This window comes from Dromiciops gliroides, chromosome 3 (assembly GCF_019393635.1).
Source record: "Dromiciops gliroides isolate mDroGli1 chromosome 3, mDroGli1.pri, whole genome shotgun sequence".
In the NCBI taxonomy this organism is placed as follows: domain Eukaryota; kingdom Metazoa; phylum Chordata; class Mammalia; order Microbiotheria; family Microbiotheriidae; genus Dromiciops; species Dromiciops gliroides.
In genome coordinates, this window is record NC_057863.1 from 600991893 (window position 1) to 601234957 (window position 243065).

The 243065-nt window shown below is 40.4% G+C and overlaps 1 protein-coding gene and 3 non-coding genes across 15 annotated transcripts; all 4 read left to right on the forward strand.

Moving 5' to 3' along the window:
* The first annotated feature begins 545 nt into the window (after positions 1-545).
* On the forward strand, positions 546-179055 carry PUM1 (pumilio RNA binding family member 1). Of its 12 annotated transcripts, none has more exons than XM_043992834.1 (22): positions 546-661; positions 5661-6037; positions 61149-61217; positions 91868-91976; positions 93182-93360; positions 105803-105969; positions 107573-107843; positions 118814-118910; positions 120839-120955; positions 126163-126314; positions 136271-136409; positions 137431-137574; positions 139269-139565; positions 140980-141216; positions 145961-146228; positions 147815-147944; positions 149580-149714; positions 151519-151656; positions 158471-158596; positions 159991-160112; positions 172070-172262; positions 177305-179055. In XM_043992834.1, the coding sequence occupies exons 2-22, from the start codon at positions 5672-5674 to the stop codon at positions 177434-177436; spliced, it is 3588 nt and encodes a 1195-aa protein (XP_043848769.1). In that variant the 5' UTR covers positions 546-661; positions 5661-5671; the 3' UTR covers positions 177437-179055. The 12 variants fall into 12 exon arrangements, with proteins under 12 accessions (XP_043848769.1, XP_043848771.1, XP_043848772.1 ...); XM_043992836.1 differs by having other exon boundaries at positions 149580-149708; XM_043992837.1 differs by having other exon boundaries at positions 120851-120955.
* On the forward strand, positions 122207-122284 carry LOC122752358. Its single transcript, XR_006356111.1, has one exon. It is a non-coding gene; the product is annotated as a small nucleolar RNA SNORD103/SNORD85 (small nucleolar RNA).
* Positions 136504-136577, forward strand: LOC122752359. The gene has a single exon (XR_006356112.1). It is a non-coding gene; the product is annotated as a small nucleolar RNA SNORD103/SNORD85 (small nucleolar RNA).
* Positions 174981-175055, forward strand: LOC122752357. Its single transcript, XR_006356110.1, has one exon. It is a non-coding gene; the product is annotated as a small nucleolar RNA SNORD103/SNORD85 (small nucleolar RNA).
* Positions 179056-243065: the final 64010 nt, after the last annotated feature.

Below are 243065 nucleotides of genomic sequence, written 5' to 3' on the forward strand. Positions count from 1 at the left end.
GTGGAAGGCGGGGTCTGAGATAGCCGGGGGTGGGGGCTGCGAGAGTGTGGGGGTGGGGGCTGTGAGTGGGGGGAGGGTAGGGGCCGCGAGTGGGGGATGGTGGGGGCTGCGCGTGGGGAAGGGTGGGCCCGGGGTCGGACGCTTTGATCTCTTCCAGGCACTCTGCCCACCTCCTATCTCCCAGATGTGCGCTGGCATCCACCTCCGGGCAGGGTGTACCATTTTAGGCACACGCACGCACGCACCCAGACCCCGAGCCCGCAGCAGCCCTGGTGTTGTAAAATGAGAGTGAGTTTCCCAAGTTCACCCAGGCCCCTGGGTTGGCATAGCAACCAGGCAACCTGTTCCCGAGCCAGCCGCTGCCTCTTCTGCCTCGCCTCGCCCGCCTCCCCTCCCCTCCCTCCCTCCCTGACTCTCTTTCTCTCTCTCCCTCCCTCCCTCTCCTTCCTCTCCTCTTCCCCCTCCCCTTTCCTCTCCGCACATGCTGCCGCCGCCGCCGCCGCCGCCGGAGCCAGGGCCGGAGCCGATCCCAGCATGCACCGCGCCAGCCCAGTCCCCAGTGGGCCGCCATGTTGTCGGAGTGAAAGGTAAGGGGGAGCGAGAGCGCTGGCGAGAGCCGATCCGGGGGGCTGAAATCCATCTTCATCCGACCGCTCCGCCCGTGAGTATCCGAGCCCCGCCGGGTCCAAAAGCTACCCGGGACTCCCAGCGAGCCGATGGTCCGGTCATATTGGGGTTCTGGGCCGCCGGGAGCGGGGAGAAGGGCTTTGGAAAAGCCGCCCCGGCCCTGGCTCCCGGGGCTGGCGCTTCCCTCGCTCCGCTCTTAGTACATGTTTTGGAGTCAGCAGCAAGGCCCCTATTGTTATCGGAGGAGGGAGGGGACGCGGAGGGAGGTGCAAACGGGGGAAATCCTCTGCCTCTAGGCCTCGGCCAGATGCATTCAAGGGTTTCTGCATTCACCCTCCCCCCAGCCCGGGGGTGGGGGGCGTCCCCCCACCCCGCCCCCTCCTTCCCGCAGCCCCCCAAAGCCCGGGGCTCGGGGTGTTCTTGCACATCATCTATACGGGTTGGAAAGAGGGCTCGATTGTCTCCGTGGACATCCAGGGGCTGATGGGGGGGGAGAACCAGGGGCACCCAAGATCTATCCCTCAGGGGTGGGGGGCAGGCAGGGGGGACAGTCAGCCAGCCAGCCAGCCCTGGAGCAGGAGAAAGCTTTTGCCGGTTTAGTGTGGAGTGACCAGACCGGGCGAGTGGGGGAACTTGGCGGAGGGAAGGGGGATAGATAATGGAAAAAGGTGTGGAAGTCCGCCTCAGGAAGTTTCAGAGGCTTGGAGGCAGATTTGCAGGCTCTGCTGGCCTTTTGTTTACGTGGGGAGGAGTTGTTGGGGGGCTTGGGGAGTGGAGAGGCAGAAGGAGAAGTCCCCTGGATGGAAAAAGAAAGAAAGAAGAAAGAAAGAAAGAAAGAGAAAAAGAGAGAGAGAGAGGGACCGAGCTTTCCTTAACTGAAAAGGGGCTCAGATACTCTGTTAGTTGCAAGGAAAACAAACGAGCACTCACGCACACACAAACATAATATCCTCTTATCCTCTGTGTATTACAATGCTCGACAATTTCAGCCCCGTCAATGTGCCTGGTAAACAGGTAATTTGTTATATTTCTGAGTTAACCCTTTTGTGCTCCAGGGAAAGAGAAATACACTTTATAGAAACTTTCTTCCGAGGAGGAATTTTATTTAAAAAGCTTCTTTCATTGAGTGAAGATTTTTTTTAAAATGGATTTTTTTTTGTATCCTTCGTTCAATCAAAAGAGGGTTGGTTGCTCTTCATTTCGTGCCCTCAGTTTTTGCTCATTTCCTGTTCTTTTCGGAGTATACCGAGTTTGTATTGGAGGGGTGGTTTTTTTTTTTAGGCCTTTTCTTAAACAATAGGGTTGTAGCTTTCGATGATGTAGTTTTATATAAGTGAAGTGAGTGCTTTCCCCCCCCTTTCTGTGCTAATTTTAACTTCTAAAACACTTCGAAGAGCTGCTGATTCTTTATCAGGTCTTAGGAAAATACTCATTGGATTCTGAACTTTGATTGGTACTTCGTAGTCTACACATTGTATTCATTTTGGCCGAGGCCACACTCTTGGCTTTTTTGAAGTTAGCATTTGTTTAGTTTGAGTTTCAGTTTTGTTGCTTAAAAATACTTTTCCGACCCCAGAATGTTTTTTTTTAATTAAAAACATGTGTTAAGAAACATGTTTTTACTAAAGCATTTAAAAGGTGATTATGGAAAAAAAGTTTTCTTTGTTTGAAAGTGTGCTAGTCAAGGAAATGATAATATTATAAACAGTTTGAAAGGTTTGGGAAAGAGAACAGCTCTCATCATTACAGTTCCAGTAGTTTTTAAGTTACTTGTTTTTATGTGTGTGCAATTACTTGTATCTTTAAAAACCTGTTACAATGGATGACTTTTCAGCATAGCTTCAAATATGTACCAGGAGTCTTTAATGCATGTGGATTAAATATTTTACACTGAGGTGACAGTATTAATCTGTGCACTGCCATTGTTGTGTTTCCAAATATTGTATGTTAGGACTAAAGTTGAATGTTATCTAGTTATTTGCTTCCTCCCCATCCCCCCCCCCCCAAAAAAAAACAACCTCCCCCCACTGCCAAGTTTTCTGGCCTTGTTTGGGATCGAGTTGTCCACATTAGGTGAAGCAGGAAGTTTCAGGGTGTACAGATGGCTTTACAAAAGCTGATTGTATTTTTACACATTTTGATTAGGACTCTTCCCCCCATCCCCCTATGTCCCGTGGTTCCCCCCCCCCCCCAAGCCAAAACAAGCTTGTGGTGATACTTGTGGCATGGCATGGGGAGGAGGGTTGTAGTTGAAGGAGCACTATTAATCTTGGAGTCAGACCACCTGAAGCACTTCCTCACTTCCGTGGTCCTGCACTGGTTGCTTAACCCCTCTTTGCCTCAGCTTCCCCATCTGTAAAGGGAGGATAACTAGACTTGAATTATTTTTCTCAGAGGATTGTGAGGTAAACACTGTTTATCCATCTGGCGATGGGATTGGGGTTTAAATTTGAGAAGTTAATTTCTATTGGGGGAAGTTGAAATGTGAGCTAAGTTTTTTAAATTATTTTATTCTCCCAAATATTTCAATTTGTGTTTTAAGTATTACTGTACATTGTAGCCTCCTTTTAATGACAGCATGGGGGGCAGATTGCTAAGTTAAGTATGTGATGTGGATTGCAGTTAGCCCAGTATTCTGCTCAACAGTAAATAGTCTTCCAGTGGAGAAAAAATAGAAAATGCATTTCTTCCAAAATGATAATGAATTTGTGAGAAAATCATGTATGATTTGGTCTGTCCTGGGAAGGAAAGTTGCATTGAATTTAATAAATTGTTGAAGTATTCCTCTACGGGTGGGTTTGGGCTCCGGCAGGATCTCACAGAACCTGCATTTAAGACTAACCCCCAGCAGAGTTCCTAGGAGTTTGAACAGTTAAGCCACACAGTCATGGGGGGAAGGGACCCCCTCTACATGTGTATTTTGAATAGGTTACATGTTCCATCTCAACTAGAGCAGGCTTCGGAATTTGCGTTGGAAGTGAGAAGTTAGTTTGTTTCTGTTGTGCTGCTTCACTTTCCCCGATTTACATCTTGTAAAGCAATTTTGAAATATTGTAATCTTAGGGGGTGGTGCCGTCTAAGGAGAAGGGAAGTGGAATTTGGAGCATCAGGGGGAGAGAGGTCTTTAAGGGCTTTGAAATTGTATTTTCTGGAGTAGCACTTGTCAGCTTGGTTAGAACAATTGATTTATGACTGTTTGTAGCAATTGTTGGGCACCCAGAATGGGACAGGTGCTGACCTTCCATAAGAAATGAGTCCCTGTCCCCAATGAACTTTTCTTTTATAACTTAATTTCCACATTTAATTGTAGAGCAGCTCCTTTTCCATTATGAAAACAGTGACAAACAATGTTGAATTTTTTTGCAACTATGGTCTCAAGCTAAGATTTGCTACAGTAACGGAATTGATCCCAATTCGGTCCACCCTTGTTACCTAAAGGTACGCTAGAATCTTATTGCTAGGGCATTGAGAATGTGATTGGGTTATTGATTTTTATGGTTAATTCATATATTTTGACTCATTGACACTATTTTTATATCTTTTTGAAAAGTCCTCAGTTGAGGTAAGATCACAGGCTGGCCTGGCTTCTAAGTTTGGAGACTCTGAATGTGTGTATACACATGCATATATACATGCATATATTTTTTAGTTTTTTAATAACTTTCTGTATATGTATTTTATTTTATACATTTAAAAACATTCTGAGAAGGTGAGTGTAGGCTTCACCAGGCTGCCCAAGGGGCCAGGACACAAAGGTAGTGAAAGCCCCTGGCTGTGGGACAGGCTCTGGGACATTCTTTTGCTGTTCTGCCCCATAGAAGTTAGCTGTCTTCCTTCCAGGAGTCACCCTATGCACATGTTTACTTTATAATGGTCCTCTCGGTTTCAAGATTCAAGGTAGTGCAAATTGTGTAGTCCCTAGTTTCATTGTATATGTGAAGAAGCCCAGTTAGTTTGGTGTTTTTATTGATAATAATGGGGAGTGTGTTTGAAACACTTCAAAGACAGATGTTAGAGTTAACTAGCTTACGTGAGCCTCCCTCCTGTGGGCTGTGGAAAGTAGTGGGAGTATTTGTTATGCCCATTTGCAAGTTGGGGAACTGGAAGCTCCCAATGGAGGTAAGCAAGAGTGGTCAGGGAACTGTAAGGCTGCCAATAGAGCCCATGGCTTCTGACTTCCTACTTCCATGTTCCTTGTGCCATGATGTCTTCTGCCCTACTATCTCCCTCCTGAGTTTATATTTATGTGGGGGAAATTGCTGGCTGGCTGTTCATTTACAATGTTTCTCCTGTAGCGCACTTGAGTTCTAAATAAACAGTCATAGGACATTGGTAACTGACAATTGATTTGATCATTGTCCATTGAATTTAAGGTGCCCCCCCCATTATTTGCATTTGCAAGGTGGAAACAAAAGTTTTCCAAGCATGGCAACCCAGGATTCTTTGATGTTCTCTGTCAGAATGCCAGCCACTACTCATTTGATGAATATTCTTGCAGCATCTCACAGAAATCTTCCAGGTTTCTATATGCTGCATGTATATTTAAACCATCCACCAGCAGAGTTCAACTCTGAAACCTCATCTTGGCATGGAGATCCTCCTGGTTTCTTGAAGACTGTGCCAGTGAAGCACAAGCCACTGGCAGCTTCCCCCAAATTGGATTGGCTTTGAATGTGGGCCTGGCATCTGACAGTGGCTTTTGTGTAAGGCCTGGGCCTAGCTGAGTTTGGAGAGGAGCTCATTACCTAGAGGTTTGACTGCCTGTCAGGTGATGAGATCCTCCTTGACCCAGGGCTTCCAGGTTGAATGGGCTTAGGGGGTGGGGCCGGGAGAGTAGGTCTACCATTAGAAATGAAGACTGCTTTAAGTCAGTCTTCTCCACATGTAGCTGTGTGATAGCGATCACACTGAAATGCTTGTGCTTTCTTGTTTCATTGGAAGAAAAAGCAGAGGAGGACTTTCCTTCCTCCTGCTGCATGTTGTGGAAGATGTACAAAGGGTCGGTTCACCATTTAAAACCTGTGTCTCCTTAGGTGTTGGTGGAATGAGCGTTGCATGTGTTTTGAAGAGAAAAGCAGTGCTCTGGCAGGACTCCTTCAGCCCCCACCTGAAACAGCACACGCAAGAAACAGCTAATCCCAACATGCCTGTTGTTTTGACATCTGGAACAGCAGGGTCCCAGGCACAGCAACAGCCGGCTGCAAACCCGGCCCTTGCGGCAGGGACTCACTCAAGCCCCGTCCCAGGATCTATAGGGGTGGCGGGCCGCTCCCAGGACGACGCCATGGTGGATTACTTCTTTCAGAGGCAGCATGGTGAGCAGCTTGGGGGAGGAGGAAGTGGTGGCGGCGGCTATAATAACAGCAAACATCGCTGGCCTACTGGGGATAACATTCATGCAGAGCATCAGGTAAAGACACGCTACAGTATTTCAGTTCTGAACCCATGAGGGAATAAAGCACTGTCCATTTCAGGGTGTCTGCTTTCTGTGCACATTCTTTAAAGTTGGCATTCTCACTGTAGTTGGACACAAGATAATCATTCGCTTTTCTCTTTAGGATGTGTGTCCTCATTGGAGGAATAAAAGCAAATGGTTCATCAGTTCTATTGGACCCAGTATTAAGGGGCCCCTGTGGGTCCACCCCCCCCCCAATACATGTGTGTTATTTTTGCATGGATTTTTCCTCTTTTCATGTAGAGGTATGTTCTTAAGAACCTTCCAAGACATCTGTTCTTTAACATGCCTTAACTTTTAAAAATAGATAGGAAAAAACTCATTTTGAACAGGGTGATGTTTGAATTGTTTATACCCTCCAAAATGCAAAATGAAACAAAGGGAATTGTTTAAAAAAATGCTTCACTGAACTAGAATAGGATTAGAAACAAGTCAGGCCTGCCTCATGTGTCTTGTGTTGTAGACACAAAAGAGTCCAAGTGTGGTTTCAGAGTTTGCTGTTTTGGCTTCTCTTTCACCATATAAGTACGTTAGTTTTGGCTTGTCTCACTGTATACTCTTTTTTTCATCTGAAAATGTCTTAGTGAAGCATGCTCAGAAATAAGTGAGTTTAATATAATTTCTGTTTCTCAACTTCCTGGTTATTAGGGTCAGAAAGTCCCCTCCAGCCTGCACATGGTGAGGGAGGCCTACAGATTGAATTTAGAAGAATTTCTTTGAATTGCAAACTCCTTAGTATTATTTTTGCAGAGAAGAACAAATCTATTCCTTCTATTAAGCCTAAATCACGTTTATTATGATTGTCTTTCATTTTATTTTTTTTAAAGTGTTTATCTACAATCACAACTTCTTAGTTTAATTTTTCCTTAGGGGTTAGGACCCAAGATTGTAATTTTTACTAGCACACCATTAAATCAAGATATTTATATCAAAAGACATGCATAAAAACCTTGTTTTATTTTATTGTTTGTTTTTTTTTGTTGTTGTTGTTGTTGTTTTTTGCAGGGCAATGGGAGTTAAGTGACTTGCCCAGGGTCATACAGCTAGTGTCAAGTGTCTGAGGCTGGATTTGAACTCAGGTCCTCCTGAATCCAGGGCCGGTGCTCTATCCATTGCGCCACCTAGCTGCCCCACCTTGTTTTATTTTAAAGGTTCTATTTTTAAAAACAATGGCTCTGCTCACCTAGTCTGAACTAATAGGCTTTAAATCCATTGAATGTGAGGGCCCTATTTGTATTTTCTACAGCATCTTACACTGGATCTTGAACATGGAAGGTATTCAGCAACCATTTATTGATTGAACAATTGAACTTTGGGCTGTGTGGTAACAGTTAATTTTCAAAACTGTGTGGATATTACTCAGTTCAGATTTCAAATGAACAGACTAGAAATAAATGTTCAGTCCTATTGACTGATGGCCTTCAAGAAATTGCTATGCTGAAAAAAAAGATTAAATTTTAAAGTTTAGATACTGAATTGAGTTGTCAGAGGAAACACTAGCATCAGCTCATCTTTGTGCATAATTTGACAATTACAGAATAGTTTGCTCACCCAATCCTGCAAAGTAGGAAGCACACATTTTGTTATTTCTGTTGTATGGCAGAGAAAATTGAGTTTCAGAGTGGGTGAGTTGAGGGTAGCTAGGTGGCTCAGTGGATAAAGTACCGGCCCTGGATTGGGGAGGACCTGAGTTCAAATCTGGCCTCAGACACTTGACACTAGCTCTGTGATCCTGGGCAAGTCACTTAACCCTCATTACCCCACAAAAAACAAACAAAAAAACAAAAACAGAGTGGGTGAGTGACTTGCCTAGGGTCACATAACTTAGATGCAGATTTTTGACCCAAACTTGGGACTTCTAATTCCAAGCTCAAGGGTCTTTAGGATTCCTGCCTGGTGCATTGTACTTAGCACACCTTTATTATACCTGGACATTGAGAAGAGAGGGGAAGTTGTGATTTTAGGGTAAGGAACAACCTTTTCAGGTCATTGGGGTATAAGTTAGCAGGGGTAGGAGGTAGGATTTCGCTTCATGAGAAAGAGTTAATATGTTTGTTAAAATTTAGTAATTTGCTTAAAAGAGGAGGGGAATAAATAGGCAAAATCTTCTATAAATTTGGATTTATCCTCATTAGCAAGCATTTCTTGAGCAACTCTTGTGTGAAATACTCATTTTTATTTTCATTATTTATTTATTTATTTATTTAATTTTCTTTTTCTTTTCTTTTTTTTTTTTAAGTGAGGCAATTGGGGTTAAGTGACTTGCCCAGGTTCACACAGCTAGTAAGTGTTAAGTGTCTGAGGCCAGATTTGAACTCAGGTCCTCCTGACTCCAGGGCCAGTGCTCTATCCACTGCACCACCTAGCTGCCCCTGAAATACTCATTTTTAAAGTAGTGCTTTATAATTTAAAATGAGTTATGATCTCATTTGGTCATTACAACAATGCCGTGAGGTAGGTGTTGCAAAAATGTGTGTGTTTATACACATATACCCACACACATCTATGCCTGTATATTTTAGTATCTGTGATTTCTTCAATTTATGGTAAAGAAACTGCCTCTATCCATTCAGATCAGCACCTACTTTGCAATTTGTAGGCTTAGAGATTTAGTTCATACCCTGAGAGCTTCAGCGACTTGCCCAGAGGTCTGAGGCAGGACTCCGAGGCCATCCTTTGGTCCACACTACCCATAATGGCAAATAATATCACCCCTATTTCATAGATGAGGAAACTAAGGCCTAGAAAAATTAAGTAACAATACTAATAGAGTGCTTTAAAGTTCGCGAAATACTTTACCTGTGTTATCTCAGTTGATCCTCACGACACCCTTTAAAGTAGACAAAATTAATTTTTAAATTAAATTTCATTTTCTTTTCACAAAGTTCTGCCTTCTCTTCCTCCCACCTCTATCCCCAATTGAGAAATCAAGAAAAATCAAACCTCTTGTTACAGGTAGATAGATAAGGAAAACAAATTCTGGCATTGGCTACATCTCCATTTCCACCCTGAGTCTTTCACTTCTCTGTCAGGAAGAAGCAGGTGGTTGGTTCTGGTGATGATCAGAGCTCCCAAGTATTTCAAAGTTGATAATCTTCACAATATTATTATTATTATTATTATTATTGCTTCTGCTCACTTTGGGTCAATTCACACAAGTCTTCCCAGGTTTCTCAGAAACAATCCCCTTCATTTTCCCTTACAGAACAATAGTATTCCATCAGATTCATATAATAGCTAGCATTTTTATAATGTTTTAAGGTTTGCAAATTCCCCATAAGCTGGGGGGAAGTAGGTACTATTATTATCCTCATTTTATAGTGGAGGAAACTGAGGCAGAAAGAGGCTAAGCCACTTGCTCAGGGGCACACAGTGGTAAGTGTCTGAGGTCAGATTGGAACTCTTCCTGATTTCAGGCCCAGTGCTCTTTTACAGCCCTTTCCCAGTTGATGGGCACCTTCTCAGCTTCCAATTTTTGGCTACCACAAAAAGTGCTGCAACAAATATTTTTTGTACATTTGGACTCTTTTCCTCTTTCTTTGATCCCTTTGGTTTATAGACCTGTAGTAATAGGTCAAAAGGCATTCACAGCTTAATAGTTTTTTTGTCTGTTGTTCCAAATCACATTCCAGAATGACTGAATCAGTTTATAGATCCACCTACAGTACTTTAAAGGGCCTGTTTTCCCACAGCCCTTCCAGCATTTGTCGTTTTTGCCAATCTGATGGTTATAAGGTAGAACCTCAGAATTGTTTTAATTTGCATTTTCTCATTATTAGTTGAGAGTATTTTTTCATATGGCTATTGATAACTTGGATTTTTTCCTCTGAAAACTTCCTGTTCATATCTTTTGAGTAGTAGGTGCTGTTATTACTCTCTTTTTCCAGAGGAAGAAACTGAGGTTTGGAGTGGTGGTTAAGTGATTTGCTTGGGGGTGGTGGTGGAGGTCTTCCTGATTTCTTGGGCTGATAGCTGGTTAGCAGCAGACCCAGGACCTGAACCCAATGAATTGGAGAGGATAATGCTCTTGCTGCTGGCCCACACTCATTCCAAGGCTCTGGGGTTATAATGTAATATAAGACATAGTCCTAGCTCTCAAGGAGATTATGTGGTTGAGAAGGGGTGTGTGTGTGTGTGTGTGTGTGTGTGTGTTTTCAGTGTAAAGTGTGGCACACACAATTAGTCCTCTAGGAATTTGGAATGCCAGTGATAAATGGGCTAGGGGCAGGGCCGTAAGGGAAAGGTAGAACTGGTCCCAAAGGGAGAGAATACTCCTGTCATGAGATGGGCCTAGTGGAAGGCAGAAATAGACATGACTACATGAGACTTTCATGACAAGAATGAGGTTAGAGAGGGAGGCAAGGGCCACTCTTAAGGAGGGCCTCGCTTGGCAAATTAAGGAGTTGAAAGTACTTTATGAGCATTGGGCAGCAGTGGGTGGCTCTTGACTGTGTGATGTGCGCCAAGTTGGGTTTTAGGGCTGTAAATATGGCAGCTGTATATGACAAATGAATGGGGATGGAGGGTCTTGTGATCCTTTAGGTAGATGCAAGATAGTGAGAAGTAGGGTCTTAGAAGTCATCATGTCACCTAAGGGTAGATTTAAGAGATTTGGGAAGAGTCACTGGCCAGAAGTGGAGGAAAGGAAAGAGTCAAGAATGACTGATAGTGCTGTAGAAAGAGGGAAAGTGAAGGTTGGAGCTTTTCTTGGGAGAAGGACCAGTTCTGTCTATGTGGAACATTTGTTGATGTGGCAACATGAAGGAAGACTGTTAGCAGTAGAGAGCAAGTAATGTGGTGAAATGGGAAAAGCACTGCCTGTCCTGAGGCCGCCTTGGATCCTTAGGAGCTGGGCAAGGTCTGTCACTTGACCTCTGACTTCCTCTATCCTCAGCTGTAAAATGCAGAGGGATGACACTAACACTTAGGGTAAGTTCTAGAGCCAAATTTTAGGAGCAAAATTGCTAAACAGGAAAGTGTCCAGAAGTGGTTGAGCAGGATGGGCAGTGACCCTGAGACCTGGGAAGGTTTAAACTTGGAGTATTTGAAAAGGGGTCATATGAAAAGATTGGCGGCTAGGTGGCACAGTGGGTTGGGCTCTGGATTTGGAATAAGGAAGACTCATCTTCCTGAGTTCAAATTTGGCTTCAGACACTTACTAGCTATGTGACCCTGGGCAAGTCACTTCACCCTGTTTGCCTCAGTTTCCTCACCTGTAAAATGAGCTGGAGAAGGAAATGGCAAACTACTCTGGTATCTTTGCCAAAAACAAAACAAACCAAAACACCCATATGGGGTCATGAAGAGTTGGATATGTCTGAAATGACCAAACAAAAACATATGGAAGCCTATTCTGCCTGGCTCTAGAAACTGGGAGCAATGCATGGAAATCACAGACAAGCAAATTTAAGTTAAATGTAAGGAAACATTTGTAATTGTGAGATTTCTGTTGTAAAGTGTTTAGTTAGTGAGTCTTAGAACACTTATATGTGGCTTTGTTATTTACTTGGGCTGGAGATGTAGATGTGGGCATCACTTACATGATAGTTGGATACCAGCTATTGGGGTATTATGGCCATATCAAGTCATTAACTCATCTGGTAGGCTTTTGACCTGCATTGGTGAAAATGGACAAATCAGTGGAGTCACAGAATTTTTGAAATAATAAAGAACCGACAAAACTTTCCCAAAAGATTGGATTAGCTTTTTATTTCTTAGTTATTTAATGATAAAGCTATTGAGGAAAGTGGAAGGCAGAGTTAAGCATCCAGCATATCTTTCAGGAGGCTGGAAGGTCCAAACGAAACTGCAGGCAGGAGAGAAGATACACCAGCTTTCTGCACAGGTGTAAGACTTCTTTGTTCAGTCTCACAAGTATTTATGGAATATAAATTAGGTGTTTAGGATCATGTTAGGGTTGTTAATAGAGGTGACACTTGCTTTCATGATTAGTTTTATTTGGTTCACTTCTGGGGAATAGACAATAACATCAGGTGACAATTCATGACATGCTCATCAACAAGGAAGTCTTTTAAACACAGCCAGTCTCTCTTAAGTGTTACTCATCAGGACCAACTCCTGGACTGGACAGATGTTGAGAATGAATGGCAGCTGGGTCCTTTATCACAGTGTAAGCTCTCCTACGGGACAGTTACAGTTAAGGGGAAAAAAAAAGCTTTGGGGTGATACTGAAGCAAAACAAGCTGATATGGCTCCTCTTCCTCCAGGAAGTGTTTGCTAGAACACTTCTGAGCAAAGGCTTCTGGTTGACCTGGGAATCTGAACAGTGCTGGGGGGTATCCCTAGAGACCCATCCCCTGTGAATCCTGGGAAACCATGTCACAATATGCAAATGGTGGTTCTAGCTCCAGATCAAAGGAGGATTGTTTGTAGGTTTTTATCTTTTCCTACTGGGAAGGACCTTGGAAGAACGGGGTTCAAATCCAGACTTTGGTTACCAGCAGTGGGACCCTGAGGAAGTCCAAGTGCACTTCTCTTAGCCTCAGTTTCCTCAGTTGTCAAATGTGGATAGTACACTATTTAACGGGTAGTTAACTAAATAGTTAACCATTGTGAAGAAAGTACATTGAAACTATAGAAATACGAGGAGGCTGCTCTTATTCTTTGTCTATGGATGACTTTATGCCTGTCCACATATATGTATAAAGGTCTCTATAAAGGATCCACAGCCAGTTTTAAATTGCAGGCTGACTTATTGCCGGCCAACATGCTTCCTGATTATTTTCCCTTTCCAGTATGTCCCAGTGTTGTAAATTAATAATTGTCACCTTCCAGGGTTGTTGAACTTTCAGGGTTGTTGTGAGTACTTTGCAAACCTTAAAATGTTATCTCAGTGTGAGCTATTACTATATAAGAAGGTAATCTGTTGCCAAGAAAGAAGGTGCATTTCAAAGCCAAATAAATTGGCTTTACTTTGTATCTTCGCACTTGGAGAGTTGTCTGAAGTATATACAGTTTCTTTATCTGAAAAATGTCTTGCATTTGATTTCAGAGGGTCCCTCTCAATACTAAATCCTATGACAATAATAAAACAACATCTGACCTTTATGTAGCATTTCACAGTTACAAAGTGTTTGGTACCTGTGACCCTCCCAGCACCCCTGGGGAGAGAGTAAGGAAGCAGCAGGGATTCTGTAGTTGATAGAAAGAGGAGGGAATATTCCTGTGACTTGCTAATGTCTCCTACCATAAAGCTAGGTCTCCTACCACATAGTAAAGGTGGAGCCAGTATTAGTACCCATGATGGCCGAGTGACCATGGATTGTTAGTGATCAGTAATGACCTCCGTTTTCATTTCAGAAGTCTTGTGTTTTTCACCATAGTAGCCATTTTTAAGGCTTTTTTGTCTTTACTACATACATTGTCCCAAGGAATAATTTTTGAGAAGTTCCATTGCTGCCTACACAGTGAATCATTGCACAGTATCTTTATTTTCATCAGGCCAATTAATAATCTCTGTAGCCTTCATCTCATTTCCTAAGAAATTTGGCACATTTCAGACTTTCATGAAGAATGGAAGGTTACTTTGAATTCCTTAAATTTATAAAAATAAAGTAATCTGGGGGGTGGGGATGGAACTTGTTATACACTGAATTGCTCAAATTGTTATCTTTGTCCTCAGGGTCTAACTCCGGGCCTCAGTAGTCACTTTACTTAGCATAGATAAAGCTTTGAACGGATTGTTACCATAGAAGGTGAAAGCGTTTTTAAATGACTCTGTAGTAAAGTTGTCTAACTCTCCTTGAGATTTACTAATTTTATACTGGAACTCCTACATTTCAAGATTACTATCATTGCTCATTTCATGTAGCTCATTTCATCATTTTCCCTTGTTTGGTCTGCTTTTTCTTCCTGACATAGCCAGGTCCTCAAGTAGGAAGATGAGCTTCTCTTCCTTTCCTCCAACCTCCGGTCCCGATTCAAATCACTTTAAAAATTTGGTCAAAACACATGCAAATAACCGATTAAATTTAGGCCCTTTTCACCCCAGTCTTGACAAGTTATTAGCATATAATCTTTATTAATTTGACAGTTAAACACATCCAGAGTTCGCAGATGTGTATTGAATTAATTTATATCTTACTATACAGTCTCAATGGAGTATGAAACATATAGAGATAGAAATATAACATTTCTGACATTTTGGAATAATGGGAACCCTTTTAGGGATCTATATTAGGGATTTGGAGTATGAAAAATTTTGGAGAAAATTAAAATATATGCAAACGTGTTTTGAGTGTTGAAGGCAGTTACTTTGGGAACATCTATTGAAATAACATTTATGAAGCATGTGTACGTGTCCCAGGCATGATGCCAAGGCCTAGATACAGAGAAAAAAGCAAAATAGTCTAATGTCCATGGACATAAATAAGTATATGCAGAATATATAGAAAATAAATACCAGATAGTTTTGCAAGGGCAGAGGGCCCCAGCAGCTGGAGGGTAGGGGAAGAGATGAATGTGTCTCAGGAGTTCTAGATTTACAGTCAGAAAGACCTGTGTTGAATTGGGTCCCAGACACAACTAGCTGTGTGACTCTGGGCCAGTCACTTAATCTCTCAGCCTCACTTTTATGATCTGAGAAATGGGGATGATAATAGCATCTACTTCCAGGGTTTTTGTGCACTTCAAATGAGAGGGTTTTGCAAACATTTAAGTTACTATTACTAGTTACTATTGTCATTAAGTAGGTAGAAACAAAACGATGTGGACCATTTTGCATAGAGCCGGACAATTTTTGACAAGCTGATCTGGGAGATGATTTTCTCTTTTCCATTTTTTATTGATATCTTTTGTTTTTAGATGTCTTTATTTCTGTCTGTCTCCTCCCTTTTGCAGAGAGCCATATCTTGTTTCTTTCTTTCTTTCTTTTTTTTGGGTGAGGCAATTGGGGTTAAGTGACTTGCCCAGGGTCACACAGTAAGTGTCAAGTGTCTGAGGTCGGATTTGAACTCAGGTCCTCCTGACTCCAAGGCCGGTGCTCTATCCACTGCGCCATTTGGCTGCCTCGAGAGCCATATCTTGTAACAAAGAATAAAAAAGAAATTAAAAAACAGTTCCAGAAAACCACCTGCAATTGTCCATATTCCCTCTGGGTGACTATAGCTCATCTCTGCAAGGAGAAAGGAAGGTGCATCTTTTCTTTTCTTTTCTTTTCTTTTTTTTGGCAAGGCAATTGGAGTTAAGTGACTTGCCCAGGGTCACACAGCTAGTGTCAAGTGTCTGAGGCTGGATTTGAACTCAGGTCCTCCTGAATTCAGAGCCAGTGCTCTATCCACTGTGCCACCTAGCTGCCCTGGAAGGTGCATCTTTTTAACTCTGTAGGGATTAACTTTCCCTTAGACATATATATATGAAGTAGGCAAAAGAAAGAGGGGGACTTTGTTCTTGGTGGTCCTGGGCTTATTTTTACTCCTACCTAATCCCTACAGTTAGTTGCTTCGTAGTTAATAATCTCAAGGTGTGACTCTTTATCTTTTTATTTTTAATTTTTTTTGCAGGGCAATGAGGGTTAAGTGACTTGCCCAGGGTCACACAGCTATTAAGTGTCTGAGCCTGGAGTTGAACTCAGGTCCTGCTGAATCCAGGGTCTGTGCTTTATCTACTGTGCCACTTAGCTGTGCCTAGGTGTGACTCTTTAAAAAGAAATGCTGGGAGGGGTCTGCCTGGCTGAGGAGGGATTCTCAGTGGTGACTCCTGAGTAGGCTTACTTTCCTGGGTAAATTGCTTAGAAGTCTCACTGAGAATTTGAGTTAGAATTCGTGTAGAGTTTGTAGTCAGTCAGTCTGTCAGCAAGCATTTATTAAGTTTTTATTTTGTGCCAGGAAACTGGAATATAAAGAAAGGTGAAAGACAGTCTTTGCCCTTGAGGAATTCACTGTGTAATAGAGGAAACAATATGCAAATAGCCATGTCTAAACAAGTTATTACACATGATAAGGAAGGATTCGAACCCAGGGCTTCTTGATTTCCAGTACAGCACTTTGTCCCCAATAATGATTATAATCTCTATGTTGATTATCCTCAATATACCTCTCCTGCCCTAATCTCTCTGCTGACCTCCAATCTAGTTATTCCCACTTCAGTGTACAGAATTCAACTATTATCTTCCCTGTCCCTAAATCTTCTTCCCCACTCTTAACTTCTTCCCCTATTATTGTCCAGGGCACTGTCATCCTTCTAGTTTTCCGGGCATCATCTTCAACTCCTCACTCTCTCTTACCCCCTCTTCCCTCAATCCAATCTCTTGTCAAGGACTGTCAATTTCACCTTTGCAACATTTCTCAACCCTCCCCCCTTCCAATATGTTGTCAAGGGCTGTCAATTTCACCTTTGTAACATTTCTCAAACTCCCCTTCCCCACCCCAGTCCAGTCTGTTGTCAAAGGCTGTCAATTTCACCTCTGCAACATTTCTCTACTTCCCCCTCTGATACTGACACCACCCTTGTAAAGGCCCTCATCTCCCCATACCATGCTATGGCAATAGCCTGCTGGTTGGGTGGCTTGCCACAAATCTCCCCATACCCCATTCAGCCACTAGACTTATTTTTCCTAAAGCACAGTCCATACATGTCATTTCCCTACTCAGTAATCTCCAATGATTCCTTGTCACCTCTAGAATCAAATATAAAATCCACTGGCATTCATAGCCTTTTCTACTTCATAATCTCCCCCATCCCTTCTGTTTACCTCCCAGGGCAAATAAATCATTTGGCCTTTTAAAGCCTCAGTTTCCTCATCTTTAAAATGAGGTGGTTATCATTGAGGGCTGTGGGCTTTCATATGATACATATGTAAACTGCTTTGTAAAACTTTTAGTTTTGCAAAATGATTTACATATAACTCATTTCATCTTCATAACATACCTGGTTGCTGTTATTATCCCCATTTTATAGATGAGATAACCGAGTCAGACAGCAATTAAGTGACTTGTCCAGGATCACACAGCTAGTGTCTGAGGTTTGATCTGAACTCAGGTCTTCTGATTCTTAGTCCAACACTCTGTTCACTGTTCCACTTCTTAGTATGACTCAAAGCAATAGGTTTCCTGAAAGAGTTGTCAGAAAAATATTTTATCCATTCTAAAAATATGCTTATTAAAGCCACAATTCTTCCTTGAAGAATCTGCATTGTTGAAAAAGGTATATTCATTAAAATACTATTCTTTTGGGACTTATGACTATAGGAAAGAAGGAAACAAGCATTTATTAAATGTCTGCTGTGTTCCAGGGACTGTAAGTGCTTTACACATGGGAAGATTTGCTATCATTTCCCCCATTTTACAGTTGAGGAAACTGAGGCAGATATAAGTTGAGTCACTTGTCCTGAGTCACAGTAAGTGTGTAAAACCAGATTTGCACTCAGGTCTAACTGACTCTGGACTTGGTTCTCTATTCACTAAGCAATCTAACTTGCTCTAACAAGCTATACTTGTGTTATTCATAGGTAAGTGATTTATATTTTTCAGTATTTTTGTTTTTATTTATTTATGTATTTATTACCACAGGTAATAATAAATAGGGAGCCATTGGAGTTTATTGAGTAGGGAGGTGATGTAGCCAGACCTGTACTTTAGGAAAATTACTTTGGTGGTTTGGAGTGGGGATAGATTTGAGGCAGGCGGACCCACTAACAAGCTATCACCAAGCATGAGGTGAGGAGGGGTTGTACCAGATTGGTGACAGTATCTGTGAGAGAAGGGGGTGAATTTGAGAGATGTTGCAAAAGTGAAATCGACAGGTCTTAGAAACAGTTTGCATATGGAGGGTTAGAGATGGTGAGGAACTTAGGTTGGGAGCCTTGGGGACTGGGAGGATAGTGTTGCCCTGGACAGTAATAGGACAGGTAGGAAGTAGGGAGGATTGAGGCGAAAAGTTAATAAGTTCGGTTTTTGAATATGATTGAAAAGTAGTTGGATGTGAGATTGAAGGTCAGCAGAGAGGGTAGGGCAGGCAGGGTAGTTGATAGATGGAAGAATTTTCAACATAGAAATGATCACTAAATTCATGGGATTTGACGAGATCACCAAGTGAAGTACAATAGAGTAACAAAGAGGAGAGTCCAGGATGGACCCCTGTGGGCCACCTAGAGTTAGAGGGAGTGATTTGGATGATAGTCCAGCAAGGGAGCCTGAGGAGGAGAGAGGTCTAGTGGAAGGATCCTGAGGAGAGAGAGGAGTATCAAGGAGTGTGATTCAGGGTCGAAGGCTGCAGAGAAGGCAAGAAAAATGAGGACTGAGAAAAGGCCACTAAGAGGTCATTGTGGTAACTTTGGAGAGAGCTGTTTCAGTGGAATGATGAGGTTGGAAGCTGCATTTGTAAGGAGTTAAGAGAGTGAGAGGAGAGAAAGTAGAGGCACCTGTTGGAGATGGGCCTTTTAAAGGGCAGAAAAGAAAGAGGAGAATAGTTCTAAATGCTCCTTCAAGTGCATAACCCCCTCCAACTTGAACGGTAGGAAATGAGTGCTTACCTGGGGTTAGAATCAGAAAGTTTATTCAGCAAGCATTTATTAAGCAGCATCTATGTGCTAGATAGTGTGTTAGGGGCTGTGGAGAGACAGAGACCACAAAGAAACATTTCAGGAAAGATATTCCTACTATGCACCAAACTGTAATTTCTTAGTCATTGGATCTTTATCAGTAAAGGGAATTGTTTAAAGCATTGATATCCACGAGAGTGATGTCATATACTTAATTCATCTTGGAGATTTTTGGTTCCTTGACGCATCATGGATATTCCAGTTAACTTTTTTTTTCTTTTTCCTTTTTTGGTGAGACGATTGGGGTTAAGTGACTTGCCCAGGGGCACACAACTAGTAAGTGTTAAGTGTCTGAAGCCGGATTTGAACTCAGGTACTCCTGACTCCAGGGCCGGTGCTCTATCCACTGCACCACCTAGCTGCCCCACACAGTTAACTTTTTTTTTTTGACTTTTTTGTTTGTTTTTATTGACTTTTCCCTTTTGTTCTGTTTCTTCTTTCAAAACATGGTTAATGTGGAAACATGATTACGTGATTACACATGTGTAACATATATGATTTCTTTCTGTCTTGGAGAGGGATAAGAGGGAGGCAGAAAAAAGTAGTTAACTTTTGAAAGAAAGAAAATACCTTTTTTTTTTGGTGGGGCAATGAGGGTTAAGTGACTTGCCCAAGGTCACACAGCTAGTAAGTGTCAAATATCTGAGGCCGGATTTGAACACAGGTCCTCCTAAATCCAGGACCAGTGCTTTATCTACTATGCCACCTAGCTAACCCCAAAAATACATTTTAATAGAATAGACAATTTGCCCTGGTGTCCTATTAAAATTTTTATTCTCTCCCTTCCCCCCCCATTTGCCCTATTAAACAGTTTTTTAAAAAAGGAAAAATAAAATCCTTATAACCAAAATGTACAGTCAAGGCAAACAAATTCCTGTGCTGGCCATGTTCAAGAATGTTTGTTTCATGCATTATTTTTCAGTCCATCACTTTTCTGACAGAAGGTGGATATCTTGTAAATAGTCCTGAGGAATTTTGGGTTTGCCAGTGAACTGACAAGTTCTTTCAAAATCTTTTCAGGTTTGGTTTTGTTTTGTTGTTTTGTTTGTAAGGCAATGAGGGGTTAAGTGACTTGCCCAGGGTGACACAGCTAGTAAGTGTCAAGTGTCTGAGGCCAGATTTGAACCTCAGGTACTCCTGAATTCAGGGCCCGTGCTTTATCCACTGCACCACCTAGCTGCCCCCAGTTGTTTGTTTTTTTTTAATGTTGTCCTTGTATAAATTGTTTTTCTAGTTCTGTTCATTTCTCTCTGTATCAGTTCACTGAAGTCTTTTCAGTTTCCTTTGTTTTTTGTTTTTTTTTAAGTGTGGCAATTGGGGTTAAGTGACTTGCCCAGGGTCACACAGCTAGTAAGTGTTATGTGTCTGAGGCCGGATTTGAACTCAGGTACTCCTGACTCCAGGGCCGGTGTTCTATCCACTGCGCCACCTAGCTGCCCCTTCAGTTTCCTTTGAACTTGTCCATTTAATTATTTCTTGTTGCACAATAATATTGTATTATGAATTTACCATAACTTGTTTATTATGGTAAACCATAGGTTTACCTAATTCTTTGGGTAATTGGTGGGTTACCCCCTTAGTTTTCAGTTTTTTGCTACTCTGGAAAGATCTGCCATGGATACCTGTGTATACCTTTGCACATATGGCACAGTGACTTTTTGGACATAGTTCCAAGTTACTTTTCATACTGGCTGTGCCAATCAATTTGCAGTTCTACCAGCAATGTATCAGTGAGCCTGTTTTCCCACAGCTTCTCATACATTTGTCATTTTTATCTCTTGAGTATGAAGTGGTACCAAAGAATTGGTTTTAACTTGCATTTCTGTGATTTGGAGCATGTTTTCATGTCATTGTTGGTAACTTGGAATTCTTTCCTTGAAAACTGTCCTTTAACCATTTATTTTTTTAGTGATTGCAGTTCCTTATCTAGTTTGGATGTGGAACTTTTACCTTATGTCATTTAGTTGTGTGCCCATATTGTGATTCTGTCAGTAATTTTGAAACAAAAAGGTGATTCATAAATTAGTGGTACCACTATTCTTCCTCATTTGATACGTTATTAACTTTTTTTTTTCTTGTGAGGCAATTGGGGTGAAGTGACTTGCCCAGGGTCACACAGCTAGTACTTAAGTGTCAAGTGTCTGAACTGGATTTGAACTCAGGTCCTCCTGAATCCAAGGTCAGTGCTTTATCCACTGCGCCACCTAGCTTCCCCTCATTATTAACTTTTATTTTTTCTCACCCATTCAGTTACCATTTTGCTTCTTTCCTATTTATACCATCTCAGTATAGATGCTCGCTTTATCACTGGCTTAGACTATTTAAGTAACGTTCTAGAGATCTTCCCCATTCTTCCCCACCTTCAGTCTTTGACCAACATCAGACTGATTTTTCTTATTCACATCCTTCCTCCCAGCTTTGCTTTGGTTCTGTTATCTCTGTAGTAAATTTTAGTTTGATATTCAAGTTTCATTCACAGTCTAAAGTTAGCCATTTCATTTCCTTCCATCTGCTTGTTGCTTCAGCCAAACTTTACCATTCATTTCTTGCACCTGTCCCATATGTTACTACCTTGATGTCTTGCTTTTGGTTTTTGTTATGCTTGGAATGCGTTACCTATTTGTTGAATGCTATTTAACCTTTAACATTTCACCTCTGGGAGACCAACCAAGGTGGCATAGTAAGAGGAGTAAGAAGAAGCAGTGAATCCTAGCTCCCTTGAAAACTGTTCCAAGGAAAATCTCAGAGGAGCCCCTAGACTGTACTAATAAGAAATCCAGGGAGACAGCACAGTACATCATCTTTCCAGCACCAGATCACAACATTTACTTATAATCAAGAGGCCAGGTCAGAAAATGTGGAACCTGGAAAGAGTCAGGGTTGTGAAGTCTGATCCTAGGAGCAGGTGAGGGCTGGGTCAGCTGAGGGGCAGAAGGAGAGAACATCTCCGAGCCACACCCAGGGAGCAGGAGAGGGCTGTGGCTGTGCTGCTCTCACCCTCCCAGAAGGACAGCAGATAAGACAGGTTATGATGCTGCAGTGCTACTAAAGTCTGGCTTGGCCAGGAGTGGGAAGAGCCTAACTCTGATACAAAGTATTAATCTGGGAAGTAAGGTTTGAAGAATGCATAAGCAAAAAAAGATAAAGCACTATATAATGATCTCAGATGCCCAAGGCATAACTCCAAAAAAAGAGGATTACTTTTTTTTGGGGGGGGGGAGGAGGGGGAACAGAGAAATAAGGATTAAGCCCAAGGTCACACAGCTAGTGTCAAGTGTTTGAGGCTGGATTTGAACTCAGGTCCTCCTGAATCCAGGGCTGGTACTCTATCCACTGTGCCATCTAGCTGCCCCCCCCCCGCCCTGGATATTGCATTTTAAGAAATCATGAGGGGCAGCTAGATGGCGCAGTGGATAGAGCACCAGCCCTGGATTCAGGAGGACCTGAGTTCAAATCTGGCCTCAGACACTTAACACTTACTAGCTGTGTGACAATGAGCAAGTCACTTAACCCCAATCGCCTCACTGAGAAAAAAAAAAAGAAATCATGAAAGAAAACTGCTGAGTCACATTAGAGTAAGAAGGCAAAGTGAAAATAAAAAGAATCTACCTATCACCTCTTGAAAGACACTCCAAAATGAAGACTTCTGGGACCATCTTAGCCTAAAACCTGGAGTTCCCAGGTCAAGGAAAAAGACCTAAAAGCAGTTAGAAATTAAAAAAAAAAATCAAGTCCTGAGGAACCAGAGTGAGGCTCACATAAGAGTTAGCAGCTACTACTTAAAAGGAGCAGAAAACATTGAATACAGTGTTACAAAAGGCAGAAGATAGCAACCTACAAGCAAGAATAACTTAGCTAGAAAACCAAGTATAATGCTATAGGGGAATGAAATAGAGGACTTCCAAGTATTCCTCATCAAAATATCATAGCTGAGTAAAAACTTTTGAGAAAAAACAACACCAAGGGGGAGCCAAGAGAAACATGAAGTAAATGCAATCAGAAGGAATTTTGCAAGTATAATCTCCTGTACATTCTCATGTGGAGGGAGGACTTAGGACCCCCAGATCATCAGTTGTTATAGTGGGAGTCAGATGATCAAACTATAAGTCCTTGGAATGGTTTTAAGATATAATCTTTGTTGTTAGATGGCAGAGGAAAGAGATGATCTTTGTTGTTGTTTTTTTTTTGTGTGGGGCAATGAGGGTTCAGCGACTTGCCCAGGGTCACACAGCTAGTAGTGTCAAATGTCTGAGGCTGGATTTGAACTCAGGTCCTCCTGAATCCAGGGCTGGTGCTTTATCCACTGCGCCACCTAGCCGCCCCCAACAAAATATTCTTTACAAGATATATTTGAAACTTAAAGACTCAGACATAAAATAAGGGGATGGAATAAGGGGATTGTTTCATTTGGACTAAAAGCAGGGTTAATAATTATGGTTTCAGATAAGATAATAACTAGTATATTTAAATAAATAAGCAGGGAAGCATCATTTTTCTGTAGTAGAGAAATTATTTTCATTGCTTTTTAACATATATGAACCAAATACCTTAGCATCTGAATATTTAAAGAAAAGGGGGGCAGCTAGGTGGTGCAGTGGATAAAGCACTGGCCCTGGATTCAGGAGGACCTGAGTTCAAATCTGGTCTCAGACACTTGACACTAGCTGTGGGACCCTGGGCAAGTCACTTAACCCCTATTGCCCTGCTCCCCCCAAAGAAAAAGAAAAGAAGAGAAAAGGGGGCATCTAGGTGGTACAGTGGATAAAAGGAGGACCTGAGTTTAAATCTGGCCTCAGACACTTGACACTTACTAGCTGTATGACCCCAGGTAAGTCACTCAACCCTCATTGCCCTGCCAAACAAAATAAATAAATGAATAAAATTTTTAAAATTATATGTTTAAAAGAAAAGCTAGTGATGGGGGAAGAGAGTGAAACTATAATGGGGGGGGGATTTTAATATACCCCTTTCAGAGCTAGATAGGTAAAACCAAAAAAAGAAGTTAAGGGTCTGAATAGAATTTTAGAAAAATTAGATGATATTCCTTTGATTATTATTGAGTGGAAATAGAAAGGAGTATACATGTTTCTTCAGCTGTGAATGATATCTTTATAAAAAATCCCACGTTAGTGCTTAAAATTTCTCAAATGTAGGAAAGCAGTAATATTAAGCTCATCCTTTAATAATATTTTTAGCATTAATTTTGAAAAACTTTGAGTTCCATTTTCTCTCCCCTACAGTTCCTCCCCCAACCATTGAGAAGGCAAGCAATATATCAGTTATATAAGAGAAGTCATATAAAACCATACTTGTCATGTTGCAAAACAGCAACAAAATAAAAGCAAGAAAAATAAAGGCGCCCCCCACCCCATGTTTCAGTCTGAAGTCAAGAGTTCATTAGTACTCTCTCTGAAGATAGTTTTTTTCATCTTGGGTCCTTTGGAATTGTTTTATATTAAATTGACCAGAAAAGCTAAGTTTTGCACAGTTTGATTGTCATTGGGACATTGCTGTTACTGTGTATGGTGTTCTCCTGGTTTTGCTTACTTCACTTTGAATCAATTTATATATCTTCTCAGATTTTTTCTGAAACCATCCCCCTCATCATATCTTTACATATGTTAACTCATTTGATCCTCACAATGACCCTATAAGGTTGGTATTATTTACTGGCCCCATTTTACATATGAGAAAACAGAAGCAAAGAGAGTCTAAGTTACTTAGCCAGTATCATACAACTTAGGTAGTCTTAGGTAGGATTCAAATTCAAGTCTTCATGACTCCAAGTCCTAAGCTTTTTTTTTTGTTGTTGTTGTTCCAGTGTTTCAGTTGTGTCCAGTGTTTTGACTCCACCTGGGGTTTTCTTGGCCATGATGCTGCAGTGGTTTGCCATTTCCTTCTCTAGATCATTTCACAAATGAGGAAACTGAGGCAAACAGGGTTAAGTGACATACCCAGGGTCACACAGCTTACTAGCTGTCTGAGGCCAGATTTAAACTTAGGAAGATGAATCTTCCTAACTCCAGGTCAGGCACTCTATCTAGGGTTCATTTAGTATAGGGAAACTATAAATATAATTCACCCCATTAATAACAAAAAAAAATAAAAATCATGTCAACAGATTCAGGAAAAACTTTTGTCAGAGTACAAGATTCATTTTGGTTTAAAAACAGTTATTAAAAGTAGGGGTGAGGGGTAGCTAGGTGGTGCAGTGGATAGAGCACTGGCCCTGGATTCAGGAGGACCTGAGTTCAAATCCGGCCTCAGACACTTAACATTTACTAGCTGTGTGACCCTGGGTTAGTCACTTAACCCTCATTGCCCCACAAAAATTAAAAAATTTAAAAAAAAGTAGGGGTGAGTGGACAATAAAAAAGTAAAAAATGTATATATCTAAAACCATAAGCCAGCATTATATATATGGGGATAAACTAGAGTCCTTTCCAGTAAGATCAAGGGTAAAGAAAGGATGTCCCTTGTCACTTCTATTTAACGTGATGCTAGTGCTAAGACAAAAAGTAAAGGAATAAGCACAGGCAAGAAGCACAATTAATATTTTTGGAGATCATATGGCATGCTTTGGGAACATTAGAGGATTGGTTAAAAATTAAAACAGGAAAGTTGCAGGATATAAAATAAATCCACATAAATCTCCAATATTTCTATATATTACCAATAACACTTAACAGGAAGAGATAGAGAAGTTTCATTGAAAAAAAACTATAGAATGTATTAAGTACTTGAGAGCCTTCCTAAGAAGATATACCCTGGGAATATGTGAATATAACTACAAAATAATTTGAGGAAACAGTGACCAAATAACTGGAGAAATATTAATTGCTTATGAGTAGGCTAATTGAATATAATAAAAATGACAGTACTACAAAAATAAATTTCCTCATTCACTGCCCTATTGATGGGTCTATCAGTGGATTACTTTAACTAGAAAAAAATGAAGTTAATCTATAATAAAAACATGAAGAGGGGCAGCTAGGTGGCTCAGTGGATAGAGCACTGGCCCTGGAGTCAGGAGTACCTGAGTTCAAATCTGGCCTCAGACACTTAACAGTTATTAGCTGTGTGACCCTGGGCAAGTCACTTAACCCCAATTGCCTCACTTAAAAAAAACCAAAACATCAAGAATCTCAAGGGGGAAATTATGGGGAAAAATGATAAAAGGAAAGGGGTCTAGCAGTGTTAGGGAAGAGAAGGGAAGAAGTATTTATTAAGTTTTTATTATGTGCCAGACCCTGTGGTCAGTGCTTTAGACATATCTCATTTTATGTTCACAACATCCTTGGGGTATAGGTATTATTATATTGCTCCCATTTTACAGTTAAAGAAACTGAAGTAGACAGAGGTTGACTTTTCTAAAATCACACAGCTAGGAAGCGTTTGGAACTGTATTTGAACTTCAGTCTTCTGACTCTTGCCAGAGCTTTATCAGCTGTGCCATCTTAGCACTACCAGATTTTTTTTCCAGAATATAAAACAATGAATTTTCATTTTACACTTTTTACTTTTGTTTTGGAAAAACCTATGCAATAAATACCACATGCCATCTTCAAAGATACCCAGCTTTTTTTGTGCTTCCTTCTAAGATTTCCTTTGTTATCTGCTGTGCACTTTTAATTTTTTTTTCTCCTAGATTTCAAACCAAATTGTAAAGCCAGAGTCATCAAAAAATTATTTAATACTGGTTAAGAAATGAAAAAGTTGTGGCAGCTAGGTGGCGCAGTGGATAGAGCACCAGCCCTGGAGTCAGGAGGACCTGAGTTCAACTAGCTGTGTGACCCCGGGCAAGTCACTTAACCCCAATTGCCTCAGCAAAAAAAAGAACAAGAAAAAGAAAAAAAGAAATGAAAAAGTTGATCAGTGGAACAGATTAGATATATTAACAAGTCATGGAACCTTGTAGTCTAGTGTTTGACAAACTCAAAGACTCCAGGTTCTTGGATAAGTACTCAGTATTAGATAGGAACTGGTGATAAACTGGACAGTATTCTGGCAGGAAATAGGTACAGACCAACACCTTGCACCATATGTGAAGATAGGCTCCAAATGGACAAATGACCTAGATATAAATGATCATATGAAACAAATTGGAAGGAAAAGCCTGAAATTCCCTTGCAAATCTATGGTTAGGGGAAGAATTTGTTGCCAAACAAGGGATAGAAAAGATAATAGGAAATAAAATGCATAGTTTTGATTAAAATTGAAAAGGTTTTTGTACAAATCTAATGCTGCTAAGATGGGGGAAAATCTTTGCAGCAAATTGCTTTGACAAAGGTCTTATTTCTAAGATATATAAGAAACTGAATTGAATTTAGAAGGCTAAGAGCCATTCACCAACTGATCAAAGGTCATAAGATATTATCTGGCAGTGTTCAGAGGGAGAAATACAAACTGTCAGTAATAACCATATGAAGAAATGCTCCAAATCACAAGTGCAAATTGAAGCAACTCTGGCTTTACCTCACACTCATGAGACAGGGGAAGTTGACACAAAAGGAAAATATTCAGTGTTGGTGGGGAGTGTGGAAAAACAAACATATTTATGCCCTGTTGGTAGAGATGTGAACTGATACAGCCAATCTGGAAATCTGTTTGGTACTATGTCCAATGTTATATACCTTTTTTAAAAAAAATTAATAAAGTATTTTATTTTTTTCCCGTTACATGTAAAGATAGTTCTCAACTTTTGTTTATACAGGCTTTCCAATTTCAGATTTTTTCCCTCCCTCCCCCCTCCCCTAGACAGCAGGTAATCTGATATAGGATACACACACACACACACACACACACACACACACACACACACACATAATAACATTAAACATATTTCTGCATTAGTCATGTTAAGAGAAAAATCAGAGCAATGACGAAAAATCTCAAAATAGAAATAATGTTATATACTTTTTGACTCAGGAATAGTATGTTTATGCCTATGCCCCAGTGTGATCAAAGAAAGAGGCAAAGGTTTGATATTTTACAAGTATTTATTGAAGCTTTGTTTGCAGGTTTGCGGTTGTAAAGGGTTGGGATATTAAGGAGCACCCATCATTTGGGCATTGACTAGGGAGGTTATGAAACATTGTAATAGAATGGTTACTGCACAGTAGAAAAGGATGAGATAGTTTCCCAGAAACATTTGGAATTATATGAACTGATGTAAAAAAGTGAAATGAGCACAACTAGGAGAGCAATTTCTAACATCAACATAAAATTGAACACTTTTTAAAGAGTTTAGAATTCTTAATTAATACAATGATTAGCTATGATTCATTCCAGGATAGAATGCTGCCCACCTCTTGCCAGAGAAGTGATGAGACACATTTTTGTACATGTCCAATATGCGAATTTGTTTAGCTATATTATACTTATTTGTTGCATTTGCTTTTTCTCTTTTTCTTTTGGGAGGGTGGGAGCTATAGGAGGGAGAAAAACTAATGTAAATAATTACCATTTGAGTTGAAAAGGGGAAAAGAAGGAACTTTGGTAAAATGACTCCGTTCTCAACAAATTTTGAACATTTGTTACAAAGTTTAAAAAACTAAAAAAAAATTTTTTTTAAAGTATGGGTTGTGATGTGAGGGAGCAAAAATAAATGTTTGTTAATAGGAAAGAAATAGCACCTTTACCAAGTATTCCTGATTTTCTTATAGTCATAAATCACCTTTTCCTTCTTTTTAAAAAATTGTTTTAATCATAAAAGCATTTTATTATTTTCCAGTTACATGTAAAGATAGTTTTCAACATTAGTTTTCATAAGATTTTTAGTTCCAAATTTTTTTTTCTCCTTCCCCAAGACAAAGCAATCTGATACAGGTTATATATGTACATCACATTAAATATATTTCTACGTTAGTCATGTTGTGAAAGAAGAATCAGAACAAAAGGGGAAAACCTCAAAAAAAGGAAAAAAAAAAGTGGAAACAGCATGGTTCAATCTGCATCCAGATTCTATAGTTCTTTTTTCTAGATGTGGAGAGCATTTTCCATCATGAATTCTTTGGAATTATTTTGGATCATTGAACTGTTGAGAAGAGCCAAGTGTATCACAGTTGATCATCACACAATGTTGCTGTTACTGTGTACAATGTTCTGCTCACTTCACTCAGCATCAGTCCACTTAAGTCTTTCCAGCTTTTTCTGAAATTTGTCCATTATTTATTACAGCACAATAGTATTCCATTACATTCATATACCACAACCTGTTCAGCCATTCCTCAGTTGATGGGCATTCCCTTGATTTCCAATTCTTTCCCACCACAAAAAGAGCTGCTATAAATATTAGTGTACATGTGGGTTCTTTCCCCTTTTTTATGATCTCTTTGGGATACAGACCTAGTAGTGGTATTACTGGGTCAAAGGTAATGCACAGCCACATTGCCCTTTGGGCATAGTTCTAAATTGCTCTCCAGAATGGTTGGATCAGTTCACAACTCCACCAACAATGCATTAGTGTTCCAATTTTCCCACAGCTTCTCCAACATTTATTATGTTTTCCTTTTTTTGTTATATTAGCCTATCTGATAGGTGTGAGGTGGTACCTCAGGGTTGTTTTAATTTGCATTTCTCTAATCAGTAGGGATTAAGAGCATTTTTTCAGATGGCAACAGATAGCTTTGATTTCTTCATCTGAAAACTGCCTGTTCATATCCTTTGACCATTTTTCAATTGGGGAATGATTTGCATTCTTATAAATTTGATTTAGTTCCTTATATATTTTATTTTTGTTTTTGTTTTTAATTTTAGTGAGGCAATTGGGGTTAAGTGAATTGCCCAGGGTCACACAGCTAGTAAGTGTTAAGTGTCTGAGGTCAGATTTGAACTCAGGTACTCCTAACTCCAGGACCTGTGCTCTATTCACTGTGCCACCTAGCTGCCCCTGTCTATATATTTTAGAAATGAGGCCTTTATCAGAAACACTGGCTATAAAAATTGTTTCCCAGCTTACTGCTTCCCTTCTAATCTTGACTGCATTGCTTCTGTTTGTATAAAACCTTTTTAATTTAATGTAATCAAAATCATCCATTTTGCATTTCACAGTGTTCTTTATCTCTTTTTTGGTCATAAATTCTTCTCTTTTCTATAGATCTGAGAGGTAAACTATCGAAATTTATCTATGGTATCACCCTTTATGTCTAAATCATGTACCCATTTTGACCTTATTTTGGTATATGGTATAAGATGTTGGTTTATGCCTAGTTTCTGCCATGATAGATGATATGCCTAGTTTCTGCCATGATGAAGATAGCTTCCAGTATTCCCAGCAGTTTTTTTTTTCCAAATAGTGACTTTTTTTTTTTGCAGGGCAATGGGGGTTAAGTGACTTGCCCAGGGTCACACAGCTAGTAAGTGTCAAGTGTCTGAGGCTGGATTTGAACTCAGGTACTCCTGAATCCAGGGCCAGTGCTTTAACCACTGCGCCATCTAGCTGCCCCACAAATAGTGACTTCTTAGCCCAGAAACTGGAGTCTTTGGGTTTATCAAACAGTAGATTACTATAGTCATTTACCACTGGGTCACAGTAATTCATAAAGGCTGTCTAGTGAGGTATGGAGTTGTCTGGGTGGAAAGAATAGCCATATACATTAAACAAGGGTTCTTTCTGATGTGGTGAGACATAGGTAGATGTTATAGAGATAAGTAATTGCACTAATGAAGCCAACAACTAAATTTAATAATTATTTGGTGCCTACTTTGTGTCAAGGACCATGCTACGTGTTGTAGAGGTACATAAAATATCAGACAGAATACTGCAACTTAGGGAATTTATAGTGTTATTAGGGAGACAAGAGAAACAATTGTGGAATAAGAAAGACATTAATTGTTAAGTGGCAGAATGCATGTTATACCTAGTTAGTACTCTTAAGAGGTCATGGATTGGAGAGAAGACTAGGTCAGAATAGATTGGAAGATTTTTCATATCTTGAAAGAACTTAGTCATTTTTTCTGGCTGTCATACCTGGAAGGCTTTCCCTCCTTATCTGTTCCTCCTGGCATCCCTGGCTTCCTTCCTATGATAAAATCCCAACTTCTACAGGAAGCCTTTCTTAACATCTCTTAATTCTAGAGTCTTCCTTTTAATTATTTTCTATTCATCCTGTATATAGCTTGTTTGTACATATTTGTTTGCTTATCTTCCCATTAGGTGTGAGCTCCTTGAGGGAAGGGACTGTCTTTTGCTTTTTTATATATCCCCAGCATTTAGCATGATGCCTGGTACAGAGTAGAGCATAATAAATGCTTATTGACTGACCAGCTCATCCATTCCAGCCTCCTCATTTTATATATATAGCCACAGTAGTTACATCATTTGCAGAAAGGAACGTTGTATTGGCAATAGGAAACTGATTCTACTGTTGGCTTTGCCAATAATGATTTGTGTGACATTCAGATTTTAAAATTAGGGGAAGGTTAAGTACATGTTCTCTAAGGTCATGCAGATCTGACATTCTTTGAGACTGAAGTGATTTGTCTGGAGTCACCTAGCTAGTTAGTAACAAACCTGAAACTGGAATCCAGCGCTTCTGTCTGTTCAGTATGTTTCATCACATCACACAGCTTCTCCAGTTTGAACTAGGCTTTGACTATTAGATAAAATTTGGATTGATGTATGAAACAAGAGAGTGTTATTCCTTTTGAGGAGGACAGCATGAGAAATTGAATGAAATGAGCATGGTATTTTGGCAGGCGTTGGTGCTCTTTTAAAATAATCTCTATTTTATGTCAATTTCAGTGGTTCCCATATCTCTTAATATGCCACATTCATCTGTGTCACCAGCCCTTCTCTGCTAAGCTGACCTTCATTTCAGATTTCCTGTAAAATATCTTCATCTACTTGGCATCCCCAGCCCTGCAGATATGTCCAAAACTGAGTTTATTATCTTTCTATGTAGTATATCTCATTGTTTCCTTTTTGAATCTGAATGTTAAGGCATTTGGAATATAAGTTTAATGCTGATATTGATGTGTCTATGGTCCCTTTTAGAATGTAGTTTTTAATGTAATTTTTCCCTTTCAGAATAATGTAGTTTATAATGTAATTTATCCTTTATTTTTAAAATTTTTGTTGGGTAACATGTTTAGATTTACTTTTTTCATTCTCAGTTTTATTTTGTGTATGTCTTTGTTTTTTATGTGTTTTCTTCTAAGCAACAGATTGTGGAATTTTGTTTATATCCACTTTGTCACTCTTTTTCATTTTATTGGATTGTTTAATCCATTTACCTTTTTTTTTTTTGGGTGGGGCAATGAGGGTTAAGTGACATGCCCAGGGTCACACAGCTAGTGTCAAGTGTCTGAGGCTGGATTTGAACTCAGGTCCTCCTGAATCCAGGGCCGGTGCTTTAAAGTTATGAAAGGTTTATGTTGAATTCCATTTATTAAAAATATTATTTTAAAATTAGGACCCCCCCTCCCAGTTATTTATTTATTTTGGCATCACTATTACTACCAGCTGGCTTTCTCTTGCCCCCAAATACCTCCTCCTTGTTTGTTGCCTTGTTTCCCTTTGGAATTTTGGTTATTAATTCCTTTTTCTTTCCTTCTTTTATCTGGTCCCCTCTTCTTTTCCTCTTAGTCAAGTAGAACATCCCCACTCCCATCCCCCATCTTATTCATTAGTTTTAAAAATTGTATTTCCTGTACCCTAATGCAGAGATGATTTCTCTCCTACTTATTTAGTCTTTCTCTGTTTTTTTACATTCCTTGTGGAATCAGAACTGAGGTACTCACTCATTCTGGGTTTTCCCCTCTAGTCAGTTTCAGCTACTACCTTGTAGAACTTGCCCCTGAAACCCTTCCCCCTTTTCATTATGCCTCATTCCCAGAAAAATACCAGTTTCTTTAGGTGATAGGACATTTTCCCATGGCAGGCCTTTCTCCTTTCCCCTCCATCCCCTATTGTTGTTTGTCCTTTGTTCTCAAAGAGGGTCACAACATTGTGACTTGCAGTGAATTGGATTTAAGTGAAGGATGGCTGTGCAAGGTCATCAACCTCTCTCTCTCCTCCCAAGCAATCCGGGTCCATTGGCAAGATAGGTTATCAGGATGACTGGAGATGGCCCTGGATGTTTTTTTAAAGCAATTGGGAACTTGCCCAGGGTCACACAGCTAGTAAGTGTCTGAGGTGAGATTTAAGCTCAGGTCCTCTTAATTTCAGAGCCAGTGCTCTATCTACTGCACCACCTAGCTGACCCCGTCCCCAATTATATTGCCTACCACTGACCTTTGCACTCTTTTTGGTCACCTTCCCCATTTTCCTCATATTATCCTCCTTGAGTCTATTTGCATACATTCCTCCAGTTTCCAATTGTTCTGAGGAGTTCTATCTTCCCCCATCCTGAGGCAGGATGTCTTTTCAGGAACCATAGGACTATCCCTTCTCACCACTAAAACAAGGCCTGCCTTACCCCACTCTCTCCTCTTCTTCTCCCTCAGGTTCTTTTCTTTCTGAGAGACCACAAGAGTCCTCTTCCTCTCTTTGTTAGTTCTTGATTTGATTGGGGCACATCACACACTCCTCTGTCCACGCACCCCCCCCCTTCCCTTTCATGTACTTTTGCATGTCCCACAAAAACATTGATTTGCTTGTGAGTATAGTGTCCTGAGGTTCAGTCCATGGTGCCTCAGGCTTACCTCTCTACCCTCATCTGTACTTGACTCCATCCTTCTTCCCGGGCTGCTTGTGTACATTTAGAAAGAAATCCCTTCCTCACCTCTGCTGTCAAGGTTGCTTTTGCTGTCCTTTGTTGTTGCATTCATTCACCCCTTATTGAATTTGATAGAATTGCCAAATTTAACCACTATGTGTCTACTAGTTTCCAAACTTGATTTGTTTTATCTGCAGGTGATCGATGGATTCTTTCAGTTAGCACTTTGTTTTCTCTGTTCAGAAGTTCTGAGCAGTTATTTTGCCTTTACTTCTTTCAGTGTTTGATTTTTTTTGTCTTCTATTTCTCTGCAAATCTGAACTTGTCTCTAAGCTTTCTATGTTTGAGAGCAATATGTTTTGCTTCTATGGAGCATGTTTTCTTTTATTGTTACTACTTTTTGCTTCTTTTCTGCCAGGTTGTCCTTCACTTCTGTGTATTTGCATTTCCAGTCAGTTGGCCTCTCTTTTGTTTCTTTGCTGAGACATGCCTCTGTAGATTTGTTTTTCTATTCTGCCAATATTTCTGCTGTTCATACCATAAATTCTACTTTCATAATTCTCATTTCTCTTTTAAACTACTCAGGAACTGTGTGTTATGTAGTTTCCTGCACTCCTGAAATCCACAGGGACCTCTGCCTTGTTTGTTTTCTTTTTTCCTTTGTTTTGCAGGATTTAGTCATAGATTCTTGAACTCCAGATCTGGAAGCCATATTTCCTTCTGCTGTTAAGTTCTTCCCTGTTGGTTTATCTTCTTTTGCTCAAGGTCTTTGAGATGTCTTCCTTCTGAGAGTTTTGATGATTTGATTTTTTTTCCCTTTCATTATTTTCTTCTATTTCTCACTTTCTGACACTTTCCTCTGTTGGTGGTTTTCCTGTGGACTGGATCTCAAAGCACCTCAGCTTTCTCCCATACAGGGTGATTTACTGTTTACCAGCCTAGATATCTGCCCCAGGGGACTTTTGGGGACACAAAAGTGGCCCTAGTTGGATGTTGGACTTTTTTCCTTAGGTTTTGTGGAGTCTCATGGTCTCTCCCCCCCCCCCCCCAATTGTATTACCTTTTCCAGTAATATACAGTGTTGCTATGCTGTTGTCATTGCTGCCCAGGCAAATTCCTGCCTTTCAGAGTTTGGAGTCCAAGGCACTGGAGTAGATGGGGATCCAGGGTATAGAGTTGAGCCTTAATACAGGCCCATACACATGTCCTGCTCTCTTCCCTCTGTTCCTCAGCTCTGCTGCAGAGCTCTGTTGTAGATCAGAATGCTGCCACTGCACTGGCTATCATGACATCAGCAAATTTCTGCAGTTTGGTCTTTGGCTCTCCTTGGCATTGGAAAGAGGGAGGGATGAGGTCAGGGGGTGGGGTTTCATTCTGTTGCAAGCCTGTGGACCAGCTTGGCTTGTGCAGCCTTGCTTCCGAGTGCAAGGTGTCTGGTCAGGGAAGGGTTGTTGAGTGAGTAACTGATTAAGCATTATTAATTTATGGAGTTTCTTACCAGCTTTGGGTTCTTAATGTCCTTAACTTTGAAGAAGACAGCTGAAATTACTTTATCTCTGGTGTATAATTTCTATTTTTGAGAGTTTGTGAGATCAGAGAAAATGTCTAGTTCTTCATCTTATTGGTCCTGTGAATTGGAAGTGTTCATGATCTTTCTGTCTAAATCTGCTCTTCCCTCTGACCTCACCACTTCTTTTTTTTTTAAGTGAGGCAATTGGGGTTAAGTGATTTGCCCAGTGTCACACAGCTAGTAAGTGTTAAGTGTCTGAGGCTGGATTTGAACTCAGGTACTCCTGACTCCAGGGCTGGTGCTCTATCCACTGCACCACCTAGCTGCCCTAACTCACCACTTCTGTTAGGTGCCCTTTCCTGATCCCAGCAGCTACTGGGGCTGTATTTTGTATATATTGATATATGTATATGTTGTCCTCCCTAGGAAATAAACTCCTAGCATACAGAAATGGCTTGATTTTTTTTTTTTTTGTTGTTTCTCTCTCCTTAGACCCTAACATGGTTTCTTGGCATATAGTAAGAACATTAATACTTGAAATATCCAAAAGATCAACCCTCCATGGGTGGTATTTGCATGAAATTATCCAACAATATGTTGACAAAGAAACAGCAAATAAAAAAAAAACCCCTCATTTATTTATTTATTTTTAGTGATGCCTATTCATAGGATTAGGTGATCTTTCTGGAAATTACAGACAGGTTCTATCCTTAAGGAGCTCACATTTACCTATCAGTACAGATTATGCAAGGAAAAAGTAGACCCTATGCCACATGTCACTGTGGACTGAAAAAATTTAGCATTTACTGAATACCTAGCAAGGTAGCACCTTGGCTTAGGGTTATTTATCAGAAGCTTGCTACGTTTATAAATCTTTAGGGTTAAGTGACTTGCCTAGGGTCACACAGCTTGTATGTGTCAAGTGTCCGAGGCCTGATTTGAAATCTATCCACTCTATCCACTCTCTATCTACTGCGCCACCTAGCTGCTCCTGTACAAATATTGATCTTAAGATTCTATTGAGAATTCAACAAATAAACTGCATTAGACCATTACCTAAGGACTGTTGCCACAGTTTTACATTGTTTCATAAACATTTAAGGAAAATGTCTTTTTTTTTTTTGGTGATGCAATTGGGGTTAAGTGATTTGCCCAGGGTCACACAGCTAGTGTTAAGTGTCTGAGGTCGCATTTGAACTCAGCACCTCCTGACTCCAGGGCCAGTGCTCTGTCCACTGTGCCACCTAGCTGCCCTTGAAAAATGTCTTTAATGGCTGACCAAATACTCTATCTTCAAACTATGTGGAAGAAAAACCTTGTAACATACAGAAACCTATCCAGTCTCCTAATGGAGCTGTCTCTAAGATGTTCTGAGTGAGCTTACAGAGGAGTTTTGGATTCCCTTTGATTTAATTCTTTTTTTTTAAAGTGTCAAATGTCTGAGCTTTATTGAGGATGGATTTTTTTTTCATTTCTTTTTTTTTCATTTTTTTAAAATTAATAAAGTATTTTATTTTTTCCCGTTATATGTAAAGATAGTTCTCAACCTTTGTTTATACAAGCTTTACAATTTCAGATTTTTCTCCCTCCCTCCCCCCTCCCCTAGACAGCAGGTAATCTGATATAGGTTTTTTATTTATATATATATATATATATATATATATATATATATATATATATATATATACACACACACACACATAATAACATTAATCCTATTTCTGCATTAGTCATGTTATAAGAGAAAAAAATCAGAGCAATGATGGAAAACCTCAAAATAGAAAAAAAAACAACAGCATCAAAAACAAAAGAAATAGTATGGTTCATTTAGCATCTATACTCCGCAGTTCTTTTTTATTTTTTTTTTCCTGGATTTGGAGATCCTCTTCCATCACGAGTTCCTTGGAACTCTTCTGTGCCATTGCATTGGTGAGAATATAGTCCATCACAGTAGATCAACACTCAATGTTGATGTTACTGTGTACAATGTTCTTCTAGTTCTGCTCATCTCACTCATCATCAGCCCACGCAAGACCCTCCAGGTTTCTCTGAACTCCTCCTGCTCATCGTTTCTTATAGCACAATAGTATTCCATTGTATTCATATACCACAACTTGTCCAGCCATTCCCCAATTGATGGGCACCCCCTCAACTTCCAATTCTTTGCCACCACGTAAAGAGCAGCTATAAATATTTTTGTACATGTGGGTCCCTTTCCCCCTTCCATGATCTCTTTGGGAAAAAGACCCAAAAGTGGTATTGCTGGGTCAAAGTGTATGCACAGCTTTATCGCCCTTTGGGCACAATTCCAAATTGCTCTCCAGAATGGTTGGATCAGTTCACAGCTCCACCAACAATGGATTAGTGTTCCAATTTTTCCACAGTTTCTCCAACATTTATTATTTTCCTTTTTTGTCATTTTAGCCAATCTGATAGGTGTCAGGTGGTTCCTCAGAGTTGTTTTTATTTGAATCTCTCTAATCATTAGAGATTTAGAGTATTTTTTCATATGGGAATAGATAGCTTTGGTTTCTTCACCTTTGATTTAATTCTAAAAGTAGTTATTTTGTTCACCTGTAGAATAGCCCACTGAACTATTAAATATCAAAGAAGAGTCTGTTTCTGTGTGGATTCCAGTGAAATAAAAAGTGAACATGAGTTAATAATATTCTAGTAAAGACTTTAAACTTACATTTAGGGACTTTCTGATTGCAAAAGGTTTAGGGGTAGTGGAAATTTTGTTGTCCCAGTTTTATATATGATGAAAACTGAGGCTTTTTCCAATGACATACTTTTAAAGCCAAAGTACCACACATTATTTAAAGCAGTAGGGTTTGATCTCCTACTAAATCTCCAAGTTTAGTATTTTGTCTCTATACCATGCTAGGTGACAAATTGCAGCATGCCTGGGGGAGAGGGACCAGCATGGTGGATGGTATGGAAACTGTCCTATTAGTAGACATAGTTAAGAGACCTGGAGCTTTTTATCTTGAAGAAGGGGTTTAGGGGTGGTGCTAGAGGACACAGCGCTGTCGTCTACCTGAGGACCCATCATGTGGAAGGGGGATTAATTCTTCTGTGTGCTGCTAGACTCAGACCTTGAACCAGATGGATGACAGTTTACAGAGAAGTGAGATTGCCTTTTGAGATAGTGCAGTCCTCCTTATCAATGGAATTGCTCAAGCAGAGATAGAATAGATCACAGGCACAGGCACAGCATCTTGACCTGGCTAAGGGTTAGGGAATGGTACCAAGTGGCAGCTTTGTTGCTCACTATCTCGTTCCAGGTCACAAATCCAATGTAGACTGAGGCGGGCAGCTATATTCAGGGGTGGCTTTCTGAGCTAAAGAAGGGTCTTGGAGGGGGTGGCTAGATGGCTCAGTGGATAAAGCACTGTCCCTGGATTCAGGAGTTTCTGAGTTCAAATCCGGCCTCAGACACTTGACACTGGCTGTGTGACCCTGGGCAAGTCACTTAACCCCCCATTGAGCCTCCCCTCCCCCCAAACAAACAAAAACAACAAAAAAAGAAGGGTCTTGGCTGGCAGCTGTATTCTGAGTGAGGAAAATGATCAGAAGCAAACAGCTGTGTGGTTCTGACACCAAGAGGGCAATGGGATTTTGACTCTTATATTCTGACGCATTCTGAAGCCTGCAAAGGAATAACCGGGGCAGGAATCCCAGACCAAAGAGAAAACTACAGTACTGTCCCTCTGAGCCAGCAAACTTTCTAGCTGCCTGATTTGGGGGAGGGGCAGTAGAAGTGTTTTGGAATTCTTTTTTTTTTTTTTTTTGGTAGGGTAATGAGGGTTAAGTGACTTGCCAAAGGTCACACAGCTAGTAAGTGTCATGTGTCTGAGGCCGGCTTTGAACTCAGGTACACCTGAATCCACTGCGCTACCTAGCTGCCCCTTAGTCTTTTGGAATTTTAAGGGGTCAAGCCCTCAGGTATGTTGGTGTACATTTAAACCCAAATCAAGGACTTGCAGAGCTCAGATCAGATCGGGGGCACTAATAAGTCTCTCCTTGGATCAAACCACTTTGGGAACACTGATCTCCACCCTGAGATCATTTAGATCAGGGCTTCTTAAACTTTTCCCACTAGTGACCCTTTTTTGCCTGAGAACCTTTTTACGCGACCTTGGGTATGTAGGTATATAAAATAGGTATACAAGTCAGACATTTACTGCCAAATTTTCTGTTGCTTCCACATTCAGTTACATGGGGTTGTGACCCACAGTTTAAGAAGCTTGTTTAGATTTTTTTTTGGGTGAGGCAATTGGCGTTCAGTGACTGAAGTCACACATCTATTAAGTGTTATGTGTCTGAGGCCGGATCTGAACTCAGGTATTCCTGAATCCAGGGCCGGCTCTCTTTCTACTGCGCCACCTAGCTGCCCCGCTTATTTAGATTTTGACCTTCTTGATGGAAGAGACTATTTTTTACCTCTTTTCATATCTTTAACACTAACCACAGTGCCTGGCACATGTTAAGTGCTTAATAAATATGTGTTGACTGACTGACAGTTCTTGTACTAACACAACACTCAATGCCTTAAAAAAGCAGCACCAAGGCCAGCCCAGCCCTTCCTTCCAGAAGTGTGGCAGAAACCTGTTCTAAACATCTATTCCAAAGTCAAGAAGTAGGCTGGAAGGTTGAGCAAGCAAACAAAAGAATCCCACCATAATTGTGATAAAATAATGGGATTTAGCTGATACTCTAAGGCCCACCTGGAGATTAATCTAAACTGATTGAATTAAGTGAGAGTGATTGACTGCTGATTAGCCTACTTCAAGTTAACTAGATTGTAAGCACATCTGGCTAGCCCTTAAGAAGGTATTGTTCTCAGAAGCTAAAGACTGAACTTAACTTGAGACCACCTTCAAGTTCACTAACCAATGGATTTAGATGATGCTAACCAATCAGCTTGAAGCAGCATGTAAGGACCGCGCCCATGCTCCAGACCTATAAAAACCTTACACACTCAGTTTGCTGAGGAGTTCCTGGTTGAAGTAGGTTCCTGGTGGAGGACTTGAGGAGGAACCAGACCAGGCTGGAACTCTAGGCTAGATAGGCCTTTTCTTAATTTTCTGAACTCCACTTGAATACCTGGTATGCTTTAATAAATGCTTAATGCCCAAAGACTGGTGCTAAAGCTTCTAATTTAAGGCAACCACACAATTTCGATTTTAAACATCACACAATGAAAGAATGCTCAAAGAAGAGAATGACTCCAAAACATCAGTAAGCAAAACCTCAAATAAAACACAGCTTGGGCACAAAATTCAGTTGGTATCCCTGGAAGGGATGGAGCAAGAATTCTAAAATATTTTTGTCAATGAAATGTTAGTGATAGAAGGAAGAACTGAAAAATAAATAAGACTTTTGGAAGAAAGAAAATTAATATCTTGGCATAAGAGGTAAAAAACCCTTGCCCAAATATCAAAATCCCTGAAAATTTTGTTCAGTATTTTTCAGTCATGTCTGATTTTTCATGACCCCATTTGGGGTTTTCTTGGCAAAAATACTAGAGTGATTTGCCATTTTCCTCTCCAGCTCATTTTACAGGTGAGGAAATTAAGGCAAACAGGGTTATGAGTTCAGATTGGAACTCTGGGAGATGAGTCTTCTTGATTTGAGGTCATTTACTCTATTCTCTGGGCCATGTAGCTATCCCCATGAAAATAATGGGCCAAATAGAAGTTAATGACTTCATAAGAAAACAAGAAATGTTAAAACAAAATCAAAAGTCTGAAAAAAAAGAGAGAAGAAAATGGGTTTTTTGGGGGGTGGGGTGGGGCAGTGAGGGTTAAGTGACTTGCCCAGGGTCACACAGCTAGTAAGTGTCAAGTGTCTGAGGCTGGATTTGAACTCAGATCCTTCTGAATCCAGGGCCAATGCTTTATCCACTGCACCACCTAGCTGCCCCCAGAAAATATAAAGTATAGAAAAACCAACAGATTAAAGAGAGAAAATTTAAAGCTCATTGGACTACCTGAAAGTCATCTCCAAAAAAAATAGCCTAGACATCATATTTCAAGAAAATCATTAAAAAAACCAAACCAAACACCTGGTTAGACCATTTAGAATTAAGGTGCATATTAGAAATAGGAAAAATCCATCAGTCATCTCTTGAAAGAGAGGAATTATGGGGAAGTTAGATGACTGGAGGGGTTCAAAGAACTGGAAACTGAGGGAATGTCTATCACCTGGGGAATGGCTGAACAAGTTGTGGTATATAAATGTGATGAATACTATTGGGCTGTAAAAAATGGAAGAGATTGGTTTTAGAGAGATCTGGGAAATCTTGTTTGAACTGATGCAGAGGGAAATGAACAGACAAAAGAGCACAATTTATGTAATAACAGTGTTGTGAAGACAACTTCAAAAGACTTAGGAGCTCTGATTGATGTACTTACCACCTCCTGAGAGAGTGCTGAAAGACTCAGTGAAAAGTAAGGCATATTTCTTTTTTTTTTTTTTTTTGGATTTGGTCAGGGTGGAAATTTATTTTACTTGACTTTTTTTGGGGGGGGGGGGTAAGGCGATTGGGGTCAAGTGACTTGCCCAGGGTCACACAGCTAGGAAGTGTCAAGTGACTGAGATTTGAACTCAGGTCCTCCTGAATCTAGGGCTGATGCTTTATCCACGGTGCCACCTAGCTGCCCCCTTACTTGACTATTTTTTTGAGGGGGGAGAGGGTTTTGAAGAAAGGTGTCTTTTTGCTGGTTAAAAAAATTAAGAAAAACATTCAGATACCATGTTTTTTAAAAAACTATTTTCCAATTAATTAGATAATCACTTTTTCCCTAGTTCTTTACTGCCACAATAAATTCTGTATAAAATTTTGTTATATGTTTGGAACTTTTGATTATTTACCTTCTTGGGCTTTGTGCTCAGCAGTGGCATCTCAGGGTCAAAGGGCTAGAGGCAGCTTGCTGCTGCTGCTGTCATCAGGAAGCTCTGAATTAAAACTTGTCCTTTGAAGCTAGCTGTGTGACCTGGGGCAAGTCACTTAACCTCTATCTGCCTCAGTTTCCTCATGTATAAAATTGGGATAATAACAGTACCTACCTTCCATGCTTGTTGTGAGGCCAAAGTGATATAATATTTGTAGAACACAGTGCCTGGCACGTAGTAGGTGCCTAATACATTTTTTTTTTTAAAACTTCAGCAGCCCCTGTGCCTTTGTTAGGAGGGATAGAGGGTAGAGCTCCTTTTAGAGCCTCTAGCCATTTCATCTTTGAAGAACCAATTCAAAAATGTCATGGGGGACTTAAGTGATTGGAAGAGAGGATAGACTAGTCATCATGGTAGGGGATGAGAGGGTTAGCTTGGGCGGCTCAATGGCCTTTTCCCAATGTTGGGAGAAATTGAGGAAGGTCTATTAGCACATACTGGTGGAGTTCCTGTGGGAAGCTCCTGGGAAAAACCTAGATGAGATGGTTAGGTGTGGATCGGTTGCCTGATTGATGAGTTCAGAAGTCCATTTAAGTCTTTGAATATAGATATAATCTTTTTAGTGTACTATGATTAAGTGTCATTTAAGTATATTCTTGATTTTTATTTTCAAGAGAAGTAAAAATCAAAACTTTTCAAGAAGCATTTACTTTGTTTATTTTTCCTATATATATTTTTTGGGGGGGGGGAGGGACACTATAGTATGTTCCCTCCCACAAAGCTCTATGGCTATCGAAGCTTGAAGTGAGTTGTTTTGTTTTGTTTTGTTTTGTTTTGTTTTGTTTTGTGTGGGGCACTGGGGGTTAAGTGACTTGCCCAAGGTCACACAGCTAGTGTCAAGTGTCTGAGGTTGGATTTGAACTCAGGTCCTCCTGAATCCAGGGCCAGTGCTTTATCCACTGCGCCATCTAGCTGCCCCTTGAAGTGAGTTGTTAATGCCCACAATAGCAGGTTCATAAAATTACTAGGCAAAGAGATCCTTTCAGTATCCATTTCTTTATTGTTACATAAACTTTGAACAAAGATCTAATCTGCTCAAACGAGGGAGATATTGTGGAACCTTACTGATTTGATGCTAGGCCCATTGGTAGTCAGCTCCCATTTCCTAGCTATTTGTTTATATTTCACTTAAAAATAAATATATTATGAATTTTAAATAATCACTATACAAATTAAATTCACATATGCAAGTACTTATCATGAAATGGCCTTCACCAGAAACAAATCTATAACAGATTGGTACTGCCTTCCTTTGTGGACACTTTCATGATCTGTCTTTTTGAGCCTCTTTTTGTGTATACAATTTCATTTTTGTATAGTTTTTTATACTAATTATAGTTACTATTTTAGCCTTAACATTGATGAAGTTTGAAAGAGAAACACTTTTTGAAGAATACTAGAGAGATTGGTGCCAGTTGGCCTTTTAAAAATGAGTTTTAGAGAGGAAAAAGATCAGCACTCCTGATTGATATGTTGTCATAGTCCATAAACCTGTGCAATGTGTGACACTTCTGGACCTCCTGGTCAGGCCCCACCACCGCCAAACATCAAACAACTTTAGAGATCGTTTTAAAAAGAATGTAGAGAATCAGAAGCATTTTCTCCATCTGTGAAATTTGTCACTGGCTTTAGGTGAAACACTGGCAACAGCTTCACTGAGCTCCTTTAGTTCCATGCTATTCATGATGTTCCCATAAACTTTGATTCTTAGTGAACATTTATCAGGGAAACAGAAAGGAAAGGAATGTGGTGGAGTTTTATAAGTTACTTAGACCTTGTCTGTTGTGTGTTTGGTGGTTGCTTTAAGTATTTTAATTGATGAATCCTGGCTTTGGACTTGGACCAGTTGAGTTCAGATCTCTCTTCTGTAGCTAAAGATCAGCGTGACCGTGATGACCAAGTCATTTAACAACCACTTGAAATCTGAGTTTCTGCTTTTGTAAAATTAGAGTGTTAGATTAGATTATTTTAGTGCCAAGTCCTAGGAACTTGTAATTTCACCAAGTTGCTAAGGAAACAGTAAACCTAAATTTAATCTATTTTTGAGGACAGTTAAAATTTTTTTTAATAACCCAAAAGACAACTCAATTCCTTGTAGTTTATGTGTTCTATGGAACTAGGAAGCAGTGTCATGGTTTGGGTTTTTGTTTTGTTTTGTTCTGTTTTGGGTTTTTTTGGTATTGGTTTGTTTTCGTTTTTTAATTCTTGGGCAGACACAGAGTGGCTAGAAGGCTGTTTGAAAAAGTACCTTTTGAAGCCTGGTGTCAACCTTTTAAAAAAGCTGGTTGTAGTAGTCTGAGGTCTTAATAGTCATTCTTGCCTTTTCCACATTGGGGCTATTTCTGAAGCTCAATTAGTCAGTGAATAAATCAGCATGTTTTGAGGGCTCAGTGCTTTGGGGGAGAAAGCGGCTACTGAAGAAATTCCAAATGTGTTCTTTGCTCCCAGATAGCTCACAGTTTTCTTGGAGAGTGAAGATCTCAACAGAAAAGGAATGGGTTATGATACAAGACTACATATTGTCTGATTCTGAAATATTGTGGTACAGACCATGAGAGCTAGAGGAATTTAGGGAAGGGGGGGATCTGGGAGGAATGAAGTGATTTATTTTTTCTTCTTGTTCCCCATGGGAGTAGAGAGTGAAATAAAAACAAAACCTTTGTACCAGATATGCAAACAAAACACTGCAAATTCCCACAAAGATCATGTCCAAAGATGTCTGTCTCATTCTTCTTTGGAATCTCACTTCTCTGTCAGGGCGTGTAGATGTTATTCTTCATGATCAGTTCTCTGGAGTCATAGTTGATCCTTATGTTGGTCAGAGTTCTTCCGTCTTGTTTGTTTCTATAATGTTTTTACAGTATAACCTGTTGCGCAGATTCTGCTCACTTCACTCTGCATCAGTTCACATAAGTTTTCTTTGAGAATCGTCTCTTGAATTGGTTCTCAAAGCACAACAGTATGATGTTACATTCATGTCCAATTCCTCAGTGAACGAGCATTGTCAAAGTTTCTGGTTCTTTGCCGTTACAAAAAGAGCTGCTGTGAATAGTTTTGTGCTTTTAAGTCCTCTTCCTCTGTTTCATCTGAGTGAAGAGGTAGAATGCTGCTGAAAGACGTGGATACTAATGCTTCAAGTCCTGCAGTCTGGGGTCTCTGGGCTGTATTGCTTGAATGGGGGAGAATCGAGGTTTCTTAGGCATCTTGGCTGAATATCTTAGATGTCTCATGCTGCTCTGCTTCCTCCGTGCCCTCCTCCCACCATTACATATTTTGTTCCTTTGTGTCTGTCAGTTGACTTCACAGCTTTGATGGACTTCCTCAGCATATTAGCAAGTGGTACTAGAATGATCTTTTTTCTCTTTCCCAAATAATTTCTTTTGGTCATACTTGAAATTGGTATTGGAAATTAAATTACTCTTTGCAAGTAAACAATCATTTTGGTTTAATTCTCTGTTGTGAATAGTAGTCATTGATTCTCTCTTTTTAAAAAAAGTGATTTGCCCAGGGTCACACAGCCAGTAAGTGTTAAGTATTTGAGGTCGGATTTGAATTCAGGTCCTCCTGATTCCAGGGCCGGTGCTGCATCCACTGCACCACCTAGCTGCCCCATAGTTATTGATTCTTTAGAAAGTGTTACTGTCCCATATTCATCCATTGAACAGATAGTTTAGTGTTTGCTATATTGCTGGCACTATATTGTTAGGCACTGTGGGTGACAAAGACTAGGAAAAAGTAAGCCATTATGCTTGTTCCTCATGGAACTTAGACTCATTCTTGTTTGGGAGATAGGTTATGATGAAAGGGGGAAATGTTGAAGACTGAAATAATACTTATTGCTTACTTAGATGTTAAGTTTTTTTAGAGATTAGTTTTAATTTTTCAGAAAAAAGGAGTTGTGTTCCTTCTCCCCGCCCCCCCCCCAACAGTGGTCCAACAGTGTTAACCAATACTTTCAAAAGCAAGCAAGCTCAAGCAAAGTGAAATTGTTGGAGCCCAATTTCTTTGCTTTTTAATTTTTATTTATTTTTAATTTTTTTTATTTTAGTGAGGCAGTTGGTGTTGAGTGACTTGCCCAGGGTCACACAGCTAGTAAGTGTCAAGTGTCTGAGGCCAGATTTGAACTCAGGTCCTCCTGAATCCAGGGCCAGTGCTCTATCCACCTCGCCACTTAGCTGCCCCATTTCTTTGCATTTTTAAAAAAAACCTGTCATCGAAAAAGCCAAAGTCTACATCATTTCAGCATGGTCATATAATGAAGGTTGTAGACACGTGGCAGAACAAGGACAGTGGACTGATGTGCATAAACAGATTTTGAAAATTTACTTAAAATATTAAAGTTCTGTGGCCTTTTCACTTTGAGTATTTTGGGGACTTTTTGCATCTTGGGAAGTACTGCTGTCTGGTATAGGGTGAATGTGGGCAAGTTGGTCACTTGTTTGGAAAATCAGGGGGTTGGACTATAGTAGAAGTTCTTCACCTAGGGTCTGTGAACTTGTTTAAATTTGGGGGGGATATAATTGGTTTCCTTTGTAATCCTATGGAGTTTATTTTAAAAAATTTATTCTGAGAAAGGGGCTCAAGGACAATATCTATGACCACCCCTTTCCTCCCCCCAGCAATAAAACCCCTGGAACAGAAGGCCCTCTCTGGCTCTGGCTCTAATTCTGTGAAGTCTGGGAAGAGAATAGTTAGCTATACACAGGAGATAATGTTGAGACCACATGGCTTTAGTTGACTTCATAACCTGACTTCATTAAACATCTTGGCTAAATGTTGTTTGAAGTGTGTTAACCTGTGTAGTTGATAGTTTGTTTCCAGTGATAAAGGTGGAAGCAGTACTTAATGATTAGTAGCCCTTTATAGAAAGAGTAGTGGTGACTTTGATATTCTCTGGGGTATTAGAAATGAACTAACAACCGGGTCACAAATCAGCTGTTGGACAGATACCTTTGAACAGTTATGCAGGAGCTTTTCTGTTCACTGGCAGTAAGCTGCTTCATAGCCCCGTCCTTCCCTTCCCGATCACCAATCTCTAGTCTTGGATCTACCCCAGCCAGTTGTACACAGGAAGATTGCGAGCCAAGTAGACCGCAGTGCATCTCTTCCTACCTGGTACAGTATTGTTTTTACAATACTGTAAAGACAGACAACTGTGAAAGACTTAGGAGCTCTGATCATAGAAATGACCAGTATGATTCCAGAGTACTAATGATGAAACATGCTCCCCACTTCCTGAGAGACATCTGATAGACTTGGAATGCAGAATGAGACTCTCCGTCTCTGACATGGATGATGTAGAAATTTCTTTTCTTCATTATCCATGTTTCATCATCCAGGGGTTTTGATTTTAGTTTGTTTTTCTTAGTTGATGTGAGGTGGGAGTGAGAGAAGGCTGATTTTTGCTGATTGAAAAAAAGTAGAAGGGTTTTTATAATTTTTAAGGAGATTGGCCAACTCTGTTCGACTGGAGACAAAGAGCAGAAATTTTGGACCATGTAGTAGATTTTGAAGTGTAGAGGAAGGTCATGTTGGATGGCCTCTTTTTTTTGGGGGGGGGGTGAGGCAATTGGGGTTAAGTGACTTGCCCAGGGTCACACAGCTAGTAAGTATCAAGTGTCTGAGGCTGTATTGGAACTCACGTCCTCCTGAATCCAAGGCCAGTGCTCTATTCACTGCGCCACCTAGCTGCCCCGATGGCCTCTTAAAAAAATTTTTTTTTTTAGTAGAGGCTGATTACTCTGTTGAAAGGGGGTTTGAGAAAAGAAAGAAAAGTTTGGAGTAGCTATTGTTCTAAGAATTATTGTACTGGGTCTGTCTAGTGTTGATAGATAGCTCTGTTGAGATGAGTTAACATGATTTTGTTAAGGATTGTGGGACTTCCTCCTGTGGTGTTCAGTATCTTGGAGAGATATTAGGCCACACCTGTCTGTGTTTGGTGGTTGGCAAGACATGATGGGGATAAGACAAGGAGACACAGGATTTGGAGGTAGGCTAGTTCGACTAACCTAATCAACAATAGATACCTGCAGCTCCTCAGTGACTTCTTTCAAAGCCTTTACTATTTTTTAGGAATAGCTCTGCAGCTACCCTAACTCTCAAGTCCATAAATCAAATCAACTTAATTGACTGCAAGTTCATAATCTCCATTTACAACTATGCCCAAGCAGCTTTAAGACAGTGTTGTTTTCCTCTTTATCTCCATTTCTTCCAATCTGTTTGGCCCTAATTCCTTCCTCTTTTTCATTCTTCATTCTTTTGTGATACTTTAATTGTGATAATAAGTTTCTCTAGCGGGTACAAAATTTTATTTTTTACTAATAGCTTTCTTGTTTGTAGTCTCAGGAGGAAAGAGATTTTTCTTAAATTTTTAAAAATCTTATTTGTATCTTGTTTTTAAATTGTCTTAACAGAGAATAAGAAGTGAAAAGTAAGTTCAGCAAAACTTAATTGTGACACAAATCAAGTTGGCTGTGGTACTCTATATCCATAGTTCATAATTCTCATCTCCGATGAAATAAAATTCATTATTCTAACACTACATTCAATTTGGATTTTTTTCTTATTATTTTTCCCTTGACAGCATTGCAGTAATTGTATATTTTGCTTTCCTGGTTTTACTTATTTCACTTTGCATCAGTGTTCTTAATATTCATTATTTCTTATTGTCTCATAATATTCTAAGGGGTAGCTATGTAGCGCAGTGGATAGAGCACTGGCCCTGGAGTCAGGAGGAACTGAGTTCAAATCCGGCCTCAGACACTTGACACTTAGCTGTGTGACCCTGGGCAAGTCACCTCCCCCTCAAATATTGTATCACATTCACATACCTTAATTTGTTTTAGCATTCTTCAAATGATGGGCATTTATTTTGTTTGCAGTTTGTTGCTATTGCAAAAATTGCTGCTGTAACTATTTTGTTATGTATTGTACCGTACCTTTCTGTCCAGCATCCTTGAAAGAGATTTTTCTTATACTTTTTACCTGTAATCTGGTGATTTCTGTAGTACTGTAATTTCTCCTTCATGAGAAATCATTTTCCCTCTTCTTTGCAGTATTAAAAGTTGTTGTAGTGGACAGAATTTTAGCAAGACAAATTTATGCTTCAGTAAACAAAAAAATTTAACATTAGAGTTGTCTAAAATGAAATGGACTGTTTTAGAAGCTAGTGACTTTCCCCATTAATTCAAATCTTGCATTGGAAACTAGGTATTACAAACATTTTCTGGTCTGGATTAGTATGGATGAGCCCTGAATCATCTTCAGATTAAGAGATTCTGCAGTTTCATGGCTGTCTCCATTATCTTGCCTATGTTCTCGTCCTGCTACCCCATTCCTTTCTTCCTTTTTTTGACTGAAATGTTTTTTTCCTCTTAATAATTTTTCATTTATATTGTTATATTGTGGTTGTCTCTATCCATTGGATTACAACAACTCAATAATATTCCATTGTGTTTAATTATTTAAGTCATTCTTTTTCTTTCTTTCTGTTTTGTTTTGTATGGGGTGGTTAAGTGACTTGCCCAAGGTCACACAGCTAGTAAGTGTCAAGTGTCTGAGGCTGGATTTGAACTCAGGTACTCCTGAATCTAGGGCCGGTGCTTTATCCACTTTGCCACCTAGCTGCCCCCCCATTATGTTTACATAATGTTTTTTTTAGTTCCCTTTCCAGGTATTGGGGACTGTATTATTATTAGTTGCTTATTTATTATTATTAGTTGTTTGCAATCTCAGAAAGTGCTCTTAAGAGTCTTTAAGTCACTTAACCATCATTGCCCTGCCCCCCCCCCCCCAAGTCTGTCTTTGATATCTTTGGGGTACATATCCAGTATTGGCATCACTGCATCAATTGATATGGACAGTTTAGTCCCTCTTTGTGAATAGGTTCACAGGTCTACCAAAAGTGCAGAAGTATGTTTGACATTTTGCTATCCTTCCATCTCAATAATTTCCCATTTTGAGGGGTGATCTTTGACAGTTTGCAGTGTTTGAGTGTTTATTCTCTTTCAGGCTATTTTGATCATATCACCATTGGAAGTAGCTATACATTAGTGTTAAAAATATGTTTTGTGTATATGAGGGAGAAGTTTAGTATTGTTGAAAAGTGCCTTACAGTTCTTGAAATACATCCTACCCTTCTTTGTTCCTTCTGTCCAATTCTGGACTCAGTTCATTGTCCATATGCATTGTTCATATAACAAATATATACCAATTCATTCACCTACTGATTCATTTATACACATGAACACACACATAATATACATATGTATGTATAGTCTCTCATCTGGCCAGTGGACCATTTTTCATCCATTTGGTGTGTCCATGTGGATTGTTGTTCTGATTTCTTTAGTGACTGTGGGTCTCATTGAGAAGGCTATTTAGTATTGTGAACCTTGATGCAATTAGTGAACAGTTGCATCTATAGGGGAGATTCTTTTCATTTGGACTTTGAGCAGGACTTCTTTCATGGTAGAGGCCAATTGCCTTTTCCCTTTTTGTATGCCCAGCTCAATATTGATAATCAGAGGTCACTGAATCTAGTTATTACCAGTTTTCTCTATCAGAGAATCTTTATTATCTTAACATGGATTCAGTTCAGTTGTTTTTCAATTGTTTTTGACTCCTTGTGTCCCCATTTAGGGTTTTCTTGGCAGAGGTACTGGAGTGATTTGCCATTTCCTTTTCCAGCTTTTTTTTTTTTATTACAGATGAGGAAAGTGAGGCAAACAGTTAAGTGATTTGCCTAGGATCACACAGCTAGTGAATATCTGAGGCCAGATTTGAACTCAGGAAGATCAGTCTTCCTGACTCTAGGACCAATACTCTACCACCTAGTTATCCCTTAACATGTATAGGAGTACTTTTAAAAAAATGGACACATTTTGTGTAAAAACACTTAGCAATAAACACCTAAACAATACTTTTCCCCTTTCCTTCCTCCCCCTCCTCCAAAAAATAGTTTATGCATTTTTTTCTTTTTGTTGTTTTGCAGGGCAATGGGGTTAAGTGACTTGCCTAGGGTCACACAGCTAGTAAGTGTCAAGTGTCTGAGGCCAGATTTGAACACAGGTCCTCCTGAATCCAGGGCTGGTGCTTTAACCACTATGCCACCTAGCTGACTTCCATAAGTGTGTGTTCTTGATCTTAGACAGCATAGTACTAACATTGGCCAGAGGTTTTACATTGTTGTGGTCACAATGAATTGTTCTTTTGATTTTGCTTTCTTCACTCTGTATCACTTATTAGTCTTCCCATGTTTCTCTGAACTCTTTAATAGTCACCCTTCCTTTTTAAATATGCCAAGGTTCTATGATTTCATCATTGTGGGAACTCTACCCAACAAGATCAGAAACCTGTCCCAAACTAATGGGAGCTGTCTTTAAGGCTATTCTATTAAATCAAGTGATTGGTTGGTTGGTTGTGGAGGTACCATTAAACAGCAACCATAATGGAATCTAGAGTACTTCAAAACTTTTTAGTCACTTGTTTTGCAGAAAATCATATGAGAAAGCCTTCCTATTGCCTTCTTACACTTTCAACAAGGCTGCCGTAAATGTGTGTATGTATGTGTGTGTGTGTGTGTGTGTATCATTGTTATAGATGAGAAAAATGTAGAAAGTGTCCGAATACTGATTTGAATGTAGCATTAGCTCTAGTGGTTGCCCAATTACTGTTGCTACTTTGAGCATTAGGAGCATTTTTCACATAAACTGTTCAACATAGCCTATCCTCTAGCCTACCTAGCTTTATTAAGTTTTGTTTTTTTGGACCTAGGTGTAAGTCTTTTTTACTTTTATCCTTATCAAATAGCGTTTTTGTAGACTTGACCCGTTGTTTTAGCCTATCAAAAGTTCACCCCCTGCTCAAGGCTTCTTTTCTGCTAGTTTCTTCTGCTCTTTAACCTTCTTTGCTCTTGCAAGCTTCTTATTACCTCCAAGCTTTTTCCTCTTCCCATCTACCCTTTCTTTCTTTGCCTCTATAATCTTCTTTCATGTGGCAGCTCTTTTATTTTCTTGGATTCTTAGCCTGGTGTAGAATTGTATTTCAGTGCATTGTCTTGGTACAGGGGTTTAGTTTCATCATGATTCTCAAGTTCTTCTTTGGGTTTTTCTGGAATACTTTGTCATTTTGCGTGGTGCATGGAGGGCCCTCTGGATCTCTGGGCATTTAAAAATTCTGGTAAGGTCTTTGTGGGTGGGAAGATTGTAGTGACTCTTCAGGGTAGTAGGCCATGCTGTGTTTCCATATAGGTCATCCAAATTATAGAAGACACTCAGTTCAAATAAAGAAAAACCCATGTGCCCACTGGGAGGAACTCAAAGGTGCAGTTTGTTCACATTAAGATAAGTAATACCAGGAATGGTCCCAAAGGTCTTGGTATTGCTATTGTCTCCATTATAGTTGATCCAGGGTTCCTGGTGCTGGATCTGATGGTTCCTGAAGCAGAGACCTTTTCGATGTTATTGCATGCCTTCAGCAAAACTGCTTCCTTAGTCTGCTTATGCCACTAGAGGAAGTTCTGAGGCTTCAATTCGATGACCTTTTGACATGACCCAGTGCCAGCTGGGCGGAGGTTGCTAATGCAGAGCAGATGGCATGTGTTTTTGCATTGTGTTCACTCTGTGCTGCCAATGGCACCAAGTCTTTGTGGGAGCAAACATGGAACCTGAATTTGAGGAATCTTGAGCAACTGTTCTGATGACATGCTAATTCATTGACAGCTTAAGGCTGCCAGTTATTTTTTTCTGAAGTTGGTAGGAACAAAATTCACAATATCTGGATGAATTGGAGGCTTAAAGATGGCAGGCAAGGTAGCATCGCCAGGTGTATACTTGCCCTTTTTCAGAGTACATGGCTATCAAGGGATGTACCCAAGTCACAGCCAGCTCTGGAGATTCTGTTTACATATTTAAAAAATCTTTTTCTCTATCACTGGGCTTGTTTTCTTAGCTGTTAGGTTGAATATGACAAAGATGGATACTGTGAGTATGTTTGGATTTTGTGAAGGACAGATTGGAAATAGGAGGATAGGCATTAGATTTTATAGAGGAAGTAAATGGTTTGAGAGCTATAATCTCATAGATCCTGTTCTCTAGGACAACAGGACTTAGGTAAAAGATCAGTTAGGTCAGTCTAGGAAGGAAGACTTAGTAACAGCTAGTTTAAGTTCCTCTTTTAGCCAGGAGCTTCTTGGCTAAAACCCACATGGTTTGAAATGTAGACAAAAGGGAGCTAGTGAGTTATAAACTTCAAGTCTCTTTTCACATTTACTAGCTCTGATTCTGAGTTTCTTATACCAACTGCATACACATACACACATCCCTAAATACATAAACATATATATGTGTGTGTGTATATCACATAAATACATATATATATATATAGACACACATACATATATGTGCATATGAATATCTTTGTTATAGCAAAGAGTGATTTCTTAAGACCCAACATGACCTGAGAGAAATATCTATTATAATCTCTAACTATTGTTACCTGATCACTGGCCAAACTTCTGATTAATTTAGTTCCTTAGGAAGTGGTATCCTGAGTGTGTGACTAGTATTGGTTATAAGAGCGGATAGTGCTTTCATTATAACTGGATTTTGATTTAGAATTTAGTCTCTTTTGATTGTTTGGTATGGCTCACTTTATTTGGGCCTGATGAACCTTGGGTCAACTGACAAAATCAAATTTCTTGATTTTTTTTTTTTTTAGATCAGAACTGGACACCAGAGAGGAGGTAACTATAACAATATTGAGGCTTCTTTCTCAAAACTCCATTAGCACAGCAAATAGAGTTGTGGTGGGGGGTTTGTAATGAGGATTCTGCGTATCAAGAACAAGAATGAAGGCGTGATCAACATATATGTATGTTTGGAAGAATTATAAAGAGAGGGACAAGAAACCACAAAATGGGCTTATAAGGGAGCAGGAGGGCAAGGCCTAGAATCTGAGAAGTAAACAAGATGGGCAGTTGTGGCAGCAGCTTTGAGGGACAGAGAAGGAAAGGAAATGGGACAGAGAGAATCCTTGTGGAAGCACACACCACACAGTGAAGCAGTTACAGGTTTCTCGGCAACAATGTTAGGATTAGGAGGCAAAAGAGAAACATTTCTCGGCAAAATGTTAGGATTAGGAGGCAAAAGAATGTAAGCCAGGAAGAGTTGCTACTGCCACCAACCACATTAAGAGTCAAAAGAGTGAGGGAGTCTGGGAGCGGCACTCATGCTGGGGTGTTTGGGGTCTTCGGGCTGATGTTTACTGAGCACCCCAGCAGTGCTGCCAGTTTGTGTTGGGGCTAGAAAAACCCACCCTGGAGTGGAGCTGTTTGGAGGAATGGGTTTGGCTGTTTTTCTGGGGAGGGGGCATAGGTAGGATAGATAGTGAAAGCTAATGAGGAAAACAAGAGAGAAGATTCTTTTTTCATTTAACAAGCATTTGTTTTCTCTCTTCACCTACTCTTGTAACAAGTATTCTTAGTCAAACAAAACAAGTCCCACATTGACCATCTCCAAAGATGTGTGCCTTAATTTGTATTTTGAGTCTGTCACCTGTCATTAGAGTAGGGAGTATTTATCCTTCCTTGGTCCTCTGGAATTGGGCTTGGTCATTGCTGTTCAGAGATCTTGTCTTTCAGAGTTGTGTTTTTTTCCTGTGGTTGTATACATCATTATAGTGCAGCTCACTTGACTCTCGGTTCATAAGTCTTCCCAGGTAATTTCTTATGGTACAATAGTATTCCCCAGTTATGGGGATCCCCCGTCATAACCACAAAAAGAACTGCTCAAGTAGTTTTGTACCTGTGGGTCCTTTCCCTCTTCTTTTGCTCTCAGGTCTAGGCCTGGTAGTAATATTTTTGTTTCAGAAGGTACACCCTGGTCATAGCATTAGGTGCACAGTCCTGAATGGCTTTCCAGTGTAGCCATTTGGTCCAAAGATCTGTGCCATTACATCACTGTGCATGTTTTCCTATGGGGCTGCCCCCAATAACATTTGTAGTCTTTTGTTTTATCTTTGTCAGTCTGATAGCCAGGGAGTGACACCTCCACTTGGTCTTAATTTTAATTTCTCTTATTTTAGTGATTGGTAGCACTTTTCATGTGACTATTGATATCTTGGAGTTCTTCCTTTGAAAACTATCTTTTAAAATCCTTTTGGCCATTTATCAATTTGGAATCCTTATGAAGATTTTAAAGATATTAACATTTCCTGTATCTTCTGATCTAGATTCACTATAAACAGGTGAACAGGTGTATTGGATAATCCTGCTCTGGTAGCTGATAGTCATGATTGTTTTGTGTCCATGACTGCTTATAATTAAGTTATGAAGCTTATTGATAATTTTCCTGCCGTGATTCATTCATGGAGCTGATTATGAATTGCACAATTGAATGACACAAGATGTTTGTGATGGCTAGGGGAAGGGCTATCATTGTAAGGTGTCTTCTTTTGCTCTGTGTTCAACTGGGGGGTGGTCCATATATATGTAATTTATATGATTTCTTTATGTCCTCTGCTCTCTTTTAAAAAAATTTTTTTTGCGGGGCATTGAGGGTTAAGTGACTTGCTCAGGGTCCCACAGCTAGTAAGTGTCAGGTGTCTGAATTTGGATTTGAACTCAGGTCCTCCTGAACCCGGGGCCGGTGTTTTATCTACTGCACCACTTAGCTGCCCCCTGTCCTTTGCTCTTTAATTTTAGTAGAGAGCAAGGATAAAAGTTTATGGGTGTCAGTTCCCTCATCCGTAAAGTGAATTTGGATTAGATATCTTAGATGCCATGTAGGATTCCATGACACCAAGCATGGGGGGGGGGGCAATGAGGGTTAAGTGACTTGCTGGGGTCACACAGCTAGTAAGTGTCAAGTGTCTGAGGTCATATTTGAACTCAGGTACTCCTGAATCCAGGACTGGTGTTTTATCCACTGCGCCGCCTAGCTGCCCCTGGCACCAAGCATTTTTAAATAGTTTTCTGTGTGCCAATCATTTCTGGGATGGAAGGCAGGCAAGGGAAGAGACATTCTTTTTGTTTGTTTGTTTGTTTGTTTTTTTGTTTTTTTGGGAGGGGCAAGTGACTTGCCCATGGTCACACAGCTAGTAAGTGTCAAGTGTTTAAGGCCTGGTTTGAACTCAGGTCCTGCATCCAGGGCCAGTGCTTTATCCATTGTGTCACCTAGCCGCCCCCAGGAGCTCACATTCTTAATTAGAGGTTCCCCTATTGAAGCACTTCTTGCCTGTCTATTTACATGCTGTCCCTTTGTGTTCTAAAATGGTAGAGTTGCCACTCTCAGACTCTGGTTACTCATTTGCCTGTTGTTCCTCTTCTTTTTATATGCTATCTTTGACCTCTTGCCAACCCATAGGAAATAGGAGGAAAAAATGAACAAAGTGCTAGTTTTCTCCATTCAGCTGTTAGGTAGACACTTTTTGATTTTCATGGTAATTTTGAGCCCTAGTTCAGTTTAAGTTAGACTGTCTGAATACAAATCTTTACATAAAGCCCTCCCTAAAACCTGTTCAGGAGATGAGGATTCCATAGTCATTTCATGTGACCCCTTTTGAGTTTGCAGATAACTTCCTGTTCCCACACCATTTGGCATAATTTTAGGAAATAGTCACCCAGTTTATTTAAATAATGCAAACACCTTATGATGTGATCAGAATTGCTTTTAAGGCTGTTTAGCTGTGATTACAGTAACAAGCTTTGTCTCATCCTCAGATTGCAGGATGTAGTGATTTTATAGCATTTAGTCCTGTAGTCTGAATACCAAAGGCATATGCAACATATATGTCCTAGTATTTCAAAGGTTTAGGTTTTTTGTTTGTTTTGTTTTGTTTTTTAGTGAGGCAATTGGGGTTAAGTGACTTGCTCAGGGTCACACAGCTAGTAAGTGTTAAGTGTTTGAGGCTGGATTTGAACTCAGGTATTCCTGTTTCCAGGGCCGGTGCTCTATCCACTGTGCCACCTAGCTGCCCCCTCAAAGGTTTAGTTTTTAATTTAGTGGCAGCACTATGTTTTGCAAATATAATTCAAAATTATGTATTTTACTTTTCACTCAAGAGTTTGCATGGCACTAATCCTGTACACATTAAAACAGTTTACTTATTCAATTCCAAATACATCTCCCATAGCACCAAGCACACACATAGATTGTCGGTTGTTAGTGCTATCTTACCTTTTGGTGGATGAATGTGAGGATATTCTTCTCCTTCCTTTTTTCTTTTATACTGTTTTCCTTCCTCACATACCCTTCTCCTTCCTTGACTCATTACGTTTTAGAGTTTTGCATCTGGAAGGGATAGTATAACTTTACAGATGAAGAAGGAACCCTGTTGCAGTCAAGTGATTTGTTTAAAGTTACACTCCAAGTTAGAGGTAGATTTGAGACTAGCAATGAGATCACTTGATTCATGGTCTAGTTTCTTTTTCTTGCCAAACTCTGTGACCTCCTTTATTTTTGATGCTATGCCAGTAGCCAGAGACCTTTGTTGGGAGAGAATTGATAGAGCTTTGGAGTGAGTAGCTGTTCTCCAAGTAGCTGCACTTAGGGCAATAGGTATACTCAGGATGAGAAGTGGGGTGCTCATAGAGACCTTATGTTATAAACAAGAACCTGGTGGAAAAAAGATACAAGTATTTGTTTTACTCTTCTCCATTAATGTAGATTCTAGAAGGAAAGGCTGTGTGGTGTGGTGGGAGGAGCATTAGATTTGGATTGGAAGATTTGAAGGAACATTCAATCTTGAGGTTGGTTACTATTTGCTCTGTGTATGATGTTGGGTAAATCACTTCCTGCTTTGGGGCTTCATTTTCTGGAATAGCTCTAAATCTGTGATCCTAATGGGCCCTCTTTGTCTGCCCAAGGTTGAGATCAGTGATAAGACCATTATGAATCTGTTGCCTCCTTTAAGAAGGGACCAGAATTCCTTCCTTCCTTCCTTCCTTCATGGGGTCTATGTAGCATTTAATTTTTACTCAATTATATGCAAAAAACAAGTTTCAACATCCATCTTTAAAACTTTGTGTTCCAAATTCTCTCCCTTCCTACCCCTTCCCCCATGAAGGCAAGTAATTCAGTATATGCTATACATGTGCAGTCATGCAAAACATTTTCATTTCAGTTATGTTGTGAAAAAAAAACCCACAAAAAATCCTCAAGAAAAATAAAGTTAAAAAAATTATGTTTCAATCTGTATTCAGACACCATCAACTCTTTCTCTGTGGATGGATAACATTTTTCATCATAAATTTTTCACAGTTGTCTTGGAACATTGTATTGCTGAGAATAGTCAAGTCAGTCACAGCTGATCATCTTAGAATATTGCTGTTACTTTGCACAAAGTACATTTCACTTTGCATCAGCTCATGTAAGTCTTTCCAGGTTTTTCTGAGAGCATCCTGCTCATCATCTCTTATAGCACGATACTGTTCCATCACAATCACATACCACAGTTTGTTCAGCCATTCCCCAATTGATGGGTATATCCATAATTTCCAATTTTTTGCCACTAGAAACAAATTGCTATAAATATTTTTGTGCATATCGAGTTCTTTCCCATTTTGTTTTTTAATTTCTTTTTGGATACTGACCTAGTTGGGGTATTGCTAGGACAAAGAGTATGCATGGTTTTATACCCTTTGGCCATAGTTCCAAATTGCTCCACAGAATGGTCGAATCCGTTTACAACTCCATCAACAGTGCATTACATCCCCTACAATGCCCTTCATTCTCCTCTGCTATCCTATTATCCAATAGGCATGACGTATAGTATACCAGAATTGTTTTGACTTGTATCTTTCCAATCAATAGTGAGATAGAATATTTTTTTCCCATATGGCTGTAGATAGCTTTGATTATTTCATCTGAAAACTGTTGCTATGTTTTGATCATTTATCAATTGGGGAATGGCTCTTAAGTTAATAAATTTGACTCAATTCTCGATATATTTGAGAAATGAGATCTTTATTAGACAAACTTGCTTTTAATTTTTTTTTCACAGTTACTACTGCTGTTTCCCCCATCCTATTTTTTCCTGGCACCATTTACAGAATTCCTTTATTTCTACACAGAAAGGTTCTGCTGTTATGCTTGTAAGTGTTCATTTGTTTACCTTTTCCCCCTCCCCAAGCTTCTTTTGGGGGCTGAATAAAGATCCCTAATGCACAGAGAGCTATTGGATCACATGGTCACATAGGTTCCATGGTTACTAACAGTGGATGAAAATTATACCAAGACCAATTTCAGTTCAGTATGAAGAACTTTCTATTGTCTGACTAAAACTGAAATGGGCTTCACTCATGAGGCATTGAATTCTTATCACTGAAGCTGATCAAACGGAGGCTGACTGTTAACTTGTTAAAGAGGGGATTTATTCTTTTTTAAATAGTTTTTTAATTGATATTGCTCGACACTATTTTATTGATATAATCACCTGAATTTCTCCCTATATCCTACCATTCCTCTTCCCAGATAGTCATCCCATATAAAAATATTTTTTCAAATAAAAAAAGGAATAAGAGGGAAAAAATCATAACTGGTCAGCACGTCAGAAAAAAATCTAGTCTTTGACACCTCATCTGGAACTCCATCACCTAGTATTTAATGAACCTACAAAAAATCCTTATGAAAGAACTCTGTTCAATAACAACTGCTGGGAAAATTGGGAAGCAGTTGGACAGAAATTAGACCAATATCTTACACTATTTTCCCCAATAAATTCAAATGATGCAGGACTGGAATATTAAAAATCATAGTCTGAAAAAGTAAAGCAGATGAAGAACCTTTCACAGCTGTGATGGGAGCTGTGGAAGATGTGGCAAAGAGGTGTGATCTTAACTGGCTTTTGAGCTTTTCTAGGTGCTTTGTGCAGTTCTTTTCTCCCATCTAAGGATCTGTGCATCTCCCCCTCCCCCCAAACTCTTCTACTTCTGCTCTCTTGTGCCAAGCTGGGCAAAGCCTAGGCCCACTTCCACACAACAGCTATTCAGGTTTTTAAATACAGTTATTTTTTCCTCAAGTTACCTCTTCTTCAGGCAGGTGCGGCCTCCAGTTCCCTCCTTGTCTTGGTCATTTCTGTGAGGAGTTATTAAATGCTGCCTTTCTGTTCCTTTGTTGGTCTTGACCTTTTAATCAATGAATTAATCCATTCATCAATCACTAAGCATTTATTTAGTGTTTACTATGTGCTAAGCACAGTGCTAGGTTCTGGGGATAGAAATATAAGGAAGGGGAGGCAGCTAGGTGGGGCAGTGGATAAAGCACTGGCCTTGGATTCAGGAGGACCTGAGTTCAAATCCAGCCTCAGACACTTGACACTTACTAGCTGTGTGACCCTGGGCAAGTCACTTAACCCTCATTGCCTGGCCAAAAAAACATATATATATGAGGAAGGGAAAATATCTCAGCCCTGTAGGAGCATATATTCTAATGGCGGAGATGAAAGGTGTCTGGGAAGTATATACCAGATAAATACAAGGAAACACAAGGTAGTTCTGAGGCGATTGTGGAAGACTTCATGGAGAACAAAATGTGGAAGCTCTCTCTCTTTCTGGAAGTGAGGGATTGGTTGAAGCAGAGGTGAGGATGCAGTGTATTATAGGCATGTGAGATGGGCAATGCAGGGGTAGGAAGACAGAAGATGGAATGCTGCATGTGAGGACCAGAGACAACTCTATGGGAAGGGGAATCATGTGTAGAGACCGATGAGAAAACTAGTTTAGTGCACGGTGTTGCTACTGGCACTAGGGAGGCACTGCAGTTTTATGAGCAGGGGAGTGACAAGACCACATCTGTGCTTTGGTAACAGGGTGGAGGCTGCAGTGCAGTGGGGAGAGACTTGTGGCAGGGATACCACTCCGGAGGACATGGGAAGAATCTGGGGGGAGACTGTCTGAGCTGGACCTTTTCTCCTTTTGCAGCTTCTAGCAGTGTGCCAACTTAAGAACTATTCACCTGAAAACACAACTTAGAAAACCATGGGAAAAAAGGGAATGTTAATGGCTGAAATAATGGATGGTATTTTTGTTCATGCAATTTTGGAAATCATGAAATCAAATTGTAAATTCAAAAAACTTTAGCATTTTATCCCTGCCAGTGTATTTAGCCCTAGGATATGATCTAATGTTATCCTACAACATTCTATGTAGGGAAATTTGCTTTACGGTTTTCCTTGAGAAAGATTTCTAGACTATTTCCAGTGGATATTTTTGTCTCTCTGATTAAAAGGTGAGTGAAAATTTGAGCTTAGTGATTCAGAGTTTTTTTGATGATGGCTTTGTGGGTAAAGACCTGATCACCATAGAAGATCTTTTACTTTGTGTAACAAGGCTGTAAAACAAGGTACTGACATGTCTGTTTTCCCTCTTTAAAACAACAGGTACGATCCATGGATGAACTGAACCATGATTTTCAAGCACTTGCTCTTGAGGGAAGAGCTATGGGAGAGGTAAGTGGAACTGGTATGAAAGAAGAGCGAGCCAGTTCTTAAGGAAAGAACTTGTCTTTCCTAAAATGCCTCATATAGCTTTCAGAGGGGTGTCCTTTCTTCTCTTTGTGACCATTATAATGCCAGTGGGACAAATGTAGGTAGTTGCTGGTGGAGCACCACCTTGTCTAATGCCTTTAAAATAAAAGGGACAAATACATGAATATAGTCAATCATAATAAACAGATTCATTGTAAGCAATTTTTGGGGCAAATTTCTTAGAAATAGCAAAACTTTAAATCTGCCTCATTTTTCTAGTTGATGGAAATTTTTACATTAATAGCATAGATTTTCTAATCAGAGAATTATGATAACCTGTTTCTGAAGGTTATTGAGACCCAGAACTGAAATAGAGTGAGAAGTTGAGTCCTAGATTCTTAACTTCCAATTGAGTTTCTGTTGAAAGTGTATCTGGACTCAGGCCATGAGTAAGCCATTAGGTAATTAAGAATCAGGATGTAGCCGGTAATAACTTCTAAGAAATAAAAATTTCCAGCCCAGTCTATTTCAGTACAAAGGAACAACATAATCAGTAAATGCGTGTTGGCTAAGCTGTACTTCAGATGATTTTTTCCTTTTCTAGTTGCTTTCTGATTGATTGTTTTCAGGAAGAATTAGTTGTAAAATACTAGGTAGAGTGGCCTTGCTGGGGATGCTGTAACTTCACTTGTGAAATGTTGGGTTGCTGATTTCTCCCTGGTGGCTCTCTCAGCATACTTTTGCTTTATCACTTTTGTGCAAATACTTGGCTTGGGCTGTCCACTCTCAATAAGTAATACCACCTATCATACATCAAATCTTTCCTTTTCCTAGTCGTCACTAACATTTTAATAGACACAGGGACAAATGTTTTCTTCCATATGTGTTTTTTGTACCAGCGCTGCAGAATTACTGCCCTGATGTAGCTGTGTACAGTGGATGAGATACTTGACCTGTGGGCCTCAGTTTGCTCATCTGTAAAAGAAGTTTGAACTAGATGTAAGGTTTCTTCCAGTTTTATGATCATATATATGTTGATCCTGAATTTCTTGCTTGCTTTTGTATTTGGTTTCCAGAACTCTCAGTTGCCTAGTTTTTGCTTCTAACTCACCACTTAGGATCTTCTGGTTGCACAATGCTGGGTTTTCTTGGTTTCATTGGGCTTTCCGCCAATGCATTTTTATTGATATCTTTTGTTTGTATATCATCATTTCATTTCCCAGTATATCTCTTCCTCTCCCTTTCCCCCTTTCAGAGTTATCCTTTATAATAAAAATTTAAAAGGGTTGTGGTGGTGGTGGTGGGGGAAAGTGGTTCAGCAAAACCAATCAAGTCGGAGAGTATACATAGCACCATATATTGATAGTTCTCTACCCGCCCTCCCCCTCCCCTTCCCCCACACTTCTGCAGAGAAGGGAGGTGCATTCTCATAGCTCTTCTTTGGGGCTAAGCTTGGTTATTATGATTCCACAGAATTCAGTTTTTATTTTTTTTAAATAATTTTTTTATTGTTAGCTGGTTTTGAAATCACTTTTATAATAAACTAACCAACAGATCACAAAAATCTTGCTTTGCTTGCAGTATTATTCTACACTTGTGGCTCTCCAACATTTTCAAAGAAAGGGTGGGAGGGGATTGGTTGTCTGATATCTTTTCTTTCCAGCTAAGTTAGTTAATACAGTTTTGCAGCATTCAATTTTGATTATTTTATTGTTGCTATTTTCAGTTTCCATTTTTTGTTTTTGTCTTACATTCATGAACCATGGTTTGTTTAGTCATTCCCCACTTGATGAACATTTATTTTATTTTCAGGTCTTTGCTGCTACAAAGTGTTTTTACAAATATAATAGTGTATATATATATTGGACTTTATTTTTCTCTTTGACCTCCTTGGGGTATTATGTTCAGCAGTTGTACCTGGAGTTTTAATAGAAATTCACTAATGGTATAATATAATACATTGGTATTTTATGCCTTTTTGGGGAGATTTACTAAATAATTTGTAGGTGTTAGTCATTAAAGATTCTGATAGATAGTAATTATGAAATCTCTTACAGAGTAAACTGTAGGTTTAGACATCATTTTAGACATTTGTCTTGGGCAAGAATTTAGAACTCAAGTTTCTTCAATACCATGCTAATTTAAGTTTTGTTAGATGCATATATATTCATCCATAGATAAGTTGGAAAAAGTGTTGCAATTTGATCCATTTCTGTTTACTTCTGGTGGGAACAGTTTCTCACCAATTCTCTTTATATTCAGAAAGGTAGGGTTATTTATTTATTTTTTTTAATGACGGTGAGTCTGGGGGAATAGGATGTATTGTGGGGGGGGGGCAGGCAATGAGGGTTAAGTGACTTGCCCAGAGTCACACAGCTAGTAAGTGTCAAGTGTCTGAGGCTAGATTTGAACTCAGGTCCTCCTGAATCCAGGGCTGGTACTTCATCCACTGTTCCAACTAGCTGCCCCCTACCAATAAAGTTTGTTTTTTTGTGTGTTTTTTGTTTGTTTGTTTGTTTTGTTTTTTGCGGGGCAATGGGGGTTAAGTGACTTGCCCAGGGTCACACAGCTAGTAAGTGTCAAGTGTCTGAGGCCAGATTTGAACTCAGGTCCTCCTGAATCCAGGGCCGGTGCTTTATCCACTGTGCCACCTAGCTGCCCCTTACCAATAAAGTTTTGAAGAGAAGAGCATGGGATTCCAAGTTAACTCAGACTAATTTTTGAAAATAAGACTTGAATATACATTTTAAGGAAAAATAGAAACAAATCATTTTTGCCTGCTTATTTCTAATATTTTACTTGTCAAAGACTACATACCAGCTCACTAATTGCTTCTTCAAAGGGCATCTTGTAGTTTGGTATAAAGTCATATAGAATCCTTAACCCCCATTGCCCAGCAAACTTGTAGATAAGTGGGATGGAAAGGTTAGGAATTAAACACTCCACTTGGTCTCCAGAATTGCACCTGTTTGTCTTTAGGTTTAGAGACTAATGAGGAACTAAGTGTTACTATTTGTAGTGGGCTACAAACTGTTTTAAGCATGTAGCACTTAAACACACACACAAAAAACCAAAATCAGGGCTTAAGTAGATTTTCAGTATGGACTTCAAGTGAGATGATATAAAAAATTTGGAAAGTGTCGAATATCAATAGTGCGATAAGGTGTGTGTGTGTGTGTGTGTGTGTGTGTGTGTGTGTGTGTGTGTGTAGAGGAGTTGTTTAGAGGACTGAAAGTTTAAGACTCAGTGGTAGGTTTTTGGCTTCCTAGAAAGCTAATGTGATCCTAAGTGCTATTAAATGAGGCACAGTGCCCAGGACTAAATCTGATGCTGTCTACTAGCTCTGGTCTGTTGCCTGTAGATCTGGCCATCTCTTTTCTCTTTCATAGTCGAGTTCCTAGGAAAAACTTACTGTATTCATTGTTAACTATTTCCCTTCTCTTCTCAGTCCCTTGCAATCAGGCTTTTGACTTTATTATTCAGTTGAACACCTCTCTCCAAAGTTTTTCTTTTTTTTTTTTTTAATTTTAGTTCCTCATCCCCAATTTGATATGTGAAACATATGCAGTCATGCAATACCGATTTCCAAATTAGTCATGTTGTGAAAGAAAACTCTTATAAAAACATCCAAGAAAAATATGCTTCAATATGTATTCAGACTCCTTTAGTTCTTTTTCCAGAGATGGATAGCAATTTCTGTCATAAGTCCTTCAATAATGGAGAATCATTAAATTGCTGAGAATAGCCAAATCATTTACAGTAGTACAATATTGCTTTTACTAGATATAATGTTCTCCTGGTTCTGCTCATTTCACTTTGCATCAGTTCATTTAAGTCTTTCCAGGTTTTTCTGAAATCATCCTGCTCATCATTTCTTATAGTACAACAGTATTCCATCACAATCAGTATACCACAGTGTGTTTAGCCAATTGATAGATATCCCTTTGCCACCACTAAAAGAGCTGCTATAAGCATTTGTTTTGTATCTCCAAAATTCATCCTTTTCGGCCCCTAGACAACATTTTCCCACTTAAGCGCCCTCTGAACCGTCTCTGAGCTTTCTGGACGTTGCTTTTTCTTGGGTTTCTTCCTATGTATACATACATAGCAGTTGATCATGGGAGATGGTCAGGTTAGGTTTTAGTGAAATGTTTTTGATTAGAGTAGAATTACAATTAATACAAGTGTTGGGATAGGGTAAAATGTGTGTAAGAATTAGTTTGCTATGTTAACTGGCCCATTTTGGGGAGAGTGACATTTGACTTGAAGACCTGATTTTTTTTTTTTGTTTTGTTATTTTCTGCCTTTTTGATGAAGATATATGTTCCTAGCTTGGGAAGCATGCTGCTCAGGTCTCCCTGATCTGTGCTTAGGCACTCATCTCAGTTGGAGTGTCTTCCTTTTATCCATCATTTGGGATGATTCTCTGTTTTGGGAAATGTTGGAATATTTGACTTTAGACAAAACTTTTTCTCAAATCATGAGATGGTAGTTGCACAAAGCTCTTAAAATGAATGTGTTTTGTAAACCTTAAAACAAGATATAAACATGACATTTAAAACCAGCAAACCACCTTCTTTTTTTTTGTTTTAATGGGTGGGGCAATGAAAGTTAAGTGACTTGCCTAGGGTCACACAGCTTATAGGTGTCAAGTGTCTGAGGTCGGATTTGAACTCATGTCCTTCTGAATCCAGAGCCAGTGACTTTTTTATTTTTTTATTTTTTTGTAGTTTACAAGGTAAGCCAGAACTGCCTAATTTTTGGCCTTTGGTTAAGGTCGTTTTTTGGAGAGTGGGAGGGAGGAATACTGGAGGGAGAGAGGCAGATGGCAGATATTCTCTAAAGGAGATTTGCCACTGCCACCCCCCCCCCCCAATATATCAAGTATTTATTAAGCCATGTGTGGTGTACTGTAAGGCCCTGGGGTAAAGGTACCAAGAAGGAAGCAGCCCCTTTTCACTAGAAATTTGCCTTTTATTTGTAAATTTTTATTCATTATTTATTTATTTTTAAAGAAGTTTGCCTTTTAAAAAAATTAGCATTTTATTTTCTCCCAATTACATGTGAAAACAATTTTTAACCTTCATTTTGAAAACTTTGGGTTCCAAATTCCCTCCCCCTATTGACAAGGCAAGCAATATACATGTGTAGTCATGCAAAACATTTCCATATTAGTGATGTTGTAAAAGAAAACAGACAAAAAGTAAAATAAAACCTCAAGAAAAAATAAAGTTAAAAAAAGAGTTAAGCTTCAATCTATATTTAGATTCTATATTAATTCTTTTTCTGGGGATGGACAGCATTTTTCTTCATAAGTCTTTCAGAGTTTTCTTGGATCATTGTATTGTTGAGAATAGTTAAGTCATTCACAGCTGATCATACAATATTGCTGTTACTTTGTACACAGTACATTTCACTTTGCATCAGTTCATGTTAGTCTCTCCAGGTTTTTCTGAGAGCATCCTGCTCATCATTTCTTATAGCACAGTAGTTTTTTATCATAATCACATCCTACAGTTTATTTAGCCATTCCCCAGTTGATGAGACTCCCTTCAATTTCCAGTTCTTTGCCACCAGAAAAAAGCTGCTATAAATATTTTTGTACATATGGGCCCCTTCCCATTTTGTTTTTTAATTTCTTTTGTTGTTGTTATTTGTTTGTTTTTCGGGGCAATGAGGGTTAAGTGACTTGCCCAAGGTCACACAGCTAGTAAGTGTCAAGTGTCTGAGACCGGATTTGAACTCAGGATCTCCTGAATCCAGTGCCAGTGCTTTATCCACTGCACCACCTAGCTGCCCCCCCTTTTAATCTCTTTTTGGGTACTGACCTAGTTGTGATATTGCTAGGTCAAAGAGTATATATGGTTTTATAGCCCTTCGGGCATAGTTCCACTTTGCTCTACAAAATGGTTGAATCAATTCACTATTCTGCCAACAGTGCATTAATGTCTTATCTTCCCCACATCCCCTCCAATATTAGTCATTTTGTCTTCTGTCCTATTAGCCAATAGAAGCTTGCCTTCTGATCGAGGTGCCAAATGTAGGAAAAATCTGACTGAGCAAAAATAGAAAATAAATGAACACAATATGTGCAAAATCAGTTAAATGCTAGGTTTGGGAGGCCTAGTTATGGAGAAGTGAGAAAGGGTCCATACTGAGGATGGTGCTTGGGTTGTGCCCTAAAGGAAGAGAGGGCCTCTAGAGGTAGAGATGAGTGCCCTCTGGGGAGGGAAGGAGGAAGGGCGAGGGCTGGTGAGCCTGCTATATATGTAAAGACAAATGAATAGGGGGCAGCACCAGCCCTGGATTCAGGAGTACCTGAGTTCAAATCCGGCCTCAGACGCTTGTCACTTACTAGCTGTGTGACCCTGGGCAAGTCACTTAACCCCAATTGCTCTGCAAAAAAAAGGGGGGGGCCAATGAAAAAGAGGCTGCTGAGTAGTGTCACACTTCAGGTTAGGACTCTCAGTCGCCCCACCCTCACTCCCATTGCTGCTCATTTTAATTTCTCCTTTACTTTCCTAATGACCACATCTTTCATCTGCAGCTTTTGTGTTAGAAACAGTGCTTACTTGTGTAGTATTGCTTTTAAGGCTTGAAAAAGTCAGGTAGGTAAGTAGGTAGGTAGTAACATTATAACTAACCCCCAGTTTACTAATAAATTGACGTTAAGTAACTTTCCTGTTGTCCCCAAAATCGTTTATCTTAGAATTTTCCTTTCATTGTGTTGTAATGGCTTAAATGATAAATACCAAGATAATTTTGACTCAATTATGGAGATTGATTTAAATCAAGGATTCTTAATCTGGGGTCCAGGGACTCAAGAGGTGTTTATGTGTGCATGGATAGATTTCAGAAGCTTTTTGAACTTGGATGGGGGGAGAATGACATCTTTATTTTCACTTACTGAAATTTCAGCATTTTTTCCAATTATAAATGTGTGTGTGTATAGATAGATGTATATGTATGTATATATATGTATATATATAAACATACATACATACATGCATACATGCACACACATATACACACACTGCCTTCTCTGCCCCATTTTAGGGTTTGGTCTGTAGGCTTCATAGACTACTCAAGCAGTCTATAACAATAAAGATTAAGAAACTTTGATCTATGTAAACTGACAAGTTTTTGTATATAGGATTTTTGATTTAATAGGATTGTGTTATAAACAGATTAGTGACTCATGCTTGTTTGTTGGCCACCTGCTGGGATGGAATTCCTTTTCTTATGTCGCATGTCTAAGCTTGTATTGAGCAGTGGTTTATGTGTGATTGCTTCTTGTTATTCTTTAGTAAGAATTAGTAAGAAATGAGAAAACCATTACAAAAACTAGTCTGTTGACTACATGTAAAGTCAGCTGTGGCCTTGATGAAAAGGAGACCATTTAGCAGTATTGTTATTACTGTTCATCCTCCATTCTTTTTTTTTTTTTTTTTTTTTTTTGCGGGGCAATGGGGGTTAAGTGACTTGCCCAGGGTCACACAGCTAGTATGTGTCAAGTGTCTGAGGCCGGATTTGAACTTGGGTACTCCTGAATCCAGGGCTGGTGCTTTATCCACTGCGCCACCTAGCTGCCCCAATCCTCCATTCTTGAACACTACTGAAGGTGTCACTAGGGTGATGGCTTGATTTTAAAAATTTTCTTCTTTTCCCCTCTTTCCCTTTTTTTTTGGGGGGAGGGCAGGGCATTGAGGGTTAAGTGACTTGTCCAGGGTCACACAGCCAGTAGGTGTCGTGTCTGAGGTTGGATTTGAACTTAAGTCCTCCTGAAACCAGAGCCGGTGCTCTATCCAATGCTCCACCTAGCTGTCCCTGTGATCTTGATTTTCAAGTGAATTTGATTCATGTGAGGCAAAAGCTGTGCAAAATCAACAATCAGCCTCACTCCCTCCTCCAGAATCATTGAAGTTCATGGGCAAGATAAGAGTCAAGATGACTGACAACAGCCCAGCATTATTAGTAGATAAAATAGGTGCTGCGTTGTGCTCACCAATCTTTTGTCAGTGATTTTAGGTTTTGCAATAGTAGTAAAATTTGCTTTTCAGGGTACTTTCCTAATCACAACCCTAGGAGGCAATAACTCACCTTTCTGTAGTGCCATCCTCACAGTTCAGCTAGTAGTTGTCTTGTGTCTTATCCCAGGAAATAAGACTGACCTCTGAGGAGTGACGTACTTACCGCACTTACACAGGAGTGATGCTCTGATCACTCAGGTCTCTAGGGTAAGCTTGTTGATGTTAACTGAGACTTGAAGGAAGCCAGAGAAGTCAGGAGCAGAGAGGGGGAGGATAGTCGGGAGATGGGGGGTCTTGTTCAAAGAACAGCCTGAAGGCTGGTGTCCCTGGATTGAAGAGGAAGTGGAGGGCACTAAGGTTTAAGAAGCTGGGAAAGGGACAGCCACGTGAATGGCTTTTAAAAGTCACCAGGGGAGGTGCGGACCAGGTTTTATCCCAAGTCCTCTGCATTTGTACTTGGTCATGGTCATCGTATTGCTCAGCATTCCTATGGCTTTCAGAGTTCTTTGTCTTTAGATATTGTCATTGCATATATTGCTCTGTTCACCTTGGACTACTTGTCCTCTGTTTTTCAGAAACCATCCCTTCATCATTCCTCAAACATAGCAGTATCACACCCATCATGTGTACATACCACAGCTTGTATAGCCATTCCCTAATTGATAGGCACCCCTTTAGCTTCCAGCACTTTCCCACTAGAGAAAGAGTGACTATCAGTATTTTTGTGCATCCTTAGTTTGAGGGGTTTTTTTGTTTGTTTTTTTTGCTTGAGACTAATTCTTCCTTTATTTTCCCTTCCCTCCTGTTCTTCCCTCTCCCTGTTTGCCTGTCTCTCCTCTTTCTCTGTTGAGTGGAAAGTATTTTTATCACCTTGTGTGTGTGTGCACACATGTGCTCATGTGTATTGGAGAGAATGCGAATGTGTGTTTGTGTTCCCTCTTTTTACTATTTCAGATGAGAATGAGGTTCAAGTGTCACCCGATCTCCCCACCCCCTTATTTTTTTAAAAATAGATTTCTACTGCCATACTCTAGGGAGTTTCATTGCTGTTGGGAATCAGTTTTCCATTGTGTGGGATTTTTGCAGTGTGAATTAGGGGAAAAAAAAAACCTTCCATCAAGGCCTCTTTAGAAATCACTTATGTAGTATGTTTCCCCTTCATTCTTTTTTTTTTTTTTTTTTTTTTTTTTGGTGAGGCAGTTGGGGTTAAGTGACTTGCCAGGGTCACACAGCTAGTAAGTGTTAAGTGTCTGAGGCCGGATTTGAACTCGGGTACTCCTGATTCCAAGGCCAGTGCTCTATCTACTGTGCCACCTAGCTGCCACCTAGCTGCCCCCCCCCCCCTCTTAACAAAAATACATACAGAATGTTTATTGCCTGATTTTCCTTGTAAGTCAAAGGATATTATGAATGAATGCAGAGACAATTATTTTGGCAGTTTTGCTTTCAAATGATTATTCTGTTGGTATGAATATTTCTCCCCCCCCCCCCTTGTGTTCATGAATTGTTAATTGGTTACTCTTTCAAGAACCTTTTTTGAAAAAATTGCCTTCTAGGTTGAGTTTGTCCTGAAACATTTGCTCAAGAATAGCTTTGCTTCCCAATTTCTTAGAATTCTTAGGAGGGTCGATTTGCTCCTGATGTCTCTCAGCAATCTAAGGCTTTGTACTAGTATTTACAGTCCTTTCCAGAACTGTTTATTCATATTCTACTAGCTTTTTGGGGAATGACAGTTGTATGTATGTATGTATGTATGTATGTATGTATGTATGTATGTATGTATGTATGTATGCATGCATGCATGCATGCATGGAATGCTTATCAGAGATAGTTGATGCAAAATTTTTTTTTCCAGTTGTAAACTTTCCTTATCCTGGTTGCATAGATTTTATTCATGGAAAAGTCTTTTAGTTTCATATAAATAAAATGAATGTCTCTCCTGATACCTCCATCACTTGTTTGGATAAGAATTCTCCATTTAGCCTTAGTTGTGAAAGTTCTGACATGGTTCTCATCTTTTTTTTTAAATGATGTGATCTGAATATGAAAACTTTAGGTTATATATCCATTTTCTGTTTTTTTATTTTTATGGTGTAAGATGGTCTAAACCTGATTCTCCCAGATTAGATAGGGAAGAATAAGAAACAATTGAACTTCATGTTTGATAATCCTCAGACTATAATTGACTTGGCAAAGAACTCCTGGGAGCATTAGAACTCAGTTTATGTTCAAGCATTTGAAGGGATGTCTTATGGAAGAAGGATTTGTCTTCTATTTTTTTCCAGATGGTAAAACTAGGAGCCATGAATTGTTTGATGTTATCTTTTTTGGAGGGGGGTGTGGAGGGAATGAGGGTTAAGTGACTTGTCCAGGGTCACACAGCTAGTAAGTATCAAGTGTCTCAGGCTGGATTTGAACTCAGGTCCTCCTGAATCCAGTGCTGGTGCTTTATCCACTGGGCCACCTAGCTCTCCCCTTGTGAGGGAAAAATCCATCCTCTTCTCAATAATTCTCAGGAACTCAGCAAAGGCTTTATTTTCTTCTCATGAGAAGGAGGCACCCTAGTGTGCAGCTAGTGGGTGCCCAGAAAGGGGGCTCGCAGGCCCTGTTTTATACCCTAGTCCCTAACATGAATGGACTTTCCCCTTTTTCATCACTGGTGGGGTTACCAATCTACGCACAAAAAACTAGCTAATCGGAACCCAGTATTCCCACCCCTCTTCCTTGTATGGGCATGACTCAGGAGTGGACCTTATACTTACTTATATGGACACAACTCTGGAGCAGACCTTTTGAGACCAGGGCTCCTTGAACCATGTGATCTTGCTAACCTGAGGGGGAGATGGGGATCTGAGACCTTTGTCCTACAAACAGGTCAGGGGGAGTATGACTGACTGCACTGAATTGGGTTTAAGTGAGGGAGGGCTGTGCAAAGTCACCAACCTCACTCCTTTCCAGAGCCATCTGGATCCAGTGGCAAAATATATATCGGGACAGTGGAGATGGCTCTGGATATTTAAGGCAACTGGGATTATGTGACTTGCCTAGGGTCACACAGCTAGTAAGTGTCTGAATTCAAATTTGAGATCAATTTCTTCTGACTCCAGGGCCAGTGCTCTATCCACTGTGCCACCTAGTTGCCCCTGTTTGATGTCAGAAAAAAGTGGAATGTGCTTCTCCATGTGGAAGTTTTTAAAGTAGAACCCAAATGACCAGTACTGGGTATATTGTAGTGGAGACTCAGGCGTGAATGAATGTATGAAAAAAAGTATCAAGTGCTTACTTCCTGTGCTGAGGATGCAGATGAAAAGCTCAATCCCCCTGTTCTCAGGGAGTTTCCATTCTAACACACAGGAAGGGTTCAGCTCTAGTGCAGATCAGAAGGCAAGTTGGCTCCTTTGTAAGACCTGGGGGCCTGGAAGAGATAAATGGCAACCTGGCTGGCTAACCATTCTACTGGAATGCTTTTAGTGGGCTGTGCACAGTGAGAACTCAGGGATCAATTGAGGCTTGGGCGCTGGGGTGGAGTAGGGAGCCTGGCTTCCTTCCTGTAGGGTTTCTGCCTGGGCTGGGGGAAGAAGGCAGAATGAGAATGTTGACCGAGAGGTCACTGGGAAGTGGGGCCTCCCAGAGCTCCTCTTGACACCTGGATATAGACAGTGGGTGGTCTGGAGCAGGCTAGATTAGATACTGTGCTCCAAGGAGTCTCCCAGCCCTAAATTCCTGGGAGTCTGCTGATTAAGCCCAGCCTCTTGAAGCTGTCCTTCAAGGCATTTTAATCAGTGGCTATAGTTTTGTTCTTTTCAACCCTTTCTGGTCACTTCCACCTCTCTGCTCCAGTCAGGCCACAGCTTCTACAGTTGTACTTATTCCTGCTTCTTCATCTGATCTACACTTACATTTATAACAAACGTTAAGGCTCTCCTGTGTTCCTGCCATTGTGACATTTATAGTCTTTCAGAGAGAATGAGAATAACTTATATTTCATGTAAGTAGGGCATGGAATAAAGTGATACAAGAAGTCTCAAAACAACAAGCATTTATTAAGCACCTGTGTACAGAGCTCTGTGTTAAGCTCTGAGGATACTAAGAAAGGTAAAAGTCTGCCCTCAAGGAATTATCTTCTGATGGGGGGAGACTGTGAGCAAGCAACCACATGCAAATAAGTTATAGATAGGATCAATGGTAGATAATCTCCGGAAGACACCAGCATTAATTAAGGAGGATGCATGAAGGCTTCTTGTAGCAAGTAGAAAGGAGATGAAAGAGGGAGAAGATTCCAGGTGTGGGCGGCAACTGGTGAAAACCCACTCAGTGGGGAGCTCGAGTGTCCAGTTTCTTAGTGGGAAGTTCTGAATACTGAATGAAGGGTGGAAATAAGGAAGACTTGTGGAGCAGCCAATTACTATGAATCATCAGTGAATAGATAGAAATTAAGTAGAGGAGGGAAGGAGAGGGCATTTCAGGAATAGGCAAGAAAAGCAAGAGTTTTGGAAAGTAGAGTCCAATTTCTTTGTAATATAAAGTGTATCGAGGAAAATAACTGGGGAAAAGATTATAAAGGTATGAGAGCAGTATATTTTTGCTGGTAACATCTGCAAATGTTTTGGCTATCCCTTGCATTAGGAAGACTAAGCCAGCAATGGATGGTTTGGAGGGAAGGAGTTAGATTTAGGAGTTAATTGAAATAATTTAGGCATTTAATGATGAGGGTCTATGCTAGGTGAAGCAACAGGGGGAATGGGAAGGAGGCCGCAGATTGGAATTCTGACACTCCAGCTCCCCTTCTGGACTTTTCCCCGGGTACCCCCCATGCCTGGAATGTACTCCCTCCTCTTCTCCTCCTGGTTTCTTTCAGATTTTAGCTAAAGAGATTATAGGATGAGAATCTACAGGCTACTGATGTGAGGTAACACGGGAGAGAAGTTGAAGAGTCAGAGTGGATGCCGTGGTTTGCAGTATGTTAAACTGGGGGCCCTGATGTTGTCAGGCCCATCTTGTAATGGCCCTTGGTTTATATCCTACCCCTATTTCTCTCGTCCTTTCTTCTCTCCTTGAAATCCTCCTTTACTGATGTCACACACAGTCACTTGAGCTTTCCCTTGCTTAGGGTTAGCTACTAGACTTTCAGCCACTTGTTTCTTTTTTCTTCTTTTAATTGATTTTCAGGAGAATTTCTTTTTTTTTTTTCTTTTTTTGCAGGGCAATGGGGGTTAAGTGACTTGCCCAGGGTCACACAGCTAGTAAGTGTCAAGTGTCTGAGGCTGGATTTGAACTCAGGTACTCCTGAATCCAGGGCCAGTGCTTTATCCACTGAGCCACCTAGCTGCCCCTAGAATTTCTTGCTTAAGCTCCTGGCCATAAAGGAACTAGTGTTTCAGTAAGTCCCATAGTGTCTGCCACATGCATGTGCTCAGGAGGTATTTGCTATGAACCCAAAGAAGCACATTCTGGAGCTTTCCCATTCATCATGTTGTACAGAGTAGTACATTCATGGTGATGACTTTTTCTATAGGTGAGGATTACTAGGTAACTTGCTGTGATTTCACATTTCTTGCAATAATTGCAGGGCTCAAGCCTGAGTTGAGGAAAAGGTTGGTTAAAAAATACTTTTACTTTTAACAGACATTTCTGTCTAGAGAGATTCAGGAATAATCTTTATAGATATCTTACAATTCATGAAGTTTTAAAGACATTACTGAGCTGCAAAGAAAAGGTAAAATTTTGATCATGCTAAATGGAGACATTTTGAAATTTGAATGAAAATTGCAGTACAAAAATAGTTTGGAAACTGTGAAACAACAGTTATTTCAGTTTTGGACAATTCTGAAACTATTTAGGAGGCACAGGAAGTAACTGAAAATTTTTAAATGAGACTGCCAATGAAAGAGAAGATGAAAATAAAGAGAAAACAGTGTAAGTGCTTTATAAAAACTGACTAAAGAGTGCAGTTGAAATCTGGGAAGAACTTCGTGACTAATCCAATATTATTGAATGCCTGCCACGTGCCTTCTGTCATTAGAAATTTTAAAATTTGGAAGTTGTAATGATTTCCATCAACTTATTTATTCATTCATTCATTTATTTATTTTTTTAGTGAGGCAATTGGGGTTAAGTGACTTGCCTAGGATCACACAGCTAGTAAGTGTTAAGTGTCTGAGGCTGGATTTGAACTCAGGTACTCCTGACTCCAGGGCCAGTACTCTATCCATTGTGCCACCTAGCTGCCCCAACTCTTTTAAATATACTGGAACATAGCACTATGAACCCTGTGCCTTAAGGTACCAGTCTAAGTGAAATGAATCTTGCAGGAGTAATAGAAAAGACTTTAGGTAAGTGGTGCTATTTTTTGCATATAGAATGCCAGTGGTAATTTATACCCACCCATACCTGAAAAAGAATTCTCTCTGCAATATTCCTGACAAATGGTCATGTTGTCTTTGCTGGAATGAGGGGGAACCTAGTAACTTCCAACTCCTTTCCACTCGTGGATTACCCTAGTTGTTGGCAAGGGTTTCCTTACACCAAGGCAAGCCCTACCTGCCTGCTGTTTCTAACCTTTCTCTAATGGTGCCTCAGGGGCCAAATGGCCTTTGGAGACAACCCTTCAAATAATTGAGGATGGCTAGCTTGTCCTCCCTTTCCCTTCTGTCTTAGAGAATAAACATTATCCCCAAATCCTTTTGTAGCATGAACTTTGCTATTGGATTCTTCACCAGTTGCTTGACTTTATCCATGTCATGAATGCAAATGGCCCAGGACCAAACACAGATTCCCCGGAGTACTCTACTAGAAACCTTTTCCCTTCCAAGTGTTATATCAGATGTCTATAGGCTCTCATGAGGACATTTTTTATCTTGGTGGCCAGACTTTCTTGCCAGTAATGAGAATTCATCTGTATTATTTAGAAGTTTCTTCATTTCTCTTAGTTTGTGAGCACTCTTTAGTTGTAGGGGGAAAAATCATTAACTTTCCTTAAAAATTTCTTTGTCAGATATCCAAACACTTTCAAGGACAGCAGTGCTAAATCATAGCCCTTTGCATTAGCTCTTTATTTAATTGCACCAACTACTCATATTAAGTGTTTGAATTACTGGATAACAAATCAGCTTTTCAGATGACACATAATTGGGAGGGATAACTAGTTTGCTAGATGGCAGTGTCTGAATCCAAAAAGAAATTGACAGGCTAGAGTTTGGGGCTGACTCTAATTAGATGAAATGTAATGGGAATTAATGTAAGGTGTTACACTGGCTTCAGAAATCGGCTTCACAACTACAAGGAGGAGGCATTAGCTTGCAATTTCACCTGAAAAACATCTGGACTTTTGAGTGACTCATAAAGTCAATCTGCATCTCTGTACCATGTGATAATGCTGCTATGGAAGTTAAGCTTCATCATTAAGCTTCAGTGAGAGGCTTGGTGTCTAGGGTTAGGTGCCCTGTTCAGAGCACACCTGGAGCATTGTGTTCAGTTCTAGGGGCTTTATTTTAGGATGGACATTGATAAGCTGGAGAACATCCAAGAAGGACAACCAGGATGATTAGGGGCCTGGAGATGGTCAAATGAGACTTAGTCAAAGGAACTTAGACTGTTCAGCTTGGAGAAGAAACAAGTGGGGAGGGAGGAGCGAGGCAGGACTTGGGCATTTGGTAGCTGTTTTCAAGTCCATATAGGGCTGTGATATGGAAGATGGAGATGAGACTCGGTCTAGTTGGCTCCAGAAGTTAGAACTAGAAATGAATAGGAGTTGGCAAATTTAGTTTGCAGGCAGTAAGTACCTACTGCCACAACTGTGCTAGGTCCTGGGGATCCAGAAGAGGGAACAGTCCCTACAGAAAATACATTGTATTGGGAGAGACAAGTACAGGTAGAAGTATATGCACGGGGGCAGCTAGGTGGCGCAGTGGATAGAGCACCGGCCCTGGAGTCAGGAGTACCTGAGTTCAAATCCAGCCTCAGACACTTAACATTTACTAGCTGTGTGACCTTGGGCAAGTCACTTAACCCCAGTTGCCTCACTAAAAAAAAAGAAGTAGTATATGCACAAGAGAATAAATACAGTTGTTAAATAGGTCATTTGGGTGAGAAGGCACTAACAATAAATGGGGCTCTGGGGAAGGGCTTGCTGAAGCAGATCATGCTGCAGTTGTGACTTAGAGGAAGGGGAGGTATGAGGAGCTTGTGAGTTCCAAGTACGAGATTGTCAGTATTGGAGGGTTTGAAGGAGAGAACCAGCCAGTTTGGTTAGATTGCAGAGAGAGGAGGGGTAGGAAGAACCAGTAAGGCTTCAAAGAGAGGTTGGGGCCTGGGGGCAGCGTAGGGCTTTAAGAGCTGATCAAAAGGTGATATTTGATCCTGAATGCATTTGGAAGCCACTAGAGCTAGTTCAGTAGAGGAGTGATGAGGTCAGATGTGCAAAGTACTGTGGCTGCAGTGTGTAGGCTGGCCTCTGGAGGTTAGAGGTGGCTAGAGATGCTGAGGCCTAAACCAACATCATAGTTTTATGAGTATAGATAAGAGGTTGGTTATGAGATTGGGTGTGAATGTAGAAATGGTAAGATGTGGCAACTCACTGGGTCAGTGAAAGAGTGAAGAGGCCAGGAGGGATCTTAAACTGTGGCCCTGGGAGACCAGAAGAATGGGGATTGGTCAGTCATAAAGTGGGTCAGGCACTGGAATCATATTGAACAGGAAAGGACAGTCACAGCTCTCAAGGATCTCAAGTCTGCTGGGGGAGACAGCTATGTATAAACAAACCTATTTACAGGATAAGATGGAGATAATCAACAGACTTGCAAAATTATAAGCCTCTATACTAGGTGGTACACTACTACTCTTGTGGTTGAGTTTGACCATTCTGGTGTTCCTGAGTACCCCAGTACTGCCACTACATGCTTCTCATTTTAGGTGAGTCAAAAAAAAAAAAAACACCAACCAACTTGTAATTGGCAAGCTATTAATGGTATGATAAGGATTTGTGCGTTTTAATTTTTTTAAATGTAGAAGTCCAGGTAATGCTCTTAGGTCTTCATTGTAGCCTAGTTTGAGTAACTCTCCCCTCCCCCCTTGTATAACCAACTCTTGATTGTGCTTATGTAGCTTATCTGCTTTTTGGATTATTTATAGCAAATACCTAATCTCTAATAGCTTCCCTTAATATGCCCGATTTCCTTACTCTTCAAGTTTATTTATAGGCCCTCTAAATGTTGATAGTAATGTTAACACAAATAAAATGTAACTGGAAAGGCAGATCTATATATGCATGATTTTTTTTTACGTTGTTTTTATGTATGTCTTTTTTTTAAAAAAAGGATACCATAATTTCCCTTACCATCTCCTTCCCTTTCCTGGCCAGAGAGTCATTCCATGCATGTAACATGATATTTTTTAAAGGCAAGAAATGAAAGAGGAAAAAAATCAAAACAACCTATCAATACATTGGAAGTGTTTGAAAATATGCACATGACCAACACTTTTGTGCCTTCCATCTCTGCAAAAGGGTGGAGTAGTGGTGTTTACTCAGATCCTCTCCTTTGAGCCATGTTTACTTAGTCTGATTTTGCAGCATTCACTTTTTTGGGGGTGGGGTGGGGTGGGGCAATGAGGATTAAGTGACTTGCCCAAGGTCATACAGCTAGTGTCAGGTGTCTGAGGCTAGATTTGAACTCAGGTCTTCCTGAATCCAGGGCCGATGCTTTATCCACTGTGCCACCTAGCTGCCCCCAGCATTCACTTATATTTTTAATGGTTCTTTCCATTTAAATTATAGTCACTGTGCACGTTGTTTTCATTGCTCTGCTTGCTTTTCTGTATTTATCATATTCATTTTTTACACCACAGTAATAACACCTTCATGTACCAAATTTTCTTTAATTATTCCTGAATCCGTGGACATCTATTGTGTTTCCAATTCTTTGATTTCAAAAAAGTGCTGCTACAAATATTTTATTATCTGTGGGGACTTCTTACCAATGGCCTCCTTGGAGGATAAACCTAGTGATGGGATTTCAGGGTCAGTGGATATGGACGTTTTTGTAGCTTTATTGGAATAGTTCCATCATTTTAAAATGATGTCTACGACTCCTAACCATGGAAAGATATTGACAAGATGAGGAAAAGTATGATTTATGCTTGAAAGGTTCTTTAACTCATTGAAAACTAGCTTTTCAAAATAATTTACTTCTGATTTAATGGGAAAGTCTCAGAGAGGATGATCTAAAGATTCTTGGATTCACAGTGTTGAAAACATGGTGGGTAGAACTCCTGTATGGGACTGTCCCTGAAGTGCAGGATTTTTGTGTTGGCTCTACTGTTTCTTTCAGAGTATTCATCTGCTCCCTTTTATCTGGAGAGAAGTGCAAGCTTATCCCCTGAGCTCCTCCTTCACTTGGCTTTCAGCTTCTTTTACAGTCTGCTTTTCAGGCTCTGCTTCCAAGACTGCTCCATGGGCCTTTATTTTGTACCATCATTTCCTTGCTTTGTGCCCTTGGCGCACATTGTATCTCACACCTGGGGAAAAACTGGTTTCCTGGTGTGTAAATCGCTTAAGAAACAAGAGTGTTTTCTGGTTTTATGAGCTGTTTTTTTATTGACAGATATTTTCAGGCACTGACTTAGTTGTATTTCGTATTATGTTTTCAATTTTATTTTTTTAAAGCAATAAACATTTATTTTATTTTTTTCCAGTTACATGTAAGGGTAGTTTTCAACATTCATTTTCATAAGATTTAGAGTTCCAAATTTTTCTCCCTCCCTCCCTTTCCTCCCCCCTCCACAAGATTGCCACCAGGTTATATATGTACAATCCACAAGTGTTCTTTTTATCAGTTCTTTCTATGGGGGTGCATAGTAAGCTTTCTCATTAGTTCCTTGGGATTGTCTTGGATCATTGCATTGTTGAGAGTAGTTAGGTCATTCACAATTGCTCATTGAACAATACTGCTGTCACTATGCACAATGTCCTCCCAGCTCTGCTCACTTCACTATACATAGATGTTCATTAGTCTTTCCAGGTTTTTTGGGGATCAGCCTGTTTGTCATTTCCTGTAGCACAAGTCCATTCCACTACAATCATATAGCACAGCTTTTCCCATCATTCGTCAATTGATGGACATTCCCTTGATTCTCAATTCTTAGCCTCCACCAAGAGTTGCTATAAATATTTTTTGTACAATTTTCCCCCTTTTCTCTTTTATGATTATTATTGTTAACTGTTTCCCTTCCCCATGATATTTATTCTATTATCCATCTTCTTTCATCCTATCACTCCTCAAAAAGGATTTGTTTCTGTCTGTCCCCTCCCCCACTCTGCCCTTCCTTCTTTTGCCCCTCTCTCTTTATCCCCTTCCCCTCCTATTTTCTTTCAGGGTTAGAGAGATTACTCCATCCAATTGAGTGTGTACATTATTCCCTCCTTGAGCCAATTCTAAAGAGATTGAGGTCTTTGAGCCAATTCTGATGAGTGTTAGGCTCATTTACGCCCAGATTAAACAGATTACTACACCCAGTTGGGTGTGTCTGTTAGTCCCTCCTTGAGGCAGCTCTGATGAGTTTAAGGTCTTTGAGCCTTTTCTAATGAGTGTAAAATTCATTTACTGCCCTGCTCCTCTCCCATCTCTTCCCCCCACTCCATAAGCCTTTTCCTGTTTCTTTCATGTAGGATTTCACCTCTGCCCTTCCCTCTCCCCTAGTGCATTCCCTTCACCCCTCAATTTAACCCTAAAGATGTCATCACCTAGCTAGGTGACACAGTGGACAAAGCATCACCTCTGGACTCAGGGGGATCCCAGCCAAAACCTGGCCTCAGACACAAGACAGTTGCCCCCTGTATGACCCCAGGCATGTCCCCCAGCTCCAATTTTTTAATGGTTCTCTAGGGTCTTGTATTTGGAAGTCAAATTTGCCATCCAGTTCAGGTCTTTTCATTACAAATACCTGAAAGTCTTCTTTTTCATTAAAGTCCCATTTTTTCCTCTGAAAGTTTATGCTGAGTTTTGCTGGGTAGGTGATTATTGGTTGGAATCCCATCTCCTTTGCCCTTTGGACTATCATATTCCATGCCCTCTGGTCCTTTAATGTAGAAGCTGCTAGATCTTGTGCTATCCTGACTGGGGCTCCATAGTACTTGAATTCTTTCTTTTTGGCAGCTTGCAATATTTTCTCCTTGAGAGCTCTGGAATTTGGCTATCATATTCCTAGGAGTTTTCCTTTTGGGATCTCTTTCTGGAGGTGATCGGTGGATTCTTTCAGTTTCTATTTTAGCTTCTGCTTCTAGAATTTCAGGGCAATTTTCCCTGAGAATATCTTGGAAGATGATGTCTAAGCTCTTTCCTTGATCATGGTTTTCAGGTAGACCAATAATTTTCAAATGATCTCTCCTGGACCTATTTTCCAGGTCAGCAAGTTTTTCCCAGAAGATATTTCACATTGCCCTCTATTTTTTTATTCATTTGGATTTGCTTTATTGTGTCTTGGTTTCTCATAAAGTCACTGGCTTCCATTTTGTTCAATCCTCATTCTTCAAAGTCCTTGAGCACCTCTATGGCCTGAGACTAATTCATATTTTTCTTGGAAGCTTTAGATATAGGGGCCCTGATGTTGACATCTTCCTCTGAGGGTGCCCCTTGGTCTTCCTTGTTACTGAAGAAACTTTCTATGGTCCTCACCTTTCTCTGTCTGCTTATCTTGCCTTTCTTTTACTTGCCTTTTAGCTCCTTAAAGTGGGGCAGTGTTTCCAGGCTGCAGTATCCCAAGTTTAAGAAGTCCCAGGTGGTATGATTTAAGGAGAATGAGGTTCTTCACTGTCCTGGCCTGTTCCATGGTCCTTAGATGACCCCAGACCAACTTGCTAATCAACCAGCTTTGTGTGTTGTGGTTGTTAGCTCTGATGAGCCTGTGCCCCTTCCCCACCTGGTCCACTGCTACTCAAGCCTGCCTCCTGGTTCCCAGCAGAGGTGAAAAATCCAAGTTCTGCCTCAGCACCAGCATAGACCCCTGTCTCCCTGCTGCCCAGGGCTCAGCCCTCTCACCAGACTTTGAGCTTAGTTCTAGACGATACTGGCACTTCAGCTGATTCAGAGGCTCTGAGGGTCTGCTTCTCTGGTGAGGCCTTCCTGAGACTGGATCTGTGTCAGGGTGACTGTGGGGATGGGCTTAACTCTTGTATCAGCACAGCATCTCCCTCCTTCTGACCTTCCAAGCTGTTCTTGGTTAGAAGATGATTTTAGCACATTCTTTTCTGTGTTTTCACTTTTAAGCAAACTTAGATTGTAAGACTTGTCTACTTATATAAATAATGAAGCTCAGTTCTTGACATAATCTTGAACTAAGCTTCAAGCCTTCAGCATAAATGAGAATTTGAGGAATTGGGGTAATGGAAGCTGTGCAACCAACAGGTCTTTAGGTTCTTCTGAAGACCAGCTAAGAGACTGAAAAGTTAAAATCTAAATAACTCAGGGTGGTTATCAGCATCTCCTTTAGCCACTTGGTGAATGACCAGGTCTATCAAATGCCTCTACCCTGCATGTGCCCACACGAATGTGGGTGTAGCAGAGAGATGGCCTTCAAGTGTCAAGACACCTTAATGGAAATCTTGCTGTGAGACCATGAGTAAGTCTTTTCATCTCTTTTTTCACTTTTAAAAAATGTCTTGGGGCATCTAGGTGGCACAGTGGATAGAGCACCAGCCCTGTAGTCAGGAGGACCTGAGTTCAAATATGGCCTCAGACACTTAACACTTACTAGCTGTGTGACCCTGGGCAAGTCACTTTACCCTAATTGCCTCACTATAAAAACAAACAAACAAACAAACAAACAAATGTCTTATTGATGCTATTTTCCTTTCTAATTTTTTTTACTCCAATGTCACTTTCCAATGAATATTCCCTCTCTCCAAATAAGAATTTTTCATCACATCAAATCAAACATTGGCATGTTGACCCTGCCTGAATGTGTGTTCCCTCGTCCACATCTCCAGCCCATCACCTCTCTTCCAAGAGCAGAGAACCATGCTTGACTTTCACTCTTAAAAAAAAATATTTTTTTAATTTCACTCTTAAGAAGAAAACGTCTCTACATTGATCAGACTCTTTTAGTGTGGCTTTCCTTTAGCTTAATACCACTATGTAATTTGTTCTTTTGGTTCTGTTTACTTTGCTTTAGTTTAGAAACTTGGGGGAAGGATTGTATTAGTTTTTTATGTTCCTCTTCCCTTTCAACACTATAGTCACATGCCATGATTTGTTCAGCCATTTCCCAATTGTTGGCTTCTCTCTTTCCATTTTTTTGCTCCTCTCTACATTAATGCTGCTATGCATATCTTTGTGTATATTAGACCTTTACCTCTCTCTCTGATGTGCTTCAGTTAAATGCCAAGTTGGGAATGATATCTTTGGATTATAGGGTATGATTGGTTTAGTGACATTTTAAAAACTATAATTTCAGATAGCTTTCCAGAGTACCAATCTATAGTGCCACCAGAATGCATTTGCACATCTGCCTTTTTTTGGTAGCATCTCAAATATTTGAGATTTTTGCCTTTTTATCATCTTTGCCTGTGTCTGAACTGAAGCTTCAAAGTTGTTTTAACTCTTATTTCTCTTATTAATGATTTTGATTGTTCAAGTCATTTAATCTCTCAGAAAATTGGTTTTCATATCCATAAAATGATCACTGGATCACAGATTTCGATTGCTAAGAGAACTTAGGGGGTCGTCTTGTTCAGTGCTTTTGTTTTTTAGATGAGAAACCTTGAAGAGCCAGCACTTGAACCAATCCCTTTGACTTTATTATTCTTTTAAATTTATTTTAATTTTTTTCGGTGAACATCTTCCCTGTTTCTTTTTGCATTATTTTGCACAGTAGTGTTATGGGCCCAGAGCACCCCAGAAGTTCTCTGGGGCACATCAAAGAACCTTCTCCTTGAAAAACTAAACCAGAGGACAGAGACTCCTGGAGAGATAAGTGGAACCAGATCTGACTGAGCTAGTTTGGGACCTCCACCCTTCATTCTAGTCTCCCTCTACCCTGGGGAGATAAGATTAGGTGTGGCTGCTGCCTTTGAGTCTGGAGGAGATGACTTGAGAGATCTGCAGCCAATCCTCACCCAACTCCTCCTGCTACCACCTGTGGGGGATGGTCCTCCCTCACTAAGGAAACTTTCCACAGTCTGATGGTCACCCCCATCAGTCCTCTATAAATATACCTGCTTGTCTCCTGCTCAAGGAGAAGGGTTTTTTTAGGTACATGTTGGAAAAGGTGGCTTCTGAGGTGTCTTTTAACCCTGAAATTCTGTTTTTCTGAGTTGGAAGAGAAAATAGAGATCATCTAATTCATTCCCCTAATTTTATATAGGAGAAAATTGAGCCACACTCTGTTCCACGCCTTTCTCCCCATGAGAAGTCCAAGGATTTCTTTCATGGTTTCCCTTCCTTTCCCTTTCCCTTCCCCTTCCCCTAAATAAATAAATAAATAAATCTTACTCTAATTGCTTTTGTGTGCCACAGGGTATAATTCTTTAAAGAGGAATTCCTAAGGACCCCTAACCCCTATCCCTACCCCAAACACCTTTCCTAACCTCCCTACCCCATTCTTCCCATGACAGTAGTCTACCATCCCATGCATATATCACAACTTGTTCAAACATTCCTTAAATATTGGGTACTCCCCTCTTTGGCACCACAAAAAGAAATATTTAGGTACATATTTTTCCTTCTTTCTTTGATCCTTTGTGAATATCTCCTTCCCTCCTTTCCCCCTTTAATTCCAGCTTTCTTTGTATTGTATCGTTTTCCCATCGTATAATAAACCTGTACCAGGATGATCCAGTTGTATGTGGCAAGGCTGACGTGATAATGGATCTGAAACCTCTTGTATTTTGCCTCTTGTATTTTGAAGGAAAATAAGCCACACTTTCTTTTTTTTTTCTTTCTTTCTTTTCTTTTGGTGAGGCAATTGGGTTTAAGTGACTTTCCCAGGGTCACACAGCTAGTAAGTGTTAAGTGTCTGAGGTTGGATTTGAACTCAGGTCCTCCTGAATCCAGGGCCGGTGCTCTATCCACTGTACCACTTAGCTGCTCCCACACTTTCATTTTTAATTGACCATATTTTAATGTCAAAACATTGTCCAATATGATGGAAATTTAAGAGCGTGAAGCGGGACTCCTGATAACTCCCTTTTCCAAGTTCAGGAACATCTCTAATAACACTTGGCAAGGGGAAGTATTCCCAGAAAACAGAGTCCTTGAGGCGGGTTTTGATTATAATAAAATACAACATTGATCTCTTGAGTTGGGAATCCCAGATTTTAGGAAATTCATGTAAATGAGAAGTGTTGAGACATGCTTTGGGGAAACAAAAAAATTGTACACTGCTTTTGAAAGTGGCTGTATTAAGTCTTCCCAGCACACAGAGCTTTTTTTTTTTTTTGCGGGCAATGGAGATTAAGTGACTTGCCCAGGGTCACACAGCTAGTAAGTGTCAAGTGTCTGAGGCTGGATTTGAACTCAGGCACTCCTGAATCCAGGGCCGGTACTTTATCCACTGTGCCACCTAGCCGCCCCCACACAGAGCTTTTTACTGCTTTCCTTGATTGGCTCTTCTCCTTTTTTCTCTTTCCACATGGCCCAGCAGGATTGTCTTCTGTGGCTGTGGTCAACTTTCTGTGCTGGTTTTCCTTCAGTGAAATGTAGCCGTTATCATGTCTTATAAGATTTTCTTCTAGCCTCTTACTTACATTATCTGCATCCTTCATTTTCTTTCCTAATCTTCCTTGTGAGTTTTTTCCCCCTCTGCTGTGGTTTATATGATCTTTATTAGCATATCATTGTTCCCTAAACTCCTGCATTACAGAGGATTCTTAGTATCCATAGGGAACTGTCAGGAGCCTTAGAGATCATATAATTCACCCCTTTCATTTGTGAGAAAATAATTATTAATAATGGGCTTTTGATGGGGGGGGGCAGCTATGTGGTGTAGTGGATAGAGCACCGGCCCTGGAGTCAAGAGGACCTGAGTTCAAATCCAGCCTCAGATACTTACCCTGGGCAAGTCACTTAACCCCAATCCCTCTTCCCTGAGGGCTCCCCCCCCCCAACACACACACACACACACACACACACAAATATGGGCTTTTGGGAGGACTTAGGGACCTCACTTTGGAAAATTTAGTTCAGGAATTTTAAAGAGCCAGCCCAAAGGTACTGTGGAGATAGACTGCCCTGAGTCTAAGCCACTGAAACCACACCCATCTGAAAGCACTTTTGCCCTCAGGGGGTCTGTCTTCCAGGAGACCCTGATGTCATCAAGGTATAGCTCATTTTAATATGGACCACCCTCAGGTCATGTGGACCAATGGAACTGAATGATACTAGCCAATTAGCTTCCATCAGTGGCTAAGAGCCACCTCTATTACTAGAGGAAAAAAAGATCTGTAGGGGAATGCCATTCTGGGTTTTCACCTTAGGCTCGGAAGGCTGTCTGGAAGGTGAGTGCTCTTCTCTTAGTATAGAATAGGTAATGTAGAGATAAAATGGCGTTGGGAATTTTTCTGGCTTGTTAACTGCCACGTGGTAAATCTTTACCAATTGTTTACTAATATTTGATATACTTTAATAATAAATGCTTAATGCTAAAACTGGTGCAATAGTCATTAATTTATAAGTAGCAATATTTTAGAAACTCTTAGACTATTCCCACAATAATTTATAAAAATACACAATTTACAGATGAAGAAACCAAGGCAAATAAGAGATGAAGTAACTTATCCAAGGGTAGCTAGGTGACTCAGTGGATAGAGTACTGGGCCCGATCTCAGGACTCATCTTCCTGAGTTCAGATCTGGCCTCTGGCACTTATTAGCCCCGGGAAAGTCACTGCACACTGTTTGCCTCAGTTCCCTCATCTGTCAAATGAACTGGAGAAGGAAATGGCAAACCTCTCCAGTATCTTTGCCAAGAAAACCTTAAATGGAGTCATGAAGACTCAGACATGACTGAAGGGACTGGACAAGAATTTATCCAAGGCCAAGGTCAGGATACTCACCTGGGTCCACCGACTCAATCCAGTATTTTTTTGTACTAGATGATGTGATGATCACATTTCCATTGTGAATCAATTGTTTGTGACCAGGGTTGGCCTTGACCTTAGAGTAGTCAGTGGAGGCAGATAGGTGGTACAGTGGATAGATTCTGTACTTGGTGTCAGCACAAGAGTTCAAAACCCACCTCAGACACTTATTAGCTTATATAGCCCTGGGGCAGCAAAATGGGGATGATAATAACACCTACCTCCCCAGGTTGTTCGGAGGATCAATCAGATAATATTTGTAAAGCTGCTTTGAAGACATTAAAGTGATTTATTAATGCTGCTGTTGGCATTAGGGATTTGTATGGCATTGAAAAGTCCTTTCTCTCTCTCTCTATTTATATGGGCTTGTCTCTTGCACTCAATAATGCTCATTCTTCCCATTATTTCATTCTTTCTAAAAGGTTTAAAAGTTAAAATGAGATGCTTGATCTGAGAGTGATAATCAGTTAACAAGTATGATTGAGTAGCTGCTTTGTGTCAGGCACTGTGCTAGACCCTATGGGGTTTTTGATTGCCATTATTACAGTAACAAGTATTAGTTTATCTTATCCTCCAGAGAGAAAAAATGTTTTTGTGGAAGGAAGCATCTGGAGCATGTTGTTTGAGTAGGGCTATAGACCTTACTTCCAAAGCCTCTGTACAGCTCTTAGGGCAGTAGTTCCCTAGGTGGGAACAAGAAGCTCCTACAGAGAATGGTAGAGTAGAACTGAAAACAAAGTTGGCTCATTTTACAGTTATCCCAGAATCATCCCTTATTTAAGTTTCCCAAAGATATTGTTATGGGGGAAAATGGGGTATGGGGTTGGTGTTAGGAGTAGGGCTTGGGGTTCTTAGGAATTCCTCTTTAAAGAATTACACCCTCTTGCACACAAAAGCAGTTAGAATAAGATGGTAGTTTATTTAGGGGTAAGGGAAGGGGGGGGAAGGGAAACCATGAAAGATATCCTTGGACTTCTCATGGGGAGATAGGTATGGATGTGGCTCTGAGGTACCAATCTCCTCGAGCAGGAGATTGGCAGGTACTTTTATAGGGGACTGATGGGGGTGTGACCATCTGCTTGTAGAAAGTTCCTTTAGTGAGGGAGGACCACCCCCCACTGGTGGTGGCTAGAGGAGTTGGGTGAGGAGTGGAGGATCATCCTCCACTGGTAGTGACTAGAGGAATTGTGTGAGGGGTGGCCATGGATCTCTCAAGCCATCTCTCTCTTCTGGACACAAAGGCAGCAGCCACACCCAAAGTTATCTCCCCAGGGTTAAGGGAGATCAGAATGAAGGGTGGAGGTCCTGAAGCTAGCTCAGCCTGATTTGGTTCTGCTTATCTCTCTAGGCTATCTATCCTCTGGTTTAGTTTCTCCAGGAGAAGATTCCTCAATATGCCCCAGAGAACTTCTGGAGGACTTCGGGCCCACAATAATATCTTTGAGAAATGTGTTTTGAGCATTTAGATTTGTGGGATCTCCTGTCGTTTTGTTGGGATGTTCTTGTGTTTGGAGAATCCAGTTCATTCCCATCCTGGCCGAACTCAGACAAGCCCTTTTCTGCTTTAACACGCCATTCCCCTTGGTCCCCAGTGGGACAGCCAAACTGGCCTTGCTGTTTGGACATTACATCTTTGCTTCCCTTTTCTTTGCCCAGGCCTTCCCCTGTGCCTGGAATGTATTTGCTTCTCACTTGAGCCTCAGAATTCTCAAAACTCAGCTCTGGTATCATCATCTCTGCTTAAGGCCTTAGGGCTCTCTCAGCTATTCTTCCCCTCCCCCATTACCTTGTGCTTATTTTGTATATGCTTCTATTTGCATGTGTTATGGGCCAAGAACTGGCATTTTCGACTTTTTATCTTCAGTATTTGTTGTAGTTCCTTTTTCATTGATTGTAGCATTAGAAGAAATAAAAAAGGAACTAGAATTTTTGACTTGTATTTGCTGTTTTGGTAGATTGAAGTTAAATGTTTTCTAGTTGAGTGTTTTTGCTGCTCCGTCATTGAAGCAGACATGGCTTTTGATTTACTCAACCAACAACATGGTTGGCATGCTTGAACTTGGGAGGTCACTCACTGAACCTAAGGGAACCTAACTTGATGCAGCAGTTTGACCAACAGTGGGTAAACTGGACCTGCATGTTCGGCTTTTTGTTTGTCTGAAGTTGTGAATTTTTGATTGAACAAAGTCTTCTAATTTCTGTGTCATCTAAGCAAGTAAAGGGATAAATGCAAAGAATTTCCTTTGAGTTGCCCTTCCCTTTTCACCATGAATAGCATTAGTTAACAAAAAAGGCAGGATGCTCAGTCTTATGCTTCTGTAAATAATTGAAGTAGGTTCTTGTTGGAAATTATGTGGGGAAAATGTCTACCTTAGTATGAAAAGGTGAACTCAATTGAGAAAGAAAAGTTCTCCATAAACTTCTGGGAGATATTGTAGGCATCAATAAGAGGACTGTTATTTTTCCTGATTCTGCTACTTTACTAGGTCTGTGTGCCCTTGGCTAAGTGACTAATCCCCTCCAGGCTTCAGTATGTTCCTCTTTAACATGAGGAAGCTAGCTTGTCTGGATCTGATCTGGTCTCAAAGATTGCTTTAGCTTGGCTTTTCTGTCCTTCAGTTTAACTTTGCATCTGAAAGGCATTGTCTGTCTGCCTGCATTTATTACTGATCCTTTTAAACCCAGGCACCCCTCCTTCAGCTGGTGAGGCTCTTCTACCCCCATAATCCATGAAAAGTCTTTCTCTTCATTGGTCATGTGTGACAGACACATTTAATAACTTTATTAAGCAGTCAAGGGCTGCTAGTAAACTTGTTGAGTTAGAAGTGTATCAGAGATGGTAAGAATCATCACATGTAAATAAATGAGAAACTTTTGGCCCCAATACAGCCTGCAGGTGTGCAATGTATAAATGTAAGTGCTCCTATGTCTCTATCAGTGTTTAGTCTGTGTATCTTTATCTTCTTGAAAATTACACAAAGACTAGAATTAAGGGATAGGGACAACCATTGTGAATTTAAAATTAGTTAGTGACTCTACTTCCATCTTTTTGTAATGAATTACAGCACAGGAAATTACACTTTTGCTGCTGGTTGTAGGGTGGGGTGGGATATTAGAAGACATTTTCCTTTTTAATATTAATATTTTAGAATGTAGAATATGCTATAGATGGAAAATCACATTCCGGGTGTTAACTTTTTCATAATCTAAAAGCAATGGTTGAGTTTTAACTCTATTTTTGAGTAACAACTGTAGTAAAATTATAACTTTTATGAGATTTTAGTAGAACCAGGGAACAGAAATTGAGACTTAGAGAAATAGTATAATTTATTTTCTTGTTAAGTCATTTCATTTCACTTTTGGCTTTAAGGTATTTGCATTTTTGGTTCGAAATGGTGTAAAATTTGCATACCCATTATTTGGCTGAGGTGTAATTTTTTTCCCCTCTTGAAACAATAAAGCTGATGCCATAATTCTCTATTGGGAACAACTTTATATGAAAGTATTTAATAATACTTAAGATAAATAGATTTTATTTTTTACTAAGTTATAGAAGAAGTAGTATTCATCCTGTGGTATAAATGTCATCAAAATTGTGTCAAATTAAGGCCGTACAAATTTAAATACTTAACACGGATGTTCTCAAGGCTACTTTGGCTGAACTAACTGGGGTCCTAGGAAGATGCATGTACTCTTTTCAGTTCTCCCCTACTACCCCTTTTCAGTAGCTTTCTGTTTTCATCTAGGTGTCTAATGCTTTAATAGATTTGTAGAGTCTTTTCTAAGGCAAGAGTGAGTGAACCCTATTGGTTCCATTGGTATTATGGGAAGAACTGGAGGAAAGCTTCCATTATTTTGTGTAGATCCCCTGTGGTTAACTTATGGAAGGCTAAGAGCTAGTCACTAGGAATATTGGGGGGGGTGGGGGACTGGGAGAGACCTGGATGAATTGTGATTTGCATCTTTGGAGGTCCTACCCACCTTGACTACTCACATTTACATTTGAGTAATGGAAATATTAGGTTTACTTGCATATCTGAGTGTCTTACAATTATGAATGTTATGACCTTAGTCTGTGTTGCTGAAATTTTGTTTAGATCTCCCATTTGCAAGAGCAGAAGAGGGAAACTTTTCCTCTAGCCAGCTGCATTAAAGTCATAGTTTGAGCAACTTCCTGGGGTGATCAGTTGTCAGGGTTTTAAAAGTTTGTACTCTTTCAGTACTTACTGCTATTTGTACAGTTGTTTTGGTAGCAAATCTGTCTTTTTATTACTTATGGACATCAGTAAAATGTAATGAAGTCCCTCGTTCTGATGGTGTGTGTGTGTGTGTGTGTATATGTGTTTTCCCTCCCCTTTGGTCTCAGTCACTCTGTTTTTCCCCCCCCATACCATATCTACCATAGTGCTCTGAATGTAGGTTGTACTCTTCAGGGCATCTTCAGTACTTTTGTCTAATGAAAGTGTTGACTACTGTTTTTTTTTTTTTTTAACCTTTCTGAATTCGTTCAAAGCATTTATTATTTTTAATTTGCAGCAGCTCTTGCCAGGTAAAAAGTTTTGGGAAACAGATGATTCCAGCAAAGATGGACCAAAAGGAATATTCCTGGGTGATCAATGGCGGGACAGTGCCTGGGGAACATCAGGTAATTTAGACCGAGCACCTGCACTGTAATTTAATGCCTGTTTTAGGGCTCCCTTTCTCAACATTTGGCAAGTCATGGATTTTACCCGTGTCATGAGCGTGTCAAACTTACCTCTCTTCCTTTGGTTTTATTACCACTAAGGACATGGTGGGATGCAAGTCATTAAAAACACATTTCACACACAGTCACTTTAAAAAAATTTTATTATTTTTAGGCAGAATGAAATAAAGCCTTTTGGGACAAGAGTTTTGGTTGTATTACATTAATTTAAAATAAACACATGCTTAATAGTCAATTCATTCCGCCCCACCCCTGTCTTTGCTCCTAAGTTGATAAGATGCACTTTCCAAATACAGACAGGATTTTGTTAACTTAGCAGCATCAGGATGGCTTGGTTACTGTTCTAGAGGATACCACCTTCAGTCCACCATTACCATATTTGATGACTTAATCTAGCCTAACACATTTAAGTTAGGGAACATTCTACTTTTTTGTGACCAGATTCCTAGCCATTCACCTCATTGCAATATAGGTCCAGATTTATAAATGAATGGGGAAAGACCTGTATACAAAGCCAGGATCTTGGTTTTTTTACTCACAGCCTTATTGTTATTTATTAACATACCATTCATAGTGGGCCTCCCAGCACTTTGACAATGGACTAAAGCAGCTAAGTGACACTTGTAGGCTGGGGATTTTAAAAATTGGTATCATGAAAAGAGTAAAAGATCCTAGCTGATAGCCAGAGTATGTACAGAAAATCCCATTGTGCATGCAGAGCTAAACCTATCACAGCCCATTCTAAGTGCTCACTGACCAAGTTTAGGCATTAGAAAGTTTAATTTGTCCTTTGTTTGGAAGCTGCTGGAATGATTATCTTTTAATTTTCCATCTTATTTTTAAAACTTAACTTTTCTCTTTACAATAGTAATATTAAGCACACTTCCCCACTTTATGAGACACATTTGTCTGGAAAAGTTTACTATTGGTGTTGGATGAGTAAGGTATTAGGCCATCCCCCCTTTATGTAGAAAACCATCTCAGGGGACAGACAGGCAGACATACAGAGAGGGAGGGAGGTGGCGTTTGGCTAAATTGACCATCTGGATTCCAAGTCAGCCATCGGCTTGTGCACTAGACATCACTCTTAACCTTGTAGAACTTCCAAGTTGTACTCTATTATGTTTGTGTATCCTTTTTTGTAGATCATTCAGTTTCCCAGCCCATCATGGTGCAGAGAAGACCTGGTCAGAGTTTCCATGTGAACAGTGAGGTCAATTCTGTATTGTCCCCACGGTCGGAGAGTGGAGGACTAGGAGTTAGCATGGTGGAATATGTATTGAGTTCATCCCCTGGTGATTCCTGTTTAAGAAAAGGAGGATTTGTAAGTTGGTTTTTTTAGAACCTTGCTCTTATGTCTATGTCTCTCTCTCTCTCTCTCTCTCTCTCTCTCTCTCTCTCTCTCTCTTTTTTTAAAGCAAAATGTGCTTGTTTTAGTTACCTATGCTGTACGTAATGATGCTACTGTGGTACTTAGAGAACACTTTTATTGTTCTTTAACCTCAGCAGAAATACTAGGAGACACACCCTTTTTAAAAGTCTAAATGATTTCTTTGGGTCATATAGCCAACAATTCAGTCAGAACCAGAACCCACTTCTCAATTCCTTCCTGTAATCCCAGACCACAATGTTTTCCATTAAAAAACTAGGAGTGGGTCATTAAGAGAGAACTGTCAGTCAGTCCAAGAACCTTACGAACATTCTTCTGATTCTTGTCTGTGTGTATGGGGTGGGGTGGGTGTGTGTCGGGGTGGGGGGGTGTTGATTGCCTTTGCCTTTTCCCTCTATTTATGCCACTTCCAATCTGTCTGAAAGTCCTGGTCATTCTTAGTTTTTATCTATGACGGGGTTTCTTAGTCCAGGGTTTCTGGGTGGGTTTCAGGGGTTCTGTGAACTTGATGGGAAACAATGGCATCTTTATTTTCTCTAGTCTCTAACTGAAATTGAACATTTCTTTCAATTATTTAATACATGACTGTGAGAAGAGAGGGCCCAGAACCTTCACCAGATTGTTAAAGAGGTTCATGATGCAAAAAAGGTTAGGAAACCTGGTCTTTTCAGGTTCATTCCTTATTCTTTATCTTCATAATCCCATTTTAGATCCTGATCTCTCTGACTCTACCCCAGTTGCTGAAAAGCCTTCTTTCCAACCGCATTGTTTTCATCGGTTTCTTTCTCTAGTCTATTCAAGATCATTTTCCTTAAGCAGCTTCAGTTGCTTTTCTCTAAGTTTGCTATCAAACATGGTAAATAAATTTGAGATGTCAAATTGGGGGAAAAAATAACACCCACAACTTTGTACTATGTGGTATTCTCTTTCCTACCCCATGCCCTCCATAGTTGTTCTCTTTCATTTTTAGGTCAGCTTCTCTTGTTCTCCATTGTAGCTAGGCTGAGGGCCAGATTGATTTGTTCCCCCCACCCTTGCCCCTTTCAATGGTTGCTTCAAAGCCATACAGATTGAGAAGTTCCTTTCATAGAACCTTTGCTGCACCTGTTCCTGATGCAATCAACGTTTTCATCCTCTTTCAAAGTCTGCTCAAAGGCTTACTTTCTCTTTGACATCTTTCTGAAATATCCGATAGCAATCACTCTAGCTAGGGAATCTTCCTTTTCTATCTTGTAATCTTTCTTCATTGTCTGCTTGGTATTTGTTTCTTTTTGTGCTTGTTTGTCCTAATGTCTACATGGTTGTAGTTGTATATATTAATTATCTGGGGCAGAGACTATATTTTTCTTCCATAGAAGCTTTACATAGCACCAATGTATTTATAACAGACACTTAATAAATTAAAACTGATTAGCACAAGAGAAACAAGTCTGGTTGAAGGTAACTGGGATCCTGTCTAGAACATCTTTATTCTTTGTGAAAGACATGCCATAATTGGTGCTTCAGATAAAGTCGTCTGGTGCTCAAGGCTGACGCTAAGAATTAAATGAAATGGATTTCATCAGTTCAAGAGTCTGCTTTGGATTCCACCTTGTCCCAGAGTTGGAAGCCTGGTGTAAGTTGAACATGGGAGATTCTTGCACTATGGGTCTTTCTGGGACCTTACATATTCTATGGGTCCTTTGACCTTCATGACTTGGGCCATGTTCATTCTGCAATGTACCAGAGCAGTGTTCTGTTGGGACTTGTACTCAACTTCTATGGCTGGACCTGAAGCAACTGCCTTAATTCAAATTCTTTCTTATTTCTTCCATAGGAAAAGTGGACCATCCCTTCTTCCCTCCCTTTCTCCCTCCCTCCCTTTGTTCCTTCTCTCCTTCCTTCCTTCCCTTCCTCCCTCCCTCCTTCCTTCCTTTTTTCCCCTCTTTCTCACCTCTCCCATTCATCTCTATTTCTAGGTGATTGAAATGTTTTCCACCAGAATAAATCAGCTGTTAAGCAACATACTAGACAGTTGCCTGGGGCCATTAAGAGGTAAAGGGACTTTCCCCGCTGTCCAGGTTCAGACAACCAGCCTGTTTCAGAGGGTGGGACTTGAGCTCCAGTCTTCCTAACTCCTGGACTTGTCCTCTTTTCAGTAGTTCCCACTACTTTCATTTTTTTTTTCCTTATAGTTTTTTCTCTTATTCTCCCCATCCTTTTGTTTTTCCCTGTGCTTATTGATGTAAGTATTCCTCCTTGGCTCAGTCTCTCAGCTCTACCCTTTTACATTCTTCCTGTCCCCCAGGCTTCATTTTTTTCCCCTGGATCTTGATCTTGCACATCACTGTTTCATTCTAGGTTTCACTACCCAGTTTATCTGCCCTCTTGCATTGCTAAAGTTTACTTTCCTTAGACCCATCCCTAAAGAAGCCACTACTGCCAGCTATCATGTAAAAGAGTTTAGTTCCAGGTCATTTTGTGTGTGTGTGTGTGTTTTTTAAAGCATAAAAATCAGTTAATAAAGAGCAATTTCAGATTGAAACCTAGGTCATTTGGGCTACAAATGTTAAGGTTCTTGTCTTAAATTTTATGTGAGCTGGATTTTCATGTCCTGGATAAGAGCCATTTATCCAAGGAGACATGTGGCTGGGTTGCTATGAAATTGGGAGAGGCAGAAGAATGAAGAGGAAGAAGGAATCAAATAAATGACTTAAGATTACATAAGTTGACCTTTCCAAAAGTCACAATATATAATCGTGTGAACTAACTGGGAATTTTCTTTTCATGTTCAAAAATGGCCCTATTGTTTCACTACCTTTTTCCAAACACCCAAGGAAAAAAAATCACTTCCTGTCACATGTTGGTTGGGTTCTTGTATTTTTCAAACAGCAGTATGAAAATTCTCAGTTGCCTTATTTGAACTTTGTGGCTATTTTACTATCTATCACCAAAGAAGACTAGTAGACAACTGAAAGAATAGGTAACCTGAAGTGGTCTACATGAGGTGGCTTTTAGAAACCTTAAACCAGGTTTCAACTTAAGATGTGTAGCTTCCTCATGGAAGGAAGGAAGGAAGGAAGGGCCTGTATGTTTATTGAAAAACCGGCTTTTTTGTTTTGAATCCTTATGTTTTCTAAGCTTGGGAACATGGGCTTGGAGGAGCTTCTTTCAAAATATGAAAAGATCACCCAGAGAAACCCAAACTGCCGGCGTTTGGTGGAAGACTTCCCAAAAATGTCTTCCAAGTTTTCTTTTGCCATCTGTCGTTTAGGATGGCAGCTGAGTTTTTGAAGACTGACAGCTCTTTCATTTTGTAGTAGAAATCATTTTTCAACTCACAGGTCATGAGTATCTCAGTTGCTTTTGCAACTTGAGGCATCTAGCTATGTCACCTCCTTTTTTTCCTCCAGTGCTACTGTTGTCTCTGCTGAGCCACAGAGGAGTCATTTTGTGGGACTTTTGGTCCTCAGAACCTCATAGTTTCATCTTTGATGGTGTGCAGTTAAACTTTTGCCTGCAGCTGGCCGGCGCGCCGCCGCCCCCCCCCCCCCCCCCCCCCCCCCCCCCCCCCCCCCCGCCTTGAAGGGACTCAGAAGCAAGGTTATATTCTCCATTTCCTGACAGTGAAAATCAATTTTAGATATTTGATTTCTCTTAAGAGCTCAGTCAGGAACTCTTCATTTACCTTTCAGTAGCTCTAGCCTTGAGGATGTGAATAGCATCATCTTTGGTGAGATGTGAAATGCCAACTCTCCAGGAAATTGCCAGGTATTCTTGTTGATCCATATTTGCTTTGGCAGGGATTCCTTAAGGCTGAAAAGGCAGTCCTCCCCCTACTACAAGTATATGACACAACAAATTCTGGATCTTTGGATCTCAGGAATGCCCTGAGGAGGAGCCCACAAAACTTTCTGAGCACTGCTGGCACTCACCCTGCTGACGGATCATTCATTCTGAGCCTGATAGGATCCTGATTTAGTTTTTTTTTTTAAATTGTTGGTGTTGTTTTGTTTTCTTTGGACCACATTTCTTTCCCAATATATCATCCCCTTCCCTGAAGCCTATCCTTGCAGAAAAGAGAATTAAGGAAACACTGACATTGCAGTGTATGCAACATTCTGTTCCTGTACTTCCCCACCTCTCTACTGAGAGAAGGTAAATTATTCATCTTTCCTCTGAGATGAAGAATGACATTTAATGTGTGTTTAGATTTTTTTTGTAGTTACTATTGTGGTTCTACTTCCATCACTTTGTTTTCTCTTTGTCTGAATTCCTCATCTTCGTTTATTCTTATGGTACCATATTTCAGCTTCTATATTGCAGTTGATCCTGGGTGTGTGTGGGGTTTTTTTTGTTTGTTTGTTTGTTTTTAAACTATCAGAAGAGCAAAGGAACAACTCTGGTAGGTGTTTGTGTATGGTCTGAGTGATAGATAGACTAGATTCTTGATTGGTGGGAGCATCATGAAGTTTTTAGCCATAGACAGTAACCCTCGAGATTTGGCTACAAAGTTATAGAAAGATCATGATTTGTGTTTATAGAAAGGGTATCCACAGGGTCATTTAATACATAGGTTAGGGCAAAGTGAATCCTCTAGCAATCTTACACTGTCTCTGAAACCATAGGGACAGAATCCTGAAACATTATTGCTAATCCTATAGCAGTTAAATCCCCTCTTTGCAAGTGGACTTCTGTTTAACCCCGCCCCTCTAGAGGAAATAGCCACATTTCTTAATGTAGATGTTCGTGATGTCCAAGAAATTCATCTTGTAATGAAAGAATCTGTAATTTATTGTTAGAAATATTTAAAAAGGTTATTCTTTTCCATCTTCTACCTTTATTTAGTTATATATTCATTTTATAGTTCCCTGGGTTGTTATCAAATGCTTTTAGTCATTCAGATATCCTGTCTTTTTTTTAAATTAAATTTTATTTTATTTTTCATTATGAACTTCAGAGACCTAAAAAAGAGGATTGTGTGTAAAATGAACCTCTTTTGAAGTCACAGTTGGTCACTGGTCTATTCTTTCAGAGTTGTTTTCCATTATATTGTTATGATCATCCTATATATTTCCTTTTCTGGATCTGTTTACTTCATGTCTTCCATAGTTTCTCTGAAATTCTCATATTTTCATCACACAATAATATCCCATTTCATTCATATAATAGTTTATTAATCCATTTCCCAATTGATGGACTTTCTTTGTAAGTCTCTGTCTCCTAAACTATTTTTGTACATGTGGGTCCTTCTTTTCTCTCCTTAGTCTCTTTGGGGACTGTACCCAGTACTAGTATTACTGAAAGAGTGGCTGTGGTTTAGTGCTTTTGCCTAGTTGTTGTGATCTTCATATTACTTGTATGTTTGGTTAATAAAGAGTTCTGATCTAGATTAAGGCAGGGGAGAAAAAAAACCTCTTCTCACATCGAGCTTTTAAAAAAGTTGATCAACATCATGAAGTCTGAATCATTTAATTCTCATTGTGGGGTTTTAAATTCCACTCAGATGCAAAACCTTTCTTTCTACAAGCCTTTCTACAAACTTGTTTTCTCCCCCTCCCCCTTTCTCCCCTTCCCTGTCCCCTTCCTGCTCTGCTCTCACAAAAATCCCTGGACCTTCAAAAAAAACCCTTGGGTGTTGACTATTGAATGTGGAAGGAATAGGATTACCAATCATGGACCTACTAACAAGTGGTGAAGCAACGATTTGACTCAGTAGCCGTGGGTTAAACTTTTAACAAAATAAGCTTGTCCTCAGTGTGCTATAAAACATTTAATAGTAATAGAAATGTAAATTTTCATCCCCAGGAAGATTGAAGTTGTGAGAAAAATACCTTTCCTGTCTGTATTTTATTATTATTATTATTATTTTTGGTGGGGAGTTTGGGAGCATGTAAGAATGAAGAGGGAAGGAAATGTCGAAGTAATGGGAAAATGCAGATATTCATTATGGCACTGTCATTTCCTAATTACCTACCCTTGAGACTAAAGATTTATCCTTTGCTTTTCCTTTACTCCACCCCCCAAGTTTTACTGATTGTTTCTTTGCACTGTCCTGGGGTTCTATGGTGCCAGAGTTCTACACAGGATCCATTTCTTCTATGTCTTTGTATCTCCTTTAGCGCAAAGCTCTAAATCTACTAAGTAAGGATTTTTCATTTGGTTCCATTTTCATTTCACTGTCACTGTCCTACTTTAGTCCCCATTACCTCTTACTTTGGATTATTTAGAGTAATTATGAAATGGCAGACCTCACCTTAGCCACTGTTTTTGTACATTGGAATAGCTTCCACATGTTTGTTTTTTTTGTTTGTTTGTTTTGTTGTTGTTCTTGTTGTTGTTTATGAGGCATTTGGGGTTAAGTGACTTGCCCAGGGTCACACAGATAGTAAGGGGTAAGTTTCTGAGGTCGGATTTGAAACCCAGGTTCTTCTGACTCCAGGACCCATGCTCTATCCACTGTGCCATGTAGCTGCCCCTTGACATATGTTTTTAATAGTTATATTAATGAATTGCTTTTATCACAATTATTTCTTCATGTAACCCCTTTCCTTCCAGTGATCCTTCCTTTATAACAGGAAAAAAAAAAGTAACAGTGATTGGTACATTCAATTGTCTGATAGCAGATACAGTATTGCAGGCCCTACCTGTTCTCTCCCCTCCACCCTCTTTCCCAACTCCCTTCGTCCCCTCTTCTCCCCAGGGAGGTACATTTCCTTATCTCTTAATTCAATATTAGACTTGGTCTTTATAATTACGCATTTTATTTTTATTTTTACTTATTGTAGTCATTTTCTACATCATTTTCCTGATACTGCTTACTTTGGTCTGTATCAATTCATATCACTTATGTATGGTACCTTTTCTGTCTTTGGCTTCCTTGTTGATTGGTGGAAAATCTTTGCATTAAATATCTTAGAATCAGTGAGGTATGTGTATGTCTATTTACATAAGCATACAAATACTTACACAGATTTGTAATATTAATCCAAATATTTAAGGCCAAGAGCCATTTCCCAGTAAATGAATGGTCCAAGGAGATGAATAAACAGTTTTCAGAAGAAATGGAAACCATGAACAATTTGGAAATCTGCTCCAGATCCTAAGAAGTGAGAGAAATGGAAGTTAAAACTGTGGCAAGGTTTCACCTCTTACTTTTGATTCGAAAATCTCCTCTATAGTGCAATAGCAACTTCTTTGTTCATACACTTCCTGCTTCAGCCATATTATACTATTCCATAGTCACTTCCAATTTGTCTCTTTTTGGCTCATACCATTTTTAACACTTGGAATGTACTCAGTTTCTTTGTCTTTTTTGCCCTTTATCCTTCAAGACTCAGTTCAAATGTTGGGGTAGCCATCTTTGGTAGCCTTCTCCTTTAACATGTTTGTTTTGAATTTTAATTATTTGTCCAATACTTTGTAAGAGCTTAATAAATAATAAACTACTTCTTTTTTTGGTTGTGGCTTTGCTCTACAACCATTTTCTTAGTTCAGACTTATTGAAATCCATTTCCTATGACTGTTCATAAAATTGTACTTTGTATTAAATTTCTGAGACAGCTTTTTTCATATAGTAACTAAGATTTTTAACTTTTTAAAATTCTTTTGCATTTTTGTTTTAAATGGAATTGTAAGCTGCTGACTTTTCAGGGGTCATCTCTGTCTCAGGTATTTGCCAGTTAATGATAAGCTTGTGCAAACTTTGTGGAGGAAGCCATGGGAAGTTCTGGTTTCTGGCCTTAGTGGCTTTCATGATGTCAACCAGAAAACAGTGCATTTTGTTTGCAGAAAAGGAACTTCGGTTTATAATGAGAGGATACCGTCTTCCCAACTCATTGGATATACCTTATGCTCTCTGTCAATCTGTCCTGCTTTAGTTATACATCATTACTTCGGGAAGATCCTTTCATGTACCCCATTCTGTCTTAGTTGTGATATTATTCTTGTGAGGTTGGGGAACTATCTGCGTTCCTTTCAGATTTAGGGCAATTACTTACCTTCAGAAAGCAAACTTTATCTCTGTGATTTGATTTGGAGTTCAGGGCCATCCTTTGTGTTAAAAGTTCTCCTAAATTGTGCTTTCGGGAGTAAACATACTAGGATTTAAAAGGATCAGTCAGGGAGTAGTGTTTTATGGAATCAGTGCCATGACACTTGGTTTCAGTTCTTCTGGGGACCTTTGAGAATCCAGAACCTAGTGAAGTGGGAAATAGGCTTGTTAATCAGCAAGTCAGTCATCTTACAGGCAAACACTGATCAGCCAAGCTTCTGGTGACCCCTCAATGCAGTAATGCACTTCTCTTTTGTGACTTGTAGAGAATTCATTTTTCTAATCTCCTTGACAGAAATAGATATTTTAAACCAGCTTAGTTCCTTCATATTCTCGATGGTGTTCTTGCAACTACTTCATGTGGAGCAGGAGTTGAATGCTCAACTGACCTGCTGTCATGTTCTGGTGCTTTGATTTCCATAGTAGTGGTTTGGTACAGGTCATCGTAGTGGCCATTTTCTGACCACTTAAGACGTGGTTGGTTCTCGAATCAGAATTATGTTGGATTTAGACCATCTCACTACCTTTGCAACCTCATCTGACTTTTAGGACATTGTGATTTAAGTTTAGAAGATTCTCTTATTAGACTGCCTCTCAGATGACAGATGCTTCTCTTTCAGCATGAGCAGCATCAGGCCCACACTTCCTAGAGTCTTGCTTTGTTCGGGTATTTTTTCTATTTGGAATCTTAAGGTGCTTCATAAGTCACTGTTGTTGACCATTCGTTGAGCCATTGAACTTTACGCTCGTAGAACCATCTTGGTGAATCTTGCTCACCTGGCCAGCTGTCTAAAGACATTGTGTCACGTACGTTTTTATCACTATTATGGAAAATTAATTTCCAATGTTTTCTTAATTTGTATTAACTAGTAGCATCTGCTTATTTTATTTCCTTGTTTGAATTGAGAGTAAGTAGGTAAACCTAACAGGTCTTGAGGTTTTCTTTTCAGAGGGTCTAGCCGTTAGTGCCCTATGTATTATATAATCCAACCTTTCTGGGTCAGACCATTTCAGGGAAGCAATCACTATATGCAGTTTAAGTCAACAGACTTTGCTTAAACACCTATTATGTGTAAGGCTCTGGAGATGCAGAGAGGAAATCTGTAACAGTCCTTGCTCTTACAGAGGTTTTTGGTGTTTTTTTTCCAATGGGGGCATCAGACATGTACAACTGAAAACGATGATCTAGTACTTAGCACAGTGCCTGACACATGATATGGTAAGTGTTTAATAAATGTAGGTTGTTAGCTCAAATATGATAGAAGCAAAAGTGAAGGCCAACAAAATAAGAAAGAAAATTAACAGAAAAATGTTTGAGGGAGAAATCATATTGGCATGCTCAAGGAAGATTTACTCTAAGAAATTAGCTCCTGAAGAGTCTTAAAGGGAGAAATTTTTTTTTGGTTTGTTTTTGTTTTTTTGTTGTTTTTGCACGCAGAGGTTGAAGAATGCTTGTTTTCTAAGCCTTCTGGCTCAGATCAGTGCAAGTGAGAAAGGACAGGAAGAATTAAATCAAAATCACTAATTTAGTTTGATTGGAATATACAATTTGTGCAGGGGATTTATTGCACGACACATACATATGTAATGTCTGTATTGTATGAAATAAACCTGGAAATGTAGGTTAGAGCAGACTTACAGAAAGCCTTCAATGACAGGCCAAGGAGGTCATGTTTTCTTCTATATAGCGGGGAATCCCTGAAGGTTTTTTGCATTGTGAGGATGATCAGGGGAGTCATGTGAAGTGTGGACAAGGAGAGTCGGTTAATGAATGTTGGATTAATCCTTGAGATAAACTATAAAGGCTTGAAGCTGGGCTTGGAGGAATGGGAGTAGAAAAGAGGATTCAAGTTGAGAAATATGGCAGAGGTAGAACCAACCAGACTTGGCAAGGAAGAAGTTTACGCTAAGCTTTTGAGATTTGGTGACTGGGAAGATGCCAGTTCAAGTGGAGAGGAATGGTATGTGGCAGAGGTAGATGAGGAGCTCTGTTTTGTACATGAGTTTGAGGTGCCAGGAGGACATGAGAATGTCAAGAGCTATCAGGTACTTGTGAATGTGAAAGAAGCTTTGAGATGAATAGTTTTGAGTCATGTCTGTGTCTCCTAAGGCTTCAGTCCTGTGATCTTATCAATGAGCGAGCTATCAAACCCATCCATACCCTTGTATTCTGCATGATTCTTGAGTAGGCTTTCCATAACTATTCTATTGATGGTTGTTCTAGTGCACATTGCTGGCTATTTTCCCACAATTCATGAGTCTCAGAATAGCATTGACTTGGTCTGCCATCTGCTCCTCTCTCCAATCCCTTCCCTGCCTTCCCCCCTCCCCAGGTGTAAAAATGTATATTCACAAATGTGCTTGACCCCCATAACTAGCTTCCCTTTATAGATGTACATTTTTATTTCCTAACTGATGTATTTGAGGCCATTTCTTGTGCATCAGTCATTGCTAGTCATGTATGTAGCCTGTGTACTATCCTCAGCCTGAGTTTCTCCATCTCTTTGTGTCACACCTGAAGTTTTGATTGCTTGGAGATAGTAGACAGCCATGTGATATCATCAGAAGAATAACTATATGAATTATTCAGATAGAGTGAAAAAGAAGAGGGCTCAAGACAATCACACAGGAACCCCTTACTTAGAGGGCAGGAGGATATTAAGGAGCTCGGAGACAGATAGGAAAATCAGGAGAGAGTTTTCTTAGATCCTGAGGGAGGTGAAAATATATCTGGCATTTATATAGCACTTGAAGTTTTACAACTTTTTAGATAGATAGATAGATAGATAGGTGGGCCAAAGGAAGGAATTTTGCACACAATGTCAGATGCTTCAGAAAGGTCATAGAAAATTAGAACTGAGAAAAGAACTGTTGGGAGGCATTCGTTGAATAGCGGGGAAGAGGAAGCAAGATTCCTTCTGATAAAACAAGATGGGTCTTGTTGTACTCAGAATTTGAGCCTATGTTCTGTTTAAGTAGTAGGTATTAGGTACCTGTTGTATCCTGGGTCACCTGAGCCACATTATGTGAGCCTCGTGTAGGTATTGTCGTGTTGACAGGATTGCATGATGTGGTCTGTCACAAAACCCAGTGGGATCACTCAGAATCACAACATGCTTTGGTCCCTATCACTTGATAAAAACTGGTTGCCTACCCTTAGATAGTGTTCTGAGCATATCAGATTTCATAATAATCCCACATCTGTTTCTCAGTGTGTAGTGTGCTTCATTTGTTTCGTTCTCCCATCTGCTTTTCTAGCCTGTGCTTTTTCCTTTTTCTTTCTTATGGGGAATGGGGAGACGGTTCCTTTTTTATTACCTCGGTTTGATTGGTGTTTATGAAACTGGAAAGGAAAGTTTGGCATACATGGAGAACCCTTTGGAGTCAAGGTTTACAACTATGTTATTAGTCTTGACACCTTCTCTTTCAGTCCTACATTTTGAAGCTTTATAGACTGAACTTTTTCAGAGGTGAATTAGATCACATTTATATTAAGATTTAATGTACCTCATTTGTTCCATTTATGGCTTGATGATGAGAAGTAGAACCATGATGTGACTATTCCTGCTTTTTTCAGGCTTCAAGTGCCCTCTTCAAATGATTATTTGATTAAATATTTTTAAAAATAATTAAAACCCAAGGATGATTTCTTAGTTGTATGTGAAATTAGGAGTTCTGCTTTTGGGGTTGGAATTGAGATGATGGTGCAAGTGAGCTGGGCATGTTTGGGGGAGCCAAGGGGAAAGTATCTATGAGGCATGAATGAGTTGGCTATGAGACCTTAGGAATCAGGGCTGAACAGATTGGGAAAGGGGATAATTGGTATTATTCCAGGAAAATTAACAGCGGGGAAGGACTGGACCAGAGGTTGGATACATTCTCATTTTTATAGGCCAGGCAAACTTTTTGTCCTTTTAGAATCCCTACATTAGGAGGCTCAAGAACTTGAATGTTACATATAGAACATGCTTGGGAAGAGAGGGATAGGGCTGAATAGCATGGAGTGGGCATTGGGTAGAAAAGGAGAGAGGAAGTAGGATGGGAGTCACTTGGAATGGTAAGACCATTTTTGACTTTGACTGTCAGAGTCAACGATAGACGATTTTTTCCTAGTTAAATGCATATACATCTTTCATATTTGGCCCAAACTCAATTTTGTGTGCTGTGCTTGTCTCTGTGTTGTCCATTAATTGGATTGTAATATATACAAGGACTGGACCATTTCCCTTTTATTTTTTAAAATTTATTTTTGATATTAATGCTTAGTATAGTAGGGTGGACAATGGGTGCCCAATAAATATTAATTGATGATAATTAGTGAAGCTGAAGCTATTTTTTAAACAGGGCCCAAGGGATGCAGACAGTGATGAAAACGACAAAGGTGAAAAGAAGAACAAGGGTACATTTGATGGAGATAAGCTAGGAGATTTGAAGGAGGAGGGTGATGTGATTGACAAGACCAATGGTTTACCAGTACAGAATGGGATTGATGCAGACGTCAAAGATTTTAGGTTCGTATTTTTTTTTTTTTTACACTTCTGATTTTGAATGGGGGTTGTGGGTTTTTCCTTGTTTATTTTTGGAAAGTAGTATTCCATAGAGTTGTGTCTATCTAGCATAGGCCATGCTTTATAAGATCAGAAAGTGTGAATGCTTTGTAAATCATCAGGTAGAGCTTAGTTTTCTAAGAGTTGGTGGGGCATATAATAGAGTGCTTTGTACTTTTCAAGGAATCTTCACATTCATTATTTGAGGGGATCCTGGTGAGCAGGTATTCCCATTTTACAGATGAGGAAACTGAGACAGGCTAAGTGATTGGCCCTGGTCAAATAATGATTCCCTTCCATCCTATTTATAGCTCTTACCCTGCAAGAATAGAAATAGGCATAATGATAGTATTTGCAGTAGTCCCATGCCCTCCCATGCCCTCCCATGCCCTCCCATGCCCTCCCATGCCCTCCCATGCCCTCCCAATACATTCACCTCATTTATTCATGTGTGAGTTTTTAAATCGCAGGTTGGCTTCTTCTTGACCTCCGGGCGCACTTCTGGGCTGCCTTTCTCCTTTGTCAATGGGAATTTAAGTTTTACAACATTTAATGTTAACCTACATTGATGAGATCTGTTGTTAAAAGAATACTAATGGTCTACTCATCTCAACTGTACAGCATACCACATCTAATTTACATTGCTTATGATTTTAAAAAAATTGTTCTTTCATTTGAAGAAATTAATACCTTGGAACTCATGCAAATCAGATTCTGAGTTCCCTTTCCTTGCAGTATAATTTCCTATGACATGCATACTTGGCAGTGGTGGTTTTTTGTTTTTGTTTTTTGTTTTGTTTTTTTTTTTTAGGGGAAAGACATAGCCTGTTTCCCCAAGAAATGGAACTCAGCATTAGTTGCAGGATTTCTGTTAATGGTGGGATGGTATTGTTGGATATCCAGATCCCAGACCCCTACCACCTGCTGGCTTTGAAATCACATTCTTCCATGTTTCTATGTGTTTGGCATATCTCACACATTCCTTTTGCATCCTTGTACTATATACCATTAAAGTGAAAAGACTTTACAAATGTTCTGTATTATCCTAACTTAGGGAGGGTGATTTCTCCTAAGCCAGCAGTACACTTCTGAATTTACCTGTTGTTTCTTGTCAAATAGCTTTTGTGATTTATGGCCAGGTAACACCTACAAGGGTCTTTATTTGGGGTTTTTATGAGACCAAAAATTCTACTTAAAACCATCTTTTTAAAAATAAACCTTGCTCTAAACATTTTTTAACATTTCCAGCTTTGCATATATAAATGGTTTTGGGGAAGTTATGAGTTATACTCTCCCATTTTTGTAAAGTGAGTGGAGTTTCATAGTAATTATGTTTTTCAGGTGAAAAAGTTATTTCAGGGGATGATTTGCATGTGTTATGAACCCCAGAAATAATCTCTGGTTTTCCTAAACCATTGTGGCAAAGATGTTCCACAAGAAATTCAAGTGATTGCTAATGTTAACTAGTATTGATGATTAAAGATGTCAGGGACGTTGTCCTTAGCTTTCGTTGTTTTGGTATTCCCCCTCAAAATAAGGTTTAATGCCCTTTACTTTTTCTGTTTAGCCGTACCCCTGGTAATTGCCAGAACTCTGCTAATGAAGTGGATCTTCTGGGTCCAAACCAGAATGGTTCTGAGGGCTTAGCCCAGCTGACCAGCACTAATGGTGCCAAGCCTGTGGAGGATTTCTCCAACATGGAGTCCCAGAGTGTCCCCTTGGACCCCATGGAGCATGTTGGCATGGAGCCTCTTCAGTTTGATTATTCAGGCACGCAGGTACCTGTGGACTCAGGAGCAGCAACTGTGGGACTCTTTGACTACAATTCTCAACAACAGGTACTGTGTGTGTCTCTGTCACCTTCTTCCCAGTCTCTTCAGTAAGCACATTATGGGGTCTGGCCTGGACCTGTGATTTCATTGGTGTGGGTATTTCTCAGTATGGAAACTCCCTCCACCAATGCGGATCAGCACTTCCTCTGTAATGGCGAGTCTTAGAGAGTTGCTTGGGGGCACTGAGAAGTTCAGTGACTTGGGCAGGATCACACAGCCAGGGGGTGTCAGAGTCAGGGCTTGAAATCCAAGTCTTTTGACTCCAGGGCCAACTCATGGGCCTCTGTTAGACTTGGGGTCAAGTGTTTGTAAGACTAAATAGTAGGATCTGTCCCTGTCACTATTTTCCTACTATTATTTTAGCAGCAAACTCTCTGTTATCAGACATGGTCAGGAGTGGAATTTTCTGGTTAATAAAATGCTATTGTAAAAAAAAAAAGAAACATTATGAATGAGTAAATTTTCTCTAAAAGTTAGTATATAAACTTTTTTTTTTTTTTTTTTTTGGTGAGGCAATTGGGGTTAAGTGACTTGCCCAGGGTCACACAGCTAGTAAGTGTGTGTTAAGTGTCTGAGGCCGGATTTGAACTCAGGTACTCTGACTCCAGGGCCGGTGCTCTTATCCACTGCGCCACCTAGCTGCCCCGTATATAAACTTTTACTAAAAGCCACCCTGAGCTTCCGTAATATGTGAGGAGTGCAGTGTATGTCAAGTGGTTTTCTAAACTTTAAAGGGTTGGATATTATGAAATCGATTATTTTAGCCACATAAACTCTTTAGGTCAGTAAGGGTTATAATCTATTCAAGATGAGCTTTTGAAGTGGGCTTTTGAAGTATTGAAGTGAAAGCCAGTAAGATCATGGCTTCTTTTAAAATAACATTTCTGAACTTGTTATTTTTGAATGTACACATTCAGTAATAATTAAGAATTAGGGCTTTGTCAGACGGTAGCTTTGGTATTTAGTAATCCTGCTGGCTTTTGGGGAGAAAAGGGGAAAATTCCCAGGATATTTTTTTTTTTTAATGGAAGTACTTAAAATGGCTACAGGTTGTTCTTTAGTTACAGATTTGCCTTGTTTATTAAGTGTTTTAAAACAGTAACAACGAAAAACCACTATCTTTCCTGATTTAAAATGAAGGGGCAAGTTCGAATCATCTTTACGAGACTCCAAAGACATTTCATAGTAATTGAATTTTCATGATGTTGAGTTTTTATAACCATAAGTTAGGGGAAGGAAAGGTTCCAGAAAAACTTCAGGGTTGGAAAGGTATGGGCACTCGGATATGGTTTAAGGCTAGGGATTCTGGATCTTTTAGGAGCACTGTTTTTATTTTTAAAACACAAGCTTAATGGAAGCACAACAGAAATAATAGGTGTTTAGTAAAAAAGTGCCTGATTGATAGAATGCCAGATAACAGAGAGTTTACTATTTATCTATTGGGGGTGGGGGGATTGGAAAGCTCCTTAGCCAACCTGTAAATATTTTATTCTTTCAGTGCCAATACTGAATTCACAACTTTTTTATCTGGAGAGATATAACAAAAGACTTGTCCATTTCATCTCCTTATTTAGTTATTGTAACTGGATGTCCACTCTGTACCCACTCATGTTCCTGGTTGTTAAAAGAAAGGTCAAGGGAAATTTCTTCTTAGCAGACAATGGCATTTTAGACTGATGTTCTGTTCATTCGTGACTCCTCATGTTCATCTACTCCATCTAGTATGTGGCTCTCTGTCTTCCTTCCTTGTCATGCTGTGCCCCCCTGCCGGGGGATTTTGGCTTTCCTCTTAGGTACAGATACCGAAGAACATAGAATTTCTTCTTTTCATTCATTTCCCTTTTCCTTCTGAGTTATTTAGATAGCAGTATGCTTTCATACCAGTCATTTTGAGTGATGATAATGAACGATTAAGCTTTAGATAGTAGGTGCATCCCGGGACACAGTATGGTTCCTGTGTCTGTTCCAGTTTTTTTCCAACTTGGAAAAAACAGGTTTTAGCGAGATCATTTGATTTAGTCTCTTCCCTCTAGCTACCCAGGGACCAAGCTATTCCAGACTTGCTGAAAAAACTTTTATCTTTCAAATTCTACTCTTTCAGTTCTTCTTTGGTCCTTCCTGACTACCACAAGAACTGGGTTCTCTTTTCTTAGCTACTTTAGAAGAGTGTGTCTTTCAGTCATAAAGCAACTAGAAGCCTTCCTTCTTTCTTAACTGTTCTAACCCTCCTTAGCTTCTTGCTGGATTTTTTTGTTTCTTCTGCTAATCAAAAAGTTAGATTGTAAAAGTCAGTTCTTGAGTACCTTAAAATATTTAACCCATATATATGTGTATATGTGTGTATATATATGTGCACATGATAGTTTACATTGATGTACACATTTACTTCCAAGATGTGTCATGTATTTTGGTACATAATGTGTGGTATTTAGTTTTCTCTCAGTTTTACTTGAAAGTCCTCTAATTCCTGAGACATGAGGATTTGGGGGATTAAAGGGGTCATATAAGATAGCTTTAGCTATGTAATATCTCTGTACAGCGTTTAGTTTCCCTTGCTGCTCTCAGTAGATTGGACTGAATTTGATACTGTCATGTCCAGAAAAATTATATCATGATCCCTCAGTTATATTCCCTTTATAAGACTATAAGGTAGCAAGAAAAAAGTTTGATTTCGTTTCAGTAATGGGCATGTTATTTTGGTTGTGTTTTCATTAATCTTTCCTAAACTCCTGTCTGTCCACATTGTTATTTGTTCTTTTCACATTTGTTCGTATGTAGTTAATAAACTATATGCTCAAAATATCTTGCCGTATTAACAACCAACTCACTGAATACCACCTTCTTATCCTCATGCCATGTTTTTGTTAATATATTAATCAAATGAAAGACTATAATTTTATGATTACCTGTACACATAGATTAACTTTAAAGTTTATTGTATTTTTACATCTATATTCTGTTATTAATTTAATTTCAGATTTTATTCCCCCTCCATGTCCCCACCCCCAAGTGAAAAAGCAAGAAAAATATCTGTTATGAGCATATAACCAAGCGAACTAAATTTCCACATTGGCCATGGCTAAAAAATAAACTCTTGAGTTTATCACCTCTTTGTCAGGAGGTGAATAATATTTCATCTTGAATTTTTTGCAATTGTGGTTGCTCGTTGTGTTGATCAGAGTTCCAAATTCTTTCAAAGTTGTTTGTCTCTATAGTATTACTTATTGTATAAATTATTTTCTTGTTTCTGTTTACTTCACTCTGCATGACTTCACAAAAGTCTTCTTAGATTTCTCTGAAACCATTTCCTCAGTTGTTTCTTTATTTAAACAGCTAAATTGTATTCCCTCATATTCATATACCATATCTCATTTGTCCATTCTCCAATTAATTGATGGACACTCCCTTAGTTTACAGTTCTTTACTAGCTTAATAAGAAATGTTTCAAATATTTCTGTATATATGTGTCCTTTTCCTCTTTCTTTTGTCTCTTTGGGATGTATATCCAGTAACAGTATTGCTGGGGATTGGCTTGATTTCTAACTCCTAGTTGATGGTGGACTGGTGTCAAGGTAATAGATATATGCCAACCTACTTTGGTCCCTTCCAATTCTAAAATTCTATATTTAGATTCCACAGAATATTTAGTACAACAAAATTCCAGGACAACAAGAGGAGTTAGACCTCTCAGAATTTGTCCTAAAGGTAGTTCCCTTGTACCTTGGGTGAAATTTTAATTGTCTTCATTCATTAAGCTACATGCTACATTTTCTTTTGTGGCCTCCCTTGCCCTAGTATTTCTTTTAATCATCATCTTAAGCCCTTCAGAGAGAGATTTTCTCTGTTCCATTTGGGATATTTCGGCTTTAACTGATATAGACTTTTACTGCCCCATTTAACAATTTATTTTGACTTTTTGTGTATCTACAGCTACTTGTTTGGTCCTGAGGGAGAAAGAACTGCTCTCTAGGAGCTTCCAGTCTAGTTGGGGAGGCAGGACATACTCATGTGAGATTTATTTAATGGTGGATAGAACTCTGTGTGTTTAGTGCCCCCAGAATGAAAGCAACAGTAAATGATGTGAGTTGAGACAAGGGTGAGATGATTGATTTTCATGGGAAGGCCATGGGTTTGAGTCTAGAACCTTAATGGGTGGTTTACATTAGGAGAGGGAGGGAGAGAGAGGGAGAACAGGTCTGGAACAACAAGCCCTATTAGGTTTATCAAGGTTGTGGGCCTTCAACTTGAAGGATTATTTGGTGGAGGGCAAGGGGAAGGACATTCCCAATTTTGAGATGCGTAAATATAACGGCTTAGAAGTGAGACCGACCTAGAAATGAGATCCTGACAACATTCTGAATTGGCCAGTCTTTCTAGAACTGAATATTATCTGGGAAATAGTGGATAAGAGATAGGTACAGAGGATGGGGCCAGATTATGGAGGGTCTTGAATCCCAGACTGAGTAGAACATGAAGTACATGATTAGGACCATGGATTATTTAATAAGAAGGGGGTGTTTAATCATTAGGCTTTGTTGTTTCTTGCCCAGAGTAAAGTTAGTGTGTTATAAAAAAGGGATTTTTACATTTATTCTCATTATCAATTACCAAATTCTGGTGTTGGGAGCTAGAGAGGACACAAAAGGAGTAGAAGATCTAATCCACAGGATCTTTCCCATCTTTGTTGGGATTAGGCCAGCACATGAAACAGTGAAGAGCATCACACATTTTCTAGGTAGACTAAGGCTCTTAGATTGTTTTCTAGAGGATCATTTCTAAGTCAGCTATTTAGAACTTGGAACGTGTTTTCCCATTGAAACAATATTATAAATTGTGGTTAGGGTCACTGGCCAGGTCCCCAAAGCCTAATCATCAGGTATTTCTCTACTTGGCTATCTCTTAACAATTAAAAAAAATGAGTTAAAAACTGGTAGGTTTTGGTAGGAATATACTTAAATACAGGGTAGGATTAGGGACATTTCTTATCTATATCCAATGTTGAGGTGGCAGCAGGCCTCGGGGTTGGACAGCAGGATTGGACTAGTGGTAGGGAAGTGGAATGGGAACAGCTGCTGGGGTAGGAGTGAGGACAATCAAGGCCAAGGAGCTAAGGGTCTAAACAGCCTTTCCTTCTTTTTCTTTCTTCGAACTACTTTCAGCCCTGCCACCTCTATTTTAAGCAGTAGTATGAGAAGTAGAAGTTGGTCAAGGAAGAGGACTGATCCCAGGTAGCAGCTTGTAGAGAGGAGAAGGAAAAAGAGGATAGGGCTTGATTTGGATGGTGGTGTTTCGATTGCCTATTGAATTCCATTCATTTGTATGCTAAATTCAAATAAGAAAGACATTAATGAAGGCTGGAGTATGTAGGAAAGAGCAAGCATTTGTGCTGGGCAGGCCCTAACATGTGGTCCCAATTTGCATTGTTAGAGGATTGGGATGAGGTAGCCTCCATTTCCACATTTAAATACTGTGCTCATTCTTAAAGGAACACAAAGTCAAATCCCCTGCCACTGGGGCTTAAAATTTCATTGAGACGACAAGAAATGTTTAGTCGGCATTATACAAACTGTGAATGTACTTCCATTGGGTTTGAAGAAGGTGCTACAAAAATAAAGGCAAAATCCCTGTCCTTGAGAATGGTGTGTGAAGCCTAATACAAGAGAGGACACATGACTGGATGGTTGGACTGAGGTCTGTTTTTGTAGGGCCTTGCCAGAAAGACAAGTTTAGACTTGATGTGGGTGATGTGTGGTAGGGAGAAACTAGCCCATGGGATAGTAATCCTCAAAATGAGGGATCTGATAGGCTGGCAAAGTCTCTTTCTCTTCCTCATCTGTTGATTTTCTTTGTAGGCTGCTACCTGTCTGTGCATGCTTACTAAGGTTGCCATTTGTTTCTAACACTTACTGTCAGTGGCTGCTGGGAAATTTGTTTTACTTAATTTTTCTTTCTATTAGGATAATTTTACTTAAAATGTGACATGCCCAGGTCATTGACCCAGCATACTTCCCCTAGAATTTGCTGTAGTAATTAATGATCACCAGTTTTTATATCATATTGTTCATCTTAGCTGCTTGCTTAGTAAGTTCACAATGTGAGTTAAGGCTTAAAGTGGGGAATAGGTGTTTTTTCTGATATAAATGCAATGTCAGTTATGGTATATAAGGCTTTATCATTAACAGTCATTCATCTAGTCATTCCTAGTATGTCCCAAAAGCTTCTTAACTTTGTTCCCAACTTGGAGGGGAAGAGTATTTTGACTTTCTGGTGATGATTTCAGTAATGGTACAATGGAATTTTCCTTCCAAAACTCATCTTCTGGAAGTTCTGTAACACCAGTGGATGTGGATATTATTTCTCATCAGTTGTGTGCACTGACTTTTTTTGTTTGTTTGTTTGTACTGATTTTTCAAATGCATATTTTAAAGTATTTTGGTAGAACTGATTCTATTGATGTAGTTGTAGAATCACACAAATACTTTTATTTTACATACATTATTTTAGGTTATTATCAATGGACTATATTTCTTGTTTCTGTGTAACAACAAAAAACAAAGATGAAATTTTACACCATTGTGAATGAGCAATTTTTTTGTACTTAAAATTTGTTTAACTTTTAAAACAGTCTAATGGAAGAATTTTTTGAGTAGGAGGAATATTATGCTGAACATAAAAGATTTAGAAATTAAGTTGTTAAATCAAATATTGTACTCCTAGACATTTCTCTTATGCAACCAACCATTCTTTCTAGACCTTAGGAATTCCAGTTTGCATTTTAAGCTTGCAGTGTATCTTGTATGTAGGCAGTGGACCCAACTGCGATGGCTCTTTAATCTGATGGAAATGGTGTTGCTTTGGCCAGCTGCTCAGAAGTTTTCTTCGATGGGATGTTGAGCAAATGGTTAACTATTTCAGGCTTTTATAAATCATCTTTGTGAGCAAAAATAACCTATTTCTTCACATAATTTGATCTTAGAAAAATCCCCAGAAACTTCTCAAAATGCAGCTTCATGCTTGTTATTTACGTAGTACTCTTGACTTGGCCAAGTACTTTTATTTCCTTGATCCATTTTTCTCCAGAGAAACCTGTGATGTAGGAAAGGAGCTGGACCTGTTGGAGGATAACTGTCTTCCCACCAGTCAGCTTTGTTCAGTAGACCTGATTGAAGAAGTAAAAAACGATTTACTTTTATTTATCACTGAACAACTGTGTTCTCACCTGTAGAACTACGTTCATACCCAGCTTAACACTATTTTTTTGGTGATCACTGTCATCTTGCAGTGTGTTACTGACTAATCTTAAATTAGCCATTTCTGTAGAATGATGGTGTTCTTTTTTTAAAGACCCCTGCCTTGCAAGAGAAAGTGTTTGTAACAAATGGCTCACTAGTCACCTCGTAGCTTAGCCCATAGCCTTCTGTGAATGAGGCAACCTGGTACCATTTTGAAAAGGTCACAGCTTCAGAGAGTGGTTTCCCAGCCACTTGGGCATTACCCAAGTACCATTAAGAAAAGCTCACTGGAAGAAAATGAACTAAGTGGAAATGTTTACTTTGTTCTCAGAATGTGAGTAAACAGTATTAGAAACCAAACAAACCAGTATTTGTACTTAGCGCTGGCATAGTAAAAGCTATAAAAGGATCGGGCTGAGCCTCAGGACAATTAGTTTTCTCTTTTTTTTTTAAATGGAGGATAGAGAACATGCTTTGATCTTTTTCTTTTTTTCTTTTTTTTTCCTTTTTCTTTTCTTTTCTTTTCTTTTCTTTTCTTTTCTTTTCTTTTCTTTTCTTTTCTTTTCTTTTCTTTTCTTTTCTTTTCTTTTCTTTTCTTTTCTTTTCTTTTCTTTTCTTTTCTTTTCTTTTCTTTTCTTTTCTTTTCTTTTCTTTTCTTTTTTTTGGCGGGGCAATGGGGATTAAGTGACTTGCCCAGGGTCACACAGCTAGTAATGTCAAGTGTCTGAGGCCAAATTTGAACTCAGGTACTCCTGAATCCAGGGCCGGTATTTTATTCACTGTGCCTCCTAGCTGCCCCGACAATTAGTTTTCAACTTTCCAATTTCTATTTTGGATTAGTTCTCTTTAAACTCTTGTTCTCTCATTACTGCTGAAGGCCAGACCTGGTTACACCTATGTTATTCCCTCCTGCTTGCTCGCTTCTGTATGCTACTAACAGATGCCACAGTTGTGGCCAGGTAAAAGCTAGATTTACATGACTTAACCTTTTTCTTGGCTTTTATTGCTGCACGATGGTTGTTTTATTCTTTCCTGATGAATTCTATTGCTGTGTATATAGTGATTCCCAGACTTCCTCTATTCTCTTCTCAGGTCCTAACCGTGTCCTTTTCTCCCTCCCTCCCAGCATGCCACTTTGCTTTCTCCCAGAAGCCATATGTCAGGGTGAGGGATAAAAACATTAGATTTGGAGTTCAAGTCCCACTTGGGTTTAAACCCAGCACTTCCACTACCTTGGAGAAATCTTTTAACCTCACTCGTCTTTAGTTTCCTTAGCTGTAAAATGAGTAGATTGGACTAGATGATCTCGAAGGGCCCTTCAACTCTCAAATCCATGAGCTTATGAGTTCCCTTTTCTATATCTCATCATTAGCCTCTTTCTCAATTTCTCCTTTTCAAGGGTGAGGACATTTTTCTCCGAAGGCTGGCCTTTGGTGCCACCCTCCCTCTTTTCTCTTTCTCAGTCTCTGTTTCTCTTTGGACCCCTCCCCTCCATTTTTCTTTTCCTTTTTTGCCATCCTTATCCGGTGGCTCCTCTTCTGCTGTTGGAATGCCCATGTTACCCCTTTTCCTTAAAAGAACCTTCGCCCAACCGTACTATTTTCTCAAGCTATCATCCTTTTATCTTCAGCCAGAATGGGGGGGGGGGTCTATACTTGTTTCTACTCTAGCTCTTCACCTTTTGTTCATTTCTTAAGCTTTTGTCATATGGTTCTTTCCCCATTACTTTACCTAAGTGGCTCTCTCCAGGGTTACTTATATTCTTTTCATTGCTCCTTTTATTATCCTTCCCCATCTTTTATGACGCTCTTCATCTTTTCACATTGTTGAGCATCACCATCTCTTGAATGTTTTCTGCTCCTTCTGGAACATGATTGTGTTCTTTCTTTTTTCTTGTCCTGCCTGATTTTTCTTTATTTTCCTACCCACTTAACTCATTCTTAACCCCCTTTGCTGAATCATTATCCATATCCCATATCCCATACCCTTCCTTTGAATGTCTCCTACATCCTTCTTTCCACATCTGTGTTTTCCCTCTTGGTGATCTCATTAGTTCAGTAGTCATTACTTTGCAGATAACTCCCTGCATATCCAAACTTACCGAGCTCAAGCCTCACATCACTAGCTATCTGCTGGACTTTTCTACTTGTTTATTCCATAGGCATCTTAACATGTCTGACAAATTATTATAGTATCTCCTAAACTACTACCCTAACCCCCCCCCCCCCACACACACACACGCCCCCCACCACCACCACCACTCTTTCATTCACCCAGGTGTGAAAGTTCACAGTTAGCCTTGATTCTCCTCTACACCATATCCCTCGTATCTGTTTCATTCTTTCCACTCACACAGCCAGCTAGTTCAAATCCCTTCCTTTGCTCATTAACAGCCTTCTAATTTGTTCTCCCTGCCTCCATTTTGTTCTTTCTTCAAACTATCCTCTACATAGCTTCCATATGGTCTAGCCAGACTACAGAGCACTTTCTCCTCAGTTCCTCATCTCTAATTTCCCTTTACCCTAATGGCTTCCTATTCCCAGAATACATTTCCCTTCTTATCTCTTTCTCAGAGAGCCTCTCCTGCCTTACCTTCCATAGAAAGCCTTTTTTGGTCCTCTACAATTACTAGTGCTCTTTCTTCCCAATTAATTTGTGTATGAATTTATTCTTCGTGTATTTCTATATGTCTGTGTTGTTTCTCAACAGAATGTAAGCTCCCTGAGAATTGGTTTTGTTTCGCGTGTGCATGTGTGTGTGTCTGTCTGTCTGTCTGTCTGTCTGTCTGTCTGTTTTTGTATATCCCTAGCATCTAGCACAGGGCTCACTACACAGTTCATTAATTAAATGCTGACTAATTGATTCTTTGTATCATAACCATACTGAAGTTTGATCATACTTTGTATTTTGATGTTGTTAAAATGTTACGTGGTTTTCAGTCTTTAAAAATAGTTTTCAGAGAGTTTTTTAAACTGTTATCATGTAATAATAATCCTGTAATTTTCTGTTAGGTGCTAAAGGAATAGATTAGATCATCAGTAAATACAAGGCATATATTTCACCAAGTCATCAATATATAAATAAAAGCATAATCTTCTAGCCCCATATGTACATTTTTTTTACCTGATACAAATATTTTTTTAAAAAGCCTGCTTGCATGAAATCATATTGTCTTGGATAAATAGAATAGGTTAAAGAAAGTTATGTGTATCTATTACCCCTAATTGCCAAAGTATATAGAACAAAGCAATGGATATATATATATATATATACATATATATATATATATAGTGTATCATTTGGGGTGAGTTGCTTGGGATTATACTCTGAAGTGGATCTATTTTCTGTCCCTATTACCACTCACAGAAGTTCTTGTGCTGATGGAGGGAAAGTTGGGAGTTTTCCTAGTATATGAGGTGTTGCAATCATTGCCCTTTGCAGAGAAAATCCTGGTTTTCTAAGCAAACGAGAGCATGGGAGGTGGACGGGGGGGACGGGGTTGGGGAGTTGGAAGAAAGGAAAGAGGAAACAGGTAAATGTTTCCTGCCTGGAAGGTTTTCTTTTGCTTGCAGGTTAGGGGGCAGTAAATTACAGGCTATGGATTGTCTAGGTTGTCATTTCAAATTTACCACTTAAGGCTTAACGAATTCTGTTTTGTAAACATTTCTTTTAATAGGAAATTTGTAGAATTCTTTCAATGGGCAGAATTATTTCCTTCAACATGTCCTGTTTCTTCTGTCTCAGCTCTTCCAAAGACCGAATGCCCTTGCTGTTCAACAGCTCACTGCTGCCCAGCAACAACAGTATGCCCTGGCAGCTGCTGCCCATCAGCCTCACATAGGTAAGCCTGTCATTATTGTATTACCTTTTCTGTAGGCATCTACTGCTAATGATAGTGGACATTTACTTAAAGCAGCAACAGCTGAGGCTGGGCATAAATGGGGAGATTTGGTGATACAATAAATGCCACCAGCAAGATTTTATTTGACTTTAGAAGATTTCTACCTAGTTTATGATCATTTTTACCAAATTCTGATTGCCCCCTAGACTAAAATGTTCATATACTTCCTTTGAATACAATTTTATTCTCACTGAGAATCATTGCATGGCAATGATAAATTCCCTCAATTATGGGACATGATGTTGAATAGCACACTTATCTATTGGGAAAGTGAAAGAGGACTCATTAGTAAGAGATCTGAACTCTAGTTGGATGTCCTCAGTCTACCTAATGTTTGCTTTGACTAGATCTCCTTTGGCAATATCTTGCTTACTGAAGCTCCTTTCAGGGTAGGACTTGGTTTTGTATGTTGTATTTATAACCACTGAAGCATAATGGGGCCATCATGCTTGTGAATTTCCTGAAGGTGTGTGCTCTTTTGTATTGATGATAAAAATAAATGGACCATGAAAGTGAGGATACACTTCATGAAGAGCATAAGCTGGATGCTGTGTCCATTGGAACCCCCTTCTTCCCCAATATCCTCTCCATTCTTAGCAGGGCTATGCTCAGGTGTGAAAGCGACTTTGTAGAACATAGACTTGGGGAGTGTGAAATGTTGCTTCCATTTTTAAACTCTTCTCTGCTATCACCATTTTTTTAGATTCCCAGATTGAGCAGAAATCACTGACTGACCCCAGTTCTGTTGGATTAAAATGGATATAACAAGTTCTATCCCTCTGCCTATCATTCTTAACTAGTTTGATTTGCCCTTCCAGAACAAGAGAGACCGAAGGACCATAAGGAGGCGGGCAATCCCATGGCCTCCTCACATGCCTGTTGTGTACCCAGTCTACTCTGGTTGTAGGATCTTTTCATTTTTATGTTTTCACTAAATTTCAAGCTCCCTTTCCTCTCCATCATGTTCTTAATTCAGTTTCTATAAGATAGATTGGGAAAAGAGGTAGTAAAAGTTTAGTCTCTTTTAATGGAAATAAAGTTGCCATCTTTAGGATGATGTATAAAGGAAATATGTCTTTATTTGCTTTATTCTGGTGCTTCTGTAGAATGGAATCCACTAATTGAGAATCAGCTGCTTTTCTCATGAGACTGATACGCATTCAACAAAACTTAAAGGGCTTATTTGGAATAATGAGTGTGTAGCTTTTAACTTTGAATAAAACCTCCTTGTTTTTTAGGAAAAAATTGGTTCAAAATACCTTCAGATTGGAAAAAGTTATTTATTATTTTTACGCCAAACTTTGCTAAAATCTTTCTTACTTTCTTTAAAGATATTGGTATCTTTTTGTTTGTTTGTCTCCCTTCTTCCACATTCTCCTCCACCTCCTTCCCCCCCCCCCCCCCCCCATGTTCTTAATAAGTGGCAATATTATGTGCTGGATAGAGACCTAGCCTCAGCATCAGGCAAAAGCTGAGTTCAAATCCTATCCCAACACATGGCATGGTTGTGTGACCCTGGGCAAGTCCTTAAATACCTCAGCAGGGCCCTGCATAGCTCTGTTAGCCACAAAGCACATACAGATTGGCACTGGTAGGGAAGATTTCCTATACTAAGAAAATCAGAGCTCCGGTGGATTGAAATGAAAATAAAGCGTTTATAGTAAATGTGCTGAATTTTGGGAACATCAGTAAAGTGCTTTGTAGTGAGAATAATTATTAAGGGGGAAATGACACCCATCTACATGCCATCAAAACCAAAAAAAAAAAAAAGGCTTTCTTTCTTTCCTGTAGCCCAGGGTCAACATCCCAGCTCCTGCAGAGCTCTCAGGTAGGGCTGCAGCTCTAGTCAAGTTTGTTTTCACTGACAGGTATGTTTTCAGCAGGTTTAGCTCCCGCCGCGTTTGTCCCCAATCCATACATCATCAGTGCCGCGCCTCCAGGGACGGATCCTTATACAGCAGGATTGGCCGCTGCAGCAACTCTAGGTGAGACACACACACATCTTCTTTGGGTGTTTTTTACCTGTTCATTCTGCTTTGAAATGATTTTGTTAGGGCAAGATAAATGTGTTTTCCTCTCAATAGTCTTCATAGGGGCCTGCAGGCCTTGTCTAAGCTTATCTTGACCATTACAGAGTAGTCTGTGTTGAAATCTTCATCTTCTTGAGTTAATAATTGGTGCTTATAAACTATTAAACTGAATGTGTATTTATTTTGTCTGCTTCATACATTTGAATCAGAATAGCTTTCTTTTATTTCTTTCAGAAGTAGTATAGGCAGTGGCTCAGTGGATAGTGCACTAGGCCTGGAGTCAGGAAGACCTGAGTTCAGATCCAGGCTCAGATTCTTACTAGGAGTGTGAGTGACCCTGAGCAAGTCACTTAACTTCTGTCTGCCTCAATTTCCCCTATCTAAAATGGGGATAATAATAGCACCTGTCTTCTAGGACTGTTGGGAGGATCAAATGAGATCATATTTGAAAAGTGCTCAGTAAATGCAGTGCCTGGCACATAGTGGACACTTAATACATCCCTTCCTTCCCTCCCTTCTTTATCTTTGTCAGAATGCATTATCATTGTTAAATTATTTGTTTCTCATTATGTCAGATTTCAGTCAATATTCCAAGTTGCTGCTCTCAAAGTTACTGAGGGCCCACAGTCATGATGCCCAAAGGATTTTTAAAAACAGTGGCATATTACTGGTTTGGGGCACTTTCCTTTTGATAATCCTCTTGCTCATTACTTGGTTCTATCTGAAGACATATGTGCTCAAGGCTATTTTTGTGATACAGAAAGGGTTCTCAAAGTCTTAGTGCAGATTTGAGCTTGGTCCAATGGGCTTGTTTAGAGGAATTAAATATTATGGGTAACCAGGTAATTTCTTGAGATGATTAGATTTGTAAGAATTAGTATTTTCCTTATTGCATTTTATGTGAGTGATTTGAGAGAATACAGTTTTGACTAATTCTGGCATTTGAAATATTTATAGATTTTTCGATGCTTTGAAGTTTGAGGCATCTAGTTTCTGTCTTCTATATCTAGACTAATGGCTAATAAAGATTTTGCCATTCTTGTTTAGTTTGAGGGGAGCTTCACCCATATTAGAAAGGTGAAAATGTAGAGAGAGTGGATTTGGCCCATGATCTCATTTTTTATAATCCATATCTTTGTAGACATATGCTCTAGTATCCCAAGAAATGCTAGTTTAGATAAAGAGCAGTTTCCCACATTTCAAAGTTCTGGCAATGATGACACACTTGCCCTCACTGAGAATATAGTTTGGTGATGAAAACCTTGCTATATGTACTGAGCCAGATGGAATGCTTGAAGCAATTTTTCTTCATGCAAACAGAAAATGTGAACTCCCCACATTATCTTTTTTTTTTTTTTTTTTTAGTGAGGCAGTTGGGGTTAAGTGACTTGCCCAGGGTCACACAGCTAGCAAGTGTCAAGTGTCTGAGGCCGGATTTGAACTCAGGTACTCCTGAATCCAGGGCCGGTGCTTTAACCACTGCGCCATCTAGCTGCCCCCCACATTATCTTTTTATGAGTATTGCCAGTGTTTTTATGTCTTAGATAAATTCCTTTCAGATCTCTTGACCTCTGTTTCTTCACTGATATAATATGAGGAGGTTAGACTGCATGTCAGCAAGTCAGTCAGCATGCATACATTACATGCTTACGATGTTCCCAGTGCCTGTGTATACAAAAAAAGGGAAAAGCACAGTCCCTGCCCTCAAGGAACACACAGTCTAATGGAGGAGACAACAGAGAAATATTTAAATAGATTGTTTAAAACTGCACTAAAACTTCTGGTACAACAACCTGTCTGTTTTATAAATGCAAGTTACTCTTAGGAGTAAGTCACTAGTAGAAGATAAGTCTAAGAGTAGGGAAAAATCCTCTTGCCAAAAGTGGGATTTGATTAGTCTTCAGGGAAGCTGAGGCATCAGTGAAAATGAAAAGCATTCCACATGTGGGGGAGAGCCATTGAAAATACATGGATTCAGAATATATGACCTCATAAAATCCAGCTGAAATACTTAGTGGTTCTTGGATTGTATAAAGGAATTGTAGGGTACCTAGGGAGGAGGGACCCTAAATTATTGGCAAGCCTTACGTGTTTTGTACAATCCTGTGTCTCATGTAAAGTAAAATATCTGCAGTTTTTAAAAGTAGGAGAGAAATGTAGTTTCTGCCTTGTCTTTGGTTGTATGCCTGAGAATTGCATCCCTAACTTTCTGGGGCCATCCAGAATTTCATGGCCATTTGCTCACTTGTAGAGATACAACCTGCAAACTCTGAGTCTCTGCTTTGGGCTTGTTTTATCTTGCTGTCAGGGGTTTCTCTTGTTCCTCTGCTGTTAATGAACATCACAACCCTTGGAAGCCAGGAAACTCCTTCAGCAATGTTTTGTGTTTGGCTTGGCCATCAAGTCTGATTCTCGTTCTATTACTTAAATTGGTGATGGCTTTAGGTCAGGTGTGAGGGACTTAATTCAAGAAGGATTTTTTTGTTCCTTTTTTTTTTTTTTTTTTTGCGGGGCAATGAGGGTCAAGTGACTTGCCCAGGGTCACACAGCTATTATCAAGTGTCTAAGGTCAGATTTGAACTCAGGTCCTTCTGAATCCAGGTGCCGGTGCTTTATCCACTGTGCCACCTAGCTGCCCCCTATTACATTTTAAAATAAAGTTTTATTGTATTAAAAAAGTCAAAACCCTTCTTAGTTCCCTGCCTCTGCATTATTTAGGTTCGACCTTCACAAAAGTGACCACCATTGATGTGTGGAATGCCTCATCAGCTTCTTATGCTAGAGCAAATGAGCGGCATGTCTTCATTTTTTGCTTTACAGAAGCTGATGGATAAATTTGCATGTTACATTCTTTACCATTCCTACCCATCCAATCTCCTTCCACTTTATTCTCTTCTGTGTAGTAGGATCCAGTTATACTGGACTACTTGCAATTCTTTTCAGATGATACTCCTTTTGAGTATGTGCCTTCTCACTGCCTCTCCTTGTGTCCTAAATGCTCTTATTGCTCACCTATGTTTCCAAGTTTTACCAAAAATTTAGTTTATAAGCAAACCACACTCTAAATCAGAAGAGAATAGAAAGGAGAGATTAATAGAAAAAGCCCATCATCAGTGATGAGTCAAGAATATGAGATGAATAATGGAGTGGATTCTGACCTCTTTATTCATAGATTACATATGTTTTGCTAACTCCCTCTTTTTCTACTCTTTTATAAAAAAGAGTAGAGTGTTACTAAACAGAGGAAAAAGTACAAGAGAAAAAGATGGAGGGTATCATAAAATCCTAACTTTGAGCATAAATGGGATGCATTCACCTATAAAACAGAAGATAGCTTAGTGGAACAGAAAACACTATCTAAGAATTTAGTGTTTATCAGAAACTAAAAAGAACATTACCCAAGAAATAAAATAAGCAACTGAAGCATAAAAATAACTAAGTTAAAATGAGGGATTGAAGCACATTTAAGTGTGTCCTTCACCTGAACTGAAGGATGCCCATTATCACCACTGCTGGACACAGTGCAAGGCACACTGGCTTTAGCAATAAGATAAGAAAGCAAATTCATGGTAGATAGGTATTGTTTAAGAAGAAACCAAATTATCATTTTTTTTTTTTGCAGAGAATACCAGAGTCAAGTAGAAAGATTATCACAATTTAGTCAAATAGGAAAATTGGCAAAATAGTGTTAACCAGCATGGTTTCAGATAAGTACAGTAAATATCGATATGATGAAAAGACAAGCAGGTGCTTTATAGACACCATTAAAAAATCAGTATCAGTAACCTCTTCTCTCCTCCCTCCCCCCAATATATCTAAATGCTTTAAGAGAAAGTTAATTAAATTGCCAGTGAAAAAAGAAGCAATAAAACTAAAATATCAGGGCACCTCATTTCCGACCTAGAAAAATCTAGCCAAAAGATAAACAAGAATGCATATAAGGATCTGATTCAAACTTCAGGAAAATTACAGATAATAGATCTCTCTTGATTACTGAGTGGGAACAGAAAGGAGCTACTCACTTCACAGCTAGGCATGACACCTTTACAGACATTGATCATTTATCTCACAAAAAAATGTAGAAAAATACATACTAAATACAGTATTTACTGATCACAATGCTATAAAAATTATATTCAAGAAAATGCCTTTGAACAAATATTTAAAATCTAATTATATATTCAATTACTTAGTGAGTCAAAGAATAAATTAGAGAAATGATAGGAAATTCAATTAAAGTACACATTGAGACAACATACCAAAACTTGGGATGCATCTAAAGCAGATTTAGGGCAAAATGGCTCCCTCTATACTCTTTCATTAGCAAAAAGAAAGCATAAACAAATTGGCAAAGAAGTTAAGAAAACCTAGGACAATGACAAATCAAAATGCCTCAACTAAACAAAATGGAAAGTCTAAAAATTAAAAGATTAAAAGTTTTTAATTGATAAATGAAACTAGATGCTTTTAAAGAAAAAACAAATCAAAGCTAGTCTGACTTTTAAAAAAATTTTTAAAAGAGGAAAGTAAAATTTTTGTATCAAAGAAAAAAGCAAGGGGAATTAAAAGAAACTATCTGTGGGGACAGTTGGGTGATACAGTGGATAAAGCACTGGACCTGGATTCAGGAGGACCTGAGTTCAAATCCAGCCTCAGACACTTGATACTCACTAGCTGTGTGATGCTGGGTATTGCGACATGCCGCCGGGGGGGGGGGGGGGGGCCCAACAACCAAACAACCGACAAAAACAATTGTCAGAATTGGATGACATGGGTGAATATTTTTAAATTATAAAATAACCAGATTAATGAAAGTGGAAGAATATTTAACGGACACAATTAAAACAAAATGTAATTAACCATGTCTTTCTTTGTGTCACTGGGTGCTTAGCACCGGGCCTGACACGTTGTAGATACTTATCAGTGGTTACTGACTTTTCCTGTCAGGTCCTCTTCCAGAAGCTCTGACAAGAACTTAGTAAAGTGCAAAGTAATCCTAGAACCTCCAAGTCCATGGGGGACTTCAAAGCCAGTTTTGTCCAACTCATGGCTTCTCATAGATGATAGATTCCACTTGCTGAGTTGTAAACTTGTTCTGCTTGTAATTCCTAATATTGTTTTTTCCTAATTCAAACTTAATTTACTTTTCTTTACCATTTTAGGGCCTGCTGTGGTCCCTCACCAGTATTATGGAGTTACGCCCTGGGGAGTCTATCCTGCCAGTCTTTTCCAACAGCAAGCTGCCGCTGCCGCTGCAGCAAGTAATTCAGCTAACCAGCAGACCACTCAGCAAACTCAGCAAGGGCAGCAGCAGGTATATGCCTGTCTCTGTTGGGCTTCAATAAGAGCGTGAATACCTAAAGACATCATTTTGGTCATTGTGCAAATTCAAGGGGATATTTTTTACAGAGAAGAAAAATGCATGATGTGAATCCACAGAAGTCAGCTGTTCCCTTTCCAAGTCTTCCATCTCTTAGCCACTTTTATTTGTATGGCTTAGTAACAGAAGTTGTCCTGATCAACTCCCAGTATCTCACTCAAAGAACTAAACAAATTGCATCTAACTTTTAAGTACATCATACATGTTTGTGCTTGTTACACTTCACAGAAAAGACTTTAGCTGCAAATATTCTATTCTTCATTGTACATGTTGATACCTTAAACTGTCCATTGACAGTACTGTCAGTGACACATTGTGTTCTTCATTCACTCTCTTCTGCACCAGCTATCCTGCTCCCTGGCTCTGTGTTTTCTGAGCCATAGTGTTCTCCTTTGTAAAATGAGAAAGAACCACAGAGCCTCCAAAGTTTTTCTTACTTCCTGTCATACTTATACTTCATAGCATCCCAGATTGCAGGAGTTACACAAATCTTGCATTTCTTAGTCTTTCCTTCCTTCCTTAATAGTTTTCTAGCAATTACATGTGTTAACTACAGATAATCTCTTAGATATTCTTTATTGATATTATTTTGTTCTCCATCCCCTGTGTTTGTCCCATTCCCAGACAACTATCATAGGTTTTTTTTTTTTAAGGAAGAAGGAAAAAAAAATGAATAACATATATCTGTGCACCGTAAGAAATCTGTCATTATATGCAGAGTTCTACACCTGTTATTACCCTTACCCCTGCAAATTCATGATAATCTGCATCAAGAAAATAATGTTATGTTTATCTTTTTTTTAAAGTGAGGCAACTGGGGTTAAGTGACTTGCCCAGGGTCACACAGCTAGTCAGTGTTAAGTGTCTGAGGTCAGATTTGAACTCAGGTACTCCAGGGCCAGTGCTCTATCCACTGCGCCACCTAGCTGCCTCATGTTATGATTATCTTAACCATTTTTTCTATTAAATTTAAGCGTTATATGATTATCTTTCAAAAAATAATTAGTGAAAAAAAGAATTTTACAGAATTTAGAATGCTTTATGTATCTGATATTTACATGTTGTTATACTCTTTTTTGTGGGACGTGGGGGGCAATGAGGGTTAAGTGACTTGTCCAGGGTAACACAGCTAGTCAAGTGTCTGAGGTAGAATTTGAACTCAGGTCCTCCTGAATCAAGGGCCAATGCTTTATCCACTGTGCCACCTAGCTGCCCCCCTGATATTTACATGTGAGTTCTTGAAATAAATGAAGACCTTGGTACATGTATTGTTTTCAAAACACTGCTGTATTCTTTAGGTACTTAGTAGCTACAGTTCTACCCTAAGGTGATCTGCAGTAGCAAATCCACTTAGGCAAGCTTTCAGGCAGTCAATGACCTTTCAGCAAAAGCTGTTCACAAATGGCAAAGTGTGAGCTGATTCCTGGTTGCTGAGAAGCAATGTAAAAACATGGAGGCTGTCCAGGCCTTTTTAAATAGTACAGCTGCCATTTGATAGAAGACTTCATTTTATGCTGTGCTGTGTGTGGGTGTGTGGGTGCGTTGTGTGGGTGTGGGTGTGTGTAGTTTTCCCTTCTGACCTGTTGTGTGGCCACAAGCCTGGAGCATCTCATGGCAGAAGAGAACCTCAGGGACCTGTCTAGTACAAGTCTCCTTAAGTGGCAGATGAGGAGGAAACTGATTATTATAGTGATGACATTAGTGGCCCTCATTTACAGAGCTAGAACTCACTTGTCTTGGGTTGGTGTCCTGCCTCTGTGTGTGTGTGTGTGTGTGTGTGTGTGTGTGTGTGTGTGTGTATTTTAAACTGGATCTACTTACATCACTATCAATTAATATTTCTTCCTGTGTTTATCTGCATTCCGTATAATTATCATTTACCTCTGGGTTGTCTCAGTCCTGATATTGGGTTATAAGACAACTGGGATATATAGAAGCCAAAACCTGCATCTTGAGTCTGAATTTTGTTGGTATTGCTAACTGTTATTGTTTTTACATTTTTTTTTAAATTAAAAAAAAATACCTTCTTCTGTGGCCTTGCTGTAGTTTCTGCCTTATTTACTAGTTATTTTGTCAGAACATTGGAAGAACTGGGCATTTTCTAGGCATTTTCTGATATTGAATAGCCCTTGGGTTATTTTTATGAGATAATGGGGGTGTAGTTGAAAGCATTCTCAGCTCTGCTATTTAGGTTCTTACATAGGTTTAGTGCCGATTAGTTTCTTCATTTCTAAAATTAATGCCTTGGACTCACTAACCAATAATGTCCTATCAGGGTCCGCTTATGGTCAAATGGTCCATTTCATTGCATTCATAGAACATAATTTATTCAGTCATTCTACAATTGATGGGCACCCACTTTGTTTCCAGTTTTTTCTATCACACTGTTGACCAGTGTAGACATTTATTGATATTTTTTCAAATTAAACATAACACTAGGAGATAGTGAAGTTCCATATGTAGTTGATATTTATATACTTCGATTATCCTATTTAAAAATGACAGATAAGAGTTTAATGAATATGAAGAGAAGCTGGAAGTAGAGGAGGCCTGTGGAAATAGGAAAATATGCAATGGCAATTCTAATCATTTAACCACAAGGCTCATTATTCCTTCTAATCAGGACCTAGTTGTATATCGTACCAGTCTTTTGATTATTGATCTTTTGAGGTTATGTTCCTAGTGGTGGAACAGCACAACATCCTGGTACCACAGTAATGGACATTTCAGTTATTTATTCAGAAAAAAAATCTCAGTTGATTTCCAGAACTGTCGAACTAATTCACAGCTCCTCCCTGCAGTGTGGCAGGGTTACCTTCAGCATTGACTGTTCACAGCTTTTGTCATCATTGCCAGTTTGCATTTGTATAAGGTAAAACTTCAAAAACAAGAAAAATGTACATTTGAAAATATGATTTTCTGGCGCTTTCTTTCCTAGGCTTATCTAAAAGGCTGCCTCCTTGAAGAAATGAGTATTTCAGTATTCTTTTGTTAGTGTGCTACTCAGACCTATTGGGGGAGGAAGAGCACATTGAGATGCCCTGTGTGCCCGCCATCCTCTTCCTTTTACAGAGAAGTGGAAAGGCCAGGGAGTATTTGTTCTAACTCAGGACATTTCTGTGGAATCACCGTGGCCACATAGCTTTCTGGCAAGAGCTCTTCCTGTGGAGTTAGAGGACCCAGGTTTGAATGGTTCTTGGAGCTGTTCCCTATGCCACACCATGTGAGTAGTAGACAATGAACAAGCTCCTCCAAACACACTCTTAAGGAGGCTTCAGAGAAGTACTTGGTTGGCTCTTAGCTTGAGTTTTCCCTCATCCCTCTCATTCCCTGAAATTTACTTGTTGGTGTGCTCTTATTAGCTTGTGTATGCTTAGCACTAATGTACATGTGGTGTCTTTAGAGAATACCTCGAGTGCCTCATTTATTTATTGCTGAACACACTTGCAGTTGTCACCACTTTCTGTCAATACTGCTTTCTGGTAGACTTACTGTCAATAAGCATTCAAGTTCTGAAATCCCCTCCCCAAAATCCTAATTGTAAACATATATTGCTCTAAGAAGCTACTTGAGATGTTTAGCTGCCCCAGTGATGTGGGTGGATCCTGCAGATTCCATTTGAGCTTTGTTATATTTACAGACTGAAAAAGGGAATGGTTAGAAACAATTCCACGCTTTCTTCAAATTGGTGAATTTTCTAACCCTCTGCACATTGTGTAAATTTAATATTTTTATCTTTGCTCTCTATTATTCCATCAGGCTTTATTTAACATGTGGATTTCAGGCGTAAAGGCCTTTTCTGAATAAGAATATTTATTTTTGATCTTCCTAATTATATGAGGAAGCATTAGATATTTATTAACAATAGAGTCTAAACCAGCGGTTCTTCTGCCCTCATGAAATTAACTTTTTTTAATCCAATAAACAAAATAAAGAAATACTTTTCTTTTGAAAAGTATGATTCAAAATAATTGATTTCTTTATAATTTTATGAATTTTAGCACGTTTTTCTGAGAAGGGGTTTGCAGGCTTTAAGAGCCTGCCATAGATGTATCCATGATACAAAAGGGTCAAGAACTCCTCAACTATATTACAACACAATTTGTCCTTTGAACTGGGATTTCAGAGACAGATAAAATGAGAAAGCATATATCAAATATTGTCTGTATCAGGGACTATGTCAAGTGCTGAGAATTCAAGTACAATTAAAAACAAGACAGTTCTACCCTTTAATTCTAAGGGGGAGGGTGTAGGGGGTGAGGAGAGAAAAACTCGTGCAAAAGGAGCCAGAAAGGAGAGTGGAAGGTGTGCAATTCTAGAGGGTCAGGAGTGGAGTGTGTGGTGAAGTAAGCAAGGATAGCTTGGACACTTCCTGAAGCAGTGGCTCTCAGCCATCACAGGAGGGTGTATCTCAGAGAATGAAGCCTATTAGGTTTGCTGTAGGTTTATGAGATATATGTTAGTAGGCAGAAAAATACCAAAGGGCTAGCAGGCCGTTGGCCCAGTTAGATCTGGTGAGCTCATTTCAGGCCTGTTAAACCATGAAAAAGAATGAAGCTATATAGATAATAGATAACATACCTCCCTTTCCCCCAGTTTATGTTTATTTATATATATATATATATATATATATATATATATATATATATATATATATATATATATTGTGGGGGGGACAAAGGGGGTTAAGTGACTTGCCCGGGGTGCCACAGCTAGTAAGTGTCTGAGGCCGGGTGTGAACTCAGGTACTCCTGAATCCAGGGCCTGTGCTCTATCCACTGGGCCACCTAGCTGCCCCCTCCCCAGTTTACTTTTAATGGTTTCAAAATTTAGAATGAGAACTTAATTTCTTTTTGTTGTTTTTATTTCCCTTTCATTTTCCTCCCAGCAAGTCATCCTTATTTAGCAAGACTAACAAACTCATGAGTCAAGTGATGTTCTATGAATTCTTCCCCATCAGCCCTCTTGCTTTTTCTTGGGGGTGGAGGGAAGGGTTGTACAGCCTTTCATTAATAACTAAAATCGATTCATTGTTTATTTATTTTTTTTTAAGTGAGGCAATTGGGGTTAAGTGACTTGCCTAGGGTCACACAGCTAGTAAATGTTAAGTGTCTGAGGCTGGATTTGAACTCAGGTCCTCCTGACTCCAGGGCCGGTGCTCTATCCACTGTGCCACCTAGCCGCCCCTAAAATCGATTCATTATTAAAGATTTTTCATTACTTTCTTTTTGCTTACAATTTGCAACAGCATTCTAAAAGCAAGTACTTGTTTTGAAAATAAGAATTTGTTCCAATGCAATGACATATTAGGGAACAGTTTAGACAAATTGAGGCCCACTAATGCTTGATTTCATCCCTGAGAAAGAGGGAGAAAAGAAAACTGTACCCAGGCTCCAACTCACCTCCACAAGGAAACTTACAGGTCCTTTTTTAAGGTAATATGCATCTTGTAGTTCAGTAAGAATTGTGTCAAAGGAGGGCTGGGTTCCTCTCTTCCCCAGGAACACTTGCCTCTTGTAGCCTGGCCCTGTGGAATCTGGGCCATTTGGTGAACAGCAGCCATTAGTTAGGGTGGAAGTTATATATTCACCATTTTAACATGTATCAACACTACCCTACTATTTTTATGTGGGTTGTGGGTTTGTTTGTTTTTTTTTTTTATAGGCCCCTGATGACGTTTTTGACTGCTGTGCTTCTGCCTCCATTTTCCCACAAGCCTATTGGTTCTTGTACGGTTTTGCATATTGAAGTAATTTTGTAGAAAGTTATAGCAGAACTAGTTTTAGGTGAGGGTAAATGTTGAAACATGCTAAGTGTTTGGCAGGTTGCATTTAAAAGGTCATCTGCCACTATGGCTTTATATCCACCATTATGTTTTGTTTTGTTTTAAAGTAAGGCAATTGGGGTCAAGTGACTTGCCCAGGGTCACACAGCTAGTGTGTGTTAAGTGTCTGAGGCTGGATTTGAACTCAGGTACTCCTGAATCCAGGGCCAGCGCTTTAACCACTGTGCCATCTAGCTGCCCCTCCCCACCATTACTTTTTAAAATCGTAAACTACCTTGATACCAGCTTTCCTTCCACTGACCTAAATAAATGAGATCAAATATTATAATTAATAGAAATTAAGGAAGGTCTACACTTTGAGCAAGAAGAAAAGAAAGGTCCATTGATTTTGAGGTTTTAGTATCTTGAAAGATCCAGAACTGTACGGACATGTGCAACATGTCATTCCTGAGTATTCAGATATGCCTAACTTCTCCAGCTCTATTACTTGCTCAGCTTTTGCTAATTTCTATACACTAGGTTAACTGGGCATACTTTTAAAAAGTAAAGTTCATAATGCATTTCAGTCTTATAGAACTTTATAATAGCTTTTAAATGCAATGTAATGTATATCCTCATGCCCATTGTATCTAACTTCCACAGATCTCTAAATATCCCTTGGTGAGTCATCATAGTAACTAAAACAGAATCTCTGATGCCAAAGGCAGAAATGGGATGAAACCATAATGGTAAACTCATCCTTATGGCTTTCTATCACTTTAGAGCTAGGAAGAAATGATGTTTCTCTTTATCTGTTTATTCACATTCTTCCACATTTTCCATAAACCTTTTGACTAATATGAAGGTCATTCAAGGGTATATATTGTGGGTGTTTATCTTTAATCCTGTCAAGTCTCATCTTAACTATCCACATATCTACCTCTTTGTATCATCTATCTCTATACCCACCTATCCATCTGTCTCTCTTTCTATCTCCATTTACACTGGAAAGTGCTCATAGAGGTGGTAACACATGTGATGAAAATTCTCCAGGTAATGGGTAGGTCCACTTTTTTTTAATTTTTTTTGTTTTAATGAGGCAATTGGGGTTAAGTGACTTGCCCAGGGTCACACAGCTAGTTAAGTATTAAGTGCCTGAGGCCGGATTTGAACTCAGGTACTCCTGACTCCAGGGCCCATGCTCTATCCACTTCGCCACCTAGCTGCCCCGATCTACTTGTTTTAAATATGCTTGGGCAGCACAAGACCCATCTTAAGTATATCCTGTGTGTGAGACAATAATGGGTCCAACGGGTCCTTTTGTGAAAAGCCAATTTTTTAGTTGTGCATTCACTTGAGGAGCTGAGGCTGTGTAGAAGCTGTCAGTGTGACTGGCTTACCAATTGACCACTTGGACATCTGGGGCCTATGCTGCCTATGATGCATGAGTGTGAATGGAGAGGAGCCTGGAACGTGGCCCAGCACATCAGCAGCTGGCTATGCATAAGAGATCGGTCAAACCTTGGATGTGGGGACAGTGTGGCCAGAGTAGAGCATTTGGACAGTCCCTGCACAAGCCTGGGATTCCTACTTTTCTTCGTATTTCACACAAAACCTTAGAGCAGTATTATTTCGGGAGGTTGGTCACAGCTTAGTTCTTTTACATAACATTTTAAACAGAAAGGAGCCTTAAAAATAATCTGTTCCAGTCTCCTTATTTTATTGATCAAGGAACTGAGGGCCAGTGACACCTGTCCATGGGCAGCTCTACTGCTGCTCACCCATGTAGGCCCACGTGTTCTCTTCTTCCAAGCCTGTCTTTTCAGAATGGTTGGACAAATCGCTAGTTCCACAGATCTACCCTTTTCCTGGGTATAGCTTGGTAAATCAGACTCCCTGATATTTCCTAGCTGCTGTCGTTATTTTGAATGAAATTTTTCTTTCTGGTAGATCATTTTTTGGTAATACAGAGGAATGCTGATCATTTTTGTGGGTTTGTTTTATATCTTACACCTTTGCTGAATTATGATTTCACTTGATTTTCTAGTTAATTCTTTATTGTGTAGCTGCAGTTTGTTTGCTTTATTTCACTGTATATCATGAGCTGTTCAAGTCACATCTGATAAGATGTTTTTGGATTAGTTGATCCATCAGAAATGAGAAAAACAGTATGAAAAATGTATTTCAATTTGGTCATTTAAATGGTCATGTTGGATATTTACATGTTTTCCAGCTCTTTGTAAATTCTAGTAATGCTGCCTTGTTAGTTGTTAGAGGCAACTAACTAGGAGACACAGTGGATTGGGAGGAGAGGGCCTGAACCTAGAGTCGGGAGTACCTGAATTCAAATCCAGCCTCAGATACTTCCTAGCTGTTTGACCCTGTGCAAGTCACTTAACCTCCATCTGCCTCAGTTTCCTCAACTGTAAAATGGGAATAATAACACCTCCCCAGAGAGTTGTTGCATGGATGAGATGAAATTTATAAAGTGCTTAGAGCAGTCCTTGGTATATAAAAGGCGCCAGATAAATGCTCATTACCTTCCCCGTATATTTTTTACTCCCCTTTTGTTCACTTTTAGGATAGAATTACAGGAATTGTGATTTATCCTTTCTTATGACTTAGGAATCTTATTCACTTGTAGATTGCCTTTTAAAAAGATTTACCATGATTGTCCCAGTAGTGTGTCAGTGCTTCTTTTCTTTCCCATTCTTCTCAGTTTGCATATTTTAATCACTGAGGATAAAAAAAATTATGTTATATTTTGGAAGGTTTTGGCCATTTAACCTCTGGGGCAGTGGATTTATTGGGGCTCTACCATACATGGAGCACTGCCTTTAGGTGCTAAGGGGAGGGATTTAGATCAGTCTTTACATCCTAATATGGGGATGAGATATGGACAGTGATGAACAGTCTCCAAGCATAGCAGACAAAGTTCTTGGCAGGGAGGGTGGGCAAAAATGGAAGCATGCCATTACCTATTTGGGGGGTGTTGCTTAGGTCAGAGAAAAACCTCATGGGGGAGGCAATGGCTTTTGTGTTGGGCTTTAGAAGAATGTTGGAAAGGAACAAGTCAGGGAAAGGCGGGGAGTAGGGAGAGGATATATAGGAGGCAGAGGGGTTATACCATGAACAATTTAACCAGGAAAAGCACCTCTTTAGAGAACAAAAGGAATCCAGAGTTTAGCTGCATCATAGCATATTTGAGGACTTAGGGATGAGAAGGTTAACTAAGTAATTTTAAATATTCAATTATTTTTTTAGTTTGTACATGGACAGGTAGTACATTGTGGTTAGTAGATTGAGTTCAAGCCCTGAAGCCAGGAAGATGTGATATGAGCTATGGGATCCTGGGCTAATCTCAGAGCTTTAGGCATAAAAGACTTGACTAGGGAGGACTGGGGTATGAGGCAACTGGGTGATGGGAGTGCTTGGAGTGGTAGGCTGGGAGTTAGGAAGACCCAGATTCAGCTTCAAAAACTTGTGATCTATGTGACCCTGGGCAAGTCACTTTATTTCTCATTCTCTCATCTCTAAAATGTGTGTACTAATAGCAACTACTTCCCCGGGTTGTTAGAATAAGATAGAGAATATTTGTAAGTTGCTTTGAGAATTTTAAAGTGCCATATAATTATCAGTAGTTGTTTTTATTATATCATCACTGTCATCTTTTATATTCTGTTTTTCCATCTGTCCTTTGGCCTTGTCCTGGTTTTGTTGTTTTTGGGTTGTGTGGGTGCGTGCTTGTGTGTGTGTGTGTGTGTGTGTGTATAAAAATTTTTAATGTCTTTTCCCCCCTTTTTAAACATTACTCTATTTTCTCCCAATATCCTTTCCCCTTATACAGACATATAATATGATATTCCATATAATGAGTAACATACTTTTAAAAATAAAAAGGTTTTTGAGTTACAACTTTTATCTCTTTTCCCCTCTTCTCCCCTTTCCCTGAGGCGGTAAGCAATCAGATGTAGATTATACATGTGCAAAATAATATACTTCTTAAAGATAAATAAGTAGTAGATACTATCTGATGAATGCATTGGAAAAAATCTTTTATGAATGGAGGTCTGTCCCATCTGCCTAGTCAACATAAATGAGTACATTTTCTCTGCCTTGTTCCTAGGTTCTTCGTGGAGGTGCCAGCCAACGTCCTTTGACCCCAAATCAGAACCAGCAAGGTCAGCAAACTGATCCCCTTGTGGCAGCTGCTGCAGTAAACTCTGCTCTTGCATTTGGGCAGGGCTTGGCCGCAGGGATGCCAGGTATGGCTTCATTTGTCTTCTCTTAGTAGTCACACGAGATAGCTTGGTCAGCGACTTTCAGCAACAGGTGGTTGGTCCACTGAAATCATTGAAGACTGGCTAGGATGACACACTTGCCCTCACTGAGACAATTCATTGATGAGAGCTCATCATTGGTTCTGAGCCAGTCTTAACTTCCCTTTGCTTTTTCAACTTTGGTTCTCTTGCTGTCTTTAGCTTCCTAGTTTGTTCTTACCTCACATCAGAGTCAGGACTTGTGGTTCATTTAAACTGTTTATATTAGTACTAGCATTCTTGTAAGGGCTTCCTTCTAAAACAAATGGTTTCCTTCATGTGGGCGCCAGTAGGAAAAAGTGCATTCGTACTTTGGTTTGACAGACTCTTGCTTTTCCTGACATCCCTCAGAATTGTTGGTAGAGGTGTATACAGGACTTAAGAATCAGAATTGTCTGGGGAAGGTTTTCCCCACTCTGCTATGTACAGACTATAATTTAATCCCCTTTGGATAAAGGGGGCTCCCTAGAGAGATAATTGGAATGGGAGTCATCAAAAATGGCTGTCCATGTATGAATACGTCACCACACTTAGTGATCCAGCCTTAGTTGGAACAGGACAAGGCTAACTTACTGTTAAAAGTGGCTAACGCACAGTGTTAATTATTTTCCCAAACTGGTCTAAGTAATAATATACCTCTTGCTGGGCCCAAGGGATTCTCACTTATGCTATTGTATTTCTAGATCAGTCACTTTTAGACCATGTTCTTTAACAGAAAGCATCAATGACTTCCCGTCCATGATGTTTTTTCACATGCATATGGTCAATTTTTAGCCTTAACTCTTGATATAGTCAGTAAAAATATATTGATGAATAAACTTTTGAGTATAGTACTGTATCCTCATAATTTTGCATCTTTAATTATCTAGGCATCTGTATGTGACTGAGGGGGGGTGTGTGTGTGTCGCACATTGCTGGTGCTTTCTCTATATTTAGGATTGATCTGTTGATGTCCCTGCCTCCTCAGGGTATCCTGTCTTGGCACCAGCTGCTTATTATGACCAAACAGGGGCCCTTGTTGTCAATGCTGGGGCTAGGAATGGTCTGGGAGCTCCTGTGCGCCTTGTAGCCCCCGCCCCCGTCATCATCAGCTCCTCAGCAGCACAAGCAGGTAAGTTTCTTTTATCTCCTTACAAGGCTCTAATAAAGCACTTGTAATTAAAAGCACTGCTTTAATAAAAAGAGATGGTAGTGGGGAGTCTTGGCTAGTGTTTTTTCCTTAGACCGTTTAGAAGTAACCTCATTGTGAAGCACCACCACCTTTGGCATTGATCTCTTTTGTGTGTGAGATTCAAGGAGGTTCAGAGATGGCAGATGCTCTGTTCTTACTATTTTGAAGCTGAATCTGTTCTTACTATTTGGTATTTATTTATTGGTATTTACGGTCGTACTTAACACGGGAAGTTGGATCACAGTATTAATATCATATAGTAACGGTTGTGGATATCCAAAGTTTCTCATTTTGTATAAATTAATGTTTTCAAAAGCCATGTCTTTGTGGGGTAAGTAAAGGGGGAGTTTTGATTTAGCCTTTCTCTGTCCGAGTAGGAATGCTTATTGTTACTCCCATAATAAGTTCAAAGGACAGATAATTCTCTAGTGAGCATAACTGGGAGTGTTGTGTAATTTAAGATTCTAAATGTGGATTCTAATCTGTTCCCCCAGTTTTGGGGGAAACTGACTAAAAATCACTGATAAAACGAGTTTAGGTTTTTAAGGGTTTATTGGAAAATAGAAAGAAAAAGATTGAGAACAGAATTCTAACAGCCTGGCATTCCTATCTTTCCTCAAATTTCCTGTGAAGTCCTGTGCCGCCACCACCATCAAGTCAGGAAGCCAAAAAGCTCCAGCGCTCTCTGCGCAGGCTCCCTTTCCTCCTTCCTGTCTCCTCCCAGACCATAGGAGGCTCCTCAAGTTGATTGGCTGGTAGCCTTGATAGACAGCACCCATGAGCAAACGTCATTTCCTGACGCCAAGGAAAAGCCACAATGCCTCTGAGGCATTTTCCTCATGGTGGAGCTTTCCCACAGCAAGTCTCCAGTAGGTGGCGTCATTCCAATCATTACAGTATAGTTGAGAATAGCATGCTGCTGTATAGAGTCTCTAAGCTAACTTTTATTTGGGGGTTTTCTACTCCCGAGTCTTTAAAAATGGGAGAGGCTACATTTTGCAGAGTTAGGGAACAAGGCAATTTCATAGGTTCTCAGAGACAGGTGGTCGAATTTGGGCTCAAGAGTTGCAGTGGATCCAGGACGGCAGGTGATCCAACCTTTACTTGAATATGAATTTTGTCTGCAAAAGTTCGGATAAGTAGTGCTCCAGCTTCCGCATAGAGACGTGACTTCACTATTTTCTGAGATAGCTTATTTTGCTTTTGGACAGTTAAGTTTCTGCTTAATGAACAGTCGTTTGCTTTTTTCACTTAAATGTATACCCCTTCTTCCTTCTTCCAGCCATTAGATTGAAGGAGAATCTATAAGACTGAAAAGAGGCAAACACAGATGGATTAGGAAGGCATTTGACTAGAGGGAGGGGTTTGGATTCAGAAGGCTGAGATTTAAATTGTGGCTTGGTGACACTTCTCTTTGGGTTTCACTTACCCCATCCATAAAATAGGGCATTGGATTAGATGAGCTCTAAAGTCCTGTTTTCGTTCTAAGTGTATGATTTTGTCCTTGTTTATGCATTAGATTCTGAACTGAGACAATTCCATTTCTTTTTAATTGGTATCTAAGGGAGAGAAAAGTTATTTGAAAATAAGACCCTCTTCCTCTAATCCACCGTGTTTGACTTTCTTCTTTGTAGCTGTTGCAGCCGCTGCAGCCTCTGCCAATGGTGCAGCCGGTGGTCTTGCAGGCACCACAAATGGACCATTCCGCCCATTAGGAACCCAGCAGCCTCAGCCCCAGCCCCAGCAGCAGCCCAACAACAACTTGGCCTCCAGTTCATTTTATGGCAACAACTCACTGAGCAGCAACTCACAGAGTAGTTCCCTCTTTTCTCAGGGCTCTGCCCAGCCTGCCAACACTTCACTTGGATTTGGGAGCAGCAGCTCTCTTGGAGCCACTCTGGGATCCGCCCTTGGAGGATTTGGAACTGCAGGTAGCAATCATGCTCGAGCTGCCTTTAGATTGAAGGTCATGTTCTGGTCTTGATGATGGAGCCCTGGCAGTATTGCATGAGCCTATCTTGATCAAAGCCACTGAGAGCTTGACCTGACGAGCAAAGAAAGCCCGATATACCCAGCCACTCACTCTGAAATATGACACATCTTCTTCCCTGGTCGTAAAGATAGGACTTTGTCTCAGGTTACCTGGACAAGTGGTGCAGTGTATTAGTGTCTGACTTGGAACTAGGAAGTCCTGGGTTCAAATCCAGCTTCAGATGGTTACTAGCTAAGTGTGACACTGGGCAAATCACTTAAACTCTCTCAACCTCACTCTCCTTATCTTTAAAATAAGGATAATACTAGTAGCTACCTCACAGGGTTGTGGTAAGGATTACACAAATGAGATAACATGGAAACCACTTTTCAAAGCTTGAAGGGTTATAGAAAAGCTAGCTGCTGCTGCTACTGTTGCTGCTGCTGCTATTGCTACTACTACTACTACTACTACCACCACCACCACCACCACTACTACTACTACTACTACTACCACTGCTGCTATTACTATCTCTTATGCCCATTTAGTTGTTTCTTTCTAGACAATAGAACAGTTAGAGATTATAGGAAAAAGGTGCCTTTCTAAATAGTAGAATGGATTGAGGAAGACCCAAACTAGCTGAGCAGCACATTATCTGGAAGGGCTTTGACAGTGAGGAATGGGCCTTGGATTCTTATTTCATAGGTGACAGGTTGCTCTTCTGGCAAATTGGAAGGAGTGTTGACACTGAGGTGCTTATAATTTCATGGGATTGGGGAAAGTGGGAAGAAGGAAGATAAAACCACTTGGGTGAGATGTGTTGTGATCATTGGGAATGCCGAGGAAGAGGGAGTTGGTAATGTCTGGGATGAAGTATCTTTAAGTGATAAAGAGCCCATCATGTGATTGTGTAGCGATCAGAGAGTCTACTTCCTGAACTGCTTATCACAGCTACCCCCATTGTGCAGTGTTTTTCAATATTGCCCAATCATCCTATGAAGGGCAGTGCCATTGCTGGGTAGAATCTCCAAAAGGCTGGGCCTGGCCTTCCCCCTCTTCAGTGGTGTTTTCCTCCTTTGAGTCCATATTTGTCTGTGAGGGTTTTCTCTTTCCACCATACAACACAGGCCTGCTTCAAGGCAGTCTGTTTCATGGGAATATGGTGTTTTGAGCAGCCACCTCGGGGTCAGCTCTGCTTTCTCTTGGCATTCCATACTACTCTTTATGCCGTCCCTGGTGACAGGTGGGCCGAGGGTGTAGAAGGGGAGGACCCAGAGCAGGTTGTGATGTATCATGTTTGAGAAGCATGTCATTGGCTTTGTTCTTAAAGCCCCAGGGCTGCTCTAATATACATTGTTTCAATTCTATTTTAGTGGCAAACTCAAATACTGGTAGTGGCTCCCGCCGAGACTCCCTGACTGGCAGCAGTGACCTATATAAGAGAACATCCAGCAGTTTGACCCCCATTGGACACAGTTTTTATAATGGCCTTGGCTTTTCTTCCTCTCCTGGACCTGTTGGAATGCCTCTCCCTAGTCAGGGGCCAGGGCATTCCCAGACACCACCTCCTTCTCTCTCTTCACACGGATCTTCTTCAAGTCTGAACCTGGGTAAGAGCTGTTATTAGCCCTATCTTGTTCTCTTGCACATCTCAGAAATACTTTGCAGGTGCAATTAATAGTCACTTGATTCCATAAGAGGGTCAGCTCTATACCTGTAGACTTGGCCCTGTTGCTGTATACTTTGGGTTCCTGATTATTTCTAATTTGTATCTAGTATCAGAATTTGATACTGGAGTTTATAGGTTTGGGAAGTGCAGTAGCAGAAATGATCTCCATTGTTCTTTAAAGCCTCACACTGTCTAATGCAAATGTCTCATCTGGCGACTCTACGGCTAACAAGCTTGAGAGGAATCGGTAGGGCTCCCATTGTCAGCCTGCTCTCTTTACTTGAGAAGTGTCTTTGCTTCTTCTAGCTCTTACCATACAAATGGTTGAAGGATACTTTTGTGGCTCACAAATTGGTTTTTAGCAAGGTGGCACAGTGAACAGAGAGCGCTGGGCCTGGAGTCAGGAAGACCTGAACTGAAGTCTGCCCTCAGACACTTGCCAGTTGTGTGACCTGGGATAAGTCACTTAGCCTCAACTGTAAGGTGATGCTGATGATAATATCATCTCCTTCCCAGGGTTGTAAGGTTCGAATAAGATAGTGTTTGTAAAGAGCCTGGCACACAGCAAGTGTTTTATACATGCTTGTTTCCTTCTTTGTGTATCTCCCCATTTCATCATAGGGTCGTTGAAGCTTACATGGGGGTGGTTCATAAAACAAAGAGTTAGGAGACCAAATGAAAAAGTCTTTAAAGTGGAACCCCCTAACATTGGGTCAGGATTGATATCTGGATTTCTGACAATTTATGAAATCTCTAGGGAAAAAATGTGACTTCTCAGCATGCTAGAGATAAAGAATACTTCTTTAGGCTTGAAAGAAGTTTAGGGTGAGTAAAAGTAGTAATGAGTAATAATAACATTGAGCATTTCTAAGTTCTTTAAAGGCTTAATAAGGTTTGCAAAGAACTTTACAAAAATTATCATTTCATCCTCACAACCACCCTGTAGAGTAGGTGCTACTTGAGGCAAACAGCATTAAGTGACTTGCCCGGGGTCACACAGCTAGTAAGTGTCTGAGGACAAATTTGAACTGCGGTCTTCCTGGTTCTAGTCTAGTACCATATCACTGCACCACCTAGGTTCCATCAAATAGTTCTACAAAATACCTTCTCTCCTGTGAGACATTCTGATTCACATGGTGGAGTGTCAAGTTGTGGAGCTAATTTTATTTTGAGCTATTTGGGCACTCTGCACGGTCCACTAACCAGCACAGATGGTAGCTCTTCATTGCTTTCTCATCCTGTGGGATTTTTGGTCATTTTCTTCTACTCATCCTCCATAGAGGGATTGCTTAATGTCCTGGAGTTCTTTCTTTCAGGTTTTTAATATTACTAGTGTAGCTGTCCCATGGCCTGTTATTCCTCCAATTCTCAAGGTGACTTGCTCAGTTTCCATGTGTCCATTTCTTTCCCACTAATTCCAGTATGCGGATCATAGTACTTCTGAACCCATTGTGTCTCTCTGTAGTGTTCTTTGGGTCACCTTTTGTATTCTTCTGAGATCTCATGATCCTCAGCCACATAGCATCACTAGGAGAAGATTGATGTTAAAAGAATGACCCCTGGCCTCAGGGAACAGGTGGGGACCAGGGCCAGTCCCATGCCACTCCCTTGTACCTTCTGACCTTCTTTCCTCCTTCTCTTCGCTTCTGGGCTTGGATTGTCCTTCTCCCCAGGCTGCCCCTAAGGTGGGCAGTGGGCATTTCATCACGTCCATTCAGGAGAGAGCCGATGCCTGACCCACACAGGAGGCGGGGAGGACAAGGACACTCCTCTAACCCTCCCTTTTCCCCACTCTGGCACCTTTGCCTGCAGCTGCCTCTATGTCTTTTCACCCTCTTTGTGGGAGCTAAGCAGGGGGCCGTGGCATTGTTGTCTGGTGCAGCCAGCCAGTCCTGGGCAACTCCTCCTTGTGTCTCCTGCTTACTGAATTGGATTCCTTTTTCTGCTTCTATCTTCCAAGCAGGGTATTATGGGAAATTATTTTTCTTTTGACTGAAGCTCATTTTCTTCACTTTCTCATGTGTGTGGGCCAGATGGTTACCAGACCTTATTATTAAAGTTAGCTTCAAAATTAAAATACAGTAGCATGTTTGGTGGCTTTGGCAGTGACCAAGAGAAATAAGTCCTTACTGAGGAAAAATTGGCAAGTATTAAAACTTACTGCAAACTGAGCATGACTGATTCCTGATTAACATTTAAGCTTTGACTTTGGTGTAGTGGAAAGAGCATTAGGCCAGCAGTCGGAATCTGGATTCAAATCTTGTCTCCGACACTACGTATGTGATCTTAGGTAACAAATCAATGAACATGTTTATTATACACCTGCTCTATGCTGGGTCCTGGGAATACAAAGAAAAATGCTCAACAGTCTCTCCCCTGGAGAGGCTTACAGTTTGCCTGAGGAAGACAACATGTACCTGTAGAAGTATATACAGAAAATGGAGGTAAATTTAAAGAAGAGTGAAATTTAACCTTTTTTTTAAACCTTTCTGGGACTAAGTTTTGTCTACTATAAAATTATGAGGTTATGCTGGGATCCTTTAATTTCCCTCCCTTTTTGGGGGGGGGGGGCGGAGCAATGAGGGTTAAGTGACTTGCACAGGGTCACACAGCTAGTAAGTGTCAAGTGTCTGAGGTCGGTTTTGAACTCAGGTCCTCCTGACTCCAGGGCCGGTGCTTTATCCACTGCACCCCCTCTAATGTCCCTTCCAACTCTAATGATTCTCTGAACTCTGAGCAATGGTTAACATTGTAGCCATTGAAATAGAAAAAAAATGGACAAGAGAAGTCATTAAGTTGTGAATTTGCCTCCAAATGCAGTTGAGCTAAAGTAATATGTTTTGGAAGAATGAGTATATCAAAAATTCAGCAGGCAGCTCCAGGCCAGACATAGCTTCTCACACATGCAGTCCTAATCTTCATTGTACTAGCAACTTCACAAAAGAACTCCTTGGGGTTTCATTTTGCCAGGATGGGGGTGGGAAGGAGCATTTGTGGAAGTTGGTATTTAGTTTTAGGATTACTTTTGTCCCTATCTTAAGAGAGCAAGGATTGTTTGAGTTTTGATTAGGTCTCTCTGGCATTTATTCTTGCTTTCTTATATTTCCCATCTTAAAACAAGTGGTTTGGTCAGATACTTTTGAGTCAGGCCTGTGGATTTGAGAAGCTTCTTTTCTTATTCTCCATTGCCCTCACTGTCCATTCCTGTTGATGATGGTATATGAGGTAGAGAAACAATTGCCCGCTGGCACTACGTTAAAGCTTTAGTTTCTTTTCTTTTTTTTTTTTTAAGTCTTCATTTCATGATGAAAAGTAGTATATGAACATAAATCATGAAGTTAACCTTCCCTGTGACCTGTAAGCTTGGTCATCACAGTGCCTAAAGGGGGAAGTAAAAATCCAAGTAGTTGTTTAGAAAAACTTAATTTTTGCGTGTGTGTGTGTGTGTGTGTGTATATAAATGTATGTATGTATTTTTAATAACCCCCTTCTTCCCCCAGAAAGAAACATGCCATACCCTGCCTCATGGTTTTTAAAAGTATGACTGTTTTGAAAGAAAAGATGTCTGTATATTATGGGATCACGATGAGGAAATCTTTTTTTTTTTTAAGTAAAGTTGTGAAAGGTCAAGTGAACAAAACCATCCACCATCCTACATGTGAATCCGGGTTTTGAGCTTGATCATTTGTTTTGGCCCCCACTGCAGCTTGCTCAGGTCCCTTTTGAGAAGCTAGATGTGCATAATTCCAGTTGAACCACAAGTAAAACAGCATCCAAAAATTGGAGCTCCGCAGTTAAAGATCACCAAGAAAGAGGACAGATTTTAAAAGACATCAGCTAAAGATGAGAGTCTTTAGCGACAAGTCCTCTTTTCTTACCCTGTGAAATCCTTTCAATTGTCATAGCTTCCTATTTAAAGCAGAAGCTGTGGACCAGAGCTACTGGCACAGTAGGGTTATTTAAGCAGTTCTTTTTCATAATTTACAAATAATTGTACCTACCTCGTGATAGTATGATATCATCAGGTAGACCATATCAGTTTATGGCCCCATGGGTCACTTTGGCTGTTTTTCATCAGAATAGCCCTTAATGTGTCAATCACTCTCCTTGGTTGTCACATCTGAGCATCCCCAATGGGGGCAAACTGTTTTTATGCTGGCACTTTGGAGCCCTTGTGTTGAGACAGACCAGAGAGCATTCTGGTTTTCTCATCTATATCTTTATCTTTATCTTTATCTCCCCTCTCCCCATAATCCTCAGTTTGATTTAGCCCAAGGCTTTTTGGACTGATTGTCTTCCTCCTTGCTGTTGCCTCAGGTAGTAGGTCACGGGGTCATCAACTTATAGCTAGAAGGGAAAGAGGCTGTCTCATAGTGTTCACATAATCTAGAAGGATCTTGATCATTTTCAGCTAGTTTGTGCTTAACAGTCGGTGTCCCATTAGTAACAGTTCAGCCATCAATGATGAATGTATCTCATTCTCAGTGAAAAGCAAGAACATAGTTTGCTGTCCCTTCCACTCAACAAAAATTGCTAGAGAAGAGACATGTGATCTGTCAGCTAGTTTAGGTTTACTCCCTCAACAGAGTCTCATTTTCTGTGCTGCTCTCCCCCTACCTTTTTCCCTGACCCTCTTAAGAGACCTGTTGTGATGGTTCTTTCACTATTTCTGTTCTGACCAATAGGAGGGCTCACCAATGGCAGTGGAAGATACATCTCTGCGGCTCCTGGAGCCGAAGCCAAGTACCGGAGTGCAAGCAGTGCATCTAGCCTGTTTAGCCCCAGTAGTGCCCTGTTCCCTTCTTCTCGAATTCGCTACGGCTTGTCGGACGTCATGCCCTCTGGCCGGAGCAGACTTTTGGAGGACTTCCGTAATAACCGCTACCCCAACTTACAGCTGCGTGAAATTGCAGGGCACATCATGGAATTTTCCCAAGACCAGCATGGCTCCAGGTGAGGACTTCAGCATTTTAAATAGTTGGAACTGAATGTTCTGGACTACTCTGGGTAACTTGTATTTTTTTTGTTTATTTGTTTTTGGTGACTTGCCTTGGGTCACACAGCTAGTTAAGTGTCAAGTGTCTGAGGTTGGATTTGAACTCGGGTCCTCCTGAATCCAGGGCTGGTGCTCTATCCACTGGGCCACTTAGATGCCCCACTTGTATCTTGTGTAGATAATTATATTGTCAAGGTGATTATCAAAACATTACTGAAACATTCCCAGATTTACCTTTGCTTGGGGTAGGCTCCCTGCTGAGGACACTACAAAGCTGATGAAAAGGAACTATGCTAGAAGTACTTTTTTCTTTTCTTTCTTTCTTTTTCTTTTTTTTTGCAGGGCAATGAGGGTTAAGTGACTTGCCCATGGTCCCACAGCTAGTAAGTGTCGAGTGTCTGAGGCCGGATTTGAACTCAGGTCCTTCTGAATCCAGGGCCGGTGCTCTAATCACTACACCACCTAGCTGCCCTGAGTGCAGTGCTTTCTGAATTGAGGAGACAGGCTCTTTGTGACCACAGTTTAATATAACTGAAGACAGATCAAATGATATGCATATGGCTGGTCATGTAAAACATTTTGAAAAACTTGGATATCCATTTGTATCGATATTTTATTCAGGTGGTTACAGATAGAGCATCTTTCACCTCCTTTCCTCCTTCACCATTTTGTTTTAGTGTTGGAATTATCAGAGAGAGGGGCACAAGGGCAAGGCTAGTTTTAAAGGGCATAAACAGTTTAGAGTAGCAAATATGGACTTCTCGTTTTTTTCATCCTCTGCCTTTCTGTACCTTTGTGCTGTTGACAGTTAGGCATATTCTGATGACAGAGACAAGTAGCCTCGGTTTGGCCTTTTTCTCCCTTGAGTCTTTGCTTGATCTGGTTTGTTAAGAGAAAACTTCTTCTTCTTTCACAGGCAATTTTGTCTGCCAGTACTTGAGATTGTTTTTTTCTTGAAAGAATTCCTGTAGTTCAGTCCTAGGGGAGTTTTTAGGAATACGCTCTGGTCTTCTTTCCACATGTGGAAAAGTCCAGACTTGTTATCTTCAGCTTCGGGGACATGTATTTCAAAAGGAGTTCCTGCAGTGGCTCCTATTAATTCATCCTAATTGACTTTTGCTTCATTTTATGATAACTGGTAACATTGAGTGTGAGGCTAAGCATAAATCCAGTGCAACAGGGTTCCTGAATATTTCTGTGGGCCTGTTTTTAGGAGTAAATCAGCTCCAGTGTGTCCAAGGTGTGCCATACTCTGAGAAACCAAGAGCCATGAAAATCAGCTTTTTTTTTTTTTAATGAAAGAAACAAAAATAAGCCCCAATACATTAGATTAATTATTAGATTATTTGATAAAGTGATTATTCACTTTATCAAAGAAAAAAATTTTTTTTTTGCTTTACAAAAAGGTTCTTTTTAATTTGCTTTAAAACTAGCCCTGCCTAATTCAATTCAAATTGTACGTGGATTATAGCAGCACTTTGCTCAGTCTGAATCTCCATGTCTGTCTGAAATGATCTCATTATATTTACCCATTCATTTTCAGATTCATTCAGCTGAAGCTGGAGCGTGCCACACCAGCTGAACGCCAGCTTGTCTTCAATGAAATTCTACAGGCTGCTTACCAGCTAATGGTAGATGTCTTTGGGAACTATGTTATTCAGAAGTTCTTTGAAGTAAGTCCTAGTATCTCCACTTAGTTGTGTTTATTGTTGTAAGTCCCCAGTCCTCCAGGGCTCTGAAAGATTTTCTAGGTGAACTTTTTCATGATATATTCCGTTTTGATTTACCTTTTGTCTCCCTTCCATACTTCCTATTAATGAATTTATTGCCAAAAGTTAGTGTTTCTCTTCTTTGCTGTTAAAATGCTCACACAGATGATAGACACACAGGTATTTTTTTTTAAATTTGGCGGAGACTCTACCTTTAGGAATGGGCAGTTAGTAGTCATATTAAAAATACTCTAAATCACTCATAATTAGAGAAATGCAAGTTAGAACAAGTCGGAGGTCCTGTTTCCTCCTTAACTGATTGGCTAACATGATGGGGGGGGGAGAATGACATACTGTGGGGGCTGTGGGAAAACAGGTACACTAATGCCCTGTGGGGGGAGTTGTGGACTGGTCTAACCATTTTGGAGAGCTGTTTGGAACTATGCCCAAAAGGCTATAAAACTTTGCATACCCTTTCACCTAGACTAGATTTGTATACCCAGGATAACAAAAAAGGAAAAGGACACATATGTACAAAAATATTTACAGCAGCTCTTTTTGTGGTAGGGAAAATTGAGGGGATGCCCATCAATCGGGGAATGGCTGAACAAGTTATGGTTTATGAAAATAATGGAGTACTGTTGTCCTGTAAGAAATGATGAATGGGATGGTTTTTAACAAAATTTGGGAAGACTTGTATAACCTGATGCAAAGTGGATAGAACCAGGAGACATACTTACAGTCACAGCAATGCTGTAAAGGTAATCAACTGATTTGGATACATTGAGAGCACAGATCCATCAAAAGTATTTCATGAACAAAGAATTCACTATCCTAGATAATTCACACCTAGTCATTGCTCTCTGCTCCTGGGTTCTACCCTCCCAGGTACCTCCTTTACCCCCCTTGAGGGCAAGGCCTGCCTCATCCCCCATTTGTATCCCTCACACCCATAGTGTCTTATATGATATTTAAATATTCTTAGATAGTTACCTACTTGAAACTAACAAAAGTAGAAAAGTCAGATGGACCTTAAGAGAAAGTTGAGAAGGCAGCTGTCCTTGACCTTTTAAATGGTTGTCTAATGAAGAATACTTGTGACCATTGAAGGGACGGGGCTTATCCTTCTGAGGGTGGTAAGTCATTTCTCAGTCCCCCAAGTAACTGTCAGAACTGAACGAGTTTACAGGTAAGTTGCTGGTTATCTTGGTGCAGGGAGTTTCTACACTTGGAGTTCCTAAAAAACACCTATAGTACCTATCTCATAGCTTGGGAGAGACCAGATGGAATAATATCTTGTAAACATGTGAGCATTTTAGGGGCATATAAATCCACAGTGACAGTATTGCTGCTGCTGCTTTCTTCTAAAATCATGGAAGTAATTTAAGCTCTTTGGCTTCAAAAACCCATCCCTTTTAGATTCTAATCTTGATTAAACCAAATACTTTAATAAAGCTTTAAACGTATAGAAGATCCAATGGCAATAACCTATTGACTGGACCTATAGGAGTTGTGTTGCTGTTTGCCCTTTTTTTTTTTTTTAAATAAACCTTTGTTCCCAATAGTAACCCTTGTTCTTGTGATTTTTTTCCCCCCTAGTTTGGCAGCCTTGAACAGAAGCTGGCTTTGGCAGAAAGGATCCGAGGGCATGTCCTATCCTTGGCTCTGCAGATGTACGGCTGTCGGGTCATCCAGAAAGCCCTTGAGTTTATTCCCCCAGACCAGCAGGTAATTGTAAGTTTCCACTTTTAACTTTTTTCTTGATGTTTGATGTTCCTCTGTGTAATACATAATCAACTTTGTGAGTTAGTCTCCTGTTTTCTTTCACACTTTTTCTTTTGTGTCTGTGGCGGCTTTTGGTATTTGGCTTTTGTGGATGGCAAATGTGAACCATAAAATTGTAAATTCACTTTCCATGATTATTTTAATTTAATATGTATGTTTCCCAATCACCAGCTCTTTGACCTTGTTACTTAGCATCTCTGGGTGTCAGTTTCCTCATCTCTAAAATGTGAGGATTGGACCAGGTGGTCTCAGAATACTTACTATTCCTGTTCTAGTTCTGTGAGCTAGAAATCAGCATACATCTCTTCAATACAACATATGGTTTTAATAGTTGGCAGTTAACTTTTCAACAGTGGAATTTCAGGAGATTTTTCACAATATCCTTCTAATGTTGATCTATCTTTAGTCTTAAGCATCTGAGCTTGTGCATTTAATTCCTCATTTGAGTTCAATTTAGTAAGCATTTATTAACTGTATTAACTATTTGAGCATAAGGAAATATGCTAGTTGCTGAGAAATGTCGAAAATGACATTTCATCTCTCTTAATCTTTTTTGTAACTTCCGCAAGTTTCTGCTGTTGCAAGATTCAGAACTCACTACAATTTCCTATGTGTTTTTCAGATAGTGTATTTAGTCCCTCTCTTCATAAACTTGTGAAATATTCTACCTGGCTTCCAAATTTCCCATTTTCTAGTTTGTTTTTTTTTCAACTCATTCACTCTGATCTCTTCATTTCTGATTTTGTACTTTGATCTTACACAAGTTGCCTTGAAGGGACTCAGGTATGAGTCATCTTAAAGATAAGCAGTTCTGATTTGTCCACTTGCAGTCCCCCTCCCACCCCCTTAGCACCTTTTTAAGAAAGAAGATATGTTTTTGGCTTTTTCTACCTTGTGTGCCTTTTTCTTAATGGGCACTACAGGACTGTCCCCTAGTTCCTACCGCCTCCCTCTGATTTATTTCCCCAAGGGATGCTTATTCTGCACTGATATCTCCTTGTCAGGAAACCTTCCAGGGCCACCCCAACTTTTTGCTGCTCTGGCCCTGGTGTTAATAGTTGTTCTTCATTCAGTTGTAGTATCTTAGAACTATTTCCACCTTCCTTTTTCTCATGAATTATAATTGTCAGACCCATTAAGGGAGAAATTTAATGAGCATTTACTGCTTGTAAGCTGGGGTGGTCAAGAGGGAAGCATCCAGCAGTGTAGAAAGACGATTGGATTTGGAATCAAAGGATGAAGTTTGAGCCCCTTCAGTGCCATCATTTTTTTTTTTTTTTTTTTTTTTTTGCGGGGCAATGGGGGTTAAGTGACTTGCCCAGGGTCACACAGCTAGTAAGTGTCAAGTGTCTGAAGCCGGATCCGAACTCAGGTACTCCTGAATCCAGGGCCAGTGCTTTATCCACTGTGCTATCTAGCCGCCCCCAGTGCCATCATTTTTAAAACTCGTGTCAAGTGCTTTCCTTGGCTGGGCCTCTGTTTTCTCCTCTTTTTAATAGGATTCATCATTAATGTAGAAACTGTCATATTATCAAATTACATGATATCACTTTACCTTGTAATGCATTCCTTCACTGTATTTGTGTCAGTGTCTGTGACTGATTTGCAGGTTTTCATTTCTGATGTTCTCATAATTTCTTATGTTTACTGGTTTGATGCCCCTGTTCATTGATGTTTATCTGTGTGACCATGTTATGTAGGGATTTTCCAGCCATGATTCTGGTGGTGCTTGCTTTCTCTTTCTCTCCAATAGAATGAGATGGTTCGGGAACTAGATGGCCATGTCCTGAAATGTGTGAAAGACCAGAATGGCAATCACGTGGTTCAGAAGTGTATCGAATGTGTGCAACCTCAGTCCCTCCAGTTTATTATTGATGCATTCAAGGGACAGGTAAGTGACAGAAGATCAATCAGTGAAACTCTAAGGCTCATTTGTGGGTTTTGTTGTGCATCAGATGCAAAGTGGGAATTCCAACCTAACATTTGAATATGCTTCAAACCTTAATACCCCTCTGCTGTGCGGTATGTAGATAGTGGTGCCATGCCCGGAGTCAGGAGGACTAGAGTTCAGATCCGGCCCCAGACACTAACTGTGTGATGTGAGGCAGGTCATTTTTTAACCTCTGCCTGCCTCAGTTTCCTCATCTCTAAAATGAGGATAAAAATAGCATCTACTTTGCAGAATTGTTGTGAGGATCAAATGAAACAATGTTTATATAGTGCTTAGCACAGTGTCTAGCACAGAGTAGTTGCTGTATAAATGTTAGTAGTTGTTGTTTTTCTTATTGCAGTGACCTCATGGTCAACTAGAAATTGCTTTTGCAGACAAATATGACTTTTTTGTTATTCATATTTTTAAGATAGTTATTTGAAATTATATCTACAAACATAGAAAGGTACCAGTAACCTAACAACTGTACACCTCTATGGAAACATCTTTACAGTGACGATTTTTACACAATTTGTGGCGCCGGCCATCTGTGTGTGTGTTGTGTGGGATTTTTGTTTTGATAGGATTGTGTCAGTTTGGGGAAATTCTTTCCTTATGCAGACCCTCCACACTGATCCAGGCGCTACCAAATTTGGTGATTCTTGTTCATAGGATGTTTTTTGTTTTGGAGGCTGGGGATGGGGGTGGGGGTTTATTTTTGTTTTGTTTCTTTAAACATCAGTCTAATATTTAGGCCTTTCTGAGTTGATTAACGTTTTGAGGATATCTGTGTCAGCTGTAACATTCACATGTTCTCACTACATGAAACTGATAAAAATTATTTTAGAAAAATGGGTTTTAATCCCTTAAATAGAACATACTACAATGAAACTCGTGTGTGTGTGTGTGTGTGTGTGTGTGTGTGTGTGTGTGTGTGTGTGTCCATTGGGTTCTATCTGGGACTCTTAAAATATTTAAAAGATTGAAGTTGTTTTTTAAAAAATTGCTACAATCCAGATTACTTTTTCAGAAGTGTTTTTATGCTACAAGTGAATCTGAGTGAGTACAAGTGAATGCAGTCCTCACTGTGGGTGTGTGGAGGAGTAAGGCCGAGTCCCGTGTTTTAAGACAAACCTCATAATTTGGGTTTTGAGTGGATCGGATTAGGTTGCTGTGGTCGCGTCCATTTCTTCATCAGGTGGTGTTTAACTGTGGTAGCTGCAACACAGGGAATATTCTCACTCATGAATTGAAATTTGTTGATTTATAGATTGTACAGGAGTTAATAAAGGTAGTGATTGATAGGTTTTTGGGCAAAACTTCCCACACCCCCACAAGGGGTTTCTTGGTTCTTTTTGGAGACACCCTGAACCTGTACTTTTTGCCCGACTCAGTTCCTCATTCTTCATTCGTTAAGCAGCAGCACTGAACTGTTGTCACACCAAAGCTGCATTTTTTGCCTCTTGATTCCTCCTCTCTCCACTCCTTGGGAACCTTATGGTTTTCTCATTTTGACTCTTCTCTGCTGTCACATTCTACCTCTCTTGCTCCTCGACCTATATCCTGGGTTCCTGATGTTGTTTTGTAGCAGCATGCTCCTGGCTTCCCTTCCCAAGTCCTCTAGAAAGGGAGGGGTGAGCCAGCACCATGGATCATGCCCCACTTTGGCCTTTGTACTCCTCACCTCTAAACAGGCTTGTCTGGGCCCCTGCCGTCTCCTTACATTTCTGGACATCCTTTCTCTGCCAGCAATCCAACGAGTCACTGTTACCAGTGGCTAAGTGCAGATTGTCCCAGTGAAGCAGGACTCGGGCCAGACTGTCACTGGTAATTAGAAACTTCATGGCACCTTGACTACTGCCCCAAGGGAAGGGCTTGTTACAAGCATAGCTCTGTGTCTTCACAATGGAACTAAGTGGCATGGTGACCACTCTGGAGAAGTTCTCTATCCCGGCCATGGAGCTTGCTGGGCTCCTTTGCCCAATCAAAATTCATCTTTGATCCATAGTTTTGTAAGGGCTGCTTTGTGCCACAGCGCTTCCTCCCTACTGCCTTCCCCATTCCCTGCCTTTAAGCAAACTATCCTGCTCCACAAATAACCAAGTACTCCCTGCTCACCAACTTTGAGGGCCTCCTTTAAGAAAGCTTTGAGGCTTTTGTTGTCTTATTTTATATGGAAACTACCAACAAAAACACCTGTTGGCTCTCACTCAGTGGAGTTCCTTTGTTGAGTATAAAACCAGCTTCTGCATGCTGGCCCAGCATTCTGATGGAACAGGTTGGCTCTGGTGGATCACTTGATGGAATTTCTGGCAGCAGGCCTAGGAAGAGCTATCAGGAGGGATGATTAAATATAGCACTGTACTCAAGGCTAGCCTCAGATGAAAGACCCGATGAAGTTCACTTATTATCCCTTTCCCAATCTCATGTCTTACCTCTAAGGTAACCTCAGGAGGTGGCAGAGTGATAGCCGAAGCGAATCTAGTATGAATTGAACCAGCATGCCTCTACCATGGTTTTCCCTTCTCAGCAGCCCAAGCAGCAAGGGCCTACCTGGGCAAGGACATAGCAGCATACTGTGGTGAAGAGAGCTGGCAGCCAGGAAAGTAAAATTCATTCCTCAGTTCCCACTCTCTTCACTTCTGCCCTTCAACCAGGAACTGTCATGAGATCGGTTAGTTTCCTAAGGTGCTGTGAGACTCGCTGTCCTTCACATTTTTGGACATGACCAATGAGGGTGTACTTCTCATAGTGGTCACCATTTGATGGCTGCGTCTTTGTGACCAGTATCAAGATGGAGTACAGCACCCACTCATCCATATTTTTACTTGTTCAGGAGAGCACATGTTTTTCTTAGAATAAGTCTGGCATTTTTTTGGACAAAGAAGCAGTTTGGTCCCATTCTTCAGAATGGTGCGGACCCTCCTTCCAAAGACATCTTGATTGCCAGCAAGGTTGAAGTGCTACAGTTGCCCTTTGCATCTACCTGCACTCTGGGATCATGCACAAGAAAGAACTGGAGAATAATTTGCCAAATGAACTCACCTGTCTTCCCTTTTGATTGAGTCCTCTGCCAGTGGAAGTGTTCTATGTGAGGTGGTCATCTTCTGGAGGCTACCTGGATGGGGAACAGAGGAAGGACGATGAATTTTCAGGTCCCTTAGAAATAATAGTATGACCATGGATTGGGTGCAGGAGAAGATTGGATGCTGAAAAAGACTCTGAGCTCCTTGGTCTTTTTCGAAGAGTCAGCTGTTCTGCTCTCAGACACTATGTCAGATGGTTAAAAACTGTCTCTAGTACTTGAGCCAGAGCCACCAATTTTTGAAACTGGAACACTGGAAGTGTTAAAAGGGACAGTTTGTAAGAGCACATGGTATATGCAGACATAAGAGCAGGCTATGCATGGACTCATGAAAGAGGCCATGCTCTTATGAGAATTATCCATGGCCATGAAGGACTTCCACCCTCTTCTGGGATTTGCCAGCTATGAACCTGTCCTTTTCAGCCCTGCCTTTACCCCTTAGCTCATCGGCTCAGGTAACCAAAGCTCTTTAGGGAAGTTTTGCTCTTAAAGAATCCATCACACCCCTGGTGCTAATAAATCAAGATCTACGAAATCCCTTTCTTGAGGAAGTGACATGGTATTTCCCCCACTAACTGGCACTGCTGTTAAGGCATTTTTCATAGAGGTTCTTCATACCTAGAAAAAGAAAACACATTTTGGGGGGGGAAAGCTGTTTATCCATCTTGTCCTTATTTGAAGTTAGAAGGTCACAGAAGCCTGGAGTACCAATTCCATCAGAGCAGAAAACTACCAGGTTCTGTGAAGGTGGGTTCTCTCTTGCATGGTTTTCCCAAGTGTTATGTTACCGGAATAAGAGCCCAGACATTGGATGAAAGAAGCTGGATATTGCTCCCCTCCCCAAGCCATTGATAGGTCTCAAGAACTTGGCAGCCATGCAGGCCTACCTCAGTCTTGTGCTCAGCTGACAGCTGGCATGAGGCCCTGTTTTCAAGTTCAAAGATCCACCATCCAAGCAGGAGTGGGCCCCTGACAAGGAAGGTGAAGTGTGTGATGCCCTGTTCAGTCCAGGCTCTGTTTCCCTGTGGACTCAGTTCAAGTGTTAATGTAGCAGCCCATTCATGGGAAATAAACATGACCCTCCTCAAGTCATTTTGGAATTCTGTGGGTTGCATCTCCACTATGAAGTCAGCTTATGCCGTTCAGTCCAATAGGGTATTTGCAAGTGAAGGTGGGTAGTAGGGAAGCAACTGAAGCTTTTGCAACCCTTTCAGTGGACAAGTGTTGATCTGGTGTCTCCAGTGGGCCAGAGACCAGAACAGAAGAGCCCCTGACCTCATGGAAATCTGCCTGCCTGCCTTTCCCAGCTCAAGTCCTCTTGGATCTATTCTGTTCAAAACTCTTCTTGCTAAGAATCCTCTCTTTATTCCCTATCTCCTCTACTTTCCTGGCTAGTCAGAGGAGACCAGCAGTTAGTTAGCGTACCAGAATCACCCCTGAATGAGTGGTGCTAATATCACCCATCAGTTGGGGGTGGGGAGGGTGGTCTTCTTTTCTGTGCAGTTCTGTTAACCAGATGATTCTCTTATCTATACTAAACATCCCTTTCCGCTCAAATTTTGGTATTTTCTAGCCTTGCAGGCACTCTCCCCAGGTGATACTAATAGTAGATTACCTGAGTTAGCCAAAGGTGGCATCAGATCTTGGCATATAAACTAAGTTGTAAGCAGCAAAAGTAGGCTATACCAATCATTTGAGGAGCTTTGGAACTGCAGGGGAGTCTTTTCAATAGGAATCTGAGTTTGGCTGAGCATATGGATTTTCTGTACGATCATCCTCCAGACATTAGTAGCAGATAAAGGGATGAGTCTCTCATTCAAGTTCTCCATGTCTTCCTCTTGTCCTTGGTTCTTCATGTGTTTACCGTCTTCAAGCCTGCACCTGTTGGACACATTGTTTCCAGTATTGGTCAGTGGACAGGATGAATACCTGGGGAATGAAATTCACAACTCCTATACTTGTTTCTAGTACTTGGTAGGGAAGCAGGATGTATGTATGGTAGGAGGAGAGCACCCCTTGTGAGACAGTTCACACTGTTGTGCCCCAGAGTTTGTTGTGGGTTTTTTTGTTTGTTTTGGTTTTTTTTTAGTGAGGCAGTTGGGGTTAAGTGACTTGCCCAGGGTCACACAGCTAGTAAGTGTTGAGTGTCTGAGGCCAGATTTGAACCCAGGTACTCCTGACTCCAGGGCTGGTGCTCTATCCACTGTGCCATCTAGCTGCCCCTGTGCCCCAGAGTTTTAAGGCCATCTCTGACATCCCACAAATCTTTGGCTCTGGATGTGCAGTCACCATTGTTGAAGAAGGAATGGTTTCTACAACTGTCTGTTTTCTGTGTAAGCCAATGAAGGCAGCAGCACTCTGGGGGACAAGTCTGCTACTACACAGTGGACCTTTAGCTTTGGGTGGAGGGGGTGTTGGAATGAGCAATGAGGCCAACTGACATATGGCTGGAGGGTACTGCAGGCAGGTGGTAGGAATGAAGGGCATCAGGCTTGGAGTTAGGGAACTAAGAAGGGTCTTGGGTCCTGTCTCACATGCTATGGGCTCTGTGAGCCCAGGCACGGCACTTAACCTCGGTGCCTCAGCTCCCTAGTCTGAAATCGAGCTCTCTTCCAGTTTTTAGTCTCTGATTGCAGGACCCATGTCCTTTGCCTTTGCCTATCTTGGCTCCCTGTTGCATCACACTCTTAGAGCCTGGAACCAGGAATTTCTGATTCTGATTTGGCCCATGGCCCTGACATAGGCTATCTTTCATACTTGACTTTTCTCAGCTCATTGAACTATTTCCCTGGTTCCTTTTGTTATGTACTCTTGACCACCATCCATGTTCACCATGAATGAAGCCTCACGCTCCCCATCTGTGTTTTCCCACTGGCTCCCTGAGTTAAGAAGGATTCTGTGCCATGGATCAACTTCCCAGGCCATCAGCCAAATTCCATTCTGGTGCTGGGCCTTACCATTAGTTCTCAGGCTGGTGTGCTCATTTTGCTGATCTGGGTAAATTACTTAGAGTCTTCATGCTGAATTTGCCTACAGTCAGTCATTTCTCCTGCCAGAATTCTTGCTGTAAAATTTCTCCTGTGCACGTGACTAGAAATTTACCTTCTGTTGGATTGTAGGGAAGTTTCTTTTTATTCCCTGTCTCTTTCCAACAAAACACAAAACATTATTATTCTTCCTCTCTCCTACTCCCCCTCCCCCTTACATTGCCTCTCCCCCTTTCCCCTATTGGTTATGGGTTTGTAAATGTGACTTGGCAAAAGGATATGGAAATGAAGCCCTCTGGAGGCTTTGAGCAGAAAGAAGAAGGTTGCCTTAGTTATAACAGGTTTAGGAATAGTTCCCAGGAGAATCTCAGAGGCAGGTATGTGAAGAAAGGAGTGATAGGACTTCCCAGGTTATCCTGTGACTTGGAGTGTGAAGGTGCCTAGATCCTGTAGCATGTCACCCGATCACTCTATACCCATGTTCTCTCCTCTCTAAAGTAGGAGGGTTCATGTCCTTCCTTGTAGGACAGCCTGTTTGGTAGGGGAATGCAATTGGCTGCCTTTAAAGCCCTCTCTGCATGTGTGAATTGTTGATATATGTAAAGCTCAGAACCTGTTCTGCATATCTAGGCACAGGAAGACATATAGGCTTATTGTATTGAAATGTACCTGCTTATTTTGTTTGGCGGGTTCTCTTTGCCAGGTATTTGCACTGTCTACACATCCTTATGGCTGTCGAGTCATTCAGAGGATCCTGGAGCACTGTCTTCCGGAACAGACGCTTCCCATTTTGGAGGAGCTTCACCAGCATACGGAGCAGCTTGTCCAGGTAGTGGAGAAGCCAGAAAAGGCAATGAGATAGCCAGCATCGGGCCCAGCTTTGACCTAGTGACATGGGGATCTGCTTCAGAAAGCTGAGCCTGGCCCTCCCTAGTATCTGTGAGAGCAGCCTGCCTCATCTCAGAGCAATGTGGCACTGCAGTGGAGTGGTTCACTTCAATCCTAGGTTCCTGGTCCCAACTCTGCCATTACACAGCTATTTGACCTTGGGGATCACATGATCCTTTTAGATCTAGAGAGCTAGTATCTGTCATGGTGTAGAAAGAGTTCTGGAATGGGAGCCATGAAACCTTGTTGCTGCCCTGCGCCAGTCACATCGCCATGGTGTCCCCCCATAGTTTTGAAGGACCTTCCTTGCCAGTTCTGGTAGTCTTTCTTTCTATGTTTATAGAGTTTTATCTGAAGGCCAGACTGGCTTTACTTATTTATAATCTACACATTTAAGAAAAGAAGAATGTGCATCTGAACAAAAAGAAATTAAAGCAGCCCTGTAATTTTAAATTCTGGGAGGTAAGGGAAGAGCCTGAATGAAGAAATATATAGATTGTATGTTTTAAATCTGTCTGGGTCTAAAACACCACTTCCTTCATGACTATCCTGAGGAGTTAAAATATTTTTTTTTCCATTTCAAAACATCAAACTAATGCTGTAGAATTTTAAAGGAGAGGGGGCAGCTAGGTGGCGCAGTGGGTAAAGCACGAGCCCTGGACTCAGGACGAACACAGGAACCTGAATTCAAATCTGGCCTCAGACACTTGTTAGCTGTGTGACCCTGGGCAAGTCACTTAACCCTCATTGCCACCACCCCTGCCTGCCCCCCGCAACCACCACCACCCCCCCCCCCCAAAAAAAAATAAAGGGAATTTTAAAGGACACATTTTTCTCTAGTCCCACCCCCACTCTATTGACATACTGTAAGTCATCAGGCTTTTTTTTGGTGGGGCAATTGGGGTTAAGTGACTTGCCCAGGGTCACACAGCTAGTAAGTGTCAAGTGTCTGAGGCCAGATTTGAACTCAGGTCCTCCTGAATCCAGGGCCGGTGCTTTATCCACTGGGCCACCTAGCTGCCCCCCATCAGGCATTTTCAAGGTCCTGTGTGAACAGGGTCTTAAACCAAGGAAACTTCAAAGTAGTGTATTTTAGCTCATACTGGCTCTTTATACTGATACCATTCTCTAGTACTGGCAATGTGCACCAGGTTTGTAAAAGGGGACAATTAGTCCTTTTACCACTTGGACAGTTTGAGGTTAAGAGTAGCTTTCTTTGTTCTTCAAAGGAACCATCTCAGTCCTTGGGGGGAATGATGTTGATCAGACTTGTAGGAATTGTGTAGAACTGTGGAAACGATGTAAGCTTGGCTCTTCTCTTTGTCATGTCAACAGGACCAGTATGGAAATTATGTAATCCAACATGTATTGGAGCATGGTCGTCCTGAGGATAAAAGCAAAATCGTAGCAGAAATAAGAGGGAATGTGCTTGTGTTAAGTCAGCACAAATTTGCAAGGTATGTGACTGGTTTAACCCTACAACAGTTGTTTTTTCCTAATCTGGATTTCAGGAGAGAGGAGATTAGCTGAGGTTTTGGCTTAAGGCAGATGGAATAAATCATGCTGTTGATCAAGAAAAGTCTTGGCCTAGTTAAATACTAAGCAAAACCAAACTTGTTCCTCCTGAGCCCCTCTCTCTAAGCATCTTTGAACACTCAGCAGTTTTCCTCAGTGCTTTAGGAATCCATTTCCACATTCTAACCTGAAAGAAATAGGCCAATGCCTCTGGAAGCTTCATTATTCCTCCAGCTTCTTCCCATTGCACAGAACTTGGTGAATTCACATTTTTACCAGGTTGGCAACTTGTACAGTGAATGGTGTTGCTGCTGATTACAAGTTTTGTTCTAATGATGGACATCCAAAGGAGAGGGAGCTTACCTTTCAGTCCTGATCTTGCATTGTTCTTGTTAAATGATTGCCCAGAGCTAGGGAATCCTGGTAGCTACCTTTCTGCTGACCACTTACCTTGTTTGACTACTCAGAGTCCTATCTGCTATCTTAATTGAATTTTTTGGGATGATACAGAAGGGTAAATATCCTTTCCACAAATTCAATTAGTTACATTCCAGCCAGGGTGATTGAAGCACTAAATTCCATAGATCAAAATTAATTTTTTCCATTTTAATATGGGAATCTGTGGGTATGTGAGCTCCACCAATCTATATGCCTGCTCTTGGAGAGGCAGATGAGACCCAGGACCAGTCTTTTCAGTCACAGGGATCAGTTCTACCTTCTTCTCCTGACCAACTTCATGTCTCTGTCTATTTTTTCATGATAGAACATCCTGTAAGGTCCTGGCCATTTCACAAGTGATATAGAATGCGAAGGGTCAATGACACTCAGACATAAGATCCAGTGTAGAATTCAGTGACCACCCTTCAGCATATTTCCTAAGTTCTGGCAATAGATGTGGAGGAACCGTCCTAGCTCCTATTCTCTCAGGAAGGAGTAGGAATACTCAAATCACTTTTTTTTTTTTTGCAGTAACCTATCTCCTGGTGGAATCCTACTGCAGCTTGGAGGGAAAGAGTAAATAAGTAACCATCTCCCTAATTCCAGTAGTGTCAGTGAGAACCCTGGCCATTAAATTTTATAAAATTGGCAGCACGAATTTGACATTGAAAACATGTGTTAGCTTCATTTGAAGGAATGTTTGGAGAAGACAGGATTTCAGGCTTCAATACATGAAGTGGCATCATGGAGAAGAAGATTTAGGATTGTTTTCTTTATCCTCAGATACCAGAATTAGAACTAAGTTTCAGTACACTAGGAGGACTAGGTTTCAGGATAGCAGGAGTGGGAAATTGTTTTGTTTTGATTTTTGTTTTAAAGAATCACTTTGGTTTCCAGATGTATCCCTTTCCCATCACCTACACACTTAGCCATCTTTTGAACCAAGGAACAAAAATGAAAAAATCAAAAAGCAGCTTAACCAGACTGCCAAGTCCGATGATAATATTATCCAGTGTTCTTTAACCCCGTACACACTCACTACTGTAGAAGAAAGTGGTCAGCATGTTTTCTCACCTCTAGTTCAAGCACAAGCTTGGACATTATGATTACAGTGCTCCCTTTGGGGAAGTGCTTCTTAGCATTTCTGTTGTAGTCAGAGCCTAGCTAATTTTTCCTGGTTTAACTCCTTCCCATGCTTCCCTCATTTCTCAGTGTGTATTTCTTAAGCCTATTCTATTCCATTCCTCTTCCACAGTTTGTTTGGCTATTCTTTACCTGATAGACTACCTCAATTGTTTCCGTCTCTTTGTCATCACTAAATGTGCTTGCTATGTTGTGTTGGACCCTGCCACCTTTGGCCTTCGGCAGTGTGTCTGACTGTGGAGTTTAGGAGCAGGGCTTTTTTTACACTTGCTGCTTTACAACTATGGAATGGGAATTTAGCAAGCATTTATTATATATGGCAGGCACTGCATATGAAGTTGAAAATGAAAACTGCCCTTAATGGGGCTTGGGGAGAACAACACATATAGTTATATGTATAGATAAGTCATTCCAAAAGGTTTTTTTTGCTATTTAAAGCTTAAGGGTTAGGATTCTCTTTGTAAGATAATTACATAGTAAGTAGAGGAGGTTGAAGGAGATCAGGAAAGGCCTCACAGCATAGGTGTCATTTGAGCTGAGCCTCATAGGAAAGACCAAGGCGAGGCAAGGGCACAATGTAGGCATGAGATTGCCCCAGGCAGAGGTGGAATGTGAGGGCTAACAAGGAGACAAGTTTGGCTGGACCACAGGAGGTGAAGAGGACGAATATGTCAAAACTGCAGCTTAGGCTCAACATAGGTTAAGAAGGACTTTATATTTTATTTTTATTTTTTTATTTTATTTTATTTTTTTAGTGAGGCAATTGGGGTTAAGTGACTTGCCCAGGGTCACACAGCCAGTAAGCGTCAAGTGTCTGAGGCCAGATTTGAACTTAGGTACTCCTGACTCCAGGGCCGGTGCTCCATCCACTGTGCCACCTAGCTGCCCCTGGACTTTATATTTTAAACGGAGGAGTTTCATTTTAATTCTTCAGACAGTAGGGAGCCAGCAGATTTAAGGGAAAAGGTGGTCTAACCTGTGCTTTTTAATGATCTCTTCTTGGATTGGAAAAGAGCAAAGGTAGAGGTGGGAAACCAAGTAAAAGTTTACTGCAGTGTTCATGCAAGGGCTGGAGGTAGGTGTTGTCTCAGTGGATGCAAGGATGTTAGGGAGGCAGAAGCAAGATTTGGCAATTGACTGGATATAGGTGGTGAGAGGGAGGAATTGAAGATAATGCTGAGATCATGAACAAGAGGGATTAGGATGGTGGTGAATGAGGGCTGGGTAGTAATGAATCCTGTTTGGAACTTGATGAATTCAAGATACCTTCAGGACATCTATTTCAAAATGTCAGTTACGTAGTTGGTGACGTGGGACTGGAGTTCAGGAGAGGCACCATGTCTGGATGAGTCTGGGGAGTCCTATTTGTAGAGATGGTGATTGAACCCAGGGGAACTGATGAGATCATCAAGCAGAGGCCAGTAACTACCTCTCTGGGAGCAAGAGAAAGTATTATACGAGGTGCTGTAAGATCCTTTCCATCTAAGGCTGTATGATGCTGAGATCTGGGAACTACTCTATTAATATTAGCATGAGCAACAACAGGCATTTGTTGTATAATTTCTGCTATGTGCTGGGGACATAGGGCGGATTAAAACAGCCAGATAGGTAGGAAAGAATGTGCTAAGCATCCACAGATGTGTGTATGGTGTGGAAAGTGGTGATATTTGGAGCACTTAAAATTCATGAGGCCCATTCAGTTGTGCTAGGCCCGGGGTGATTTTGAGGAACACGGGATTGAGATATCCAGATGTTTTGGTTGACACAACAAACTTGGGAATTGACAAAGGAACTTCAAATTTGATGTAGGAAAACTTGGGATTTTAGACTGTCCATCTTTTGATCTCGATCTCTCTCTCTCTCCTCCCCAGCCCCCATTTATATATTTCATTTTGTTTTTCATTAGATACTTGGTCAAATCCTCCTTCACTTGTTATAGTGGGAAGAAGCATTCCTGTATTTTTCTGAGTAAAGATTTGATTCCATTTGGTTCTTTGTTTTGAACCAGACTGATGATGAGGAAGTAATCTTCCATAGGTTCTAATGTGATTTGAAACAAGGTTAGACCATCTGCCAAGAGTTGATAAACTGTAAATATCTGGCAAACAATGTGACAAAAATTGTGTCCTTTTTGTTATAAAATTAAATTACCTTGCTTAATACCACTTTGTTTAATTAAGGCATCCCTGCCTCCAGGTAATGTAATGCTATTAAATTGGTACGATTCTCCCCCTCCCCTTTAAATTCTTTTTAAAAAGTGATTTCTATTAATTTTTTTTGCATCATTTTCATATCTTAATATATCCCTATCCTACCCCTCCCAGAGAACCATTTGTAACAAAAACATTCAGCAAAACTAACCAGCACATTGGCCAAATATCTATAGTATCTATCATTTTTTATATACATATAATCTATCATTATCTGTAGTATTCCACACCCTTATGGGCCCCATAGGCCTTCAACTTTGCAAATAAGAGGAAGTAGATCATAGCTCTTCTTTAGGGCTGCATTTGATGATTATTATAATTATCTGGTAAATGTTTAACCAATAACTCCCTCCTTCCCAACAAATGTACACACAATAAACTTTGAAGTTTAACCTTTATCATTAACATTTTCTCCATCACTTAAGGTTAGACCATCAACAAAATGGTAATGCAACAACATTTGTAGCATTGGCCAATTTCTGAGATGTGAATGCTCTCACCAAACACTTTTCTAGTCATCTCTTGAGTTTTTAGGAACCAGCTTCAGCACACCCCTGGCTATAATTATGCTTCATTGAATTTTCTTTATTTTGTTGTTCTTTCCATATTTATCATTATAGACATGGTCTATATTGTTTCCCAGGCTCTACTTACTTTGCATCGGTTTATATAAGTTTTCCCCTACTTCTCTGTATTTGTTATATTCATTGTTTCTTATTGCACAATAATATTATATTAACCTAACACAACTGGATTAGCTCAGCGTTTTCCTACTACAAAAAGTGTTACTATAAGTATTTTGTATCTTTTTTTCCTCATTGACCTAAATTGAAATACAAATTGTACATTTTAGTTACTTTCTTAGCAGTAATCCAAATGGCTTTCCAGATTGTTGGACTCATTCAAAGTTTTGTTCAACACTGTATCACTGTGTCTCTATTTCTATTTCTATCTCTATTTCTACAACCCCTCCAATGTTGGTTATTTTATTCAGCCAAGGTCTGTCTTCTCACCTTTTCACAAGAAAACCAAACCCGTTATCAACATGTTGAGTCAATCAAAACAGATTTCAACACTGTACATATCCAAAAAGTTATTTCCCATATTTCCCTGGGTAGCAGATCTGATTGTTATTGTTATTTTTCAGTCACATCCAACTCTTTGTGACCCCATTTGGGGTTTTCTTGGCAAAGATACTAGGGTAGTTTGCCATTTCCTTCTCCAGCTCATTTTACAGTTGAGGAAACTGAGGCAAACATCGTGAAGTGACTTACCATGGGTCACACTACTAGTAAATGTTTGAGGCCAGATTAGAACTCAGGAAGAGGAGTCTTTCTGACTCCAGGTCCTTCACTCTATCTACTGACCCACCCATCTACCCAGGTTTCAGGTCCTCTGAAATCCTGGTTGTCATTATGCTAATAAAAGTTTAAGTACAGTCCATCACATTTGTATAAATATTCTTAGTCTGTTTTGTATAAGACTGATTCTACCCTTAATCTGCCTTTCCTCTAATTCCTTCTTCCCTTTCCCTCCTGTGTGTGGGGTGGGGGGAAGGGAAAGAGAGATCAGATGAGACTGTAATTCAAGCATCAGCCACTTTCCCCCCTTTCTTGTTTGTATATATTGTCTATTTGTACATCCTGATTATGTGCTTTTGTGTTAGATTTCCCTAACTTTCCTTCCTCCCTCCTTCCTTCTCTACCTCTCCCCCCATTCCTTTTCCCCTCTTTCCATTCTTTCCTTAAGATCATCAAGACATAGCAGAACCACTCTCAGACCATGTCTAATTGGAATCCCTCTAAGATGATAGGGTTAAGAAGGGACACATGTATCATCTCCTATTTGAATGTAAGCAGTTTATCCTTAGTCTTTTATCACTGTTTATCTTTTTGTGTTTCTCTTCACTCCTTTGTTTGTATTTCAGAATTTCTCTACACCTCTAGTAGTTTTATCAGGAATGCTTGGAACTTCTCTATTTCATTACAAGCCTATTTCCCCCTTGTAGCATTATACTAATTTTTGCTGGGTAAGATATTCTTGACCATAAATCTATATTCTTTGCCTTTTGGAATATCATATTCCAAGTTCTCCCCTCCTTCATAGTGACTACTTCATAAGTAGTGACTGTGGTTCTCTTAAGATTTGTTTTGATAGGATGTCTAGCCTTTATTTTTGGTCATGCTGTTCAGATTGTCAAGTGATTCTTAAGTTTTTTCTACTTGATCTGTTTTCTAGATCATTTTGTTTTTGCCTGCTATTTTTTTTAAGCCTTTTGACTTTGTTTTAATATTTCTTGTTGCTTCATGGAGTCATTGGCTTCTATTTGATCCATTTGAATTTTCTGAGTTTGTTGCCTGAGCAACTACTGCTTGTTCCAAACTATTCCCTTTCAATTCTTCTGGAGTTCTCATTTATTTTCTAATTTTCCCCCCTCAAGTTCTCATTTTATTTATAAAAACATTTTTTTAAAAAACCTTGTTTCATCTTTTCCAGAAATTCTCGTTGAGTTTGTGCCCAAGCTCTGTTTTTCTCCAAGTTATTTCTTGTTGGTGGTTTGGAGTCATTGTTTTTACCATATTGTTGTCATTGTATACTTTGTTCTGGTTCTCTAAACGTCACTCTACATTAGTTCATGTGAATCTTCCCAGGTTTCTCTGAAACCGTCCTCTTGATCTTTTTTAATAGTGCAATAGTATTTCATCCCATTTAACCACTTTCAGTTGTTCAGCCATTCCCTAATTTCTGGGCAGTCTCTTAGGTTCTTATTCTTTGCCATTTAAAAAGAAATGATATAAATATTTTTGTACATCCTTAGAATTTGTTTTGGTTAGGACTAATCTCTTCTTTAATTTACTCTATCTCCCAGGGTTGTTGTAAGGATCAAATATGAGATTTGTAAAGTGCTTAGAATATTGCCTGGCATATAATAGGTACTTTATAAATTCTTGTTTCTTTCCTTGCTTCCTTAATCTACCCTCCCATTCTCTAATTCACCCCTCTCCCCATTCTCTCCTATTTCCTTCTTGAATGAAATATATTTCTGTTTCCTGATGTGTATGTATATTTGGATGCATATATAGATGTCTACTCACACATTCTGTTTATATGACATAATTTCCCTAATCTATCTTTCTTTCCCCTCTTAGTATATTTCCCTTCCCTTTTCTTTTCATTTTTCTGTTAACATGCTCAAGACATAATAGAACCAATTCCAGGCCTTCTGTCTGTGGCCCTTGAAGATGATAGAGTTCTGAGGGGACACGTGTATCATTTCCCTGTTTGAATGTAAGCAGCTTATCCTTGTTCTGTCCTTGATTGCTTACTTAGGCTTTCATTTTTATGTTTTTCAAATTGCTGTCTTTGAACTTAAGAATTCTACATTTCTCTTTCTAGACCTTTAATCAAAAATGTTTGGTCTAGTCTTCTATTTCATTAAATGTAAATTTTTTCCTCCTGTGGGATTGGTCAAAGTTTTGTACCTCTTGTACCTAGCTGTTAATTCTTTTTCCTATTTTTTTTCTTAGCTCTCATTTTTTCTCCAATTCTTAGTATTGTCATTAAAATTTTTTTTAACTTCTTGTTTTCTATCTTCCAGGAATTCTAGTTGAATTTGTTTCTAAGCTTTGTTTTCTTTGAAGCTTTGCTTGTAGATGTTTTGTTCTCATTGTCTTTGCCTGTGTTTGTGTCTTGAGCACCATTGCCCTCATAACACCTTATTATGGTAGGGTTCTATTTTGGTTTGCCCATTCTTGTAGCCTACTTCCTAACTTCTGGTGTTTGGGCTGGTCCTATTGCTGCTTTCTTGGGGTACTGAGTCTTGTGTTATTCTAAGATCTCAGGGACATGTTGGGGAACTGCAAGTTTTCAATGCTCCCAAAGTGGTGTGATCCAGGCCAAAGTCTAATGTTGCTTCCCCTGGTCTGAGCTATTCAAGTTCCTGATCTAAGTTTAGGTTTGAACAAGAAAAGATGCTGCTGGACCTCTACCCCTATCGGCCAGTTACTACTTACTGAAGACATGATGGTTTACTTATAAAATACTAGAGCATTGATTGGTATAGTTTTTATTGTGTCCCACATCAGCAAAACAAACAAGCAAAAATATATGTGTGTGCATGCATGTGGGGGAGGAGAAGGAGGGGTAATGAGAATGTGTCCACACTGTAGGTACATTTACAATCTTTACAAATACTTAAAGTAACACTTTGTAGTAGGAAAAAATCTGGTAACAGTGATAATGATCTCTAAGCAATGTGTTCATTACTTTTATATTTATACATTTCTTTGTGTCTTAGGACATGGCCTTTTTTTATAAAGGTGCCTTGTGGTAATAAGGGATGTGTGGTTTTTTTAAATGTCATTTTTTAGGAGATACTTTAAGACTTTCATCTCTATATTCTCCAAGAGTTTTTTCACTTCCTTAATTTTTCTTTGGTCAATATCTTAGTTAAATTTGTCTAGCTCTGAGAGAATGCATGAAAGACTCCTATCCTTGTCATAGCTTCCTGCAGTTTAGTTAATGCCTCTTTTATGACTTCATGTGTTATTACATTTGGTACTTATAGATTTAATAATGTTTGACTTGTTATCTATGGTTTCCTTAAGCATAATATGTTCTTCTTGATCTCTGTTGATATTTTTTGTTTTTGTTTTGTCTGACTACATGCTTGCAGCACTTGATTTTTTTGGATTCACTTGATATATAATAAATTGTTGAATTTTTTCAGTCCATTCTGTGATTTTTGAATTATTGAATTCTTTAGTCAATTCACATTTAAAGTTAATGACTATTAGGATTGTATTTCTTTCATTTGTTTCTTTAGTATTCTACTAAAATTCCCTTCCTTTTTTTTTTTTTTTAATTTAAATTTTGGCGGGGCAGTGAAGGTTGTGACTTGCCCAGAGTTACATAGCTAGTAAGTGTCAAGTGTCTGAAGCTGGATTTGAACTCAGGTCTTCCTGAATCCAGGGCTGGTGCTTTATGCACTGCGTCACCTAGCTGCCCCTAAATCTTTTTGTCTTTTTGTCTTTTTTGTTTTTTTGGAGGGGTGATGAGGCCCTTCCTCTTTTAAGTTAGTTCTTTGTCCCTGGGATTAGTTTTGCTTAAGCTCTTCTGATGCTCCTCTATTCCCAGAAGCCCTTTCTCACCATCCCATTTCCTGACCTTTTCTTAATTCTTAGGTTTTACCTAAATTATTTCTTTCTTTTTCTTTTCTTCATTTATCTGTTTCTCTCCTAATTTTAGTCCCTCTTGTTCTGCACTTGGTTAAGTGACAAATTCAGAATCTTTTCTTCCCCCACTCCCTAAACTTCTTAAGTTTATTGTCTTTTACTGAGGATTTTTTTTTTATGGAGCTTTGCTTCAATAGTTCTATTTCTCTTCTAGTCTGTTCTGAATTTTATTTTCTGATTTGGGGGCTATGCCCTTATGAGGTATCAGTCTATTTCTTTTTTTGGACTAGGTAAAAGAGGCCTTTCATTGCCTCCCTCCTTAACCTGACCTTAATAACTGAATGGGTGTTGCCTCAGGCAAACTGAGAAATGTGAAAGGCCTTAGCTTAAAAGGCCAAGGTCTCCCACTGTATCTAGACCCATTTGCAGTTGTCTTGATAATATATCTTGCCACTGGACCCAGATGGCTCTGGAGGAGAGAGCAAGGCTAGTGACTTTGCACAGCCCTGTCTCACTTAATTCATTGTAACTTATGATATTTGTCATGGTCTTTTTCAAGAACAAAAGACAACAATCTTCTTTTCCAGTCATCACTGCAGCATGATCCCACTGTTGAGTCGTGGATTTACTTGGAAGGTGTTGCCATCACCCCTTCCTTTACTTCTATCATCTTCCCCTCCTCAGATATGCAGTAACTTCCTCTGTAATTCCAATTCCATAAAAAAACCCATTGATACAGTTATTTCTCCCACTGGTTTAGGGTATTTCTGAGTTGAATATTCTGCTACTTCTGTTGTCTCTTTTTCATTGATGATTTGGCTAATTGCTGTTCAGAATATATTCTATTCCCTTCTGTGATTCCTTGTGTTTTGTGCAGTGAGCTTTTGTTATTTTAACATGCTTTGTTCATAATCAGAGATCTTCTGACTGCTTGCTATTTGGGGGGGCAGGGCTCATTATTGAAATCCTTAAATTTCACTGCTCTCTCTTGCCATTTGAAGCTCAAAGTTTTCTGGCATTGGATCTGGGTAGTTTCGGTCATGGCTTTTTGTGTTGAATTTTAATATCTGAATACCATCCTAGTTTGTTTTTTATGGATTCAATTTCTCTTTTGAACCATTGTGGAATTTCTTGTTTCATATTTTCTAGTCACACACAGCTATGTGTCTTTAATCAGGCATTGAGTTGTTTTTCTTCCTTTTTGTATTATCTTTGAGGTTTTACCCTTTTTTTTTTTCTTTCTGATTTTAGGATCATCCTTTGTCGATTTATATGGTTATATGTTGGGTTTTTATCAAATACTTTTTCTCTTGGTTCATTTGGGTGGGAGGTGTTAGTCTACCTTCCTCCCCCACCTTCACACCCTCTTGATAGTAAGTAGATTTCTGAGGCCAGACTACAGACTGGCTGGTGGCCTCAGTCTCCTGAGGTGGTGGATATAGGTTCACTTGCTAGGGTCCTTGACCTGAAACCCTCTAGGGGAAAGGGAAGACTGACCCCAGGTGAGTTTCTATCTTCTTTGCTTCAGATTGGGCCCAAACATAAACACCAGCACCGTGTCCACTTCTTTTGTTACAGTGGCCTTTATTTTCTCTTATGTGCCTGGGAAGAATTGGGATTCTCAGATTTCCTGTGCCTGGGGGAAAGTGTGAGGAGTGCTGGTGAAGAGCCAGATAAAATCAACAAACATCTATGAAACTCTTACTGAATGTCTTATACTGTGCCCTCAGGGAGCTCCCATTGGAGTGGAGGAGATGAGGCAAACAAATATAGAGGGCAAATTGGAGATCCAGAGGAAGGTGAAACCCAGCCTTAGGCTTGGGCCTCAGTCAGAAAGCAGCTGATTTTTAGTCATTCTGACTGTCTTCCAGGCCCAACACTGAGCATAGGGGAAATAAAAAGCAAAAACTTCCTCCTGTTCTTATTCCATACCAGGGGGCAGCGAAGGGAGGTTGATGTTGCAGGAAGTCCTTCATGACCATAGGGTCAGGCCTTTCGCAAGCTTGAGGTTTTGCTGGTGCTCCTGCCTCTTGCTGGTTGTTGGGGCGGCTGATCCGTCAAGGCTGCTAAGTGAGCACTCATAGTTCTCTAATTTTAATTTATCAAAGATTGGGAAACTTTTTTTTTTCTTTAGAGGAATCTAGGTGGCACCACATTGGACAAAGAACTACATCAGGATGTAGGAAGACCTGAATTCAAATCCAGCCTCAGACATTTACTAGCTCTGTAACCTTGGACAAGTCATTTAACATCTGTTTGCCTCATTTTTTCAGCTATAAAATGGGGATAATACCCAACCCAAAAGTTGTCAGCTTAAAATATCTATAAAGCACTTTGTAAACCATATAAATTATTACTATTGTAATTTTTGTTATTATTGTTCTAAAGTTATTCTAAATTTTATGTGTAAGTCCTTTGGGGGAAGGGGTTGAAATGGTTTGGAGAAACTGACCAATGTGCTTGTCCGATGATGTGACTTTTAAATCTTTCCATGTGTCCCTTAAGCTCTTGGGTTGAGCAGCCTGGTGAAAGGAACAAATTGTCAGGAACTGTCAATCCTAGTTCTGGCTCTGCCCTTAACTAGCTGTGTGACCCTTACATAAGTCACTTCATCTTATTTGTAGTTTCCTCTGTCAGAAGGATCTGACTGGATGATTTCACAAAAGCCCCTCCAACATCAACTTTAAGTGACTTTTTTATGATTGTCAATCGAAACCATGGTAAACTGGACTCACTGAGGAGACCAGCGTTTGGGGGGGGCGGTGTTTGTTTTTTGTTTTGTTATTGTTATTGTTGTTAAAAATACATCTATCCAGAAGCATTTAGCAAATGTCTTGCACCGGGCTAAATTCAGGCTTGGAGAGGCAGCTGACCTGGCAACAGTTAACCATGTGGCTTTGTTTCAGACCTTTTTACCATTTTGTTTTTTAACAGCAATGTTGTAGAAAAATGTGTCACTCATGCATCTCGCACGGAACGCGCCATGCTGATTGATGAGGTGTGCACCATGAATGACGGCCCTCACAGTGCCTTATACACCATGATGAAAGATCAATACGCCAACTACGTGGTCCAGAAAATGATTGACGTAGCTGAACCAGCGCAGAGAAAGATTGTCATGCACAAGGTATACAGTCCCCTTCATGCTCATGGGAGTCTGTGGGAGGCCCCATGTACAAAGACTGTGACTTACACAATCATATTTTAGTATTGTTAAGGTACAGATTGGTATCTCTTGGATGGAGATGACTGCATTCTTCTCCTTCGAGCCCCGCGGCCCCCCCCCCCCCCCCCCCCAATAAAAGTTGAAGCTCAGATCTGTGGCATATTAGAAAGATAAATAGACTGAATCAGGAAACTGGCCTTTGGGCCTGGCTTTGCTATTCATTACTTTGTGTCCACGGACTAATCCCTTCCCCTCTCTTGTCCTCACTTTGCTCTATAAAATGAGGAGTTTGGGCTAAATAGTAGCTTCTAGGTGGATAGAGCAGCCGGATCTGGAGTCAGGAAGTACTCAGTTCAAATCCAGCCTCACACACTAGTTGTGTGTGGGCAAGTCATTTCACCTGTTTTTCTGTTTCCTCATCTGTAAAATGGGGATAATAATTGCACCTAACTCCCAGGATGGTTGTGAGGATCAAATGAGATCATAGAAGCAATCAGCATAGTGCCTGACATACAGGAAACACTCTAGAAAGGGTAGCCCTTCTTATTATTAGCTGTTATTCAATCTAACCTCAGACACTTACTAGCTCTGTGATGCTGGGCAAGTTCCTTAAATCTCTGTTAATTTAAATATCGGTTTCCTGAACTATCAAATGGAGATAACAGCATTTACCTCTCATGGCTTTGGTGAGGATCAAGTGAGATAACATTTTTTTTAATAGTATTTTATTTTATTTTCCAAATACGTATAGAGATTGTTTTCAACATTCATTTTTGTAAGATTTTGAGTTCCAAATTTTTCTCCCTCCCCAAGGCAGCAAGCAATCTGATGTAGGTTATACATGTACAATCGTGTTATGTATTTCCATATTAGCCATGTTGTAAAAGAAGAAGCAGGACAAAAGGGAAAAACCACAAGAAAGAAAACAACAACAAAGTGAGACTAGTCTGCTTCAATCTGCATTCAGACTCCACAGCTCTTTTTCTGGATGTGAGAGCATTTTCCATTGTGAGTCTTTTGGAATTGCCTTGGATCATTGAATTGTTGAGAAGAACTAAGTTTATGTCAAAGTGAAATAACATTTGTCAAATGTTTTGCAAACCTGAAAGCAGCATGTTATGATCATCATCATCATTCCGGTTGTTATCTAAGATCATCACCTTCTAGTTCTAAAGCTGGAGAGGATATCAGAGGCTGTAAAGTCCAAGCCTCTCATTTGACAGAGGAGGAGACTGAGGTTTTGACAATATTGCGATTTGCCCAAGGTCACATATTTAGTAATCAGTCAATCAGTAAACATTTCTTAATCTCCTAAAACACACCAGTCAGTGGACTAAGTTCTGGTAACCATAACACATTCTGTACTCTTCTGCCGCCCTATTACATAAGCTCAGCTTCTGTCACCAAGGCTTCTGATGAAACAGGTACAAGGACCCTCCTGGTTCCTGCCACCCCAAATAAACACAACAAAAACCACTGTGTTGACAGGAAAGAATTTGATCATTTCATTCAACTGACTAGTTAAACTCCATGTGTAACATCTCCCAGGCTCACTTCCATTCTAAGAAGTGACCAAAGAAATGGCTGAGTGGTGAAATTTAAGTCATTGCTGAGCTGCAGGCATTGATATTGGGGGGACATGTTCACTGAGCTCCCTGAGATGATACTCCCCTTGCCTATGACTTGTAGCCTGCTCCTGTTTTCTTGACCAGCAGAGATGCCTGCCCCAGTCACTGTAAGGGACCCTTAGAGAAGGCCCGTTTACAGGGAGGAGAGGGGGATGTTGATTAAGAGTTCCATATGAATATGGCCAAAAGTAAAGGCCACTGTTGGACCGTCAGTATGGTTTGGGTTGAAGAGTGCTCCTTGTGACATTCCCTCTCACACTAATGTTGTCCCTTGACACATCAGGCCTACACTCCTCTCTCCTTCCTCTTGATCACATGATGTCAACACTGGGAATATGACTGAACCTGGGGAGAAATGGTGCTGGGCTCCCTTCCCTACCCTCTTGTTCTTCCCTCCTCTCTTCTCCCAGTTACTTGAGTCAGTTCGAGCCTTCCCAAGTGTGACTTCTCTCCCTTGTAGCAGAATGCTTCAGGACCCCCATCATGCCTCTTCCTTCTCCTAAGGTTGGCTTGCAGAGTCAGGGAGAGAGCGCCTAGGAAGGGAAGTACAAAATAGAAGCAGGGAATTGGCACTTGAGACACGGCAGAGCGCTGCCTTGGAGACAGCAGAGTGCTGCTCGCCTGAAAATAAAAGTCCCAACACCTTCCTAGGTTGTTTTCCTTCACTTAGATACTGACGGCCAGTCAGATGATTGATTACAGTACACGGTCAGGGAATTATTATCTGGAACTAGCCTAGGAAAATAGATGGGGAGGTGCAGATCAGCCCATGTTAACGCGGGAGATGTGTTCGTATACAATCATCTGTTCAGAGTGGGAGTGGGGCTTAGGGGCCAGCTGGTCCCCTGCCTCGGGAAACTGAGTCCCAGAGAATTTCAGTGACTCTACAAAGGTACACCAGTCAGAAGGGACAGGTGACATTGGAATCCTGTCCTCTGTCTCCGCCCAGTGCTTTTTACCTTCAAACCCATCAAACCAAGGGATATTCAGGAGACGTGATATTAGGCACTGACTTGTCTGCGCCCTGCTCCTGTTGTGCTGTTTCCCTGAGTCTGGCAGTGATGACACTCTTGCCCTCACTGAGAACATGGTTCAGTAATGAGAACCTCAGAAGTGCTGAGCCAGACAGATAGGTGTGAGCTCCTCTAGAGCCAAAGTTTGGAAACTTGTGGACCCGGGGCAAGGGCCAGGAGGAATGATGTGTCTTCTGCATGTTCCCCAGCACTGGGTGTCTGGTGGAGAAATGCCGGGCTAGCTTTTCCTCCCCTCCCTGCCCCAGGCATAGTGTTCTTGGCCCAAACTCCACGCTTCAGAGGCATCATTTGACACGAGGTTCTGCTACAGCCTGTCCCCCACCCTCTCCTCTATTAGATGGACACTGAGTGTGAATGTGATTAGGATTAAGGTGAAGCTGGGTTCAGTAGCAGCCCGCTCAAAAGATGGAGTAGATGGGAATTTGCCGGTAGACTTTTTTTTTTTTTTTTTTTTTTGGTGAGGCAATTGGGGTTAAGTGACTTGCCCAGGGTCACACAGCTAGTAAGTGTTAAGTATCTGAGTCCAGATTTGAACTCAGATCCTCCAGGCCAGTGCTTTATCCACTTCGCCACCTAGCTCTGCCCTGAAGTAGTCATTTTCATAAGGGGAAGAGAGTTGTGAATACTCATTGGAAGCTAAGGGTAATCTGATATTGTTTTCTCTTCTTGATTGTCTTCATGGTGGAAACCTTCTGAGGAGGCTGGTAAAGGGCAATAAAGTGAATGAAACTGTCAAAGGAATTAGAACAGTTTCTCCTGAAGCACATGGGAGGTGGCACAAAGGCACGACCATTGTCTTAGATACCATTTTGGGGGCAGCAAATTCCCAATGTCTCTACTGAGCTTGTATCAACAACAACAGTCTTTTGGACATTGCCCCCAGATGTGTCCCAGAGGCACCTCAAACTCAATATGTCCAAAACGGAACTCTTCTTTCTCCCTGGAAACCCACCCTTCTTCCAAATTTCTCCAATTTCTGGCAAAAACACCATTCTTTTTCCAAGTTCCCTGGGTTCAGTCTTGGAATCATCCCTGACTCATCATTCTACTTTACTTTCCATTATTCAGTTAGGTGCCAAGTTTGAGATGGGGTCTTGAAGAGTCAGACAAGACTGAAAGGGCTGAACAGCAGCAAAATTTGTCTGCTACCCCTCGCAGTGTCTCTCCTATGCATTCCTCTTAGCTCATCCAGCCCTCATCACCTCTAGCTCCTCACTGGTCTCCCAGCCTCTAGGCTCCTTCCACAATTCCCTTCAGCACCCAGTACCAGAGGGCATTCCTAAGGCACAAGTCTCTTGTTGAGGAAGCTCCTTGTTCCTCTCCCTGTTTCAACAGGATGAATAGAAAAGTGCAGGTTGGTCATGCTTAAATTTACAATGCCCAGGGGCTGATGAATGCATCAAGAATGAAGAAGGTTCTTACCATGTGACCTTCGCCAAGTCACTTCAACATCTTGGGCCTGTTTCCTCTTCTGTAAAAAGAAGGGTTTGGGGCAGCTAGATGGTGCAGTGGATAGAGCACTGGCCCTAGAGTCAGGAGTACCTGAGTTCAAATCTGGCCTCAGACACTTAACACTTACTAGCTGTGTGACCCTGGGCAAGTCACTTAACCCCAACTGCCTCACTAAAAAATAATAAATAAATGATTTTTTTTTTTTTTAAAGAAGGGTTTGGATTTCCCTTCCACCTCCAAATGGCATCCTTTGGTATGGAAAGGCTCAAATGCCAGCTGTTCGTCATCCACACTCACTACAACTGCATAGGCCTTCCCTCCATGCACTGGGCTGGGGGTTCCCCATTTCCCTGCCTTTGCACAGGTTGTTCCCTCATACATGTATGTACACCCTCCTTTCCTTTACCTTTTGCAATCCCTCCTACCTCAGACCCAGTCTCCAACAGTTCCTGATCCCCCCTTTCTTTTGCTTTCTGCATAGTGTGTATTTACTTATATGGGGATATGTTGCTTCCTCCATACAATATACCAGAGGGCAGGACTCCTCATTTTTGTTCTTGTATCCCTGGCCCAGCCCATTCATCACATCGAGTGGTGGTTGCTTAATGAAGACTTTGATCACCCCAGCCAGCCGGGGTGTGTTTGTGTTCCAGTCTCTGTCTGAGAACAGCTGTGGTGGAGGGGGAGCAGCCTAGTGAGGGAGCCTGAGCCCTAAGGTCCCCGCTTTCTCTCTAATAGGAATGGGGTGAAAGGCCCTTTCTGGCTTCACCATTGGTGATTCTCTGGTTGTATTGGCACAGCCTGGCTATGCCTTGTGGCTGTGCGTGCCTCACTGTTCTGACTTCTGACAGCAGCCTTTTCATTCACAAACTGTTTTTTCTTTTCCCAGATCCGGCCTCATATTGCAACTTTACGCAAGTACACCTATGGCAAACACATTCTGGCAAAGCTGGAAAAATACTATATGAAGAATGGGGTGGACTTGGGGCCAATTTGTGGACCACCCAATGGTATCATTTGAAGCAATGAATTCTTGAAAAACTCAGTGGCCAACAGGCAAATCCAACCAGCAACCGGAAATACTCCAATATACAGTTACAAAAGGGTTAATGGTTGCTCACCTATTACAGAGAAAAATCAAACAACTAAAAAGCCTTTGTAAATTTCTTTAATTTTATTATGCATAACATGTACTAATTATTTTTTTTAATTGACTAATTGCCCTGCTGTTTTACTGGTGTATAGGATACTTGTACATAGGTAACCAATGTACATGGGAGGCCACATATTTTGTTCACTGTTGTATCTATATTCCAAGTGCAGAAACTTTCAGGGTGGTTGGTTTAAAAAAAAGAAAAAAAATGAAAAAAAGGTTTTTAACTCATCTTGCCTAGCTGGCAAATTTTGCAAATACTTGTTTTTTCCCCCCCATTTTAGTCAAAATTCAGAAGTTCTCATTTTAGTTAAATGGCACAAAACCTGCATTTAATGCTGTTTATAAATATTAAAAGTTTCAGAGTTGCTAAAGCTTCAGTTTAAGAGAATTTTAAGTTTATGAAACTTTTTAAATTGCTTTTTTGGGGGGAGTAGAATATGCTAAAGAACTTAGCTTAGTCAATTTTTGGAAGGATGAACACACACCCAGGACCTTTTAAAAGCAGGGTGGGTGTGTTTGTTTACTGCCGACTTGATTGATTCTGTTCAAAGGCAAAATGTGATTATTTAGCATGAGAAAAAACAATCCAACTCTGCTTTGGTCTTGCTTCTATAAATATATAGTGTATACTTGGTGTAGACTTTGCATATATAAAAATTTGTAGTATTTTCTTGTTTTGATGTCTAATCTGTATCTATAATGTACCCTAGTAGTGGAACATACTTTTGATTGTACAATTGTACATTTGTAAACCTCTGTAATGTAAATGTGGAGAAGTTTGAATCAACATAAACCCGTTTTTTGGTAAGACAAAAAAATTAGCAAACCTGTGCATTTCAATGTATATTCACACCTTTTATGGTCGTAGCATATAGTGTTGTATATTGTAAATTGTAATTTCAACCAGAAGTAAATTTTTTCTTTTGAAGGAAATGTTCTTTATACAGCCTAGTTAATGTTTAAAGAGAAAAAAAAAAGCTTGGTTTTATTTGTCACCTCGTGGAACAGTAGCGAGATCCTTTCTAAATGTTCTACAAAATGACTCAGTTAAAAAAAAAATAGTGTTTTTTTAATCTTCCAGGAGTAACATGTTTTGCTTATTTTGTGACAGTAAAAAGGACGTGCAAAGGTTCAGCCCCGCCCTGTCCCCCAATCAGAGCCCCTTCCACCTTGTAAAGTGTGAAGCCCGCCCTTTTTGTACAGAAGATGAACTGTATTTTGCATTTTGTCTACTTGTAAGTGAATGTAACATACTGTCAATTTTCCTTGTTTGAATATAGAATTGTAACACTACACGGTGTACATTTACAGAGCCTTGTGTATATTTCCAATGAACTTTTTTGCAAGCACACTTGTAACCATATGTGTATAATTAACAAACCTGTGTATGCTTATGCCTGGGCAACTATTTTTTGTAACTTGTGTAGATTGTCTCTAAACAATGTGTGATCTTTATTTTGAAAAATACACACCTTTGGAATCTGGGTTTGTGCTTGCTTTGAACCGCTTTAGTAGAGACCCACCTAGGGCACAGGGACTCAACTCACCTGCCACCTGTGCCTCTCATTTCTGGCCCAGGTGAAATGAAATTTACGTCATGGGGTTTGGAAATAAAGGAATTTGGGTATAGTCACCACACCACCAAAGGGAGAGGTATTGTTTCCACGTTGGGGACAAAAGGATTTTTTTCTATCTCTTCTTCTCCTCCCCCTCCTCCTCCTCCTCTTCTCCCCCCCCCCTTTCTCTCTCTCTCTCTCTCTCTCTCTCTCTCTCTCTCTCTCTCGACTTCATTTTCCTCATTCTGTCATGAGGAAACGGTGGCATTCCCATGGGATGCCAGCAGGCATGGTGTGGCTTTCTAAGCTCCTGACCAACACCAGCCTCATTTTTACCACTCCCCTTAGGTAGAGGCAAAGGTTAACTGAGGCAGTCCCAGAAGCTGTGCTGTCCCTACAGGCTGCTTGAAAACAAAAGAAAATGAGATGTGGAATTCAGAAAGGAGAACACTAAGCCCAGTGGATTTGTCTTCATGGGGGACACCAATTATCTGGGCTTCTCTGGGAGTTGCCATTTACAGTCATAGAGATGACATGTAAAGCACCACATACGTGTCACACATTATGATTGGAGAACCACTTGGGTTGTGTAGAGATTAAGAGATTTGTCCAGGGTCATAATAGCCAAGGTGGGACTTGAACCCCCTCCAGCTGCAACAGTCCTTCTGTGGGCAGAAAAACTAGCAAGGGAAATTCTACTCTGGAGTTGATTCTCACCACCAATGAGGAGCCATTTATGGGGCTTACAAATAATGGAATATTGGGGAAAATAACCACTGCATCTTGGGAGGGGGGTTTTAATTTTTGTTTGAATATAGGAGAATGGCATCAGAAATAGTTTGACATGCAAGGAAGGGTTTGGATTTCTGACTTCTAAAATCCCTTCCACCTCTAGGTCACCAATCCTCTAAATGGCATCCTTTGGTATGGAAAAGACTGGCAGAATGATTGCTGAGTCACTGCCGATGCTGCCTGAAAGACTTCAGGGGACAGAAGTGCTGTCCAAGGGAGGCATAAAAGGGAAGAGAATCAGGCCAGCAAAACAAGCCATTTGATACCTGGCAAAATTCTAGAATATAATATTAGAGATGGATGGTGATTATCACTCGTTTAAGTATTTGTCAAGTGCCTACTATGTGCCAGGCAAGTGCTGGGCATGCAAAGAAAGGCAAAAGACAGTCCATGCCCTTCAGGAGCTCACAATCTAATGGAGGATCAACAAGATGCAAATGATAATTTACCAACAAAATATAAACAGGATAAATAATGGGGAAAGCATGAGAATGAAGGGGATTGGCAAAGCCTTCTTGCAGAAGATGGGATTTTAGTTGGGACTTGAAATCACGAAGTGGAAATGAGGGATGGCATGGGGGCAGCCGGGGGAATGGCCCGAGCTGAGAGATACTGTCTTATTTGAAGAACGGTAAGGCCTGAGTCACTGGGTCACAGTATGTTGGGGGGTGGGTGGAGCTCAGTTATGAATGACTTTGAATACCAAACAACATTTTGTATTGCATCCTGGAGAGGTGATAAGGGGCCACTGAAGTTCATCGAGAAGGGGGTGAACCGTTTTGACCTATGCTTTAGGAAATCACAGGCAACTGAATGAAGGGTTGGACTGGGGTAGGGAGAAAGTTGAGGTAGGCAGACTTACCAGCAAGATGACAAGAGATGACCAGAGTCCAGAGTAGGGTAGTGGCCATGTCCAAGGAGAGAAGAGGGGCATTGTTGGCAAAGATGAAGTCTGCACATCTTGGCAAGAGATTGGATATGGTGGATGAGAGTGAGGAGTTAAGGATGACTCCTAGGTTGTGAGTCTTAGGAACTGGGAGTATGGGGTTGCCTTCAACAATAATAGGGAAATTTGGAAGGGGGTGGGACTTAGGGGAAAAGATAATGAGTTCAGTTTTGGACATGTTGAATTTAAGCTATTTATTGAGCATACACTTTGAGGTGTCTAATAGGCAGTTCCAAATTTGAAATAGGCCAGTAGAGAAGTTAGGGCTGGATATGTAGATTTGAGAGTCATTAGCATGGAGATGCTAATTAAACCCATGGGAATTGATGAGCTCACCAAATGAAGTAGTCTAGAGGGAGAAGTAGTATAGGAGGAACAGAGTCCTTTGGGATAACCATGATTAGTGGGCATGACCTGGAGGAAGTACCAGCAAAAGAGACTGAGAAAGAGCAGTCAGGCAGGAGAACTGTCAGATAAGGTAGGAGAACCAGGAGAGAACAATGTCACAAAAAGCCAGAAGGCAGAGAGTATTAAGAAGAGGGTGGTTGACAGTGCCAAAGGTTGAAGAGAGGTTAAAGAGAATGAAGATTGAGCAAAGGTCTTTGGAATTGGCAATTAAGAGATTACTGGTAACTTTGGGGAGAGTAGTTTCAATTGAATGATGAGGTTAGAAGCCAGATTATAGGGAGAAGAGGAAGTGGAGGTGTCTATTGTAGACATATTTCTCCTTTTCTTTGGCAAGGCAGTTGGGGTTAAGTGACTTGCCCAGGGTCACACAGCTAGTAAGTGTCAAGTGTCTGAGGCTGGATTTGAACTCAGGTACTCCTGAGTCCAGGGCCAGTGCTCTATCACTGTGCCACCTAGCTGCCCCTGTAGACATATTTCTTAAGGAGTTTAGCCACAAAAGGGCAGAATTGGTATGAGACAATAGGGTATGGATGGATCAAATGAGAGTTTTGTTTTTGTTTTTGAGGATAGGGGAGAAATAGGGGGGGGAAATGGGGAAGCAGCCAGTAGATAGGGAGAAAAAGGGGGGATGACAAGAGGAGAGATGGAATGGATGTAGATAGAGGAGTTTGTTTTGCTAAGGAAAAGGGCTACTTTTTCATGTGATACAGGTAAAGGAGGAGATAGTAGTAGAAGGCATCTGATTGATGTGAGATGAGGAAATAATTTTTTCTTTCGTTTGTTTTTTTTTAGTGAGGCAATTGGGGTTAAGTGACTTGCCCAGGGTTACACAGCTAGTAAGTGTTAAGTGTCTGAGGCCGAATTTGAACTCAGGTACTCCTGACTCCAGGGCCAGTGCTCTATCCACTGCACCACCTGGCTGCTGCTCAATTTTTTTGGTAAAATATTTGGTAAGGTTCTCAGCTGAGAGGATGGAGAGAGGGAGAGTCACGGAGGTTAGAGGAGAGATGAGGTTTGGAAGATTAGCTATGCGGAGTGGGATAGTGAGTTGCTAAAGCAGGTATAAGATCGCCTAACAGCAGTGAGGGTCCAGTTGGGGTATTGTAAAATAAATCTGTAGCAGACCCAGTAGGAATGGTTGTGATGTTTCTCCACCTTCATTTAGGGTACAGGAGCAAAGGTGACAAATGGTGGGAGTGATCCAAGACTGAGGCTTGGAATGGTGCAATAGGTAACATGATAAGGAGTCCAGAGACTCAAGAGGAGACAAAAATGTAGAGTTGAACTCATTCACCAAGAGGTAAAGATGGGAAAAAGAGAAGAGAGTGGCCAGTGCAGGAATGATGATCTGGGAGAGGACTGAGGGATACAGTGATTGGAGATCCAGGTACGCATGAAAAGCAGTGTTTTGGTAGGAAAGACAGAGGGAGAGGTAGCAAGGCAATAGGTAATTATCAGAAGAGCAGGCTGGTTTTTGAAGAGGCAGAGGAACTAGAGACCAAATTGCCAGTATCCTCTGGATTATGGAGAAAACAAGGGAGTTCCAGAAAAACATCTACTTCTGCTTCATTGAATACACCAAAGCCTGTAACTGTGTGGTTCCCAACAAAGTTTGGCAAGTCCTCAAAGAGATGGGAGTACCAGATCATCTTGTCTTCTGAGGAACCTGTATGCAGGTCAAGAAACAACAGTTAGAACTGAACATGAAACAGCTCTTTGGTTTGAGATTGGGAGAAGAGCATGACAAAGGCTGTATATTGTTCTCTTTATTTCACTTATATGCAGAGCACATCATGCTAAATTTTAGGCTGGCTGAATCAAAAGCTAGAATTAAGGTTGCCAGGAAAAATATCAACAACCTCATTTATGCAAATGATACCATTCTGATGGCAGAAAGTGAGAAGAATCAAGAAGCTTCTTAATGAGGGTGAGAGGAGAATGTAAAAGCTGACTTGAATCTTAATATTTGGAAAAAAACCCCACCAACCTAAGATCTTGTCACCTGGTCCCTTTTTGGCAAATAGAGGGAGAGGAAATGGAAGCATTGTCAGATTTTATATTCTTGGGCTCAAAGATTGCTGCAGACAGTGATTGGATCTATGCAAAGCACTTTATAAATGTTATCTCTTTTGTTCCTCAAAACAACAAAAACCTTAAGAAGGAAGTACTGTTATTCTCATTTTATAGTTGAAGAACGTGAAGTAGACATAGGTTAAGTGACCCTTGTCCAGGGTCACATAGTAAGTGTCTGAAGTTGGACTTGAACTCAGGACTTCCTGACCTAAGGTCCAGCATCACTAACTTCCACTACACCATCTAACTTCCACTGCCTCAGGGTTCAAAAGGATTGGGCTCTAGCCTAATTTGTATTGGGTTGGATCAAGTAAGATAAAATTTGTTCAGAATAAATATAAAGTCTTATACTTGGATTTTAAAAATTGACTTCACAAGTCTAAAATAGAGTAGTGGTTAGGCGGAAGTTTATCTGAAGAAAGACCTACGGGTGTTTGGTGGACTTCAAGATCAATATGAGTCAATTGTGTTATTACATATATTGTTATGTTACAACTTAGCAGCTAAAACTCTATGAAGAGAGGTATTGCTGTCAAGGACAAGAAGGGGTATGAAGGGAGAAAAGTTGTTTTGTTTTTGTTTTTGTTTTTGTTTTGCGGGGCAATGAGTGTTAAGTGACTTGCCCAGGGTCACACAGCTAGTGTCAAGTGTCGGAGGCCAAGTTTGAACTCAGGTCCTCCTGAATCCAGGGCCGGTGCTTTATCCACTGTGCCACCTAGCTGCCCCCAGGAAAGTTTTTTTTTTTTTTTAATGACAATCTTTTGATGATAGCAAAACCATCAGTATATTGTTTTCTGTTTTAAGAAATATTTTAACAAAACTGAAAACACTCCACAATTCTGCATTGAACAGAAATACTTTCTCCATCCTGAGGAAACACACATTTTTCCTATGAGGAATGATAGTAAAATGTCAGAAAGGAGATCCTTCCTAAAGACTGAGTACACATTTTCAGATGTTCCCCCCCCTTATCTAATGTCATATTCCATGGTAAAATCATTATAAAAATCATTATAGAAAACTATTCAGTAGAACACATTTTGTAAAGCCAACCCCACCTACTGTAATTGGCTTGGGGCTACCTTATCCTCACCGAACTAGCCTTATATTAGGCATCAAATCCTTTTTGATGGTAAACTACAATAAGGAACATTATTTAAATAAAAAAACACACTATAAGTGTGCAGGACACTGTACTAGCTAGGTGCAATGATTCTTGCCTCCTCTTTGTTCATTTTGGAAAGCAGGGGAAGGTTAAACAGTCAGAGACACAGACAGAAGGAAGGGGGAGGAATAGTTGAATAACAAACCTATTTAGACCAGAAAGCCTGCAGCCTAAAAGGAACACATACATACTTTTTTTTTGGTGAGGCAATTAGGGTTAAGTGACTTGCCCAGGGTCACACAGCTAGTAAGTGTCAAGTGTCTGAGGCTGAATTTGAACTCAGGTCCTCCTGAATCCAGGGTCGGTGCTCTATCCACTGCACCACCTAGCTGTCCTGGAACACATATATACTTTAAAAAAATTTTAATTTAATTTTTTTCAGTCAGCAAAAATCTGCCTTTTATCCCATCCCCCTCCCCAGCTGAGAATGAAAGAAAAATAGTAACTCTGTTACAAACAGGATCATCATGCAAAACAAAATTCTGTAGTGGCCATGCACAAAGAAATTGTCTCATTCTGCACTGAATCCTTCCCCTCTCTATCATAGGGTGGGTAGCATGTTTCATCATTAGTCCATGGAATCATTGTGGGTCATTATGCTGATCAGAACTCCTAGGTCTTTTAAAGCTTTTAAAGCCTCATATCAGTTGGCACAAAGAGAAATGTTCGAAATGTTTCTCTATGGGGCTTTTGGGATTCTGAATGTGGGACGTTTCCCACAAGAACAGAAAACACATAGATATATTGGGTTCACAGTTCATCAGTCCCTGGCTTTGGGGGCAGTTTGTTGGGTTTTAGGGGGTAAAAAAAGAGAAATTTCTAATCTGCTACTATGTCATTGGCCTCTGAGGTTTTTTGGTCAATTGTTTACAAGAATTGGTGTAAAGGAAGGTGAAACAAAGGCATTAGATGTGACTATTGACATTGAAAAGGAAACTTGAAAAATGGTGTTATATGTGTTAGAAGAGCGAAGGAAGTGTGCCTGTCTTTCTCTGCCATTGTAAAGGGAGAGATGAAGGGGATATATTTGGAAATGAAGGTGTTGGAGAAAAAGCTATGTGTCTATATGAAAGAAAAATAAATATGATATAGTTACATGCAAACATGTGTGTGTATATGCATATATATATTTGCATATGCAAGTGCACGTCTATGTATGTAGGTATGTATGTATGTATCTCTCTAGCCATCCATCCACATACACCATACAATTCCTTAAGGTAATCTAGGCTAGTCTCCCTTTCAATACTGAGTCTAATTTATTGTGCATTTGTATTCTAGGAGGTGGAGATGTGGAGAGATTGTATTCCAAGAAGAAGGGAAGGTTGGTACAAAGGCATGGTGGCAGTAGATGTGTTGTGTGTGATGAACAAAGAGAAAATCAGTTAGACTGGATTATAAAATATGGAAGGAAAAAGTAATGTAAGTTGAGGTTGGAAAGACACTTTGTAGGCAGGTTTTGACAGGCTTAAAAAGCTAAATAGAATAATTTCTATTGATCCTATGGGCAATTGAGAACCACTGGAGTGTTTTTGAGTGGGAGAGTGATGTGATCAGATCTGAAAATCACTTTGGCAGCTGTTCACAGGATGCAGTGGATTGGGGAGACATCACATAGGGAAAGCTATTAGGAAGTTCTTGTACCCATCTAGGTGAGAGCTGATAAGCTCTGAACTAAGATGGTAGCTTTGTGAACAGAGAGAATCTATTGTGAGGGATACTGGCAAGGGATGGGATATATGGGGTTAGAATTAGGCATCACAAGTAATGCTGAGGTTTTTAACTAAAGAGACTGGAAGAATTCTGGTGACTGAAATTTGCTCAAAAAAAGGAAAGAAAGGGGCAGCTAGGTATAGATCATTGGCTCAATATCTATCAATCTATGAGTCATTTGCATAGACATGATAATTCAATTCTTGGGAGCAGAAGGAGTCACCAAGAACATTAATGTAGTGAAGAGAAGAAATCCCAGGTCAGACCCCTCCCTACTTTTAGTTCCCTTTTATATGTTATCATCCTCTATTAGCATGTAAGGGTTTTAAGGACAGGGATTGTCTTTCTTTTAGCTTGTTTTGTATTCTCATTGCTTGGTACAATGCCTGGCACATAGTAAATGCTTACTAAAACTTGTGGACTTGACATAACTTTCCATACTGCTAACCTCCAGGGATTAGTGACCAGTTTTATTTAAACAAGTAACACCAATTAATTTTTTCCCTCCTTGGGGTCAGCTAGGTGGTGCAGTGGATAAAGCATAGGCCCTGGATTCAGGAGGACCTGAGTTCAGACACTTGACACTTACTAGCTGTGTGATCTTGGGCAAGTCACTTAACCCTCATTGCCCTGCCTGCCCCCCCCAAAATCCGTCCTTAATAGTATTTTATTTTTTCCCCAATTACATGTCAAGATAGTTTTTTACATTCATTTTTGTAAGATTTTGAGTTCCAAATTTTTCTCCGTCCCTCTCTTCCCTCCCACATCCCCAAGACAGCAAGCAATTTGATATAGGTTATACATTACAATCATGTTAAACATATTTCCACATTAGTCATGTTGTGAAAGAAGAATCAGAACAAAAGGGAAAAATCACAAGAAACAAACAAACAAACAAAACACCAAACAAAGTGAAAATAATATGCTTCAGTCTGCATTCAGACTCCATAGTTCTTTTTTCTGGCTGTGGAGAGCATTTTCCATGATGAGTCTTTTGGAATTGTCTTGGATCATTGGGCAAATCTCTTAAAGAAGATAATGATAGAAAGAAAGATTCCATGTGTACCAAAATGTTCATAGCAACACTGAGAACAAAGGACTGGAAACAAGGTGAGTGCCTATCATTTGGGGAATGGCTAGACAAACTGAGGCATATGAATGTAAGGAGATGTTATGATGCAAAAAGAAATTCAGAGAAGCCTAGGAAGCTCTGCATGGCCTGATGCAGCATGAAGTAAGTGGGACCAAGAGAATGACATATGCAAATGACTGCAACAATACCAATGGAATAAATAAATGTACCCATTCTTAGTCTCAGAGAATAAACAGCAAAACCTACTTCTTGCCTCTCAGCTGACAGGCAGGGGACTCTTAGGGCAGAATGTTGCATATGTTGTCTGATGCGGTCACTAGGCTAGTTGTTTTTGTCTAGCTGCTTTTTTTTGGTTACATATAAAGGAGCTTTTGTTCAATCTCCTGAATTTGCACTAGTGACACGTGCCCCATGCCTGAAATGTTCTCCCTTTTCATTATCCATGATTTCCTTCTTCTTCTTCTTCTTCTTCTTCTTCTTCTTCTTCTTCTTCTTCTTCTTCTTCTTCTTCTTCTTCTTCTTCTTCTTCTTCTTCTTCTTCTTCTTCTTCTTCTTCTTCTTCTTCTTCTTCTTTTTGGTGAGGCAATTGCGGTTAAGTGACTTGCCCAGGGTCACACAGCTAGTAAGTGTTAAGTGTCTGAGGCTGGATTTGAACTCAGGTCCTCCTGACTCCAGGGCCTGTGCTCTATCCACTGTGCCACCTAGCTGCCCCCCATCATTTCCTTCTACACTCAACTTAAGAACCCTTTTTTTTTTTTTTTTTTTAGTGAGGCAATTGGGCTTAAATGACTTGCCCAGGGTCACACAGCTAGTAAGTGTTAAGTGTCTGAGGCTGGATTTGAACTCAGGTACTTCTGACTCCAGGGCCGGTGCTCTATCCACTGCGCCACCTAGCCGCCCCAAGAACCCTCTTCTTAATTAATTTTTTTTTACTAATCTTGTCCAGGATCTAGTGCTTTCTTCCTCCCAGTTACCTTGAATTTATTTTGTATAATTCTGTATCTACTTATATACATCTTGTCTCCCCCATTGGAATGTAAACTTCCTGCTGATTGAGACTGTTTCATTTTTATCAGTATCCTCAGGGATTAGCACCAGACTTGGCCCATTATAGAGGCTTAATAAATGTTTGCTGATTGATTATTTGTGCATTCAATTTAAGGGTGGTGGATATATAGACATGAATGTAACATCAAAAATGAAAGGCCTCAACAAAACTTGTTTTTAAAAGTTTTGCAGAGATAGGAAAGCAGCCATACGGCTTGGTTGTATTTTAGATTCATTTGGTATCTTATTTTTTATTTTTCACATTTCTCTTTCAGATAGCTGGAGAGAAGATTCTTCAGCAACCTCATGATTGTGTTGCAGGCAGCACAGACTTCCCCTGTGGACCTTTGGTCTGATCCAACTGCTCTTCACATCCTTGTTTTCTTTAGGTCCAGTTTCACTTCCTCTTGCAACACATCCAAGCTTCACGTTGTCAGATTCTAAGTTTAGTGGCTTCTTTGCCCTAGATGCTTAAAGCATATAAAACATACAGCAGCAGATTGTGTTTGCTTTTCAAGAACCAGACTAGCTGCCTGTGAAAACCCACTAAACAAACAGGAATACAAAATGGCCCTCAAGGATCATGACGGAATGATGGAAAATGGGGCCCAAGTGCTAAGAATCAAAGTAATTGGAAAACTGTAGATGAATAACCTCAGGTAAAGATGGTGGTCTCTTGGGTTCAACTGAATGTACCCGGTAGGAAATTCCTGGAGCAAAAAAATTAAAAAAAAAATAGTTTAGCCCACAGCAGATCTGAGATGCTTCTGAGAACTCAAAACATTCACAAACAGGCCAGAACCAGAGAATGAACAGCAATATCAATCAATGGCAGAAAGACCAATGGTCCAAAAATGCCAAGAGTATGGATTAGAATGGAATGGCAGGGGCAGCTAGGTGGCGCAGTGGATAAAGCACCGGCCCTGGATTCAGGAGTACCTGAGTTCAAATCTGGCCTCAGACACTTGACACTTACTAGCTGTGTGACCCTGGGCAAGTCACTTAACCCCCATTGCCCCGCAAAAAAATAAAAAAAATGGGTTCTGAAGCTCATATATCTTTTTTACATTCTGACAGCTACTAAACCTAGAGCCAGCCAGCCAAATCTGGAGAGGGTTTTGAGACCTTCTCCCTGCAACATATCCCTTCACTTCTACAAAACAACCAACCACAGAAGGCACAGGACAGGGATACTGAAAAGGAAAAGGCACAATAGTAGGGAAAGAAATCAGTGGTAAATAAGGCCCTGGAAAGAAAAGAGTGTTTCAAGGGGGAAAAATAACTGCCCAGATTATGGCTGAAAGAGATGAGCACCAAGGGGATCTACGAATTGTGTCTGAGTATCTCTAGCTCATTTTACAGATGAGGAAACTGAGGAAAATAGGGTGAAGTGACTTGCCCAGGGCCACACAGCTAGTAATTGTCAGAGGTCAGATTTGTTTGTTTGTTTGTTTTTGTGGGGCAATGGGAGTTAAGTGACTTGCCCAGGGTCACACAGCTAGCAAGTGTCAAGTGTCTGAGGCCGGATTTGAACTAAGGTACTCCTGAATCCAAGGCTGGTACTTTATCCACTGTGCCACCTAGCTGCCCCTGAGGTCAGATTTGAACTCAAGAAGAGGAGTCTTCCCAACTATATCCACTATACTCACTGCACCACCTAGTGGCCCTGAGTTTTCATATATCCCTTCACATAATGGGTTACTTCCGAGACTATTCCATGAACATGCATGCAGCTGGCCTCCATCAAGTCAAAAGAGGACTATTTAGGCTGTGCTGGAGCCAGTTCTAGGTAGAGAGCCATTATTGAATTTTTAGTGTATTTGCCAGGGCTCGGTCTATTGTTCTGCCATTGTCTAGAGGTAAGAAAGTGTTAATAATTCAGATTAAGTGTAATTGTGCATACCTATGAATTCCCCTCACCTTATCTTTCCCCACTCTCCCAGGTCTGGTTGTTAAACATTTACCAGAACAGCCTTGCCTGTAATGCTCTATAAACATTGCTTGAACTCAGCAGGAAGGCAATAGAAGGCTCGATCAATAAAGTCATCACCAGACTGGGGGCAATAATAACAATTACTGACATTTATATAGACCTTTAAAGGTTTCAAGGTACTTTACATCCTTTATCTCATTTGAGCCCCCCAACACCCCTACTCTGATTATTAACAAATCATATTTATTGACAAGAGATACTCAGACACAATTCGTAGATCCCCTTGGTGCTCATCTCTTTCAGCCATAATCTGGGCAGTTATTTTTCCCCCTTGAAACACTCTTTTCTTTCCAGGGCCTTATTTACCACTGATTTCTTTCCCTACTATTGTGCCTTTTCCTTTTCAGTATCCCTGTCCTGTGCCTTCTGTGGTTGGTTGTTTTGTAGAAGTGAAGGGATATGTTGCAGGGAGAAGGTCTCAAAACCCTCTCCAGATTTGGCTGGCTGGCTCTAGGTTTAGTAGCTGTCAGAATGTAAAAAAGATATATGAGCTTCAGAACCCAGCTGTAAATGATAGGATGAAACCCGTTGTCAATGGGGAGCAAAGGTGCAAACAGCAGATGAGGGGAAGGGACATGACAATGGGATTTGATCACTTTGTACATTTTAAGCTGGGAAGCTAAGTGGCATAGTGGATAGAATGCCAGGCCTGCAGTTGGGAAGACTCATCTTCCCGAGTTCCAATTTGGCCTCAGACACCTACTAGCTGTGTGACCTGGGGCCAGTCATTTAACTTTGTTTGCCTCAGTTCCCTCATCTGTAAAATGAGCTGGAAAAGGAAATGGCAAACCACTCTAGTATCTTTGCCAAGAAAAACCCAAATGGGGTCATGAAGAGTTGGACATGATTGAAAAATGACTATATAACAACTTTTTTTTAAGCCATAGGTTTTGTTGAAATATGGTTAGTTTAAGTGAAATCTGGCAGTTATTCTGGATTTTTATTCTTAATACATTTCTTCTTTTAGTAAATATAGAAAAAAGTGAATGCTAGTGCCTTCTTTCTGAGGTCATCTCCAATTTATCCTGTATATGGCTTGTTTGTACATTGTTATCTATATGGTTTCTCCTTCATTAGACTGAGAACTCCTTGAGGGCAGGTACTTTCTTTTACTTTTCTTTGTATCCCCAGTTTTTGCTGTTTGTATTGCATTTATTTATTTATTTTTCTTGGCAGCAAACATTTATTTTATTTTCCAGTTACATGTAAGGGTAGTTTTCAACATTCATTTTCATAAGATTTAGAGTTCCAATTTTTCCTCCCTCCCTTTCCTCCCCCCTCCACAAGATCCCAACCAGGTTATATATGTACAATCCACAAGTGTTCTTTTATCAGTTCTTTCTATAGAGGTGCATAGTAAGCTTCCTCATTAGTTCCTTGGATCATTGCACTGCTGAGAGTAGTTAAGTGATTCACAATTGCTTATTGAACAATACTGCTGTCACTACACACAATGTCCTCCCAGCTCTGCTCAGTTCACTAAACATAAATGTTCATTAGTCTTTCCAGGTTTTTCGGGGATCATCTTGTTTGTCATTTCCTGTGGCACAAGACCATTCCACTAAAATCATATAACAGAGCTTTTTCCATCATTCCTCAATTGATGGACATTCCCTTGATTCTCAATTCTTAGTCTCCACCAAGAGTTGCTATAAATATTTTGTACAATTTTCCCCCCTTTTCTCTTTTTCATGATTACTATTGTTAACTGTTTCCCTTCCATCCTATTCCCTTCCCCATGATATTTATTCTTTTATCCACCTTCTTTCATCCTATCACTCTTCAAAAGGGATTGGCTTCTGTCTGTCCCCTCCCCCACTCAGCTCTTCCTTCTTTTGCCCCTCTCTCTTTATCCCCTTCCCTTCCTATTTTCCTGCAGGGTTAGAGAGATTACTCCATCCAATTGAGTGTGTACATTATTCCCTCCTTGAGCCAATTCTAATGAGATTGAGGTCTTTGAGCCAATTCTGATGAGTGTTAGGCTCATTTACTGCCCAGATTAAACAGATTACTACACCCAGTTGGGTGTGTCTGTTAGTCCCTCCTTGAGGCAGCTCTGATGAGTTTAAGGTCTTTGAGCCTTTTCTAATGAGTGTAAAATTCATTTACTGCCCTGCTCCTCTCCCATCTCTTCCCCCTACTCCATAAACCTTTTCCTGTTTCTTTCATGTAGGATTTTACCTCTGCCCTTCCTCCACCCCCAGTGAATTCCCTTTACCCCTCAATTGAACCCTAAAGATTTCATCACCTAGCTAAGTGACACAGTGGACAAAGCATCACCCCTGGACCCAGGGGGACCCCAGCAAAACCTGGCCTCAAGGGGGCGGCTAGGTGGCACAGTGGATAAAGCACTGACCCTGGATTCAGGAGTACCTGAGTTCAAATCCGGCCTCAGACACTTGACACTTAACTAGCTGTGTGACCCTGGGCAAGTCACTTAACCCCCATTGCCCCGAAAAAACCCAAACCAACAAATAAAAAAAAAACCTGGCCTCAGACACAAGACAGTCACCCACTGTACGACCCAAGGTATGTCCCCCAGTTCCAAATTTTTATGGTTCTCTAGGTTCTTGTATTTGAAAGTCAAATTTGCCATTCAGTTCAGGTCTTTTCATCACAAATATCTGAAAGTCTTCTTTTTCATTAAAGTCCCATTTTTTCCACTGAAAGATTATGATGAGTTTTGCTGGGTAGGTGATTCTTGGTTGTAATCCCATTTGCTTTGCCCTCTGGAATATCATATTCCATGACCTCTGGTCCTTTAATGTAGAAGCTGCTAGATCTTGTGCTATCCTGACTGGAGCTCTACAGTACTTGAATTCTTTCTTTTTGGCAGCTTGCAATATTTTCTCCTTGACCTGAGAGCTCTGGAATTTGGCTATAATATTCCTAGGAGTTTTCCTTTTGGGATCTCTTTCTGGAGGTCATCGGTGGATTCTTTCAATTTCTATTTTAGCTTCTTCATCTAGAATTTCAGGGCAATTTTTCCTGAGAATATCTTGGAAGAGGGTGTCTAAGCTCTTTCCTTGATCATGGTTTTCAGGTAGACCAATAATTTTCAAATGATCTCTCCTGGACCTATTTTCCAGGTCAGCAGTTTTTCCCAGAAGATATTTCACATTGCCCTCTATTTTTTTATTCATTTGGATTTGCTTTATTGTGTCTTAGTTTCTCATAAAGTCACTGGCTTCCACTTGTTCAATCCTAATTCTTAGGCAATTATTTTCATCAGAGAGCTTTTGTACCTCTTTTTCCATTTGGCCAATTTGACTTTTCAAGCTGTTGACTATTTTTTCATGTCTTTCCTGCATCACCCTCATTTCTCTTTCCATTTTTTCCTCTACTTTATCTTCAAAGTCCTTTTTGAGCACCTCTATGGCCTGAGACCAATTTGTATTTTTCTTGGAAGCTTTAGATATAGGGGCCCTGATGTTGACATCTTTCTCTGAGGGTGCCCCTTGGTCTTCCTTGTTACTGAAGAAACTTTCTATGGTCCTCACCTTTCTCTGTCGGCTTATCTTGCCTTTCTTTTACTTGCCTTTTAGCTCCTTAAAGTGGGGCACTGTTTCCAGGCTGCAGTATCCCAAGCTTCAGAAGTCCCAGGTGGTATGATTTAAGGAGGATCAGGTTCTTCACTCCCCTGCTATATAGATGACCCCAGACCAACTTGCTAATCAACCAGCTTTGTGTGTTGTTGTTGTTGTTAGCTCTGATGAGCCTGTGCCCCTCCTCCACCTGGGCCACTGCTACTCAAGCCTACATCCTGGTTCTCAGTAGGGGTGTAAAATTCAACTTCTGCCTCAACACCAGCATAGACCCCTGTAGTCTCCCCCCTGCCCAGGGCTCAGCCCACTCATCAGACTGTGAGCTTAGTTCCAGACAACACTGTCACTTCAGCTGATTCAGAGGCTCTGGGGGTCTGCTTCTCTGGTGAGGCCTTCCTGGGACTGGATCTGTGTCAGGGTGATTGTGGGGTTGGGCTCAACTCCTGTGTTAGCACAGCAGCTCCCTCCTTCTGACCTTCCAAGCTGTTCATGGTTAGAAGATGATTTCAGCACATTCTTAGGTGAGTTTTGCTGCTCTGGGCATTTTCCTATGGCATTATTTGGATGTTTTTTGGAGCAATCATGTCATGAGTTTGGGAGCTCACTGCCTTTCCTCTGCCATCTTGGTTCCACCCCTGTATCCCCAGTTTTTAACATAGTGCCTGGTATACAATAGGTACTTAATAAATGCTAGTTGACTTGACTCCTTGAGGGCAATAAATGTTTTGCTTTTGTCTTTGTGTCCCCTCCCATCTCTGCCCATGCCAAGATCTTAATAGATACATAATAAGTTCTTGTTGATTGATTGAGTCTTCTCCAATTACTAAGTGGACATTCTATTGAAGGAACAAAATCATATCAATCATGACATTAACCCTATAAGTGAACCCAGAAGACAAAGGGAAATTGTAGTTACATGGGGGGATGGCTTACGGGTTTTCCTTGGAGGGCAAAGAAAGGGGTTTGTTTTACTGCATGTTCCCAGGTAACAAGAAACATCATTGAATGGGACATTTCATCACCTTTTATTGCAGTGCTCACTTGCAAAAATACCACCACAAAATAAACTGCAGCTCATGTGCTGATATCCATTGCAGAGAATGAGGAAGGAAAGAGATTATGGGAAGGATTTGATTTTTGAAACTCTCTAAATTGAATTGATGCGACTTCAAAGCAAAGGTGACCACAGGGAAAATAACAGAAAATACTATGGAAAATATGGCACAGGAGTAAGGATCAAGGGGTGGTGCCAACATGGCAGAGTACAGGCAGTACACATAGTACACAGCTGAACTCTTCCAGCATTTTCCTTCAAACAACTTTAAAACAATGCCTCAAATAGAATTCTGGGGTGGCAGAGCCAACAAAAGGACAGGGTGAGACATTTTTTCCAGCCCAATACAACTTAGGAGATCAGCAAGAGAGGTCTATGACACTGGGGTGGGGGATGGCTCAGAACACAATGCACACAGTGGCAATACCTGCATCAGGCTTTGAGGTGGCTGACTGTGGCAGCAGAAGCTTCGGGAACTGGATAATTGGTCAGAAAGAAATTATAGGGGACCCTTTGCTGGCACTGGGTGCAAAACCTTTGTTTCATTGCCCATACATAGTTCTGGATGGAAGTTTCAGGGTAAAGCATTAGCTTCTGTAGCTGCAAGAGATCAGGAGCCCTAGTCAAAATTTCAGGGCAGAGGGGGGTATTTGTGGTTGTTCATAAGGGAGCAGGGGTCTCAGTTTCAAGGCAAAGAAGAGCATTAGCACTTGCAGCTTCAGGAGAGCAAGGTCCCTAACTGAATAAAGACCAGAGCACAGGCCAAGAGAGCAATGGCCACACCTCTCCATGGATCATACCACCTTGGAAGCACCAAAAACTTGCATACCCTTAGAATTAGCTCTGAAAACAGGAACACAAAAACCCTGAAGCTTGGGGTAGTGCCCCCTCTACCCCGGTAGCAGAGCCCACTTTTAACATAATATTAAAAGTTAAGAAATAGACTGGAAAAATGAGCAAAGCAACTAAAAAAGAACTTGACCATAAAGAGCTACAGGGAAGATCAAGATGCAAACTCAGAAGACACTAATGTCAAAACTATTACAAGCAAAGTCTCAAAGAAAAATGTGAATTGGACAGAAGCCCAACAAGAACTCCTGTAAAAGCTGTAAAAGCTCAAAAAGGATTTAAAAAATCTAGTAAGAGAGGTAGAGGGATAATTGGGAAAAGAAATGAGAGTGATGTAAGAAAATTATAAAAAGAGAGTTAACAACTTGGTAAAAGTGTCATAAAAATACTGAAGAAAATAACACCTTAAAAACCAGAATCAGCCAAATGGTAAAAGAAGCAAAATAAAATTCATTAAAAAGAAGAACTTATAAAGCAGAATTGGTCAAATGGAGAAAGAGGTACACAAATTCACTGAAGAAAAGAATTCCTTAAGAAGCAGAAATAGATACATGGAAAAAAGCTCTTCTATACAGACATATGGAAGAAAACTCAAAAATTAGAATTGGACAAGTGGAAGATAATGACTCCATGAGACATCAAGAAACAATAAAACAAAATAAAAAGAATGAAAAATAGGGGAGAAATGTGAAATATCTCATTAAGAATTATTGGACTACTTGAAAGCCATGATCAAAGCAAGAGCCAACACATCATATTTCAAGAAAGTACCAAGGAAAACTGCCCTGATATCCTAGAATCAGAGGGTAAAGTAGAAAGTGAAAGAAAAAAACCACTAATCATCTCATTAACAAGTCACAAAATGAGAAATCCCAGGAAGATTATAATAAAATTCTAGAGCTCCCAGGTCAAAGAGAAAATGTAAGCAGCCAGAAACAATTTCTATATCATGGAGCTAAGTCAGAATCACACAAAATTTAGCAACTTCCACATTAAAGGAGTGGAGGGCTTCGAATATATTTTGGAAGGCAAAGGAGCTAGGATTACAACTAAGAATAACCTACCCAACAAAACTGGGTATAATCCTTCAGGGGGAAATGATTATTTAATGAAATAGAGGACTTTCAAACATTCCTGATGAAAATACCAGAGTTGAATAGAAAATTTGACATTCAGACACAAGACTCAAGAGAAGCATAAAAAGATAAACATTAAAGAAAAATCCTAAAACACTTAATCTGGTTAAACTGTTTACATTCCTATGTGGGAAGATGATACTTATAATTCTTAAGAACTTTGTTAGAGCAGTTAGGAATACATAGAAAGAGGGCATGGTGTGGGTTGATGATGATAGGATAACAAAAAAATTTAGGGGCAAGAAAAAAAGAAGCACTGGGAAAAGGGAGAAAGGAGAGGAAGTATGGGGGAAATTACCTTATATAAAAGAGGCATGTAAAGAAGAGCTTTTACAATGGAGGAGGAAATGGGGGTGGGGTGGTGGGCACTTGAACCTCATTCTCATTGGAATTAGTTCAAAGAAGGAATAATATACACACTCAGTCGGGTATAGAAACCCAACAGAAGTAGGAGGGGAAGGAGCTAAAAGAAGGGGGGGGGGGTGATAGAAGGGAGGGAAGATTAAAAGGAGGCAATGATGAGAAGCAAAATAGGCTTTTGAAAATGATGGGGGGAGGGGCAGCTAGGTGGCACAATGGATAGAGCACCGGCCCTGGATTCAGGAGGACCTGAGTTCAAATCCGGCCTCAGACCCTTGACACTTACTAGCTGTGTGACCCTGGGCAAGTCACTTAACCCCAATTGCCTCACCAAAAAAAAAAAATGATGGGGGGGAGGGAAGGAGGAAGGGAGGGGGAGAGAGAGAACAGTAAAAATAGGATGAAGGGAAATACACATTCAATAATCAAAATTGTCAATGTTAATAGAATGAATTCACCCATAAAATGGAATTGGATAACAGAATAGATTAGAAATCAAAGCCCAACTATACTGTTTACAAGAAACATACCTGAAATGGAAAGACACATGGGGTAAAAATAAGGGGCTGGAGCAGAATCTATTATGATTCATCTGAGGTAAACAAGGTAGGGGTAGCAATCATGACCTCAGACAAAGTAAAAGCTAAAATAGACCTAATTAAAAGAGATAAGCAGGGAAACTACATTTTGCTAAAAGGAGCTATAAACAATGAAGTGAAAACAGTACTAAACAGAATTTCACCAAATGGCATAGCATCCAAATTCTTTCTTTCTTTCTTTCTTTCTTTCTTTCTTTCTTTCTTTCTTTCTTTCTTTCTTTCTTTCTTTCTTTCTTTCTTTCTTTCTTTCTTTCTTTCTTTCTTTCTTTCTTTCTTTCTTTCTTTCTTTCTTTCTTTCTTTCTTTCTTTCTTATTTCTTTTTCTTTTTTGGTGGAGCAAGGAAGGTTAAGTGGCTTGCCCAGGGTCACACAGCTAGTAAGTGTCAAATGTCTGAGGCCATATTTGAACTTAGGTCCTCCTGAATTCAGGGCCAGTGTTTTATCCACTGTGCCACCTAGCTGCCCCAGCATCCAAATTTTTTTTTTTTTTTAGTGAGGCAATTGGGGTTAAGTGACTTGCCCAGGGTCACACAGCTAGTAAGTGTCAAGTGTCTGAGGCTGGATTTGAAATCAGGTACTCCAGAATCCCGGGTCAATGCTCTATCCACTGAGCCACCTAGCTGCCCCAGCATCCAAATTCTTAAAGTAAAAGGTAAATGAGTTGTAAGAGTAAATAGATAAAGAATAATAGTGGGGGACCTACTTTTTTCTCTCAGAACTAGATAAACCTAACCATAAAATAAGTAAGAAAGAAGTTAAGGAGATGAATAGAATTTTAGAAAAGTTAGATAGTATAAACCTCTGGAGAAAACTGAATGGGAATAGGATCGAGTATACCTTTTTTTTTCTCAACTGTACATGGCATTTTCACAAAAACTGACCATATATTAGAGCATAAAAACCTCAAAACAAGTATAGAAAAGCAGAAATGTTAAATGCATCCTTTTCAGACCATAATGCAATAAAAATTATATTCAATAAAAGGCTATGGAAATGTAGATTAAAAATTAACTAGAAACTAAACAATCTAATCCTAAAGAATGAGTAGGTTAAAGAACAAATAATAGAAACCATAAATAGCTTCATTAAACAAAATAATAACAATGAAACAACACATCAAAATTTGTGGGATACAGCCAAAGCAGTACTTAGGGGAAAACTTATATTTCTAAATGCTTACATCAGTAAAATAAAGAAAAAGCAGATGAATAAATTTGGCATAAAATTAAAACAACTAGAAAAAGAACAAATTTAAAACTACCAATTAAATATCAAATTGGAAATCCTGAAAATCAAAGGAGAAATTAGTAAAATTGGAAGGAAAAACCCACTGAACTAATAAATAAAATCAGGAGCTGTTTTTATGAAAAGAAAAACCCTAATAAATTAGACAAACCATTGGTTAATTTGATTTAAAAAGTAAAGAAGAAAACCAAATTACCAGCATCAGAAAAGAAAAAGTGAATGTACCACTAATGAAAATGAAATCAAAGCAATTATTAGTAGCTATTTTGCCCAATTACATGCCAAGAAATCTGACAATCTAACTGAAGTGAATATTTACAAAAATATAAATTGCTCAGACTAACATAAAGGCAAATAGAATACATAAATATCTCTATCTTAGAAAAAACAATCGAACAAACCATCAATGAGCTCCCTAAGGAAAAAATTCCCAGCACCAAATAGATTCACTGGTCAATTTTACCAAATATTTAAAGAACAATTAACTCCAATACTATATAAATGATAGTATTTTGGGAAATAGGCAAAGAGGGAATCCTACCAAATTCCTTTTGTGACACAAAATGGTGTGTTGAAACCTAAACTAGGGAGAGCAAAAACAAAGAACAGTATAGAACAATTTCACTGATAAATATTGATGTAAAATTTTAAAATAAAATACTTTCAAGAAGATTATAGCAATATATTCCAAATATCATATACTATAATCAGGTGGTATTTATACCAGGAATGCAGGGCTGGTTCAATATTAGGAAAATTATCAGCATAATTGACCACATCAATAATAAAAACAACAAAAAACATATAATTATATGCATAGATGTGGAAAAGTTTTTGACAAAACACAAGACTCATTACTGTTAAAAACACTAGTAAGTATAGGAATAAATAGAGCTTTCCTTAAAGTAAGCAGTATCTAACTAAAACCATGAATAAGCTTTATCTGTAATGGGGATAAGCTAGAAACCTTTCCATTAAAGTCAGGGGTGGTACAAGGATGTCCATTATCAACACTATTATTCAATATTGATCTCGAAATGCTAACTTTAGCATTAAGACAAAGAAAAAGAAATGGAAGGAATTAGGATAGGCAGGGAGGAAACAAAACAATGACTCTTTGCAGGTGATATTATGGTATACATAGAGAATCCTAGAGAACCAACTAAAAAATGAGTTGAAACAATGAACAACTTTAGCAAAGTTGAAGGATATAAAATAAACCCATGTAAATCATCAGCATTTCTATATGTTTCCAATAAAGTCCAGAAAGAAGGGATAGAAAGAGGAATTCATATAAAATAAAAAGACAACATAAAATACTTGTGAGTCTGCCTGCCAAGACAAACCCAGCAACTATATGAACATGATTACAAAACACTTTTCAAAAAAATATAGATATAAACAATTAGGGGAAATGTGTTTTTTTTTCCTTTACAGCAAGTATCTCTGATAAAGGCTTCATTCCCCAAATATATAGAGAATAGAGTAAAATATATAAAAATATGAATCATTCCTTAATTGATAAATAATCAAAGGCAGTTTTCAGAAGACAAAATCAAAGCTATCAATAGTCACATGAAAAAATGCTTTAAATTACTACTGATTAAAGACAAGTAAATTAAAATAACTTGGAGGTACCACCTCACACCTATCAGGTTGGCTAACATGACAGAAAAGAGAAATGACAAATGTGTAGGGGATGCAGAAAAATTGGGACAGTAATGCACTGTTGGTAGAGCTGTGAACTAATCCAACCATTCTAGAAAACAATTTGAAACTATGCCCAAAGGGCAATTAAACTGTGCATGTTCTTTGATCCAGAAATACTACCATATACCAAAGAGATCAAAGAAAAAGGAAAAGGACCTATATATACAAAAATATTTATAATGGCTTTATTTTTGTGGTGGGAAAAATTTGGAAATTAAAGGAATGCCCATCAATTGAGGAATGGCTGAACAAATTGTTGTATATGATTGTAATGGAATATTATTATGTCATAAGAAATGATGAGGGAGATGATTTCAGAAAAACTTGGGAAGTCTTATATGAATTGACACAAAGTGAAGTGAGAAGAACCAGGAGATTTACAGCAATTACAGCAATATTGTAGAATGATCAACTATGAATAACATATATTCTCAGCAATACAATGATACAAAAGAATTCCAAAGGTCTTATAATGAAAAATGTTGTCCATTTCCAGGGAAGGAACTGATAGAGTCTGAGTGCAGATACTCCCCCCCCCCCCCCCGCCCACTTAATTTTTTTTGTGTAGCATGGCTAATATGAAAATGTTTTTCACGATTTTACATGTATAATTGATATCTCATTTCTTGCCTTCTCAATGGGCAGGGGAGGGACAGGAGGGAGGGAGAGAATTTGGAACTCAAAATATTTTTTAAAATGAGTGTCAAAAAGAAACAAATAATAAATATATATTGACAAGAGCAGCTAGGTGGTACAGTGGATAAAGCACCTGACCTGGATTCAGGAGGATATGAGTTTAAATCAGGCCTCAGACACTTGACACTTACTAGCTATGTGACCCTGGCCAAGTCACTTAACCCTCACTGCCCCGCCTATATATATATATATATATATATATATATATATATATATATATATATATATATATATATATGTTTAAAATCTAAATTGTAGGTTCTAATCTGCACACCACCACCCCCAGTCTTGGGGGGAAGCTGGCTAAAATCATTGATAAATTTAGCAAGAGTTTAGGCTTCTAAAGATTTATTAAAATATATAAGTTAGTGAAGAGAGATATTGAGAACAGATTCCTTATAGCATGGAAATCCTAGCTCAGATCTAATTTGGTATAGCCAGAGAGAAAGAAAGCAATTTCCTTTCCTAGCAGCCCATGTGAAATCTCTCATCACCAAGATGGTGCCCGAATGACTAAGAGGGTCCCCCCTCCCCGCTGTTCTCCATCTGCCGCCACACTCCTCACCAAAAAGAGAGTTCTTCTATGAGCAAGCATCCACTTTCTAGTTCCTCTCTCCCTCCCCCCAAAGGGGAGGTCCTTCAAGCTGGTTGGTTGAGAGTGGTCTCTTACTGAGTCAGTAGTACACCAACACGGCACTTAGGGCCAGCCAGGTGTGGCCTCCATCCAATCATCCTTAAGTAGGTACTTAGTTTCTCATTTTCACCCAATTCAAACAATACTAAATCAATCAGGTGGGGCCCCTGGGCATCTGCCAAATTCCATTATTTTATCACTATATATATATATATATATATATATATATATATATACACACACACACACACACACACACACATACACACACACATATATAATATATATACACACAGAAAAAGGGAATAAGAAACAAGAAAGTTTAAAGGCATATAGGATATTTTTTTTGTGTGTGAGGCAATTGGGGTTAAGTGACTTGCCTAGGGTTACACAGCTAGTAAGTGTTAAGTGTCTGAGGTCGGATTTGAACTCAGGTACTCCTGACTCCAGGGCTGGTGCTCTATCCACTGTGCCACTTAGCTGCCCCAAGGCATATAAGCTATTAAAAAAAAAACCAAACCTAACACCTATTTTCTATTTTTTTTTTTGGTAGTGCAATGAGGGTTAAGTGACTTGCCCAGGGTCACACAGCTAGTAAGTGTCAAGTGTCTAAGGCTGGATTTGAACTCAGGTCCTCCTGAATCCAGGGCCAGTGCTTTATCCACTGTGCCACCTAGCTGTCCCCTAAAAATAAGTGAATAGAGGTGTAAAGAAAAGGGGTGTTGGGAGTTACAGGACTTATGCTAGATTTTTGGTGACTTGAAGAGAAGGAATTCTATCTTAGGCCCAGGTTCCAATTCTGAAGTCATTTGCTTCTTTTTTTGTTTTGCCAGCGGTGGGGGGACAATGAGGGTTAAGTGACTTGCCCAGGGTCACACAGCTAGTAAGTGTCAAGTGTCTGAGGCTGGATTTGAACTCAGGTCCTCCTGAATCCAGGACCAGTGCTTTATCCACTGCGCCACCTAGCTGCCCCATATTTTCTCATTAATACCTTTTGTTGTTGTTGTTCAGGAATATATTCTTTCAAAAAAGTAGAAAGACAATGAAAAGGTAAACTTCAAATAACAATATAAAATGCAATTGATTATATTTTAACAGATAGGAAATACTACTGATGTGGGAATCACTTTACATTTGCTATCCAACAAATCATTAGTCAAGATAAAAATTAATGCAAAACTAGAATACAGTTGAGAAAAGGACATGAATGGGCAATTAAAACAATGTTAGAATGACCTTTTTTTTTTTTGTGAGGCAATTGGGGTTAAGTGACTTGCCCAGGGTCACACAGCTAGTAAGTGTTAAGTGTCTGAGGTCAGATTTGAACTCAGGTCCTTCTGAATCCAGGGCCGGTGCTCTATCCACTGTGCCACCTAGCTGCCCCTAGAATGACTTTTTTAAAGGAACTGTTGGCATTTTTTTTAAAGGAAAGATATGGACCAAAGAATAGATATTGAGAAAGATGTCAATCATTTACTAAATAGGGTTGACTGATGAAAATCAATTGACAAGGGAGCAGTGGATAAAGAACTGACCCTGGATCCAGGAGTACCTGAGTTCAAATCCAGCCTCAGACACTTGACACTTACTAGCTGCATGACCCTGGGCAAGTCACTTAACCCTCATTGCCCTATCCCCAAAAATCAATTGACATAATGAGGAGAACAAAGGTTTAAAAAACTGTTGCAGATATCATATACTTTATCTCCCTGCCAATTGGAAAGATATGGCAGCGAAGGGCATTTTAGTATATAAACTTAGTTATCAGATCCTTCTTTCCTTCCTTCCTTCCTTCCTTCCTTCCTTCCTTCCTTCCTTCCTTCCTTCCTTCCTTCCTTCCTTCCTTCCTTCCTTCCTTCCTTCCTTCCTTCCTTCCTTCCTTCCTTCCTTCCTTTCTTCCTTCTTCTCCCATTGTCCATATGGGGAATCATACCTTTATATATGGGTGCTCTGCCCAAAGAAATAGAAATTTTGATCACTTAAACCTCACAAGATATCTTGGGGCCTTGACATTAGATTTTTTCCTCTTCCCTACTTATTTATTCTATCACCCCCCCCCAATACTGGGAAAATTAATTCTTTTGTCCCATGTAGTTTTATTTATGATTTCTCTGAAACACCAGACTTTGATAAAGCCCATTGGGATATAAATATAAATAAAGTTACTTGACTCTGCTTTAAACCCAAATCACTTTGGCTCTCACTGATTGGCCACTAATAGGTTCCAGGTGAAACCTCATTTGGTTATTGTTTGGGTTTTGCTGGTTCAGAGTTAGTGTAAATAGCAATTATTTCCATTTTGGCCCAAACCCTGAGGGTTTTCCCCTCCCAGATTGATTTTTTTGAGTAGGCAAACTAGGCCATGCTTTGCTCCTTTCTTACCTAGCCTTGGATCACCGAATCACCGAATGGGTCTTGCCTCAGACAAACTGAGACCTGGGAAAAACCTTAGCTCCACACTGCATCTGGGCCATCTCCAGTCATCCTGACCTGTATCTTGCCACCGGACTCAGATGACTCTGGAGGTAAGAGTAAGGTCAATGACTTTTCATAGCCCTGCCTCCCTTAAATGTGAGATAAGTTATGAGAAAACTAGAAGGGTGGGGGAAGGCAGATTATAAAGGCCTTTGAATGTCAGAGGATTTCATATTTGATCCTACAGGGAGTTTGTTGAGTGGAGTGCGTGTGTATTAGGAAAATTCCCTAGCCAGCTGAGTGGAGGATGGATGGGAATGGGGAAAGCTTTCTTTTCTGAGGGTGATAGGGGTGAATGAGCAGGGTAAAGCAGAGACTTGGCAGCCTCATCATTCTTTTTTCTTTTTCTTTTTTTTTTTTTAGTGAGGCAATTGAGGTCAAGTGACTTGTCCAGGGTCACACAGCTAGTAAGTGTTAAGTGTCTGAGGTCGGATTTGAACTCAGGTCCTCCTGACTCCAGGGCTGGTGCTCCATCCACTGCGCCATCTAGCTGCCCCCTCATCATTCTTTCTAGGAAATCTGTTGATTCTCCCCCTTTTCTTTATGAGGCCCAGCTGTTCTCTGAGGTCTGTGTTTCTGGGCTAAAGGGAAAAAAAAAAGGAAGGGAGAGGAAAGCTGAGATGGTCTTTGAAGTTGGACCAATGGGTAGGAAGAGGTTTCATGCAGTTACCATTCTTGTCCACAAGAGGGCACTGCTGCCTAAAGAAATAGACTGAGCCCTAACCAGGTCAAAGGAGTCCTATTGAGTTAGTGCCCTTTTTACCCACCCTGGATAGTCAAAATGGGAAGGGTAGGTATGGGTTTGGAAGAGGTTCCCAAAAGTCATGAAGGAGGATCCATCCTGACTGTAGATTCCTGGGCATGATAGTAATCAATGTTATAGTAATAATAATAACTGTGGTTGGATAATCTGGGTAAGAGAGCTCTATGTAAACCATCTAATTGGATCCTGACAACTCCCTATAACACTTCTTTCCATCTGGCAAGGAATTGGAGTCCTTGAGAGCTGTGGTAGCTTCTAGGCTCATTAAAGACAGTGCTATAGCTTTTAATATCCTTATTTTACAGAAAAGGAAACTGAGGCTGAGTGAGGTTAATAGATTTAACTAGGGTCACACAACTAGGAAGTTTCCAAGTTTTGATTAAACCCAGGTATTCCTGATTCCGGATCCAGCAATTTATCATGGAGACCACATGTCTTCTTGGCTTACTAGCTGTGTGACTTTAGGCTAGTCACTTGCCATCTCTGGTTAGTCAATTAGTCACTAGGCATTTATTAAGCACCTACTACGGGTTAGGAAGTCTTCTGAGTACTTGGGATATGAAGAAAGGCAAAATACAGCCCCTAAGAATGATGAGGTAGGAAGCCAGAGAGTAGAGAGTTAAGAAGAGAGTGAGAGGAAAGGAATTGGAGGCACCTACTTCACATGACCTTCTCTGCTCCAGGAATTGTCCTATGGCATTATTTGGATGTTTTTTGGAGCAATCGTATCATGAGTTCGCGAGCTCACTGCCTTTCCTCCGCCATCTTGGCTCTGTCCCCTTCACATGACCTTCTCAAGGACTTTAGCCATGAAAGGGAGAACAGAGTTGGTATTATCATTAGCAGGGTTAGATGGATCAAGTAGGGGATTTTTGAGGAGAGGTGGTCATGTCTGTAGACAGTAGGGAAGCAGCCAGCAGACAGAAATGGGCCTCATTTCCCTCCCCTAAAAATCGAGGGGATGAAGTAATAAGTCTATAGATCTATAGAACCTTAGAACTTGAAGGGACCTTGGAGACCATCTAATCTGCCCCCTTCATTTCACAGAGAAGGAAACTGAGGCTCAGTAAGTTTAAGTGACATGCCTAAACTCACGTAGCTAGTTAGGAGCAGAGCCAAGGCTCATCTCCAGATTTCCTGACTCTTGGACCCATGTGCTTTTTCCCTACAAAGATCCCTAAGTCTCAGAGCAAATAAATTCTTTCAGGCTTTCCTTGGACAGGAGTCTATCCCTGGCCAAAAGCCCATGTTTCCTCAATTTGAAACCCTGGTAAGGAAATCCAGGTCCTGATTTCAGAAGCTGTCTTCTTAACCAACTGTTTGCTTCCCAAATCTTCCTTTCTCCCCAGAAACCCCTCCCTTTAAGCAGAAGAGGTGATGAGACGCATGTCCCAAAGGTCTTTGTTTTCTTCCTGAGGATTTCACAATCACAGCTTTTGAGTTTTGAAAGGTTTGAGAGAAAATGAGAGGCCAGAGGTATCCTGGGGCAGCATCAACCATCGTGGTGGCTGTGGCCATAAATATCTGCAGTATTCTTTCTCATATTTTCATATTTTTCTCATATTTTTTTTTTTGTTTTGCAGGGCAATGAGGGTTAAGCGACTTGCTCAGGGTCACACAGCTAGTAATGTCAAGTTTCTGAGGCTGGATTTGAACTCAAGTCCTCCTGAATCCAGGGCCAGTGTCTTATCCACTGTGTCACCTAGCTGCCCCCTGCAGTACTCTTTCTCAAGACAATGAGAGACAATGTATAAATGGGACATATGTTTTTTTTTTTTAATTTGCTGGAATAATGGGGAAAAACAGGAGGAATCATTAGGCAGTCCTGCCCTGCCTCACTTTTGCTTAATTATATTTTAAAATACTTGTTAAAGAAGATATTTGATGAATTTCACATTATTTCTCATAAATAGCTATGGTGACTTTGTTATTTCATGTCCTTTTGTTCATGGCATGAGGCCAAGAGATGGCTCTGAGAACTACCCAGGAGTAACCTCTTTTAGCTCAGGGCTGGAATCTCAACACCCCCAGGTCATTGTTAGAGTTTTGTTCTCTAACTGGGGACATAAGCATGAGACAAGTCCTGACCACTTCCAAGCACAGAATTCCTAGGGTCTTGGCCCATTTTCTAAAAATGAAATCTGCCCCACAGAAGCCTAACGGCAACCTAGAGCTACCTTGGCAGTATCATTTGATCTATGATTCGAGGAAAAATGAATGGGGGTATTATGTTCCTAGATTTACAGCTGGAAGGGACCCCGGAAGCCATCCACATAGTAATTACTTAATAAATGCTTGTCTGAGTGATCCAGGGCAACCTTCTCATATTACAGATAGGAAACTGAGGTCTAAGCCACATGCCCAAGATCACACTGGTAGTGTTTGGAGACAGGATTTGAAGTCATGTCCTTTGACTTCAGAGTCAGTTGAACTCCCACTAAAAGCAAACTTCTCCTGAGGCTTTCCATCACACTAGGGTCCCAGCCTAATCCAAATCTCCATCGCTGCCCTCCCCCCATTGTCTTGAGGGAAAGGAAGGAATAGGCTAACTCCTCCCTGGACCATCTTTCATTTGTAATAGGGCAAGAAAATAGAGCCAGAAGTGGATAGTTGAGAATTGGAGAGAAGTATCAGAAAGTTTTCTCTTCTAGGGACAGGAGGGGAAATTATTTCTGGGGTAAATAGCGCATTCCTGGGAATTAATTTTGCATTGGGAATTGTATGCCTGAGAACAACCGTCTAAAAATATATCTCATTTATCATTACAGCCAGGCTCCCTTCATGCTGTTCCACGGCTGTCTGGAGAGTGAGAAAGAAAAAGGAGTTTGGGGAAGAATGGTGAAGCCGGGGCTTGGGGTGTCCTCAGAGGGAAGAATAGGGATGTCAGTGGCAATAAGAGCGCGCAGTCTGTTTAACCTTGCACGTTGCCATCTCTCTCTGAGTCTTTCTCACCCCTTTCGTCACCTCCCTTCCCCACAGTGATCCAATGGGAAGTGTCTCAGATCTGGAGTAAGAAGACCTGGTTTTGAGCAATACTTCTGCCTCTTCCATCCTGTGCAATACTGGGCAAATGCAATTCCACTCTCTCACCCTCAGTTTCTCTGTTGTAAAATAAGGGGGTTGAACTGGATGACCAGCAAAGCATCTCGGCTCTAAATCCTGTGATCCTTTGATTTCTCCTGTACCTCATTCCCCTCCTTGCCCTCTCATCCCTCCCCAGGTGAAAGATGACCCTGAAGTTTTGAGGTCCAGTCACTGGAAGCGTGGCGATGCTACTCCCAGCTGTGTGGGAAACTCAGAATGTGCTTTTCTGTGTCTTTGTGTTGGAAGATTCTACCCGAGAGATCCCCCCAGTTCATTTCTTAAAACATCCAAAATAGAAGGCATGCCTATCAAATTGTCAGGTGATGCAAAGCAAGGAGGAATAGCTAACATGTTGGATGTCAGAATTAGATCTCAGCAGCCTACAACAATCGGCTAATCTTAACCTTAGTTAGACTATGTCTAGATCTGTATCGTATTCAGTTCTGGACACCATGTTTTAGGAATGCAATGGACAAGCTGGACCATATGCAGATTAGGATGATCGGGATGCAGAGGAAACTGGACCTCAGGCCACATATAGATTAGTTGAAGGAGGTGGAGATGGGGGCAGCTAGGTGGCGCAGTGGATAGAGCACCGGCCCTAGATCAGGAGTACCTGATTTCAAATCTGGCCTCAGACACTTAACACTTACTAGCTGTGTGACCCTAGGCAAGTCACTTAACCCCAATTGCCTCACTAAAAAAAAAAAAAGAAAGAGGTAGTGATGGTTAACCTCGAGAAGGGAAGATTTGGAGATAACCCAGTGATATATATATATATATATATATATATATATATATATATATATATATATATTTTTTTTTTTTTTAGTGAGGCAATTGGGGTTAAGTGACTTGCCCAGGGTCACACAGCTAGTAAGTGTTAAGTGTCTGAGGCCGGATTTGAACTCAGGTACTCCTGACTCCAGGGCCCGTGCTCTATCCACTGCGCCACCTAGCTGCCCTAACCCAGTGATTATTAAGTATTTGGAGAAATTTTTCTGCCTGGGCCCAGGGGACAAAGTAGTGGGTGAAAGTTGTGGACAGACAGATTTTTACCCAATGGAAAAAAAACATCCTCACAATAAAAGTTGTTCATAAGAGGAAAGGGATGGCTTTGGAGGCAGTGGCCTCCCTGTCTTGGAGGTTATCAAGTGGAAGCTTCATGGCTCCTCACTGAGAATATGGTAGGGAGATTTCTGATCAGGGATAGACTAGACCAGATTCCCTTTGAGGTCCTTTCAACTCTTAGTTTCTTTGATTCTCGGACGTACCACTCAGTCACATGGCTTATTGAAGTGATGGGTTCTAAATCTGCAGGCTTCCATCACTGAAACTGATGGATTGTTCATAAAGCTGTTGGCAGATCTGGTTCATTTTGTGTCCGTTTGTTGCACTCCCTTCTGGTTTCATCTCTAGGTGTTGTCAAGATAATTTGTCTTAGCGGGATCTCATGCCAAGGTCTTTTGTCTTCCACTTGACTACTTTTTATTCTTTTGTAAAATGATATTTCTGGTAATGTTTGGTAAATGATTGTATACTCTATTGCTTTTGGCTACAGTGTTTCTGCTATGCAAGGAGACCAAGCATTACCATCTAAGCTACTTTATAAACTCTTTTGACCTAATCTTTGTGGTGGCTGTTTTGTATGCGAGTAGAATGTGAGTTTCGTGAAGGCAAGAACTGTTTGTTTTGTTTTGGTGTTAGTTTTTTTGTCATTGTAGCTCTAGTACAGGTTCTGATGCATAGTAGCAGGTGCTTATGTAATCAGGGAAGGGGCACTGGTCAGTGGGATCACAGTCCTTGGAGCATGCCCACTGTACATCCATCTTGAGACACTTGCTTGTTGACATAGAATGCAGTAGGATCCTTGAAGCATTCTGTCATTGTTTCTCCTAGGCTTATTATGTGGAGCTGATAAGTTTTTCAATTAACTGCTGAACTGGAACTAAGTGTGACTACAATAGGTTCCAACAAAAGAACTCAAATTTTCTCTTGGGAGGCTTTCAAGGAAGGAGAAAGAAATTCTGTTAAGGCTCTAATAGATGGAGATCCTCTCCCACTTGGTCACCATCTGGCCTCAAACATGTTACTTTAGTTTCTTTTGTTACAGTTGTGTTGAGTCTTCCCTGATACTGGATGAATGGATATTGGAGGTGGAATGACTACACGAGCCTTGTAAGATCTGAAGAGCCATCAGCGGTCCAGTAATAGAAGCCCATAGTAGAGTCACCAAAAGCAGACGGGAGCCAGCCAAGCTCAGGAGAGCAACCTGCTTGATCCAGCTGCAGCAGTAAATTAACTGGTCAGTTGAGAAATAAACTATACTCAACAAGCAAGGGAGACTTATCCATAGGCTGTGCTGTTCCAAGAAGTGAACTTGGTAGGAGGAAGGCTTTGTAGCTAACACTCTTTCTTTCTTTCTTTTTTTTTGGTGAGGCAATTGGGGTTAAGTGACTTGCCCAGGTTCACACAGCTAGTAAGTGTCAAGCATCTGAGGCTGGATTTGAACTCAGGTCCTCCTGAATTCCAGGGCTGGTGCTTTATCCACTGTGCCACCTAGCTGCCCCCTGTAGCTAACACTCAAAGTTTGAGTGCAATCTTTTCAGGGACCAGAGTGTGCTCTGGTTTTGGGGAAAGTTTTGGTGCTTGCTTGGTGTCTTTTCAGGAGGTGGTATTGGAATACCAGTCAATATCAGTGATATTAAGGAGTTATTAACCAATCAAAATGACATAGGGGCACTAATCACTAGTTATATCATAGTAAAGAGAGGCTTAACTGGTCAAATGATATTGAGTGGAAAACAATAGTAGAGAAACCTCCCATAATCCCCCTAGGACTGTTTTGGCAGCCATAATGGGAGAGAACTAGCCTTGCTCTGGAGATCCAACCTGTTAGTTCAAGTGAGGATTTAGGAGAGTGATCTTCAGAGATTATAGACATGAATCATTTAATAAATTCTTATTGAGTTGAGCTAAATTTCATTGTTAAGCTTCTCTAAGAAATGATTATGGTTAAAGTCAGTGCTGTTATTTTTGGCCAGATCCTGGTTTTCATTCATTTAATTAAATAAACATTTATTAAGTGTTTACTATGTGCCAGATACTGTTTGAGGTTGTTTGTCTTTTGTTCTCGAAGAGGACCATGACTTTGGGGTGATGTTATGACTTGTACTGAATTGGATTTAAGTGAGGAAGGGCTGTGCAAGGTCACCAACCTCACTCTCTCCTCCAGCACCATTGGGGTCCAGTGGTAAGATATATATCAGGATGACTGTAGATGGTCCCCAATGTTTAAGGCAATTGGGATTAAGTGACTTGCCCAGGGTCACACAGCTAGTAAGTGTCTGAGGTGAGATTTAAACTAGGGTTCTCCCAACTCAGGGCCAGTGCTCTATCTACTTAGCCACCTATTTGAGGTGCTCAGAATACAAAGACAAAAAGGAAATACTTCCTGCTTTCAAAGAGCCTCCATTTTATTGGGTGTGGTGAATATAGGAAACAGGTACATAGAAAATTAAATACAAACTAGTAATTTATTGAGGAGGGAACTAGGAATGGTGGGGGAGGGTGAGAAGGAATTCAGTTTCAGATTCTTGGAGGAAGTGGCCCCTGAACTGAGTTTTTCAAAGTTGACGGCTTGTTTAAACAAGTTGAGCTAGAGCTGCAGTAATTACACACAGTGTCTGCTCATCTTAATCCTTTCTTCTAATTAGGTATTGATTTTGACCTTTGCTCTAACCAATCGATGAGCCGGCTGCACACAGACAGCTGATCCTGAAATGAATATCAGCTCCCACACTGGTAACTCATTGTTTCTAATCAGCTAAAATATTGGCAGTTTTGTTTTATGTGATTTTTGGTGTGTGCTTGTCTCATCTAGGACTTTCCTGTTCTTTTGAAGAAAGAATTCACAAGTATACTACAAATATTTTTTAAGCACCTATTATGTGTCATGCTCTGTGTTAAGCACTGGGAATAAAAAGAAAAACAAAAAACATCCCCTTCTCTCAAGGGGTTCATAGTCTAAGGGGGAAACAACATGCAAACAACCATATATGAATAAGATAGAGACAGGATAAATTGGGAATAAACAACAGAAAGTAGGCACTAGCATTACCTATGATACTTTTTAGTAAGATGCAGTTTCCTTCCTTATCTCTTTTAATTAAATCTATTTTTCCTTTTGCTTTGTCTGAGATAAGGATTGCTACCTCTGCTTTTTTTTAAAACTTCAGCTGAAAAATCATATATTCTCCAGCCTTTTACCTTTACTCTGTGTGTATCTCTCTGCTTCAAATGTGTTTCTTTGAACAACATATTGTAGGATTCTGGTTTTTAATCCACTCTGCTATCTGCTTCTGTTTTATGGGAGAGTTCATCTGATTCATATTCACAGTTATGATTACTAACTGTATCTTTTCCTCCATGCTATTTCCCCCCTTGTCTATATTTTTATCTCTCCTTTCACCCTGCCCCTTCTCACTGGTATTTTACTTCTGACCCTGGCCTTCCTCAATCTGCCCTTTCTTCTACCAGTGCCCTGCCCTTTTCTTTCCCCTTTTCCCCTCCTACTTCACTATAGGGTAAGATAAATTTCCATTCCTAACTAATTGTGCATATTATCCTCTTTTTAAAAAAATTTTTTTTTGGTGAGGCAATTGGGGTTAAGTGACTTGCCCAGGGTCACAAAGGTAGTAAGTGTTAAGTGTCTGAGGCTGGATTTGAACTCAGGTGTTCCTGACTCCAGGGCTGGTGTTCTATCTACTACACCACCTAGCTGCCCCTGTTATCCTCTTTTTGAGCCAAATCTGATGAGAATAAGGTTCAAATAATGCTCACCCTCTCCCTTCTTTCTCTCTACTGTGCCTCTTAATTTTTTTTTTTTGCAGGGCAATGAGGGTTAAGTGACTTGCCCAGGGTCACATAGCCAGTAAATGTCAAGGGTCTGAGGCCGGATTTGAACTCAGGTCCTCTTGAATCCAGGGCTGGTTCTTTATCCACTGTGCCACCTAGCTGCCCCTGTGCCTCTTCATGAGATGTAATTTACCCCATTCTGCCTCCCCCTTTCCTCTTCTCCTAGTATAACCCTTTGTTTTCACCCCTTAAATGTTTTTATATCATCACATCAAAATCAACTTATACCTACAACCTCTGTCTTTGTATGCTCCATCTATCTGCCCTAATAGAGATACAGTTTTCAAGAGTTACAAGTATCATATTCCCATGTAGGGATGCAAACATTTTAACCTTATTGAATAAAGTGTTTTTCCCCCTGTTTATCTTTGTATACTTCTCTTGAGTCTTGTATTTGAAGATTGAATTTTCTGTTCATTTCTGGTCTTTTCATCAGGAAAGGTTTAAAGTCCTTTTTGTTGAAACTTCAATTTATTTCCCTGAATGTCCATCTTTCCCCTGAAAGATTATGCTCAGTTTTGCTGGGTAGTTGATTCTTGGTTGCAATCCAAGCTCCTTTGCCTTCTGGAATATCATATTCCAAGTCCTCCAGTCCTTTAATGTTGAAGGTGCCAGGTCCTGTGTAATCCTGACTGTGACTCCTTGACATTCTGGCTGCTTGTAGTATTTCCTCCTTCACCTGATAATGCTGGAATTTGGCTATGATGTTTCTTGGAGTTTTTATTTTGGGATCTCTTTCAGGAGATGACTGGTAGAGTCTTTCAATGACTATTTTATCTTCTGGTTCTAAGATATCAGGGCAGTTCTCCTTGATAATTCCCTGAATTATACTGTCCAGGCTCTTTTTTTGATCATGGCTTTCAGGTAGTACAATAATTTTTAAATTATCTCTCCTGGATCTGTTTCCCACATCAGTTTTTTCCCAATGAGGTATTCCACTTTTTTCTATTTATTCATTCTTTTGATTTTGTTTGACAGCTTCCTGGTGTCTCATAGAGTTATTAGCTTCCATCTGCCCAATTCTAATTTTTAAAGCATTATTTTCTTCAGTCAGCTTTTGCACCTCCTTTTCCATTAGGCTAATTCTACTTTTTACGGAGTTGTTTTCTTCATTGTATATCTGCCCGCCCCCCAATTTGGCCAAATTTTTTTTAAGGAATTATTTTCTTCAGTCAATTTTTGTCCTTTCCCCAAACTATCGACTCTTGCATAACTCATTTCTTTTTTTCTTTCTTTCTTTCTTTCTTTCTTTCTTTCTTTCTTTCTTTCTTTCTTTCTTTCTTTCTTTCTTTCTTTCTTTCTTTCTTTCTTTCTTTCTTTCTTTCTTTCTTTCTTCCTTCCTTCCTTCCTTCCTTCCTTCCTTCCTTCCTTCCTTCCTTCCTTCCTTCCTTCCTTCCTTCCTTCCTTCCTTCCTTCCTTTCTTTCTTTCTTTCTTTTTTGAAAGGCAATGGGGGTTAAGTGACTTGCCCAGGGTCACACAGCTAGTAAGTGTTAAGTGTCTGAGGCTGGCTTTGAACTCAGGTCCTCCTGAATCCAGGGCCGGTGCTTTATACACTGTGCCACCTAGCTGCCCCTTAACTCATTTCTTTTTAAACAAATAATAAACATTTTGATTTATAGTTTTGAGTTCCAAATTTTATTCCTCCTTACATACCTCCCTTCACCCTTTCTTGAGGTGGCAAGTAATCAGATATGGGTTGTACATGTGCAATTATGTAAGACATTACCATATTAGTTTTTTTGTACAAGAAAACTTGAATAAAAGAAAAAAATGAAAGAAAGTGAAAAATGGCATGCTTTAGTCTGTGCTCAATCAATATCAGTTCTTTCTTTGGAGGTGGATAGTGTGTTGCATATTCAATCCTTTGGGATTGTCTTGGATCATTGCATTGCTGAGAGTAGTTAAATCATTAACAGTCCTTTATCAAACAATATTCCTGTCTCTGTGCATAATGTTCTCTTGGTTCTGCTCACTTCAGTATATGTCAATTCATATAAGTCTTTCTAGGCTTTTCTGAAATGATCCTACTTGTCAGTTCTTATAGCACAATAGTATTCCATCACCATCATATACCACAGCTTGTTTAGCCATTCCCCAATTAATAGGTATTCCTTTGTTTTCCATTTCTTAGCCATCACAAAAAGAGTTGCTATAAATATTTTTGTACAAATAGGTCTTTATATCTTTGGGATATAAACCTAGCAGTTGTATTGCTGGATAAAAGTGTATGCACAGTTCTATAGCCTTTTGGGCGAAGTTCCAAATTGCTCTCCATAATGGTTGATCTTTTCACAACTCCACCAGCAGTGGATTAGCATCTCAGTTTTCCCACATCCCTTCCAACAGCCAACATTTTATTTTTTCCGTTATATTTGTCACTCTTATAGGTGTGAGCTGATACCTCAGTGTAACTAATTTCTTTTCCCAATTTTTCTTCCACCTCCCTTATTTGATTTTTCTTTTTAGTGAGGCAATTGGGGTTAAGTGACTTGCCCAGGGTCACACAGCTAGTAAGTGTTAAGTGTCTGAGGCCGAATTTGAACTCAGGTCCTCCTGAATCCAGGGTCAGTGCTTTATCCACTGCGCTACCTAGCTGCCCCGTATTTTGTGACTTTTAAAGTTGAGCTCTTTTCCTGCAGCACAGGGGACACTGTCCCAAGCTTCTCGTGCTGGGGGCCAGGGGCTTGATCACTGGCTTTCTGCTTGGAGGTCTCAGGGACTCACCTTGCTTGCTACACTGGGGTGGCCTGGCCTAGTCGTGCCTGTTGCCTAGGGGATATCCCACCTGGCAGTTTGCCTTCTGAATTGGGGCTGGAGGCCTCACAACTGGTCTGCTGTGCCACTATCCCGCTAAGCCAGGACTAAGGGGCATCAGCTGCTGGTCTGTGCTGTGGCTAAGAGCCTCCAACTCGCTTGTTCAGACACCCTCTGTGCTGTGCTCCCCTTTCACCCAAGTGACACAGACATTTCCCTGAAGTCCTCCTAAGTTATCTCAATCTGGAAGATTGTTTCACTTCGTCTTAGGTTCTGTAGCTCCAGAATCTATTTAGAGGCTTGATTTAATGTTTTTTTTCCAAGGGAAATTGGGGAGAGATCAGGCAATTTCCTGGCTTCTCTCTACCATCTTGGCTTTACCTCAGGCACTACCATTAAAGGGGATCAGAAAAAGCATCTTGCAGAAGGTGGGACATTAGCTGAGACTTGCAGGAACCCAGGAAGTAGAGATGAGGAGGGTAAAAGGTCCAGGCAAGGGGAATGAATGGTAGAAAAAGTCAATAAATTGAACCTACCTTTTAATCCACCATTTACCACCAGAAAGAGGCAAAAGACAGAAAAGATAGGCTCTTATATACATAGACATACATGCATGCATATACATACATACACACACCAACACATACATATATGTTTATACACTATGGAAAAATATATATAAAAGGAAAAATTTCATACATAGTAAACATTTATTTACATTTCATATTTATACATGTATGAAAAATATGTAAAGGAAACATTTCATATATATGTACATTATATATGGTTGGTTTTGGTCCTTTGTTTTCAGAAGGCTCTACCACAGGTCAGGCACAAATAGTCCATATGAACATTTGGGGTGGACATGTCTCTAAATTTGCATATCTCCTGTTTCTTTTGAGCTACCACAATTCTCCTTTGCTCATAGAGCACAGTGCCTTCTTTGATAAAGGCATGTCATGCTGGACATGTCTCCCACATCCCACAATGAATTCCAAAGTTCTTTAGAGGGACCTCGAAAGCATCCTTGTATCACTTCTTCTGACCTCCATGTGAGCACTTGCCTTGTGTGGGTTCTCCATAAAATAGTCTTTTAGGCAAATTTGAACAATGTGGCCAGGACATCAGAGTTATTCTCGCTGCAGTAGAGTTTGAATGCTTGACAGGTTGGCTTGAGAAAGGACCTCAGTGTCCTGTATCTTATCTTGCCAGGTGATCTTTAGAATCTTCAATTCAAATGGAAATGATTCATTTTCCTGGAATGGTGCTGGTAGACTGTCTAGGTTTCACAGGCTTATGAATTCAGCACAACAGCCCTGTAGACCTTCAGTTTCGTAGGCAACTTAATACTTCTTTCCCACACTTTCTTTCAGAGTCTCCCAAACACTGAGTTAGCTCTGGCAATGTATGTGTCAACCACATTATCTATATGTATATCCTTGAAAAGTATACTGCCAAGGTAAGTGAACTTATCCACAGCATTCAAACTTTCTCCATTTGCTGTAACCAATGGATGGTGTAGCGCTGGCTGGTGGAGAGGCTGTTTTCTTGGTGTTAATTGTTAGGCCAAAATTAACACAAGCAGCAGACAACTGATCCATACATACTTGATTTGTTACATCTCAGCTTCAGAGACTGCATTGAGGTGCCCATCATCTCAGAACAAAAAATAAAAAATAAAAAAACCTAAAACTAAAAATCATGCAGCAACTCTCCCTCCTGTTTTTTTCATCCTCATTGAAGGTCTCTGACAACATTGCTGAAAACATGCTAAAAAGCATGGGAGCAAACACACAGATTTCCTTCACTCCACTGGTAGACTGGGAAAGCATGAGAGCATCATCAACTATCCAGAACCTGGGCAAACATACCGTCACGATGACTCCTATAGTCTACCCCATCTCTGCTGAGAGGAGAGCATCATGCTTCATCAACAGTCCTATGAGGTCATGCATGATTCGTGCCCACTTTGACCAGGATTCTTTAGTCTTTAAATATTGCTTTCCTTTACATCATCATCCTCATTGGGTATATTGTTCTATTATTTCTTCTCACTTCACTCTGAATCAGTTCATAGAAGTCTTCCCAAGCTTCCCTGAATTCTTCATATTCATTGTTTCTTATGACACAATAATCTTCTATCATATTGCTGTGCCACAATTTGACTGATTTTCAGCTAAACTAATTTTCCTTCTGCTACTTTGCTACTACGAAAAGTGCTCTATAAATATTTGTACATATGTATATACACACGCACATCACACACACACACACACACACACACACACACACACACACACACACGGTACATACCCTTTGGCACACAACCTATTTTGGTGAGTTAGGTGTATACCACAAAGAGGTAAAAGACAGGAAAAAAAAAACACGTGTGTGTGTGTGTGTTTATTATATGTATGTCTGCTATTATCACTGTGATCTAGAGCTGTGCTGTCAAATTTAAATAGAAATAGATTACCACAGGCTGCATATTGACTTAGAATATTCATATTTGTATTTATTATTTTTAAAATTATTATCTCCCCTCTCCTGAAAAAAACTCTCACTTCATCCTTCCATTCCTGTTAACTATCATCACATTTCTCTTCTGCCCTGTGTGGCTAAACTCCTGGAAAAGGCCCATCTACAATAGGAGCCTCCACTTTCTCTCCTCTAGCTCTCTTCTTAATACCTGATAATCCAGCTTCTGACCTTAATGTTCCACCCAAACTGCTATCTTCAAAGTTACCAGTGATCTCCTTAGTTGCCAAATCCAACGGTCTTTTCTCAATCCTCATTCTTCTTCTTTTTTTTTTAAAGTGAGGCAACTGGGGTTAAGTGACTTGCCCAGGGTCACACAGCTAGTAAATGTTAAGTGTCTGAGGCCGGATTTGAACTCAGGTACTCCTGAATCCAGAGCCAGTGCTCTATCCACTGCACCACCTAGCCACCCCAATCCTCATTCTTCTTGATCCCTCTGTAGCCTTTGACACTGTTGATCATGCTCTCCTCTTTGATACTCTCTTCTCTCTAAGTTTTTAGGACCCCTAGTTCTCCAAACCACTCATTCTCTGTCCCTTTTGCTAGAACCTCTAGGTTCTGAGGACAACACTCTCTCCTGGTTTTTCTCCTATCTGCTCACTCCTCTGTCTCCTTTACTGGATCCTCCTCCAGATTATAGCCCTTCTCCCAAGGTATCCCTCAAGGTTCTGTCCTGGGACCTCTTCCCTTTTAACTCTATACTACTTCACTTGGTGATTTCATTGGCTCCCATTTAATTACCATCTTCAAGCCGATGATTCTTAAAGCTGCCTTTCCTGACGACCAATCTCTCTGATGACCTCCAATCTTGCATCTCCAACTGCGTTTCAGACATCTTGAACTGGATGTCCAGTGTAGACATTTAAAACTTGACATGTCCAACAGAACTCATTACTTTTCCCCCTAAATCCTATCCCCCTTCTACCTTTACTATTTTTTTTTAATAATTTTTTTTTTTTTGCAGGCAACGGGGATAAAGTGACTTGCCCACGGTCACACAGCTAGTAAGTGTCAAGTGTCTGAGGCCGGATTTGAACTCAGGTACTCCTGAATCCAGGGCCGGTGCTTAACCACTGCGCCATCTAGCTGCCCCCCTACCTTTACTATTAATGTAGAGGGCATCGCCATCCTCCTAGTCCCTCTAGCTCACAAGCCAAGAATTCTACTAGATTCCTCACTCTCTCTCACTCTTCCATATTCAAACTCTTGCCAAGGCCTGATGATTTCACTTTTGCAATTTCTCTCTTCTGACACTGCTACCACTCTGGTGTTGGCCTTCATCACCTTACACCTTGATTACTGCAATATACTGATGATGAGGTTGCCTACCTCAAGTCTTTCCTCACTCCAATCCATCTTCCATTTAGCCACTAAAGTAATTTTCCTAAAATGCAGGTCTGGCCACAGCACCCTCCTACTCTATAAACTCTAGTTGTTCCCTACTACCTCCAGGATCAAATACAAAATACTGTTGTATTCAAAGCCTTTCCTAACCTAGCCCCCTCCTACCTTTCTAGCCTTCTTACATTTTACTCCCTGATATGTATTCAGCCCAGTAACACTGGCTTCCTGGCTGTTTCTTGAATAAGACATTCCATCTCTCAGCTCTGGACATTTTCTGTAGCTGTCCCCCATGTCTGGAACACTCTCCCTCCTCTGTTCCAATTACTGACCTCCTTGGTTTCACCTTCTACAGGAAGCCTGCCCCAACCCCTCTTAACTCCAATGCTCTCTCTCTTTAATTATCTCCTATTTATCATATACATGGCTTGTTTGTATGCATTTGCTTGCACGTTGTCTCCCCCATTAGATGGTAAGCTCATTGAGGGCAGGAACTGTCATTTTCCTCTTTTTGTATCCCAGATACTTAGCACACAGAAGGTGCTTAATAAATTTTTATTGTATTACACTGTATTATGTTGCATTTTCTAATTGCATTTTAATGTGGTTCAGGGCATCAGGAGTTTTTTGGGTAGCAAGTTTGATTCCCCTGATAGAGTGCCAGAATTTGGAAGCAGTATGGGGCCATAAAAAGTTCACTGAATTTGGAGTTAGAGAACCTGAGTTTGAATCCTGCTTCTGTCATTTCTTATCTCTGTGATCCTGGGCAAGTCCCTTAACCTCCCTGGGTCTGTTTCCTCATTTGCCAAGGGAAGAGGTTGGACTAGATGATCCATCGGGTCCCTTCAAGGTCTCAGGTGATAAACTGAAGATTCTGTGGCCTCTTGGCTTGAAATATATGACCCCACAATCCTATGCTCCTAATTGCTGGCTACAACTCTCTTCATAAGTTACAATTGCCTCATAGGGGAGAAGGTGAGATCTATTTACTTAATTTCATCTTCCTCTTGACAAGATGACCAAGCAACCCATAAAATGATGTTTCTATTTCCTTTGGATGTAAAAAACAAAACACAAAAAAGCAAAGAAACCAAACTCCCATTGGTTTTCCTGACTTTTTTAAAGACTCAGCTCAAATCCCACTTTCTGCAAGAGGTCTTGTTCACTTTCCTCCCACCTCCCCAAGGGCCTTCCCTCTGAGACAAGCTTCTATTGACACCATATATATCTTGTATGTACATAGCTGTTTGCATGTTGTCTCTTCTATTAGAATAGAAATTTCTTGAGGGCAGGGACTGTGTTTTTGCCTTTCTTTGCATCCCCAGGGCTTAGCACAATTTCTGGCACTACACACACATACACACATATATCTGTGTGTATGTACATACGTACATAATACACTTGTTGACTGATTGATTGACTACTCTTTTATTTTCTCATCTCAGGAGAATACTTTAGTCTGATGTCCTTGGTCCTACCTGAATAAAAACTTTGTCAAAACTTAGTCAGTATCCTAGTCCGAGATCCTTTTTATTTATTTATTTGTCCATTTATTTATTTGTAACATTTAATTTGAATTTTTTCTTCAATTACATGTAAACAAAACATTTTAGCATTCATTTTTTAAGATTTTGAGTTCCATAGTCTCTCCCTCCATCCCTTCTCTCCTCTATCCTTGAGAAGGCAAGCAATCGAATGTATATTATACAGTGCAGCAATACAAAATATTTCCCTATTAGCCATATTGCAAAAGAAAATGAAGACCAAAAAACCTCCAAAGAATAATATAGTTTAAAAAGTATGCTTCAATCTGCATTTAGAATCCATAAGTTTGTTGTTGTTGTTGTTTTGCTTTTTGGTGAGGCAATCAGGGTTAAGTGACTTGCCCAGGGTCACACAGCTACTAAGTGTCAAATGTCTGAGGTCGGATTTGAACTCAGGTCCTCCTGAATCCAGGGCTGGTGCTCTATCCACTGCGCCACCTAGCTGCCCCCATAAAGCAAATTTTAATGTTTCCTAGGGAAACCCTGGGTGAAGTCTTGAGCCTAACTAACTGATATCTTCTTGACACACTATAGCTTGCTAACCATAATTAAAAAGAAGCCTTTAGGACTTAATATGCATGTGATTCCAGAGTATTAGATCTAGGGCCAGAGGTTATAATTCCATATACAGCTTTTTTTTCCCCAGGGCAATAAGGATTAAGTGACTTGCCCAGGGTCACACAGCTAGTAAGTGTCAAATGTCAGAAGCCAGATTTGAACTCAGGTTCTCCTGGTTCCAAGCCAGTACTCTATTCCCTGCTCCACCTAGCTGCCCCTATAAGTTCTTTCTCAGGAGGTAAATAGCATTTTTCATCATAAGTCTTTTGGAATTGTCTTGGACCATTGTATTACTAAGAATAGTCATGTCATTCACAGCTGATCATCATACAATACTGCTGTTGTTATGTACAATGTTTTCCTTGTTATGCTCATTTCACTTTGTCTAAGTTCATGTAAGTCTTCCCAGGTTTTTCTGAAAGCATCCCTCTTGTCATTTCTTATAGCACAATAGTATTCCATTACAATAATACACTACAACTTGTTCAGCTATTCCCCAATTGATGTACATCTCTCCTCAATTTCCAATGTTTTTTCTACCACAAAAAGAGCTGCTATAAATATTTTGTACATAAAGATCATTACCCTTTTTCTTTGATATTTTTGGGGTACAGACCTAGTAGTGGTATTACTGGGTCAAAGGGTCTGCACAGTTTTATAGCCCTTTGGGCCTAGTTTCAAGTTACTCTCCGGAATTGTTAGATCAGTTCTGAAATTCTTTTTAATATCCGTTGCAAAGTCTAACTCATTTCCAAAACTAAGTAAGAGATCAGAGAGGAAGTGTGTTCTCCCTGTAGATACAATGAGGCTGGTAACCAGTCTTGGAGTTTACCTTAATCTAATTACCTTTCTCCAGAGGACCTTACATGGATGGAACAGTTTGGGAAGAAAAAAACTCTCCAGGATACTCTTACATTTTAAGTGACTGTTTTTCCACTTGGCAAATCATTATTTTAACTGAACTTTCATCCGAGTTGTGTAACTATGTTTTATATTGTGTCAGAGGAGATTTTCAAAGGCAGAGTGGAGCTCTGTCCTTTCTGTCAGAGAGAGGGAGAGAAAGAGACATACAGAGAAAGGGGGAGGGTGGGAAAGAACCTTAAGAGACAGAAAACCAAAGAGTAAGATGAAAAGATGTTATCAAGGAGTTGTACAACAGGAAGAGAAGATGGGGTTAGTCATGCAATCAGAGAAAAGAATGACAGGAAGAGTCAGAGGGCTTCAGTGGTCCACTGAAGCATTGGAAGAAAGTGAAGAAGCCTTTCAGCACATTAGGTGGACCCATTATGAAGAACTTTTGGGAGAATCTGGACAAGGGTTGTCCATGATGGATGGGCAGGCACAGAAGGCTTGTTATCTGTATTGTCAGAAGGAACTACTGAAAGAATGAGATCATAGATCTATTGGAATATCCACAATATAATATATACCAGGAACCATGCTGGGTGCCGGAGATACAGAGAAAAAAATGAAAAAAAAAAAAGCTTATTCCCTCAAGCAACTTATTGTACAGAGGGAGATAAATATAGCAGAGATGGGGGGGATTCACTGGTTTGCTAGATTGGGGAACCTCCTGTGGAGTGGAGTGTGTGTGAATTGGCTCCACAGTGAGGGGCACAAGCTCTTCTCTCACTATAATTCCTAAAGAGACTTGGCATTTGCCATATTCCAACTTGGAAACTAGCTAAAAAGAAACCACAAACTGGCTCTACTAGTTCTTATGGCCCCAGGATGAGTGACTCTTCCTAGCTCAGTTGCCAGTCTCTTTTGGTACAGCCTGTGTTTTGGAGCCACAAAAGGATCAACAAGAACCTGCTGATTGTTCATATCCTTAAGTGGCCAGAGCACACATGTTCTTCCCCATGGAGCCAAAGCATGTTTGCCCAGCTCCTTGGGAGGTGCCCCTGTCCATCACCCCTACCACACTATTATCAAAGATAAGTTTCTATGAAATACACACAAAATAACCCAGGGGAAGGGAGGCACTAACAGTGGTGATACTTTGGTCTTCCTCTTCCCAACCCTCTACAAAATTTGTCCCAGGCTCTAGCATTCCTGATTTGGCTAGGTCTGCATCCTAGGATTTTTCTCTTTGGAGCCCCTCCTTCGTTTCCTGCTCCTCAATGGTCCCAAATAGTAACACTTCTTCCGTTAGGCAAAATTTTATATTTAAAATCTGTGCTGCAGCAGGCTTCCCCTACTCCCTCTAGAAGTGGCAGCCTTCCCTCTTTCCCTCTATACTTTCGAGGCTTAGACTCCCAATAGATTCCTAAGATGGTATGTGTTTTATTCTTCATTACCTGTTTTTTAGGTGTATAGCCTCCAAGAGCAGAAAGGACAAGTCTTTGAAATCTGGTTCTTACTGGTTGCTAACTTGCTAAGCAAGCCCTACCTCCTCAACCTCCCATCCACACATCCAAATAAGGGTTTCCAGAGCATCCAAGGAACTAGAAACAGGTGGAGACCATCCACTACTCACAGATGCACAAACCTCTTCTAAATGTCATAAAGACGAAAACTTTATCTTCCTTACAGTCTGCCAATGAGCATATGACCGAGTAGGGAGCCACTGAAGCTTTTTGAGCAGGGAAGTATCATGACCAATTAATCAACTGGTTGATAAACAAGAATTTATCAAGTTCCTACGATGTTCCAGGTACTGTGCTAGGTGCTGGGGACATTAAGATGAAAGTAAAACACTTCCTGACCTTTAAGAGCTTATTACAGTCTAGTGGGAGAAAATGATGCAGACATATAGAAGTGTAAGGTATATGTAAACGCTCTGTAAATATACAAAAATCACTGGATCAAGTATTGGATAGATATCTGGTCTGAGATCTGGCTCACCCATCTTCAAAGAAGACTGCAATTTATGCCTTTGAGGAGAGCAGGAGGAAGGCCATAACTGTGTTGTTACTTCTTACCTTTCCAACCACTAAGAGGGATATTGGATTAGAATTATGTCTATTCACCCACCATATCACAAGTCTAGTGGTGCAGTTTTTTGGGGGGGGGGTTAGGATACAGGCAATCTTCCTTGATTGCCCTCAAGAAGAGGGTAACAGCTTAATGTCACCACCTTTGTTCCTTTATTCCAAATGCTGGCTACACAAAAGACCATCACAAATAGTGAAGAAGGTCATTTATCCAAGGAAAACAATGAACAGAGATCAGGGATGTTATACAGACTAGACTAGACATAAGAATACACAATAGTAAATGAACTGTTCAACTGGGAGTGATATAAAACACCTCAGTTTAACTAAGGAGAGTATGAATGATCTCACTAAGATGAAACCACTCTCTATAGGCTCTAGATTTTCAAAGACTTAGGGAAATGATGAGGGTGGATGGGGTCGGGGAATGGCTCCCCTTACAAGTCTGTGGCTCTGGGGGTCCTCCTAGCTATTCAAAAGTTTATGTTTTCCTCTCATTACCATTTCTCTTAAGATATTTCTCCACAGAAGTATCCACAATCTCCCTTATGCAGGTTCACAGCAGGATTCTCTCAGCCAATCAGGACTCGTTTCCTTACACAAAGTATGGGACTGTCCTTCAGGAAAACCCATCGGAGGTATTGGTGAAAGCAGTGCTACATAGATATATACAAGGTCTTTTGGTGGTAGGGAGACACTAAGAGCTAGGGGAATTGAAATGACTTCATTATAAAAGGCAACCTTTGGGTGGAATCTTAAAAAAAAAACTGGGGATTCTAATAGATGGAGGTTAGGCGGGAACACATTCCAGACATGGAGGACAGCCTATGCAAAGGCACAGAGATGGGGTGTCATGTATAAAGGATAAGAAGACCCATCTGACTGGATTATAGGGTGCACAGAGAAGAGTAATATGGAAGAAGACTGGAAAAGTAGAAATGGTCAGTCTGTGAAGAAATTTAAGTGCCAAACTTGGGAATTAATATTTATTTGGTCTTCAAGATAAAAGGAAGCCTTGAATTTCACTGAGTAGTGGGGTGACATGGTTAGACCTGCCTGAACTTTAGAAAAATGGCTTTGACACTTATATGGAAAGTGGATTCAAGGGTTGGGGGGAATTTGAGGCAGGATGATCAATTCAGAGGTTATTATAATGTCAAAATTAGAGGCAATAAGGTCCTGCACCAAGATGGTGACTGTTTGAGTGGAGAAGGGGATGTAATATGAGAGATATCATGAAGGAAATAATGAGAAGATTTGACAGCAGACTGGCTACTATGATGTTTAAAGTCTAATGTGTGAAAAAAAATCTAATGTGTGATTGCCTTATCTGCCGCACCCCCCCCCCCGGCCAGTGTAGGGGAGAACTAGCTAATTTACTGATAAATTCGACAACAATTTAGGCTTTTAAGCATTTATTTGTTGTTGTTCTTTTTTTTTTCTTTTTTTCAGGACAATGAGGGTTAAGTGACTTGCCCAGGGTCACACAGCTAGTGTCTGAGGCTGGGTTTGAACTCAGGTCCTCCTGAATCCAAGGCTGGTGCCTTATCCACTGCACCACCTAGCTGCCCCTTAAGCATTTATTAAAGTATATTAGGGATTAGCAGAGAGAGAGAGAGAGAGAGAGAGAGAGAGAGAGAGAGAGAGAGAGAGAGAGAGAGAGAGAGAGAGAGCTGCCTTCACCTAGCTATTCATGCTTCTAAAGAGAACATGTGAAATTCTGAAAGTTAGGAGATCTGTCTACTCTGCCTGCCCCTGCCACCATACGCTTATTCCCAAATGAAAAAAAGCCATCCTTAGTCTGTTCCAGTGGAAGCTTCCTGTGGACCGGAAGAGGGGTGGTGCTCACAGACGGCTCCAAGCTAATTGGCTGGTCCATTGATTGACACGACTTACAGACTATGAATAGACGTAACTTCCAGACGCCAGGCATCTTCTGGATGCTAGTCCCATGCTTTCTTTTCAGGGGGGCATCACCTTGGTTCTCACAATGTCTTTCTCAGCAGGGGATGGTACCCTGATTCTCGCACTACATAGGGCGAGTGTTAGCAAGGTATCAAGGATGACAGCGAGATTGTGAGCCTGGATGACTGAGAGGATATTGGTGCTCTTGACAGTTGTACAGAAGTTGGGAAGAGGGGAGGGTTTTAGGAAAAAGATGATGAGTTTCATTTTAGATATATTGGGTTGGAGATGCCTAGGGAGCATCCAATTCAAGATGTCTCAAATTGTGACATGGGACTGGAACTCAGGAAAGAGATTAAAGCTAGAGAATAATCTGCATGGAGATGATTATTGAATTCAAGAGAACTAATGAGATTACCAAAGGAGATTATATAGAGAAGAGAGCCCAGGACAAAGCCTTTAGTAATATCTACAGTAAATGGGCATGACCTAGATAAGTGGTGTCAAACTCACATAGAAACTGGATGCCTATGGGTCACATATTGATTTAGAAAACCACAAAAGAACATTATATAGGACTTACTGTATTTTTGTTTGTTTGTTTGTTTTGCAAGGCAATGAGAGTTAAGTGACTTGTCCAGGGTTACACAGCTAGTAAGTGTCAAGTGTCTGAGACTGGATTTGAACTCAGGTCCTCCTGAATCCAGGGCCAGTGCTTTATCCACTGAGCCACCTAGATGCCCAATGAAGAATACTTGTGTTAAAAAGATGGGCCTTCATTTCAGGGAGAAATGTGGATTCATTAAAAGAAATTTCCTACTTCCCAAAGACAATTCATCTCACTTTTCTCACCCTCTTGAATTCTGAGCTCAGTTCACAGGCCATTGGCAGTATTTATCCAAGATAGAAATACTGATGGGGGAATTCTATAGTTTGTCCATCCACCTACATGTTATAGTTTGGAGGATAGATGTTCTTCATCCATTGGTTTTTTTTATTCAATTCAATATAACTCAACAACTTACTATGGGCTAAGCACTGTGGACAAGAGTGTGACATCCCTGGGGGGACAGTTTGGCTATTCTCTTTTGATTGGTTATGGTATGCTGTGCCTTGATGTAATCGGCAGAATTTTGGCCTTAATCAGAAGCGTTTGGAGGATTTTACCACCTAACTGGAGAAAATCTATGGGTTTTTTTTTTTTGTGAGGCAATTGGGGTTAAGTGACTTGCCTAGGGTCACACAGCTAGTAAGTGTTAAGTGTCTGAGGCCGGATTTGAACTGAGGTACTCCTGAATCCAGGGCCGGTGCTCTATCCACTGTGCTACCTAGCTGCCCCAGAGAAAATCTATGTTAAAAAAAGATGTTTTCTTTTTTATATCAGTTCATAGCTTGGTATCTTCTAGTATCTCAAGTGTCATGTAAGCTCACTTTATTTCTGATCATTTCTGGGCCTAACCCATTGTCCATCCGCAACCACTGACAAAGATATATGTACTGATGTCTTTCTTCATCTACTTGGTTTTTCCAAGACTTGCTAGGCCAGTCTCTTTTGAGTGCATGTGAATCTTACTGAAAAGATCCTATATTATTCTAGGCTCAAAGCAATCCATGCAGTTTCATCCATAAACAGGATCATCAGAGGATCCAAATCAGCATCTACTAAGAGCCTAATACATGGTACTAGATCTTGGGAATATAAAGATTAATAGGAAATAGTCCCTGTTCTTGAGAAATTTCCATTCCCTTGGGGGGCAGACAACACACATATACACACATTCATATACACATCATGCATACACAATACATAAATACACACACATAAATACATATACATATGTAAGAACATGTATAAATATGTAAACACATGCATAAATACAAAGTATATTGAGGAGATTAACAACTGGGAAGTTCATGGAAGACTTCATTTAAAAGAAAGTAAGGAGGGCAGCTAGGTGGCACAGTGGATAAAGCACCGGCCCTGGATTCAGGAGTACCTGAGTTCAAATCTGACCTCAGACACTTAACACTTACTAGCTGTGTGACCCTGGGCAAGTCACTTAACCCTGCAAAAAAAAAAAGAAAGAAAAAAAAAGAAAAGAAAGTAAAAATTCTGAGTAGTAGATTCTAGGCACATTGGATGGCTTATACAGATGCACATACGTGGAAGATGGAAAATCAAATTCTGGGAACAGTCAGCAATACAATTTGGCTTGGAAGTAGAACATGTGAAAGGGAGTAATGTGAGACGATGCTGCTAAAGTAGGTTGGAACCAGACTGTCAGCACCAGGCTGAGGAATTTGTATTTTCTCTTAGAGTCAGTAAGTAGCCACTGAGGTTTTTTGAACACAGAGTAACATGGACAGATCTGTGTTTTTGGCAGCATACTTGGCAACTGTGAGAAGGATGGTGGGGGGCGGGGGGACAGGGAAGAGAAGTAGGGAGATAAATTCAGGGGCTTATTAAAGTAGTCCAGGCAAGAGACGACAAGTCTCTGAATCAGGGTGGTGGCTGTGTGTGTGGTGAGGGAGAAGGGAACAGGGAAGGGAGATGTTGCAGAGACAGAATCGACAAGACTAGACAATTCAGTCAATAAACATTTATTAAACTTCTACTAAGTGCTAAGTGCTGTGTTAAGTGCAGCAATTGAAAGTGATGGAATGAAGGTTCCCATATTTACTTATTACTCCAAGATGATGAACTTGTGTGATTTGAGAGAAAGTAGTGCTTTCAACAAAAATGAGAACATTAATGGGAGGTACAAATTTTGGACATGGGAATGAGATACCTGCTGGGTATCTGTGATGGGACACAGGTGAATTTGAACCAAATTACCTTTGTTATTGCTTCTGTGATAGGCTCTTACACGACATTGATATATGCATGGGAAACACTGTTTGATCTTAACATGTAATGGGAGAGCTATTGAGCATGTATTTTTTTTCTAACAATGGGCATTTGCTTTTCTGTAGTTGACAAACAGTGAACAGAGAGAGAGAGAGAGAGAGAGAGAGAGAGATGTCATATTTCCTACATCTCTCAGGTGACAATTGTATGGTTTCTATAAAGAAACCTTCCTGTTGTCTTCTCATATTTTCTTCAAGCAGCACTTCAAAATGTACACAGATCATTTTCTAAAGATTTTCTAGAGAGAAGAAAGTAGGCAGATGAGACTGTCTTTTTAATTTTGGGTAGTGATGTTATTAATACTATCTCTCATAGTTTCCATTCCCTTGGAATCACTCCCTCTTGGAGGTATGTCAAAAATTAATCTGAGTGACTTTAATCCTATATTACATCTAGCATGGAGTCTTTTGCACGCGCGCGTGTGCGCGTGCATGTGTGTGTGTGTGTGTGTTTGATCATGTATAGTCACTTATCTTAATTCCATTTTTTTAATTGTCACTTCCAGTTTTTCCTCTACCACATTGGGCCCTGGAGTGTTAGAATCCAAAGGCAGTGATTCCACTGTCATTAATGATGAGACTAGTAGCAGATCACGTTTCATATCAGTTTGTTGTCATCCTCCCAGTTTAATCTACCAATATCCTTGAAACAATCTGGTTTGGTTGCGTCTCATGTCAATCTTTCCTCAGGTCTGCTTTCTCTCCCATAGCTTTTCATTATTTTGTGAGACAACTTTTTATAAACTCCTATATCTTACTGTTTGGGTAGTAGTAGGTCAGAGAAAGAGATCAGCCATTGATGTGGGACTGTGGGGTAATGGACAAAGGTTTACACCTTTTCAATTCTTCACCAGAACAGCTGATGCTATTTACACAGAACAGTGTGATTGATGGGTGAAATTAAAAGGATTTCTTTACCATAGAGTCATTCAAAAAAAAATTTTTCTTTTTCCATCTGAGGAAGCAGAACCCTGGGGAGATGTTTCTCAGCCAGGGGATATGGTAAGTCTTCAAAACTAAAATGGATTTCTACCTATAAATTCAGTGACAGTTGACTCAGCAAGGGAGATAATCCAGTACAGATGAAAGAAACCAGTTCATCAGTTAGACAGAAGAATTAAAACAGAGTTTTACAGCAAGTTCAAAAGATAGATCTTATCTCAGTCCAAATCTCTGTTCCTTCTGGAACAGTCTGGCAGAGAAGTGGATTTCATAGTCATTGTTTGAGAAGCCTGAAGCTTTATAGAAACTTTTGTATTTTAGATGTCTTCTGTGGCTTTCCGCTTGGCAAGGAGATCAAGTGTTTGCTGGTTAAAGAAATGTGGGGGCTCTTTTGGCTTCTCCCTGGTAGTGACTATATTGGCTATATTTTTCCAGGAAGGGGCAATGGAATCAATATCTTTACATTTATACATTTTCTATTTTTCACAGTTCATAACTTATTTCAAGAGATCATGTTGGAGCTGTTTTAATTGTGTGATGTGTCTCCTCATTAATCAATTAAAGAGCTTTTTTTAAGTGCTTACCATGTGCAAGGCACTGAGCTAAGCACAGAAAATGCAAACACAGTGCCTGAACAATCCCCCCTTTTTTTCTTTTCTTTTCTTTTTTTTTTAGTGAGGCAATTGGGGTTAAGTGACTTGCCCAGGGTCACACAGCTAGCAAGTGTTAAGTGTCTGAGGCCGGATTTGAACTCAGGTACTCCTGACTCCAGGGCCGGTGCTCTATCCACTGCGCCATCTAGCTGCCCCTCCCTTTTTTTCAAAAGGGAGCTTACTTTCTAGACTTTTATTTATTCCAATTTGATGTTACTTTTGACCTTTGCTCTTCGCTTTTCCCAGTCAATGATCTGATTGCACACAGGAGCTGATATAGAAATAACTCCCACAGGGGGCTGCTAGGTGGCGCAGTGGATAGAGCACTGGCCCTGGATTCAGGAGGACCTGAGTTAAAATCCAGCCTCAGACACTTGACACTTACTAGCTGTGTGACCCTGGGCAAGTCACTTAACCCTCATTGCCCTGTCCCCCCCCCCCAAAAAAAAAAAAAAAGAAAAAAGAAATAACTCCCATATCAGAAGCCAGGGTTTTTCCCCCTGCTGTTAAATAGCCAATTTAATTTTTAAAAAAATGGTGTTCTTTGGTACTTACCATGCCTCGTATCTTCCCACACTCTTTTTAAAGATGGCATGCATAATACACAGATGTTCATCTTGAGGGTGTTCTCCAGGCTTTTAACCACTTTCATTTCTTAACCTTGAACAATATTTTCCACCATATTTTTTGCTGCCTTTCAATAGGCCCTCCTTCACATCGAAGTTAACAAGGTATGTGTCGACTTGGTTTGGAGGATCTTGTCAAGTACTTTCTAGGATTTTTCTACCCTTTCATCCTCTGGAAAAGATGTTACAACATAAATCACCACTCTCTGTGCCACAGTCCCTTTGCCTATGTTCATGGTGAGTAATGCAAGGCAACATTACCCAAGTGTGGAACAATGGAAAGAGCACTGGCTCTGATGTCTGAGAACCTGGGTTCAAATCCTACCCCTCATACTCATTACCTATATAGCCTCAGGCAAGGCATATACTCTCCTTCGGCTTTGGTATCTTTATCTTTAAAATGGACAACATGGCCTTTCAGGTTTCTTCCAACCCTAGATCTATGATTCTCTAAAAACAATGTCTCTCAAAAAAACCCCAAAAAAACCCAACCCAAAACAAAACCCAATGTCTCTCTTCGTCCTTGGACACAAGAGAAAATCAACACCCCTACTCACTTACCAAAGGAGAAGCTGAGAACCCCCTTTCATTTGGTTGTAGGGTTCTTAGATCTTCTCAGCTGGTCATTTTCAAACCCTGCTTCCTGCACTTTGGTCATTCTCCCCAACCCCCTCCCACCGGAACCTGGACTCTTCCCAAGGGACCCTGGTCTTTGATAGGTGAGTTTTCACCTTATCTTACCAGGAACCAGACCTCCACATCACTTCCTGGCCATTTCCAAACTATATAGCTGCATGTGTACACAACTCCTTCCTCCCCATTATATGTTATTTTTTTCTCCATTATCATATAATCTCCTTGAAGCCAGGGACTGTCTTACTTCCTTATTTTTGCATCAAGTGCTTAGTCTAATGTCTGGGACATAGTAAACTCTCAGTAAATGCTTTTTCACCTCGTTCACTCATTCACTCACTCATTCATTCATTCATTCATTCATTCATTCATCCATTCATCCATTCATTGATTTGGACATTCCCTCCAGTGATACAGATTGCAAGGCATTCATGCCTGCTCATCTTAGTCAATAAGCATTTATTAAGCACCTAGGATATGCCAGGTACTGTGGAGACACAAAAAGAGGCAGAAGACAGTTTCTGCCTCAAGGAGCTCACAGTCTAATGGGGGAGACAACAAGCAAACAGATATGTACAGGCTACACTTAGGAAAGATACATGAGAGGCAGCTGGATGGTGCAGGGGATAGAGGTTGGATCTGGAATGAGGAAGGATTGAATTCAAATCTGGGCTGAGACCATTATTAACTGTGTGACCCTGAGCAAGTTACTTAACTGTGGGGCAGCTAGGTGGCACAATGGATAAAGCACCAGCTCTGGATTCAGGAGGACCTGAATTCAAATCTGACCTCAGACACTTGACCCTTACTAGCTGTGTGACCCTGGGCAAATCATTGCCCTGGAAAAAAAAGTAACTTAACTGTTCTGTGCCTCAGTTTCTTCATCTATGGGTTCTTGTGAGGCTCAATGAGATAATATTTGTAAAGTTCATAGAACAGCACCTGGCGCATAGTAGGTCCTGATAGATAGGATAGGATAGATAGACACGATCTATCTATCTATCTATCTATCTATCTATCTATCTATCTATCTATCTATCTATCTATCTATCTATCTATTCATTATAGCTAACATTTATTTAACATGTACTATATGCTTGCCACTGTGCCAAGCACTTTACAAATATTTTTAAAAGGAAGTCAGTGGAATTATGAGGGGTTAGGAAGGGCTTCCTATGGAAGATGGGATTTTAGTTGGGACTTAAAGAAAGCCAGGGAAGCTAGGAGGTGGGGATGAGGAGGGACAGCATTTTAGACATGGGGCACAGTCAGAGAGAAAGCCCAGAGCTTGGGGGGTTGGTTTGTAGACCAACCAGGAATCCAGTGTCCCTGGCTTGAGGAGGATGCAGCAGGGATAAGATGTAAGAAGGCTGGAAAGGGAGGAGGGGGCTAGGTGATGAAGGGCTTTGAATGCCAAAAGGACTAATTTATCTTTGATCCTGGGGGTAATAGGGAGTCACTGGAGTCTATTGAGTGAGGGAGGGGGAATGACACAGTCAGACCTGTCTTTTAGGAATATCACTTTGGTGACTGAATGGAGGATGGATTGGATAGAGGAGAGACTTGAAGCAGGCAGATCCACCAGTGGCTAGTACAGTAACCTAGGTCTGAAGTGATGAGGCTCTGTACCAGAGGGGTGGCCATATCAGAGGAGAGGAGGGGGTACATTGGAGAACTGTTATAAAAGTCCAATTGAGAGGCCCTGACAACAGATTGGACACAGGGTGAGAGGAGGAATCCAGGATGACTCCTAGGCTGGGAGCCTAAGGGACTGGGAGGATGGTGTGGACCTCATCAGTAATTGGTAAGTCACAAGCAAGAGAAGGTTTTGGGGAAAGAGGATGAGTTCACTTTGGGACATGTCGGGTTTAAGATGTCTACTGGAATCCAGTTTGAGATGTCTGGGGCAGCTAGGTGGAGCAGTGGATAAAGCACCAGCCCTGGATTCAGGAGGACCTGAGTTCAAAATCCGGCCTCAGACACTTGACACTAGCTGTGTGACCCTGGTCAAGTCACTTAACCCCCATTGCCCAACAAAAAAAATTTTTTAAAAATAGGGCAGCTAGGTGGCTGCCTAGGTGGCACAGTGGATAAAGCACCGGCCCTGAATTCAGGAGGACCTGAGTTCAAATCCGGCCTCAGACACTTGACACTTTACTGGCTGTGTGACCCTGGGCAAATCATTTAACCCCCATTGCCCCACCAAAAAAAAAAAAACCCAAAAACCAAAAACCAAAAAAACAGTGGCACTGAAAAGAAATGAGAAAATTTAAGGGGCAGCTAGGTGGCACAGTGGATAGAGCACTGGCCCTGGAGTCAGGAGGACCTGAGTTCAAATCCGGCCTCAGACACTTAACACTTACTAGCTGTGTGACCCTGGGCAAGTCACTTAACCCCAATTGCCTCACTAAAAAAAAAAAAAAAAAAGAAATGTGAGATTGGAGGTCATTCAGGAGGGTAGGACGGGACAGGTAGATCTGATGAACATCAACACAAAGATGGTAATTAGGGGCAGCTAGGTGGCGCAGTGGATAGAGCACCGGCCCTGGAGCCAGGAGTACCTGAGTTCAAATCCGGCCTCAGACACTTAGCACTTACTAGTTGTGTGACCCTGGGCAAGTCACTTAACCCCAATTGCCTCACTAAAAAAAAAAAAAAAGATGGTAATTAAATTCATGGGAGTGGATGAGATCACCAAGTGAAGTAGTATAGAAGAAGAGGGCCCAAGGCACGGCCTCAGGGGACACCTCTCCTCAATGTCCTCCTATAGGAGGGTATGACATAGCATTCTTGGGGAGCGGGCTTTGCTTTCTCCTAACATCATGAAAGTACCAATGGTGTCTACCTGTCACCCTTTGCTCTGACCATATGGTCAGCCCACCCATCTCTTTTGCTCATACATTTTCTGATGGCATAGTTAAAGTACTATTTGTAGACAATTTGGAAACACTGGGATTCTTAGCATCCCCTTCCCTTTTCTCACTGTTCTGTTACTATCACTGTGGAAATTTAATGAAGCTACACGGGTCTGTGGGATATTTTCTCCCCATTTTTTTTTTGTTGTTGTCATGACCAAAGAATTCATCTCTTAGCCTCTAACTTCATAGGGATGCTCTTCAATGATGAATGGGATCCTAGATGGAATTAATGCATATATGATAGCCGGAGTGTAGGGGTCCATTGTCCCACTGTCCTCTGCCTTGGTTAGACCACATCTAGAGTGGGTACCAGGGGCAGCTAGGTGGCACCGTGGATAAAGCACTGGCCCTGGATTCAGGAGGACCTGAGTTCAAATCCGGCCTCAGACACTTGATACTTACTAGCTATGTGACTCTGGGCAAGTCACTTAACCCCCATTGCCCCGCCAAAAAAAAATATAGAGTGGGTACCACATTTTGGAGGGAAGCTAACAAACTGGAGTATGTTTAGAGGAAGGTGAAAATGCTTAGAAACCAAGTCATAGAATATTAATTGAAGAAGCTGGAATACTTTATCTGGAGAAGAGAAGATGTGGGGATATATGTATGCTGGTAAATATTTAATAGATAGCATTCTGGAACAATGTGCCAAAACACACTTTTAATTTTAATCTGAATTATTCTTTTTTTTTTTTTTTGCAGGGCAATGGGGGTTTAAGTGACTTGCCCAGGGTCACACAGCTAGTAAATGTCAAGTGTCTGAGGTCGGATTTGAACTCAGGTCTTCCTGAATCCAGGGCTGGTGCTTTATCCACTCTGCCACGCAGCTGTCCTAATCTGCATTATTCTTAACATTTTCTTCATCTCTTTCTTAAGTCTAGACAACCAAGAAAATAATCAATGATTTGTGGCATTTGCTGATCTCGGAGGTATACTTGCTCACACTGAAGCCTCTGGAGCTGGCTCTGGAATACCCCTGGTTGTAGGTGGGGATGTGACAACTACCTTCCAGTAGTTAGGATCAACGGACTTGGAACTTGAAAGGAAATTTGAAATCATCCAGTCCAATCTCTTCGCTTCATAAATGAGGAAAGTGAACACAAGGTTTTATAGGCAATAAGTAGCAGAGCTCACATTCCAACCCAGGATGCCTGGCCCCAGCTCCAGGCCTCTTTCCACTTCATCATGATGCGCTCTAAATCTCTGTTTATATTATTTCCAAACCCCTGTAGCATCTAAGGTCTGGAAGGAGTGGAAAATGTCCTGGCTTGGGCAGGGCCTTAGGAAAAGTTGTGAAGTAGGTGATGTTTGTCTGTGGTGTCCAAGGCTGCAAATTTCCCTCCTGCTAATAATCCTTCACTCTCAACCTAGTGCCTAGAGACTTCATGCTCCCTCTGTCCTCCCCATCACAGTTTTAATGCTTTAAAATAGATGTTTTCTCTATAACTGAAAGTATAAGAAGATAAAAGTGACTCAGACAGGCATAAGTCCAATTTGTATCTAAAGAGGAAACCCCATTGGAACATCCCCTACAAGTGTTCAGTTGATATCTGCTCAAAGATGGCTAGAGATGGGCAACTTACTATCTACCTCTAAAGGCAGTTAGTTGTCTTTCGGACGGCTCTAATTTTTAGGAAGTTTTTCTTTACATTGATTGCTGGTTCTGTCTTCTGAGGCCAAGTAGATTACGTCATACCCTTCTTCTACGTGATAGCTTTTCAAGTGCTTGAAGACAGCTTTTATCATAACTATCACCATCACCATCACTATCACCATCGTTAATATCACTATTACCATTGTTAATATCGCTATCACCATCATTAATATCACTATCACCGGGGGCAGCTAGGTGGCTCGGTGGATAGAGCACCGGCCCTGGATTCAGGAGGACCTGAGTTCAAATCCGGCCTCAGACACTTGACACTTACTAGCTGTGTGACCCTGGGCAAGTCACTTAACCCCCATTGCCCTGAAAAAAAATATCACTATCACCATCACCAGCATAATCACCATCGTTAATATCACTATCACCATCGACACCATCACCATCATTACCATCCTCATCCTCATCGTCACCACCGCCATCATTATAACCAGCATTTATGTAGTGCTTTAAGGTTTGCAAAACATGTTTTATAATTCTTATCTTATTTTATCCTCATAATAACTTTGGGAGATAGGTGTTATTATTATCCTTACTTGACAGTTGTGGATACTGAGGCATAGAGATGTTACTTACTTGCCTAGGGTCCCACACCATACCCTTCCACCATATCACCTCTTTTTATACAAAATATTTCTAGGTCTTAGCATGGGATGTTACCTGCTTCCCCCTCCGCCTTGGTCTCCGTCTTCCACATGTGTTCCAGTTTGTTGGCGTCTTAGTGGAAATCTGACATGCAGCACTAAATACGTTACTTCAGGTGTGGTCTGGCTAGGGCAGAGTACAGAGGTATTAATATTTCCTTCACTTTGGACCCTGGGCTTCTCTTGGTGCAGTATAAGCTTTGTTGTTGTTTCTGTTGTTGGGAAGTTATCAAGGTACTTACTCACATTGACCTGAAAGCTAGTGTTTGAGGTAGAATTTGAACCCATGTCTTCCTGACTCCGAGTCTAAAACTAACAGCTATGTCTCACCAGTACATGGAACTCTAGGAAGCCTCATGTAAAAACTCCCTCCACAGGTACAAAAAGGCAACTACTCTATCATTTAGAGTCTTTGAGAATTGCCCGGGAGATATTTAAAAGGAGAATTACCTGCCCAGGATCATATGACTAGCAGGTGTCAGAAGAATAGCTGAATCCAGGTATTCCTGACTCCAAGGTCTGCCCTGGAGGTACACTGCCAGGATGCTTCTCACTTTTCACCAAGTAGGTTTTTGTAAGTCAACCAGCATTTGATGTGGCAATCAGTGTGAAGTGCTGGAGATACAAAATAAGGCAAAAACATCTTCATGTTCTAATAGGGGAGACAATAGGCAAATAACTATGTATATACAATTAGGGAAAAAGGAGGGTGCTTAAGAAGTCTAAGACAATAGAAAGTAGCATCTTAGTAGATCTAACACTGGAAGGAACCTCAGACTATCTAGTCCAATGACTTCATTTAATGTAGAAGGAAACTGAGGCCCAGGGAGGTTGTGACTTGTCCAAGGTCATATAAGTAAGAAGCCTAAGAGGTAGGATTTAAATTCAGTCCCTCTAACTTCAGAGCCAGTGCCTTTCCCACTGTGCTAGGATGCCCCAGGAGGAGGCCTGAAAATGTGGGTCTTAGAGGGACTAGAGAATTCTGGGAATGTGGGAAGGCCTAGGAATTCAGGGAGTATGGATAGATTTGAGGTAATGGAAAGTCTGGGAAAGGTGGAGGGGTAGAGAGGCAAGGGGAAGACATGGAAGGGTAGAGAGCCTGAGGAGGCCTGGAAGGCCTGTTGACATAGAAGCTAGGGAGGGATGGTGAGGTTTCAGGAAATGGGAAGGCTAAGGAGATGAGAAAAGGCGCAGGGTTGGGTTGGAAGGAGGCTTGGGTAGAGGTATTAAGAGACTGAGCAGGTGGGGCAGCTAGATGGCGCAGTGGTAAAGCACCGGCCCTGGATTCAGGAGTACCTCAGTTCAAATCCGGCCTCAGACACTTGACACTTACTAGCTGTGTGACCCTGGGCAAGTCACTTAACCCTCATTGCCCCGCAAAAAACAACAACAACACAAAAAAAAGAGACTGAGCAGGGGTGTTTGGGAGGCCTAGGGAGTGCTAGGGAGATCTGGCTTTTCCTCATCCATTTCTGGTGATATCTGAGTTTGGGTGATGGTGGCAGAATCATTAGCCCTTCAGGTTCTTGGGAGACACAAATATCCAGGTACTGAGGAAGTGGGCAGTGGGATGGGCAAGGGCGGTTCTGAAAGGTAGTAAGCATGGAGAGTAGAAGGGAGTACAGTGATACTATAGTATAGACAGTCAGTCAATCAATCAACGAACATTTTATTAAGTTTCTACTATGTGTCAGGCACTGTGTTAAGCTCTGGCATAGAGACAGTCCCTGTCCTCAAGGAGCTTACAATCTAATGAGAGAGACCAACAAGCTGTAGAGAGGATAAATTGGTGATAATCAACAGAGGGGGATCAGGAAAGGCTTCCTGTCGAAGATGGAACTCAAAAGCCAGGGAAGTCAGGAGGTAGGGAGGAGGAGGAGGAGGAGGAGAGAGCATTCCAGGCATGGGGACAGCCAGAGAAAATGCCCAGAGTCTAGGGAAGGAGTGTATTGTATGAGGAAAAACAAAGAGGCCAGAATCACTGGATTGTGGGCAATGTGGAGGGGAGTAATGTGCGAGAAGATGGAAAAGATATGGATCAGCTTATGGGGGAACCCACGACATAACTAAGGGGAGCCATTCCATGTTTGGACATCGTTCACTGTTTGGGAAGGTCTTTTTTCCTGACTGGGGGCCTAAATCTGTCTCTTTGTCCCTTCCACTCATGGCTCTCCCTTCTTCCAAACAGAACAAGTCCCACCTCCCCGTTGTGTCATAACCCACCAAATACTTGGATTCGGTATCAGGTCCCCCATGACTCTTCTTCTTTTTGTTAAACATTCCCGATTTCTTCACCCTCTCCTTAAATGTCATGATCCCAAGGTCCTTCACAGTCCCAATTGCTTTCTTTGGGGTGATCTACATCTTATCAGAGCCTCCCTCCACCCTGTGGCCAGAAGGGGACACAATATTCCACATGAAGTCTGACAAGGGAAGAGTACATGGAGATTATCCACCTCCCTGTACCTGGAAGTTATACCCTATGTTCAAATTTTGGCTTTGTCAATCACTACATGTGTAACCTTCGGCAAGTCACTTAAACTCACTTGGAATCATTTCTCAACTGCTAAGTGAAGGGATTGGGCTGGATGGCCCATGAAGTCCCTTCCAGATATAAATCTATTCTCCTAAACATCTTTGAGGGGCAGGTAGGTGGCAGAGTAGATAGAGGACTGGGCTTGGAGCCAGGAAAACTTATCTTCATGAGTTCAAATCTCACCTCAGATACTTATGAGCTGTGTGACTCTGGGAAAATCATTTCACCCTGTTTGCCTCAGTTTTCTCATCTGTAAAATGAGTTGAAGAAAGACATGGCCAACCACTCCAGTATCTTTGCAAGAAAACCCAAAATGGGGTCACGGAGAGTTGGATGTGACTGAAATGATTCAACAACAAACCTCTTTGAATCTCTGGCTGTAGGCAGGGATCTAGGTGACCAGCAGGTGGTGCTCTTTCCTCTTCCAGTCCAGCTTCACAACCTGACCTCTGGACCAGTTGTTGGAGGGTGGGGTTGGAAGATGGGAAGGAAGGTTGGGGATGTTTGACCCTCTGGATCCCAGAGGTAGAAAGAAGCCAGATTTCAGAGCTAGAGGGGAGCTTGTAGGTCCTTGTAGGTCAACCAGTCCAACCTCCTACCATATGCAACTGAACTGGATTCAAATATAGGAGCCCTCCTACTTCCCCACCTTTTGTGATAGGTAGCCAGTTACCCACCTTTGTCTTTGGGGAGCTCACTACCATCAGAAGCAATCCCATTTATTTCTGGGACCCTTCTAATTGAAAGGAAGTCTTCCTGGTAAACCTCTCAGTGGGCGGAAATCCTCCCAGGGCTAAGTCCCGGAGAAAGGGAAGTTTATATGAGTCTGAAGATGACCTTCCTCCTTGGACTTCACACACTGCTTTGTTTTGCTCTGCTCAAATGTGAGTATCCTGCGATATTGTTTTTTAGCAGTCTCTGAGTTTGTGTCTTTACTCAACTATAACCTTTATGAGGGCAGGCTGCACATCACAGGTATGGTTCCCCCAGCACCTAATACCAGTGCTTTTGCACGTAGCATGTGGTTAATTGTTCATCGGATGAGTAATTCAGAGCTGTGAGCAAGGGAAGCCCTGCTCCCCCTCCTAACACCACCTTCTTAGGCTCAGCAGAAAAAGTAGCGGGATGCGGTATAGTGGATAGAGAAGTGACTGCAGATCTTGGTTCAAATCTTGCCCCTGAGGCTTGTTAACTTGGGTCACTGTGCCTCCCTTTCCTCATCTGTAAAATGAGAGATGAGAATGAATGGTCTCTGTGTCCCTTCCAGTTCTAAGCCTGTGAAGTCAGCCTGATCCTGGTACCCTGATAGCCTTTCAGATAGATAGAGCAAGGAGAAGACATGTGGACCTTAAGTTCTCCCTTCTCCATTTCTCTATGGAGAAAATTCTAGCAATCTCTATGTGAGGTTTGGACGCCACATGCCTGTCTGACTTCTCTCTTGTTGCTGTTGGATGCTCCTCTTGGGATTTATGACGACTGCTTCCAGGCACTGAGTTGAGGTCACTTCAGGTAAGTTGCTGATTTGGTCCAGAGGCTGCTTGCTTAGTCTTCTACTGACTACCTCTATTATACCTCCCACCTGTACAAGTAATGTGTGTGTGTGTGTGTGTGTGTGTGTGTGTGTGTGTGAACAGCCTTTCCCTCTAAAGATATTCTAAACAGGACAAGTTAGCAGGGTCCAGAAAGATATCCCCCAAAGGGCCCTTCTGCCAAGGATCTCAAAGCATCACCTAGCCCATGAACATAAGTGAAATAATTCAATTCAATTCTATTCAATAAAAAATGTATTAAGCCCTTACTATGTGCCAGACATAAGTGATGGGGACACACACACAAAAAGGCAAAAGACAGCCCCTGCCGTTAGGGAGTTTACAGTCTCAGACATAATTTCTGGGTGGAGATACCAGCTTCAGAGGGAGTTGATGGAGCTCTGAGCTGCTGGATGGAGAAGGAATTATGAAGGTGATCTGGAGGGCTCTGGAATTGTGGAGGTCAGGGGTGGAATCGAGGAGAGGGGGAAATGTAGGAGGGCTTGGTTGAAGAAGTTTAAGGAGGTTCTGTAGAAGGACTTGAGCTGAAGTCCTCCCAACCTCCCCCAGGACACTGGGAGAGCCCACCTTCTATTGGAAAGGCTATGAAAGGACAGAAGGCTTAGGCGTCTTCTGCTTGGCCAGAGAGTTAGGCTAGAAGCTGGAGGACTGGGTGGAAGTTGCAGAAAGAAAATTTTGGCTCGACAATATCAAGAAAAAGTATTACCAATCAGAAAAATGGAATGCCCAGCCTCAAGAGGTGGTGGGTTCTTTTTCCTTGGGGGTCTTCAAGCAGAGACCAGAAGACAGACGGCTTGTTTAGCATGAGCTAGAGGGGTTTGGGCTATAAAGCCTTTTGAGGCCCCTCCCAGTTCTGAATTTATGTGATCCTTGGCCTCCTGGGCTCTCAATGCTGCAATCCCCAAAGACGCCGGCCTTTTGAAAGACCGGGGTATCAGAATTCCCCATCACTCCTGAGAATTGGACCCCAGCTTTTCTAGAGATGACATTTGG

Coding starts and splice junctions, on each gene's coding strand:
- PUM1 (XM_043992834.1), top strand. CDS start 5,672: ATGAGCGTTGCATGTGTTTTGAAGAGAAAAGCAGTGCTCTGGCAGGAC. Junction 91,977..93,181: donor CAGTGCCTGGGGAACATCAG/GTAATTTAGACC, acceptor CCTTTTTTGTAG/ATCATTCAGTTTCCCAGCCC. Junction 172,263..177,304: donor GAAAGATTGTCATGCACAAG/GTATACAGTCCC, acceptor TTCTTTTCCCAG/ATCCGGCCTCATATTGCAAC.